This window comes from Styela clava, chromosome 12 (assembly GCF_964204865.1).
Source record: "Styela clava chromosome 12, kaStyClav1.hap1.2, whole genome shotgun sequence".
Taxonomy (NCBI): Eukaryota; Metazoa; Chordata; class Ascidiacea; order Stolidobranchia; family Styelidae; genus Styela; species Styela clava.
The window spans coordinates 9,189,600-9,471,441 of NC_135261.1; the positions used below are offsets into that span (position 1 = coordinate 9,189,600).

General features: G+C 34.8%; 11 protein-coding genes, 3 long non-coding RNA genes and 1 pseudogene across 17 annotated transcripts; 5 read left to right on the forward strand and 10 right to left on the reverse strand.

Annotated features, from left to right (window-relative positions):
• Positions 1-634: 634 nt before the first annotated feature.
• LOC120330031 (uncharacterized) lies at positions 635-3,097 on the reverse strand. The gene is made up of 7 exons (XM_039396844.2): positions 2,905-3,097; positions 2,403-2,559; positions 2,164-2,303; positions 1,755-1,837; positions 1,622-1,678; positions 1,434-1,517; positions 635-999 (listed from the first exon to the last, which is right to left on the reverse strand). Exons 2-7 carry the CDS (start codon positions 2,511-2,513, stop codon positions 848-850), a joined length of 627 nt encoding a protein of 208 aa, XP_039252778.2. The 5' UTR covers positions 2,514-2,559; positions 2,905-3,097; the 3' UTR covers positions 635-847.
• A 2,417-nt stretch (positions 3,098-5,514) lies between these two features.
• Positions 5,515-7,610, forward strand: LOC120329973 (uncharacterized). The gene is made up of 6 exons (XM_039396780.2): positions 5,515-5,649; positions 5,752-5,888; positions 6,170-6,252; positions 6,326-6,382; positions 6,644-6,727; positions 7,175-7,610. The coding sequence occupies exons 1-6, from the start codon at positions 5,539-5,541 to the stop codon at positions 7,324-7,326; spliced, it is 624 nt and encodes a 207-aa protein (XP_039252714.2). The 5' UTR covers positions 5,515-5,538; the 3' UTR covers positions 7,327-7,610.
• An 859-nt stretch (positions 7,611-8,469) lies between these two features.
• LOC144430748 (uncharacterized) lies at positions 8,470-9,117 on the reverse strand. The gene is made up of 2 exons (XR_013479700.1): positions 8,894-9,117; positions 8,470-8,700 (listed from the first exon to the last, which is right to left on the reverse strand). It is a non-coding gene; the product is annotated as an uncharacterized LOC144430748 (long non-coding RNA).
• Positions 9,118-17,206: 8,089 nt separating this feature from the next.
• On the reverse strand, positions 17,207-18,588 carry LOC120329974 (uncharacterized). Its single transcript, XR_013479503.1, has 2 exons — positions 17,687-18,588; positions 17,207-17,323 (listed from the first exon to the last, which is right to left on the reverse strand). It is a non-coding gene; the product is annotated as an uncharacterized LOC120329974 (long non-coding RNA).
• Positions 18,589-26,319: 7,731 nt separating this feature from the next.
• Positions 26,320-28,851, reverse strand: LOC144430764 (uncharacterized). Its single transcript, XM_078118844.1, has 3 exons — positions 28,664-28,851; positions 28,025-28,168; positions 26,320-26,607 (listed from the first exon to the last, which is right to left on the reverse strand). Exons 1-3 carry the CDS (start codon positions 28,836-28,838, stop codon positions 26,414-26,416), a joined length of 513 nt encoding a protein of 170 aa, XP_077974970.1. The 5' UTR covers positions 28,839-28,851; the 3' UTR covers positions 26,320-26,413.
• Positions 28,852-28,926: 75 nt separating this feature from the next.
• On the reverse strand, positions 28,927-45,429 carry LOC120330377 (uncharacterized). Of its 2 annotated transcripts, XM_039397341.2 has the most exons (28): positions 45,268-45,429; positions 44,574-44,699; positions 44,276-44,395; positions 43,472-43,597; positions 42,509-42,622; positions 41,971-42,093; positions 41,416-41,529; positions 41,119-41,244; positions 40,321-40,443; positions 39,724-39,837; positions 39,381-39,503; positions 38,497-38,610; positions 37,804-37,926; positions 37,320-37,433; positions 35,969-36,070; positions 35,469-35,581; positions 34,907-35,065; positions 33,625-33,840; positions 33,179-33,355; positions 32,903-33,025; positions 32,515-32,652; positions 32,311-32,420; positions 31,523-31,742; positions 31,016-31,163; positions 30,738-30,919; positions 30,262-30,432; positions 29,963-30,079; positions 28,927-29,778 (listed from the first exon to the last, which is right to left on the reverse strand). In XM_039397341.2, exons 1-28 carry the CDS (start codon positions 45,329-45,331, stop codon positions 29,575-29,577), a joined length of 3,804 nt encoding a protein of 1,267 aa, XP_039253275.2. In that variant the 5' UTR covers positions 45,332-45,429; the 3' UTR covers positions 28,927-29,574. The 2 variants fall into 2 exon arrangements, with proteins under 2 accessions (XP_039253275.2, XP_077974969.1); XM_078118843.1 differs by lacking the exon at positions 44,276-44,395.
• A 1,324-nt stretch (positions 45,430-46,753) lies between these two features.
• Positions 46,754-52,280, reverse strand: LOC120329558 (uncharacterized). The gene is made up of 5 exons (XM_039396210.2): positions 51,913-52,280; positions 50,058-50,205; positions 49,209-49,393; positions 48,958-49,043; positions 46,754-48,330 (listed from the first exon to the last, which is right to left on the reverse strand). The coding sequence occupies exons 1-5, from the start codon at positions 52,011-52,013 to the stop codon at positions 48,191-48,193; spliced, it is 660 nt and encodes a 219-aa protein (XP_039252144.2). The 5' UTR covers positions 52,014-52,280; the 3' UTR covers positions 46,754-48,190.
• Positions 52,281-52,670: 390 nt separating this feature from the next.
• On the reverse strand, positions 52,671-67,839 carry LOC120329557 (uncharacterized). The gene is made up of 20 exons (XM_078118495.1): positions 67,544-67,839; positions 66,538-66,640; positions 66,007-66,125; positions 65,362-65,614; positions 64,837-65,054; positions 64,469-64,573; positions 63,595-63,705; positions 63,110-63,287; positions 62,576-62,682; positions 62,329-62,447; positions 61,850-61,922; positions 58,787-58,898; positions 57,949-58,113; positions 57,572-57,701; positions 57,351-57,445; positions 56,900-56,986; positions 55,167-56,524; positions 54,511-54,592; positions 53,841-53,982; positions 52,671-53,522 (listed from the first exon to the last, which is right to left on the reverse strand). Exons 1-20 carry the CDS (start codon positions 67,643-67,645, stop codon positions 53,483-53,485), a joined length of 3,699 nt encoding a protein of 1,232 aa, XP_077974621.1. The 5' UTR covers positions 67,646-67,839; the 3' UTR covers positions 52,671-53,482.
• Positions 67,840-78,575: 10,736 nt separating this feature from the next.
• On the forward strand, positions 78,576-79,852 carry LOC120330171 (14-3-3 protein epsilon pseudogene; annotated as a pseudogene).
• Positions 79,853-87,164: 7,312 nt separating this feature from the next.
• On the forward strand, positions 87,165-95,303 carry LOC120330209 (uncharacterized). Its single transcript, XM_039397071.2, has 2 exons — positions 87,165-88,074; positions 88,692-95,303. Exons 1-2 carry the CDS (start codon positions 87,967-87,969, stop codon positions 90,774-90,776), a joined length of 2,193 nt encoding a protein of 730 aa, XP_039253005.2. The 5' UTR covers positions 87,165-87,966; the 3' UTR covers positions 90,777-95,303.
• On the forward strand, positions 94,889-97,699 carry LOC144411713 (uncharacterized). The gene is made up of 2 exons (XM_078118811.1): positions 94,889-95,342; positions 95,513-97,699. Exons 1-2 carry the CDS (start codon positions 95,311-95,313, stop codon positions 97,230-97,232), a joined length of 1,752 nt encoding a protein of 583 aa, XP_077974937.1. The 5' UTR covers positions 94,889-95,310; the 3' UTR covers positions 97,233-97,699.
• On the forward strand, positions 97,647-109,478 carry LOC120330210 (histone H4 transcription factor-like). Of its 2 annotated transcripts, XM_039397072.2 has the most exons (16): positions 97,647-97,899; positions 98,546-98,646; positions 99,257-99,382; positions 99,712-99,820; positions 100,004-100,183; positions 100,357-100,434; positions 100,681-100,801; positions 103,395-103,533; positions 103,853-103,977; positions 104,288-104,452; positions 104,575-104,660; positions 105,097-105,271; positions 105,956-106,083; positions 106,594-106,650; positions 108,006-108,107; positions 108,426-109,478. In XM_039397072.2, the coding sequence occupies exons 1-16, from the start codon at positions 97,761-97,763 to the stop codon at positions 109,064-109,066; spliced, it is 2,472 nt and encodes an 823-aa protein (XP_039253006.2). In that variant the 5' UTR covers positions 97,647-97,760; the 3' UTR covers positions 109,067-109,478. The 2 variants fall into 2 exon arrangements, with proteins under 2 accessions (XP_039253006.2, XP_039253007.2); XM_039397073.2 differs by lacking the exons at positions 108,006-108,107; positions 108,426-109,478 and adding an exon at positions 106,814-107,258.
• A 1,428-nt stretch (positions 109,479-110,906) lies between these two features.
• On the reverse strand, positions 110,907-122,908 carry LOC120329855 (uncharacterized). The gene is made up of 14 exons (XM_078118789.1): positions 122,770-122,908; positions 122,364-122,504; positions 121,837-121,992; positions 121,273-121,386; positions 120,623-120,769; positions 118,297-118,452; positions 117,073-117,186; positions 115,766-115,906; positions 115,124-115,300; positions 113,112-113,303; positions 112,342-112,500; positions 112,120-112,272; positions 111,704-111,853; positions 110,907-111,312 (listed from the first exon to the last, which is right to left on the reverse strand). The coding sequence occupies exons 1-14, from the start codon at positions 122,822-122,824 to the stop codon at positions 111,191-111,193; spliced, it is 1,977 nt and encodes a 658-aa protein (XP_077974915.1). The 5' UTR covers positions 122,825-122,908; the 3' UTR covers positions 110,907-111,190.
• A 1,921-nt stretch (positions 122,909-124,829) lies between these two features.
• LOC120329895 (sorbitol dehydrogenase-like) lies at positions 124,830-129,524 on the reverse strand. Its single transcript, XM_078118683.1, has 9 exons — positions 129,465-129,524; positions 129,101-129,187; positions 128,308-128,341; positions 127,911-128,075; positions 127,129-127,288; positions 126,562-126,746; positions 125,838-126,016; positions 125,563-125,684; positions 124,830-125,334 (listed from the first exon to the last, which is right to left on the reverse strand). Exons 1-9 carry the CDS (start codon positions 129,504-129,506, stop codon positions 125,181-125,183), a joined length of 1,128 nt encoding a protein of 375 aa, XP_077974809.1. The 5' UTR covers positions 129,507-129,524; the 3' UTR covers positions 124,830-125,180.
• Positions 129,525-135,959: 6,435 nt separating this feature from the next.
• Positions 135,960-142,051, reverse strand: LOC144430369 (uncharacterized). Of its 2 annotated transcripts, XR_013479495.1 has the most exons (6): positions 141,774-142,051; positions 141,495-141,566; positions 137,518-137,603; positions 137,013-137,177; positions 136,328-136,541; positions 135,960-136,007 (listed from the first exon to the last, which is right to left on the reverse strand). It is a non-coding gene; the product is annotated as an uncharacterized LOC144430369 (long non-coding RNA). The 2 variants fall into 2 exon arrangements; XR_013479496.1 differs by lacking the exon at positions 137,518-137,603.
• Between the last annotated feature and the right edge of the window lie 139,791 nt (positions 142,052-281,842).

The window sequence follows — 281,842 nt, forward strand, 5'->3', positions numbered from 1 at the left end:
ACGGGCCACATAAAAAGCTTTCGCGGGCCGCATGCGGGCAGTGGGCTACGTTATGCAGGCCGAAGTTAGACAGCAGTTTGGTGAGGACAACTGGAAGACAGCTTCTTAGCAAAATGTCACCTGCGGCAGCGTATTGGACCGAGGAAAACAAATGGGGTTGATTTGAAAGGTGCTGGTAATGTCTAATTGACTATCTCGGTAACGAGATGAAAGTATACCTTTAATGACGGGTTTATGACCAATGGCTTTCTCAATAAATTATCGATGTGTGTAAACATTTCCTAAATGCCCACATACAACTAACTGTTCTACCTCTCCTTTTGAAAACAACATGAAACTTACTAGTATAATTGTACAAAGAGAGGTGAGTACCACATGATTCAATTACGGTGGGATAGGTTTGTTATTCCAGGATAATTTTCTTGGGGTTTCATTTTTATTACCGTCAGTGTTCATTTGGAATTGGATTGCCACAAATACTATACGAATAATTGTAATGGCTTACACTAAATACAGCGTACTTTAAAGATATTAACAAAATATAATGTGTTAAATTGCTTGATATAGTTTGTTAAATATTGCTCTTTAACCACGTTTTTTTAAACCTATTGATGATAGACTTTTAATGTGACTTTAAATATGTTTATTGAAGAAAAACTGAAGACATATACATGCACGTGAATAAATTACATAAAACCAAAATATTTGAACATTAAGTTTGAATTAAACCATGTTTAAAATTGGCAAACCCCTTTCACTTAATTGGTTATAGTTTTGAACAATAAGTTATAACATTTAATTAAACAAATTTAATCACTAAAATTTTACTAGCATCAGTTTTCCGTTGTTAATATATTTTTTCGAAGTTTGTGCAGCCACCAAAATATAATTTCACTTGACTCCATCCACCTCCAATATCTGCTAGTTTGTTGTGGATACGAAGAATGTCCACTGGGGTTGGATGATTGTGTCTCATTGACGCCCAAACATATTTATCACCTGTACATTAATTCAAACAATCCAAATAAGAGATAAATTAGAAGTGTTTCTACAATTTGAATTGTTTGATAATTCCCACTTATGATTCGAGGCACACAACGTTTTTGCGGATTCAACATAATATTATCAAAAGTCAAATAACAAGGATGTTTTGGTCATTCTTCATGCGGTAATAACATTCTCATGTTTTTAAAAGAATGAAATTTTTAATTTTGAAAAAGAATTGCTATGAATATTGAAAATGTCTTTTTGAGTTACATCTCCATCTTGTATAACTGGAGCGATATATGGTTAAAATGAATCATTCATTGTTTACGTGATAATGATTCTAAATGTGACATGGTTTTTACGCTATATTTTAAATTGAGCCTATCAACAAAATTGTTTATAATTATCAAATCTTAATTAGTTAAGTATACGAAATCAATACTTACCTGCAGATGAGCATTGCATGTGCAGAATATAGTTTTCATAATCAGTCACTTCACTCATAGGCAAGGCATAAAACTCGTGAACTTCTGAACATGAAATGGCAAATTAACAAATAAACTCATGTTGCAAAAGTACACCTTATCTTTTCGGAAAAGAAATGGAAAAATAAATGTTTAACTTGATATGTTACCTTTTAAAGCCTCCTCATTTGCACCGTGGCTCTTTGCCTCGTTTATAAAGTAATGTTCTGTAAAAAAAAAAATCACCAATATATTACAGTAGAAAATATTACGCTTACTACTTTAAAGATTCATTTTAAATACCATATTTCTCGTCAGACATTGTGATGGACGTATCTCCGTAAAACCAAGCGTGCCCGGGTATAGGATCAGAAAACACTTTGCCACTGAAATTAAACATTATATATTTATAAAACATCGTAGAGGCATGTTACAAGATTAAATGTGTTATTATGCTTGTTTTTGGTATGTGTCAACACATAGCACATATACTGAACATTTTCTTAGTAGTCGTACAGTGTTTTTTGTCTGTTCCGTGGAACAACATTGTTTTTTCGTGGTTTTTTCAAATGGCGATTCTTCGAAATAAGCTGTAACATGGCTCTCCAGTGATACATAAGTTGTCAATATTTAACCAATGTAAATTGTGTCGTTGAAATTAACGATCTGTGAGCGCACTGAAAATAATTTTCTAGAAATAATTCAGCCTCACTTTTCAACAGCGAGTACAATTTCTCCTGAAAGATATTCACCATCATTTGATATTCTTTTCATGTCTTTCGTTACGTAACAGGGTACTTGTTGTTCAACTGGATCTTTGGAGTTGAGTACTTGATACCAAATACCGGGAACCTAAATTTAAACACGGATAGATGTCGCAGATTTTTATTCGTATTTAAATTCCAAACCTTCCTATGTAATAAGAATATGTAAAGAAAAATGTTATCTTACTTTGCTCACGTCTATTTTTTCAAAAACTGGTAAGGTGCATTCTTTATTGGATGTTGCTTTGCTAACTGCCAAGACACCAAGGTAAGTTAAAACAGCAAGTCTTGAAATCATTTTGTTTCCTGTCTTCGCCTCTTGAAACAGCTATGGTTTAATTGGACTGAACGTAGGATATGTATAAACACATTTTGTGTTATGGTATAAGATGTTGGCTTGGTTCACGTAACGTAATGGGTATTGATTAATATGTGAAGGAGAAGCCTTCTTGAGATGTTTTTAGATCGGCATTACATTTATATATACATAGATATCAAATTTATTTATTTTCTCTTAAATATTGTGATTCTCAGCTTTATTCTAAGAACTCGAATCAAGGAGGTAATAAGCTAATTATTATATCAAACTTCGCGTTGAAAATGCTTCTTACGCACTAGTTGGTATTGCAAGATCAACTGCATGCCTTCAATCAATCCAGATTACAGCGGAAATTTGAACTTTGTCCTACCTCATAATTCTTCGTCTTCTCGCAGTATGTTTACATGATGCAGCATACTATGTACAGTCGCGAACACGTTAGATTGAATATTTGGTTTAATCATATGCTCATTTAAATTCATTGCAATAGTTATACAATGCATGACATATATATATACATATGATTCAGAAATTTGCATAGGCATATACAAAATTCGCCTTAATTATGGACAAAAAGACCCAAGCTTGAACCTCGCGGAATACCACATGATATTACTAGTAATTGGGAAGTCGAGTACTAATTCTTTGACGCAAGTAGCTCATCAACACTACAAATGACAAACATCCATTTAAAGTACGTTACTACTTACAAAATGCTAGCTACAATGACACATTTAAATTAGTAGAATATGCGTCAGAATCTAAATAAATTCCAGGTAATCCTATACAATTATTGCATATTATTATCAAGATACACACACAAAAGTCATCTTTGCCAATTTTCTCAGCGGGTCATTATTTTAGTTTATTTTTTCTGTTAGATTAGTTTCCTCTAGAATATCACAAGCATTCGTAACAGCGACAAAATGAATGATTAATAGTTGTGTTTGTGTTATTTGTCTTTGTGTTGGTATACAATCATAACACGGGTAGTTGGCTAAATATATAACGTTGGGATCAATTAATGCCACGTTCAAAATAAAGTAATTAGGGTTACAGTGTATTACCATTATGCAATTACTCGCGATTGAACAGCATTTCGTCACCAAAAGCAAACGAAAAGCAAGCTCTATCACAGTGCATATCAACCATTTTAGAAATGATAAACTTTTTCAACAACTACTCAAAATCTGGTACACCCCAACCATTCTTCGTTTTTAATCGTTCAAAAAAATCAATGTTTAAAATATACACGTTGTTCTTGGGTGACCGACCATCCAGTTGTAAAAGGCGAGATAGTAACCTTGTCTCTTGTGCCCCTACCATTCGTGTAACCGCATCATTGGAGTGGAAAACCATTGAGGTTTTCGTGTAAGACTTGGGTACTCAGGAATTTTTAATAGTGCCTGATGTATTGACGTCTGCCTTGGAACCAAATCCGCTCTTAATTCAAGAAGTTTACCAAAATCACGCGTTTTGCTAGGAAAAATCCAGACTTAACTGCATTTCCTCGAATTAATCTGACCAAACAATCTTAAGTTTCATATATATACGATAGGAATTGTGACGCTTGAGTTTTTTCGGAAGACTGAAAAGTCGATGATATCGAGGCTTCTCGGCCTACAAACTGCTGCAAATTCTTCCTATCTCACAAAAAGGTTATCTGTCAACATATGAACATTTTGTTCCAACAGTAATGGATCATTTCTTTTTCTCTCGGAAAATTGAGCGTCCAGAAGGAAAAACACATTGTCACGCAAACATCGGCGAGAAGTTGTGGAATATAATTATAGGAAATCCGCAACCCAAATTTTCGACTGCCCATGAAGGAAAACTAAGATTGAAAAATGTTTCAAATTTCCCGTCTCTTGTGCCGACTGCGCGACTTGTCTTTCCTCGTAAATGTAAAGTGACAAAGAAACGAATGCGAGATTTGGGTTATCGTGACGAAGCCGGAAAATGTTTAGGAGCTTCGTGACAGATAAAATATGTTATATTGACACTGTTGACACTGCGTGTAGTTACCAAGGAAAATGATAGAATGCTCACTGAAAACGATCAACAATATTTCGTGTGCAATGTAGCAATGTACTTTTTAATTCAATGTCGGTTTCAAACGAGCCAGCTTCGCATGTATACTTCCCAAAATCATGAAATTACAAAATGCAAAAGCTTTTCTGCTTGAGTTGTTACTGGTAAGTTGTCTGTCAGCGCTAGAACCCATGATAAAGTCTTTAGTAAATGTATGCATATTTTCAACTTTTACATTTGAATTGAATAAATCAGGCAATACGCTATCACAGGATATAAACAAAGAGCCGCTTGAAAACGCTCGTAAGTATGACAGTTGACAGCTTCAAAAACATCAATATCTACTGACTTTGTCTAAACCAATCGACTAGAAAAAAAATAAGAGAGAATAAAACGGCAGCAGTATGTAAACTAAATATTCAATCGAACGTGTTCTCGACTATACATGGTATGCTGCATCATGTAAACATAATGCGGGAAGACGAAGAATTGAAGGACATGAGAAGTATCAAACGTACGATAGATGCCGAACTTATTAAAGGCAAGCCATTGGTCTTACAATACCAACTAATGTATATAAGAAGCATTTTCAACGCGACGTTTAATATAATAATTAGCCCATGTACTTTTGACAATCGCGTGAAAGACATGCACAACAAACGATTCAAAGTCCCAGTACTCTAAAATACACCTACTCAATATGATTCATCATCAAGGATTGTCATTTTTGTCGCATTTTTGAGATTTTGAGAGAGAATAATTTATGAAAAAATAAATAAAATTTGACACATATAAATTTCATGCGCTCTGAAAAAATCTCAATAAGGCTTCTCCTCCACACAAATAATCAATACCCCTCATTACATTACGTAAATCAAGCCAACATACCATACACATAAAATGTGTTTATATATAACCTACGTTGAGTCTAATTTTATCGTAGCTGTTTCAAGAGACGAAGACAAGAAACAAGATGAATTCGAGACTTGCTGTTTTAGCTTACCTTGGTGTTTTGGTAGTTAGCAAAGCAACATCCAATAAAGAATGCACCTTACCAGTTTTTGAAAAAATGGACGTTAGCAAAGTACGGTAACATCTTTCCTTAAATATTTTATTAACAGAGCTAAGGATTGGAATTTAAAAATACGAATTAAAATCTGTGACATCTAACCGTATCTTAATTTAGGTTCCAGGTATTTGGTATCAAGTACTCAACTCCAAAGATCCAGTTGAACAGCAAGTACCCTGTTTTGTAATGAAAGACACGAAAAGAATATCAAATGGTGAATATATTTCAGGAGAAATTGTACTCGCTGTTGAAAAGTAAGGCTGAATTATTTTTATGCGTTCAGAGATCGTTAATTTCAACGCATCAATAATTTACATTGGTTAAATATTGACAGCTTCTGTATCACTAGAGAGTTGATGAAAATTACAAGCCATGCTACAGCTTATTTCGAAAAATCACTATTTGAAAAAATCAAGGAAAAACAAATGTTGTTCCATTGAACACTGTACCACTACTAAGAAAATGACACATTTATTATGCGCTGTAAAATGCCTCTACGAGTCTACGATGTCTTATAAATAATGTTCAATTTCAGTGGCAAAGTGATTTCTGATCCTATACCTGGGCATGTTTGGTTTCAAGGAGATACTTCTATCGTAACATCCGACGAGAAATATGGTATTTAAAATGAATCTTTTAAGTATTGAGCGTTATATTTTCTATTGTGATATATTGAGGATTTTTTCTACAGAACATTACTTTATAGACGAGGCAAAAAGTCACGGTGCAAATGAGGAGGCTTTAAAGGGTAACATATCAAGTTATACATATACTTCTTCACATTCTTACAAGAGCTATCAAAATTTCGACCTCAAGAATATTGTTTTACCACTGTCCAACTAATTTCGGAAAAATAGTTTTGTTTTATCCAAGTACATTTGCGAGACTGTATTCAACTAATGAATCTTAAAATCGGTTTTCAATTTTGATGGTATCGTTTCTGTTCTGTATATATATGATGTATTTTTGCAACATGGCTTTTCTTGATAATTTTCCTTTCCATGTTCAGAAGTTCACGAGTTCCACACCTTGCCTATGAGTGAAGTGACTGATTATGAAAACTATATCCTTTTCATGCAATGCTCATCTGGAGGTAAATATTGTCTTTGTTGGTAAATAAATAAGATTTGACGCAGTTATAAACAATTTTGTTGATATGCTCAATTTAATATACAACGTTAAAACTATGTCATATTTAGAATCATTATCACGTAAACATAGAATGATTTCTTTTAACCCTATTCCGCTCAAATTATACAAGATGTAACTCAAAAAGACATTTTCAATATTGATGGCAATTTTTTTTTCAAATGTAAAAATTTCATTTGTTGTAAAATCTGAGAATTTTAATACTGCATAAAGAATGACCAAAACATACTAGTTATTTGACTTTTTATACTATCATGTTGAATCCGTAGAAATGTTAGCAAATGTGCCCCGACTTATGGGTGCGAAATAGCAAGCAATTTTCGAAATAGTTCTGATTTATCTCTCATTAAATGATTAAATTGTATAAATCCATATGTAAATAAATTTGCAGGTGATAAATATGTTTGGGTGTCAATGAGACACAATCATCCAAACCCAGAGGACATTCTTCGTATTCACAACAAACTAGCAGATATTGGAGGTGGATGGAGTCAAGTAAAATTATATTTTGGTGGCTGCACAAACTTCGAAAAAATATATTAACAATCGAAAACTGATGCCAATAAAATTTTAGTGAATAAATTTGTTCAATTAAATGTAATAATTCATTACTCAGAACTATAACCAACTAAGGGGAAAGTGCTTTGTCATTTTTAAACATGGTTTAATTCAAACTTATTGTTCAAATATTTCAATTTTATTCAATTTATTTACGTGCATGTATAGGTCTTCCGTTTTTCTTCAATAAACATATTCAGAGTCACATTGAAAAATCTATAATTAATAGGTGGAAAAACCTCTGTTAAAGAGCAAAATTTAATGCATTATATCAAGCAATTAAACACTTTGTATCTCATTCATTAACGTCAGCTCAGCTCATTCAGTGCATGCGATCACAAATGTTCGTATATTATTTGTGACAATTCATTTCCAAATGAACACTGACGGTAATAACTACCAAATCCCAAGAAAATTATACTGGAATAACAAATCCTGTTCTACCGTAACGTGATCACGTGGTGCTCGCCGCATTTTGTACTAATAACGGTTGGTGTCACGTAGTTTTCAAAAGAAGAGATAGATCAGTTAGATGTGTGTAAGCATAAATCTAAAAAAGCCCAAGGATTTTCTGCTCTAAAAGGCAAAGATGCGGTTACACGAATGTTGGGGGACAGTTTTAACAACAACCTCGATTTTTTACAACTGGCTGGTGAAAAACAAGAACAACGTGTATATCTTTGAAACATTGATTTTTCCGGTCGATTAAATATGAAGGATGAGTGGGGTGTACCAGATTTGAGAGGATGTTAAATTTCCATTACCATTTCAAAAATGGTTGATGAGCACTGTGCCAGAGCTTTTTCGTTGCTTTTGGTGATGAAATGCAATAAACTGCAACCCCATACCGTATTTACTTGATTCTAAATTTGGCATTAATTGATCTCAACATTAGATATTTGACCAGCTACTTATTATATGATCGATTTTATTTCAAGCAAGGTTGTGATGAAGTCAATTGCTTCCAAATATTAACCTCATTTTACCTTTTCTCTATCACTCTCATTCAGTCTCTCAAAATGAACTCAGGAACCTCGCAATTAGGCAAAATAAAACTAACGTTTGATGTCAATTTTTAAGATCATTTTCTAAATGCCTATGTCTGTGGCGCCCTTTAAAATATTAAAACTTGATATCAATAGCTTTTATTTATCATTATTGTAATATGTTTGATGAAATGTTATAACGAATAGCCATCTATAAATATCTATCAATAGCCTTTATTTATCATTATTGTAACATGTTTGATGAAATATTATAACGAATAGCCATCTATAAATTATTAATAAATTTGTCTGCTTCTTGGCTTGCTTAAAAAATTTTCTTCCAAATCTTCTTGCTCGATCTCATCATTACGTCCTAAAAAAATAAAATTTTCTGACTTGAAAAGTACAAAATAATTTAAGCATCGCAACATAGGGTAAATATTCTCCGAAATGCAATATCGAGACGTTTCGAAATCGGGTGACACTGAATTGTTTCAACACTTTATTTTATAATTTTATATTATAGAAAATACATTAAGACCAGTTCAGTCTTCGTTACTACTTACTCAGTCCAAATAAGTATGCATTTGCAAGCAGGCTCAAATTGATCACAATAAACATAGTCGAAAGCAGTAACTTTGAAAACATTTTTGCAGGTGTTTTGTCAGAATATCTGAATAACTTAATGTATTTGTGCGATGTTTATAAACACAGAAAGTAAAAGAATAGATGTTTCAATATCGTTACGAGAACAAATGACCTTTGTTTGACGTGATAGTCATTTTAATTTTATTGTTGTGTTTCCAACACAGTCACCTGAAAATGTTCACATGTTGGTAAACACAGAAAGTAAAAGAATAGCGTTACGAGAACAAAAGACCTTTGTTTGACGTGATAGTCATTTTAATCGATATAATATTGCAATATTATACAAAGTGTTACAGTGCATGGCGGGAAAGCCTGATTGTATCGTAGTCGGAGATGGACATTTTTTGCAAAGCAATATTGTTGGTCTCAATTTTATTAACCAAACGTATTTTTCATGGTGAGTTGTATGGGCCTAAAAATATCATTCATCCACAATAAGTTTCAAGTTGTGAATAAATTTATACATAATTTATTATAAAATCTACTACATGTCCTTCCTCACGTATCTGCAAATCGGTAGATTTTCTGCGTGTTAGTCTGTAAAGGCATTCGTGGTTGTTTTGTGTATTATTTTCTTTACTACTACCATATTATTATGAGTTTGCCTTAGGGGTAGCTCCTTAAATAATCTTTATTCTTTATTTAACTTAACTTTGAGTAGTTTTGCGTTTCGCTGGCAATAATGGTTATGGGAATATTCAGCCAAGTCTTCATCAACGAACACAACAAAGAGAATCGCGATAATTATCATTTGCATAAATTGTCTCACTGTCTTAAAAAAAACTGCAGCTTCACCTCTCTTGGAAGGGATGCGTAGAAACTAAAACAGGACTACTTCATTTGTATCTGTGTTTCTGTTTTTATTTGGCATTTTGCTTTTTCCTTTGCTCGCCCCTTGTCACAAACATGTCACGAATAATTAGTTTCATTTCGCTCTTAGTGGTTTCTCACGACACTTTGATAAAGTCGAATTTGGCGTGTCGTCTAACCGAAGTAACCATTACAGTAATCTGTGATTCATTGCCCCCAGATATGTATATATAATTCAGACCGCTCATTAGAAACTTAAGGTTTGCAAATCAATATTAGTTGAGTGCGTCATAAAACAACCAGAGAGCAACTTATTCAAGGGATCGATCGCAGGAAATCACAAATTACTGTAATGGTTACTTTGCATGTCCCATCACTAATTAATTAATAACTCACTAATTATACGACATAATTCATCCAAAATCAATAGGCTTCTGGTCCGAGATATGATGAATGCACATGCAAACTTTGGAGCAGATTCAACCTCGTTTTCGTGAGATATCGCGTGCATCTAACAGACAGAAAGACAAACAGACAAATACCTATCAACATACTTACCGATCAAGATCGATAAGAAATAACAAATTCGTCTCAATGTATTTTTTAGAATTACTTGGATGAGTGAAGTATTCAACGTGTCCAGATGGTTTATAATATAAAATTATAGAATAAAGTGTTCAAACAATTCCGTGTCACCCGATTTCAAAACTTCTCGATTTCGCATTTCGGAAAATATTCAGGATATGTTGCGCTGCTCAACCTATTTTAATTCACAATGTTTAATTTTACAGGACACAGTGGCGAAATCGATCATTTGGAAGAAAATGTTCAAGCAAGCCAAGATGCAGAAACATTTGTTAATTCATTGATGACTATTCGTTATGGAACTTCATCTGCATATTACAATAATGATAAATAAAAGATATTGTGATAACCTTTCATAGTTCAGAGGTCGCCACAGACAAGAGTTCTATTGTAGTGGCCAAAAACAATTTTGAGTATTGACATTAAAAATTAGTTTTATTTTTTTTAATTGCGAGGTTTCCGCGTTCATTTGGGAGACTGTGTGGGAGAGATAGAGAGAAAGTAATGGGGGTTTAATATTCGGAAGAAATTAGTTTCATCCCAACCTTGCTCGCTTAAAATACAATACAATTTTATTTCGATCTTTCGTCTACAACACAGAACACGAATAAACAAGAGAGCTACGCCCAAATATATGGACACGTCTGTTCGCAGTACAGTACAGTGTACTGTATCGTCGATCAGCGTAAGGAAAAAATCGTAGCAAAGTACCGTAAGGACTTCGTTACGAACCATCGACGTTCGATGGCACGTGATCAAAAAGAAGTGGAGTGTCGGCTATGCGTCCGCAGAACGTTCGGTGACGTCATAGCAAACAAAAACAAATCTCACAGAGCTAACAGAAATATTTGAAATAAATAAAAGTAATAGCCTTCTGGAGAAAAATTTCATCTTTAACCAGTAAATATTTCGAAGCAATCGATCCAGTAATGAAAGAGAAAAGCGGTTTTTTAGATTTTCCACTAGATGTCCAAAAGTGTCAAAGAACAACAACAACAAGACCAACATAATATTGAAACGATCGTTATGTCCACTACGTGTCTAAAAACACAGATAAGCACGACGGAAAGATCGGGAAAAAGGGCAAAACCTAGAGAAAGGTTTATATCGAACGCTGTAACCAGCGTTTGTGCCCATGCACTCACACGCACACAAGTGGGAAAACACATCACGAGTCACGACAGTCTTGCGGAAAATACATGAACATGAAAAAATAAAATTCACGGGCGAAGATTACTTGTAAAGTTGTAACTAATTTTGGTGAACGAATATGGTGAAGAATTCAAAATCAATTAGAAGTTATGTGAGGGTGCATGTGGGTTGCAGTGTATTACCGTTATACAATTACGCGCGACCAAAAATTTCATCACCAAAAGCAACGAAAAAGCTCTAGCACGGTGCTCGTCAACAATTTTTGAAATGGTACACCCTTTCAACTTCCACTCATAATCTGACACATTACACCCATCTATCATTTTTAATCGGTCGAAATATCAATGTTTAAAATACACACATTGTTCTTGGGTTTCACCAGTCAGTTGTAAAAGAGAAGTAATAAACTTGTCTCGAATGCACCTAACATTCGTGTATGCTTACGTGTTTGTGATAGCGGAAAACCATTGAGCTTTTTGTGTGAGACTTGGGCACTTGAGAATTCGCCGTGGTTTTTATATGTATGTATTGGCCTCTGCCTTTTTGCCAACTTCGCTTTTAAATATTTCACCAAAATTCCTACTTTAACAACATAATTGACCTCATATACGTGTTTAGCTAGGATAATTCCAGATTTAGCTGCATTTTTTAAAGTTAATCTGACCAAACCCTCTCAAGTTTCATACGAGTACAGTTAAAAGGAATTGATGTACTGCAAAGGAAATTATGACACTTGAGGTTCATCTCGGAAAACTTAATATCGAGGCTTTCGGGCTACAAACTCCTAAAAATTCTAGGTATCTCACAAATAGGCTATTTGTCAACATATGAACATTTTATGCCAACCACCATGGGTCATTTTTTTTTCTCCCGGGAAATTGACCGTCCAGAAAGAAAAGCATATTATTACGCAAACGTCGATATTTTTAACTCACAAATTTTTTTTAGGACGTTATGGTGAGATCGAGCAAGGAGATTTGGACGAAAAGTTCAAAGCAAGCAAAGAAGCAGCAAAATTTAATTCATAGATAAAACTATTCGTTATCGAACTTCATCGGACAAAAATGATAAATAAAATCTATTGAGATCAAGCTTTAAAGTTTTAGAGGTCGTCACAGACATGAGTACTATTGTAGTGGCCAGCAATAATTCTGAAAATTGACATAAAAAAAATCAGTTTTATTCTTTTTAATTGCGAAGTTAACGCGTTCATTTTGAGAAACTGGATGGGAGTGATAGAGAGAAGGTAATGAGATGTTAATATTTGGAGGAAATAAGCTTCTTCCCAGCATTGCTCCCTTGAAATACAATACAATTTTATTTCGATCCTTCGTCTACAACAGCGATTCCCAAAGTGGGTGACATCGCCCCCGGGGGCGAAACAGAGGGCAAAAATTATAAAGAGGCGACAGGGGGCGATTTTGCAGTCTCGAAAAGTCAAATATTGTGAAAATTGCCGAATGTTTTCCTCGGCATGATGTGGGTATTTAGGTCGTGAAAGTGCCAAAAACACGTTATTATGTGATCATCTGAGACGAAAAAACATAAATTTTGTTTTAGGAGTACCGAGACAAATTGAAAACTCTATTTTAGACTGGAATAAATCGCAACATTTTGGAACTTTCTTTCGAAAACTTTACCGTACTCACCTGGAGGTGATTCATTCCGTTATCCGTTATTAAATTACCGCCGGGTCGCACACGACTTTTTTTTTTTTATTGTGATTGTGATATAAATCCAATCAATGTAATAATGTAAAATTTCGTCGTCGACCTTGGGTATTGCTAACGGCGATATCTTGTAAATTCAATTCTAATTCTAATTATAATCGGGTAGTATACCATATATTTTTATGTACGGAGATTGGAGTATTTCAGAGCAATAATACTTTAATTTATTGTAAGTATAGGCGCAACGCCGAACTATTTTTGCACAGCTGACAAATCGGTACTCCCGAAGTATGTGAACCAAGATTGTGGACACCGAAACGCAGTATGTGTACCAGGTTAGGGTTAGGCCATAATTTCAGGTACGAATACTATGGGAGTCACTTGGCTAGTCCCCGAACTCGTGATAGAACTAAAATCAGAAAATTGGAATAAAATTACGACCTAACTCTAACCTGGTACACATACTACGTTCCGGTGTCCGCCATATTGGTTCACATACTTCGGGAGTACCGAAAAATCATCATAACCGAAAACATAGACAATTTTAACGAATGGCATAATCGCGAGCGAGGACCGTTCAATCGGAATTCCAGTTTCCTACTTCAGATACAGACGTGCACCCTCGTGCACGAACTTGCGCTATTCGATTAAAACATGTATCCTGAACAAGAGGTATTTTAGTAACAGTCTTATAGGACAGTGGTTTCCATTTTTTTTCGCCACCCCAATTTTCATAAAATCAAAGCCTACAGATACTCGCGACCCCATAACTAGAAACGTTCGGCAACTTCAAAAATCAGTATATCAGTTTAATTATCTCAATGGGAATAATGTACCTGTATACCGACCACCTGTATACCGCAAGTGGACGTTGACGGTGAGCACTGTCCCAAAAAATATATGAATGAGTCCGGCAATGCGCCGGAAAAACGGGGAAACCTCAGAAGATTTGATAACACATAGCATCGTATGAAAACCCACGGTGTAAAGATCTCTTAGATCAGAATTATACCGGGTCTTGGAGAAACATAGACGGACTTGATAAAATATGGTAGACTGTAAGGAAGCGTAAAATACTTCAGAAATTGTAACATTGCTTCTAAATATACATATATTTAAAATCCTATTTAGTATATTTCAACAATGTCTTTTTTTAGTTCAATGTTAACATATTACAGATTGCTTCATTATTAAATCGAAAGTAAAACAGAGCATGAAAGTAAAATAGGAAAAAACGTGTAACGGAATAACATCATTTAAGTGCCTTTTATTCTGCTGGAACTTGATGTGGTTTTGTGTTTGACTGCTCGAAACGCTTCGAAATTATGTATGGATGTCTACATATTGCAAATAGAGATGTACCGATACCACTTTTGATACCAGCTAAAAACGCCGATACCGATACCGATACGCCGATACTACAAAGAGGCCGATATTCCGATACCGATACTATGTAATTATTACTTAATTAGGTATGCTGTGTAGGGCAGACGGGTTAAAACAATGGTCTTTAAGCGTTTTTCATAGTACACATTATTTCAGATCGAAAAAAAGATATATATATCACATAATATGAAAATAATGTTTGGTATCCATATGCTGTAACTGATTAAGATACATTGTACAGTAACGCTAGTAATCTCGGTGTTCAATTAGAAAACTCATAAGCCGAGATGTCCAATTTGAATTTAATGTTAATATCGCGAGCTTCGAATATCGTTATTCGTGTTTAAAAGAATATCGAATATCACCCACACATTCTAGCGCCGCCGTCCTACGTTCAAATTAAAAGCATTTTACAAATATTTAATTTAGTGGCTAATCGTAATCGTCGACGCAATAAGTCAAAGCCAACATGAAAGAATATCAATCAGCACCGACAAAAAGAAGGCCCACCGATAACCGTTGAGGATGTTTTTTTACTCCACTATTTTATAATATTTTACAATCGCTATCATATATTTTGAGACAGTCTAGGGCTAGGCGGTCAAGTCAATATATCTATAAAGAAATCGTGTAGTTAAGCAGAATTAAAATTAATACCTGTGTAGTGGGATAATTGTGTCGGAATTTAGTTTGTCGATGTTGACGGACTAAATGACACTCGTACTTGACGACAAACAGTCAGAATTTATAACCGTGCCGAAAGTCCATGTGCCGTTAATAAGGAAGGACCCCAATTCCACTGTATGATTTAAAACTGGGCGCCTAGTTGCTTTTTGTTATGTGCTGTGTTGATATATTTCTTCATAAAAACTATGTAATATTAAAAATGTCAATATGAAAATTTGACAGCGAAAATAGCCAAATTAGTTGAGCTAGTTTAGCTGATAAATAGCTAAAAACACGTGAATCCTATTCTCTCGCAGGGGTGGGGACATGTATGGCTCATAGCTCACGATCTCTCCAGACAAAAATAAACTAAAAAGTAGTATTCCAACTTATATTTTAAAACATTCTGGACCATATCAAAAAGGTAAATATATCGGTAATATCGGCCCTAATCTAACCGATACCGATACATGGCCGATACCGAAAAAATGGCCGATATTGCCGATACCGATACCCGATACCGATACATCGGTACATCTCTAATTGCAATGAGGCAATGGGGACAAAAACACGTAGCCTATTCGTAGATTTTAGACACGTGCGCGATTTAAGAATGCGCTTTCGAGACTGATCGAAACCTAAATTGTGATTTCTCGACCAAGACACCGCCTGGCAATCAATACTTGTCAAACACCTAATTAAGGGCCCATCGCCAAATAAACCAAATTTGCTTCGTATATTCGATAACTAAGCGGCCACACTGATACAAAAAAAATTGATTTTTTCGATCAATCATAAATGAAGGATATGGAGGAAGGAAATGGGGGGTGTACCAGATTTTGAGTGGACGTTGAAAAGGTGTACCATTTCAAAAATTGTTCACGAGCACTGTTCTAGAGCTTTTTCGTTGCTTTTTGTGATGAAATGCTGTTCAGTCGCGCGTAATTGTATAACGTTAATACACCCGGTACCGTCATTACTTGATTCTAAATTTGGCATCAATTAATCCCAACATTATATATTTGACAAGCTACTTATGACAGGGGTGGGCACAAATATTTAGTATAAGAAACGCATGCTGCAAGTCAGAACTTTAAAAGAGCCGCACAATTTGTGAATTTATTAATATTATCAAAATACCATGAACAGAAAAGAAATTCACACAAGAGTCTAATAACAATAAATAGATAAACAAGGCAGCTATGCTTAATAAATATGTGCAAAATTTGAGCTCATTTAATTTGTGTTTCCTTATAGCAGATTTACGAGGGTAGTCTCGTAAGAAGTTTTCATGATTCGTTTCATGGTGCTGTTTAACATTGTTGACTTTATTTTCACTTAGTAGCTTATGGCAGATTAAGCACAAATGTTTATTCTCCTGACTGGAAAATGCGTATTCTTCTTCCCATTCTGACTTGACAACTCTGTTTTCATCTTCGCACTTTCGTTTTTTAATTGAGGACATATCGCACAGAAACTTGGATTAACTAACCGCAATCAAGCTGCAATACCGCCGACGCATCAATAGACATTGACCATTGTGACGAAAGATTTGCTGACTTGACTGACTTAAATTCAAAATTCAACGCTACAGCGATTTTCATACTGAAACATAATTTGTCTTAATCATTGACTAAAACTTCTTTACGACTTTTAATAAATTAAAAAAGTTTACATTAAAGTTTTTCTCTTAGTTAAAGTTTGGATAATAATGTTAGCGAGAAGATCCGCACGAAAAGTCTGGCGAGCCGCGGTGTGCCAACCCCTCACCCATGATATTATGATCGATTTCATTTCAAGCGAGCAATGTTTTTTAGATTTTTTTTTCCGTCAGTCGCATCTAATCTCTCAAAATGAAAGATGATACCTCATGATTAGACAGAATAAAACTGATTTTTGATGCCAGATTTCAGAATAGAACTCATGCCTGTGACGCCCTCCGAAATATTGACCAAAGACGTTGATCTCAATATCTTTTATTTCTATAACGAATAGTCATCTATGAATTACATTTTGCTGCATCTTGGCTTGCTTGGAGATTTTTTTCCAAATCTCCTTGCTCGATCTCACCATTGCGTCCTATAAAAATAAAATTTGTGACTAAAAAATATAAAAATAAATTAAACAGCGCAACATATGCTAAATATTTTTCAAAATTCGATATCGAGAAGTTTTGAAATCTGGTGAAACGGAATTGTTTGAACACTTTATTTTATAATTTTATGTTATAAACCACCTAAAAACGTTGAATTCTTTTGTCATTGAGGTAATTCTAAAAAATACATTAGGACAAGTTTGGAGTTTTTTATTCTATTATTGGATATATAGGAATTAAATCAGTTCGAGATAAACTAAAATAATTTACGAGATATTGTTTCCATGAACTTATATGAGCTATCGTGTAAGAAGACTCATTCATTGCATGTATTCATTATTACTTACTCAGTTCCAATAATAATGCACTCGCAAGCAGGCTCAAATTGATCACAATTAGCATAGTCGAAAGCAGTAACTTTAAAAACATTTTTGCAGGTGATTTGACAGAATATCTGAAGAATTTGATGTATTTGTGTTTAGAGCACAGACACCTGAAAAATTTTACATGTTTGTTGACAAAAAAAAAAGATCGATGTCGAAATATTGTTACACGAACTAACGACTTCATACATCAGAGTCATTTCAATCAATATATGATCGCAATGTTTACAAAGTGTTACAGTGCATGACGGTAAAGCCTAACTATATCGCAGTCGGAGATGGACATTACATTGCAAGGAAAAATTGTTGGTCTCCATTTTATTAATCAACGTATTTTTATTGGTGAATTTTGTGGGCAGAAAAGTCTCATGCATCCAGAAAAACTTTCAAGTAGTGAAAACTTTTATACATGCTTTAATATAAAATCTTCGCATAGCGGAATTTCAATAACCTTGCCTATTTTTATTTTTTTTTAAATTGATTGCCACTTGATCAGTTCAATCATATTTGGTAACCTCAGCAACTATGAAGTTTTCATAACGTGAAGAAACTGTTGATTTCCTGGTCATTGCCCGTCGTCTTTTGAAATTTGTCAAATATCAAGTCAATCGGCAGTTACCATGCACTGAAAATCTACTAAATGTCCTTCATCACGTATCTTGCAAATCGGTAGATTTTGTACATTAGACTGTGAAGGCATTCGTGGTTGTTTTGCATATTATTTTTATTACTACTACCATATATTATGATTTTGCTTTGAGTGTATCTCCTTATATACTCTCTGTTCTTTATTAAACATAACTTTGACGAGTAGTTTTGCGTTGTTCTGCCAATAATGAGTATGGAAATATTTTGACAAATCTCCGTCAACAAACGCAACAAAAAAAAATTGCGACTCTTATCATGAGCATAAATTGTCTTACTGCCTTATGAAAACTATAGCTTCAAATCTCTTACAAGGAAAGCGTATTAAATGAAACCAAAACTACTTCATTTGTATATGTGTTTCTGTTTTTATTTAAATTTCTGCTTTTTTCTTTGCTCGTCCCTTGTCACGAATAACTAGTCTTGGTTGCTCTTCACGTTCTCACATATGACGTTGACAAAGTCGAATTTGGCGTGTCGTCTAGCCGAAGTACTACAGAAGTCTTTCGTTTTTTTCTTCGATCAATCATTCATAAAGATTTGTTCTTTTGTTGTATTGGCAGTTGGCACGCGCAACTGATATTGATTTGCAAAACTTACCGTAAGTTTCTCATGCGCTGTCTGAATTCTATACCAATGTCTGAAGGCAGATGATTTTTCAACGTCTTTCTCTCTCTCTCTCTCACTCTCTCTCTCTCTCTCTCTCTCTCTCTCTCTTTCTTTCGCTCTCTCTCTCTCTCTCTCTCGCTCTCTCTCTCTCTCTCTCTCTCTCTCTCTCTCTCTCTCTCTCTCTCTCTCTCAATAGGTCAAGATGTATATATATATATATATATATTACCTATCAAATAGATGTTTCGATACATTTTATTATTCCCAGCAAAGAACACAAAAATTTAATTTTCTATAATTTATTTTATTCATACTTTATAGACATACTCGATATATTCCAGGGTTATCCAAGGTTGTCGTCCTCGGGGACCACATTATTACTTTTTGTATTGTTCGCGGGGCACAATAGTGCCAGGAGTACGTAATAAAAGTTATAAAAAGAAAATGCCGGTTGGTATTGTCACCGACACAACTTGCTGACATATCAACCATGCATTGTGGTATTTTACCTACCACATCCAGTCAAAAATATGTTTACATTGGGCTGCTTTCTTTTCAACTCATGTTTACACAAAAAATTACAAATAACTACAATCAGCGTTGCTTCAGATAGTCATAACACTAGTCAATTAAGTAACATTAGTGATGTAACAACATGTCAAAAAGTTTTCTCAAAAGGTTATTTTTATGACGAAACAACACGACCCTGTTTACCCTCCCCAAATGCGACGCGGGCCACAGATCATGAACCTTGAGCTTGGGTTTGGTCCACCCTGGTATAGGCAATGCCGAACGTAAAAGATTCCGACCTTTAACAAGAGTAGCTCTTAAAAGATGTAAAATTGAAAGATAGCCTACTGATGTCAGTGGTATTGTAGATATCAATATTGAACGACTTGGATTGATTACCCAACTGTCTGATAATAATTTATTGCAATGTGATACACATTGTCAAAGTAAGCGCAAGGGGAATACCGTAAATGAAAATGTTAAATAAAAATATTGAAGTCGGGTACATCATTTTGCGAATTGGGGATATAAATAAGTGGTTTTATAAATCAAACGACGTTTTAAGTTTGCGCAATCATCTCACGAAACTGCGAATGACTGATCTAACTTGGACGTTTTAAGGTGATATTTTGCCAGAGTATAATCTGTAACAATTCAGCAACAGTACATTTTTATTTATATATTTTTGCGTTGCGCTCTTCTTGCGTTCATCAAACGCTTATCCAATTGACTTTTACCCCTTTCCTAATGTTTTTGCTCGACTGTTGCGGACTTGTATTATAAATTTCTAGTGCAGAGTTTTATTTAAGTCATTTTGTAATGTGGATAAAAAATAATGAAATAAATTGTGCAGAGCATACATAAACTAGTAACAACAAGTCGACTCTCACACTTGGTAGAGGAAATTACATGAAATAACATATGATTTCGGTAGGATGATCCTATAGCGCAAGCGATTAATGTGAAAATTTGACATAAATTAGCGCATTGATATGTTATAGAGGCTGTAAAACATAAATAAACTTTGAGAAACTTTTAAATGTATGTTCATCATAAACTTCTGATCTACTATAACATCAGTCAGAAATTCTATTGGTTCATTGGCACTGAATACACTGATGAAAATTAACGATTGATTAATTTCGTCACGTGATGTTCCTTGAATGATTATTTTGTTGAATACTTGACCCATCATTTCAAGATAATTAATTTGAGCAATTATGTTCAGTCTGTCAAAAGAAAAATTAGGCTTATAGAAATCAAAGTATTTAAAGGCAGTTGGTGCAAGAAAGTACCTTCACTGTAAGCTTGACATTTGGAAAACATCGGACATATATAATTCACTTGAAATAAAAGATTGTTATGATAACTTTTCTAATTTATGCCAAATTCATGTGAAAACAGAAAATATTTTTAACAAAATACTTTGATAAAGAGTGTCGTCTGATTCAACAACCCAATTTCACACCATGCCAAACATGCCATATACTGCTGGTGCTACAAACCGAAAAATTGTGTCGATTCGATGGTTCTCAACCACGGCGCAAATTTCACTTATCAATCCACGAATTCATTCTTTTCATCATTTATATAATTGAGGGTTAAAATTAAATCTAATTTAATACTTATCCATAATCCGACCATGCAAATAAAGTTACAACAAAATGTGATTGAAATATTACCTGCTATTCTGTTAATGTATGAAAAAATACCATATCAAATTTATAAAATGCAAGAAAAAGGGTAAAAAACCTAAAATTATTGCCTAACCCTAACCTAGTACACATATTACATTCCGATGTCCGCCATCTTGGTTCGCATACTTCGGGAGCCCCGATAAAAGTCTTAATATTATGAAAACCTATCGTAGAATCCATTATAAAAAAAATTGTTTCTAATTTAAAATACCTCATACAATTGCTGAAACATTAAATTTAAAAAAAAAAAAGAGAAAAAATCTAATAAGATGGTTGATTCCAACGTTTTTAATAACTTTGAGGAATGTTTTCGCATTTAATAAAGTATAGTAATTATTTCTTGCGCTGTATTGAGGGAAATTCTAAAGAAAGTTTATGGGTTGTCATTTGATATTTTCTCGGGTCTATATTGCTTAACTAATTTTTCCAACAATGTTCATAAACATGAAAAAAGAGCAAAAAAAATAAAAATTACAATTACATTTCACTAATGTGAAGTGAATGAAATAATAATAAACACAAAATATCATAAGGGCATTAACGGCAGATCTGTCTAACCTCGAAAACAACGTCTTTATATATAACAAAAATGCTCCCGATACAGTTACATTTTAATGACAGAATAAATCAGGATGAATCATCTAAATTTGTTCGTTTGGCCTCAACATCTTCGAGGATCACTTCACTTGGAACGGGTAGAACGCGTCAATAAAATTTCGATCTTTTTGCCGTTTTAATATTTAATCCGCGAGTACGGACTTCACTTGTACAAATCAATGATACGCCGTTGCATGAAGTATTACTGTCATAATTGGACTGGTGATGCGGTGATCATACTAAATCTAATAGGACGAATATAAGAAAAATAACCGAATGGGGTGATTGGCTCCCAATTGGCGTTATAAGTTCGAACTTTTCCCATCGACAAAATGCTTGGTCTCTGAGTCTCTTATTTCACAATATTATAATAGATTGCGTTCTTCGTAACTAGTTCCATGTTTTCAGATGTGCTCTGTTAGCTGTTAGTGTTAATCGGTTTACCCACCGCGTACAACATTCTAGCAAACTTTCCTAAAAAATGGGAATATATATTAAATATATTCCTATTATAAGGCTTTTTCCAACAATGCGAAAAAGTTTGGGGTTCAGATATGCCCGAACACAGAGCCATGTGCCATGCTGCTAAGTGTGTGTTGTCATGTTATAACGCTTCTTAATTCTAGCTTGATTTTTAAATGTAGATTGCTAAAAGTCTTTTTAATTCAATTTCAATGCTATTGTTTGTGTTTTCAAAATTTGAACGAACGAAAAGAAATATCTCACGAACAAAAGATCATCGAAAAGAGATGAGAGCGATTTCTTGTACACAATAATTCAGTGCGATATGCCCTAATATCATGCAATAAGTTATTTGTTTTAAGGGGTAGAACGAAACCGAAGGGTGGATTTTGAACGTCAAGTTATAAGCTAACTAAATATATAATAAATGTAGACTATCTATCGCTGTAAAAATGGCTGCAAACACGACGTTGCACTATTTTGAACATTTTTTAAAAAACATAGCGATACACCAATTTGACGCGCAATATGCCGGCGCGACAAATATGCAAGGTCTTAAGGTCTTCTGGCACAGCTTGGAACTGAGCAAGTTTGTATTTTGATGCTTTACAGTCGAAAAATGTCATCTTGAAAATAAAAACGCTACTTGAAGCTCCCATTGTTAAAACTTATTTATAACGATTAGAATGGCCAGTTGTCACTTTGGATGCAATTTAGCAGTGGCGGCGCGTCAATAGGGCCAACCGGGGCAATGCCCCGGTTGTTTTTTCGGTATAATAAAAAATATTCGAAAAATACCTCAATATCGGTTGCACAGACTGTCTACACGCCATATTCTCCCGACATGGTTCATTTTTCGCTCGCAAAGCTTTCGCCGAACGTCGACGGGGCGACGCCGATTTTGCCCCGGTTGCTCATTGTATATCGTATTCTCTCTTTTATCTTCCACTCGCCGCGTTTGTCTCGTTTGTTTTCTGTTTCTTCTACTAAATCATCGGGGCCGATCGGGGCTAGCCCCGAAATTATGACGACACAATGCCGACGTTTCTTACAACAACGTGTTGACATATTCCGCATTCCTTCTCGTTCGTTGGTTGCTTGAAGAGTTGATAGTTTCCTCGCCTTCGTTTTTGTCGCTTGTTTCGCTATTTGAATCAGTTAGAGACCTTTAGTCCATTTGCTTTCGATTTTCCACATTCCTTTTGAGCTCCTCACTTCTTTCCGGCTTCGCATTTCTTAGCCTTAGACCTCATAATGAATAAGGTTGATGCACTACTTCGCACTCCGTTTTCGCAGCTGCCGCTGGAACAAAAATTAGAGGTACAACGTCTTGGGCCTTATCAACCAAAAAATTGTTCACTGGAACAATCCCATGACGGAGGAAAGCGTCGGCGTACATTCTGCGCAGAAACTTGGTATAAAAAACACGAATGGTTGTGTTACAGCGAGGACAAAAATGCACTTTTTTGTTTTTATTGCCTACTTTTTGCTACCGCCCGTGACTCACGTTGGTGTAAATTTGGTTTTAGAGATCTTAAACATCTTTCCGAGCGTGCCAGGGATCATCAATCTTCTATGGAGCATCTGGACAATGCAGTAAAATACCGAACATTCGGAAATGTTAATATTGCAGCACAGTTGGATGAAGGACGCGCGGTTTCTATTCGTCGGCACAATCAAAACGTCGAGAAAAACCGCCATGTTCTCGGTCGATTGATAGATGTTTTGAAGTTCATTGGTTGTCACGATCTGTCCCTCCGTGGGCGCGATGAACGGACTGGCTCTTCTAATAGAGGGGTATTTTTGGATATGGTGAAATACACCGCATCCCTAGATACAGTATTGAGAGATCATCTTGATGCCGCAACTGTTTCGAAAGGGACATCTAAGGATATCCAAAATGATTTGCTCGACTCAATGTATAAAATTTATTTACAACATTTGGCTCTGGAAATTGAGAATTGCCAGTTCCTTTCGATTCAGTCTGACGAGACAACTGACATCACGTGCGTTTCCCAACTGGCTGTGATTTTTCGGTTTGTGAAAGATTGTGAACCTACCGAGAGATTTCACAGCTTTGTACCAATCGTTGATCGCACGGCTTGCGGGATATCGGCTGTACTGAAAGAAGTGTTACAGCCTTACAACGCCAAGTCAAAATTGATAGCTCAAACTTATGACGGCGCGGCAGTCATGAGTGGGTCGAAACATGGTGTTCAAGTTTAAATATAAAAGAAGATTTTCCTCATGCGCATTTTTTACATTGTTATGCACACCAATTTAACCTCGTTATTAAAAATATGTGTCTTGATACCCCTCTCGTCCGTATATTTTTCGCAAATGTTTCGGGGTTTTCTTCATTTTTTTCCGTTTCGCCGAAGCGCTCTGACCTCCTTGCCAGATATGTAGCCGCCGTCTCCCAGCTTGTGCACCAACACGTTGGAACTTCCAATCACGCGTGGTGCAGGGCGTGTCCGAAATTAGGTCTGAGCTCATTGAGTGTTTAAATGGCATTCAGAGCTCTCCGGTTTGGGACGAACGCTCTGTAAGGGAGGCGGCAGGTCTAAAGCGTCTGCTAGAAGATGGTGAGTTTTCATTTTTTCTCCACAATATTCTATCACGTGGATGTATTATACGGCGCATTGCAGTCAAGGCTAATGGATGGAGCGTCTGTGCAGTCGTGTATTTCAGACTTCTGCGATGCTGTATCTCGTATCCGGGAAACAATAAAATACGACGACACATGGAGTGCTTCTTTACGCCGCGAGCAAACAACGCAGCGTTTGATTTTGTCTGCAAAGGAATGCTGTGACATTCTGGTGAATCAAATAGGCGATCGTCTGCGCACTGAACACCTTGCCGCGTTCTCTTCGATGAACCCCAAAATTTTTCAAAATTTGCACTTCAATTTCCCATCCATTTGTTGGCTACTGTCTCCAAATTTTACCCCATGATAAACGTGGGTAAATTGGAAAATGAATTGCGATGTATATACACCAATAAAACTTTTTTGAACATCACATCAACTTGCGCGCTCTATGGGTTCCTCATAGATAACACTCTAGTAACTACCTTTGCGGCGTCTGCAAAATTTCTGGACATCATTTTGACGACGCCTATTTCTTCCGCCGACGCAGAGCGAACATTCAGCACGCTGAAGCGTATTAAAACGTATCTCAGAAACACAATGAAGCAAGATAGATTAAATTCCTTGGCTGTTTTATCCATTCACAGAGACGTTATTTCTGGATGCATGACTTTAATCAGCGCGTCATTGAGAATTTTGCTTCCAAGAAACCGCGGCGTGTTGCATATATGTTCAAGCAGTAGAAGTCTAGCAGCATATATATCTATGAGTGAGCGACGCATGTCCTTATCTTTGCATTAACTTTCCTTTCTTTATAGTAACGTTTTAAACCTTATTTTAGGTTTTGTCTGCTTTCTCGAAGTTTCTGTTAATATGTCATTGTATTTATCTGGGTAAATATTGCCTTTCCTTTTGAAAGAGGTTTCAAAATAAACTATGTCTATATTTATTAATCCCTTGACTTGGACCGGTTTTAAAGACACTTTCTTATCGTTAAAAATTGTCGCTTTTGCTGATTGGTTGTTACCGATGGAATGGTTTTTATACTCATAAAATGATGGGAGAACTTACAGCGCTCATCCTGTCCCCGTAGATGGGGGTGACTTGGTCCCGCAGTAGCTTGCCCCGGTTGTCAAAATGACCACGCGCCGCCACTGCAATTTAGCATGGGTATACCTACTTTAGAGACAATTCAATGCTTCTTGAAGAAGCGACTATTATCTGGAATAAAAAGCGCTAGAGTAGTCGATCTCGTTCTAGCTATAGTAGGCCCTTACTCTTATTCGTTCTGTCTGTCTGCTTGTCTGTCCGTCTACCCGTGTGACTGGCTGTAGCGTCTGAATCAGGGTGTGCAATTCAAATGAGGATATATGCCAAAGTTTTTGAAATAATCTTGTCTCACGCCACGTTTGAATATTTGTTGGTATTGTAAATGAACTTCCGTAAAACACATAAAAAAAAACGTCAATAAAACACATGATAGCGTATAACTATTTATTGAAACAATTTAATATTTTGAAAAATTATAGCTTTGAAGAGATTTTTGATGGACCAAAATATTTGACTTCAAAAGAGAAATATCGTTCATGACATAGAAAAAGTATCATCGTGATTGTCAGCATCATCTTTGAGAACTGCTATTTTTGCCGCAACAAGAGCAGATACAAGACAGAGTCCACCAGAAATGCAACCAAGCCTGAAACTATATCCTAGTGAGCTGTGCTTCACAAATCCTCTCAATACACCGTATATTGTTAGTCCCGACAGGATAAAAATAGCTGTAAAGTATATTAAACATTTGTATTAAAGTTGTAGATATAAGCAATGCCAACTGGGTTTGTTTCATTCCAGGTAGGCTCTCTTTTATGGAACTTTGGTTTTAGTGTGTATTCATGCGTATATTTCTCAGTGTTCAAATTGAACGAATAATCAGAACAACAATATTACCAATGTTTGATAACTCGGGCCTGAGACTTCAGTCGCGAATTGCAGGGACATCAGAGTCTTTAGTCCGTTGCAAGTTTAGTAAATTTGAAATACGATTTAAATCACTATGAAATTGAAAAAATATTGTTTTAAGGTACAAATCGTCACGCTAATAACCGAATTGCGCAAGTCATTTTTAGCAGTTTTGAGAAAAACGCAAAAAACTTCCTAATGATATTGCTATGCATTTGAGAGTCAATAATTTGCCATAGTTCAATTTTTTGATTGTAGCCGGATTTAAGTTAATTTGTATGACGCAGTCATGTGACGTCATAATGGCGCACTGTGAATTAGGCCGAAATGTGTCTATGACTTGGGGACATACGCAATTTCGCAACTTGACCATATGCACCAGTCCTGAAAACCAAACAATCCGAAACGAATGTAATTCCCAGTATCTGCGATGTCTAATCCCTAAAATAGCTAATCTGTTTCAATTACATTATTTTTTATGTTTAAAAATATATATTTTATTAATATAACACGCTCTGCACACCCACCGAAATAAGACTAAGATTAAATATAAAGAATAAAACAGCAATGTACCCTTATAAAAAGACCAACCAAGGTGAATTGGACTCAGACAATTAATATCACAAGTGCACGCCTTCCTATACTGTAGTATAAATTCAAATTTACAAGCGCTAAGCTAGAATCTGAGATGCAAAAACTCGAAAATCCTCCGCCGAGGTTATTTTGCCTTTGTGACGTCATAATAGTCTTGCGATAACTAGAATAATTCATTATGACGAAACAATTGAAGAAATTGGCATGTCATATAAAATGTACATTTTTATAGGTTTCGGAATTCCCAAAATAAAATCGGAGTTAACAGACTTGTGCGCAGCATTACATAAATACCTATTTTATTAAAAACTCAAAACCGCCAGAAATGACTTACGCAATTCGGTTATTAGCCTGACGATATGCAAAAGTCCCATATATAGGCATCAGCAATGTGAGACAGGAGTAGATACTTAAAAATCAAACTTCATTTCACGAGCCCAGTCTACTGCTGATACTTCTAATTGAGTGACCGGTGAAAATATCTGTAGGGCTATATATAGTTGCTCTTCATTTTTGGTGTAATTTTCCATTCTTGTTATGTTGAATGTGATGAGTGAATATATTAGATTTAACGTATTTCTTATTTGACGAGAAAAATTAATCTATAAAAAGTCGTTTTAAACGGTATCAGTATCAACTTACCAGAAGCAATACATAACTGGATAGTCAATATAATATGGTCCTTTTTTCCAATCATTGTCCGAATAGTGAGTGTAATTGCGCAGCAAAGTGAAATCGCAGAAAAGGCAAGAAGAACAGAAGTAAATATTTCGACAACTGTGAGTGCTAGAAAGATATCATATGAAATTGAAAGATTTTTGGGAACAATGCGGAATAATATAGATTAAATCATTAGTGAGGTTCGCGGGTTCTTGGATAATCGCGGGTCGTGATAGTCAGCGGACCGCTTTATTTTATCACTTACAATATGTAGACGAAAACTGAGTGCTTAAATCAGAAAAAAGCTTCTTTAACGTATATATTCTGTATTGTTTCTTACTTATGATGCAAAATCAAGTAATCGTTTACATAATCTTTTATACGGCGTTGTATTCACTCTTTACTTCAAGTGAAGCCCAAGAATCCAACACTATAAAATGTATATAATTCGGAAAAAGCGCAGCAACGTCCTTTCAATACCGCCATCTCAATTTATTACGCCCCGAATGAGGGACATTAGAAATAAACCACTGTTATTTAATCAGCGATCCCAACATAACTATGTTTAATACGTTTAACAACTATACCAAAATTGACGAAAATGTCGTTAAAAACTCTTACCTTTTCCGTAATAAATCTCTCCAAGATAAGTCAAGAAGATTCCATCCATCCACGTCGTTATTCCATTTGCATCGATTGACGTAACCAACCAGCCTGGTGTTGCTAACGCTGCGACATTCAAAACCAAGGCCAATGATGAAACAAAAATTAGAAGATTACCGTAAAATTTATTCATATTTCCTTTTTTTGTCACAGATATAATATAGTTTCTAAAAATTGGAAAGTTTCATTTTTTTCAATATACACACACATATAATATAACTTCCTACAGTGGGAGTGCCCTAAGTACACTAGAGGTTCTTAAAGTGCTCTACACAGCACCCCAAGGCTCTTCGAGATAATCGTTTACTTATTAAAATACTGATTTTATAACTGATATCCAAAGAAGCAATAACGGCATTCATAAAATTCGACAACAGTAGCGTTCATTTAAATATGACATTATCCATAAGTTGTAATAGATAATGCCATATTTTAACTACCTCCTTGTTGCCACATTTTGTCACTACTTTAATAATATGTTTGTTAAATTTGTGGGGGTCCATAAATAATAGTTAAATAAGTAGGAATTTCAAGGTAACGCCAAGATACATATTGTATCAAATATGAGAAGGTTATAGGAAAAGAAATATTATAATTTGAACAAGCATTTAAAAAACATGTGCAGTGCAATAAAGAAAATGAAAACATTAATGCACTGGAAAAAATAGCTTATACGATGAATAGGGATACATCAATAAAATAATGATAATATAATAATTCTATACAAAGGGAACATTTTCAAATTCTACACGCGATTTGTCTTTGTCTACTGCAATTACAATACAATAAAGTAAATTAAATGTATACCACAATAAACTAAACTTAAAGCCATTGGTTAAAACAGAACCTAAATAGTTTGTGATCATAGTTTATTGCTCAAGTTTACTCTCCACTACAGACTCTCTTTTATCGAGTGTAGACTCATTATTTTCTTCAATCACACAAGTCTCCTGAGTGGCCACACTGTTTTTGCTCCATTTGTAAATATTAGCAGTGCTTTCGGTGGTGCTCGGAGTCTCATCATTCGAATTGCTACTGCTATTTACGACATACTTTTTGCCTTGTTTAATTACCTGAAGTAAAAGAGTATAATATTATGATAAATGAAAAGTTACCGAGCATATGAAAAATAGAGAAAGCTGAAAGTAGTGTAAAATAGCGAAAAAAAGAGAAAAAAGAATAAGAGAACGAGACAAAGGAATAAATGCGAGTAAAACGAAAGAAGTAGAAACAGTAATAATATAAAGTATCTCTCACTTTCATCTTGCTGGTCATGTCGAATGAAAGTGGGGTAAAATGTGATTTCAATGACTCGTAAATTTTCTCACGTAATTCAGCTCTTCGAATCATTGTGAATATGAAAAGAATGAATCCCTGTTTGACGAAACAGAAAGAAATTACTTTAATCTCAAAGTTAAACAAAATTGTTTGATTTAAACCTATGTTTCTCCGTTCTGTCCAATCACAGAATTTAAGGATTACAGTGATATATATTTCTATGACAGATTATTATATAGACAGTATTGAATTACTGCTCGCCAAAACACAAACTGTACCTGCATCACATTTGTGATAGTGAAAAGCCACGCCAGCACAGCTCGATATATTTCATCAGTACTGGCCAACATAAGATATCCAAATATCCATGTTAATCCGAGGGTAGTAGCCATAGAAGCGGCAGCAGTCATCTCACGAGCATTACTACGACGATTGGTATGGGCTCTCATCTTATAAATATAAAAGTTCTTATCATTCGTAAATCATATAACACAAAAGCAAAGAGCAAATACTCGGACACATATGAACAATGAATAACTAAAATAGCTTGTATGGCCTGCTCAAAAATCTGTTATCAGATCGTTCGCAAATCAAGTCTCGTCGCTGCTGCCTTTTACATCGGTACCGTTAATGCCTTATCTGGGCACCGCGTTTGTCAAAAAGATGGCGTGGCGCAACCGGCAATAACAACAATGTTGCAAAACGATCTACATGTACATTTTGTGTTTAAAAATTTAAAACGGTAATTTCTTACCCTTTGACGTCGAGTAGCGAGGGAATAAATGACGAAAGTAAAGAAAATGTAGTTCATTAACAACAAGATGCCAGCTGGAACCAGGAATCCAAATTTAAGAGAATTTCCGGTTATCCAACACATATTTTTAGACCTATAAGATGCGAGATTTTGCCCAATGCCTTGATCTTGTCGCTGCGGGCCTAAATCAACAAAAAACATTAATGTTGCATATTTAATTTTCACTAACATTTTATTGCGGAATCGTCAAAATGGAAACAAACAACCATTTTAACTACCTTCTCCGTCACAGTAATTGCTTCCAGTCGGTTCAGTCTGTTTCGTTGTAAGATTTGAGAACAAGGTTACTATCACAGCAACAAGAGGTAAACCATATGCAAACACTGATGATTTTTTCAAAAAATTTCGATCGAATTCCGTAGACACCTAAAACGTAAAATATTTCATTATGTATATCTTTTTATGTAACAATTTCACAAATATTAATTTAGATACATATTTGTTCTATATATTGATTTCCTGAATTCTTAGACTTTTGTATGGCCTTTCATATAAATAGGAAAAACAAAATACACATACACGGAGTTACTCTGACAGCAACACTATTTCATTCAGATTTTCCCTAGTTGTAGAATGATTTTTTTTAATATTTTGTTTTAATTTAAGTTGACAAGCGTATCATATATCTTTATTAAAATTATATTCGTCATAATGAGCAATTTATTTCGGTATTTGAGCTTAATGGTGCACATCACTTGTAAATATAACTATGATTTTACACTCACAACTGCCAATGATCTATACATGACGTAGCTATACACTGTTGTCCAACACCAGGTTGTAAGTAGTAGATAATGCAACAAAGCAGATACTGCAGTACAGGCATCACGATTTTCTGTTCTCGGTACGCCGACTAAAAATACCAGATAGACTGCCAATAACGTGATGCAAATATGTACGAATACTATTATGGTTCGTTGTCGACTGGTTCGCGCTCCGGTTTTCCTAAATAAAAATAATAAAATCCTAACTTTTTATGATTGATATGATATAGTAGCTTCAATTTTTGAAATATTCAGGCAATTATTCCCAGTGTGCAAGTAAATAAATACTCGTTTGCGATAAACTGTTTGTTTTGGTTAGAAACTATACCTATGGATCGTTTCGACAAATTGTTGTTGGTATTCATGTTGTTACTAAGACAAAAATGCCAACCTCAACAACTACGTCTTGTCTCATTGCTTTGGAATTCAAATTTAGAAAGTCAAAAGTTGAAAATAAATATTTCCATTGTAATTCCATTGTATTGTTTTTGACTAAATTTGTCGTGTCCTCCCTGAGTTCAAGACCAATATTTAACCTGAATTTTGCTGTGAGTTTTGTCGTTGTTTTTTCTTTTAATTTCAGTTATGTATTCCGCCGAGTAAATGTTTTTTTTACAAACTGGCCGATAACTCCTTGTTAATATATACATACATTGGTACGTTACTCTATCTTTCTGACTGTTAGATCTTTCGGAGAAACAACTAATCTAATCTGATTCTTTCTATTGTTTTTAAAACTGAAAACTCACTTGTCTGTCAAATTCAACCCAACCGTAATAATTAATCCAATAACGGATATAACGCATCCCGTTGTGGTTACGACAGATAATACAATATCATCGTCAACGACTTCGTGTTCCTGAATAAAAATTGTAAGAAAATTAAAAAAATTATCACATTTTTATATCTTTTTTCTACTTTGTGTTATTTTTTATCTTTGCAATAAGACTTACCATTAATATGGCAAAACTAGTCATGTGATCACATCGACATGTTGGATGAGTCAAGTTTCCTACTAAGCAACATCCTTTTGTGGAAAACGTAAGATTTTTCGGAACGTAGAAGGTACATTTCGGATACGATTTCAGCGACTAAAATAAATGAGGAGGGTTAAATGTCTAAATTTTACGATAATTTTAGCGAAATAGCCAATGTGGGAGCCGTCTTTAATATCGACTTTTATAGATTATTGGTGATTTAGAATTATATTCACTACTATGGAAAGCACCATTTTGTATCCTTGCCTTGGCCACCGACCATTTTAGTAAACACGGTGTTCATATAAGACATTGTAATTACATTCAAATATTGAATAATTTCACGATTATTTTGCCAACTTACCTGAGTTTTTCCCGGAATTGGAATCGTCGTTCCTACTTCTGAATTCGTTTTCGTAGAAGAAAATTTTAGAGGTGTTTTGAGATCTTTCACTTTGACATTCACACCGAGTTCGACAGTGATAACCTGTAAAACACGAAATAAAACAACAAGGTCTCAGTTTTAGATGAAGAATCTTGCTACCCAAAAAAAAATTTTTTTTATGAAAAATCGATTCGAAAAATATGAAACTTGTATAGGCTGAAGTTATTAAAAACATTTCTTTTCAATATTAATCACCCGATCGATTTTCTCTGAGGTTTGAAACAAAGTGTTTCCTGTATATTCCAATACAACAAGCCTGTCTTTAGAAGTTTGAGATTTAGCCTGATCTATTGCTTCCTTTGGAACAGATAGTTTGACATGTTCTGACGAATAGTGATATTCCAGTTTATCAGCTGGAAGATTGGTCGTTACCTTGGAAATAAAATATTTTTCTATATATAAAATAATTTTTTTCTATCGATTAGGTATATTGCCATGGACTGGTAACCGTAGGCGGGGCCGTGGTTTTCCTTATGATTTAGTCTTCTTATCGGCTTTCTTCTTCTCGGAAGAAATTTAAAAATCTTATTTTATTAAAATAAAAAGCGTATTCCTAGTTATTTAATACCAAGCTTACAATCTATTAGATGAGTTTTACTTTTTAAATAAGAATTAATTTGAAAACAATTTGGCAGACTTACCTCAGCCCGGATATTCGTTGTTTCAACAACCACCGAGCTATTGGACAAAGAAACCTTTGCAGCAAAGACGTGCAAAGCCTCAGTCATAACTTGTGCTTCTTGAACTAAAGTTTGGTTTATTTTTGTTTTCGGAGCTGCTTGTTCTTGGGCCACTTTGAAGGATTCAGCAATCGAGTTGGCTGCGACTACAATTTCTCTGAGCGTTTGAACCGTCACCTGTATAGATTGAGCATAATCAATTCATTTGTTTAGTATTAATATACCATAAGATTGTTCAACTTTAGGTTTAGGTCGAGAAATTTTTTCCAGTGAAGCATTTATTATACAGATATCGCCTTAGACATTATTTGTCGAACTTTTCTATCTTTGTTCTCAAAACAGATTTTACGTCGTTTCACTAGATTAAGATTTTTTCACGCACTCGGGGTACCAACCTTTCTCGGTGGAAGCTACAATGCAGAACTGTCAAGATTGGTTACAAAATACATGGCCCTCACGGACATAGCGCAATTTATTTGCAATGATAGCAAAAAAGAGCCTTCATCAGCGACTCTTTCAACAAGTACGTATGAGTGTAATTTAATTATTCGTGGACACATTAGTGGACATAACGATCGTTTTGGTATTTTGTTATTGTTCTTGTTCTTTAACATAGTTATTAAAGTCGCTTTTTTCTTTGATTACTGGACCAATTGCTTTGAAATTTTCAGTGGTTAAAGATGGAATTTTTTTCCAGAGGGCTAAAACTTTTATTTATTTTTAAATTTCCTATAAATCCTATGAGAACTGTTATTTCATTCAAAATTTCATTGTATCAATTTTTACGCATGGGAACACTGTTTTAGCACTTATTTCAAGCGGTTCCGCCAAGCGTGACGATTGATTCTGAAAATCCTTGCTACTGGAAACTTGGAAGTTTTTTGAGGGTATCGGTAACATTAAAGTACTGCTTCGCTCTGGTCTACGTGTCCATATATTTGAGCATTGCTCTCTTGTTTTCTAATGTACTAACAATTTGATTTTAAGTATTGTGTTATATTAGTAGTAGATACGCGAACAACATTAAAAATAATTCAATGGTTCTACTATTTACACATCAGAACAACGTTATTTTTCAGCAATTTCGAGGAGTGGGAAAAACGACTGATTTAAAAAAAAAAAAACTGCACTGGATTGGCCGTTTTTCTTCTGGACTTAAATTGTTGCCAATTGCTGACAGACTACAACTTAAATTATACTAGAAAACACAAATTTCTATACTTTTCAAAAGTTGTCAATTTACCACATCTGTTTTGTTGGCAAGAGATGAAGAGGATATGTTAATGATCTTTATAAATGCTGTACGATCTTCTGCTGCAAGACTTTCACCAGATGAAACCAACACATTTAGTTTAGAAACGCCTTCTTCAAGAACTCTTGCTTCTGCTGTTTCCCAATTCACCTTAAAACCAAAATGAAGGCCTTTTTTGCAAAAAATTGATAATACGATTTTCAGTACTTAAAAGACGAAAAAAGTCTTTTTTTTTTAATTACCAATTTTACCATTTATTTTATATTTTTCTCTACGGGGTCCTATACTTATCTTTAAAGGTTGCTGCTTTTACTCAATTCAATAACAAGCCTTCATATGACATTCGTTACAGTTCATTCAACGTTTGACTAAAATTTTGCTGGCATTGCGGTTGCCATATTAGTCATAAAGGATTCGTGTCCATAACCTCCAGCATGTCTTTTTTATTATTTTATTAGATATGCGATCACATCATATGTTAAAGTCATGGTAGTCTAACAATTACTAATTTTGTTCAGTTGCAATAGTAATTTTCTTAAAGCAAAATACGAACCTGCGCTGCAACAGAAGACAAGGTTTCATTGCAAGGTACCAGGTGGAAAGAGGTTTCATTGAAGCTAAATTTTTCGTTCTCTTTGCTACATGTAATCGATGCTTTTGCTCGTCCTGTGTGAAAACATGGACGTTTAAGATACGAATTTACGTAATTTGATCAATCAATTTTCAAAATTTACCTTTTCCACACAAAAACACAGTGTGAAATATGCAACTGGTAATACCAATGACACAACAATCTCTCTTATCTTGTTAAATATGCGAAATGTGAAAACATAAACTTATCATATAGTTCTTTCGAAACAACTCAGAAATAAGGCACAACTCTCAGCTGAATTTCAAACACGAAATATGCTAAAAATGATCGACTTTATACGTTTAATCTTGACACATTCTGGGATCTGTAGGATGTGATAAATGTAGGAAAATTGTTGCCCTTTAGTGTAAAACAATAACTCAATAACAATGGAACAAGTTTGTTAGTTCCTGTTTATTTACCTGAGGAACATTTTTCATTTGAAAATACAATATTTCCGAACGAACTTCCATTGAAAATGTAATCTTCGCCATCAACAGTCAATGAAGTAGTTTCACAAAATCCTGAAATATTTCGTCGAAAATAAAATAAAGCATCCGACGTAAATACATTGATATAATATATATATATATATATATATATATATATATATATATATATATATATATATATATATATATATATATTCAATAGAACGCTTCAGACTTCACTCCAAGCATGACCCAATACAGGTTTCCACTGATATCGAGAACTTACTATTTTTAGACCAGAATTGTTTCGGCCTGATATTGCCTGTAAAATTGATCAAACCTCAAGTGAGGTGGTGGACATGTTATTATAATATAAGATATTTAACCTTTCATGCCAAACTTCAAATACTAGGCAATTGTGCCAACAAATGACATAAAACTATGTAGACTCATATCTGAACGGCAAAATAATGGATTCAATATTATAAATCAGGGTGGTACAAGGTTGTCGCTATTGCGGACCGCAAAATTATTTTTTGCATTGTTCGCGGGCCACAAAAGCGTCAGAAATATGTGAACAACAAACACTTTTATTGTGCATACAATTGATCATTGTTTTTCATTTATCAGGCTAAATCAAACAAAATACGCCAGAAAAATCACTGAAACATGCAAAAGTTTAGCTATATCTACATTTAATGTAAGATTTCAAACTCTTCATAACGGAAAAAGTGCTCCCGCAAATGTAAGTGCTCTCGACCATCGATGGGGTTCTCAAAGCAAAATCCCTCAAAATTTGGAAATGCTCATTGCTCACATGATAACAAAATGTCGTTTTAGATTATATTTGTCATAACTGCTGAATGATTGATTATCATATTTTACCAAATGTAAGGTACAGGAGAGTAATTACTAATTTTTCTGAAATATTAGAAGCATATTTTGTAATACTGTTTGGGCTGGTTGCAAAAACATCACCGAAACGAATTATATTCTTAGGCCATAACATTAATATTCAGTTATTATAACTGTTGGAATATATTCCCAACCAATTAGATAGAAAGCTAGTGAACAATTTGGACTACCCAAGCCGACTCAATTCAACTTCGCTAGTTGCTTCAGCTAGCCGTGACACCAGTCAATTCAGTGACATTAGTGACGTAACAAGATGTCGAAAAAATTTTCTGTTATTTATATGACGAAACAACACCAAATGCGATTTTTCGATTACCCTTCAGCAAAGACGACGCGGGCCACAGATAATGACGCTGCGGGCCACATGTGGCCCGCGGGCCTGGGTTTGGACCACCCTGTTCTAAATATTTGTCTCGCTTTAACTCACCTATACAAGCAAGATTTCCAGAGAATCCAGGTTTGCAGCTGCAATGAAAAGTTCCGTCTTTCACAGAACAGTCCGAGTTTGCACCACACGGGTTCGAATTTTCACACGTTTTGACTGTTAGAGACATGCAGTAGAAAAAATTTAAAAAAATTAAATTAACGTGTAATAGAGTATAGACAATTTCCTCGCACATATTATTCCTATCTGTTTACAGGTTAGAATTTTGGTCAATTGATTTTTTTGAATAATCATCGTTTTAGGTTTTGATACAATAATGAATACATAAGTTGGGACTATTACATACTTAACACACTTTCACTAGAGCAATAAAAACATTTGTGCAATGTTTTAATTGTGTATTTACGAGAAATAAAACAAATTTATTGTAAAATGTGGGCACGAGTAAAAGTGTAGAATATGAGTGCTCAGAAAATCATGCCTGTTTCTGTAAATGATAATGATCTTAAAAGTCTCTTTAGCTCACCTTCACAAAAAATTCCGTTTCCTAGATACATCGAGTTACATTTGCATGAGTACGAGCCTTCCGAATTAACGCAAGTAGCATTGGCATGGCAGTTGTGAACATCAGAGGTACATTCGTTTATATCTGTAACAAACAGTCAGTGATTAGACCTGTATGCGGTTGTGGTTGTGTGGTCTCAGTGATTTTAGTTAGGCTTAGGAACTGAATTCTATGAGAATGTCTTTGTGAGATTAGTTAAACTTGTTACCTAACTTTCTTAGTGAGTTATTTTAATCTAGCGACTCTGTCCCATCTACGTAAGTTTACATCTGTAGATGCATAATAACATTAAGTTTTTTTAATCCAGCGTGAATTTTGACGCCAGGTGTCAATCCCAGCTTTTTTGAGGACTACAATAATGGTTTAAAAATTTTACATGTAAATTTCGTAATGAGCACGAAAAGGCCCGGTTGAATTTTTGTTATCATTATGAGCGTTTTTTATAGAAGTTCAGGTCAAAAAGATTCATTTTTCATGAAAGTTTACGAGCTAGCTTCGACGGATTATCGTAATGAATACTATATCCCAGCTTTACAAATTACTAATTGTCCGAAGTCGAAGTTAGCTTCTACATGTTACAATTGCAGATTTTGTTAATTTTAGAAACCAAACTAGAAAAGGTGCTACGAGTTTCATGTATATATTTTAGTTTACCTGTACAAGCAAGTCCTCCTGTAAATCCATCTTTGCACGAGCAGTGAAAACTTTCATCTTTTATAGAACATTCAGAATTTGGACCACATGGTTTTGAATTTTCGCATGTTTTTTCTGTAGTACATTTCATAGACAGATTGATAAATAATTAGAATATTTTACTGAACAAATACAAATGATTACGGAATAGTCTTGTGCACGTTTTTGGAATAGATTATTGTAATAATAGTATTCAAGCATAAAAACAAGGCACATATCAATTACTATATCGTTATTACTATATCAGTTATCCATGGCAATCATCTTCTTTGAAAGCGACAAGGGAAGTTATTTGAAAATTGCATTGTTCAGATAGCCAACTACTATTTCCGAGAATGGTCCAATAAAACTGGACAAGCTGGCTATCTTAAACATATCACATAGTTGGTTCTAATTATTGGACACGGAGTGGACATATGGACCGTTTCGTTATTATGTTGTTGTTGTTCTTTGTCACGAAAAAAATCGCTTTTCTCTTTGAATATTGGACCAATTGCTTTGAAATTTTCAGTCCGTGAGGATTAAATTTTTTGCTAGAAAGCTATTACTATTATTTATTTCAAATATTCCGGTGATCTGTATGGAATTCGTTTTTTGTGTGTGCTATGACGTCATCAAAATTTGCCACCACGTGGCGATTCCATAAACACATAATAGCGCATCACGTGATCAGCGACAATGCGGGTACTGGTAGCATCGCTCTCTTGTTTTAATCTTCGATATTATTGTGATGATGTCCAATTTAAATTTTAAGAATTTTTTTCCAATTATATGTGCTTCAAAATCCAAAAGATGTAATAATGTGACTCTATCTTTAATCTGGTTTATCATTATTTTTAGCTTACCTTCGCAATGAGTTCCGTTACCAAAATACATCGAATTACATGTGCATGAGTACGATCCCACTGTATTTGTGCACGTAGCATTAGCATGACACGTGTGAGTATTGGTAGTACACTCGTCAACATCTGAATAAAGATATAAATACAGAAGCTTCAATGTAAATATTTTTCAGTGTTTTCCAGTATCAAGAAGATGAGATAGAAGCAATCGTTTCGTTAATAATATGTTGGCTTCGATTTTTCATTTTGGTAGTTTCAAATTTTAATATGAACAGATCGAAACAAAGCATCGTCCGGATTGTTACGATTATGGAGACTTTGATTGTTATAATAGTTCACTCTTTACCTGTACAGGCTAACCCTCCTGTAAAACCAGCTTGGCAAGCGCAGTGAAAAGATTCCTTAATAATGGAGCAATCGGAATTCGTTCCACACGGCTTGGAGTTTTCACACGTTTTTTCTAAAGAAACGAATTGTGTACTTTTTAGTGTTAAATTGTGCATATATATAGAGAAAATATTTTTACAAAACTTATAACTCTGACATTGAAATCACATTGCATAGAATAGTATACTCAATTGATAGCGCTGTATACCATAGAATCATATATATATATATAATTTAATGGTGGTTTCAACTAAGGATGTTTCGTTGGCTTGACAACAATTTTTCTATCGCCAGTCCGTGGTTCTAGTTTTGTCATCTCAACAAAAGGTATTTTTACCGAACATCCAATAATACCCAAGCAAGTTAGCTTATAACATATATATAAAGTTATGCAATTCACATTTGTAAAAAGACTGGACTTAAAGAGTTAAACTTTTTCATTGGTGTCTTAAGGTTTCTTCGGGTTCAAAGGTTGCTTTGGGGGAAAATAAATGTGTCACGACGAAGACTCTCCAGTGATGACAAAAAATAAATTTGGAGACAATCTTCAGCTTACCTTTACAAAAAGTTCCATTTCCTAGATACATCGAGTTACATATACACGAGTACGAGCCTTCTGAATTAACGCAAGTAGCATTGGCATGACAGTTGTGAACATTAGTGGTACACTCGTTAATATCTGCAATAAAATATCAGTCGTTCGATTTGTCAATAATTTGGTTAAATCGAGTACATCGTAAAATAACGTTAGCGTAGTTACAATATCGGAAAAACTTTCCGGAAGAAATGCCGCGTCTGGTGTAGTTTAGTACCACATGTACTTCCACTTGCCATGGCTCAACAATTTTTACATACTATGTCATCCCTAACTCCTGACTACGGCATCCAAAAATCACTACGACATCAATGTGACGTGTAAGGCCCTCCAAATTATACGGATGGTCGTCCAAAACGATTATCCGAGCTGGAGCAAGCTATTATTCTCGTCGCTACGATCCCGATATGAAAGAGATCGCTGGCGCCAGTGAGTTCGTTATCGTCGGTGCAGATGCTATTTCGGGCGATCGAAGCTATACTTTGGTAAGCTCAATGGCGTAATTGTGACGTGGTAGGGACGTCATTTTTAGGTGGCATAGTCAGGTAAGGGTTAGGAATAACAGATGCATAAAAATAGGTATGCTACGCCCTCTAGAAGTACTTGTGGTACTAAATTACACTAGACCCAAAATGTCTTGCGCGAAGTGCAGCATGTACGTTTTTGTTATGGCTAAGATGTTCACAGATAAAATTCAATTACTCATATTTCATTCTACGTTGCCTAAGTAAAAAAATTAGCTACAAAATGCAAGCCAACCTTCACAAAGAGTTCCGTTTCCTTGATAGCCAGGTTTACATGAGCATGTATATGATCCTTCTGTGTTTGTGCACAAGCCTTTCTGATGACAGTTGTTCGAGGAAGCATCACTACATTCGTCCACATCTAAAATGAAGTGTTATTTATTTCATGAGAGAATACATAAAAAAAAAATTTATACAGATAAAACCACTCTTCTTGAAACTCGACCTATATGCCTAATTTTCAAACTGAGATATTATCGTCACTATAGTTTTTAGTTAGTTTACGTAGTTTTATATTGACTTTATTCTTTACCTGCACACGCTAACCCTCCTGTAAAACCAGCTTTGCACGCGCAATGGAATGAACCGTTAATGATGGAGCAAATGGAATTTGGTCCACATGGTTTGGAGTTTTCACATGTCTTTGCTGAAAAAACACGACGCATATAAAACATATGAAGATTAGATTTGGATAATGTAGTAAAGTAAAATATAAAGTATGCTTGGGCTTTAATATGTATGAATTTTCTCAATAGAGGTAATCGGAGGATGAATATGGGGTAATATACGGACTTGATTGCTGTCTACGCATCGCAATGAACGCATCGTCCGTTTTACCTATGATTCCCGACAACTGCATTCTGTCATCGCAACCAAAAAGTGCAAAAATTGTCCAGAAAATTTTGTTCTAAAACTTTTACAACAAATTGCTTTCAAGGAGTATTGTATGTGTACATCTACATTATAAAACACTACATAAAAGTAACCTACGTTTATAATTACCGAATAATGTTGTCCGGTAATGACTAGGCGTTGAGTCATCGCTAAATCTATATCGGTATAAAATGCAAATAAATGTACATCTTACCCTCGCAATATGTCCCATTTCCTAAGTACATTGAGTTGCATATACATGAATGGAATCCTTGTGTATTAGAGCAAGTTGCGTTTTCGTGACAGTTATCCAAGTTCAAGGCGCATTCATCCACATCTGGTAAATAGAATGCGTTTTGACGAATAGCAAAGTTTAGCGTACGGCAGAGTATAGTACCGATTTGACAATAAAAAAATATCGTTTTCATGACCGTTTTCGGTTTAAATATCAACGGCGTAATAAACAAAAGGAAATGATTTTACATCCTGTGTTTTATTACATACAAAACATCGGATATTAATTTACATTAACAATAATAAAAATGCTGAATATTATACTATAATTTTACGGCTTCCAAAATGAACAAGTTCGTTCATTTTCTCTGATTTTCTTTTATTTTTTCTGATTTATACAACAATTGTCCATCGACGATCGATCGAACGGGAAAAATTCCAATAAAACTCATAAAAAAGTCTAACGTAGGAGTGCTTGATACTGCTACTGAAATATTATTTTCGAAAAGTCTAATTACCAGTACAAGCAAGTCCTCCTGTATATCCAGATGTACAGCTACAATGAAAAGATCCATTTTGTAAAGAGCAAACAGAGTTTGGACCGCACGGTTTTGAATTTTCACACGTTTTGGCTGAAAAGATTGGAATGATTAAATAATTATTATGTATGTTGAAAACAACACATCCTTTTTCATACTCAAGCAGCGCTAAAATAAAGAATGCATTAGATGGAACATGTCCGATATCAACAAGTTTTCAGTATCGATATAGAGCCTTCTGAGCCAGTCCATACGATGATCAAATCTAGCCCACCCGATAGGACATTTTAGAACTACTATGCGTGATGGACGTGTTCAATTGCTCCATTTAATGTATATTCTGTGCCATATAAGCCTGTTTTACTTGGCTTGGCAACAATAATTTAATAATTAGGTTGACTATGATAACAATTCATCAAAAATATGAGTGGGAGAAACGACCTGTGTCGCGTAAACATTAAATTAGTACAGTAATAACGTAGGCGAGGTGATTTTGTTTTGTATGCGTTACTTCCATCGAGCAAGACATTGCAAAGGAAAGCACGAATGAGAACTCAAATCTATTTAATAGTTGACATAATTCACCATCAACAAATACTAAAATAAAGTACCAAAGTCGTGGGAATGGTGGTTTCCTACAATAAAAATAAAAGGAGTTTTTAGACTTCAAAACTACCGTGACCTAACTGTTAAGTTGATCAAATTAGAAGAGAACAAATTGATTGATCTATTTAATTAAAATTCATCTTTTCAAATTGAAAATATGAATTGATTTTTTCAGGTTAGACAACTGAACCTGACTTTAACAAAATTTGCAGGAGACAGAACAGATAATGGAATCGGGTACAAGTTCAATGGTGCTATTTGTAATATCTCTTCTAACAAATGGAAACAACATACTCATTTGATGAAAATAAAATATAAAGACATTTTGAGCAGTACCTTCACAATAAGTGCCGTTTCCCAAAAACATTGTGTTGCAAACACACATATATGAGCCTTCAGTATTGGAGCATGTCGCATTTTGGTGACACTGGTACGTAGATGGTGAAGCACATTCATTGACATCTGTATGCAAAGCAGATCGTTAGTTGTTGGGGAAAGTATCAGCAGTATTTTCTGATGTTGAAATTCATAATGAGACATTTCTGTACACGAAGTCGTAATATGGATCAGTTTTCTAAATCGTCGTTGTTGTTAGTCTCGTTTGATGCGGGGAAAATACGCTTTTATATATGTAACAAATGGAGCAATCTATTTCAAATTTAAAGTATTTAAAAAGTGGCGTAGTAGTCTTCAAAATGCTATTTCTTTTATTCCTCGTTTTCTGTGCTCAGCCACATTGCAGTATAAGTCACATAGGCTACTGAAGACAGTTCAAAGTAGTGTATTAGTGTCTATACACCACGATGGGTCAGTTATTGGACCTTCCTGTTTATATATTTGAGCATTGCTTTCTTGTCCTAATTTGGGTATTTGCTTCTCTACCAAATAAAATTTATCAAAACAAGAAAATTAAATTTGAAATTTGAAACCTAATAAGTTTAGCTCGCGCTGTATTTCAAGGCGGTATGTATGTATTATTTTCGTTGGCATATTAGATTTACGGTTATTGGATATGATATAACTGATGAGTAAACAATATCAAGCAAATAAGCAAGAAAACCGGATTAAGAATTATTGACAACGTCAAAAATTCTTTTCCAACCAAAGTACTTGTGATAAACCGAGAAAAAAGTCTTTCACCTATACAATGATATCCGTCTCCGTTATATCCAGATTTACATGTGCACTTCATATTGGTTGGAGCAATGGTGGTACAGATTGCGTTTTTATGACATGGATTTGCATTGTCACAAGTCATCGCTTGGAAGAATACAATCAAAACTAGTTTATTACAAACAATTTGACCCTAATTATCATTTTTATTTTGACGAAACAAGGAACATTCGCGGATAAAAGACGGTTCAGCTAATAGTTCAACTAATCAACGATTTTAATTTATTAGTAATCTATTATATTCTATCTTCGATATATTCTTTACCTTCACAAAACGTTCCATTTCCAATGTATCCAGAATTGCATTGACAATATTTGGGCTTCGGGTCTGTACTTCTCGAATCTTGACATTTTGCGTTTGCGTGGCATTCCGTGCATGTGGACACGTACACTAAAAAGTTTAAAATAATTGATTTTATTTTCTACAACACGTACTTCTAATTTATTAAACTGCGCCTAGAAGTTCTATTCCAAAAATACTCGAAATCTTGTTTTGTGTTTGGCTCGGCGTTGTGGCGGATCGTACTGGGCGTTAAGAATGCGCTCGTCCCACACCCCTTATTACCCTGTGTGGGTTCGCATGTTCCAATCCCGTGGGGATAATTAAGTGCGAGAGGATTGCTAGACTCTTTGTCGCGGAAGGGTGGTTCCTGTTACCGCTACCAAGTTCATTCATCTCAAACAAATAACTGACTAACAAATCCTAACGACATTCCTCTCCCCCGGGATAACTATGTAAATTCTATCCTATAAAACAATTGAAATCTATAATAGTAATCTGCTACAAGAAATATAATAAAAAGCTACTGGACGTTCAAAACAGAAATATGATAACGTTACCAAGATTTCAAGCGCACGATCTGGACTGCATAAAACATTGGTGTATGAATGTAGCTACAAAAAACTATAGTTTGGCCAATTACACTAATATATATATTTTAGTTTTCTACTAGTTTTACCTATGGCATCCACAGACTGGTGCAAGATGCAAGGCAACGCAGCTATCAGTAGTAGATAGCGCATGGCTAAACGTTTTTAGCACAGAAAGTCCCGGTGTGAGCTATATCATAAACCTAACGTCTTCAACAGGAAATAATTCACACAAAATTAAAACAAAAACTGACCAGGAGCATGCTTTATAGACAAATTTATAGCCTGTTAGCTGATGACGTAAATCTCCCACACAGGATAATATTGCTTAATTCCAACGTACATGAAAAAACAATGATTTTTGTTTCAGACTACGTCACAAAATTAAAATATTAAGAAATTATGATTGGTGTTTCTGCCTTCATTTTAGCGTCATTGTTAGAACACTGTAAGCATGTCGTAATATATTTTAGTACATCAAGCAACTGAATCAAATATCATTATAATATAAAAAGAAAAGATCGGGCGAATTGTTTCCTTGTGATTCGATTTTTGTTTTTATAAACCAAAGATATGATCAAGCATAAAACTGTAAATATCGATCAAGGAAGTAAATTGAGTTGTATTTTTCAACATCAAAAATTGAATCACTGGTATGATATAAGGCAAAGTAATACTACCACGCGTACGAGTTGTCTCTGAGTCAGACAAAACATGGAATGCACTCCTACCAAATCAATTATCCTACTCGAAACTACCTATTTACCTTTTATAGTTGCAAAAAACACTGGTTAATACTATACCAATCCCATTCAGTCAAGCTACCTGAATATGTAATTCCCAAAAAATATAAATACGATATCAGGCATTTTTGAATATATACCTGATGATATCAGAATCGAATCCAAAATACTTGGAATATATATAAATATATGTACCGTAATTGTAAGTGACTTGAGACACAAAAAAATATTATTCTATTAACAATTCTATTATTTTACATTCAACAAGATTCAGATGGCGTCTAAAAAATAAAGAAAACAAATCGGACCGATCCTCCGCCGCAGTGACACTAGGACAAGATGAAATTATATCGTTGGCCTATGAGGATATGATTTATATTCATCCCGGGGACAAGGAATTAGTTCACATTTTTACCCAGTTATTATTTCAGATGAATGGACTCAAATAACTATTAGCTTTATACAACTGTTTTTGGGAGGATTGACCTTTGACAGCAGGTAGCCACATGATAAAGATCGTCTTTATTACTCTCCTTTCCCATTCTAATCACATCGTATTTGATTAAATTAAAATTATAATAAATTGCCTCGAATATCAGAAAAAACCTTTGCCTAGAAACCAAAGATATTTCAGAGCAATCATCGCGATAACCACACACATCCGTTACAAAACAGCCATTGGTGCTGGACGTCATGGTATTTACGGAATCGAAGGGGTTCCAAATTTACACCGGAGAAGTTTGAAATTGAACTTTGTTTTATCCAGAGATGAATCCCACCCTGACTGTTCACATAAATCCTTCCCCAACCCACTGGTTAACAAATAAACAGATAGTGTTTAGTAAAAATATATTGATCAGCACCTTTGGTGAAAATTAATAATAAAGGAATTACTAAATGATAGATAGATAGTTAATTAAAAAACTCCACAATATGATAATACAAAAAAATTAAAAATGGAGATTTTTGAATAGCGAGCAAAATTTTTAAAAAAGTTCGAAACATGATGAGTATCATGTTCCCGCTCACCAACACGCATTCACAACAAAAAACACAAATCTTGTTGAACAAGGCTTGGGCCAAAACTAAACACACACAAAAATACGCGAATGTAATAATCTTTCGGGCTGTTGTATACTTTTAAAATACTCAAGCCAATAAGGACTAATTCGATCTGATACAAAGACACAACGTGTGTAGGTGCAATGTGATAAGGTGGCGAGAAGTGTCAAAAAACCATGAAAACTTGATTGATTTGGCATTGGTGAAAATGTGATACAGTGAATCAATTTACATACAAACAAATCAAAACAATGCTGGTAAATTCTACGCTCAGGCAATTATGAAAACAATTATCATGAATACACTAACTGACTAATCACTCGTAAATATGTAGTCTCATGGAATTAATGAAGCCAATGTTCTTAAAAACAGTAAACACACAAAACAAAAACAATAATACGCCATGAAATGAATATGAAAAAACATTATCAATTGGTATGGTTATATCAGATCGTTCAAATGCTCATTTAGTCTGTTATCAAAGTCATTGTGGAGAAAATTAGTACACATGTGATTATGAAGTATTCCGATTCTGTTATATCTGTCCCCAGGAACATCTAATACAATGCCCATGATGGTGAAGATCGCCACAAAAATTCGACAAGCAAGGAGTTGATAATCCTACACCGTCACCTTTGTAATCCCAGAAGCAAACTTGTGTTCCGTTAACCTCCAGTCTTTACCAAAAAATTAGCACTTTATCACCAAATATTTCTTTCAGCACCAATTTTTGTATCCAGGTATCATAGAATGCATGAGACATCATCAATTTACCAGTTTCAATCCATTTATTTGGGCTGAAGATCTTTAAACTAAAATTTCTACAATGCACGGCACACTATACAGGTCGAGCAGCGAAAAACAGGTCCGACCCAGACGGCAGTCGGACGCTTCATAGTGGGTATTCCGTAGATTGAAAAATAAGACTGTAAGTTTTAGGAGTACATAATTGCCACCGAGAATCTTCATAATTTAGCTGAATTGAATATGACTTTCGTGCAGCAAATTTAAAAACTGCTTTGCACCCTATGAGAAAAATAAATCGCAAAAACAAAAATTACATATTAATTACCATATCCACGAGTGTTCTCAGATCATTTCCAATACAAGTTACCCAGGATATGTAGACAATAAAAGAATCAATGTTAGAAATACATTGTAGTATTAACATATTTCAGCAATTTCTCACATGCATTTAGATATTGCATTAAGCTGAATGATCGTAACCTTTGTTTTCAAGTATATTAAAGTATTTAAAATCGACACAAACTCCTTTGGGTGCAATGCCAGCTCCTGCACCTTCAACTGATGATGGTCGACAACACATTATTCCAGCTGTAACTGGACCTAAAAAAGGAAAGTAAATAAAATACACAGAATAGATATGGCATTTTATTGTCCTAGATTCCTGGTAACATAAGCATGTTCCAATAGAGAAAATATGAGGGAGTGCTCTACTGGGATTTCACTATAGATTTGACCCAGTTTACAGCAAACCACTATGTGAAATCAAACTACCTAGTTTTGTGGGGCATGCAATCAGTTTCACGGGGGTGCGATGGCATAGTTGGGTAAACTGTTGAACATATCGATGACAACATCTCATTCTCGAGTTCAAATTTCATGGCGACCACTTTCCTAGGGTGTAATAAGTTGGGTAGCACAATACAGAAGCAGACAGACTCTGATTTTTTCAAAAATATATCCGCTTCTTCATCATAAATTGCTAGTGCGTGTACAAGGCTATGTTCAGAGCGTCTCATAGAGAATAGACTCAATTAAAGCTTTAAATAAATCAATTACACGTCAGTAGTCAGAACAGTAAGCACATCAAAGTTTGATGAGAGTACATGCTGAAAAATTTTATATAAGTCATGGGTCAGCCGAGTATGGGTAATTTAAATTAAATAACTTGAGTCTTTGATAAATCATGAATTATGTCGATTTCTACACGTTATCTAGCCAGATGCTCACCTGTGGTAGGCATATGGGCAATCCGAACAAAATCATAACTCTTTCCATCATTGTCACTTACTTCAATAACATAGCTGCATCCCTGCCTAGAAAATTTGGATCATAAGGCAAAGCAAACTAACATGATTAACTATAGAAAGCAATAAACAGGAACATATATCAAAACTTAAGCATGGTGTCTAAGGGTGAAATACAAAAATACAGTTTTTATAGATATTGCCACAAGTATATTTATCGCCAAAATTACCTACCTATATACTTTAAGGCAGATATCAGTATTATCGGGCCATGGTAACCTTGCTTTTGACCAATCAGAGTAATCATTTCTTGTTACAACCACACTTTGCCATGTCTTGCCGTCCACAAGTTCAACACCAGCTTTCAACCATGTGGTGTGATCCACTCCAATAAAAATACCAGCGTGGTCAAATTTGATCTAAATCAGAAATAGGAACGAAGATGAATGTTAATAACAGTACCCCCACTGTTCGCATACAGAGATTAGAGTTAGTAACAATGCATGTGTGTTTATTTCCTTCAAAATACATCAGCATCTGCATAATAAATATAGATCAGGGTGGTCCGAACTGCAGCCCGCATTATACATGTACAAGACTATAGTAGTTTAGGAATGCTACATTATAATTTGACAATATATATGAAATTACAAAATTATACAAGTAGAACCGTTGAAGAATGCACCAGACAAAGATACAATACAACAACGGTATTTTATTAATAGACATCAATAATGACACGGCCATGTCCTAATAGATAGCTAATTAACAATATTTCTTAACAATTTTACAGAGGCATTTAAGTTTAGCAAGTTTAGGAAGGAACTAAAGAAGCTCAACTATCTTACTGATAATCCATGTATCAGCTTTGTTAATGATGTTGACTTCAAATATGATACGCGAAGCTATTATAATATTTAAACCGGAAAAATTCAATAAATACCAGGTTTTCAATGTAATTATGTCTACAAATAAACTACAGGGATTTGTTTTGCAAAAATTCACTAATCTTTACATCTAAAAATTCAGTTTGCTTTTTTTTCTCTGGATAAAAATGTGAAATTAAACTACTCAGGTCTTTACCGAGGCATTAAAGGCAAATCTGGTTTCTGCAACAAAGTTTTGTTCAGACATTTCCAGACCAAGAACATGACCATTGTATGCTTGCAGTAAAGGTTCATAATAGGTGTTTCTCCAAAAGTCTGTTTTATAGTTTGGTTCAATCTGTAGACTAAAAAAATAATCTATTTGAATATATGATGTACATAAATAGGTCAATAATATGGCCCCCACCTTCATGGGTATATACAAATATAAAAGAGACCATTGTTGATAGGATTAATCCACATTAAATTTCTAGACAGCATGTCCATTGCCAACGTTTGAATATTAACATGCAAATTTGCCCTTTTGTTTTATTAAATCTTGTATTAGATTTTGATGGGGCAAAATTAAGAATTCTTTTGGGGGATAGAGCTTACTCCCACAACCAACAAAATTAATCAAAATGTAATAGAAACGTCTGATTTCATGTGGGAAAATGTATTTGTATTTGTGGTGGTATGCTCTTTCAGTAATGTAAGAATGTTGTAAACATTATTTTAGGGTTTGAATGCTGCATTAAGGGTGGGCCATGTTTGCTTGTTGACTAAAAGAGATTTTCTCATCAAACTAATCATATTTTGTCAAATTAATTGATTGATTGATATATTAGGAATGAGTCACAGAGCTATGACACTTTATCTGCCTATGACAGTATGATAAATTGTCATTTTCAAAATGATTCACATATTTATTCCGGGGAAAGAAACGCAGATGATACCGCGTGATCATATCGCGAACAATACCCTCTTGTCCAGTTACCGGTACCGTACCAGTTCATGGGTATGAGATTAGTTAGCCAGGTGTTCGATTCAGATGCATGGAAAGGATAGGATTTATATATTTATCCCGGGGGAGAGGAAAGACAATAAGACGGCTTATCCATATATGGCGAACCACGGCCTCTCGTCCGGTTACCATTTCATGCCGGGTATGGGATTAGTTATATTGTTTGTTTTCGGAAGCATGGACTTGGTGGTGGAGGAAGCCGTAACCGACCAGCGGTTAGGTGAACCACCCAACGACGGCGAAGAGTCCAGCAATCCTCTCGCACATAACCATCCCTGCATGAGATTCGAACCTGCGAACCCACGCAGAGTAATTAGAGGTGCGGTGGCGAGCATATTCCTAACGCTTAGCCCGTTGAGCCACACCGCTGCGCCTAAAAAGTGAAAAATAATGGTTTTATAGACTAGGCCAGGGCTACTCAACTATTTTCACCAAAGGTCCGTTTGGAAAACTTCAATGTTACTGGGGGTTCGGACATTTCAGAAAATTTATTTCAATAATTAAACGAAACCTCAAATGCAATATTAAATTAAATACAAGAGCAATGAATGGCTTGCAAATATAGACACAAATGTCGCACATCGGTAGACACAAATGTCGCACATCGGTACCAGTACAGCAGTACGACAAACTGTATAGCTGTGTATTTAAATTGTGTCAAAATAATCTAAAACTATTGAACATGCTAATGCTGCCAAAATAAATAAGCAGATGCGGTCCAAATTAAACGGTCGAAAGGTCCGGATTCGGACCGCCAGTTGAGTAGCCCTGGGCTAGGCTATAGATACACAGGTAAAAAAGCAAAAAGATATAGGGTGTGGAGCATTGTTATTTAGATGTTAGGTACAATTGGGCAATACGACTGCACGGGCTGACGAATCAAATACCTTCACGTTTTAAATAAAGAACCGAGCATAATACAGTAAAAGCACAAGCTGGTATACAGCTACATACCGGTAACACTGTAACTATCTTCTGTTACTGTGTTATGCCAGAACTTGAAAATCTGAACAGCGATAAATCAATTGCCGTATTACCGGTACATTACCTTCCAGTTTGGACTTTCACCCCATCTGGCTTTTCGCCAATTTTCCATGACAGAAAATCAGGTATTTTACCACCTTCGAAATTGCAGCTGAAGAATGACATGCTTTTGGGTAGTTTTCAGTGCAACATTATTGCCGAAGTCCTCTACTTGCAAATTGCTGTATAAATGGATGCAAAACGATGCAAAAGCAGTGCGTGATCCTTGACCTCGTAATATTTTTCTCGTACTTCATCATTGAATATTTTTTACAATGTCAGCGCGTGCAAACGGCTACGAATGTTCAAGGCACAATTTTTCCCAAACGCCACAATTTATCTCGGTCTATCTTGTGCTTGTCGCTTGGCTTTAACAGCCATTGAGAACCAAATACAACTTTCCATTGTACATCGTGCTGATCGTTAAGAAAATGACATCTTAAATATACAGTAGTCATAGTCAACTAACATGGGAACATGGCACCAGGCTGATTATCAAAATCTTGCTTTGTTCAATAATAAATGCTATTGTACTGTCTGCGCAAAATGCCCTGTAGTCTTTATAAATGGACACATATATATATGCTCATTGGTTCGAATAATATTTTTTCACAACTCTATAATATTCCGGCAGTGCACAAAGGTTGAACACTTTAGAATGAAAGTCACAATAATTTGTGTCTGGCTGAAAGTGATTCCACTGTATGCTTGGATTTCTGCCTCAAATCAATCGCTACAGATATGGAACACATAAAAACCTGTCTATAAATGTGGTCTACATACTAAAATTGAATACATTTGTATTATAAAATACTTTACTATATAAAACTATAAGTACAGAGGATTCTAAAGCATGCAAAAATATATTGTAATTCAAGCCTTCACCGATAACCGTACCTCGTTCCATGAAATAAACTAAGTAAAAAAAGATGATTATTATTAAAAATATCTGTGCGCTTGAAGACCAATGTAACTGGCTCTATCTGCCACTGATGCATACAATAGATTTAGAAGGTCCCCAACCTTATCATTTAATAATTGCCAACCCCATTTTATAATACTTTTGGAGAGAAAATTGAGTCTGCGTTCGAAAACTTCTTTTTTTCTATTAAGTCTTGGAGTCAAAGCTTTCAGGGTAAATTCCAGGCAGAAAAGCTTTTTTTTTTGTTGGGTAAAAGCTGAGGAGTTGTAATTTTTCGTCCACAGATCTGGCGCATTTGAGTAGGCTTTGAAATGAAAATGAGGTTACACTAAAAATGGTATACTAATAAAAGTCACAACAAACCACTGACATAGTGAAAGCTATATATACGTTAACACTTGTTATACAAATATAGCAGGTGACACAAATGTAGAAGAGCTGATATTCAATTGAACATTCCAGAACCCAGTTATGATATGATACAAGACAAAAACAAAGTTTTAAAGATCGCATAATGTTCCATGGTATCAGACGTCATCAACCTCCAAGTACCAAAATGGTATGAAAATAAGAATAAAGCTGAAGCTGGTAAGTACACCACACCGATCCGACACGATGTAGAATTGTTTTATCGTCCTCGCTAGAGGATACCAAAACAACATTCCATCCTTATCTACCAGAAATCATCACCACTGGACTGAGATTTCTTCTCTCTGTGTAAAAAAAAACAATTTCATATTTATTTTGAAGAAAAAAAATGATAAGGTGGCTTATTTACATGGAGAATTTCAAAATTTTATCCAGTTAACAGTCCTGGCGAGCTATGGTAGTCGCTGAGGCACATATGTGTATAAAGGAGCCATCGAGAGCCATGAAGTTCGTGAAAATTACCAGTCAAAATCATGGATCTGTCCTATTCAAGAAACGCATAAGTGATTAGTAATGCGTCATAGTATGAGTTGAACAGACTGTATAAAAAAACAAAGAAATCCTATTCAACCATAAAAAAGTCGTCTGAAATACAAACCCACCCTCTGCTACCAGCATCAATAGAATCAGAAGATTGCGATTCCTCGAAAACATCAACTACATTCTGGTTTTCCTTTTGGCGATTCTTTGATATTCTCGGTGACTGTACTTGTTGTTTTGCGTGATCGAAACCAGCAAATTCTCCTGATGATTATACAATTTTTAGACTTTGCCATTCGAAAGAAAAAATTCAACAGAATTCAATTTCTCATATTAAATACCGGTAGACTGGAACGAGGATAAGATGGCTTAATCATATGACAAACTACGTTTTCCAGTCTGAGTGGTAATAATATCAGAAATTTGCTCAGATTCTTCAATACGCAGCAACTTGTAATTATGATGAATACTTAATCATATGGGACTATTTCATTAATTTATCATTCCGTAAAAGACTGTGATTGTATTTATTTTTTGACTGATACCTCAACTCTGAATACGGCTCTAAACAATGAGCAATTATTTCTAAAAAAACATCTTTACCGTTGAATACTGTCCAACCTAGACCGTTCTATATTAATTCAGCAGGTAGATCAATAAAACACCACCATTGGATATGTGCATAAAAAGTTAAACATATGATCAACCCAACTAAGACTGATTATGAATCTTTGTATGGCTAATGTAGTGAGATCAAAATTTTAAGAATGATTTTATTAATAAAAGTCTAACCTGACTTATCCAGTTGTAAAGTTGACCAATTTGCGTCAGCACCAGACTTATCTTCATCATTGCTTTGTTGCATTCCTGTGACCTGGATTATGAAATAAAATTGGTTAGAGCATTTATGTATTGCACTATTGTGGACATTCTTATAAATACTGATGTGAGCGAGCCAGTAATCAATCTGTAGCGCTATTGAGTCAAGAAAAGTTCAGACCAAATTATGAACTATTTAAAAAACTCAACAAAACAAAATTTTGATTCCGACAAAGCTCGCTGACTCAAGGTTGAAGAAAATTTCAATTCAGAAACCAGCTCCTAACTGCGAGGAACTAAACTTTGACCCCAAAAACATTGAGAACTGCTTGGTCTACTTAATGCTTTTTCAGTTTTGGTCAGAAAGTTTTGATTCCAATTACAACCATTATACTATGGGATTCTGTAGTCATTTACAAATTTAGCCATTTAAAAGTAACTTGAAATCAGCGAAGTTCAAAAATACAACTCAAATATCAAGAAAAACAAGTCAGACTAGCTGTTCAATTCATATATCATTCACAGCAATGAAACAATGCTCAATAAAAAGGGTAGTCTCTATGTTAAGTAACTAACTGCACAACTGTAGCTGCTGGAGATTGTTTGAATTATAAAGCCATATCTCTCACCTTATCATCTATGTGTGGAATTGAAGTTGAGGAAGGTTCAAAATCAGACATTGTTTTGACTTCCGAAGCTGTTTTTGAATCTGTTGAAGACAAAAATTCATCTGAATAGTCATTTGATTTATCGCTCAACAAATTCTGATCTCTTTCTGATGAAGATTTAGATTCTTTATCAGCTTTCTTTATCTTATCTCCAACATTTCTTGATAAGCTGTCTTCTTCTGCCATATACGCCGTTTGTGATGTAACAACTGGTTGTTTCTGTTGGCTTTGTGACATCAGAGGAAAACCAAGATCTTTTTGTGATGTCACTGAGGCTTTTGGTTCCACTTGGTTGAGCAATTCGGCGAGTCCTCGGTCAGTCTCACATTCTAAGCTGCGAGCGCTGCTTTTATCGATACTTTGCAAAAGGTTTTCAATCTCATCATCGTTACGAAGATCTAAGCCAAGGTTTAAGTCGCGCTTCGGTGATTGAACACCATGCTCATCTGGTTCTTCATGATATAATGACTTAACGTCATGCTTCGGTAGTTCCAAAGAATCAGAAATTCCACCAACTTGTTGCAGTTCCTCTCTCTTTTTCTCAAGAAGTGACGGACGTTCGAATGGAGATTTTACTTCTAATGATGACCTTCGTAATGGGTCACTCATTTCCGATGAAGTTGATGACCGTAACTCTTCGCTTATTGAATCTGACTGGCTGCTCACTGTAGCTTCAGGTTGTGACATCATAAACGATCTTGGTTTGAGTTCCGGAAGCATTGTTTGTGAAGAAACAATAGGCTTAGGTTTTTCCTCCTCCGATTCACAAGTCAGAAGGTCAGATACAGCAAGAGGAGATGACTCCGCTTCTTGGGAAGATATTGGGGGTAATTTCTTGGGTGGAGTTGTAATTGGGTGTAAAGTGGATTGTCGCACAGTAGGTTTGGGTTTCAATACGTCGCTGAGGGGTTTGGAGTCATCAGACAAACTAGACGTGTTTGAATTTGAATGTTTTTTACCTTTTTGGGAAGAGAAGCTTTCTAATTTGTCTTTGAATGTTATTTGCTGTTGCTCGGGGTGAGACAATGCTAATTTCTCCTCTTCTGCATTGAAAGAACGTTCATTGTTGTTCGCAGATACACTTGAAGCTATGCTAGATTCTGACAAATCGTGCTTCTTTTCCAAGTTTTCGAGTGGTATAGGCCCTTGGCTTTGATTGATCTTGTCTGTATTTTCATTCAAGGTCATTGGTGATGTTTTTTCCATTTCCAATGGTTTTGTATGTATTGTTCCAGTTGGTTTTGATTGGTATTCTGGTACGGTAGTTGGATTTGATTTGGTTTGTGGTTTATTGGCCGGCTTGTTGCTGGTCCGAGAGACTGAAAGTTGTCATAACGAGTTAGTTTCACAAAGGTCAATTCGAAGTAGTAAAAGTGATTTGTGATTTCAATAAAATTCAACCATGCAACAAAAAATCAAATTCAGTACAGATTTTAGACAACAGCTGGATCAAAAAATAATAATCTTCCTAATGATTTTCCTATATTGAACTCGCCCAAAAGAAGGTGTGTAAGACGGCCTGAATTATAGGAAAAACAGAGCTCTTGTGCATTTTAATTTGTTCATGTAATACCAGTGAACCGTCGCAAAAGCATGGACATAAATAATGGAGGACGTCGTAATTGACCAGAGGTTTGAAAGATTCAGAAATTATATTTACACAATGCTCTTGTTAATATTTGAAACGCTCAAACCTGATTTAGCGGCTGGTGAGCTTCGAGGCTTCTCTCTGTGAGATGTTTTCAAGTCATGCCTTGGCAACAACTGCCTTTGACTGCATCCTAAAGATACAAAGAAGCAGTGTTTAAATGTGTGAAATTTATTTGACAAAAACAACAGTAATATGGTTGTCTGAAACATTTCTTTGTATACCCAGTTAACAATCAGTTTGAATTGATAAATAAATGGAAATTGAGGTAAGATTGATTTGGTTAGTTTTTATTCTTTCCCATTTTAGAAAATAGATTACCATCATACTATAAAACTTTGATTGCTTCAAACGATTATTTTTCGAATTCAGATTTAAAATATTGAACATATAAATTTCAAATCAATTCAAAAATCCCATTTTTTAGGACTATGTAAATCCAACAGTTTTTGACATTTGGCTATTAGGAATGGATAATTTGGCATACAAGAACTCACCAGGTACATCAGGAGATATATGCTTATAATTTGACTGGATATATCTCTTATACATTTGTTCCAAGTCTTCAGATTCTTTCTCAAGGGTTCGAAATCTAAAATAACGAGTTATAATATAAAAAAAAAAATTGCAAATGCAAAAGAAAAGTCTTTTTCTCATTTTATCTCAGGAAGGGGAAAAAGCTTTTCGGCGCAATATCAGACCTAACTGCCCAGCTTACTTGTTCTGTATATCCTGTCTCAGTCCTGATGTTGAGAGATCACCAGAGGAGGTGGTTGTGCTAGAGTCATCAAAATCTAGATTTGAGTTTCCTGTAGTATTATGGGATGAATAACGCGGACTCCGACCACCTGAAATATAATGATTGCATAACTTATAATAGAGAACCACCACCCTATGAAGATATCAAGAATATAGATAAAATTATGCAATTTCATTTTAAAATCAATTCATATATGGAAATGTACTGCTCTGTTATAAACTTTTTAAACCTCGAATTCGGATTACTGAGGAAAATGAAGTCATAATATTTTACTTAACTTGCATTGGAACTAAATTCTATGACCCTATCTAATCTGTTCATTAAGCACTACTTACCCTCGGTTAATCTAGGTTGCACAGAGTATGGCATCTCATCTGCCCATCTCACATGACCTGGATGTACGGGGTCATATTCACGGATGGATGGCTCCTTTGTGACATCATCCATAAGAATTCGAAGACTTTTTGAAGCAGGTTCATTGAAGCGAGGAGAGGCAGAATCTAAATTTTTAAAAATATATCAAGTCATAGCTAGCATGTAAGTGAGGTTGGTAACCAACAAGCATGAGGCTGAGTAAGTTCGGGCCATATAAGGGCAGTCTAAAAAACACAAAAATCAACAATAAGCTGACCATATAAAATGCTGGAAGGAAATCAAGAAAGAAGTTTTATCACACCATACATCCAGGGTGTCAAAAGTAAAGTTTGCAAACACGTAACAGACTATTTAAAAAAAGCGATAGCAAAAACTTGTTATGTATCATTCATGAAAATCCTACATGGTTTGGAAAGAGGCACCAATGATTCAGACCCAAAAAAGTCCTCAAAAATTTTTTCAACTTTTTTCCACAAAGTTTATGGAATTGCTCCATATTCAAGTATTGCAAAAAAGTTTATGCTTAACGAACATATTAAATGTAAACAGGGTGCAAAGGCTAATACTTTACCATTCTCCCAAAATCACACTCCGTACAACAAGTATCACATTTTATCTAATTTAATAGATACCAAAAAATCACCAGATTCCCTACCAACCACAATCGCCCAAGATATTTGATCATTGCAGTGTTTCCTTTCTAGTACTTCCTTACTGAATAAAAGTGCATAGCCTCGTTCTGAGCAATAAAAATCATATAAAAGTCATCTAGAATGTTTATTAATAGGTAAAAATTACCTTTTGGTTCCGAATTGATTCTAGTTTGAATTCTCGATGTCATTTGCTCAAGTTGTCTCTGTTTTTCATCTAATTTATCACGAGCATCAGAAAGTTTTGAAACTTCAGTTTTCTGAAAAATGGGATTTGTAAATCACTCGCTCAAGTTGGAGAAAAATTCTTCCTTAAATTCTACTATTCAGCAAATTTTGGTTTTCTACTTATGCATAGTTGTTTATAATCTAGCAATAAGTTTGGCAAGTTTTTGTTGAAAATAAAGTCTGAGCCACCAAGGTCGTGTCAGAGTCGTATTTTTGTACTCTACAGCAGAGGTGGGCAACTTCTTTAGTCGGCGGGCCAGATGTGGGAAAATGAAGGCCTCGGCGGGCCGGATTATTACATGAATAGTATTCAATATCTTAATCACATATTTATTCGCTAATGCAAGAAAGAAAATTATAAATCGCATTTAAAAAACAGTCTGCTCCCTAGCAAGTTTTCTGTCCAGTTCTGTTGCTCTAGTTTGCCGTTCCACTGCTGATAAATTATTGCCATAGTTTCCATGTTTCGTTACATAATGACGACTAATGTTGTACTCTTTTAATACCGCAACACTTTGATCACACAGTAAACATACTGCTTTGTTGCCAACCTTTGTAAAAATACTTCGGTATACAATCTTTGTTAAATCTCTACACTGTCAACTTTACGTTTCTTGGGGTATTCCATGGTTAATAAAACCTAATATAAAATCTATTTATATTTAGAATCTAAATATAACAGTAGTGGGGAATGTTTACAACGCTCTCTGCTTTGTTGTTTAACAAGTGTGCTAACGCAATGGACCTTTCCCCGAGCATCAACTTCCTTGTTTACTTCGTGACATTGGCCAATCAGCAAGGTGCAAAAGTGACGTAGCAATGTCACCTTTTCGCATCCGCTCAGACACTTTTCTCCCTCAGACAGATTTTCAGGCGTGGTCGTAAACATTACCTCGTTTTTGAACTCTATTCGTCAGATTTCAGTTGTGTTTCAAAAATTTAAATATATATCAGATAACTCAATGATCACTCTGTCTTCCTAAGCGTTTTAATTTAATTGCAGTAATAAAAAATTAGTGTAGAAATAGCTGTGATAGACTGGTCTAAAATTCTTTATCGGTACTTTTGAAAAACAGATTGTTGTATGCAATGAATCATAATGGTTTGAAACACATACCCCATTTTACAGGCGCCAATTGAAATCACTCTTAAAATAAGCCCCGAAAATTTTGCAATGGTAAAGTATAGAAAGAACTTTTCGGGGGTCAAAGTTCGGGTAAAGGTCCATTGTTTGTTCACTAAGGCAATTGTTTATTTCACCAGCTCGCTCTGGCCATTGATACCTTAACAAGTTGTTGTTAAGTCATCAATGCTCTGACAGTGCGGTCAGAGTAGAGCGATCGGCAACTTTCAGGAATGATGCATCGGACCACATTACAGAGTGTGGTTGGATACAGTCAGCGGGCCGGTCAAAATCTCGTCGCGGGCCGTATGTTGCCCACCCCTGCTCTACAGCAAGGGTGCCCAACCCGCCTGACTGTTTTTTGCAGCCCGTCCAATAAATTTTGTAAGCAGACGTTTCAATTTCTTACTATGTTTTAAATAGGCTTAAGTATGTTTTGTGGTTTTGATGTGATTATTCCCGCCAATTATGTACATCCGGATGCCAATTCTTATTATTACGTTTTATGTATAAGTCTTACCCCCTGCTGTACATCGACGTTCGTTTTTTAATTTATAGGAATGAATTTGGAACCTAAATTTTCAAATCAGTTTCATTCTGATTGCTTTTTCCGTGTAGGCTTTGATCGTCTCTATCGCCAACGTAAAATAAATAGTCACCAACAATCTTTGCTGCTGGCTCCGGGACTCGTTTTTCTTTTATGTTTGTATTTTTGTTTATGTTATATTTGCGTTAAATAAAATGCCGGAAATATATTCACTGCGTATCCGTCAATAATTCTGATAAAATTGACAATTCTACATATTCAAATTAAGGTACTCCTGAAGTATGCGCACCAAGATGTCGCATAACCTGAACCCTAACCTGGTACACAACCTGAGTTCAGGTTGTGCGTCATCTTGGTGCGCATACTTCAGGAGGTCCCAAATTACAGTAGTATATATGGTATATTCGTCCAAAAGTTATTGTAATGTTTTTTTCATTAAATACTTGTATTGATGTTTCAAATTTCACGAAACGGCCCACTAAAACTTGATGTTCCCGCGACCTTGGCGCACATTACGCTCATTGAGACAATATCATAGCCACTGAAAATAAATAAATAATTAAACTGCATCTCTCAAATATAAGACTCAATTTTTACGTCTTTGTTTGTTAGTAACTGTGTGCAGATTCTCGTGATGTCATCACAAATTCACAAGTTCGTTGTGTAATGATTGATTTTTTGATTCAGCGGCCCGCGAGTGTCATGTACACGCCTTGTGTTCCCAGATATTCGAATATTAAACTGCTATTTTAATATTCGACTTCATATTCGAATATTTCGCCAGCACTAATGAGTAACCATGCAGTGAATAACTATTAACGTGATTGATTTTAGGTAAATAATCTTGCCTTTTATGTATTATATAAATTCTAACGAAATCAGGACTTGGTTGGTATTAAAGTTTGGTACAAACGTTTGCGCCCGCAGCGAATTTCCTTATGTGAAAGTGGCCCGCGAGTGGAAAAAGGTTGGGCAGGCCTGCTCTACAGAGTCAAAAATTGGGACCGAAGTTGAATTTTGGAATGCTAATAAATTCAGATTTCGAACGGTAATAAATTAAAACTACAAAAGTAATGAGCTAAGTAAGCGTACTCAACAAAGAATCATGTCAAACAAGAGTCTGGAGTCAAGCCGAAGTCTTTTCACTGGTTTGGAGTTTTGAGAGTTGGAATTGGATGTCAATTTTCAATGACTCCAAGCACTACAATCTAGATCGGTTACTCTCAAACAAAGAAATAGTCAAATATATCATATAATTCCAAACATAAATAATTTCTAGTGATCAGATATTCAATCCATTTTGAACACCTTACCCATCTTCCAATCTCATTCTGTATATTGGCTTCTTTTTCAGCTCTATCCTGTTTCTTCCAGTCATTCAGTTGTCTGCAAAAGAAAGGAAATAATGAATAGTAGGAGAGAAAAACTGAAATTTTTTCCAAAGTTTTTGTCACAACGGTACTGAAGAAAAATCTAAGCAAGCTCCAACTTGTTACACTGTAAGGCAATAAAATTCAAACTTATGATTTTTCATCTAAGATGCCAACTTAGTTAGGGGAAGTATCATCAGTTATTTTCATGAAGAGCCAGAAAATTAACAGAGCTGCCAATTGCCAGAAAATAACCTTATGGGCTTGATGCAGTCTCGAAGCCATATATTAGTATGTAATGCACTAGGACACTGCAACCTAAAAGACGCGAAAATGTTACGCCCAGTTAGAAATTGGAAAACAATCACCATCCAGGTGTATTTCAATATTCAAATTCAGATTGCAGTAAGGCATATTCTAACCTGCTCAAATCATCCAATCTTTTTCTTAGAGATGAATCATTCTCATTGCTAGTTCTGGGTGAAATCTCATTCCGTTGTCTTGGAGACGGTTTTGGTTCAGTTATTTTCTGAACATGACTCTAAAAATATATGCATAAGAGTCTTGTCCAAACTTTTTTAAGGGGAGCACTTCATTTATTCCGGTGTATATATTAAGGGGGAACACTTCATTTAATCCGGTGTATTTATATACAGCCAATATAATTACCTTAGTTTCAGTTAATTCTCCTTTCAGTGTTTCAAGTTCTCTCCTCAACATTTCTGCTTCGCCAGAACGAGAGTCTAATTCTCTCAAAACTTCATCCAGTTGACGACCTGTTAATGGAAAAGAATATTTTTATTCAAGTTTACTCAAGTAAGGTCTAATCTAAGTGAGTATTGCTAAAAAAGTTCCCTGAACCAATAGTGCTGAATACTATATTTGGTGTATCCTTGTGAGAGAGAGATATCAGCAAATAGTGGACTTGAAATTATTAGAGGATGACCTGAGAGCTGAGACTAAAAAAAATTCAAGTCAAGAATGCTGGCAGGTAGGTAGACATAAATTCCACAATTCGAGTTTATGGTCTCTGATAATTTAATAATCTTCACACCTAAAAGTGAGGATAAGGTCACTAGCCATTACTGATCAAAAAGAGAGTGAATACTATCCTGCTTAGAGTTCTATGTATTTTTCGTAAATTTTGCAATCAAAAGCAGATGAGATGACACTACACATCCTAAAATATCAGAGAAAACGCACTTTCTCTGCCTGTCAAAGATTTCCGCAATGATTCAGCACATGATGACACAACAGAATCTCTCCGAGTTCTTTCCGGAGTTGGAACTTTGACCCCAGTTGTTTGATCTATGACATTTGACCTTTGTTGGTTCAAAACATCTGATTTCATCAAATCCAATTCCTTGAGTTTGACAGATTCCTACAATACATAAAAATGAAGATTTGCACAAAAAAATGAAGTTGCAATATAAATATAATTATGTTGGTGAGAGAAAAAGGACAGAAGGCTTACAATCCAAATCAGTTAATGTAGCTGTTACCTAACCATTTTACCTTTACATGGACTTGAATGGCAAAGGAAGATGCAATTAAATACTTGAGTGAACCCACATATTATAATCAATAGTGCGATCATAGCCATCGACAAATAGATGGGTCAATAATCAGACAAAAAAGTTATTTGAAATTGCTCTTACAAAAACAAACTACTTTTTTGAATCCCATACCATGTCACGCATCATTAGTTCTCTCTCTTGTAAATTTTTCTCTCTCATTCTGATTTGCTCCAGTTCACACAGAAGTAATTGACGTTGTTGATAAAGATCTTTCTCTAAAGACTGAATAATTGAAATAAATTATTTTTTGCTCGTCAATGGCGCATTGTGCTAACATGCTTTTTATTGCATTACTCATTATCCTGTTATTTCATAGGTTTCAATTTGCTGGGGGATAAATATTGACGAGAAATTGCTGAAGTATTCGTTGTAGCAGACTGCTCCAAACCTATGCATATGAAACAACAACTATATTCTACTATGTCTAAACTGGTCACCATATGGAAGGCTATGGATCACTATATGATTAAGCTGCCATATTGGCTTTCTTCTCTCTTATTATAAATATGGAAATCCTATCTTAATATCATTTCATTTTATTTGAATAAAGCCTAAAAAAATACTGGCGAATCCCTGATAACTACTATTTCAAAAACATTTTCAGATATAGAATAGAAAATATATTTTGCAATCGATCCGATTTAATAAAAGCATATACATGGATCAGTGTGTGTTTATAAAGATTGATTTGACAAAGTAGAAAATTTGGAATGAAAATTATTTCACTGACGTTTCTTTTATACAGTTTTTCTAAAGTTCAATGAGTAGTTATGTTGTAAATGAACTTGCTTTGCCTATGGTTTTGAATACAAGTACCCGAATCCAGAGTCCAGATTTCAAGCCAACTTAGAGTCACTGAGTTAAGACTGAGTCATTTCGACTCTTGAATAGTGTCCAAGAAAGTAGAGTCCCCAAAACTGCTTTGAACATGTCAAATGCTCAAAATCGCAAATTTTTATTTTAGTAAATTTTATCCTATTCAAACCTCTTTCTGTATGCTCAATCTTTCAATCGCATTCTTTTCTCTTGAAACCAAAGCTTCCTTTCGTTGTGAATAATCATTCTCAAGTTCTCTAGTTTTACTGAGGATCTGTTGAAAAAATGTGAAATAACACCAGACCCCTTGACTTGTAACTCAGGCCATTTAGAAAATAATCACAGCTTAAAACTATAGAAAAAAAAATTGGACGTCAAAAATCTCCTATGAAAATTTCAACACATGCTGAACTATAACCTCTCGTGTGGATACCAGTCCACGCCGGGTAGTTCTCCAGTTATATTTATATTTATTCCAGATGCATGCATGGATATTAAAAAAAAAATAATCAAATGATTAAATAAAAAATTACTAACCTGTTCTCTAGCTTTCTCTGATTCTGAAACTCTCATGGCAACAAGCTCTACTTTCTTCCACTGTTCAAATGATTCTCTCGCTCGTTTATCTGCAACTTCCTCAGCCCTTCTGGTGGCACTAGCAAGAGTAGCAACAGATTGACGATAATCAATGTCACCTTGACGTCGCTCTCGTAATGTATAATCCATTTCAGTATCAACAGCTTGCAGCTTGTCAGCTAAATAAAAACAAATGATATCAATTCCCGTCATTAGACCCCTTCCCACCAACTTACTCAGAAGTTAGAAATTGGGTGGGCAATGTCAAAACAAAAAGATTTGGGGGTTTCCTTACATAAACGTGAATGCTTCAAAAAAAACTTGTGTAGAGTGATTGCGTGAAAATATCAAATAAAAAGATAAATAAACTTATTAAAATATTTGAATCAAAATTGATTGCAAATTATAATTATAAAATACCAAACTAATAAATTTTCGTTTTAGATAATAAGACTTTGGAAGTAGAAGAAATCTTTACATTCTTACCAAGAGACATAGGTTTCGGATTTTGCTTCATTTCCTTTAACGAATCTTGATTTAATTTTGTAGAAAGATTTTGTGCTGACGACACTCTTGAGAGAAGTTTCCACATGAGTGATTTTGAACCATTGTCTGCGGCAACAGGAGTGGAACTTGAATTTGGTGATGGAAATGATTGGTTGTTTTCTTTGTCGTTATGGTTACGCAGAAGATCAGGAGACGCTCCCAGTCGTAAAAGAAGTTCTTCAGTCAATGCCTCCTATAAATTTAAAACGAGGTAAATATTTGGGGGATTAGAAAATGAAATTTTGTGATTTTTCTAATTAGTTAATTTTCAAATTTTCTCAAAATAGGAATCCAAGTCTGAACTGAAGAAGGATTGTGAACGAAAGTGTCCATAATAAAAATTTTGTTCTCTAAGAGTTGATCCTGAGCCAGAGTCAATTTTTTTTATAAAAGGAGTTGGAAGTGCAATTTGAATCATACATTTATGTGAAGTAAATTGATTTTGTTTGTTTGTTGGCATTTTATTATTAAAAGTGGTAAATAAAATAATTGATGAACATCCGTTGAAAGAAGAATAGCTTTTTCATTAAAAGAGCAAGAAGTAGACCATCGATCAAAATTCCTAACTTCACTCAAAAAACTTACGTCATATTCATCTATCCCTGATTCTTGTTGAAATAACGAGAGAGAATAAAGATAACGACTCTGTTTCAGATGATGAAGAATTAGATTGTCAACAACTTTCTGATTCCATGTGGATTCGGCTGAAATAGAATAATTAAGTGATAATGCTAAAGGCTTAGATATCAAAGGATAATTTTTTAGAGGTCGCACATCTACAATCTGCAAAAGCAGCTGATGATATGTTCGGAAATATTATTATCTTAGGATCAGGATTGGTTGGTTACAACATCCATACATTTATTAAAATTTCTCTTAATCCTTTCATCCAGTTACTAGTCCATGTTGGGTATGAGAACACATAACCACTTAATTTTCACAGATGAAGGAACAAAAAAAAGGAGCTGTCAGGTGCAAGGATTGTGTTTTTCCTATCTTATTCAGTTTGTTTTAGCAGCAAATCACTTCCCAATTTTCAAAAATTGAAAATAGAAAAATCTGGGAAAGGTCTACTATTTTATTAGCCCACAATTTTTTCTGATCTAATTGTTTTACCATTTTTCTTCATTGTTGCTGCTAACAGATCAGAATCATTCTCAGCTCGGCTTCCCTGATGTTTTCCTCTCAATTCATTTATTACACTTTGTCGAAGATATCCCTAAATAAAACAGTAATAGCAGTGGTAATAGTTATATTGATTGCTATATTGAATTCATCGCATAGAGAGAAAAGATGCAGGACCTAATCACATATAAAAACAACACATCTCACATCTATTTGTGTTCCATGTGGTTCCTGGGTTCGGTGTTGTGCAACACTTTTGGAAATATCCGCGCACCTGTTATTACCCTGTGTGGGTTCGAATCATGTGAGGATAACTATTTGCAAGAGGATTACTGGACTCCTAGCCACCGGAGGGTGGTTCATGTAACCACTACCGTACCGTACTCGGTTACGGCTTTCTTCACCGCCAAATCCATACAGCCGAAACAAATAACTGGCTCTTTCATCTCCACCAGTATAAAAGTAAATTTTTATTTATGTTGAAATAGATTTCAGAATTTTCAATAACTGAATACCCTAGCTAGGATAAGATAGGAATTACAAATTTATCCCGTTGGAAAGGAAAGTCGATAAGATGGCTTAACCATATGGCGAACCGCGGCCTCTTGTCCGGTGGCCATTCCATGTCGGGTATGGGATTAGTTACCGGTACTGGTAGTTATTTGTTTTCGGAAGCACAGAACAGCAGAAGCATGTCTTGATGGTGGAGGAAGCCGTAATTGACCAGCGGTTACAGGGTTACGTGAACCACCCTACCACGACGAGGAGTCCAGCAATCCTCGCGCACATACCGGTAACCATCCCTGCATGGGATTAGAACCCGTGAACCCACCCCTGTACCCAGAGGAATCAGAGGTACGGTACGATGGCGAGCGTATTCCTAACGCTTAGCACGATGAGCCACACCCGCCGTGCCACAATATCGGAAACTAATAGCCTACTAATACCATAATTCTGGCATATGGTCTATTCCAGTACGGTACCGTACCTTACTTACCTTCAAGTTGTTAAGAACACCCGCTGATTGAAGTGACTGGTACATTTGCCTTTTTAAATCTTCGGCACTCATTCCTGGTTCTTTCTTTTTCGATCGGGACATTTTCGTTATTTTGTCTCGTACAAATCTTTCCTACTTTATCAATAACGGTACTTGTGACAAACAAAAAATCCTAGTAAATAATCAGAAATCTTTATTCGCAAACTGCCCAAGGATTTGTTTATTTTGATTCTGACATTTAAATTGGTAACTGACACCTTGCGCAGCGACCCATAACGCCGGTTTGTTAATCCGAATTTACCTCATACTAATCGTATAGAAAGCTTAAAAATGAAACAAAAAAGAAATAAAAATAAAGAAAATTTTATTGAAGAGTTTGAAACGGGAAACAAAAACATTGTCGTTTCAATTGACAAACAGCGATGTCACTAATTCAGTCGTGTTTGCAAACATAGTTGGAGGCTACATTTAAAAAACTTCTTTGTCATTATATAATATTTTCGAGGACCAAACTAAGCAAAAATTAGCTATCAGTACCGGTACTTGTAAGCAGCACGTGGGTAATAATTTTCATATGAAAATGATGGTTTTAAAGATGTAAACCAGTTTGTAAGCGCTAACTCTTCGAAACAATTTCAAAATATTTTTCATAACTTTTGCAATAGTAAAGTATGAGGAGAATTTTTCCGTGGTCAAGGGTTGGGGGCAGTATGTTCCCCAGCTTTTCTCTTTAGGGGGGGTGTTTCAAAATTTAGGGGGTGGTAAATAATTTGCTATTAGAGATAAAACTAGGCTATTTGCATTCTTAAAAAAATGGTATATATGTATTTAAGAAACGATGTACATGGGGGGCCCCCAAGTTGATTGCCGGCGAGCCAAAATCCACAGCAGAATGAAATTGTAGGGCCAGAAAAGGGGAGCGAGGAAAAGTGCGGGACGACACGGCTGGGGTTCAGGGCGCGCTTAAGCGCCCTGAGAAAATTTTGAGAAATAGGCACCAAAATAGGCTCTAAGCTTGATTTTAGATACACCTAGCATCGCAGTTTGTTATGTAATAAAATCAATAATTATAATATTTACCTGATAGAATTCTCGGGGAATAGATAACAAGCACGGCTTTCAACCGAAAATATATACTAATACGTTTCAACAAGTAATTTGCAACTGATAGTGACTAATGAAGTTACTTGCTCATCTGGCATTGTATGAATGGCTACTTATGGCTTGTTTTGTTACACATTTCTAATTTTTTTGAACATGTTTGTTTGACTTTTGTATGAATTAAATTTTGAAATACGCTCGTCAACTGATCATGATGTCGCATAATGTTGTATTCCTTCAGAACTGAAATATTTTGTGAGGAGACAAATCGCTGAAGTTTGATTCTTTTCAATAAAGAAATAAAAACGCTGTCATTCATCTAAAAAACGTCTGTTTTCAGTTCCTAGTTTTCGTTTTGTGACATCTTTAAGCTTTCTTAATATATGGCTGATATCTAAAAGATACCGGAATAATTCAATTGTTACGAAATAAACGTGCTTAAACTGTGATAATGGTGTAACAATAGACGGTATCTAAAACTCAAAAGGTACCACATGAAGGGTTAAACTATTTCACTCAAGTTCGGCGGGCCATTTTAAATCGTCACCCGCCGTAATTGACCCGCAGACTGCGGTTTAGAACCCCTCAGTGTCGAATCGCACCTCAAAATTAGGGGGGGTGTTTGAAATTTTAGGGGGGGTGTTCACCCCCTATAGGGGGGTGTAGGGAAATCACTGGTTGGGGGAACCAAAGTGACTATAAATCAAGTGGAGCAATGCACGTCATTTTGTGTCCAGCGAATCGGGGGGACGCGGCAGCGTCGGTTTGTTTTAGCTTCGTCAGAAGGTCTCGTTCGTCAATTTGTTTGAAGATTTTTTACTGTTTTTCATTTTATTCGGGTAATTTCATTATTTTTCTTTTGCTATTTGCCTCGTGGAATCATACTGTTATCGTGCGGTTTCGTGAAAGTTGCGATAGTTATCTTATAATCCGTGTGAGTTATGCAACTTTAAAACCTCATATCTCACGAACCTTATATTATATGCAGATAAGTTTTATATTGTTTGAAAGACAATCTAGGAGAATAATTATAATTATGGGATGGAGATAAAATGTCGCAATTATCATACAAAAATCGGCAAAATTGAAAAGCGTGAAATTTTTTTGAAAAGCTTCCGAATTAAATAACAAAAACTTCGATTTGCTTGTTTTAACCTAGTATATATGACATCGACACATTTGCATAGGTTAAGAATAGCTTTCGACATTGGATATAATTTTTCGTGCACCAGTAAAATTGTATAAGTCATTTCATTCAATGTTCTCCAATTCTTGAAATGTCCACTGCGCCAACTTGAGTTAACCAACAATTACTTCGTTACGCAATTACTTAGCAACGTTCCGTATGAAAAACAAATATCACTTTCCTTCGCAAGTGTGAAACGTCATTAACCTAGTGCATACGTTGAAATCAGCTACTATTTGAACTGGTATTATGATACCTGTTCACACCATGCCGAAAGTTTGAAGCCTGCGTTTTACATTAATCATTCCAGAAGCTGATGGAATGAATTTTCTCAAAAAAATGTTTCTTAATTTGACGAGCTTTTGCAACAGTTGCTCCAAAAATTATAGAATGTAAACGATCTCATGGCTAGCACATTGTGCGGCCTAATGAATTTCATCGAAGCATGTACTTTATCAGGTACAAAATTTAAAAACCAGCCGCCGCGACTGGTGTTGCAGCTCTTATCAACTTATTATTGGCAGGATATTTCGATTCTTTTGCGTCGAAAAATGTAAAATATTTACTAGGTGATCTAGCGACGCCATCATGTCTTTTACGTACTCGTTGATAAAACTAAATTGTAATTTTATCGATATTCAACAGTGAAAAATTAGCCTTGATGTTTTCGGGGAACCCTATAAACCACTGGGTTTAAATTGTATGTTTGTTTCTATGGAAAGTGTCAATCCCAATGAAGGCCCACAATCGTTACTAACTCTTTTTAGGTCTTACACACCCGATAAATATTTGAAAATTGATAGTTTTACCCAATATTTATGCCACCCATCCAAAAAAGCAATTGTATTTTTGCGCGAAGTATAAACTATATTTCGCGCAAATATTAATGCCTTTCATAATATATGTTCGCCTGTTACTTTTCTGACAGATAAAGTTGCTTGAAATATAATTTCCCATCTTGCCACAATATCGCTTTTAAAATTTTGAAACGTTTTCTCAATTTAAGGTTAAATATTCACGCAAAAGAGAGAACAAAAAAAATTATTGAAAAACGGTATGATAGTGTAGGGCTTCCCAAACTAGGGGCCGCGAAACGAATTTTAGGGGCCGCAAAGAAAACACCAAATTTACACAATTCAGACTCATGATTTGAAATACAATTATTAAAACAAGGGTAAAACAAAAATTTCACAATTACGAGTGAATACATACATCATCATACCGTGTTTCCTCGAAAATAAGACGGTGTCTGTCTTCGATTTTCTTTCAAAAATATCACTAGGGCTTATTTGTGGAGGATAGAGATTTAAGAGAATAACGCGATTTTTTATTATGCCAAATATGAATACCGATTTCCATTAACTTATAAATAGCACGTTTTCATTTAAAAAAAAAAACTGCAACATAAGGATTATTAACCATTTAAAAAGTAGAAAAGATTTATTGCTATGGACTAAGACTCGGTGGTTCTCGAACTTCATTGCATTTTGACGCCCTCCAAAAATATGCTCAAGTTGCGGCACCCCGTGAAAATATGTAATTATGCCTTTCAACGAAGCCCTTTTTTGCAATGAGTTTAATATAAACGAACAAACAAAACTCACCGACAGTCAGTGAAATCATATTTAATGGGCCCTGGTAGAAAAGCCTGCTTTATTTAAATACGAAATCGCGAAGGGGATGGGAGTGCGCAACGCTTTTTGAACCAGGAAAAAATAATCTTTATCTACAGAAACCCGAATTTTTAGAATTAAGCTTTATAATCTTTATTAAACCTTTATTAGATTTAAACTTCATTATCTAATCTTACTTTTTCAGTAAAAATAGAAGATATGGGTTGTTTGAAAGGTTCACGAATCACAAAATTTTGCGACGCCCTAGCAAAATTGAAACGACGCGCTACGAGAAACACGGGACTAGGTCAAAAAAAATTTCGCTATCCCCAAGTCTTTTTTTAATTGTTGCACAACAGAAGAGCTGCAATTTCGTAGGCTGCAGTTTATTCATTTGCTCGAACATGAGTGATTTTTTAGCATTTTAAAGAAAACCAGGCAGGGATAAGAAATAAAAGTTAACCTTTTGCCTTTATTCATTAGGTCTACATGTTTATAAACCTCAAAAAGCATAAAGTACACATTAACGATTACAAAATTGTGTTTTATTTTGAGGCAGCGTTTTTTTCGTGTATAGGCGCGCCAAGAGTTTTGTCCCTGGTAATTTGGCGTCGCACAAACCGCTGCCTTATGCTAAATTTGATGAATAAGTGTGAGTACCAATTCCGGATCAGAACCATGCCGTCGGTGGCCTGACATCGTAATTCATCATTTAGGCCTGCATAAACAAACATTGAGCCACGGCTGGACTTGCTATTATCACGGTTCATGTTTTTTTTTTATTCTGGCGTGCTCGCCATTATCACGGTTCGTGATGTTGTTACCGTGTGTATTGAATCAGAAGACTCAGATTCCGGATTTGTGGTTTATTATGAGGCAACTTCACAGTTAAAACAGCACAAAACAGAGAACACAGCAAAACACGTCCGCCCGCCAGCTCGGCAGCCGGAAAAGAGGCGGGAAGCTCTTTTTTTCTCACGACTCGATGGTGATCGGAGTCCCACAGCAACCGGACCCGGATGAAGTATATCCAACCCAAGGGTCCTTAAAATGCATATAGGCAAATACAAAAAGACAAACTAAATTAAAAGACACGGATAATAAAATCCGTGACACTATGCAGCAAAAAGCATTCGCCCTATTACACTGAATAATTGAGTAGGCCTAATGTTAATTTGAGTAAATATGTGCTTGATTTTGTTATTGAGTAGGCCCACTAAAAGTTGAGAATGAGCTGTGTCAATGAATGATTTTAAAAAGGCATATTTTGAACTGTATAGCTTTATTAACGTGAACAAGGGCCGCGAAAAATTTTAATATATCAAAAGAGGCCGCGAGCTCAAAAGTTTGGGAAGCCCTGTGCTAGTGGACCTGCGGAGAGCTCAAGTCAAATAGATAATATATTATTTTATACACTCCAGATTATTATATGTTCTTGTAAACTTGGTATACGCCGTTATCCTTCATTCCATGCATGTAGTATATTTTTTGGATATTATTTTGGCAATGTACACCTTGTTGAAAATTTGCGATACGCATATTTCAATATCATGACATGTACCGCAAAAATAGTGCAAGTTTCTGTAGTATAATTTGTATTGTAGTTTTGTCAGTTTGCTAAAATAGGTTCTGTGCAAGTAGCGATACTTACACCATGAATTTTATAATAATTTAATAATAAAATGTGTATCTTTTTGTTTAATATTTTGGTCTTATCGGGTTGTTGATTTATCGAGTGAAGTTGGATGACTTTAACCTTAACTGCGTATATGCTGACCATACCGCTGAGCCGAGTTATCTGAGAAACATCTGCGGAAAAATAAATTTTTTCAGAAGAATGTTCATTCTTTTTGCCGCTGCGAAAGTTTGGTCCGAATTATTGAGCATCGATTTTTATAATCAGCTGTTTCACGATCGCAGGTTTAAAGCACTTAGTTAGGATCATACAGCGATAGAACTCTGGACACAAAATGGCTGGTGTGACGTCACACGAGCGCTTATAACGTTACCAATGCATGTCCTCACTTGGTTTACAGTCACTTTGGGGGAAACTGAACCTGTCTAAGGCAGCGCACACGATCGACCTAGATGAACGCCTTCCATTCATGGCATAAATAACCTACTTCCAATCAACGCAGTATATTTAATGTTTTTTGGGGGTAATTAGCCTCGCTGAAGGCTGCCAAGCGTGACGTAGCTAATCAAGTAAGATTCTTATTAACCCAACCCTCGTCAGTAGCGGTAGCTCATGGGAAGCGTGGAAACATGGTCAAACATCAGGCCAGGTGTGAAATGGGTTCAAGCCCTGGGAGGTAAACCAAATTGCAGGAAAAGCACATCAGAGAAGTTGTGTAAAAGGTAAGATCAAACGTTGTAGGGGAGGCCCAGCATAAGAGTTGTAGAGCAGACCAGATAAAAGGGGATGTAGGGAAGGGCCAGTGGAGGAGTTGGAGAGAAGACGAAGAAAGGGAACAAACGGGGCAAAACTGCTATAGTGAGCACAAGGATGGGGTGGAAATGCAGCGACAGGCAGACAATGTAATAAAATAGAAAGAAATAAACAAAGGCTTGAGTGGAGTGCAAATAGGACGCAGCGAGGACAGGCGGGGCAAAAAGGCCAGGGGCCAGGATGGGGTGGGAATGCAGCGGCAGGCAGACAATGTACTGAAAAAAACAAAGGCTTGAGGTTGCACATAGGAAACAGCGAAGATCCAAGCCAGGGCCAAGGATGGAGTGGAAATGCAGTGGCAGGCAGAAGATGAAATAAAATATAAAGAAAGCTAGCAGCTGCGACAAGGAAGGAGAGGAATCCAATCGGTGAAGAAATTCCAGCAGCGAGGCAAGGTGAAAAAATGAAAGGGAGTCGGACGTTCCAAAGAGTGAGCCCGGAGACAGCAGGCGGAAAGCTAAAGACGAGACGCCCAAGCAAGAGGAAAGAAGAAAGTAAAAATGTAGAGAGGAAGCCGGGATTAAGAATAAAGTGAAAAAACCAACAAAATGAAATAAAAATCCCCTAGCGAGTTGAAGAGAAGTAGAGAGATCCCCGGGAAGAAGAAAGTGAAATAGCAGATGGCGAGCAGATGCAGCGCACCAGATCAAATCAAGCTTCTCAGGAAATAAAAGTCTATAGCGGCCTGGGCAAGGAGGGAGGAGGAACAAGGATCAAGCAGGTTGTTGAAATCCAGCAAGCAGCGAGACGAGCATGAAAATGGAATAGCTAGCTGCAAGCGGTGTTCCTCCAGCAAAGTAGGATGAGGAGAAATGCCAGTCAGTACCCACCAATAAATAATCAATCAAGGAGAAGGGAGAGCTGAGGAGATGCAGAGCACCAGGTCAACAAACTTCTCAAGAAATAAAGTAAATAAATAAATAAAGCGGCCTGGGCCAAGGAAGGAAATGAAGAAAATGAGGAGAAATGCCAACGAAATCACGACTAAGATTGAGAAAAAAATATCAGCGGGTGGAAAAGGACAAGGTTCCCAGTAAGTAAAAATGAAAAAAAGCAAAGAAGAACGGCAGCCGAGACAAGACGAGCAGAAAAGAGAGCTCGAAACCTGCAAGCGAAAAATATATATAAAGATGAGGAGATGCAGCGCACCAAGTCAATCAAACTTTCCAGGAAACAAAAGTCTGTCTATAATACAAAATAAATAAAGATGAAAACAAAAGCGGCCTGGGCAAGGAAGCAGCAGGTTGTGAAATCCAGCAGCGAAGACAAGCAGGAAAATGGAATAGAGAGGTTCCTCCAGCAAAAATAAGTTACGGTAAGATTGCCCGATCGTATTAATTGCACGCGATTAATGATATGTGATATGAGTCAATTATGCATCGAATTACAGGATCAGGTACTACAGTCAAAGATTTTACATAAAAACGTTACTAAATAACATGTGTCAACTTAACACCAACTGAATCGGGGTACAACTTTTTCAGAATCCGCCGTCACGTCAACGTTCGATGGCACGTGATCAAAAAGGGCAGTGCCTGCATATGCGTCCGCAGAACGTTCAGTGACGTCATATCAAACAAAAACAGATCTCACAGAGCTATTTTAGATAAGAAAAAGGAATGGCCTTCTGGAGAAAAATTAATTTCATTTTTTACCACTAAAAATTTCAAAGCAATTGGTTCAGTAATTAAAGAGAAAAGCGTTTCTTTAATATTTCCACTAGGTGTCCTATTCTGTGTCAAAGAACAAGAACAACATAATAACAAAACGATCGTTATGTCCACCAACGTGTCAAACAAGAACAACAAAAATACCAAAACGATCGTTATGTCCACTAAAGTGTCCAAAATGTAATATAATAAACCAACTCTGCTGATAATGTATTCGTTTTGTCACTTGTATAATATAATTTGTATTGCATATTTTGGTATTCTTAACTTATCTGTTTACTGGCAACAGTAATTTAGCTGCTGAGTCATACATACTGTTTTTTTATATGATTCACGTTTTGTTGGTAATTTATCATTTCATTGATGTCTTACTACTTACTGAATACAGCGCAAAACACGGCAACAGCGCAGAACAGAGGGAAGCAGGGTGGAACTGAGAAAAGAAACGTAGAACAGAGGAAAACAGCGATGTATTCTTTTTCTGCGTCTGTTTTACATTTATGAATATTTTGCGTCTGTTATATATTGTCCACCACATGTAAATTGTTTTTCGCTTTGAGAATATATAATTACAGTTACAAATTGCACTGCTTTCTCTTTACATCTGTTTTGCGCTGTATTTTTATAAATTTCATATTTGTTCCGAGCAATCCATATGGCGAGAGAGATTCTATTCCACAAACAACATACCCACTAACGCACATATACAATGCTAAATCTAAATGCAATAATTTCGGATAATATTGTTTTATGTGGGTCTGTAAAATCGACGGAGATCATTGAGCCTCTAGAAAACTATGAATATCATTTTATTGAATTATTAGACAACAATCATAGTAACACAGATTCAGTGTCAAAAATAGTTAAAAACATCATTCAGGTTAAAGTATCCAATACATATCGATCATAGCGGGAAAACCATCTATTATGAACTGTATTATATGAAAGCTGATACGGTGTTTCTGTTTCGCGCTGTATTCTTGTATTCTTCTGTTTTGCGCTGTATTATTCTATTTCGTCAGGTTCCCCTCAGTTTTGCGCTGTTTTTCCTCCGCTCCCACTGTTTCCCTCTGTTCTGCGCTGCTTGCCTCTTTTTCGCGCTGTATTCTTCTGTTCTGCTCCTCCAACCTCATCTGTTTCGCGCTCTTTGCGGTGTTTCGCGCTGTATTTAGTAAGTAGTAACTAAGAAGACCCTTTCATTGTGTACTGCTTTACGGTGCTGCTAGCGTTTAAGTTGATTAAAGCCTACTGTCCGTGAATGAAATTGTTTTAGGGTTTTCCTACACGATTGAGCATACACCAAGATCTGAATAGTTTGTTCTGAGATAAAGCCCTGCTTTTTCAAGCTCGAAGAGAAACCCCTTTTAAAGCAATGCAGCCATGGGAGCGACTGAGTGTTGACTTTAAAGGGCCATTGAAGGGTCCCATACCTTATTCATTGGTTGTTATAGATGAAATGAGTTGGTTTTCATTTGTATTCCCCTGTGCGCACTACTTTAGAGTCTTTATTTAAATCGTTCTGCTTGTTTGGTTTTCCAAATTTTGTGCATTCTGGCAAGGAAGGATTTTTTTTCTTCCCATGAATTCAAGTCATTTTTGCATATTAGTGGAGTTGGTACGAGACGAACAACTGTAGTAATAATTTATATTGCATTTTTTTTTTATTCTCAGCTTATCTGTTTACTGGCAACAGTAATGTATATGATGAGTCATACTTTGCTGTTTTTATCTGAGTCATGTTTTGTTGGTGCTTGATAATTTTTAAGGTGCTGCTAATGTTTAAGTTAATTAAAGCCTAGTATTTATGGATGGACTTGTTTGTAAAGTAATAAACTGAACTTAATTTACCACATTGAATATAATAATAACTTCAAATTGCCGACTCATTTCTTTATCTTATTTATATTTTATATGTTCAATCTTATTTGCTTTCACCTATGGTACAATAATATGCCATGATGGACTTGTATAAAGCATATACACAAGGGTAATGAACTTTATCGGTCCTATCATGTTTATATAGGTGTTGCCAGATTATATCTTGTTTTTTTTCGTATTCGTAATTTTACAAATCGAAATTGTTGTTCCAACACTGACTCCGCTCTATCGCAATGCTGCCACTCATATTTTGTCAGGATATCACCATTATGGAAAGATTGATGAATATACTTTAAAAGATGATTGAATATACTTTCTACTAAATATTTCACATCATGTTCTGCAGAAAAGTCTCATCGGTTTCCGTCGTTATTTTTAGAATAAATGAAAAGGTACAAGGCGAGCACGACTGATTTCGTTTAAATTCATTTCACTGACGATATGATTTCAAAGTCAACCAATAAATAATATGTGCCGTAAGTTGAGATGAGATTTACAGTGTCTGAAATGCGTCTCGTAAAACAAAGCTGTTTTCCGTTTTATTTTAGTATTTTATATTAACGCTTTCCAATGTGGAAAAATTGACTTGCGAGTTGACTTGCACGTCCTTAGTGGATTCACAATTTACCTACATGAACAAAAAAGGAATTATCATACCACCACTTTAAAGGTGTTCACAGCCTAAATAACACGCCACACTTACGAAAACAATCAGCAAAATGCAAAAGCATGCGTTATTTGCGACTTCGACTCAGTACCCCAATTAGGCTGCGCCACTGACGATGGCTATGTCAGCTGGAGCCCAACTCCGGCATAAAAAAAATGAAGCTCCGGAGCTAGAGCCAATGTTTGAATACACTGACTCTCGAACTGAAGCCAACATGATTTCAAACCAGCCCCCATCCCTGGTATAAAATATCGAAATGTAGTTTTGGATGTGGGAGTCATTCAAAAAATTTACACACTTCGTTATGCATCTACCCTCTCTGCCCCAGTTCTGGTGCCACTTTTTTGCAGCAGACATAATGGCAACACGTCCCTATTCAGTAGGCCTATCTATTAATAAGCTTTCTTTGCCATGTTTGACAGTACTTACAGACTTAGCAAGAGCTTTTTGAATTTTTTTATTGTTAACATGTCTAGGAGAGAAGAGCTAGTTTGTTATGCAAAGTTGGCAGAGCAAGTCGAACGATATGATGAAATGGTGCAGTACATGGACAAGGTGTCCAAAATGGGAGAAAATCTCAATGCAGACGAGCGAAACTTGCTGTCAGTTGCATACAAAAATGTAATAGGTGCAAAGCGTTCTTCGTGGAGAGTACTAAGTGACATGGAATCCAGGGACGATAGTAAAAAGAAGAAAGTTTTTGTGAATGCATACAAGAGACGAGTCGAAGACGAGCTGAAACAACTTTGTACAAACATAATCACTCTACTTGTTGAACATCTTATCTGCAAAGTTGATGCAGAAAACGCAGAAGCAAAAGTATTTTACTACAAGATGAAAGGTGATTATAATCGTTACCTAGCAGAAGTCCAGGTTGGCAAGGACCAGACAGATGCTGCGGAAGCGTGTTTAATTGCTTATAAAGAAGCAAACGAAGCAGGTAGCGAGCTTCCGTCAACTCATCCAATCAAATTAGGACTTGCTCTCAACTTCTCAAATTTTTTTTCAGTCGGTTTCATCATACAAATGTCATATTTCATGCGGTTCTGTTACAAAAAGTCATGTAATGCTGACCGGTTCGCTTATCTCATAAAATTCCATGATACGGTTCTATAGAACCGGTGCGAACTGGCTGAATCCCACTACTGGAACTATGTAACATTTACAAAAACTCATCACACTACTCATCACTATTGTAAATTAATGGCTGTTTAGATATAAGGTTATGATATTGTATACCCATTATTGAAGATGTGAACTATTACTATAGAAAAAATTTATGTAATCTATTTCTGTATTTATAGCAGGATTTTCAACTTTTTGTGATGTGGAGTATTTATTTGAAAATGATAATAAGAGGTTAATTTCGAATTTCTCAATCTTTCCTAAGGTATTGTTTTGTCCAATCAATGCTACCATATTCACTGTACAAAAACTTCTCACCCTGCAGTGGTTCTCAACCTTTCACTGACCGCGTACCACTTTACTGTTTTTTACTCTGGCCGCCGCGTACCACCGACAAAGCTCCTTTCATGCTTATTCTGAGAGTGTTTTGATGTGTTGGTGCATATAAAATGGTTTACGTGTTTTAAACCATCATTTTTATTAAAATTAATCAACCATATGTGCCGTTTGCAGGTACAGATATAGCCAGGCCTGCCATAACGTCCTTATTTCTAAGATTTGTCCTTATTTCGCCATGTGTCCTTATATTCTTGGTAGGGGTTCTAATATCAGGCACTTAGATTTGTCAAATCGAAAGATTGATTGGCTAGAAATGATGTTTTACAATCTCATTGATCGCTGCGTGCATCATTACGTAATAACAGCAAATTAATTGACACAGTGACAAAACAATAGCACCAAAATCACTGCGTGTAACCTGAATCAAAATACAACTTAAAAGTGAGATGGAACAGATTGTTTCTAATAATAAAGAACTTCTGGAGCAAATCCTTCGCAAAGTATGATTAGACACGGATTGCACTAGCATGAATACATTTTGTTTATTACATTTCGTTCTTTGTTATTCTAATATTATGTCTCCCTGATGTCCTTATTTTTGGGTTCATGTCGAAGGCAGCCCTGGATATAACTAAGTTTATCTTTGTCCATCACAGCATTTGCAAGATTCAATTTCGATTACTGCAACTAAAGTAAAGCTCCGCGGAAGACACAATGACAATTAAGTTGATTAATTCACAATTATTTTCTTGAAATACAACTGAAAAATATCACTCAAAACTACAAAAACGAGGCAATGTTTGCAACCATGCTTGAATATCTGTTTGAGCGACAAAAGTGTCTGATCGGCTGGGTGCAAAAATTGTAATTGTTACGAGTTGCGTCATTACTTATCGATCTTAAGATCGGTAAGTATGTTGATAGATATTTGTCTGTTTGTTTGTCTGTTAGATACACGCGATATCTCACGAAAGCGAGGATGAATCCGCTACAAAATTTGCATATGCATTCATCATATCTCGAATCAGAAGCCTATTGATTTTGGATGAATTATGTCCTCTAATTAGCGTGTTATTAATTAATTAGTGATGGGACACAAGGTGTCACTATGGAGTAAGAGCGCTGTTTTGGGGATCCCCTAACTTTCGATCGATAAGACTTCGGTCTCTGACCTATATTCTCGTTATTGACTTATTGCTGATTGGTTATAGTTGCTGAAATAAACAAGGAAACTGATGCTTGGGGAAACTTTCATAATCGCTGTTCAGCGAATACATACAGTAAGGAAGATAAAGCGTCGTCGGCATATTTTAAGCCAACTGAAAGGTTAATTGTTGCAGTAATTAAAATCTGCTCGCGAACCACTTGAAAAGCTCCGGCGTACCACGAGTGGTACGCGTACCACAGGTTGAGAACCACTGGGTAACGTTATAAGCGCTCGTGTGACGCGTGTGACGTCACACCAGCCATTTTGTGTCCAGAGTTTTATCGCTGTATGATCCTAAAACCTGCGATCGTTAAACAGCTGAATAAAAAAAACGATGCCCAATAACTCAGACCAAACTTTTGCAACGGCAAAACGAATAAACATTCTTCGGGAAATTAATTATCCGCAGATGTTTCTCGGATAACTCGGCTTGGCGGTATGGTCAGCATATACAAAGTTAAGGTTATAGTCATCCAACTTCACTCGATAAATCAACACCCAATAAGATTAAAATATTAAACAAAAAGACACACATTTTATTATAAAATTCCTGATATAAGTATCGCTACTTGCACAGAACCTATTTTAACAAACTGACAGAACTACAATACAAATTATACTACAGAAACTTGCACTAACATTGCGGTACATGTCATGATATTAAAATATGCGTATCGCAAATTTTCAACAAGGTGTACATTGCCAAAATATTATTAAAAAAATATATTACATGCTGTCATAGGCTTGCACGTAATTGACAAAAATCAATTCCGTAATTACGGCCAAATCGATTACGTAATGACCCCGTAATTGCGATATTTTTTCACACATTTTATCCTATCATAACAACCAATTGAATCCACTTCATTTTCGATTGGGACATTGAGTTTGGGTTTTCATATTCCTGGCAGAACTACACCTCGGCGACAGATGTTAAGACAAGAGTGAATTCAAATTAATTTAATTCTGATTTTTATCTTTTGTGCTAGCTTTGATTTCCTTTATCACCTTCGCAAATTAACCGTCCCAATTTTATGCGATCAATTTTATCATTACCGACACTGGTATACGGATATTTATGAAACGATAGTTGACTTTTTTAAAATCGTATTAAAAAAAATGTCGGGTTTCCAATTTATCAATGCCACGGCGAGCGTATTCTCTCGTTTGATTATACCTGCGCTAGCCACGCGACGAAGACTTGTTATTGCACCGTTTTTAACATTATTCGACTTAACTACCTAGTCAGCATTGATGCCGACTTATTGACGTTATTCCGATTACCATGCTTCATTTTACATTAAATCATTTCGCGGCCTAAATGTTGTAACATTATTTGCAACAAATTTAGATCAAATATTAATTATTTGTTCATAATTTAAATACCGTACTTATATGGCATGGCAATTCCGAAAATACAAAGTTATATCGCAAAAATATGCATATTGTGACATTTATTTTGCACTCACGAAAAAATTAACTTATTTTTCTAACTCAAGTCGACGATCCTATTGGCCAAGATTGACACAAATTTGGTCGAGTGTCGGTGGTATTCAAGAATCAAAATAAGTTGCCGCATTTGGTAAAGACAGTTAATCTTATTTGGCCGAAATATTGCGAGGCATTGTGGAAAATATATTGAGCAAGGACAAGTCCGAAATGATATAAAACCGGTAACAGAACATCAAGGTTTTGTAATTGAAAATGGTTCTCGCACAGAATAAACACACTGGCTAATACTTGATATTTGATAGTAGTTAAATTGAGAATATTGAACTGTTAAAAACAAAAATACGATCGTCGAAATTCTTAAATCTCGTTGCCTTGGTTAAATATAATCCAATGATCAGGACATTTTCAATTAAATACTGCACAAAAATAGGTATACATTAAACATTTAGGCTACAATTTAGCTTTTTTTTTTAAATTTTAATCATGCATTGTGGTGGAGAAATCCCACTATTTAATTAGGGTAACTATAAAAATAGAATAGGATTCTGTATTCGATTTAAGTATTCTAAAACAGTGGTTCCCAACCGCCGGTCCGCGGACAGTCAACGGTCCGCAAAGGATTTTTTCCGGATCCCGGGAAAACCCGTCATATTGTTGTTTCTCTGCCGTCTGAATCGCTTTACAGATGCCGAAAAGACGAAGCTGCGTTGGTTCATTACGCAATTTCTCTTCCGTCGTCATGTTGCTGTTTGATAAGCGCGACATTAATTATCACGGTGACGTATTGGCAAGAGAGAGAAAAGTGAGAAAAACGGCTGCAAATACCGAAGCTCTAACTTCTTCTACTTTTTAAATTTTCACTTTTACATTTTGTACAATCGACGGAATTGACTGCTTTGAAGAGAGCTCGTTTCAATCGCGAAAGCGCTCGACCAATAATTACGACTTTACGTAATTCGTAACTTCCCTTCCGTAACTCGAAATAATTCCGTAATTCCGTAAATCTGTAAATTACGTGCAAGCCTTAATGCATGGAATGAAGGATAACGGCGTATATCAAGTTTACAAGAACATCTAATAATCTGGAGTGTATAAAATACTATATTATCTATTAGACTTGAGCTCTTGCCGCAGGTCTACCATCATACCGTTTTTTAATAATTTTATTTGTCTCCTCTTTTGCGTGAATATTAAACCTTAAATTGAGAAAACGTTTCAAAATTTTAAAAGCGATATTGTGGCAAGATGGGAAACTATATTTCAAGCCACATTATCAGTCAGTAAAGTAACAGGCGAACATATATTATGAACGGCATTAATATTGGCGCGAAATATTGTTTATACTTCGCGCAAAAATACGATTGCTTTTTTGGATGGGTGGCATAAATATTGGGTAAAACTATAAATTTTCAAATATCTATCATGTGTGTAAGACCTAAAAAGAGTTAGTAACGATTGTGGGCATTCATCGGGATTGACACTTTTCATAGAAACAGACAAACAATTCGAACCCCGTGTCTTTATAGGGTTCCCCCGGAAACATCAAGGCTAATTTTTCACTGTTGGGTATCGATAAAATTACAATTAAGTTTTATCAACGAGAACGTAGAAGATATGATGACGTCGCTAGATCACCTATTGAATATTTTACATTTTCCCACGCAAAAGAATTGAAATACCTTGCCAATGATAAGTTGATAAGAGCTGCAACACCAGTCGCGGCGGCTGGTTTTTAAATTTTGTATCTTATAATGTACATGCTTCGATGAAATTCATTAGGCCGCACAATGTGCTAGCCATGAGATCGTTTACATTCTATAATTTTTGGAGCAACCGTTGCAACAGCTTGTTAAATTAAGAAACATTTTTCCGAAAAAATTCATTTCATCAGCTTCTGGAATGATTAATGAAAAACGCAGGCTTTAAACTTTCGGCATGGTGTGGACAGGATCATAATAGCAGTTCAAATAGTATCTGGTATAAACGTATACATTAGTTTGATGACGTTTCACACTTGCGAAGGAAAGCGAATACGAATTTTTCATACGGAACGTTGCTACGTAATTGCGTTGTTGTTTAACGCTTTCACGCTTTTCAATTTTGCCGATTTTTGTATGATAATCGCGACATTATATCTCCATCTCATAATTATAATTATTCTCCTAGATTTGTTTCAAACAATATAAAACTTATCTGCATATAATTTAAGGTTCGTGAGATATGAGGTTTCAAAGTTGCATAATTCACACGGGATGATAAGATAGCTATCGCAACTTCCACGAAACCACACGATACCAGCATGATTCCACGAGGAAAATAGCAAAAGAAAAATAATGAAATTACCCGAATAAAATGCAAAACAGTAAAAAAACTTCAAACAAATTGACGAACGAGACCTTCTGACGAAGCTAAAACAAACAGACGCTGCCGCGTTCCCCCGATTCGCTGGACACAAAAGGACGTCCGATGTGCTCTCGGTGTCACCACTTGTTTTATAGTCACTTTGCATACAGCCAGGGTTGCCATATTGGCTTCTTTAACGCCAAATTTGCCATTTTTGGCTTTTTTTAAACGCGTTTGGCGTCAGAATTTCCGTTTGGCTCTTTGGCGTTTTTTTGGCTTTTTTCATGTCTATTCTAGTGTCTATTATTAAAATCATATGAAATACAATATTTAGTGTGTAACAACTGAACAATAGCCTATTACCTGTACTTAGCTACTTAACATTAGGATTTCCTGGAGCATCGATTTCCTTGTTAGTTACATTAAATTAACTCTTACCCATACCCAATAAGAAATAAGTGCAGTTTCTGCAGCTGCTCAGACAGATGTTCAGGCAGGGTTGTAAACATTGCCTCGTTTTTATAGTTTTGCGTGTTATTTGTCAGTTTACGTTCTGTTTCCAAAAAATAGTTGTATAACTCAATTTTCATTATGCCTGATATGGTTTATGTGAGCTTTCAGCTTTAGTTTAATTCTGCAATTGCAATAACGATGTGATTAACTACGCTAAAATTACTGAATTAGATATCAGTGGTCCACCTGTGAGCGGCAGGGGGTTAGATAATTTAATAATAAAATTGATGGTTTATAAATTTTAAAAGTGAAAAAATTTTCAATAGTAAAGTACGATATAGGGAGAATTTTTTAAGATGTATCACAAGTTTAAGTAGAAACATATTGTAGGTATATTACATACTGACAGACTGAAGCGGCACCCTGTATTGTATATATTGAATGGTAAAATAATGCTGCCCGCTTGATATTTATTTTACTTTCTATAGTTCAATTTGTGTGCCTCACTGAATGAACTGATGGCTCTACATCATCATCAGTACGTTGTCAAGGGCTTAAAATCTGGAAAATCATGGGGCTTTTGTACTTAGTAAAATTGTTGGCTTTTTCTGGCTTTTTTATGTCTTGATTTGGCTTTTTTTGATCGCTGGGGTCTGGCAACCCTGCATACAGCAGTACAGTACCTAGGGGATGCAAAGACAGTAGGATATGGAAGTAATTGATAAATGTATCTGGATTCTCTAATATCCTTACCTTGTGTATTATTACCTTCATTCTGTTGGGGGTGAGATCGAGTAGTTTATGTTTAATTCGCAATTTCATGTACCGTACCGGTAGCCTATGGCAGTATGAGTGTGAACATTCTTTTGTGAACATTTGCATGGTGATTTGGAAATACAGAATCGGTATTCATATTGGAATTATCCAGTACTGCAGTAATAGATGGCGCGGTGGTGTGGCTCAACGGGCTAAGCGTTAGGAATACGCTCGCCACCGCACCTCCTGACCTCTAATTACTCTGCATGGATTCGACCGCTGGTCGGTTACGGCTTCCTCCACCACCAAGTCCATGCTTCCGAAAACAAACAATATAACTAATCCCATACCCGACTTGTAATGGTAACCGGACGTGAGGCCGTGGTTCGCCATATGGATAAGCCGTCTTATCGGCTTTCCTTTCCCCCGGGATAAATACGGTATGTACCGTAAATCCTATCCTATCCCAGATCCTGTTCAATCTATATCAGGGGTCTAGTATAGTTTAGTATCACATGCACTTCTGGTGGACGTAGCATAACAGCATAACAGCATAACGAATTTTGCATATGTTATTCCCATCCTCCACCTGCAGACCTGACTATGTCATCCAAAAAAAAATTACGTCACTACGACGACGTCACAATCACGTCATAGAGCTTGCCCAAGTATATCCACGATTGCCCAAAACGGCATCTGCGCCGACGATACCGAACTCACTAAAGCCAGCGGTCTCTCTCATCGGGATCGTTGCAACGAGAAAAATTAGCTTGCTCAATTTCGGGTGATTGTCTGCGATGTCGTAGTGACGTAAATTTTTTGGTAACATCTGAACATAGTTAGGTGGGGGTTAGGGATGGCATAATATGCAAAAATTGTTGATGTGGTACTAAACTACACCGGACCTCTATACAGCTATAGGGTGTATCAGTATATTGAGAGGGCCAAAGATTGAATTCATTCACCAAATCCAAAGACTTGGTTTCAATTTGGTGGTGAAAATGGAGTTTCAAAATGAACTATCCATCTACAGATCTATGTAGCCTAGTTTTGGGATTCAAAATTCGTTATTCCATTGAAATTCCCTCTTACTGTCTTCAGATGCAAATAAATGGAACAAGATCATTGTCACTTCTGCACTTGGTAACACAAAGTTTATTTATTTAGAATTCACCTGTCTGCCTGTTGAAAAGTTGGATGTTTACAGTTTAATTTGAAATATTTATATTTTTTATATCTTTTATTGAAGGTTAAATCTGTTTTTGAATTTGTTTGGGATAGGTACTGTTTCAAATACCACCGCGGTTCAATATTCACCGCGGCGGTGTGGCTCAACGGGCTAAGCGTTAGGAATACGCTCGCCACCGCACCTCTAACTACTCTGCGTGGGTTCGCAGGTTCGAATCCCATGCAGGGATGGTTATGTGCGAGAGGATTGCTGGACTCCTCGCCGCCTTGGGTATTTCATGTAACCGCTGGTCGGTTACGGCTTCCTCCACCATCAAGTCCATGCCTCCGAAAAACAAGTACCGTAACCAACTAATCCCATACCCGACATGGAATGATAACCGGACGAGAGGCCGTGGTTCGCGATATGAATAAGCCATCTTATCGATTTTCCTCTCCTGAATAAATATGTAAATCCAATCCGGGATGTTTTTTGCGTTATTTTACTTCCTATTGTTATGAAAAATCGCTTTTCTCTTTGATTAGGTTTCGTACAGAAGCAATTGCTTCAAAATTTTCGTTTGAAGTTCTGCTAACTTGTTGTTATTTCTGTACGTTATCTCTGCTCGCCCGATCTATTGCAGTATTTAATATGGTACCGTACTCTGTCAGTCCTACTGCAGTACCGTACTGTCTGACTGTTGTCAAATTATATTCTCTTTTAGTACTTTCTACTTTTTCAGGTATTAGTTGAAAGTTATTTTAGTTCCATTTGGAAATATTTTGCGAAGAGTTACAAGTAACGTTACTAATATAGCTGTATTGCCTGCATAGAAACTGTCAAAGTACCGTACATATCATAACTCGTAACTAATATACCTATTTTTTACATCAGCTTTCTATTTTAAACCAGGCTATCTGCATCTTTTTCTTTTTCACTGTTTCAGCGTATAAATACAGAATACTGAGACAATAACATTTTTAAGTCTGTCAGACAATCGTAGTCCATTGATATATATGTATGTATGTTATTGTGAATTTAAATTTGTTGTGGTTGCTGCTGGATTACCAATTGCCGTTTTTATGACTTCAAAATGCCAATGGAGGATAACAATGATAATCAAAGTAAGTGGTATAAAGACCATTTAGAAAAATTGAGAAACAGTAAAAATGTAAAGACAGTTACAAAAGGGAACGCTTCCTCATCATCGAAAGAGGCAGAATCAACAAACGCCATTAAAAAGCCTTTAAAAAGAGCATTGGCTCTGAAAGATGAAAAAATTGACGAATTATACAAGAAACCTAAGAAAAATAAGTATGAATTTATTCCAGCAATGTCTAATAAACCAAAGCCCCAGTTTGGGCCCCAATTTCGTCTGAGAAATACTACACCTCAAAACCAGAACCCACGATCTAATCTTTCTTTTAGAGGAAGTCGCCCTTCACATTCACAAAATGTACCTATAAGGCCATTACTAACGCCCTCTAGACCTGGCGTACCAGCTCACAATACAAGACCTCGCGCTCGGTCACAGAGGGCGTCAATCAGACCATTGCTGTCTCCTAATTCTACAACAAATATTCGGAACAGACCGCCTCCACCACCTAGATTGCCAAATGGGCCCCCTAATGCCAGAATAAGACCACTCCTTTCTCAAACACCAAATAGTCCAGTGCCTCTAATGAAACTACGTCCACCTTTCCCAACGCCTAATGTCAGAATGAAACTTAAATCTTTGAAGGAGCCAAATTCTACAGGAATGGGACCTCAGATAAGATCATCACCTCCGAGACAACCAAATGCACCAGGACAGCGAATAGGGCCACAACTTGTTGCATCACATAGAGCACCAAATGCAAACCAACCCACCAGAAAGCCAGTGAGACCATTTCACAAACTAAGGAAACCGAATCCAAGATTTGAACAAAGGTATGTACCAAGATCCAGATTTAGAGTTCATGAAAAGCCCATCCGACCATTATTTGGAAAGAATAGAATATATATTAATCCAAAGTTAGCATCATCAAGTTCAAAAAATATTAAGGTGCAATCTGAAGATATCACAAAATCTAAAGAAATTGAAGAAAAGATTATTGCTGATAAAGCCGAGCCCAAGGTTATTGGAACTTCTACTAACACTTATGAACCAGATTTGGAAATAAGGAAGAATGAAAATAGTGTTAAATGTCAAAAAGAACTAAAGAACAGTAATGTACCTCAAAAAGACGATCTTGGTAAAAATATTTCTGTATCCAGTGGAAATGATATTGAACATTCAAATGCCTACTTGGAACACATTAAAAAATTGAAAGGCATTAAAATGTCATCAGCAGTCAGCATGATTAGCGAATCTAAAAATTTGAAACATGAATCAGTTTTCCATGAAGAAACTACAAAAGAATCAAGTGTTAAACATACTCAAATACTACAAATATCCCAAGCTTCCACAGTTTTCAAAGGTAAATGTATTGTTGTCAACAAAACATCTACATGTACTCTAACTAATCAAGATGAAATTCCAGATTCTAAATTTCATCCTGATATATCAACTGGCATTAAAATGTCATCCGCAGCCAACATGATTAGCGTTACTAAAAATTTAGAACATGCATCAGTTTCCCATCAAGAAACTACGAAAGAATCGAATATTGATCATACTGAAATAGCACTAGTATCCCAAGCTTCTACAGTTCTCGAAGGTGACTGTATTGTTCTTAACAAAAAATCTACATGCACCCAAACTAAGCAAGATGAGGTACCTGATTCTAAATCCCAACCTGGTGTATCGACTGAGAGTGTTGTTTATAAATCTACTGATTCAAATGAACTATGTACAGAGCCTATTAGTAAAGTACCAAAATCTGAGCAATGCTCTAATGAAGCCCTTTCCAATCCTTTGACTCCTTTAATTAAGGCTGAAGTATCTGATTTTAACTCCACTGTAAAAACATCTGTGAAAATTGAAAAAAATATTACAGATAGTATTGAACCCGTTCAAATTACTGCTGTTAAACAAGCTAGTCGTAAACCTGGTAAAGTGGCAAACTCTGCAGAAAAATCAGATTCTAAGCATCGTGATTCTGATATAATTGCGCAACCTTTTGGTACCATACTTAAACAGCGTGTGAAAGGTGATCAAGAACCAATAGTATCTCATACAAAAGCATTACCTTATGATGAAAAGGAGACATATGATAATGAAGATATGCCAACACCAGATGATGATGACGGTGAATTTGTTACATTGGATAGTTGGGATAATAATGACACTTCTAAATCTACGACGAGACGTAAGGCATCTGATTTTTTCGATGAGGATAAAGATAAACGAATCGGACCAGTATGGGAGAATGTACCTAAAGGAAAGAAAATTAATTTAAGAGGCATTTTAAAAAGAAAAACTGAGGATAATAAACAAAACTTAGTAGTCGCTGTAAAATCCCCTGCAATTTTGGATAAAACGAGACTTATTACTCCTACAAAAAGAGTAAAACCCACGATCCGCCAATTTGAGACTGAACCGAATTCTATGGTAGCTGTACCATCTATAGAACATGGTCAAGATTTACAAGCCGAAATGCGCTTGGACAATGCAATGGCGGCAGGATTGGAATTTATCAATCCAATTTCAGGTTATCATTGCTTACTGTGTCATTCGTTTTATCCAGATTATCCAACCGCATTGCACCATTGTACTCTGTTGACTCATAAAATGAAAGTATTGAACGAGCAAAAAAAAAGTAGTGAAAACTTTCAAAATCCTAATCAAATTCATACAATAAGTCCAATGAATCCTAATTTAATTCAAATTAATCAACATGATTGAGATGATATTGTCAATCTCTTTGATCAACATTTTCTACAGTTAATAACTTATCATAATTGATGATACATATGGTGGTGTTTAACATTGTCAGTGAAAAAGTTGGTTCAAATTTTCCCGTTTTGTCACTGGGAATAAATTTCTTTCAATCCCACTGTGTAATGGATGTTTTCCCAAGCATTGATTTTTTTTTCCATAACAAAAACCTATCAGCAATGAGTGAACGATGGTGTAGTATTCGCAATTTTTGTACCCACTTAGACACTTCTTTCGCTCAGACTGAAATGTAGGCATCGTTTTAAACATTGCCTCGTCTTTGTGGTTTTGCATGTTATTTGTCAGTTTTCAGTTGTGATTCCAAAAAATAGTTTTAAATCTTATAACATAGTTATCATTATAGATTCCGATAGGCTTTAGTTTGGTCGCAATATTCAGAAATTGGTTTCGCAAACACATCGATAGGCCAATATTACCTGTCAGTACCTGTGTGCGGCACAGCACATGGTCGAACATTTTCAATAAAAAGGAGGGTAAACCAGTTTATGAGCGCCGACTCTCGAAAACAGTCCCTAAAATAAGCATCAAAATTTTTGCAATTGTAAAGCATGGCGTCAACTTCTCTGGGATCAATATGTTCGTTATCATAATAAAATTTCTAATCTTTCCTGAGATATATGAATTCCTGAATTTGAAATGAAGGCACCTGTCCAGTGGGTGGGATGGCCTTCATTTTCAAGTATTTTAAGAGAGAAAATTCAATCATGTGCAGTTCTTATACTGTGTTACTGCACACATACTGCAAATAATACATTCTCATGATTATGACATGTCATTCAGAGGAAATAATTTTCCTACTTATTATAATAAGGTAATCTAAAATGAAGATTCAATAATCTCTACTGGTCACTAAATCTTGTTTTTCTAGGCCATCGGAGATATAATAAAAATTATGCTGTAATTTCCTAGTTAGCAATTAAATTTATGGTAAATTTGACTGAAAATAACCTAGCCTATTTATTATTCATAGCACAAACAGTTTTTATTGTTCGCTTACTCTGCATAGTATGTTATCTCTACCCCCTCAAAAAGCTACTCAAAAAAACTATTATTCTTGCATGATTACTTCCAGTATACCTTTTCTGGGTTATGTGGAATTAATGACCGTAACTACTTCTGATATCTCATATCAGTCAAGCGGTGGTAACAACCATAATTAATAACCATAACGTATAATTTACAACAATAATTCCATACAGCTTTGGTAACCATTGGCTATTCATTTTTCGCTCATTACTTTACTCAGATTATATCTATTTTGCTTCTGAGTAAGGGATAAGCAAATTTCCTTAAAGAAAAAAAAACGCTTAGTAAATTTATTTTAAACAAAATAATTGCCAATTTCGTTTAAACCCATTTGGTTTCAAATTTTAGTTCCTGTAAATTTTGAACTCGTCTATATTAGTTGAATTAAATAACCCAGAAAGGGCCGAAACCGAAACCCATGAAAAAACCTGCATTGGGCACTCTTTTTTTATTGCAGAAATTCCTGCCAAAATTTCACATATATACCGGTAGGCTATATATTTCAGAGCACGCATATTACAGTAATAAAATAAAATAGTAGACCCTGAAATATTCATGTAGGAAAACCATACGTATAATAGGACATGTGAGTGTTCTGATAATATACTACAATTGTCTACAAACATTCTAATTATTAATTATTACAAACAACAAGTATTTTTGGGGATTTGTGGCATTCTATAAATAATGTACGCCGGTACAGAGTTTAATTCTGTAACTATTACATAACTAGACATGTGCAACATGAATCAAACTTGGAAATTTTTTTCGAAATGAAGAAAAAGGTATTCCATTTGTACTAATGTATGAAATAAATGATTTTGGAGCCGTTTCAACGGCACATTCAAAATTACTATCAAGGTTATCAAGCTCCTCTTAAAACAGCAGTTTCTAAATATTACTCTTTTCAAAAGAATTTTGCTACAAAATAAGTAGTACTCCTTGCAATGCAATTTAAAAAGAAAAACGCCGATGTTAGATATTGAGTAGGCCTATACCTCACCCACTTTTAGAAACATTTTTAAGATTGTTGAAACATATTCTGTTTGATGATGATTTCCATACGAAAACTAATATGAATTGAATTGCCACAATAGTGGTTTTCAACCTTTTTTTGTTGAACGGAACTCATATAAAACATTCCAGGGGTTCGAGGAACCCCTATGAAAGAGTTCAGTTGTCTTATGCAAAAATATATATTAGGTAAATACAACCTAATACTGGCAAAACAAAATGATTTTCAAAGTGAAGAAAGTTTAATATTAGTTGCAAGCCTAATAGATATTCGATTATATTTAACTATTATATATGACAAATATAATCTTAGAGTTGAACAGATAATTGCGAAACTCCTGAAATGTACTAGTGGAACCATTGTTGAAAACCACGCCTTAAAAAAACACATAAAATAGTAAATTTACATATAAAGTTTTCATATTTTAATAAAGGAAATATTTAAGCTAAATCCACTGTAGAGTACAACATTGTTTGTTTGTTCATAATATACGGTAGTTTAAAATTAGACTGTTCGTCAATGTGTTTTTTTCTAAAATTATATTTTTATATGCCAACAAAAAAATAAGTATTCCATGAATTACCATATTTTAGATTGAATTTATTTTAAATGCAGGATAGTGCTGACTGCTGAGAAATTTATTCATGTCCGAGAAACAAAAAATGAAATCGATATTGGGAAAATTGCAAATATTTGAAAATTGAACAACACGATCACTACTATTTAAGATTGATCTCATTTTAATTCTGCAGTCCAAAATTTTTGCATCATCTACTCTGATGAAAAAGCTAGTTGGAAGTCATAAAACAAGGATAATATTTTTGAATTAAGCTAGTTGTGAAATTGCAAAGTTTCATAAGAAGGGTGTCTGAATAGTTTTAATACTAAAGTCAAATGCAATTAAAAATAAATGCAGTTTGCATTTCCGAACTAACAAAAGATTTGATCAAATCAAGAATACTATTCTCCATCTAAATATCAACAATTGTGCCAATCTTTTCGACGCTTGCAAGAAAAATCTAGGAAAGAAATACTAGATCATTTATGATGAAAAAGGCCTTTATGTTATTATATGCATTATTGTAGGTGATAAGCAAATATAACAATGACACATTGCAAAAGTTGATATCAAGACAGACAAACAAATATGAATCCTAAGTGATTCAAGAGTCTTGCTGCACACTAACACAAATATATTTCTGTAACGTTTTGTCTGACCAAGGTCAGACTTCTTCAGACATAGTAGTTCAACGTTATTTGCAATATCACTAAAAATGTTTTTGGAGTGTGACCCTATTATTCTTTTATGTGATAAAATTAGGTGAATTCACATTTTATATACCCAGAGCAATAACTGACCAATGTTGAGACTTACTGTGCATTAAATTAGGGTTTTTGTTTTTGCCTTATCGTAGCAAAACATACCAGGTTAATTGTGGAATATAGGTTGTGTTTTCCAATATTACCAGTAGATATTATTATTATTTAATAAACGTTAAAACTCTTTTCATGGGTGCTTATTAGAGGACATAATAAATTTGCCATTGTCAAACGTAAGCAAAACGTAAACTCATATGGATATTGTGATGGCTCTGTGTTCGGTGCATTCGAGCCAGCTATACCCCGTGCTCGTGACTATATCCAGGTTCAAACAAAGGGGTTAGGTTATTTCTAACACAAAACTTTTTCATTGTGAAGATGTAAAATTTCCCATTTTAAATTAATGCAGTATCCATATAGAAAAGCAGATATAATTGTATGTACCGAGAGTGCAAAAGAGAGAAGTTACTTTCATCTTTCAAAATTGCTCAATATTTATGCGACAGGAACATTAACGTGATCATATCATCAATACATTTACTTACAAGTTACAATACATTTTTTTTAAGAAGTTAATAATTATATGTTCTCTTTCACTATTTTATACAATGAAGCTAGCATAAGTACCGGTAATTACGCATTCTATCTTGTTCAATTTATCAATAATGCTAATTATTACATACAATTGATTTCAGATACTCGCACTGCATGTCATTTTCAACACTGGTACAATGTTGTCTATATTTGAAAAAAAATCTTATATTGTAATCTGTAATTTTTTTTATACCATGTGCTTTGAAATTTGTCTGATTTTGATTCCTTATAGCAACTATCATCTGATGTGTAATTTCATAGTTGTGTAAAATATATTCTTCGATGTCAGAGTGTCCAGTATTTATAGTACGATTCACTGGAGTTGTTGAGCTTGATTTCCACACAATAGGGACTTTATTTTTTTAATCTGCATGCTGTTTACAGAATTTCCAGAGCTTCCGCATCTAAGAGTATTTCAAAGTAATTACTGATGATTCGAATTACTTTTTCTTTTCAATAAGGCTACGTTTTTATTTCTAATTTTTTATCTCAGGTATATCTATTGGATATAGAAACAATACTTAAATGCACCTACAGGCTTATCTCATTATGCCCAGGTATTACGGTAATTCAGCTTCATTAATCATTTTCTTTTGTAGATGTGATGTTCATTGAAACAGTTTCAATATTGATATCATTAAGTACAATAATACATTTATAAGTTTATTGTTTAACGAACTTATAAAATGTGTAACTGCATTTTCTTTTTACATTTCTTTAATTTCAGAATGAATAATAAAATAGATATTACAAAACCATGGTTCCAGGAAATGTTAATGGAAAGATCTGCATTTTCTACCTATACAACCAATTTCTCTAACCGGTTTGCCGAGTGCAATGAAAATGACGTTTGTGTTGTAGATGATAAACATAGGCATTGTATGCTCTGTCCATCAGTTGTGGACACACACGGCCATCAAAAACGTCATTATACTTTTATACACAGACTTTCAGCTGTCACAACGCAAGATGGTATATTATGTTTGAAATGTAAACTAACTCATGACGATAGTGAGAAATACAAGAAACCTCATTATCACTGCCCTATATGTGGGAAAACAAGCAATGATCGAATAAGATTCAAGCATCATTTGGCAACTCATCCAAAGCGACAAAAAGCAAAGGAAAATGAAATGAATCCGAATTCTCTGAATAGCGATCCACAAGTTGTGTGTCTTATGTGTTGTAAAGTGATTGATAGATGTAGTAGTCTTGATCATTTCAGTTCAGCTCACCATTTCAATTCTGAAAAATCTCGTGATCTTATCAAGGACTCGACTTTGGATAAGGATGCTCATAGCTCTAGTATTCAAATAAATTCAATTCAATCTGAAACTGATAATTTATGCAACACTACCTCAGATTCAACAATATTAAATGAAGAATCAGGTCCAAAAAATGGAGATCGATCTGAAATTGGTAACGAACCGTGGTTTCAATTAGTCGAAGTTCATTCCAACATATCAGTAAGTGATATATCGACAAATGAATTTCTTATCCGTTTTCGAAATTGTACGGACAATTCTTGTGACCGATATAAAAAACACCTACATTGCTTACTTTGTAAAAATATTAAAGTATATTCTCCGAGTCATCAGCATCGACATTTCAATGAAATACATAGAGTGCGTGCCATTATCACAGATGACAATATAATCTGTCTAAGATGTAAACTTGATCACGGTACTAGAAAACAATCAAGACCCCATTACCACTGTCCTATTTGTAAAAAGAGAATTTTCCATGATCATGCATTGAAACGTCATATTGTCAATCATAAAGAGTTTCCATCTTCGTTTTGTGGAGGGGATCTTTCTGGAAGTCTTCCTTTGACCCCAGCTAAGGAAATTCTACCAGGAAATGTCACCACTGATTTAATGATTTGTGAGCAATCTTCCATCGATAAGACTAGCCCTAACCATGGAGAGGAACCTCCAATTAATGAAATCAGTAAAGAAGAATCATTGCTATCAGAAATTGATCCAAGCTTGCATGTTGAAAACACCGTAAGCGAGTTTGCGAGAAATAAATCTGGCGAGACAAATGAACATATTACCATTAAAGAAGAAGTTGTAGATAGTAATGAAGCGTTTTCAAATTCAGCTTCTGATCGCAAGAAACAAAATGAATTGGTCACAGATACTGAAACAAGTATAGTGGTCTATAATGAGCGTTCTGCCGAAAATGCGAATTCAATCGGTGAATCAGCTCAAATGGAAATCGATCATGGCATGTCGGTGGTAACATATGCAAACGATTCTGTCATACCTGGTTTAGATTTTATTAAACCAATATCTGGCTATACCTGTACACTGTGTAACTCATTTTATCCTGATTATCCGTCTTCTGTTCGTCACTGTTTACTTAAATCGCACAAAATTCGTACATCAAATGCACAACAATCATCTAGTGTTGCAACTGTTATAGATGTTACAAAGAATTTGTAAAATATTATCGAAATTGTCCGGTATTTTGCTTTTCGATGCTGTTGTATATTGTATGCTATTTTTTTTATTATTTGTGATCCATGCCAATGTTTTGCTGCCCAAAATAGCTAATCACAAAAGAGCAATACTTAATTTGTTGTAATTATTTATATTCGAATGTCAAAATGATCTTGACTGCTTGCAGTCCCTTGAACTGTACGGTTCATATTATATTGAAAAAATTATGTTATACTCTTTGTCTGGTTGAGATAGGATTGTTCAGAATATATTTAAACTTTATCTTACCGTCTGATAGTAATACTAAATAAATTATCAAAGTGCAGCTTTGAACTATATTTTGATGCCATATTGTTTTTAAATATTTATAAATTTAATCATGCTTGTCAATATTCGTTCTAATTTACTCGTCTCCTTTTTAATCAATGTTGCAAATTATGTTGTGTTGTATTTTTTATATTCTAGAAAAATATGGCCATACTGTAGCTTGTTTATGTGGTAAAAGCGGTGCGTGCGGAGAGTGGCCTGACCATGTCATATCAAAGGATTAAAGAACTGAAAGTACAATGTGAATGGTCAACATGCACAAGTACTTTTGATGACATGGAAGAATTTTATCAGCATTTAGAAGATCATTTCTGGAAAGATATTGCTGCAGTGCCATTACAACGTAAGTACTGTAATTGCTAGCCAAGTATATATCATGGGTGGCCTACATGTGTACTAATTCATTTTGTGTAATAGGTCACACAATATTAACAAGATTTTAGTCTATCTCAGTTGAAGACAGGTTGGCCACCTCCTGATATATATTATATATTGTCAACTTAAATCTCTTCTGAATGAAAATATGTGCTAAATATCACATCCATAATGTGATATGAAACAACAGTGCAACCTCTACACCTAGAACCTCATTTTGACGTTTTATGACATTATGATAGCAATTTATTTACTGGTAGGACGGTTTGCCCATGCTAATAAATTGAGAGTCGTTGGAGAATTGCGCGTTTGTATGTGCAGAATTCCTACCATAGTAGCGGATTTATTCTCAATGATGCATTGAAATGTATTTGTTATGTCATAATTATTGACTATAATTGGATTGTGAATTTACGAAAAAATCTTACGAAGTTTTCATTCGGTGTTTTGCTACAAATTTATGTTATAAAAAGTGTTCTGCGGTTCTAAAAAGGTTGAAAATCACTGGTCTAAAGTACCGGTACCTTTGTAGATCCAATATCCTCTATAAATTTGTTTAGTTTGAAGGTGCAAAGTGCCTCATATTAACATAACATGCTAAAATTCTTTTACAGCTGGAACAACAGTTATTTGTCACTGGAATGAATGTAATTTTACAACAACGGATGGACATGATCTTATTCGACATATTTATTTCCATGGCTTTCATACCAAGGTAATTATGATATGTTTGCTAGAACACTTTCAAATCTTCTCACATGCTAGGCTGGTAGGATTGGTAGCAGTTTAATTGTTGTACCGTAAGTTTATAGTCTCCATCACATCGCTAATTAACCTTCTAAGGCAGCCATTCCCAACGGGGGACCACTGTTCTAAGAGGGAAGTCCTGTTTGTATGCCATCGCCCATTAGGTATAATTGTGTTTGGCACATGTATTGGGTGGTTGTGTTGTGCCGGGGCTGGCGGTATGGATGAGAAGTTTTGCCTGCTGCATGGTTACCGGATAAGTAGGTCAGCTTTTTGTTTGGATAAACATCAAAATCCTATATTCGAAACATTATGCATACTTGCATAGCACACCTTTTGCTTTGTACATGCAACAACTGATATCTAACGAAGAAAGAAATACTATTTCTGTAAAAAGTTGAATCTTGCCGGTTCGCCATCAGTAACCCAATTTATTGTACCTTGGGTGAGATTGTGGGCATGGGATTTTAGCCAGAGATGCCAAACCTGTGAGGCAAAAACGGTTTTAACAGCTTAGAGATTTTGATGGTAACATAAGAATATTATAAATATGTAACATCCATATTTATTTTTTTCAGTTAAAATGGCGCGGATATTTAAAACATTTGGAAGCAAATACATGTGAGTGTCAAGTTGCTCAAAATCCCAATGTTATTCCGGAATTGCCTGACGGATTCAAATGCTGTTGGGAGGATTGCTATGCAGTAAGTGGATTGAAAATTAGTTTAGTTTTATTAACAAATTGTGCAATCATATTAAGTTAGTAAATTTTCATGCCTTCTGCTCTGAACAAGGCTCTGTTCAATCAGCCACTGCTGGTAAAGAACTATTGTTAATATAGTTTGGAAGGACCAGACTCAATCTATCACACCTTGGGGAAGGTAGAGGACATGGGATTTGAACTCAAGATTTCATCATGCAGCGCCATCATAGTCGATTCTAATGTTTTTAGCCACAATTGCGCGGCTCTAATTTATTGACAAAATATATAATTATGGCCCATGTTTCCGATTGGATATCACTATGTTTTCAGATCCTCGATATACCAGATAAATTTTATGATCATATCAGAGAACATGCTATTATTTCTGAAGTGGAAGATATTGGGAATGATGAAAAGGGTTTTAAATGCCATTGGAAAGGTATAAAAACTTTTTTAAATTTCTGAATCAGAGGGAACAGTTAACACTGGAGCAGTCTTGGGTAAAATCATGGGGCGTGGAACCAGGGGTGCAGTCGGGATTTTCAAAAAAGGGTTGTCAAAATTGAACCCATTTTATTTCTCTCTGTTAAGATGACGATTAAACTCTAATGTCTTTTTCTAGGTTGCAATTACACATATCGTTATCAAGATAAGAGACGTTTATCACATGGTCGACATAAGTTACGTTTACACATGAGCACACATACACAGGAGAGAAGTTATGCATGTCCATGGTGTGGAAATCTTTATGTGAATTTAACAAAACTTATTGATCATTTTACTCGTCAAACTAGTATAGAAAGTAAGTATCGCATATTATTCATTCGTGTCTGCCTAAAACAAGGCTCCAGTTGTATAGGGCTTTGGCAATTGGAGCTTCCATTTCGTTGCGGTGTGTAATAGGTTACGAATATATATTTTGACTTTATGCTCAATGTAAACACTGATAATTCATAAATTTCAATTCTCTTTCAGATCATACTTTCCAATGTACTCACTGCTCTAGAACATTTGCATCAGAAAGAATATTAAAAGATCATATGAGACACCATGGTAAGTATTTGACAGTGGTGAACATATCTGCTATCTATTTGTTCCAGTAGATGTGCTGTTGGCACTCCTGTTTAACAGCAATTTAACCTCACCAAAAAGATCTACAGGATAGTTACTATGAAAAATCCAACCATCTTTTCTCCTGCAGAGGTTTTAATCTCCATCACTGAGCAGTATACCTAGACCTGCCTTTGAACTTGTTTTATTTATTCACACGAAGATTTCAAGCTTTTTTATTTTTGACAGTGAATCACTACCAGTGTCCCAAATGTGCAATGACTTGCCCTAACCCATCTGCATTGAAACATCATATGAGATACAAACATTCTAACGATCGACCATATGCTTGTGAATTTTGTGAATATAGGTAAGATATTGTAACAAAATTGTATTGGATGCCTGTTCAGAACTGTGATAGGAAATTATGTTTCAGGTTCATGACTTGATGTTATGAATATAGGTTTAGTACAGAACAAACTCTGTTGAATTTTGTTTCATGTACCACCAGGGATGGCCATTTCCGAATACTAAACTATTCCGAATACATTCTAAAATAATGTTTTCGAATCTGGAATTCCGAATACATTCTAAAATCGAAAATAACACATTTTTGTTTTAATTAATTAAAACCCAGTAAATTAGGAAATAAGCTTCAATAGAAATAACAGAATGAAGCCACAAACCAACAGTATATGTACACAAAGTAATTGATAGTTTATAGCTATCAATAAAAAATGATAGCAACTTGTGACACAGTCAGTTTATTAACATTATTCACTTTGTACAAATGACCATATGAAAAGATAGCCAGGGAGTTGTCTGACGCTTTCTATCATTGGTACCATGATATTACGATAATAGTCAAGTCTATTGACAAAAATACTACTTGTATTCAGATAATTGTGTATATTTTCTGAGAGTAATAAAATTTATTGGCAATAGGGGCAACAACAATCAAAAATCCATTATGCCTTTAAAAATTATAATATTTAAGCCTGAGGTATTCTACTACCTACCAGTATATTGTTATTATGTGTAACATATTGTTGTGTTTGAAATTAGAAATAAATTAGTAGAGAATAGATAACCACCACTGCCAGCGCGCAGCCAGGATTTTCGAAATCGGAGACGGAAATTCCCATTGCCGCCTGTAACACCCACCGCGATTTCGCGATTTCAATACATGACAACTACGAGATTCTAAAATATCTTTATATATTAATTTAATGTGTTCAACGTAACTCGCGGTTGCTTCTTCTTACGTCAAAAAAAAACATTACTATTTGGTCCACGGCGATCTGTGACCTAAAATTACGAGATAAACTGCCTGATGTATTTAATTTTAATACGTATTTTTGCAATCTTGCCAACTCGTTATCGCCGTTAGAAAAATCTCAAATAATTATATAAAATCCTGTTAAGTGTGGAGTATAATTCATTTCATACAATGAATATACATATAAAGTTTAGCAGTAAATTAAAAATACATATTCATCGCCGCGATTATGCCACCTCGACATTTACAACAAATAATATAACAACGAATATATATTTTTCTGTTGTGCAAAGTGATGAATTCATGACCGACACGGGCATATTTAAAATGTCTTGCTTTATTAATTTAATTGTCTTCATTTTAACCTGCGATTGCGTCGACAAAATAAAATCCTCACCACTCTTATATACCATTGCAATCCGCGGTCATAAAAATAAAAACATGAGGTAAACTGTCCGATTAAATATTGTTTTGATCCGTATTTTGCGAATTCGGCAAATATTTAGATGTACTTGTTAACAGTGACTCCGCTCGATCGAAATGCTGCCACTCTGATTATTTTTAGATAAAACCGTTCGAAAAATCCATAAATATGCAGTAATATCTCAGAGTAAAATTTATTTCATCACAATAAAATTGATTGAATATACTTTAGTTTAGATTGATTATATTATATACATCCTCACAACCCGGGAAAAAGTCGCGTTTCAAACCTTGTATCGTGTTAACATGAAAATATTCGACGGCAATTCAAAGTAATGGATAATCAGGCAAATTCCGCCCTCAATTAGTGACGATATGTTTCTAAACGCCTACTAAACATAATGTGTGCCAGAGGCACACGAAATTTTGCGATTTTCACTGCCTAGAAAAGCGTTTTTTAAATTTTCGCGGGCCTCAATAAAACTTATATTGTTTACGGTTTTATTTTCAGTATTTTAAATTGCCGATTTTCAATCAAAAAGTTGCGTTGTCTTTAGAAACTCGCCGCCGATGAACGTATTTACCAGATCACAATTCCGTGCGCGTACAAAAATAAAATAAATCTTATCGTTATCGTGAAACAAATTTGTGAAAAATTTTCGTTTTAGAGTAAATAACACAATCGTAAAGGCGTTTACGGGCCTAAATAAGACGTTACGCTGATGAGTGATGAAAACAATCACGCGCAAGTTTCTATCGAGAATGTTTTCATTCAACGGAAACGTCTTGAAAGCGGCGTCGAAATGTGTGACGTCACACAAATATCCGATATTCTTATGAACGTGAATTCCGATATTCGAATGACGAGATATTCGAATACATTCGAATACTTTATTCGAATTGGCCATCCCTGTGTACCACGCAAGAGGGGCAAAACAGTATTCATTAAATGAATAAATAAAAACATTTTAACCTAAATAAAGAATTAAATTGGACATGCGAAAGTATAATAACACTTCAATATGAAGAAAAAGTACAGCTTATCTAACTGAGCCAGCCCCTCAAAGGAATATAAAAAATGAATAGATAAATCATGGAAATGTTCACAAACCCTGAAATTTTTTTACCGTTGAGACTTTTCACGCAAGTTTGGGTACCCAATTGTATATCAAAATTTCATCAATTAGAAAAAAAAATTCTTGATCCAACAGTTTTTTGTTTATCTATAACAATATCGAATGTTAAAAATTTCCTCGTTCAGATCAAAAGAACCGCACGATCTTCAAATTCATATGCAATTCCACCAAAGTGATTTGTCTTATCAATGTCAATATGAAGGTTGTGATTATATTGTCAGATCAGCACAAAGTTTAAGATATCATTACAGGGTCAAGCATGGAGTAAGTTTAATTTTATTTGTAAAATTATCGTAATAGTGTCTCACGTTTTGGTGATTTCAAAACGAGAATAGCTGTCACTGGACTATTTTTTCTTCTTTGCATAATGAGATGTCATTTCAGCGAGCTCGCACCATTTACAATTTACAGTGAACATAAAATTGTATGTGTATATTATAATATTTTAAATAGATAGACTTCAATACTTATTATGTTTCACATGTCCACCAAGCCAATCTCATTAATAGTAGTTTCAATGTGATGAAATCCTCTGTTGTGCATTGACTACCAAGGTTAAACAAGTTCGCTTTCACTTTTCCAGGCTGGTGATGGTAAACTATATGCTTGTCATCTATGTGATAAAAGATATGGGACCGGATATCAATTAACACCACATTTAAGAAAAGTTCATAATTTCCAATGGCCGCCTGGGCATTGTAGATTCAGGTTAGTAATTCTTGTCCATTTTGATTCATGTTATTGCTACATTGTATTTTATAGAAAAATGGTGAAATATTGTCTTGTTATTATCATTTATTGTAAAAATCGAACATTTCAATGTAATGTTATCATCCCTTTTTTTTTTAAATTGACATAGATAGTTTATTCAAGAAATTGATCTGAGCCCTCAATAGGCTTAGGTTTCGTGAGGAATTGGGTACACATCATCAGAGTTTCAGTACCGCACGTTTGAAGTCTTTTAGAACTCTGATATGTAGTAATCAAACCTAGCTAGCAGATTCCTTCTTATACGCAGGTACAAAGAGTGTGAAGATGGCTTATTCAGGCTTCAAGTTTTTCGCTATGAATCGATTGAACTCACTGAACAAAGAATGTCATCATCAAAATCAGGAATTGAGGATGAAATTGATTCAAGTGAACTAGCTCATATTACACCAAGTTCTAGTACTGCACCTGCTAGGTAGGTTCCGAATATAACTGTGTCTGAGGATGATGGGTTACTCAATCCAAATTTCATAATTTTGCAATATTTTTGCAAAGGTTTTTGACTTTTGAAATGATAGTGATTTTTCTATCATATAGAATCACAAAAGCAAAAAGGACAATCATAAATGAACCAATAGTAAAAAGTACTGAACCGAAGAAAAACAGAAAGACCAAGAAGCAAGGTACTCTTCATTTGAGTTTGATTTTAATGCCTCGAAACAGAAGATTTAAAAAAATACATGGAGATGTATTTACAAGACAAATCAACATTAAATTTTGTCCACAAGCTCCATATCAAGGCTTGCTTTCAGAAGTTGAAGTACCAGAGTTGGAGGGATTGTAAATTTTAGCTTGAATCCTAAGCTCTGATCATGATATTAGAGAGATTTGAGGTTATCATGATAGGATATTCAATTTATTTATTTCAATATATCTATGATCAGTTTTGTTGAGCTGTGATTTTGATTAGCATCTGGCCTTGATTAGCTTCTGACCTTGTTGAGCTGTAATTTTGATTAGCTTCTGGCCTTAACAAATTGATATCAAAATTATAAAACATAATGTTCAAAAACTGATTGTCCATTACTGAATGATGGTTGTTGTGTATACTTGTTCTAGCCACCAGAAAATCTCCCAGAAAAAGTGGATCTGCTAAGAAAACTTCTACTGTGAGTCAACCAAATAAACCTTCATTATCGTTGGAGGCTATGCCGGATCTTTATATCAATTCTGATGAATGTTTGGAAGCTGCTGATACACTGTGCCATATGAAAACTCTTTCTTCAAAGAAAAAGTAAGAGTTTTACTGCACAGGTTTGGAAGGATAAGGAAAATAGCTTGCTGAATCTGGTATTTAGTAAACTTATCCAGATGTGGACATTCATATTCAGTGTGTATTTTTGACAAACTGTTTTATTGGGAAAAGCTAGGGTTGTCCAAAACAATCGAATATCAGAGTATTCGAATACCTTTTTAGCCAGTTTCAGAATAATTCTGAATAATGGCCACTTTTTGCCGGATTGTGTTCGTTTTTACGGGGAATCAAACAAATTTCTGCGCTTCATCATGTGTTGTTATGATGATGACGGCACTTTTATTGTTTTATTATCTTCTCTGCGCAATGCTTATTGTTGGGACATTCTTGCGCGGTGGAAATTGTCACCTTAATTTACGCATTCATTTCCAGATACGTCAGGAAATTGAGAAATATGTAAATAAAACCATAATTAATACCCAAACGCAGTCTCATTTAGAAAGCCATTTCGCAAAGTGTTTACTCCAGCCATTTCGAGCCACACCATCGGTCCTGCACTTTTGCGAACGAAAGTGAAATCAAAATTTGACGAAACATTGTTTACTTTTAATTCAAGCGTGTTTGAAAACGATTTTTGGAAATTCATGTCTCGATGGCAAAATGCTTTCATTTTGCTTGCAGTACTACATCATACAAATATAAAACTGAAAAATACTTTCCTAGAAAAACAAAGAGAAAAGTTCGAGATTCAGATGAAGAGCATGACGATATTTATATTAATTCTTATCTCGAAGGAAGTGAAAGGGATTTGAAATTGGTAACTAATGATGAGGATAAAATTGTTGCATCAGGTTAGAATAATGTAAAGTGATGATTGTATCATATTTTGATATACATTTAGTTCATTTCACATTCATAGTTTGCTTCCAAATAAAAATTTTCAAATTGTTAATTTAAGTTGTTCTAGCCTTTTACTAATTTTTTCATATTCAATGGATTAAATTTAAAATTTGGGATTCCTAGCTGGGTCCAATGGTTTTTAGCCATGGCTGTGAGATCTGGAAAATGTTCAATCAGCTCTCAACCCCTTGACAGAAATTTTGGCTCACCTGCTCGGAACTCGGGAACAAAATTTTGATCATGAAAACTTGTCTTATTAATATTAAGTGTTCTTTAATTGACTGCTAAAACACCAATTTAACTTAATTTTGAATTTTCAAAATTTCGACTTTGGTTATAACCATTAGTAGACTGAATTCCCGATTCAACTTTGGTTCCAGACTTCTTACAGTTTGAAAATATGATTCCATCTCCACAGTTTTGTTTTTAACAAATAGTTTTGCTTTTAAACTTGTTTTCAGATATAGAGGAAATTGAATCCACGCCTAATAGAAGCTTTACTGTGAGGAATGTTGGAGGTGATGTGTTTTTTGATTATCTTTTGATATGTTTTAAATATAATATTTAGTTGGTTATGCTGGTTACCATTATCTGTATTTCAGAAGAAGCATGTATTATTTCTCGTAGATATAAGCTTATGCTCAGCAAATTGTAGTGATTAACATTAATTATAAATTTCAGACGTCTTCAAAGATTCAGCGAGAGTTAGCATCATAAAATCATCAAAAATATATCGATACTCCCACAAACCATTCGCTAGATATGGTCGCACAACATGTGTATCAAATCCCCCGCTTGGGTGTGGTATCTCCCCCTTCTTTAACAACGAACCTTCACAATCTACCACACCTGAAAGCAATCTGTCCCAAATAGTATCTGCGGAAGAGTTAGAAAGCAAAAGTCATTTAGTTAGTGACAGAGCTGATCAGTCAGATCCAAGAGAATTATTGTTAGACTGGTGTGACAGGGAATGTTCTGATAAATCATCGATTTTCTCGTTTACTTCATTGAATCAAAACTTGGATGGATTACTTGTTGGAGCACAGGTGTTGCTTAGGATACAGAAAAAGTTTTTTTTCATAAAAAAGTCAGTTTAGTAACCAAGGTGTTTGAGTTGTAAGGATTTTCAGAGTTTGAGAAGAGTGTAGACTTATTCTAAATACACAAAATTATGATTTACAATTAGTTTTATCAATGATTTCTCAGTCGAATAGCCTTAAAAACAACTTGAGAGGGTGGGGGGGGGGGGTAGTCCGCAGATGATATATCCAAAAACTGAGCAGATTTAAATGGTTATCACAAGTCGTGACCATTTTTCCATTGTTCTCCATCTATGGCAGGGCTACTCAACTGGCGGTCCGAATCCGGATCTTTCGGGTATCCGGACCGCGCATAATTCTTTATTTTGGATCATTAGCCCCACTTTTGAATTGTCCTTTCGCCTATATAGATTTCACCAAAATCACCTATATAGATTTAAAAATATATATGAAAAGAATTATAACGCCATAACAAACAATCTTGATTATCTTATAATAATTATTCGGCCGAGGAATTGCGTGTTTGAGGATGCCAAAATATAATTTCTGGAAAGTCCGGACCCAAATATTTTTGAAGTTTTGTATGCAGACCTTCGATTAAAAATGTTGAGTAGCCCTGATCTATGGATGGCAATGTGATCTAGTACGAGATATGCACCACCATCATTTTTAATAAACAGCATTAGCAATTCGGTTTCAATACGAAGTTTTTTGTCAAGATTTAAATTGTTCCTGTTTTGTTTTTGACTCTTCAATGTTAGCCCATGTATTTTTGTTCAGTTTAACTTGTAACCTATGTCTAATATGAGAATCAATCGGGGTTTTATTTTTAGTCACAACCAGAAGTAGTACCAAGAAATCACCCATGACACCAAGTCCAACTAAGAGAAGATTTGTTAAAGCTAAGAAAAGATTAAAAATGAATACCTCAGAAAGTTAGTATAACATTTAGTATTCGTTACTCCTACTTTTTATCTTAAATCAGGATGTATTTGAAATAGTAAGATCTCAATTTCAAGAATAATTCGAAATTTTTTCTGGAGAATTATCTTTTTACCATTGCAAGTTCTATCCCATGAGAGGATTTCTTGACTTCTTGCTGTCACAAGGTTGGTCATTGGTTGTGTTTTATTTCAAGTATTACACCCAAATGTTCATTGCTAAATGGTGTTGTGATTCTGGGCCTTTCAAAACCTTTTAAATACTTGTTATTATGTTGTCTTCATTTGAAAACTTATTTTCTCTATTACCAGATCGTAATGGACAAGATTTGAATAAAGAAAATATTGATTTTGCGAGCCTCAAGGAATGTTCTGTTGATCTTGTACCTATTATTAACAATCCAGTGTTTCCAAATCACCACAAAAATTGCCTGAACTCAACTCTAATTGACCCAACAGAAAATTCTTGTTTTGATACGTTAGGAAGAGAAACTGATTTTTCTGCCCTTCTGGAGAATCAGACATTTATATCAGCAAACATTTATCCAGGACAGAACACCATGGGCTTAGAAACAACTACCGTCTCAACCAAGTTACCTGCTTTTCTGAATGATGAAACTGCTCCACTGAAAACCCCAGAAAAGATGAACCAAAATGTGGAATTAGATCAAGCTATTGACATTGAACCTCCTTTACCTGTTGTTGGAGAAAGCCCGAATGAGAAACACCACATGAATGCAAATGGAGTTATGGATGTTGGTCAAGCAGGAAGCGAACAAACTACTAACGATCAATGTGTTGAAGTTAACTGCAGTGAAATGGTGTTGGATGAGGAAGGCAATAGAACAGTTGTGAGAGTTGGCGATGAAGATTACTACATTGTTGCTGGAACTGATACAACTTCAGGTGGTACAGCCTATTGTCTTGTGAAAGCGTCTGATTTTGATGAATAGAAATGAATTTTTGTCAAGTTTTAGGTGTAGCTTGTTTTTTTTTGTGGGATTGTTCATCATGCCCATGGGCAGAAAAGTGAAATTTATTTCTTCAACCGTGAATTGTCTTGTCCAGTGTGTTGTGATTGAAATGCGGAAATGCGGCCTATGGCTATACTTTGCGATCTGCTATATTTTCAGTGGGAAAATTTGGTTATGTACTTCCTTGATTGCATCACATAATATGTAACCATTTGTAACAGTGTTTTTTTGATGGACTTGATCATTTAAATTGACTCAATATTTTGAGGCAATGACTGACTACTTTGAGATTCTATCATTACATTGTATGCTGTTTTCAAGTAATCTTCATTCTATTATGAAATTCGTTAACGTTTATGTTATTAATAATAAAATTATACTTCTTTTACAAGTGGGGTGTGACTACTGTAGTTGGAAAGAATTCTTACCTCGTCGACTCTTTGATTTGTTCCCCTGTTTTTTTTTCAAGTTGTGCATTATTCATTCAACATAACATAATCTCATATTAATTATTACATGAAGTTGTTAGTAGGCTTCCTCCACCATATTAAGTTCATGCACCAGAAACGAATAACTTGCTAACTAATCTCATACCCGGGATTGAGTCGTCTCATCGGCTAACTATCATCTTTGACTAACCTGCTCAAAATGGAGTATTGCTGCGAAGTCCTGGTGTGTCACAACCAGTGGCTATAATAGTTAAAGTCATTTTGGTCGCAACTAAAGAGCTACTGCGGCTACTCGTATCTTATTCATCATGCGGCGCAGCTTTTTTAAATAGATCAATTTGGTGACGTTCTGACATGTGCATCAAGTTTGCAAATGATTAGTGAGGTTCACTATTCTGAAAACTGAAGATTATACAGTACAGTGGTACCAATGATATCATCTCGTGTTTTTTAGCAATAGTAGTATGAATTACAAACAGCGTTGTAGTGGGGATCTTATAAATTGAAGGTAAAAAGACTATTCCTTGGCACTTTCTAGTGACAATTTTGTACTTTTTTCTCGACGAATCAAGTATCGTGATTATTCATGCGCAGCTGATCAACCAAAAAATTCATGATGATATTCATACGGATTCAAATTTAATAATCGATTAGGGTGAGTAATAATAGGATAACTATATGAACGTGTACAGTAGTAAAAGTTGAAGTATTTGTTCTCCAACTGAAAGTAGCCTACAATACAAAATACCGAGTGTGACAAAACTGCAAGCATGAGTAAACTTGTAAGGGGTTGTACAAGAATGAGCGTTCATAATAATAGATATGTATACATCAAATTTAAAATAAAATTGACTATATATAATTTTCATTACGCGATTATACAAACTGCATCAGCATGGGTGGAGACTCTATTCATCAATCACTCACTAGCCTATGAGAACTATTTGCAAAGTAAAAGAAAGACTCAAGGTTTGCAGCAATATTGAACATGCTTTTAATTGTAGCTAGATACAAAATTTAAAAACTGTTTCCATCGAAAAAATATAGCCATATATTTACAAACTAAATAAAATTATTTGGTTTCTGCGAGACTAACTACTTATCCTTCTTCTATGCTTTTGTGCCGGTGGATCCGTATGCATATATTGCAAGGATGCTGTAGAAAGAGTAGAGATAACAATCCTAAGTGATTCAAGAGTCTTGCTGCACACTAACACAAATATATTTCTGTAACGTTTCGTCTGACCAAGGTCAGACTTCTTCAGACATACATAATTCAGTCTGACCTTGGTCAGACGAAACGTTACAGAAATATATTTGTGTTAGTGTGCAGCAAGACTCTTGAATCACTAAATAAAATTGTTGTAAAAATTTTTGCGTAATTTTTATGCAATAAAAGCAGCGTGTGATCCAAAAATGACCTTTTTATAAAATGCTTCAAATTTGGGATGTGAAATAAAAGAGTGGACAAACAAACTTTTTGTGTTGAACTGTAGAGTGTGCGTCAACGACAATGTAAAATTATCAAGCGAAATTCATCTAATAGCAATTCCTGTTTTATTTACACTGAGAATAAATTATTTCTCTGTAAGGAATAGTGATTTCTAGTAATGTAGTTCTTTTTCAACGATGCCGGTAGGTGTATCATAGCCCCTTACATAACTCCAATGACTCCAATGACGAGTATCGCAAGCATAATTACATCTAAACTGGAGTGGATTACTGCCACACCTGAAGTCTGCTGCGTAAGCTGCCGCGTAAACTGCCGCGTGAAGCCTGCAAAGAACAAGTGAGAACGCACGGTAAAAAATATCTCAGAAGCTAAATTTCGCTAACATTATTTGTTTGAACAAATTAGTCGATTATTTATTCGAAGCTGCAAATATTTATCAACGTCGAAAAATCGAATTAATTATACTAAGACTCATTGGTAGGCACGTGTGTGATTTTGCAATTAGCATTAGCATCGGAGATTTCAGGAAATTCAATTCAACATTTCTTGATTATATATTGTGCTCGCACATATACGTGTATTTTGAGTAAGATGAAAAAGTAAAGTACTAATTATTACATAAATTATTATAATAATAAACTAAAAAAATGAAATTATGTTTTACCGATCTTTGAAATTAATAAATAGAAACACCATTCGTGTAGCAATACTCACCGGCATTACATCCATCCGTATCATCGCAAGTCCAATTGCAGTAGTCAATTTGGTTTCCTCGAATAGTCTGATTTGTACACTTATTTGTTATGTTGATAGCCGAGCAACCACGTAAAATCCGAGTCGGATAACCGGGAATTCCTACCAAACCTTTTGTGTCACAAATGTGTCAAGAAAAACACCAAAAAACAAAATTAAACAAAAAATATATATGTATATACAAATTGCTCTTTCTAGGGCTAGACTAAACATAGATAGCTAGTATCACAAAAAATACATCCAGTTCGTTTATTCAACTTACTGAGCTATATTGAGCATTTATTTATTGCTATTTGGTCATAGTTTGGTATTATTTTATACTAGAATTGAATACAGAATTTACGAATCTCGAAAGGAAGAACACGCAATTGTTGTACCTTCGCTAGTGTTTGTCATTCCCATGTCTTGTATAGTACAATACTTTTGATAGGGATAAGAGCATGCTGTTGCTGTGGGTGGAGTTAAAAGACATTTGGAAAATCCTTCAAAATTACCGTCAGGAGGGCATTGAATACACTTTTTCCTTCCAGCTAAATAAAAATGGTTTGATAAAAGATATTTTTTTGACTTGTTTCGAGACTCACTCCAATACCACTTACGCCATTTGTCATTGCATCCATCAACGTCACAAGTTTCAACACAATTTACTTTTTTCAAACTTAATCCCTTAATCTCGCCTGGCGTACAATTAGACTGCGGAATCGTTTCTTCTGCTAGGGCACATTCTCTTATGACACTTCGTAATGTGTAGCTTGGTTCTGTTAATAATTCAGGTTTCATGTTATTCACAATAACAAAATCGTCTGCTGATCGTGTTTAGACTGTATGGTAATCGCTTATCATTTTACTCCAAATGCGCACCATCTTCCTGATAAGTTATAAATAGGAATAACATAATCTCATTCTACGAAAAAGTAGGTTTATTAATTAGTTTTCAAATAGACTATAGTCTAACTTCAGATATTTTGTAGAATTCCCTCGCCACCTATGCAAAAAAATGTGAGATTTGAGAAAATACTCACGCCATGTTTTAAAATAAAATTCTAGGAATCGGTAATGATTCGGAAATTTGAATTTTCAGCGCAATCTTTATTTTTTACCTTAACGGTCTTAACCCTAACTGGATAATTACAATTTTTTTTAATTTGAATATCTTTAACTTCTTCTGACAAAATAAGATATGACTTATTCAGACAGCTAAGCTTCGATACTGTCTCTTTCAAGTATTCTTGTTGCTACGGGCATATATTATACGACTCCGAGGTAAAAAGTAGACAAGAAGAAAGTAAGGGCAGTTCAATATACGATATCCTAGCACTTTCCTTTGAAGTTACGTTAAAAAAAGAATAAATTCAAACAAATTACGTACCGGTATAATATGATACATCGGTTTTGCTAGATACTAGGTAGGTTACAGTAGATTTGCAAAGTTTTGAATTGGGACAAACTGTTCTTTTTTTGTCGCTTAATTTTCCTGGGTTACATTGACCTGATCCAGTGAGATCGCTACATACGAAGCATTGAAGTGGGGCAGTCTTGTTGGTATATTTTTGTCCATCAGCTAAATTGAAGTAATGTACATAAACATTAAACGATAATTGTACAGTTGTACATTGATTTATGTGGCCGGAAGTAATCCAATATAGAATTATCTATCAAAGGGAACTTATAAATTTATGAACGTTTAACAAAGAAGCCCAAGTTTCATTTTTGTAATGAAAAAAACATAATAGCCTACTTGCAACAAAAAGTAGATGTACTTTTTGAACTTCACACAACGGGGGATCAGTGATATATATATGGTTATGAATATATGCGAATAGATCAATGGGCTATAAATATATATATATTAAAATAAATATATATATTTTCATCGTGATGTTTGGTAGGGGAAAGTGAGAAAGGTTGCGACACTTTTTATCTTTTGCATATTTTGAGCCCTTTATTCTGTATATTCATTTTACTTTGCGGGACAAATGCATAGAGGGGTAAATGTAGTTTTTATTCAGCGACGAAGAAATTCCGACGACACACTTGTGGGGCACATTGGGACAGACACTGGGGCACCATGTGGCATCCTGTTAAATTCAACGTAGTATGCTGTCAAAATAAGAAAGGAATCAGCCTTATCATCTAAAAAAAAACGGGAGATCTTCAAATTTGGAAATCAACCAAAATATTTCAGATATTTTTGCAAAAAATTACGTAAACAAATTAAGTTATTTGTTTTTCGAATCTGAATCTGAGAATATTTTTGATTCTCGAATATATTTCATATTGGGCCATGGGCAAACAGATACTCTAATATTACCTAAAACATAACGCATCTCTAGGCCTCTAAGCAGTTAATGGATCAATCACCGTCGAATTGAACCCATTGGAGCATGCCCCACTGAACCCCGGTCATTGTTCCCTATAGGCAAACGAATATTTTCAGACTATCCTAAGGCGAGATTAGGAAGGCACATCCACTCGCCAAAGTTATAAATATTTTACAATGGACTATAGCTCAACAATATCAGAAGGTTAAAGTAGAAAAAAAATGGAATGGTGAAATTTTAGTTTCAACCCCCAAAAAACAATTTCACGGGAGATCAGTGATATATGGTTATGAATATATGCGAATATATCAATGGGCTATAAATATATATATTTTCATCGTGATGTGCGTTAGGGGAAGCTTGAGTCGCTCAGCACGGCCGTTGTCCGTTTGCGGGGACGTTGTAACTCACCCAAGGGCGGATTCAAACATAGAACCGCGGACCGGATTCCGGATATATTATGAGTGTGAGAGCTAATTTTTCACTGTGCCCCATGTCCCACTTTCCCCTAACCCCCCAAAAAAATTCACTTTATAGCTTGAGTCGCTCTGCACGGCCGTTGTCCGTTTGCGGGGACGTTGTAACTCACACAAGGACGGATTCAAACATAGAACCGCGGAGCGGATTCTGGATATATTATGAGTGTGAGAGCTAATTTCCCACTGTGCCCCATGCCCCGCCGTGGCCCACCTTCTCCTAACCCCCAAAACCAATTTCATATCATAGCTTGAGTCGCTCTGCACGGCCGTTGTCCGTTTGCGGAGACGTTTTAACCCACCCGTGTGCGGATTCAAACATCGAACCGCGGACCGGATTCTGGATATATTATGAGTGTGAGAGCTGATTTTCCTCTGTTCCCCATGTCCCACCTTTCCTTACTGGTAACATATTCACAAGGGGAAGAAAGTTCTTATTTCATTCATTTATCTTTTGTTCCTGGAGATGGGTATATCATAAAATGGTTTATTATGATTTACTTTTGCCCGTTTGATTCCAATTAAAATTTAAATATTCTGACATTTGGTATACAATTAATTAAACTGAATTGGATAGCACATACCAGAAAAGTTGTTACAGCCATCAGTGTCACATATTGACACACATGTATATTCCTTATACAAGCCGCCATTGTTGATAGGAGAATCAGTGAAAATGTCCGTAAAGAAACATTGATCAGCAACGATGAAATCGTCAGTGCACCCTTTTGTTACCATCGAGTTTCCCACAGTCTTGTCAACTTTATAAATAAAAACAATTGCACTGTGATGGTGGTATGATTTAAACAAATTGGAGATTTGATTGCATATGGTTACCACCATAAATAACGAGAATTTCGGCTACCACACCCAGCAAGTTCGTTATTTTAATTCAAGTCCACCACCAAAAAATATTGAAAGACGGATAAGAGTTCTACTTTGCGTTATTCAAAGCAAATATGTCGTGAATTATACATATATATGGTGCCAGGAGCAATTTGCATTTTATTTATATTTTCGTCTTACAGATTCAGGTCCTAATGACTATCATCATGCTCTTATATTCACATTTACCTCCTCGTACGTCCATATGGACCTCATTGTTGATCAGAAGTTAGTGAGCAATATTCCAGCTACTGAAAGAGTAGCCAACATTATCAAACTAACTGTTTTTTGGATATGAAATATCTCATATTTATGAAACATATTTAACAAATGTTACTTACACGAATCTATCAAAGTAGTTCGAGTTGAAGCGCAAAAGGATTCACCATTTAGACAGTCCTCGGCCTGGTTAAAATCCTCACAGTTCATCCCCGAAGCTGATGTACATTGAACACATCTACGTTTTATAGTCAAAGTTTGGGCTGCAAATGATAGAACAAAATCGGTAACTGGGTGCTGTGACGTTCACACCAACGTCACCACTAACAATCTCGAAAATCATAGCCATGCCATAATTGTCGTTTATCCGGAAGAGGTACGTAGAATAACTTCTAAGTGCACTTAGGTAACAATGCATGTTTACTCAAGTGCTCCCATTTTTGAACACTTTTGTTGGTAATCACCAACCTCTAATCCAGTGGTTTTCAACCGGAGGTCGGGGGCCCCACAAGGGTGCCACGAAGCAGTTCAAGGGGGCCACGGCACGAGGCTAGTGGTTGACCATAAAGCGACTTCGTTTGCATACTTTCCTTTTAAAATAAAATTTTTGTTCAGGCGTTTACCGCAGTTTTATTACCTGAACAGGTTTAATTGCGATCACAGGGTGTATTCTGTTTGTGAATTGTTTGATCATAATGGAATTTAACGTCTACCAATCAAAATAGTTCACGGGTAGGCCGTCTAACCTGCAGACGGACGATTTCGCTGGACTGGTGTGCGAGACAACCTTCAGAATCGTATTATAGACGCAAAAACCTAAATGTAAAGTCATATTGCCCAAAATACGAAAATTAAACGACGGTTACGTTGATTGGAAATGATCATTACGTCCATCTAAACTCCAAAACCGCCGCGACAAATATCACCCCCAGCAGGTAGAAGGCGTTGACATCGGTTTCTTGGCTGTCAAACGAGTTAGACAGTGAAATTTGTCAGGCTATATCAAAGACGGTGCCTATTATAAGAAACCTCGTCAGAAGGTCCCAAGCGCAAGATTTCCCATGATTGTTTACTAAAAAGCTTCAATTTTTTTCGTCTGTAGTACAATTCAACACGTGTATTTTTTGGAATGGCGAACAGGGGGGCCACGAGTGCAAAAAGCCGTCGGAAGGGGGCCACGAGCCATAAAAGGTTGAGAACCACTGCTCTAATCAAAGGAATAAGCAACTTAGTTCAAGTGAGAAAATAGAATATCTTTAAATTTTCCGACTCGCAAGTCTGGGAACTTTGAACTGATATAATTCTGAACTGATCACTCAATTATAAATATATATAATGAAAAAATTTTTTTTTTCTGGGAGACACGATTTGGAATGCACGGGCCTGATGTCACCCGTTTCCCTATAAACGTCTCTCAATAAATACTTACTAATGTTGCAATGTTCTCCGGTGTATCCACTGTAACAAACGCACATTCCTGATATATAATCACAGGACCCTCCATTCGGATAGTTACACGAAGACGAACATGTTCTCAACGAATCTGCCAAAAAATAAAAATATTAAATTCAAAACAGTCTACGCTTTCTCAATGTTTACAAAATTCGTTTATTACTCCAGACCCTGAATCCTTTATCGAAATCACAAACTCAAATAAATAAATGAATACAAATACACTTGAACACGCTGTAATGGAAGAGTGTTTCTAATCTGCAAAATTGCAGATTAAATATTGGCCCTGTATAAATTATTGAAAACATTTGGCCGGTAGTTGTGAAAATTGCAACAATACGTCCGACATAAAAGATTTTCACTTTTGAGAAACAATTGAAAATTTATTTTAAAATTAGTATGGGCTACAAAAATCGTATTTACGTTTCAAAATCTAGGATAATTTGTAGACACAATACTGATTTGGTTTATTCAATAATACTAAATATTCGATTTAAGCAATTTTATCATATTTACCGAATACCGAGATTAGAATATTTTAGAATAAATTGTCTTGGTAGAGTACGAAATAGTTTGAACAAGCCGGTAGGCGCCCAGTTGGATCTCCGCCATTACTCGAGGCCCGCATCATTTCAGTTTTACGGATAATAGGAGACACTACTAAAAACACCAGTTCATTTGGACACTGCGCGTTTCGTAGTCTTACTCGCGTGACTGGTATATTGTGGTTGAAAATTGAAAAATAATCTTCACTAAAATCCCTAAGGCTCCTCCAGTTTATAGAGTATCGAGACCAAAGATAACTTATTTGAAAGAATATTTTGCTATGAGGAAAGTAGCGTTCTTGGAATTTTAATTTTCGACTTGGTTGGCGAGAAAACAGCGATAAATTGTGAAAAAAAAATGGAATTTCATAACGATCAGCGTGTTTTTCGTTGTTTCCATGGAAACGAAACCCAATCCGGCTTTCTACGAAATGCATAATTCTAGGGTGACAGGATAACCCACATGGAAAATTTCATCCAGATTGGTCCAGCCGTTAAGACGCTAAATCCAAACAGACAGACAGATACACAGACAGACAGACAGAACGACTGATAATAAGGGTCTCTAGAAGCGGAGATCCAATATTGAATATATATATCAATAGAAACATAATCGATGCGATCCACATAGCAAAAAGTGCTCAGATGATGTTTACCAGTTGTCACATTGTTGCATTTATCTTCCAAGCAAGAGAAGTGACATTCCGATTTAACGGTCGGGTTTCCCGTGGTGTCGATTGATACAGAGCACCGATTTGACGGCACAACCGTTGAAATGCTTTCACAGCTACGATGAATAGCATTCACAATACCTTTTAAAAACAACAATGTGTTAAATGTATCTGAAAAATTTACCTTTCCTGGGATAAATTAAAATCGAAGCTTTATTTTTTTGTACCAGGAACATCTTTTAGCATCAAACTGTACGTAAACAGATAAAGTTATTTTGTCTTAAAATTCAAATTTTGCAGCTCTGGGTAAAATTGACATCATGATGAGACTGAAATTTAAAATTATTTAAAACATAATTATTTTGCCAGTGGTTATTTTAGAACAGTGGTTCTTAAAACCTTTGCGAGCCTGCCTAACCCCTGCGCTATTCTGCAAGCCTCCGTCGAACCCCATCATGTTGAACAGTTTAAATAAGAGCACAATCAGAACTTTATAAAGAAGAAGCTAACTACGCACAAGGTTATAGAAAGGATCTAGTAGTTCCCAACCTTTTTAAGCGACCCGAATTTGAAAGAAAATAAATTTTGTAAAATCAAGCGACCTGAGTATACGCTCAAATGGTAAACGGCATGCAGTGTTTTATGGCCGCAATTTTAACATGGCGAATATGTTACCTGAACAGTGACCCTCAGCGAGTTTTCAAAAACATAGCGTAACTTTATAGTTTAAATGAGGCAGTGGCGATTAGGTAAGGTATAAGAAGGCATGGAAATATTAAAAATATTTTTTGACGATTAATAGGGCAGTGGCGATTAAGTAGGTTAAAGCACTTAGCGATAAAATATTCGGTACTCCTGAAGTATGCGCACGAAGATGTCGCACAACCTGAACCCTAACCTGGTACACGACCAGAGTTCAGGTTGTGCGCCATCTTGATGCGCATACTTCAAGAGGTTCAAATATTCTTTATTGCGATTAAAAAAGGCAGTGGGGATCAAGTAAGTTAAATCATTCAGCTATTAAATATATATGTTTTATTGCAATTGAGTAAGGCATTGGTGATTAGGTAAGTTAAGGCATTTCGCGAATAGTTATGCTTTTTGACGATTAGGTAAGGCAGTGGTGATTGAATACGGCAAGACATTCAGCGACTAAATATTCTTTTTGTCGATCAAGTAGGGCAGTGGCGATTAATTAAGTTGAGGCATTTACAATTAAATATGCCGTTTACTATTAAGTAAGACAATGACAATAAAGTAAGTTAACTTAGGGCATTTAGCGATTAATAATGAATTTTAGAGATTAAGTAAGTTGCGTCATTTAGCAAGTAAATATGCTTTTTGGCAATCAAGTAAGGCGTTTAACGAATAAGTAAGGGTGTGACAATTAGGTAAGTTAGGCATTTAGCAAATAAATATGCTTTTTTGTGATTGAGCAAAATAGATGCTGCCAAGATTTCAAAATGTAATTCTCACCACACATACAATTAATTGCTATTGAGCAGCAATTCACTAACAAATATAAAATAAATGAACAATAAAATTTATAGAAAAAAAAACTATTTTGGGTCGCCATAGGATAGGAAACTCTAACCTAGGATACCAATACCAGAGTGGAAATAGGCGTTGTTTTGTCACAATGGTGTTGGCGGAAGCTGAAGCTTTTTGTTGTTAGGTTGAGTGGGTGATTTCTTTGATTTTGTATATCTTAGGTTAGGTCAATATATGGCCAGAAACTTATTATGCAAAAATTGCAACTTTGGAAATCCGAAAGATAAAACGTTGGTAGCTCAATTAGTCAATTCATCAGTGTAACGAAAATCTAAGGTGAAACAGTCATTTACACTTACAGGTCCAGTAAAACTTACATCTGCGCAAAGCTACACACAGTATTATGAGTAGTTTAAACGTGTGAGTTTGTATATATATATAAACTACAGTATAGGTAATTTCACAAAATTAGTAGGCTGGGTAAAAGAAAGGTTTCGTGATATATAACACTTTCAGAGGACCTTTGTCGAATCCCTGCAACAGCTTCATCGAACCCCAGGGGTTCGATCAAACGCAGGTTAAGAAACACTGTTTTAGAATCAAACTATCCTGGAACAAAGATGGTGGTGTTTGGTTTAGGTTTAATAATTAGAAGATATATATATATATAAGATCATTTGCCTTCTTACAGAACACTTGCCTTCTGTTACAGAAGATGTGTCACTGTAACTTCTCTAGGTGAGTTAATTGGTGAGTTTATAGTCTATTGCTGCTAAGTATAATTTCAATTTAAATCACAGTCAATTGTCGACTAAATTACCGTCAGTTATTGTCAATTTTGTCCTGCAATAGGCAGATGGCGATGTCGATGAGCAAGTAGAAGTCGATGTTTCAGGTGTGAAGCAGTTCTCATTGACATCTGATTCTCCGTCAAAATTGGAGTCTCTGCAGGAATAGCAAGTTAACGCTGGAAATAACAAAAAGAAATCAATTAAATTTAGGGGAGATAATTCAAATTCGATCTCTTGATTTGGGTTTGACTCCAGCTTCAGCTCCAGTAGATGTGTGCTGTTTGTACCAAACTTAAAAAAAAACTTTTACGTCAACGTCACCACTAATAATCTCAAAAATCATAGTGACGCCAGAATTGTCGTTAGTCTGAAATTAGTATGTTGAATATCTTCTTCGTGCTTTTATGCTACAATGTATGTTTACTCAACTGCTTCCATTTTTTGAGAACTCTTATTGGTAATCACACACATTCTATCAAAGGCACAAAAACCGGAGTTCAAGTGGGGAAATAGAAAATCATCAAATGTCTTTGTCTCGCAAGTTTGGGAACCTAATTTGGATAAACCGGTATCATTTTGAACTGATTAGTCAATTATGAATATGATAAAAAAGCTTTTTTTTGGCAGACACGATTTGATGTCGCCCGTTTCCCATGAATGTCCCTCAATAAATACTCACTAATGTCGCAATGTTCTCCGGTATATCCACTGTTACAAGCACACATTCCTGATATGTAATCACAAGATCCTCCATTGGGATAGTTACACGAAGACGAACATTTCTTTAACGAATCTGTCAAAAACAAAAAGGAAAAATAAATTGAATACAACTAGACAACGCTTTCTCAATGTCTACAAAATTCATTTGTTACTCCAGGCCACTAAAGTTCATATCAAAATCACAAACTCAAGTAAATAAATGAATATAAATACATGTGAACACGCTGTCATGAATAGGTCTTTTCAATATTCCGATTATTAACAGCAAAATTTAGATTAAATATCGGACTGGTATGACACGATAAATCATAGTAGCGACCACTTCCATTTCTGGCACCCAAATTCAACAGATCCCGAAGTTGTAATTTTACCAATAACGTTATATCATATTGTGACCGATACTCTCAGATATAGTATTGCAATGAAATATATACGATAATCAAAATTTAAAATATATTTAAATTTTATTTTTTCATGAATTATTGAAAACATTTGGCTGGGGGTTGTGGATATTGATGTTTACCACTTGTCACATTGTTGCATTTATCTTCCAAGCAAGAGAAGTAACATTCCGATTTAACGGTCGGGTTTTGCATAGTGTCGATTGATACAGTGCACATATCTGGCGGTACAACAGTTGAAATGCTTCCACAGCTACGATTAACGGCAGTCACATTACCTTTTAAAAACGGCAATGTGTTATCATATATATATATATATATATCTGAAAAATTGACACGACTTGGGATAAATTAGAAGCTTTATTTTTTAGCTTTTTGTACAATGCACATCATTTAATATTGAATTGTACGTAAAAAGATATATCGTTATTTAGTCATAAAGTTCAAATTTTGCAGCTTTGGTTGAAATTGATTCAATAATTGGAAGCCATATATGATATCATTTGCCGTTGACTCATTATTTTTATTTTAACATTTGTTATAAAATATATATTCACGAAATTCTATACAGGTGAGGTAGTGAGTTTGTAGTCTATTGCTACTAAGTTTTATTTCAATTCAAATCACACCAAAATATCGACCAAATTACCGTCAGTTATGGTCAATTTTGTCCTACAATAGTCGGATGTTGATGAGCACTTAGATGTCGATGCTTCAGGTTTGAAGCAAGTCTCATTGACATCTGATTCTCCGTCAAAATTGGTGTCTTCGCAGAAATAGCAAGTTAATGCTGAAAATAACAAAGAATTTGAATTAAATTTAGTGAAGAGGATTCAAATCCGACTTTGATTAAATCTTGGTTTGAATAAATATGACAGCTCTAGCTCCATACTATAGATAAAAACTGCCAATCAACAATTCACCATTGACTAGGGTTATTCCGTTTTAGTAGAAAATTAAGATTTCAAATACGCAGTTCAGGACGTATGGAAATTCTAGTTAACGACTTCCAAATTCTGACCTACGGTATATATATTTACTATATCATCACTTACCGTAGCCTTGATAACCAAACCCAACAACCAAGAATATTTTGAGAATCCAATCCATTTAGACTTAGAGTAATATCCACATGCACTTTATACTTTAAGAGTCAGATTGTAAATACATATGCTGTCTGTAGCTTTTCTGTTGAAGCAGGTTAGATCATATAGTGAGTTTGACGTACTTACATTAAAGATACATAATATTTCAGATATATATACTTTTCCAAGCTCGATTTTGCAGAAATGATATATTTAATTCTATTTCAGGTCAAGTTGAACACTAATCGCGAAATTAATATACAAAATGCAAAGTTAGCTCAGAGCGGAACACAGGTTACTACATGTCTTTATAAACATGAATCATACTGTAAGAAGTGCTTCATGAAAACAAAAATGAACTTTTGTATGATCTTTAAAACCACCTCATTTTTTCTAGTATAGGCCTATCGCTATGACAACTAAAATTGCTTTGTTTTGAATGTCAGAAAAATGAGGGGTTTGTCGCGTGCATTTTCACGGACAAAGTGGAGTTATAAAATTTACCATCTGATTTACTGTTTAATTTTGTGTATTGTCTACAGATATAAAATAGATTATAACATTTTACATGTTTCTTTGTAGTTAATAGATTCATAAAATTCACGTAAAAATTCGTTAGAACCAGAATTTGAATACCATGTATTTGCTTTAAATACCGAAGATCTGAGGTTTTTATGGCGTGCGTTTTCTAAGGACAAAATGAGTTTATAAATTTTACCATTCGATTTATTGTTTAATTTTGTGTAATGTGTGTAAAGAGATTGAGGTTTGATATTTTACAACGGCGTCGTTCTCATAAATGTTTCGCTTGTGTGTCGCCCCTGTCGACACAATTGAAAGAGACGTTAACTCATGTTTGCTTCTGTACATATCTCCCCATTTTAAAAGCAAAGTGTTTGAAGTGAAAACCCACGAAACCCACGCAAAAGACGTATAGTAATGGTATAAGATTCCATGCCCTTCTGCTGACTGACTGCGGTTGTCTGGCGCGTGGTAATACAATACTCGGATGATTTTGACTTTCACTTTCTATCGCTCAATACACTCCATGACCTAGAAAGCAGTTTGATAATTTACGGCAACGCATACGGCCACATTTCCCAGTGTTTGATTTGGTTTCTCCACTTCTCCACTGTGTTAGAGACAATGATCTTATTAATGTAGTTAAACTTAATATAGAACCTCGTCAATCTATAACGAGAAATAGTCAGAAACAGTTACCGATACCGAATTAACTTTATATATTTTTATATGACACGTAACACGTAGTTGTTAAAATGTATCCCTATTTTTTCTATCAATTAACAGCACTTCTTGTTGACGGCGACAGTTTGTGAGAAAATAAATGTGGAATCTGAAAAGCACTCGCAAGTTGTAGATATATTATAGCATGGGTGTGCAATTGGCGGCTCGCGGGCCACAACCCGATACCCGCCAAGACATTTAGTGTGGCTCTTGTAAACACTTCGATTTTCCCCCAGCAATCATAAAATCCCAATCCGGCAGTTTGGGAATAGACGGGCTCTCACATGGGTAAAAATACATAATGATTTTTGCTCTTGTTTTTTGTCTTTTCCTGTTTCGCCCAGTTTATAATATTTATTACTACTGGAAGTCTACTCTCGCTTTTCCCGCGGCGCTCTGGTTGTCACTAATTTTTTAATTCTTACATAGAAAAACTAATTATTTGTGTGGCCCAGCAAGAGGTCCGAAGTTAGTCATAGGGCCCATCGACACAAATGTTTCACACTCCTGTATTAATGAAAGCCCAGTTAGTTAAACACAAAAATTCAAAAACCAAATTCGTCGAAACAAAAGTTTGTCTTTCGAGTTCTTTTTGGAAACCTGAATGACCACCTATTCTCTACTTGTATTTAACCCCGGATGTTTGCATTTGCAGTCTTATATATAAATATTAGATTCCTAACATATAACAGAGTGTAGATTTTATCGATAGCAGTTATTCAATAGATCACTAACATGCTTTCATTCACCGTTAAACTGTCTCAATGTTGTTTTTATCTAGTTTTTTTATTTGAGTGATACGCAAAGGATTATGGTTTATTAATTTGACAGACGAATACAGAATTAAAAATACCCATGCATTAATATGAACTATATTTCTGAACAAAAAGAAAAATATTTTATTCGCACAGACGTTAGAAATCCGAAATCCAACGCTTAGTAACTCTGATACGCACGAATATTGTTTTCAGGTTGTAAAATCATCGAAAAATTTAAAAAGCACAGCAGAAAATATACAACCATATCGAATGCTACAATCAAAATATATATATACAACAACAAGGTTTGCATACATAATTGCTGAAAACTATACGTTTATATGACGAAACTTGATTAAACAAATGTGTTATGTTTTACTAGTCCTTCTCACATTTAATCATGACTTTTATTCCTTTCCCCCCGCGAGTGAATTCAAAAGCTTCTTGAGCTTTTTCAATCGGAAACCTATGAGTTACCAATGACTTTACGTCGATTTGCCCAGATGCAAGCATGTTAATAGCCGCTGGCCATCTGAAATAAAAATATTCATGACTATTAAAGGCAACTTTACAAAATAACAACCTAAGAGCATATTGGCTTAACAACGAAATATCACTGTGTCATCGTAATGCTTGTCTAGTGAGTCATTGGTAAAATACAAATTTATTAAAAAGCTGCTAAGATAGAATCCTCGAAAGTATTTTTTGGTAATAAATTTTGAGTTGTAAAGTGATATCTTTATGCATTTTTAAAACTCACGTGTTGCAGTAACGAAAAATTCCAATGATATCGACTTCTCTCATTGCAGCATGTACTATTGGCAATGTCTTGTTGCTTTCTCCGACTCCAATAACAGCAAGACGTCCACCGGATTTGGTGGCCTTAATTGAGTTTTTATCATTACAGAATTAATAAATGATTTCGTGCTGTGCAATTGGTTCATTATAAGTTTTTTTTTGTTCACATATTATATTTATGTTGTTAACTTGCATTCTATTTTGTTTTCAAAATTAAATTTACAGCAGCTCACATACATATATTCCTGTTTGCAATCCAGCTTCTGAACCTGTGCATTCAAGAGTACGATCTGGCATTCCTCCTAGAAGTTCCTTTATTTTTCTGGCAGTCTCTTGAGGTTTTTCACCAGCTTTTACCTCCAATGTAAAATTTGCTCCAAGTTCCTTTGCTTTCTCAAGGCGACTTGCAAGTATGTCTACAAAGAAGTAAAGATGTAGTTCGTTACATTCGTGATTTCGTTATAAATTCGTGGATCGGGGGGAGGGGTGGGCGGCCTCTCGCCCGGTTACCAGTTCATGTCGGGTTTAGTATTAGGGCGGTTATTAGTCTGCCTGTTATTTGTTTGTGTGCACGAACTTGATGGTGGAGGAAGTCGTAACCGACCAGCGATTACGTGAACCATCCTATAGCGGCGAGAAGTCTAGCAATTCTGCTCGCACTTAATTATCTCTGCGGGACTCGAACTTCCGCACCCCACGCAGGGTATGGGTAATCAGAGGTGCGGTGGCGAGTGTGTTTCAACGCTTAGCACGATGCGCCACGCTGCCAAGCCAAAATAAATCAATTTAAACTTTTTGTGGATAAATCTTTTGCTCGACGATTGTGTTTGAAGCATGGTATTTTAATTTAAATGAAATTTACGATGAATCTTTCATATACAGACTTTACCGTGGTCCCAACTCGTTGTGGAGGGTTGGGAATTGGGATACGATCGCTTAACAATAGCATTTAACTACCAACCTACTACGATAACAGAAGCAGCTCCATATGCTTTAGCAACCAGTAAGCTAACTAGCCCAATTGGACCAGAACCTAGCACCAGAACTCGATGTCCAAGAGTCACTCCAACTCGGCGACATGAATGAATAGCTACTGACAATGGTTCTATAAGTGCACCTTCTTCGAAAGAAACATTGTCTGGAAGCCTGGTATGAAAAAAAAATTAGTTTTCAGAGTCCAGTACTGATATATATTATAAGTGGCGAGCCCACCAGCCCGAAAGCTGAAAAAGGTTGGTACATATTTGTCGTTTACATGATATTATTTACAATATTGGTATGTTGGAGGATTAGCATTGGAAGATATATGATAAAGGATAGCATTAAATTAGACTACCTATACACCATATGAGTACCGGAATCAGGGTGTCTCTAAAATGTCGTGTCCCACGTTCCCACTTGTAGGCTACCAGGTGCCCCACCATTTTTTTTTTTGATTTTTTAAAATCGATTTTTGGCCAAAGGACATGCTTTACGGGCGCTTTTAACAAGTCAACATTGCGTTTTCATAATCAATATCAGTGCTTACTTGTAGCAGAAATCCGCCCTGTGAGTATAATATCGTTGCAACAGTCCGTTATCGGGAGGTGCAGAACCGAAAAACAAGTCTTCACTTAAATTGTATCGACCAGATTTACTGAATTCATCTTCAGTCAGAGGATATCCAGGTTCAATAGCAACCCTGTCACCTGAAATATAGTATAGATGTGCATAAGACAAGAATTACATATTTATTTTGGGAAGAGGAAATCTGATAAGCGTCTTAATCATATGGCGAACCACGCCTCTCGTCCGGTTACCAGTTCAATTCGAACAGGGGATTAGTTAGCCAGTTATTTGTTCCAGATGCATGGACTTGATGAAGGAGTGGTGCATCTTGTAATATAAAACACGTTATGCATTTTAGAGGTACAAAAGTCTGGCGGACTCAATTTTGGTTTGACAGGTGAATAAACGAGGCACTGCTTCGACGTATTAGGCTAGATACCCAAATTACGTCTGCATGAGGCACCCTTGTTGTAGCGGGTTTTTATATGCATAATAACAATTTTGTAATACATGGATTCAGTGGCAGAAGGACTGTCAAATCCAAAGTCAAAATATCCTCTTCGTAAATATTTGCCATTGTTAAAACCTGTCTGTTGATCATTCTCGATACAATTTACGTTACATTTACATCAGGCCTCATGAGATGGTTTCAATATTTCAGATCTAGACTGATTTAACGAGATTGAAAGTCAATGTTTGGGAATTACTGACCGAATCTGCCTCATACATGAAAAATTTATTTCTATCATGCATAGTTTTCACCTGGCTTCAAGTGCTTCACTTTATTTCCACATTTTTCAATAGTCCCTGAAGCTTCGTGTCCTGCAACCATAGGACCATTCATCATGAAATGTCCGATCCCACTGGTCATCCAGATGTGCACGTCGGAGCCACAAATTCCTACTGAATTCATTCTGACGATGACCTCTGCAAAAGAGAAACCGTGATCGTTGAATTTGATATTCAACATACTAAAAATGGACGTTTTACTAAATTATGCATGTCAATACCTGTAGGCTACATGCTTATGTTGACCATTCCTAGCAATAATTCAGAAAAATTATTGTTAACACTTGATCAACCTGGTAAATTAATCTCTAATTGAAATGAAATGGGAATAATAAATTCGTCTGCTAAATCATAATTTTAATGTAGTTACCGTTATCAGCAGGTTCTCTTACTTTCAGGTTTTCCTGAAAAAAAAAATGATATAATAATCATAATATTCAAGAATCATTTACTGAAATCTAAAATATGTCTAAAATAAGTTTAGGCAGCATCATTTCAACGCAAATAACAAATATCGTCCATTACAGTTGGTATTTGCTTGTAAGAAGAAATAAATACAAATTTTGTGAACGAAAAAAATTTCTTCTGAACTGGCGTTTAATTTGACTATGGCAATGCAGACATAATGAACAAACCAGTACAAAGAATTATATTCAAAATGAACGGATTGATTTTGCACACGCAAAAGCTAATTGTGTTGTCTTATAATATGGAAGCATATTTAACATCAAATGTACATGATCTTTTTCATGAGCCAGTCGGAATAAAGTAGTCCAATAGGTATTCCACGCACTATGAAATAAGCATGTTTTGAAGCATACGCGGCTTTCGATGGCCGGAAATTGTACAGTCAAGTATGGCGTTTCGTTGTAATTTATACTATTGCATACAAGCACCTTTAGTATCGAAAACGCCGTAACAAATGGTAGATTTACAAATTCACTTGGAAGACGACGTTTTTGAAATATCAATGCACGTGGATATATTACTTTAGTTAATCATTTTAAACAATATATTGAATGGCGGCGCTGGCGCGTATTTTATTTACAAACAAATGCAATTAATTGTGTGGGGAAAAGTACCAGTATAAATTCAAAAAACGTTCCCCTCGCCAATGTATATAATAGCAATTTTACAATGCAGTATATGTAATCAATACGAACCACCACTATGTCACATAATGGTTTTTCTTCTCTGTCCCTCTTGTGTAAGACCACACTTGTATTTTCTTGCTGTAAACTTGTCATTTTCTAAAATCATAAACGAACGTTATGAAACGGTGCGACCCTAACGAATGCTACAATCGACCGCGACCACCAACGCAAATGTTTGTTTCCTTCTTATGTGTTTGCTCGTCAAATATCTAGTGTTGTTGGGTTATGTTGTAGCGAATAATAATTGCTTGTTGTTTGCTTGCTAGACTGTGGTGTATTTACTGGTGATACACTGTCTATTCCTAATCCGACGGAGACCGTTTCCGAAGACATGTAGGCCTATTGATATCCAAACATTGGTTCCATCACTTACATTTGAACCCGTAATTTGAACCCACGACAATTGCACCTGCATACTATTGCACCTATGGAAATTTGCACCTACGGATATTTGAGCCCATACTAACCCTAAACCATGGATTTTAGCACCCGCATATAGATTGAACCCGCGGATATATGGGTTCATATGTATGGGTTCAAAAGTGCGTGGGTGCAAATGTGCTGTCATCTGAAACATTATCAAAAACAAATTGAACTGTTCAAACCAGGGCTGATAAGCCAGACAAAATTCAAGTTACATGGCACGCATGTCGAGTCGTAGTAATTAGTCCCTCACGTTTTTCTTCGTCTTATCCGTGGTCATGTTATGAATTGTTTTGGTGTGCCGAGGGCTTGACACTGTAATTTCATCATGTGCAATGTCGTCATATTGTGATTATTCGCTGTTTGAATAAAATTTACAGGTTCTAAATCCAACCTTAAATACCTAAATAGTCTAGCATTTCAATAATTGGTTTTCAAACTCTAACACCCATATTTATCAGCGATATGTCGATTAACAACAAAGATAGGGCTTCCGTGAGTAACATCTCCAAGCTAAAGCCAAAACAACGACTAAGTAGAACCCACATACACGACTTTTATAGACATCCATCCGTGCGCCCATAAATCCTTCCCAATATCAATATATTCCTATTTTTAAAGGTATTAGTGTTACGACAAAATGCTACTTAAAATTTTACCGACTGTCGTTGTTTAACAGTATTACTGTTGAAAAGAATCAGTCGTTAATTAATTAAGTAGCATTTTACCGTAACGTCAATATCAATAAAAATGCCAAACGTTACATCAGTGTTACAAATTAATTTCCAACAGCCCGGATATCACCAGCCATCACCATTAACATTCCAAAAAAGTCTTGATATAGAGAAGGATTCATGCACGCATAAGTGTCATTAAGTGTTTAAGTAGCATTTTGCCCTAACTTGGGGGGGGGGATACTAATAACAAGAAGAACAACAAAATAATATCAAAACGATCCACAAGTCCATTTCGTGACCAATAGATAATACTGCATTAGATTAACAGGTGTTGGACAAAATATATTGATCATAAAAACGTATAAGTGAAGCAAAGTTGACAAATATTTCAAGTTTCGAACTTGAGCATGGAGAAAAAGTTATACAAAGTCTTCGTTTCTAATATTGGATTATTAATCACTTGTTTTGATTCAGACTTTCTGGGTCACAGACTTCTGATTTAATAGGAGTTTCACGGGCTTCTTGATCTCGGTCGTAATGAACTTTATTGACGTGGGTGTAATCTCCATCATACACTCAAATATATACTTCCGAAGGGTGGCCAAAAAAAATTACAAACAACAATTCCGCTAACGTTCCCAAACAAAATACGGTTATTCAAACAAAAAAAAAATAGGTAACCTCAATTTTCTTCTAACCTCAATGACAATTTTCTTCCTTGACTTTAATTTTAGATATCTCTACCAAACTCAAATCATGTATATTGAACTCGCCCTTCTAGCACATGTTTTGCTAGGGATGGCAACATTGCTGACATAGGCCTAGTGGATATAATGGACATTGCTGACAGATTAGACATTGCGATTCTGTACAAATCAGTCAAGACACCAATCAGTACATAGGGCTGGACATGAGGAAGCGAATATTCGAATCGAATAGTAAATTATCGGTTCATACAAAATTTTGGAATTTTGATGTATATAGTGAACACTAAACAAAATCAACTACATTCGTATGAACAGTTTTGTGAATATCTAGCTTTCAACCAATAATGTTAATGACAATTTTGCTAAGAAAGAATATATATGACCGAGATAAGTAAAAGTAAGTATAAGTAAAATCTCCATCTATTACTGTAACGTTTCCTAGTGCTGTTTGTAAAATTATGTTTAATGTATACTCGTTTCTGTGTATTAAAGACGTCATCTGATCCACCATTCTTACAATCACATAAGCAGATCTTTATTAAACTTATATGTATAGTTGAAAGGTTTTTCATTTTAATAAACACACCGAGCGATGGAAATGCGTTTCCTATTCGTCACCCGATATAATACTTTTAGAATAACACCGAGATAAATAGAGAACCCTTTATCAACTGCTGTAACGTTTCTTAGTCCTGTTTACAAAAATGTGTTTAGGGTATACTTGTTTTTGGTTATAGGTAGGGTTGCCATATCGTGCTTATTTCTAAGATTTGTGCTTATTTTCTAGACCACGTCTTATAATATACCAATGTGCTTATTTCTATAAAAAAGTGCTTATTTTTGAGTTGCGTGCTTTTTTTGTCTTAGAAACGTGGATGACTCGTTCTTGTTTTACGAATTTGCGTACAAAGCTTGCGTGGAAACGAGGGAAAAACTTTTTCTGTTAACGATGAGGTTTGCGGTATTTCCAGGCAAACCGTGACACACACAATAGTTGCTGCTAGTTTTCAGAGACTGTTGACAAACCGGAATTTAGACAAAGAGTAAGCGTAACCATGAGTTCACTTTTTAATATGAAAAGTAATTTGCAAATAACTTCTGCTATTGCGTCATTGAGTAAGGGGGAAAACAGTAATCAGTGCCTACAATACTACCACAAAACACAAGAAGCATTGCGGGAAACCAAAGTATTAATACTCTAATCAGTGATTCCCAAAGTGGGCGATATCGCCCCCCGGTGGGCGAAAACGATACAGAAGGGGACGAAAAAGCTGAAGGGGGCGATTGCGCGAAACCAGTTTTTGCTGGCGCATCATGCACTTGATTACTGGACTCTGTGTGCATTCTCAGGTTTGAATATTATGAGAGATAATGACACGCGAGAGGATTGCTGGACTCCTCCTCGCCGTAAGGTAGTTCGCGTAGTCGAGGGGTCGGCAACCTACGTCCCGCGGGCCAAATCAGGCCCACGGAGTAAAATAATCCGGCCCGCGACGCTTCACTGAATTGTAGAGACGAAACGGCGGTTTTGACGATGAATTAATTTTAAAATCTACTCTCGAGGAGTAGATTATATTTTTTACGTAACAGAATTTATAGTGAGACACGTTTGGACTAAATTATACCCTAACAATTTAGTGAACTCGTTCAACGATCCTACAATTATTTAATTATAGTTAGACAAATGGCAACACGTGGTAAAGTTGATGCCAGGTGCAGGGTTTCAATAGAGCAGAAAATATTCAAATGAAGCTCCTTGAGATGCAATGAAATGGGGAAATAAAATTCATGTGTATCTTCAAGAAAATCTCTATCAAAATTTGACAAAACATGCAAAAAAATTTACTTCGATGTTTTGAAGTTTAAATGTGTGCGAACAATTATTTCGAAAATGAACATTACAAAGAACAAGCAGAGAACTAGGATTAGTGATGCCCGATTAGAAAATGTTTCAATCTTCGCTTTATTCAGTGTGCGGTCTAAAAGCTATCAAGCTCGATGCAGCAACAACACAGTGTCACATTAAATGCCATTTGTAAAAAATTTTTTAATAAGACGACTGAGTTGAGACGGTTTGCGCACTGTACCGTTTTTAACTTTCAAAAAAATATGTGCGGCCCGCCAAGACTTGGTCGGATGGTCGGTTACGGCTTCCCCCACTATCAAGTTCTTCATGAATCTGAAACAAAGAAATGGCTGATTAATTCTATGAACTGGTAACCGGACTGGAGGCCATGGTACATGATGAGGAATCGAAGATGAATTTTACCGAAGATCGTTATGATGTATTTTTGTGCAGATCATCAAGCAAGTACCCGACGATTTTTGAGGAGGTAGAACCCTGGATCTTTTCATTTCCGACCTCTTATTAGGTGGAAAAAAGTTTTCAGCCGTGACACTATTGCTATCGAAACAACGAAATCGTCTCTCCATCAGTAAACGGGGTGATTTGAGACTGTGCCTGACGAAAATGTCACCAAATGTTAAAAAACTCGCTGAAGATCACCAAGCTCATCCATCTCATTAAAAACACTATGAACTATGATTTGTCTTGTTTATTTGGTCTGTAATATATTCGTTTCTGACTCTACATATTTTGTAGTGCCGGGGGGCGATGAAGTTGTATAAAGTACTGTATGGGGCGATGGTACAAAAAGTTTGGGAACCACTGCTCTAGATCAGGGGTCGGCCACCTGACGGCGATATCTGGCCCGCGGAGTAAAATAATCCGGCCCGCAATGCTCCACTGAAACTGAAATCGTTCGGATCGTTATCATGTAATCTTATATAAAATGAATATTCAAGCATTATTGTCAAAATATGACTACGTCCAAAACCATCGAATATTGGTATAAAATATTCAGTAGAATGATTTTATTTATTACAGGCACTTTAAATATAATTTTATTCTTGAGATATGGGTGTCGGCGGATAGCAGCAATTTTTAAAATATGAAATAAAATAATCATTTTACATAAACATCTACGTTACGGTCAGCTCTTTTATGGCTTGTGGCCACCTATACCATTTCAGGAAAACGTGCAATGTACGGATTGCGATATCTTAGGATTACTTTAGTAAAGTCAAGGACAACGTTGTTGTTGTCCCATTCCGTTTTTTTTGGGAATATTGGAAATTTAAATATATTTTTCTGAGTATATAATACGTTTACTATATCTATCTCTCAGTTTAGTGAAACTGTTTTTTTTTTTATATAAGTAAACTAGGTTCTGCTGGTACATGCCGTTCAGGTCGCCTGCCAAATAAGTTAGAATTCGCGGAACAAACGCTTTTACTATTAGTGAAAGGATAAAATACGTTCAAGTTGATACCGATTCGAATAAAGATCCCTCGTCAATTGCGGTAACGATTCTTAGTCCTGTTTATGAAAATGTGTTTAGGATATACATGTTTTTGTGTAGTGAAGACGTTAAACTACTTCACCATTCTCCCAATTGCATAAACAGATCTTTAATGAACTTACATTACATGCCACCACTTTATTATAACGTACATATAAATGAAATGAACCGACACAGATGATTTAAAAACTGATCTGAGAAATGAAAACTAAGATGAAATTTAGTTGAAACATTTTATTCTTCATCTCCAAATAAATTTTTATTTGCATTTGCAATTTATTTCCACTTTACCTGCAATCTCAATAAAGAAATTTTTGTTGTTGAAAAAATACGTTTACTTCAAAAAAAATTTGCTAATTACAAATTTACCTTCACAGTTCTCTCAGTTGTAAATAATTTATTTATTTACCTGACTGGATTCGTCGGAGAAGATAACGTGCCTACTTTCCCAAGTTATTTTTAAAGCACGTGTTATTGCCTGCGATCGCATTTTTTCCCACAGAGTCGACATGGTTAACTGATTAGACGGTGCTGCGAGAGACAACATTGAAACCTAATGACCGCTGGTGTTCCTGGGTCATTTTGACACCCCTCTATAATTTTTTTAATATTTCACCAACCAAAAATGCCAAAGACATCACTAATGTGTCCCTAAAAAGCTTATTTTCGTCGCTTTCCACTAAAACGCGCCCAAATTACGTAGCATAAATGCGTCCGACCACATGCCGGTAAGAAAAGAGGAATTTCAAAAAATTTCGAGAAAAAGTTTCTCACTTTTAACGCTGTGGTCAACACGTGATTGATATGCGAGAGAAAGAGACTTCCTTTGGACGAGTTTTACGTCACCTTCAAAATAAAACAAAAGTGGGATTTGTAAGTGAAGTGATATTCGTTTTATCCAGGTTTTATCGAAGAGCAATTGATCGCGTGCTGTCTGGTATCTTTGTTTGTTTATTATGAGCCGGAGAACGTTGCTCGCGCGTTCAAAATACTTCGTTTTCAACTAACAACAGATATTTTGTTTATTTTTAAGCTTTGAAATACTTATACAAATAAAATTGAACTTGTTGCAAAATAAAAATTATACATAAAAAAATATGATGACGTCACCGTAATTAAGAACACTCGGATCAAGCATGGACACTTTGAACTCAAACATTTTGAGTTTTGAAATTGGTTTCGTTCACATGCAGAACACTATGAAATACTATTGACCCCCCAAAATACATTTAATTCAGCCATAATTCCAAATTATGACACAGATTAGCCAATTATAACCGGGCCGATCCTATTGGGTTCAGATTCGGCATTTTTGAGAGAGTCGCCATTGCTGAGTTATTCGACATTACTGGAATTATCGGCATAATGAACACCGCTGACAGATTTGACATTGCATACAAGTAGGCTTGTACAAATTAGAAATGCCGCCCAATAGCCGACAGAAAACATTTTTCGAATGACGACTGGAACTATATATTCATAACTATTTCTACTAACGCCTGATACAAAACTCGATTGTGAATGGATTGTGAACAATCTGTCTTATCCAATAGGACTTCGTTAAAAAAAACTATAGGACTTTTTATTCATGTTGCTTCTTTAATTTTTGAGATGTTCATTTTTATACATTCATTTATTACACTTGTAAAAGATTGTACATAATTTTAACGATGAACAATTCAACATATTAGCCAATTCCAATTGGTCGAACTGGTCACTTTTTTCTGCAATCGCATTTGCATGGTTTCTGCAATTATAATGCACAGATGGAAGATATAAAATATTCTATATTGAGTGGGTAAAATGCATTTTTTAGTTTTTTATATCAATAATTTTTAAATAAATTTACAAATCACTATTGGCATTCAATCTATGAAATACTTGTTAAATCCAAAATTGTGAAGTTAATGCAGAAAAACTAATACAATAAAAATGATCAAAAATGTCTGCCGTAAATGTTAGAAATACACATTTTTGTAGAAAACTGAACTCAACATACTTTTACTGAATTATTTTTAAACAATGAAAAAAAAATTCAAATAATTTAAAGTTGGGATATTTCTTTACCTTAATCGATACATCTCCTTTGTACAGTTTTCCATTTTCTATGTAGATTGTAAACCCTACACCAACGCACCAAATAGTCTGACATTCGCATCCGGATCTTCTATTTGAGGTTCGACGCAGATAAAATTCAGAATTGCGCTCGTGGTAAAGTTTTGGCATATTATCATTTGAATCGTAATATTTGCCAAGCTGGCCACACGAATTTTGATAAGGCCTATAAAAATAAAAGATTTTTTGATGTATCAGTCAATTCATGCTAAATTTATGTATTTGTAGAAACAACTTAAAATATAAAAAAAAAATCCGAGAAAACTTTCTGATGCATGCTGAACAGTCCCGGATTTTTTACCTACTCGGCATAGCGATTTTATCAAATTAATTAGACAAAGTGTTTTCTGTCTCATTATTGCTATTCCTATGAAAAATGATTCAAATTGAAATCTCTTAATATTGCTTAGACATTGAAAAACGGCATTTGTGCGCTCGGATTTACTAGTCGCTTGGAACAGATCGGTATACTCAAAAATCAATAATACTATAATCTATTCGTGGTCGTGTGATATCGCATCAAAACTACGACCCGTGTCTATTTGACATACCATATATATTTATAACGAATTAAATTTGTTATCATACACAATATGAATAAAGAACAAGAAAGTCCATTTCACGTAGAAATACTTACCTACATTCTTTCGTGACAATTTTGATCGGCCTGTACAGTTCAACCATTTTGTTACATTTCGTCGATCCATAACGAGCAATGTAAGAGCATTTTCTGTCTTTGCAACTTGTTGTCTTACCAGCTCCCTTCTTTATTTGACATACGTCATCTGGTCCTGATGATTAACTGTCGAAATATAATATATGAGGTTGAAATAGTTTAATTCTTGACACAAAAAATTTTTTTTTTTTAATTGATGTTTCGATACTGGGAAATATTGATTACTGAATTTTTACTCTGATGTCAGAGTCATCAGCTGTATCAGCAACAAATGTATCGAATGAAATTATTATAAAACTTGTTGGACATGTCACATAAAACCATTTAAATTTGCATCCAATGTGAAAACAAATTTTTTGAATTTGAGAACCTCAATGGTTAGATTTATTATTTTATTGCAAGCTATCTGTTACAGCGCTTGTTAGTAAATAAACGTACTAATTATGTTTCAGTTTTAACTGATTACCTGAACGGCGCGCATTTAGTATATTTGCCGTGAACAAAGTTTTTATCTTCAGGGAAATCAAATTCCAATGACTCAGTTTGAGAAACCTGTAATGTATAACATTGCGTCACTTTTTATTTTATTATATTCTATTTACAATATATAGTATACTGATGAATACATGCCTCTTCATCGAACTTGGCAAAAAATTCTGAAGGAACGAATTCTCCCACAGTTTTCGTACAACAAGCTCGAACTTCCGTCATTAGAAAGACTATAACAAATATTTTCATCCTCATCTTGATGTAAATAGTTCTAATAGTGTTCAGATGGAAAATGGAAATAAAGATCTTATGAATACTATAAATGAGCAAAATCATATTTTTTGAAATATGTAACAGAGTGTAATAGCCTGCCTACCACCTATACGGATATATTATACTCAAAAAAATTCAATTAAGCAACCTTTAATGGAAATAGTTTATGGTACAAGATAAAAATAAACCTTGTTAGAACGTAGTCCAATAAATTTTATTTTTAAATTCTGCCCAAATTTGCTAAAAGTGCCTATGCTTGCAAGATAAGAGAGCAACCATAGGCAAAAACAAAATGCAATGTAAGCTACTACCAGTATACGATTTTTATATAGCTTACTGACCATATTACATTGAAAACGAGAGAAATTATTCAACTTTTTCTATCATAACGCATATCTCAGCGTCCTATATATACATTTAAAAATATACATTTAAAGATAGGCTTTGGAATCATTCATCAAATGGAAATCTTGTTCATATTATCCAATATTTCGTCTATTTCCCTCAGTAATTAGAAGATGAGAACTACAAGAAAAACAAATGAGGTCAGACGATATTATTCTTAATATACAACACGGAACATCAAACCCCAACAACACGATTCATGTGATATGAGTAATTTTTGCAAATGTACATCGCTTCTCCAACAGGTCATATAAGTTTCCCATGATGACAATCTTACGCACGATTATTAAGAAAAAGGCTGCAATGGTATTGAAGTCCTTTATTTTAGCTATAGTCAAAGGTTGTCTGTGATTAGCATGAGCGTTTTTGATTGTGAATTTTTTTTTCACTTTTGCAATCTTTTTTTTACACTCCCCCCAAACCTCCTAGAATTGCATTGATCTAGGTTTAATTGCAATTCATTATTTAATAAAACTTCATTCATTTACGGATCTTAAGTTAAGAGTGGTTTGTGCGCCCAGCAATAGAAATAGAATTTAAATATTCTATTTTTAAAATATAAACTCAAATGTTTCATCAGCGGTATACTCGACAAAATAGAAATAAAACAGTTGAAAGAGAAAAAATACTTCGAGAAAAAATTTGCTAATAACAAATTTACCTTCACAGTTCTCTCAGTTGTAAATCATCACAGTTTTGTTACAAATTTTCAAGATTTTGCATTGGATCAAAAGACTGAAAGATCATAATTATTTTAATTTTTAACTTGACTAACTGAGTCGACGGTACTGTCAGATAAGACAGTGCTAGCTAGTTCGACATTGTTAAGAGAAATGTCATTACTGAGAGTGTCAACATTACTGATAAAATCTACATAATGAACATCTACATCTCTCAATCTCAATTGAGATTCTCAAATTCAAAAGATTTGTTTTCACATTGGATGCAAATTTAAATGGTGTAATGTGACATTTCCAACAAGTTTTATAATAATTTCATTCGATACATTTGTTGCTGATACAGCTGATGACTCTGACTTCAGTAAAAATTCAGTAATCAATATTTTCCAGTATCGAAACATCAATTGAAAGAAGAAAATTTTCCCTGTGTCAGGAATTAAACTATTTCAACCTCATATATCATATTTCGACAGTTATTCATCAGGACCATATGACATATGTCAAATAAAGGTAAGACAACAAGTTGCAAAGACAGAAAATGCTCTTACATTGCTCGTTATGGATCGACGAAATGTAACAAAATGGTTGAACTGTACAGGCCGATCAATATTGTCACGAAAGAATGTAGGTAAGTATTTCTACGTAAAAAGGACTTTCTTGTTCTTCATTCAGATTATGCATGATAACAAATTTAATTTGTTATAAATATATATGATATGTCAAATAGACACGAGTCGTACTTTTAATGCAATATCACACGACCACGAATAGATTATAGTAAAATTGATTTTTTAGTATACGGATCTGTAAGTTCCAAACGACTAGTAAATCCGAGCGCACAAATGCCAATTTTTAATTCCTAAGCAATATTAAGAGATTTCAATTTGAATCATTTTTTATAGGAATAGCAATAATGAGACAGAAAACACTTTGTCTAATTATTTTGAAGGAATCGCTATGCCGAGTAGCTAAAAAATCAGGGACTGTCCAGCATGCATCAGAAAGTTTTTTTCGGATTTTTTTTTTATATTTCAAGTTGTTTCTATAAATTGACTGATACATTTAAAAAAATCTTTTATATTTCAAGGCCTTATCAAAATTCGTGTGGCCAGCTTGGCAAATATCACAATTCTAATGATAATATGCTAAAACTTCACCACGAGCGCAATTCTGAATTTTATCTGCGTCGAACCTCAAATAGAAGATCCGGATGCGAATGTCAGACTATTTGGTGCGTTGGTGTAGCGTTGACAATCTACATAGAAAATGGAAGACTGTACAAAGGAGATGTATCGATTAAGGTAAAGAAATATCCAAACTTCAAGTTATTTGAATAATTTTTCTTATTGTACGTTTAAAATAATACAGGAAAAGTATATTGAGTTCAGTTTTCTACAAAAATGTGTATTTCTAACATTTAATGCAGGTATTTTTGATCATTTTTATTGTATTAGTTTTTCTGCATTAACTCTGGACTCTAACAATTTTGGATTTAACAAGTTTTTCATAGATTGAATGCCAATAGTGATTTGTAAAATTATATTCATTTAAAAATTATTGAAATAAAAAACTGAAAAATGCATTGTACCCACTCAATATAGAATATTTTATATCTTTCATCTGTGCATTATAATTGCAGAAACCATGCAAATGCGATTGCAGAAAAAAAGTGACCAGTTCGACCAATTGGAAATAAACAAAGACGGCTGAATGTTGCTAATATATATGTTGAATTGTTCATCGTTATGTACAATTTCTTACAAGTGTAATAAATGAATGTAAAAAAATGAGTATCTCAAAAATTAAAGGAGCAACATGAATGAAAAGTTCTATAGTTTTTTTTAACGAAGTCCTATTGGAAAAGACAGATTGTTCACGATCTATTCACAATCGAGTTTTGTATCAGGCGTTAGTAGAAATAGTTATGAATATATAGTTCCAATCGTCATTTGAAAAATGTCTCCTGTGGGCTATTGGGCGGTATTTCTAATTTGTACAAATAGGCTATTCAATGTCAAATCTGTCAGCGGTGTTCATTATGCCGATAATTTCAGTAATGTCGATTAACTCTGCAATGACGACTCACTCAAAAATGGCGAAGCTGTTAGCAATATTGTCTCTCGCAGCACCGTCTAATCAGTTAACCATGTCGACTCTGTGGTCAAAACTGCGATCGCAGGCAATAACACGTGCTTTAAAAATAACGTGGGAAAGTAGGCAAGTTATCTTCTCCGACGCGTCTCTTTTCTATGGGTTAACATTGGTTCACCAATCACCACAATTATGTACTACATGTTGCGCTCGATTCTATGTAGCCTGGTTACTTCTCACGCACATCAAGGAGATTGGAGACTTCAAAAACGCGTCCCAATAACCCAATCTCGACCTCAAACTTATATCGGTTAATTGTTACAACTAATCCGTGCTTTCAAGCAATTAAAGTCTGTAAACAGGGTTAAAGTGCCCCCAGATTCTTCTGTGCCTTTCAAGTGCTGCCTCAATATAATTCAACCTGAAATTCTGTGAATATCTTTAATAACAATCAACAGACACTTCAAATCAAATCTCGAACAGAAATCAGGAAAATAGAACTTACCGGGTAGGAGAAACGGAATGTTGTTAATGAAACGTAACGTAAATCTTGATACCGGGTATAAGGAACGGTTTTCTGTCAAAATAATAGATAAAACTAAATAGCTTATATTGCACAATTAATCTAATATAACAGTATTACCATTTTTACAAGCAATACCAATTCACAGCAATTAGCAGATAATGTCACAAATATTTACAGATAAAATCACATAGGATAAAAAAGTATTCACAATACTAAAATACAGAATAAATCATACAAGTTAAAACAATATTTACACACCGAATGTTTAGGATCTCCAGGCAACTCAATTCAACAAATTATAATCCAAAGTAAATACAACTTAACTTATGTGACTAAATACAAAGGGCAGCAGTTATCATTCTATTTGGACTATAATACAACCCTAACCTGTATCCCTACATTATATTACTTCAGCCTATAAAGAACACGTTGAACGTTGTTGAAGTAATTTAATGTTGTAGATAGACACGGAGAACAAACGATGCAGACAACATTAGAACATCGAGTGACGGACGAGACGACACTTATCAAGACGATTCGACTCCCAATAGAAGACCTTTCAATACCTCCCTCTCTTTTAAATATCAAATTATAACCATATTTATACGTAGGTGCGTATGGTGAAATTGTTTCCATTGGGGGTTATCGATTCGGGTTTGGAATACTAATTACCATATGTCATCGATCCAATTATATTTCTGGTTGTCATCTGTTTGTCTAATTACAATGGGCCCTTTATCGATCCAATTTATGAATTTAGTGAGTTTCGAAATAAGCAACTTTCAGTCTTTTTAATTAATTTTACTTGAAATAACGAATTTATCCGTAAATTACAACTCCAGTATAAACACTTGATATTAAACCCAATTAATAATTTCAATCCGAATCGTGCAGAAGGTGCCAACTCATCGAAGCAGCGTGGCGACAATTCAGAATGCCCGGGATTAATCGAGAAACTTCTGAAACAGGACTATGTCGCAATAATGCTGCGTCGATACGTTTGCAACGTCTGCGTAACAACATAAAACGTCATGAAAATAGAAACAAGTTATGATTGTCGCTAACACTACAACAGCGGAGAGAAAATATGAATTGTTAGCAAGTCGGCGTTATCAAGACAATTTGAGTTGGTAATTTAAAAATATGACGTTAGGAACGTTTGATAGCTTGCAACGATAACTGATAAAAAATCAGTTCAGATAAAGTATTGATGTAAATAAGGTTATAAGTAATAAGTTCAGGGCTCTGCTTGCTTCCTGACAGATAGCCTGGCTTGATTAAAACACATTCCTCCAAAAAAAAAATTTTATGCGGAAAAATTTCAAAAATTTCTAAAAAAAAGTTTGACCTTGAGATATTCTGTGTACAGTGGAGGGTTAAATATAATTGATACTTATCTCAGTTATATCATATTCTTAACAAAGTGCCGAGTTGTATCTCACTTTCATTTCTCTAACAAAGATATGAAAAAAATGCAATTTCATAGCCTGCATTGCAAGGCAACTCTATATATTTCAAATATTCAATCGAAGAAACGCAAAACAATTTTCAACTAGTTATACTTGCCCCATGGCAAATCTCACCTGTGAGCTATTGCGTCGGGATGAACATTCGGAAGCCTGATGATTTCAGAATCGAATCAAATAATTTCCCGAACCAAATCTTGAATGCTTACTCGAAGCTATGTGATTGTATGCCACTTTTTATGTTATGGGTTTTCCAGATACATGAATTACATAGAATCCATTACCCAAACTATTTTCTGAGTGTTCACACACAGCAAAAAAATTAATAAAAATCCACTTGGATGGAAAAAGTCATATGTCAGACCATTATACATAACAGATTTAATAAAAAATTTGAGACTTTTGACAAACAAAAAAAAGATGGAGGCGATTCAGAATTTTCGTATGAACCGATAATACACTATTCGATAAAATTCGAATATTCGATTAAAAATGCACAGCCCTAGCTATTGGGTGATGTATATGATTTGTCCACGACCGCAATGTCTTATCTGTAGCAATGCCCATGATGTTGACCAGTGGCGGCGCGTGGTCATTTTGACAACCGGGGCAAGCTACTGCGGGACCAAAGCACCCCCATCTACGGGGACAGGATGAGCGCTGTGAGTTCTCCCATCATTTTATGAGTATAAAAACCATTCCATCGGTAACAACCAATCGGCAAAAGCGACAATTTTTAATGATAAGAAAGTGTCTTTAAAACCGGTCCAAGTCAAGGGATTAATAAATATAGACATAGTTTATTTTGAAACCTCTTTCAAAAGGAAAGGCAATATTTACCCAGATAAATACAATGACATATTACCAGAAACTTCGGGAAAGCAGACAAAACCTAAAATAAGGTTTAAAACGTTACTATGAAGAAAGGAAAGGTAATGCAAAGATAAGGACATGCGTCGCTCACTCATAGATATATATGCTGCTAGATTTACACTGTTGAACATATATGCAACACTCCGCGGTTTCTTGGAAGCAAATTGCTCAATAACGCGCTGATTAAAGTCATGCATCCCAGAAATAACGTCTCTGTGAATGGATAAAACAGTCAAGGAATTTAATCTATCTTGCTTCATTGTGTTTCTGAGATACGTTTTAATACGCTTCAGCGTGCTGAATGTTCGCTCTGCGTCGGCGGAAGAAATAGGCGTCGTCAAAATGATGTCCAAAAATTTTGCAGTCGCCGCAAAGGTAGTTACTACAGTGTTATCTATGAGGAACCCATAGAGCGCGCAAGTTGATGTGATGTTCAAAAAAGTTTGATTGGTGTATATACATCGCAATTGATTTTCCAATTTACCCACGTTTATCATGGGGTAAAATTTGGACACAGTGAACAACAAATGGATGGGAAATTGACGTGCAAATTTTGAAAAATTTTTGGGGTTCATCAAAGAGAACGCGGCAAGGTGTTCAGTGCGCAGACGATCGCCTATTTGATTCACCAGAATTCACAGCATTCCTTTGCAGACAAAATCAAACACTGCGTTGTTTGCCCGCGGCGTAAAGAAGCACTCCATGTTTCGTCGTATTTTATTGTTTCCCGGATACGAGATACAGCATCGCAGAAGTCTGAAATACACGACTGCACAGACGCTCCATCCATTAGCCTTGACTGAATGCCATTGAAACACTCAATGAGCTCAGACCTAATTTCGGACACGCCCTGCACCACGCGTGATTGGAAGTTCCAACGTGTTGGTGCACAAGCTGGGAGACGGCGACTACATATCTGGCGAAGGAGGTCAGAGCGCTTCGGCGAAACGGAAAAAACTGAAGAAAACCACGAAACATTTGCAAAAAATATACGGACGAGAGGGCTATCAAGACACATATTTTTAATAACGAGGTTAAATTGGTGTGCATAACAATGTAAAAAATGCGCATGAGGAAAATCTTCTTTCATATAAACTTGAACACCATGTTTCGACCCACTCATGACTGCCGCGCCGTCATAAGTTTGAGCTATCAATTTTGAATTCGCGTTGTGAGGCTGTAACACTTCTTTCAGTACAGCCGATATCCCGCAAGCCCTGCGATCAACGATTGATACAAAGCTGCGAAATCTCTCGGTAGGTTTACCATCTTTCACAAACCGAAAAATCACAGCCAGTTGGGAAACGCACGTGATGTCAGTTGTCTCGTCAGACTGAATCGAAAGGAACTGGCAATTCTCAATTTTCAGAGCCAAATGTTGTAAATAAATTTTATACATTGAGTCGAGCAAAGCATTTTGAATATTCTTAGATGTCCCTTTCGAAACAGTTGCGGCATCAAGATGATCTCTCAATACTGTATCTAGGGATGCGGTGTATTCCACCATATCCAAAAATACCCCTCTATTAGAAGAGCCAGCCCGTTCATCGTGCCCACGGAGGGACAGCTCGTGACAACCAATGAACTTCAAAACATCTATCAATCGACCGAGAACATGGCGGTTTTTCTCGACGTTTTGGTTGTGCCGACGAATAGAAACGGCGCGTCCTTCACCCAACTGTGCTGCAATATTAACATTTCCGAATGTTCGGTATTTTACTGCATTGTCCAGATGCTCCATAGAAGATTGATGATCCCTGGCACGCTCGGAAAGATGTTTAAGATCTCTAAAACCAAATTTACACCAACGTGAGTCACGGGCGGTAGCAAAAAGTAGGCAATAAAAACAAAAAAGTGCATTTTTGTCCTGGCTGTAACACAACCATTCGTGTTTTTTATACCAAGTTTCTGCGCAGAATGTACGCCGACGCTTTCCTCCGTCATGGGATTGTTCCAGTGAACAATTTTTTGGTTGATAAGGCCCAAGACGTTGTACCTCTAATTTTTGTTCCAGCGGCAGCTGTGAAAACGGAGTGCGAAGTAGTGCAACAACCTTATTCATTATGAGGTCTAAGGCTAAGAAATGCGAAGCCGGAAAGAAGTGAGGAGCTCAAAAGGAATGTGGAAAAAATCGAAAGCAAATGGACTAAAGGTCTCTAACTGATTCAAATAGTGAAACAAGCGACAAAAACGAAGGCGAGGAAACTATCAACTCTTCAAGCAACCAACGAACGAGAAGGAATGCGTGAATATGTCAACGCGTTGTTGTAAGAAACGTCGGCATTGTGTCGTCATAATTTCGGGGCTAGCCCCGATCGGCCCCGATGATTTAGTAAAAGAAACAGAAAACAAACGAGACAAACGCGGCGAGTGGAAAATAAAAGAGAGAATACGATATACAATGAGCAACCGGGGCAAAATCGGCGTCGACGTTCGGCTTTGCGAGCGAAAAATGAACCATGTCGGGAGAATATGGCTAGTGTAGACAGTCTGTGCAAACGATATTGAGGTATTTTTCGAATATTTTTTATTATACTGAAAAAACAACCGGGGCATTGCCCCGGTTGGCCCTATTGGCGCGCCGCCACTGATGTTGACTATATGTCAGTATTGTCGACTCTCTCAGCAATGGCAATTCTCTGAACGATTTAGAACTGGTCAGCAATGTATATCTTGCAGTACCGTCGACCCAGTTAACCATGTCGTCTTTTCAGCATTTTCTAATTTGATGATGAATGAAACAATATTTCAAACAATTTAAAAATACGAATCTCCGTATCAATTCTTGCATAAAATCATTTAAGCTGATTTTTTATTACCAAGTTATGGCGCCATTGATTTCAAATATTTTATACTTTCGTCAGACTTTTGAAATATATATTTTTCCCATATCTCGCGCATTCCATATCTAAACACATTCTGATAATTGTCATCAATTTCTAATTTTGCGCACTGATTTATAAAATGAACAATTAGTCAACGTTTTCAATACCAAATTAATTTTGATTGTACGCGTACATAATTCTCAAAACTCGTCAACTTGATATATATATATATATATATAGTAGTTTTAACATTTTTATTTATAAATACACATCACATTGCCAAAATTAAATTCATAGAGAAAGCATAAAATTTTCAAAGGAAAAAAAATCGTTAAGTCTGATTTACATGTAACAAATAAACAATGTATACGATGGAAGGCATAATTTATGAAACCAATGGATCATGATTTTTATAGTTGATTACCGAGGAAAAATTATTGTGGTTAGGAACAATTCATTCCTTATTCATTGCTTCTTAATCATGTTGGAAATGTTAAACTCCTTTTCGTGTAATTATGTGTTTTGAAATTCTTGTCACGATGACATGTATAAATATAATTGTTAATCATTTTGGTGATCATACAAACACAAGTGCAATAAATACGTTTTCCTCAAACCTCCATTACACACAAGGTCACATTCAGGTGTACGAAAGCATACAGTGTGGTAACAGAATTTTAATATGGACAACCCAATTATTCCGTGACAATAGCGTACATTCTTATTCAAGAGTCTTGCTGCACACTAACACAAATATATTTCTGTAACGTTTCGTCTGACCAAGGTCAGACTTCTTCAGACATACATAGTTCAACTAGTTGATAGTGTTAGAAATGTGTATTTAATGCGCTTGAGTCATCAAAATGGCGGCGCAGCACAACAAAACAAGCGCGAGCAGCCTATTGAATAACCCAGTATTACACAAAAACAAATTCAACATTTTCAACATGAACATGGGGGGAAATAAAGCATGGACTGAGCCTATATTATTATAATGTTGTCCTAGCAATGAAATAAAAATTAATTTTTATTTTTAGGACATTTTCATTCAGAAGTATAATTACCCGTACCTTTAGTTTGATAGTGGTATCGGAAAATATTGAATGGAATCAATTTTCATGCACGCTACAAATTTACGTTGGTAACATAGGCAACCAACATCAGGCCTGTCATGCTACAATCAATCAATTTTGAACTAATAATTAATGATTGATTACCTAGATGAAAATATGTATGGTAAAATTCATTACTTTTCCCTTTTTTCTCCCGCTGTCTGTGTTGAGAATGTCGGACATTTTTTTTTATATTGAGTACAATATTGGTTGTCAGGTTGACTCAACCTTGGACGCCTTTTTTACAATAGAAATTTCAAACACAACATACAAGTCAAAGAATCCCATTGTTATAGTCGTTCCTAGTACCAACACATTTCTAGATTCTCCAGTGTTAACGACAATCACTTTCGGGCAGCTAAAGGGCTTGAAAATCAAATAAGCAAAACTGCTCAATGTAATAACAGCTTTTGGGGTTTCGATTGATTTATCAGTCAGAAGACAGTGCTCTTCACTTTGAGAATAACTTGAACAGGCCAAAGCTTTTTACCAAAGATCGGTCTTATAGCGCTTCTGGTGTGCCCAAGGTTTGACTACTGATATAATAAATAACTTATACCGCATACGAGAAATTGCCGATTCACTATTAGCAAAACGTTTTACCCGCTGAAATGCGGTGTTTCTCTCATCTGCATAAAAATGGCTATCAAGCACAAAACACAACTAACCAAAATCTATGACGGGTAACAATTATGGATATTTACTAATCACATTACCATACCTTCTTATCGCAGACGTAATTACAAAATCGGATCACAAATTTTTTTTTCATATTATCTTCAATTTCGAAGGTGCCAAATTTTCACTAAATATGCAGAAATTATTATGAGGAAGTTTCATTGTCCATTATGTAGTTTACTAAAACTTTTATTGATATTTCACTGAAAGAAAGTGTAATAACTTTTTATCTATTCTGGGCTTTATTTACTTCATTTCGACTCTTCAACATTTTTCCGACAATCACTTCTACATGAAGTCTGCAAATAAAACATTTAAATTAAAATGGTAAATTTAATGATTGTTCCCAATAAAAACGAAATTTAATCTTTTTGCTTTATACCGATATGAATGTTTTTTTGAACAAATATATTTTATGTTCTATTAAAAGTAAATAATACTTTTACATCTCAGTTATATCATATTATTGACACTGTGCCGAGTTGTATTACATTCTTATTTCTTTAACAAAGATAAGAAAATGTAGATATTAGAATTTCATTGCATCTCCTTATAGCTGTTGGACCTGAAATTCATATTGGTGTAATATTGTGGTGTTATTCAGAATTATAACAGATATACGAACCTTTACTGTAACATTTCCTTTGTACAGCTATGCTCGCAGCTATGTACTATGCTCCAAACTGTCTGACATTCACAGTTGCTCATTTGACGAGGGTACATTTTCATTTTATCTGGTCAATAGGATATAAATGCGGCAATCCCATAGCCTGCATTGCAGAGAAACTCTGCTTGGACAGCCTTTAAAAAATATTTCAAATCATCAAAGGAAGGCTATACCATTTTCTACTAGTTCTACTTGCCATTTTGAAAATCTCTTCTGTAAGCTATTGCATAGGGATAGGCATTTTCGAAATCCCGATGATTCCAATCTGCATTAATTAACTCAAATCTTTGGATAAATATAATTTATTTGTTATTTGATTCAATGCAATCATATGGCTGAAATCCTTATCGAATCCAACTTTTTCTGTTTTTTTTTTAATGTTTATTGTCGTGGTGATATTTCTATAAAACAAATTTTTTCAAAACTAGTGTCTCTTTAGTTGCTAAATAATCTCGACAAAAAATCAATCAATGTCTACAAGTAAGTTAAGTCTTACCGTTACCAATAATGTGTTTTATATTCTGATTGTGTAGTCTGGTATGTTTCCCTTTTTAGATTTCTCAGTTCCAATCTAGAATGATGTATTTTCATCATATTCTAATCTTTTTCTCCAATTTTCCAATGACTCCAATCCTGGAAACCTTGCCACAGTGCCAGATATTGTCTTGAACTTGCTCCCATATTAACAAAATTGTAACAAGACAGACGTGCTCATAGTTCCAAATATATTTTTTAATACCTGCTTTATGACGTATGCCCGCGTACCTGGCTTCTAGCAGTCCGCGCGTCCTAAAAACAATTTCAGAAGTATTTTTGAATAGCTCTCCTACGCTGACTGTCATAGTCTGCTGTGTGTTGCTATTCTGTTGCCCATGGGTACCTCACCGTTACTTGCCACTGCCGTAGTCTCTTTTTTGTAACGACTTGGTTTTTTTACTTTAAGTTTTTTTAATATCATGGTTGGTTGGTAATAACGACTTGGTTTTTTTACTTTAAGTTTTTTTAATAACATAATATATTTGTTCGACTTCTTTCTATTCTTCCTGTATCAAAGTTAGATTTTCATCACGGGTGTCGCTGCTCGATGACTAACATTTTTTTTTCGCGTATCCTCACCATGGAATGCCATTTTCATGTTTTTTTTTCCTAGTTTTTGTTTGCATCAAGTGAACTCGAATACTTACTCGAAGACATGTAATTTTATGCAGCTTTTTATTTTTATTTTGATGGGTTATCCTGATACATTAATTAGGCTACTAAAAACATAGAATCCGTCACCCAGACTGTTCGCTGAGTGTTCACGCACAATGAAAAACATGTTCCATCAATAACCCACTCCGAAGAAAAAAAGCCGTATGTCAGAAATGCATTTTACATAAAATATTCAATTAAAAAAAGAGGCAAAAAAAGAGGGTGGAGATTCAAAATTTTTGTATGAACCGATAATTTACTATTCAATTAGATTCGAACATTCGCTTCCAAATGTCCATGCAGTACTTTCTATTGAGTGATGATGATCGCAGGCAAAACATGTGCTAGAGGGGCGATACATGATTTGAGTTTGGTAGCTATACTTAAAATAAAAACATGGAGGAAAATGGCGAAGTCATTGAGGTTGGAAGAAAATTGAGGTTTCCTTTTTTATTTGTTGAAAACACGAAACGAATTACAACTGATGGGAATTGCTTCAAAATAACCCGGAAAAGTATACAAGGTTTGTCTCGGACGCATCTATACTCTTTTGATTAAAACTGAATCATCCAAAAGCAGTCAAAATAAGAAATGTTAGTACGAGGGCATTATCAAGTCAAGAGATGAAATTGTCTATTTAGCAAAATGTCCTTAGTAACGTTAGCTAGCTTGCAATGTCAACTGGTAGGCTAAACAATTTAGTAGGCTACATGAAAAGTAATGGTGTAAACAAAGTTTGTTAGGAAAAAGGTTTTTGTTGTTTTGACATACAAAATATTTTGTTTGAAATTCCTAGTTCTTGACAATTTGTAACAAAACAGGTGAGTAAATGAATGATTTACAGCTGAGCGAACTGTTTATAAAATTTTATTGAGGTCAAAAAGGTAAATTGGTAATTATTTGTGGAGTAAGCAAATTTTATTTATTGAGATTGCAAGTAAAGTACAAATATACTACCAATGCAAATTTGAATTTGTGTGGAGATGAAGAATGAAATTTTTCAAACAAAGTTCATCTACGGTTTTCGTCAGATACAGTTTATACCAGTGGCGGCGCGTGGTCATTTTGACAACCGGGGCGAGCTACTGCGGGACCAAGTCACCCCCATCTACGGGGACAGGATGAGCGCTGTGAGTTCTCCCATCATTTTATGAGTATAAAAACCATTCCATCGGTAACAACCAATCGGCAAAAGCGACAATTTTTAACAATAAGAAAGTGTCTTTAAAACCGGTCCAAGTCAAGGGATTAATAAATATAGACATAGTTTATTTCGAAACCTCTTTCAAAAGGAAAGGCAATATTTACCCAGATAAATACAATGACATATTAACAGAAACTTCGGGAAAGCAGACAAAACCTAAAATAAGGTTTAAAACGTTACTATGAAGAAAGGAAAGTTAATGCAAAGATAAGGACATGCGTCGCTCACTCATAGATATATATGCTGCTAGACTTCTACTGCTTGAACATATATGCAACACGCCGCGGTTTCTTGGAAGCAAAATGCTTAATAACGCGCTGATTAAAGTCATGCATCCCAGAAATAACGTCTCTGTGAATGGATAAAACAGCCAAGGAATTTAATCTATCTTGCTTCATTGTGTTTCTGAGATACGTTTTAATACGCTTCAGCGTGCTGAATGTTCGCTCTGCGTCGGCGGAAAAAATAGGCGTCGTCAAAATGATGTCCAGAAATTTTGCAGACGCTGCAAAGGTAGTTACTAGAGTGTTATCTATGAGGAACCCATAGAGCGCGCAAGTTGATGTGATGTTCAAAAAAGTTTGATTGGTGTATATACATCGCAATTCATTTTCCAATTTACCCACGTTTATCATGGGGTAAAATTTGGAGACAGTAGCCAACAAATGGATGGGAAATTGACGTGCAAATTTTGAAAAATTTTTGGGGTTCATCAAATAGAACGCGGCAAGGTGTTCAGTGCGCAGACGATTGCTTATTTGATTCACCAGAATGTCACAGCATTCCTTCGCAGACAAAATCAAACGCTGCGTTGTTTGCCCGCGGCGTTATGAAGCACTCCATGTTTCGTCGTATTTTATTGTTTCCCGGATACGAGATACAGCATCGCAGAAGTCTGAAATACACGACTGCACAGACGCTCCATCCATTAGACTTGACTGCAATGCGCCGTATAATACATCCACGTGATAGGATATTGTAGAGAAAAAAGCGAGAAAAAATGAAAACTCACCATCTTCTAGCAGACGCTTTAGACCTGCCGCCTCCCTCACAGAGCGTTCGTCCCAAACCGGAGAGCTCTGAATGCCATTGAAACACTCAATGAGCTCAGACCTAATTTCGGACACGCCCTGCACCACGTGTGATTGGAAGTTCCAACGTGTTGGTGCACAAGCTGGGAGACGGCGGCTACATATCTGGCGAAGGAGGGGAGAGCGCTTCGGCGAAACGAAAAAAAAAAGAAAAAAAACCCGAAACATTTGCAAAAAATATACGGACGAGAGGGGTATCAAGACACATATTTTTAATAACAAGGTTAAATTGGTGTGCATAACAATGTAAAAAATGCGCAAGATGAAAATCTTCTTTTATATAAACTTGAACACCATGTTTCTACCCACTCATGACTGCCGCGCCGTCATAAGTTTGAGCTATCAATTTTGACTTCGCGTTGTAAGGCTGTAACACTTCTTTCAGTACAGCCGATATCCCGCAAGCCGTGCGATCAACGATTGGTACAAAGCTGTGAAATCTCTCGGTGGGTTTACCATCTTTCACAAACCGAAAAATCACAGCCAGTTGTGAAACGCACGTGATGTCAGTTGTCTCGTCAGACTGAATCGAAAGGAACTGGCAATTTTCAATTTCCAGAGCCAAATGTTGTAAATAAATTTTATACATTGAGTCGAGCAAATCATTTTGGATATCCTTAGATGTCCCTTTCGAAACAGTTGCGGCATCAAGATGATCTCTCAATACTGTATCTAGGGATGCGGTGTATTCCAGTCCACCATATCCAAAAATACCCCTCTATTAGAAGAGCCAGCCCGTTCATCGTGCCCACGGAGGGACAGCTCGTGACAACCAATGAACTTCAAAACATCTATCAATCGACCGAGAACATGGCGGTTTTTCTCGACGTTTTGGTTGTGCCGACGAATAGAAACCGCGCGTCCTTCATCCAACTGTGGTGCAATATTAACATTTCCGAATGTTCGGTATTTTACTGCATTGTCCAGATGCTCCATAGAAGATTGATGATCCCTGGCACGCTCGGAAAGATGTTTAAGATCTCTAAAACCAAATTTACACCAATTTGAGTCACGTGCGGTAGCAAAAAGTAGGCAATAAAAACAAAACAGTGCATTTTTGTCTTCGCTGTAACAACCATCCGTGATTTTTATACCAAGTTTCTGCGCAGAATGTACGCCGACGCTTTCCTCCGTCATGGGATTGTTCCAGTTAACAATTTTTTGGTTGATAGGGCCCAAGACGTTGTACCTCTAATTTTTGTTCCAGCGGCAGCTGCGAAAACGGAGTGCGAAGTAGTGCATCAACCTTATTTATTATGAGGTCTAAGGCTAAGAAATGCAAAGCCGGAAAGAAGTGAGGAGCTCAAAAGGAATGTGGAAAATCGAAAGCAAATGGACTAAAGGTCTCTAACTGATTCAAATAGCGAAACAAGCGACAAAAACGAAGGCGAGGAAACTATCAACTCTTCAAGCAACCAACGAACGAGAAGGAATGCGTGAATATGTCAACACGTTGTTGTAAGAAACGTCGGCATTGTGTCGTCATAATTTCGGGGCTAGCCCCGATCGGCCCCGATGATTTAGTAAAAGAAACAGAAAACAAACGAGACAAACGCGGCGAGTGGAAGATAAAAGAGAGAATACGATATACAATGAGCAACCGGGGCAAAATCGGCGTCGCCCCGTCGACGTTCGGCGAAGGCTTTGCGAGCGAAAAATGAACCATGTCGGGAGAATATGGCTAGTGTAGACAGTCTGTGCAACCGATATTGAGATATTTTTCGAATATTTTTTATTATACCGAAAAAACAACCGGGGCTTTGCCCCGGTTGGCCCTATTGACGCGCCGCCACTGGTTTATACAGAATGTATCGGTTCATTACATTTATTGAATATGATAACATCTTGTATAACAACTTGTGTATCTATGTATATGCGATGATATGCTGTTGTGTTGTGTAATGAAGATACAGTTATTACAGTTTATGCGAATACATTCTTTGTTGTTACAAAAAATCAGCATAACTATTTTATCATAAACGTTGAATTGAGCGATGATTTAGGATTTTAATATACAATAACCAAATATACATATCTCAATAACCAAATATAAATGTTTTATATTCAATGATACATATCAAAAGCACAGTTTTACGGTTATTTTGTAAAAAGCAAGGCTTTATTTACCGACTTTGCAGATTACCTGATCTTCGTTGTTCGTTAGAATTGTGTGCTGTCAAGTCAAGTTAAAGGTCATGTGCGGTATCATAAAGTTTGGTGATATGTAAGTTTATTAAAGATCTGTTTACGCGATTGTGGAATCGTGAATCAGGTTAACGTCTTCGATACAAAAAACCTGTATATCCTACCCACATTTTTTTAAACAGAACTACGAAAAGTTACCACGATTGACCAGGGATATCCATTTATCTCGATATTAATTTAAAACTATTTTATCAAATCACTAATAGAGAAAACATTCATCTCGCTGTGAGTTATTTGTGAAATGTCAAAATTCTGAACTACATCAGTTTATTGAATGTCTATTTATGCAAATGTGAGAATGGTGGATCAAATAACGTCTTCAATACACAAAAACAAGTGCATCCTGAATACACTAAATACATTTTTATGAACAGAACTAGTAAACGTTACCGGAGTAGATGCTGCTTTTTATTTGTCTTGGTAACATATATATTTTCTTGGCAAAAATTGTAATTAATATTATTGGTAGAAAGTTTGATTTTCATTTACAAAATTGTTGAAATGGATGTAGTTATATGTACTACTAGTATTATAGCATACTAGATGGCAATTTTAAACATTGTCGGCGATAAAAGTTTCTTTCCATTTGAATATATTTCGAACGCTGTTCTTCCTTGTGTTCCGACTGGCTAATTTTTATCAATAATCGCTTTTCTGGTTTGATGCGAATTTTGCTGGCTTTACTGCACCTGACGTGTGAAGCGTGACTCTTGCATCTCAACTTTTCGCGTCGTAGGTCGTGGGGGTGGCATTTGGTCTCGTTAGGTAGAACTGTGGTGAGGGTATCGTAGCCCGGGCCCCATATGACCATCGTCGTCATTTATTGCTTCAATTTTTTATATTTCATTCTTATCAACTGCTTTTTGAATTTAGTTACTATTTTATTCCGATAAAGTAAGCGTAGACGTTTCCTGTCAGTTTCTTGTCGATTTAAGCCTTTGGAGCGTTATCATATATGTAAGTTTATTTTTTAATAACTTTCTGGTAATGCATTTTCATTCCGTCCTCATTTTGTGATTGTTTACTGATTATTTCATTTTATTTACAGTCAACCGTTTTACAATTAACGCGTATGACATGGAACATCTGTGTGCTTAAATCTGACAAAGTTGAATATGACGCATTTGTTGAAGAAGCCAAATACTGTAGAATCTGAAGCAATAGTGGCTTCATCGTCGACGTTTGCGAAAGAAGGAAACTCTGCAGCTGACGAAGTATTTGAGGGCATGCCATCTTTAACCACGCTTAGGCATGAGCGTGTCAACATAGAGGCTGAGTTTAAATAATTGTTGACCAATACTCGGAATTTGATAATCAAAAAGGCTCGGAGATCCCAACTGGCATGCTTAAAAACATAGTGACATTTTAAACTGGCTGCTTATAATCAAATTATATCGAACACATTATCTCAAATTCGCAATGCAGAGTCAAATGCTTCGTTGAAAAAATGCGTTCGGAATGTTATATCTGAAGTTGAAGGTATGAACGATGGAATTGATAGTTACATCGACCGTGAACCTGAAATGCCGTGTGTGGCGTCTGACGAAAAAAAACTCTCAGATTTCAAGAAAAAGGATGGAAGAGAACAGCAATAATAATCGCCAGCCAGCGGGCGCCAGACAACCAACAACTATTAGTGATTGGATAAAATAGTTTTAAATTAATACCAAGATAAATGGATGTCCCTCGTCAATCGTGGTAACTTTTCGTAGTTCTGTTTAAAAAATTGTGGGTAGGATATACAGTTTTTTTTTGTATTGAAGACGTTAAACTGATTCACGATTCCCACAATCGCGTAAACAGATCTTTAATAAACTTACATATCACCATACTTTATGATACCGCATATTACCTTTAACTGGACTTGACAGCACACATTCAAACGAACAACAAAAATCAGGTAATCTGCAAATTCGGTAAATAAAGCCTTGCTTTTTACAAAATAACCGTAAAACTGTGCTTTTGATATGTATCATTGGATATAGAACATTTATATTTGATTATTGAGAATTGTATATTTGGTTATTTTATATTAAAATCCTAAATCATCGCTCAATTCAATGTTTATGATAAAATTGTTATGCTGATTTTTTGTAACAACAAAGAATGTATTCGCATAAACTGTAATAACTGCATGTCCTGACACAAAAGGTATCGACTACAGCGGTGATTTGGTTTCGGATTGCAAGGAGAGAAAATGTATTCAGAAATCTTTCTACGGTTCAACAAAATGCAAAAAAGTAGTTCGATTATTTAAGCCTTTCCCTCACGCTGCAGTTGAATGCAAGTAAGTTGCTTGGTTATTTAACAAATGAGAATTTGTGATGTATCATTCAACACTATTTCGATCATAACGAAAACAACGACTTAACAAAATGGCAACCAATTAGTATAAACGCGGACATGCATATTTGAAAAGTAATGTTTTTGAGGCATTAAAATATGGAGAAATACATAGTTTGTGGTGATTTTATTTTCCTTCTTAAAGTGAATTATAATGCCACGTATGATTTTTCATAATTTTAGGAGTTAGGTGTATTATATTGAAGTTTTAAAAAAATCCATTTTTGGTACTCCTGGAGTATGCGCACCAAGATGTCGCACAACCTGAACCCTGACCTGGTACACAACCTGAGTTCGGAGGTCGTCCCAATTTTTTAGAAAAATGCATGCAAGCTGTAGGATGATGAAACCCCATGATCACGAGGAATCACCAAAAGATGGGAAATCACAGCACAGTCACAGCATCTGGTAAACCTTGGGCAGTCCTGGTAACGGCACTGGTAAGTTACGGTGGTCCGCTGTTTCAGTTTTGTCCAGAATGTGGTTTTAGAAGAAATTGTGGTTGAAATATTTTGTTTTTGCTTTCGTGTCCAACTATTTGACGCATCGATCACTTGTTTTAAATGAAAAATCTTGAATACATTTCCCACATTATTGAATAAACATTTCTTGTAATGTAATTTTTAATTAAGTCATACTCTCAATAAATGTTGGGAATCTTATTACAGATATAGCCTATAACAGTTCTAACATTTCTATAATTAACAAATATGCTGATAAAAAAGCATAAAAGCGAATTGTATTGTGTGTGTTCATATTGCGTTCCACCTAATCTACCTTCAAGTTATCTCTGCGAGCTGTCAAGCTTGGCTGCAAGCGTGTGCGTATCGTTACCAATTTTATTCATGAATGAAATTATTACTCGTCGGCTGGAGCAACCGACATTTCTAACTCCATATGAGCACATGCATCTAAATTTTGCGCCCACGTCTAGTGGCACTGTATATAATCTTTTACGCTGCTTCAAAATGTTTAATAATAAATTTGTGTTTTCTTAACCTAAATCATGCGTTCTTCAACCGTGAAATCTTTTTCTATGACAACGCCACATTCAAGGTGACGTTATTAATTTTCTGATTAATCATCTGACATAAACAATACGGGACCCATTAGTACATTAATTGTAATCAGCATATATTTCATTAAATGATTATCTGTAAATGAATGAATATACGTCTAAATCTTCTATTTCGTTGAAAAATTCATCTTCCTCCTCCGCCATAACCCTCACCGCATGCCTTTCTGCAGTCGCATCCACATGGTGTCTGAAAAGAAGTTATTATTTGGTCATTTCGATATTATTATTAGAATAGAATACTCAAAAAAAGCTGGCATTGGACAGCTCGGAATAAAATACAATGAAAGCAAACGATTCGAACCTCAATTAGCTCTCTGAATAAAATGTCCGCCATGCTTTAATTCTTCAACTTATTGGTAATTGAAATAATCTTTGATATATATTTAATTTGAAATCAACGTCTTGATATGATGGCATAACATAATGTAAATAATCGTGAGGTTTTGACTTGGAAACGCAGAATATTTAACGTGTATATTGATATGAGATCATATATTCCTCTAGAAGTAACGAAAGTTCATTTGCATACTAATAACATACCACCTTTGAAAACTGTATTTCTAAGCCAAACCATAGAAAACTGGAAACACTCGATCATGCAACATTAAACTAATCAGTTACGATAATAACGCACCTTTATAACAACATTTCCTTTGTATAACTTTCTGTTTTCCTCGTAGATTGTTTGTATGTCACGAAAGCACCAAATAGTGTAGCATCCACAAGAGATCTCTTCATCATCTTCATCTTTTGTAGGTTCTGGCTTGGGATACAAATCCAATTTTTTATTTTCCGGAGGTTCCGGATACAAATGCGGTTTTCCATCTTTTGGTGATTCCTCGTGATCTTGGGGTTTCATCATCCCACAGCTTGCATGCATTTTTCTAAAAAATTGGGACGACCTCCTGAAGTATGCGCACAACCCTAATTCAGGTTGTGTACCAGGTTAGGGTTCAGGTTGTGCGACATCTTGGTGCGCATACTTCAGGAGTACCAAAAATGGATTTTTTTTGTAACTTCAAGTTAATACAACTAAATTTTAAAATTATAAAAAATTATGCGTGGCATTATAATTCACTTTGTGAAGGAAAATAAAATCACCACAAACTATGTATTTCTCCATATTTTAATGCCTCAAAAACATTACTTTGTAAATATAAATATCCGCGTTTATACTAATTGGTTGCCATTTTGTTAAGTCGTTGTTTTCGTTATGATCGGAATAGTGTTGAATGATACACTACAAATTCTCATTTGTTAAATAACCAAGCAACTTACTTGCATTCAACTGCAGAGTGAGGGAAAGGCTTAAATAATCGAACTACTTTTTTGCATTTTGTTGAACCGTAGAAAGATTTCTGAATACATTTTCTTTCCTTGCAATCAGAAACCAAATCACCGCTGTAGTCGATACCTTTTGTGTCAGGACATGAATCTTTCAAGTTGGGGAATTTTCTGTGCATGAAATCATTACATTATCGGTTGCAAAAATACGTCATATTGAATAATCATTATATCAGATTCACCAAACGAAATCATCGTTTTCATTGACAGAATGAAATTTAAAAAAAATATGATATGTATAATATACAAAATACGCTTTTGTTTAAATCTGAAGATTTTGATGATATTATATATACTGAACTTGCCTCCCGGTACGACAAAATTTTCATTTAAATCGGCGATGCATTTGTGAATAAAATCAATACGCAGGAAAAATTTGTTTCCAGTTAAGTATAAAGTTAAAATAAATTTAAATCTAAAGTACAATTTACTTGAAATCTCTGCATTCTGGAGTGTTTCTGAAATCAAGTTCTTTTTCTTTCGGGAAATCAAACTTTTTTGCCGAGTAGACAGAGAGCTGGAAATTGCATTTTAATGTGAAATAGATCAATGGAATTTTTTGGAGCTACTATTTTGAGAGTGGAATTTGAATAATCATTGAACTTAGTATTTTTGGCCGACGCAATGTAGAACAAGAACACATATGTGCAAAACTCATTTATACATCATACTAACGTACTTCAGGATCGAATGTTGCATAGAATTTTTCAAGATCGACCTCTTTCTTCTTTCTGTTTCCGCAGACTCCAACAATAAGGAGAACAATAATTACTATCTTCATTGTTTAATATTTTTTACCCAAGTTTTCTAAAACATAAGTATAACATTACACAAAAAAGTCCATTGAATTTTAAACGTTCACATCATTAGCCAAATGCGCCTAAACCTTAATGTTAAAACAAAATCCACAATATATTTCCTATTTTCTTCAAATCTCGATAGCAAAATATTATTAACTTTTTCTAGTAAACTTGAACTAACTAAACGACTAGCGTTTATTATTCTGGAAAAATTCAATAGGGTGATTCAATATGAATGATCCAGACAGACAAGGGAAAATTTAATATAGGCAAAAAATACCGCATATATTCGTGGGCCAATCGGAGGCTGTGTCAATTTCTCATAGTTAGTTGAAGATTGGGAAAAAATTAATTTTTTGTTGGAAATTTCATTACGTGGGTCGTGAAGATCACCTTATTGTTGTGTTTCTGAGGTTTCCTAATCCGATAAACCCACCGTGTATTGGAAATAATTGAAGTAATGATTGTGGTATGATAAACGGGGTTTTCACGAAAATATTAAATTTGTTTATTGAGAATCTGCGTTCTTAGCCACAAAGAATAAACAGTACATTGAACTAATTAGTTTTTTTCTCACGCATGTTGGTCTCCCTGCTATATACCACAGTGAGATTAGATAAAAATCATTTAATATTATTTGATGTGAATTTCATAATATTTTAATATATTTAATAAAATGAAGATTAATATTTTCTTCTTTATAATTTTCCTTTTTCCCATTCTGGGACTTTGTTAAAATGTACAGTTTTTTTTCAATTTTTATGAAATTATCGTAATAGTGTTGAATCATACATTACAGTATATGTTCTTCAAAATATCGATGTCAATTTTTTCGAGTGGTTTTTTAAATTTGGATAGATATATCTATCAAGAATATACTTTTCAAAAAAAAATCGTGAATTCGTGAATTTCATCATGATGATCTCAACGAATTTTTTTTACACGCACGATCATTTAATTTATAGCGTTAAAATAAGTTTTTTTCGAAAAATTTAAATGGGATTTAAAATCTGAGAAGGCATGATAACCTAAACAGCAGTCAGATAAAAACTGACGTGCAATTTTAGAACGAGGTTACGTGGACAGTGGTACTCGGAGTCTACCAAATATAGTAAATCAATAAATACATAATCCGAAGCCAGAGCTATGACGACATCAAATACTGTTTTACAAGACTAACATGAACCAATAAAGAGAACAAAATCCAATTTTTTTCTTGAACGCGCCTCAACAATCTTTTCCTACCTCGTGACAACCATTCTCTTCTTAGATAATTGCAATTGCCCATGGATGGCACGGATTACGTATTTTTGGAAAGACATATTTTCTGCCATAGTTGAAATGAAGGTAACCCTGGCGAATTCAAGCACTGACAATATTCTGTTCGTTTATATAACAAGAGAGCAAAGCTCGAATATATGTACACGAAGGTCAAAAAGAAGTAGCTTAGTATCAAATCTTTTACAGCAGCGGGAGTCTGATCACCAGATCACTGAGATGTAATCACGGAACCAGGGTACGGTGCGCAATTTTCAATTTAAATGATGTCAGCACACAATGTAGCCTTCCAGCGACAATAACAAGCTTTAACCAATGAAAATAGGTTTCGTGATGACATCTCAGTGATTTTGTGGTCAGACTACCGGTAGTTTGAAAGATTTGATACTACTTCGCTATATCAAATATTACAGTATATTTCAACATTGCTCTCTTGTTTTATTATAGCGACACCTAAGTTTGGGTCATGTGACCCTGTGACGCGCTTGCCACGATTTGGCTTTTATTAGAAAATTGAGATTGACACTAGTTTCCCAGCGCTCGACTCTTCACGCCACTCAACCATTTCTAGCATCATAACTCAATTAAGTTAAGTTCCTTTAGTGTTTTATTACTTATCAATTTTAATCGGTAGGTATGTTGATAGGTATTTGTCTGTTTGTCTGTCTGTCTGTCTGTCTGTCTGTTAGATGCACGCGTTATCTTACGAAAGCGAGATTGCATCTGCTCCAGATTTTGCATGTGCATTCATCATATGTCGGACCAGAAGCCTGTTGATTTTGGATGAATTATGTCGTATAATTAGCGAGTTTTAATTAATTAGTGATGGGACACAAGGTGTCACTATGGAGTAAGAGCGCTGATTTGGGAGTCCCTTAACCTTCGATCGATAAGTCTTCGGTCTCTGACCGATATTCTCGTTATCTATTTTATACTGTTTTATTGGTGCTGAATTTTTATACAATATACAACGAGGATTTTATACGTTATTGCAGACTTTAGAGCACGAAAGGAAGCGAAGTCTCAGCACGCGGATTCTACGGGACAACAACATAAAGCCTACAGAATTTTGGCAGTAGACACCGCTTAACATTATGGACTTGTATAAGTGAAGTCAACGACGTGGGTAAGATAGATTGTCGGATTTATCAAAAGAATAATATCTTGTCTTGGCCCACCAAGGCTTAGGAGCATCGCACATTGCTCCTGATACCAATTATTTTGCATGGCTAGAGCACTCTTCATAACTAAAATATATTATATATGGGGTATGTTCAACATTATCATGCTACGTTATGAAACTTTTCAAAGTAAAGTTTTTGCGCACTTCAGTTAGATAACCTACACGCAAGCTATCCTTGTAAGCTGTTTTAGCCTGGCTGCAAGCGGGCGCGCATTACTACGACTTTCAATATCAACGAAATTTTCGCTAGTCATCTTAGGCAGTGGACGTTTCGATCTGTAAATTAGCACATCTGCCTAACTTATTCTTGAAGCTTTTTTTGTTAATTTAGCCATACTCTTAGTGATGCTGAAGGGGATGGGAAAATATTATTTTTGCGGCTAGTGGCACTGCCCGTAATGTTTTGTGTTGTTACAAAAAACTTTTGCTAGAGAATCATATGTTCTTGCAATCTTCCACAAAAAGACATTTCCTCCTTTTATTTAATCGTGTAAATTGATTCTGATTAATCCTTTATATGGCGTGAATATGATAAGACTCATTGCTGCATTTAATTATAATTCTGAGATAATTCAAATTCAAGTCATTTACGGAAATGATCAACTGTACATAATACAATATCTGTACAGTACTTCCATATCTCTAAAAAAATTCATTTTCTTCTTTTATAGTAGTCGTAACCAGGGTAAGCCATCCCGCAGTCACATCCACATGGGGTCTGAAAAAAGGTTAAAAATTTTACTTTGGTATTACTGTTATAAACAGATGGGGTGATCAGCAGTTACAACCGCATTTTTACAACAGCTTTGATAAAGACAAGGCACGAGAAAATACGCAGTGACAGTCATCTTATAAAAGTACATTAAAATTCAAACGATACAAAACCTTTTATGCAATTCAAGAGTCCTGCTGCACACTAACACAAATGTATTTTCTTATCATTGTTGTAAATTGCTTTTCTGAGGAAGTCTGATTTTGGTCAGACGAAACGTTACAGAAATACGATAAATTTGTGTAAGTGTGCAGCAGGACTCTTAAATTGCATAGAATGGTATTTTTATTCCTACTACAGCATCCTTGCATTATACGCACACGGATCCACTAACGCAAAGTGTTACATCGAGAATCGCATTCACTTGATTTTCGTATTGACTTAAACCAAATCCGTGTAACTGATATTTGGTCACGATGTTGGATTCGCCGTCACGCCCAACTAGGCGCAGACAGATTATTGCTTCCAAAATCATCCTGCGTTTTGCTCTGTTCTGACCAAAGTGACTATAAACCAAGTGGAGACACCGTGTGCAATGATGCATATCGGACGTCATTTTGGGTCCGACGAATCTCGAGAACGGCGCAGCCTCAGTCTGTTTTAGAGGGAGAGAGTGAGAGTTTGTTTGTTTTGTCCATCAGAAAACATATATACCGGCAATGCTCGTTTTGACGCCCGGGTTGATAAAGGGACCGTTTGAATAGCCGCCCATGTGAACAGGACATAAAAATAAATGAGGGCCGGTGCTTGAATAACCGCCCGGTGTAAAAGTTTTTTTTTTTTTTGCGGATTTGTTCCTGCGGTGCGTAGAAAAAGTCAAAATTTTCATTATTCTCGTTTAAATCATACTTGAGAACTGGAAATGACAATATACGGTATTATTTATTGTAACGATCGATCTTATCTACCGGTATTTGTGTGTGTAATTTTACTTAACAAGCGCCCTTGCTTGAATAAGGGCCGGTTTGAATAAGGACCCGGTTAGTGAGTATGTTTAAAAAAACAAGAGAGCTATGCTCAAATATATGGACACGTAGAGTCACATAATTTTGATGACGTCATAGCGAAAAAAGAAGTAATAGCCTTCTGGAGAAAATTTTTATCTTTAACCACTAAAAATTTCAAAGCAATTGGTCCAGTATTCGAAGAGAAAAGCGACTTTTTAAAAACGTGTCAAGCGGTACTGAGTTAGCAGTCAGGCAGCATCTTACCTGTACACTGTAGGCCATATACGGTAATTGATCACAGAACAGTTGTTCCCTTGCAAAGTTTATGTTGTTTACACTTTAGGACAGATAATTGATCACAGAACAATTCTTCCCTTTCAAATTTTATGTTGTTTCCAGTAGACTCTCATCAAAATAAACAAATATAGTAGGCTACAAGTGCTACAACGCTTGCATTACTGCACTGGTAGGACCGTGAAAGAATAAGTTACGGTAATTTCATTGTGGTAAGACACCGGTACCGGCACCAGTACCAGTATCGTACTTACGTACTGAGCTACCAGTACCGGTTAGCAGTCAGCCAGCATCTTACCTGTACACTGTAGGCCATATACGGTAATTGATCACAGAACAGTTGTTCCCTTGCAAATTTTATGTTATTTACACTTTAGGACAGATAATTGATCACAGAACAATTCTTCCCTTTCAAATTTTATGTTGTTTCCAGTAGACTCTCATCAAAATAAACAAATATAGTAGGCTACAAGTGCTACAACGCTTGCATTACTGCACTGGTAGGACCGTGAAAGAATAAGTTACGGTAATTTCATTGTGGTAAGACACCGGTACCGGCACCAGTACCAGTATCGTATCTACGTACTGAGCTACCAGTACCGGTACCGAACCTGTAGGTCTGATATTCCGTTCCGCATACGATAGGCTATAAAACTTGCATTGCAGCATTAGTAATACCGCGGAAGGAATAAGTCAATTTCACTGCGTTACGGCACCGGTATGGCAACTTACCAGTACCGACCTACAGTAGCTGTAGTACCGAGCAAGACAATCGATCGCGAAACCGCTTGAAATAAGTGTAAAACAGTGTTCCCATGAGTAAAAATAAATACCGCGAAATTTTGTATGAAATATCATATCTCATAGGATTCATATAGAATTTAAGAATAAACAAAAGTAATAGCCTTCTAGCGAAAAAATTAATCTTCAACCACTGAAAATTTCAAAGCAATTGGCCCAGTATTCGAAGAGAAAAGCGACTTTTTAAAAACGTGTCAAAGAACAAGAACAAGAACACCAATAACAACAACAACATAATATTGAAACGATCGTTATGTCCACTACGTGTCCAATAAGCGCCCGTGTTTTTAAACGAGCAAATAGGCTACCCGGTATATACAAAGTCAGTCTGCTGATCAGGTTTTGTTTGTTAATATGTTTGGAGATTTGTTACTGTTTTATATATTATTCGGGCAATTTTAGCATTTTTCTTTTGCTATTTGCCTAGTGGAACAATACTGGTATCGTGCGGTTTCGTGAAAGTTGCGATAGTTATCTTATTATCCCGTGTGAGCTATGCAACTTTGAAACCTCATATATCACGAACCTTACATTATACTTAGACAAGTTTTATATTGTTTGAGAGACAATCTAGCTGTGGTGGCGCGTGGTCATTTTGACAACCGGGGCAAGCTACTGCGGGACCAAGTCACCCCCATCTACGGGGACAGGATGAGCGCTGTAAGTTCTCCCATCATTTTATGAGTATAAAAACCATTCCATCGGAAACAACCAATCGGCAAAAGCGACAATTTTTAACGATAAGAAAGTGTCTTTAAAACCGGTCCAAGTCAAGGGATTAATAAATATAGACATAGTTTATTTTGAAACCTCTTTCAAAAGGAAAGGCAATATTTACCCAGATAAATACAATGACATATTAACAGAAACTTCAGGAAAGCAGACAAAACCTAAAATATGGTTTAAAACGTTACTATGAAGAAAGGAAAGTAATGCAAAGATAAGGACAGGCGTCGCTCACTCATAGATACATATGCAGCTAGACTTCTACTGCTTGAACATATATGCAACACGCCGCGGTTTCTTGGAAGCATAATGCTCAATAACGCGCTGATTAAAGTCATGCATCCCAGAAATAACGTCTCTGTGAATGGATAAAACAGCCAAGAAATTTAATCTATCTTGCTTCATTGTGTTTCTGAGATACGTTTTAATACGCTTCAGCGTGCTGAATGTTCGCTCTGCGTCGGCGGAAGAAATAGGCGTCGTCAAAATGATGTCCAGAAATTTTGCAGACGCCGCAAAGGTAGTTACTAGAGTGTTATCTATGAGGAATCCATAGAGCACGCAAGTTGATGTGATGTTCAAAAAAGTTTGATTGTTGTATATACATCGCAATTCATTTTCCAATTTACCCACGTTTATCATGGGGTAAAATTTGGATACAGTAGCCAACAAATGGATGGGAAATTGACGTGCAAATTTTGAAAAATTTTTGGGGTTCATCAAAGAGAACGCGGCAAGGTGTTTAGTGCGCAGACGATCGCCTATTTGATTCAACAGAATGTCACAGCATTCCTTTGCAGACAAAATCAAACGCTGCGTTGTTTGCCCGCGCGTAAAGAAGCACTCCATGTGTCGTCGTATTTTATTGTTTCCCGGATACGAGATACAGCATCGCATAAGTCTGAAATACACGACTGCACAGACGCTCCATCCATTAGCCTTGACTGCAATGCGCCGTATAATACATCCACGTGATAGAATATTGTGGAGAAAAAAGCGAGAAAAAATGAAAACTCACCATCTTCTAGCAGACGCTTTAGACCTGCCGCCTCCCTCACAGAGCGTTCGTCCCAAACCGGAGAGCTCTGAATGCCATTGCAACACTCCATGAGTTCAGACCTAATTTCGGACACGCCCTGCACCACGCGTGATTGGAAGTTCCAACGTGTTGGTGCACATGCTGGGAGACGGCGGCTACATATCTGGCGAAGGAGGTCAGAGCGCTTCGGCAAAACGGAAAAAAATGAAGAAAACCCCTAAACATTTGCAAAAAATATACGGATGAGAGGGGTATCAAGACACATATTTTTAATAACGAGGTTAAATTGGTGTGCATAACAATGTAAAAAATGCGTATGAGGAAAATCTTCTTTTATATAAACTTGAACACCATGTTTCTACCCACTCACGACTGGCGCGCCGTCATAAGTTTGAGCTATCAATTTTGACTTCGCGTTGTAAGGCTGTAACACTTCTTTCAGTACAGCCGATATCCCGCAAGCCGCGCGATCAACGATTGGTACAAAGCTGTGAAATCTCTCGGTAGGTTTACCATCTTTCACAAACCGAAAAATCACAGCCAGTGGGAAACGCACGTGATGTCAGTTGTCTCGTCAGACTGAATCGAAAGGAACTGGCAATTCTCAATTTCCAGAGCCAAATGTTGTAAATAGATTTTATACATTGAGTCGAGCAAATCATTTTGGATATCCTTAGATGTCCCTTTCGAAACAGTTGCGGCATCAAGATGATCTCTCAATACTGTATCTAGGGATGCAGTGTATTCCACCATATCCAAAAATACCCCTCTATTAGAAGAGCCAGCCCGTTCATCGTGCCCACGGAGGGACAGCTCGTGACAAACAATGAACTTCAAAACATCTATCAATCGACCGAGAACATGGCGGTTTTTCTCGACGTTTTGGTTGCGCCGACGAATAGAAACCGCGCGTCCTTCATCCAACTGTGCTGCAATATTAACATTTCCGAATGTTCGGTATTTTACTGCATAGTCCAGATGCTCCATAGAAGATTGATGATCCCTGGCACGCCCGGAAAGATGTTTAAGATCTCTAAAACCAAATTTACACCAACGTGAGTCATGGGCGGTAGCAAAAAGTAGGCAATAAAAACAAAAAAGTGCATTTTTGTCCTCGCTGTAACACAACCATTCGTGTTTTTCATACCAAGTTTCTGCGCAGAATGTACGCCGACGCTTTCCTCCGTCATGGGATTGTTCCAGTGAACAATTTTTTGGTTGATAAGGCCCAAGACGTTGTACCTCGTAGCTGCGAAAACGGAGTGCGAAGTAGTGCATCAACCTTATTCATTATGAGGTCTAAGGCTAAGAAATGCGAAGCCGGAAAGAAGTGAGGAGCTCAAAAGGAATGTGGAAAATCGGAAGCAAATGGACTATAGGTCTCTAACTGATTCAAATAGCGAAACAAGCGACAAAAACGAAGGCGAGGAAACTATCAACTCTTGAAGCAACCAACGAACGAGAAGGAATGCGTGAATATGTCTACACGTTGTTGTAAGAAACGTCGGCATTGCGTCGTCATAAATTCGGGACTAGTCCCGATCGGCCCCGATGATTTAGTAGAAGAAACAGAAAACAAACGAGACAAACGCGGCGAGTGGAAGATAAAAGAGAGAATACGATATACAATGAGCAACCGGGGCAAAAGCGGCGTCGCCCCGTCGACGTTCGGCGAAGGCTTTGCGAGCGAAAAATGAACCATGTCGGGAGAATATGGCTAGTGTAGACAGTCTGTGCAACCGATATTGAGGTATTTTCCGAATATTTTCTATTATACCGAAAAAACAACCGGGGCATTGCCCCGGTTGACCCTATTGACGCGCCGCCACTGCCTAGGAGAATAAATATGAGATGGAGATAAAATGTCGCGATAATCGTAAAAAAATTGGCAAAATTGAAAAGCGTGAAATTTTTTTGAAAAGCTTTTCAATTAAATAACAAAAACTTCGAGTTGTTATTGTTTAACCTAATATGATATCGACACATTTGTAGAGGTTAAAGATAGCTTTCGAGTTGTATCATTAGATTGAATTCATCGTGCACCAGTAAAATTGTATAAGCTGTTTTATTTAATGTTCTCCAATTCTTCATATGTCCGCTGCGCAAACTTGAGTTAGACAGCGACGTTCCTTAATTACTTCGTTACGCAGCGACTTTTTGCAATTACGTGTTGCAACGTAGTAGCTCTGCGTTCGTTATGAAAAACACTTATCGCTTTCTCGCATGTGCGAAACGTAATTAACCTAAAGCATACGTTCAAAGCAGGTATTATTTGAACCGCGATCGATGTTACAATATTGATACAATTGGAACTCCAGAATAGAATATTTTTTACAACTTTTTTGATATTTTTATTGTGATAAACACGGTCAAGATTTTTGATAATCGTTCATTGAAATTTTAATGAGTGCGGTGTTTCCGATGACGTCATTCTCACTAAACCATGAGATTCTGCCAACGCGCCGTGCTCTGTGGGATATGCGCTCCAACTGCTTGTGATAACAGAATACTGGTATACCGGTACCGGGATCACAGCTGGCGTTCAACGAAAGACATTTCTGGTACACCTTTCAAAATCCAATGGCCTAACTCAGTTCATATGTTGACACCATGTACCTATCCCAAAATTGGTGATGTACAGGGCTGGCTTAGACCATGAGAGGCCCATTCATATTTTTGAGCTCAGAATTTCTCTCTAAACAACACCACATTTAATTGCTTGAAATTTAAAAATATGGAAGCATTAAACTTTTTATTCTCCCCATTCCTGGTTGTAAATTTTTTATTAAAAGAATATAAATTTACTTGAGGCAGTTTTGCTTTCAATTTCTTTGATCAAACAACCGCTACAGCCATACTTTAACATAGAAACTTCCAGCAGAATGCGCATAATAATAATTTCCCTTATGATGCAAACGACGCAATAATGACTGTTTACAATGTGGTTGAAACCAGTTAGGTACAGAATTTTCTACTCTGAAAAGCTTGATATATATATATACTTTTTGTAGGGTTTAAACTTGTCAAGTTTTTAAAAGAATTACAAACTTCGAAACCGAATTTCGAGGCTCTAGGTTTTAGCCTGCCTAGCCTATTGGTAAATCCAGCCCTGGTGATGGTCGCTACAGCAAAATTCTGGCCCTAATCACTCAGCAGATTGAAATAAATAGTTTTCAGCATTTATTAGCAAAGATATATATTTTATTCAAACATATAGTTCAACTTAAAGCCTGTATACTGATATTATAAATATATGTCCCATTATTACTGCATTGTGAGAAGGCTTTCCACACTATCAAGTCTAGAATATAAGGTTTTAGCGTCTTCCAATGTCCCAGATGGAAACTTCAGTATTTATTTCGCATATTTTTTTCCTAAATGCCATTAGCATTTCAAGCTTGACTGATTCCAATGTACCTTTCCCATTGTTGTTTAATGTAATATCCTAAATGTAACTTCAAAATTTTTTCTCACTTCAATCATCACATGTTTGAATACCCGAGCTGACTTCTACTGATTTGTTATTAGTTTACAATTTTTTTTATATAAATTACCTGTCGTACTTGCTAAGTATCCACTAAGTGAAAATCTACAAAAATAAGCAATGGTTTAATAATGGACTACATTTTTAACCGAATCCAAAAATATTCCGTAACTTAGTCAACCCTTCCTCCAAGGATTTTTTGTTAAATTGTTCAAACAACCTAATTAACTGTTAATCTTGATAGCAAACATGTGGGGCAGGGGGGAGCTGACTGTGATGGTCGTATCGCTCCCCCAGTCTATACCGAATGCCTGTGTGTTTTGTATATAATTTTTATTGATTCAATGCTTGTATTCTGGTTGACAAAACGAATCTCATCTTTCTCATCTCGAGATATTCATCTTTTTTGTATACCGGTACCGTACAACTTATCCTGCCTATTGGCAGGATGGCCAACATTTTTGTTCGTAGGCCTACCGTATTTCAGTAGCCTATTTAGACTAAATAATTTAGTTTTCACCTCTTGCAGCCTTGGTACGGTACCGGTAGTTTAAATAACACGTTAGCATGCCTTCAGTAAATGATTGCTAGCTGTACAGGTATAAATGCGTAAAACCAGTAAACAAACGTGATAGAAATGATATGGGTTATAGATTGTCAACGTTAATCGCTTCCAGTACCGGACCCAAAGCGACATTAGCGCCGCATTTGCAGCACATATCCCACAGAGCACGGCGCGTTGGCAGAATCTCATGGTCTAGTGAGAATGACGCCATCGGAAACACCGCGCTCATTGAAATTTTAATGAACGATGATCAAAAATCTTGACCATGTTTATCATGATAGAAATATCAAAAAAGATGTAAAAAATATTCTATCCTCAAAACTGCTCACGTATACAATGACAGATATCTAGAAAATTACAAAAAATGCAAATTTCTTCTCTGGTGATCACATTCCCCATAAGAGCTAATGTTAAAGAAAAATTTTTTACATCACTTTTCTTTTTGCGCGTAGGATGGGTTTTTAATGAATAAGGTTTATTGTACTTTGCGTCGTCACGAAAGCTTGGCTCTAATCGTTCACCGATTTTGTTTATTCACTGACGTCAAAATAGGATCTCCAGTTGATCCCGCAAAACGATAGTGATTCGCAATCTAGTGATATATGAATATATATAGCGGGTACTCCAGAGCCATGCACGCAATGATATTGTGATCGTCGCGCTAAAGATAGAGATAGGTAACAACATGTGACTAAATACATGCAAGTGGAGAGATTATTGTAATACTATTTTCTTGTAATACTGTGTAATCAATCATTCAATTCACGGTGATAAAGGAATTGCCATCTTTGTATTTGTTGTGAGCACACATGCTGTAACTCCATAATTCATTCACATATATTTTTAATTCACTGTGATATTTGAATTGCTATCTACGTACTTGTTCTGAGCACACATGCAGGAACTCCATAATTTATTCACATATATATATATATTTTCATGTGGTACTGTAAAATGTGGGATAAATATAACTTTCACTGTGCAATTATAAAATAAATAAACTAATTTGACAATTTTTATTTGACAAATTTATGTTCATTTCTATCCAATCAAATTAAAAATAAGAAAAATATTTTTTAATACTGTTATGTGAATAATATTTATACACTTGCAAAATGTATCAACCTAAAATCCTCTTTTTTTGTTTTTATTATTTGATTTAATTTATCTTATATACCACCCACACAAATATATTCAATGAATTTGAAAATTTATTTGGTTAGTTCCCCTATCCTGTTTCTGATTTGTTGATCGGTCATAATTTCCAGGCGCATGAACTTGATGGTGAAGGAAGTCGTAAACGACCAGTGGTTGTGAAAACCATCCTGAACCGTTGTAAAGTTCAGTAATTTTACTGCACATAATCACGAGATGTGACACGCGCAGGGGAATTATCAGAAATGCTAGGCAAGTTTAGTTCTACGCTTAGGGTTGCCAGCTATGAAAAGTTTCAATAAAGGACATAGATTACCGTCATCATTTCTTTTGTAACTTGCAGGAAAGAACAATATAAAACAATAAAATAAAAATTAAATATATACAAGCTAAAAAGGTATAATAAAACAATCTTCACGTGTTTTTCATTTAATGTTTATTTAACATTGACCCAAACAATGTTTATAAAAATGTTATTTTTTTGGCTATTTCAGCCGGACCAAAGCGAAATTAAAAAAATGAAAAAAAAACTTGCAAATACATAAATGGAGGCAATTTTTTAAGAACGGAACAATATCAAACACAGTACTATAACCGTAGTAGTATATATTTACGCTATAACTATCGGGCCAAACGACGTTGAAAAGAATAAAGGACAATTATCTAAAAAGGATAAGAACCGAAAAGCTTAATTAAAGGATTGTCCTTCGAAAAAAGGACGGTTGGCAACCCTACCTACGCTCTGCACATAACTTAGCGATCACATCCAGCGATATAACTTTGGAACCAAAATTGCGGGTGTGACGTCACACAAGCGCTTATAACGTTACCAATGGTTGTCCTCACTTGTGTTATAGTCACTTTGGATGCGTCGGAGAAGATAACTTGCCTACTTTCCCACGTTATTTTTAATGCACGTGTTATTGCATGCGATCGCAATTTTGCCCACAGAGTCGACATGGTTAACTGATTAGACGGTGCTGCGAGAGACAACATTGTTAACAGATTCGGCATTTTTGAGAGAGTCGTCATTGCTCAGTTAATCGACATTACTGGAAATAATCGGCATAATGAACACCGCTGACAGATTTGACATTGCAGACAAGTAGGCTTGTACAAATTAGAAATGCCGCCCAATAGCCCACAGAAGACGATTGGAACTATATATTCATAACTATTTCTACTAACGCCTGATACAAAACTAGATTGTGAATGGATTGTGAACAATCTGTCTTATCCAATAGGACTTCATCAAAAAAACTATAGGACTTTTTATTCATGTTGCTCCTTCAATTTTTGAGATACTCATTTTTTATACATTCATTTATTACACTTGTAAGAAATTGTACATAATTTTAACGATGAACAATTCAACATATTAGCAACATTCAGCCGTCTTTGTTTATTACCAATTGGTCGAACTGGTCACTTTTTTCTGCAATCGCATTTGCATGGTTTCTGCAATTATAATGCACAGATGGAAGATATAAAATATTCTATATTGAGTGGGTACAATGTATTTTTTAGTTTTTTATTTTAATAATTTTTAAATGAATATAATTTTACAAATCACTATTGGCATTCAATCTATGAAATACTTCTTAAATCCAAAATTGTGAAGTTAATGCAGAAAAACTAATACAATAAAAATGATCAAAAATATCTGCCGTGAATGTTAAAAATACATATTTTTGTAGAAAACTGAACTCAACATACTTTTACTGAATTATTTTTAAACAATAAAAAAAAATATTCAAATAATTTAAAGTTGGGATATTTCTTTACCTTAATCGATACATCCCCTTTGTATAGTCTTCCATTTTCTATGTAGATTGTAAACGCTACACCAACGCACCAAATAGTCTGACATTCGCATCCGGATTTTCTATTTGAGATTCGACGCAGATAAAATTCAGAATTGCGCTCGTGGTGAAGTTTTGGCATATTATCATTTGAATTGTAATATTTGCCAAGCTGGCCACACGAATTTTGATAAGGCCTAGAAAAATAAAAGATTTTTTTAAATGTATCAGTCAATTTATACTAAATTTATGTATTTGTAGAAACAACTTGAAATATAAAAAAAAAATTCGAGAAAACTTTCTGATGCATGCTGAACAGTCCCAGATTTTTTAACTACTCGGCATACCGATTCCTCCGAAATAATTAGACAAAGTGTTTTCTGTCTCATTATTGCTATTCCTATAAAAAATGTTTCAAATTGAAATCTCTTAATATTGCTTAGGAATTGAAAAACGGCATTTGTGCGCTCGGATTTACTAGTCGCTTGGAACAGACCGGTATACTCAAAAATCAATAATACTATAATCTATTCGTGGTCGTGTGATATCGCATTAAAACTACGACTCGTGTCTATTTGACATATCATATATATTTATAACGAATTAAATTTGTTATCATGCATAATCTGAATAAAGAACAAGAAAGTTTATTTTACGTAGAAATACTTACCTACATTCTTTCGTGACAATATTGATCGGCCTGTACAGTTCAACCATTTTGTTACATTTCGTCGATCCATAACGAGCAATGTAAGAGCATTTTCTATCTTTGCAACTTGTTGTCTTACCTGCTCCTTTCTTTATTTGACATACGTCATCTGGTCCTGATGAATAACTGTCGAAATATAATATATGAGGTTGAAATAGTTTAATTCCTGACACAGGAAAAATTTTCTTTTTAATTGATGTTTCGATACTGGGAAATATTGATTACTGAATTTTTACTTAAGTCAGAGTCATCAGCTGTATCAGCAACAAATGTATCGAATGAAATTATTATAAAACTTGTTGGACATGTCACATTAAACCATTTAAATTTGCATCCAATGTGAAAACAAATCTTTTGAATTTGAGAACCTCAATGGTTAGATTTATTATTTTATTGCAAGCTATCTGTTACAGCGCTTGTTATAAAATAAACGTACTAATTATGTTTCAGTTTTAACTGATTACCTGAACGGCGCGCATTTAGTATATTTGCCGTGAACAAAGTTTTTATCTTCAGGGAAATCAAATTCCAATGCCTCAGTTTGAGAAACCTGTAATGTATAACATTGCGTCACTTTTTTTTCATTATATTCTATTTACAATATATAGTATACCAATGAATACATGCCTCTTCATCGAACATAGCAAAGAATTCTGAAGGAACGAATTCTCGCACAGTTTCCGCACAACAAGCTCGAACTTCCGTCATTAGAAAGACTATAACAAATATTTTCATCAACATCATGATGTGAATAGTTCTAATAGTGTTCAGATGGAAATAAAGATCTAACGAATACTATAAATGAGCATAATCATATTTTTTGAAATATGTAACAAAGTGTAATAGCCTACCTACCATCTATACAGGTATATTTTACTTAAAAAAATCAATTAGGCGACCTTTAATGGAAATAGTTTATGGTACAAGAGAAAAATAAACCTTGTTAGAACGTAGTCCAATAAATTATATTTTCAAATTCTGCCCAAAATTGCTAAAAGTGCCTATGCTTGCAAGATAAGAGAGCAACCATAGGCAAAAACAAAATGCAATGTAGGCTACTACCAGTATACGATTTTTATATAGCTTACTGATCATATTACATTGAAAACGAGAGAAATTATTCACCTTTTTCTATCATAACGCATATTTCAGCGTCCTATATATACATTTAAAAATATACATTTAAAGATAGGCTTTGGAATCATTCATTAAATGGAAATCTTGTTCATATTATCCAATATTCGTCTATTTCCACCAGTAATTAGACAATGAGAACTACAAGAAAAACAAAATCTAAAAGACATATGATATGGTCAGACAATATTATTTTTAATATACAACACGGAACACCAAACCCCAACAACACGATTCATGTGATATGAGTAATTTTTCTAAATATACATCGCTTCTCCAATAGCTCATATAAGTTTCCCATGATTACAATCTTACGCACGATTATCAAGAAAAAGGCTGCAATGGTATTGAAGTCCTTTATTTTAGCTATAGTCAAAGGTTGTCTGTGATTAGCATGAGCGTTTTTGATTGTGAATTTTTTTTTCACTTTTGCAATCTTTTTTTTACACTCCCCACGGATCTTAAATTAAGAGTGGTTTGTGCGCCCAGCAATAGAAACCGAATTCAAATATTCTATTTTTAAAATATAAACTCAAATGTTTCATCAGCGGTATACTCGACAAAATAGAAATAAAACAGTTGAAAGAGAAAAAATACTTCGAGAAAAAATTTGCTAATTACAAATTTACCTTTACAGTTCTCTCAGTTGTAAATCATCACAGTTTTGTTACAAATTGTCAAGATTTTGCATTGGATCAAAAGACTGAAAGATCATAATTATTTTAATTTTTAACTTGGCTAACTGAGTCGACGGTACTGTCAGATAAGACAGTGCTAGCCAGTTCGACATTGTTAAGAGAAATGTCATTACTGAGAGTGTCAACATTACTGATAAAGTCTACATAATGAACATTGCTGAAAGATAAGACATAGTACGAACCATCTACATCTATCAATAGCTTGGGCTAGACACTTTGAATCAAATATTCGAATCAAATCGAATAGTAAATTACTGGTTCATACGAATATATTGAATCTTTTGTCTTTTGTTCGTCAAAGTGAACACCTCATTTTTTATTTGATCGTTTTTTGTAAAATGAAATTATGACATATATCATTTTTCTTCCTAGTGGATTATTGATGAAACATAATTTTATTGTGTGTGAACACTCATCGAACAGTCTTGGTGATGGGTTCTATGTAATTCAAGTAAATGGAAAACTCGCCACAATAAAAAGTCGCATACAATTACATGTCTTCGAGTAAGTATTCGATTTTCCATTCGGAAAAATATTTGATGCGAATTTAAAATCATCATGTATTTGGAAATACCCAGCCATAAGCAATAGCTTACAGAAGAGATTTGCCAAATAGCAAGTAGAACTCGTCAAAAAATTGCATTGCGTTACTTTGATGAATTAAAATATATTTTAACGGCTGTCCAAGCAGAATTTCTCTGCAATGAAGGCCATTGGCCAAGGAATTGTCGCATTTATATCCAGCTATAACTTATCCATGGGATGAAATAAAAATGTACCTTGATATATACATTTTCTTATCATTGTTAGAGAAATGAAAATATAGTACCACTCGGTACTGTGTTGAAACTATGATATAACTGAGATATAAGGGTATTAAATATTTTCAATAAAACACAAAATATATATATTCGTTCAAGAAAACATCCACCAATAACAATCATTGAATTTATATTTAATGTTTTATTTGCAGACTCCATGTTGATGTGTTTGTCGGAGGACGGTTGATGAGCTGAAATTAGAAAATCAAGCGCAGAATATATCGGCTTAAGGTTAGGACTTTAGAACCGGAAAGAATAGAATCTAAAAAAATGATTGAATAGGAGAAAAAAACGCACCAATAGGATTCTTTGGCTTGTATAACGCTTTTGCAATATGAAACCACTGAATTATGAGTTTTAAAAATTCATTAGCGAAGTTACAATATTGTGGTTAGGAACAATTCATCCCTTGTTCATTTCTTGGTCTTGATCATGTTGAAAATGTCAAATATGTTTTTTTGCAATAATGTGTTTTTCCATTCTTTTCACTTTTGCTTGTATAATGACACTAGAACAACGTCCTTGTATTCATAAAAACACAAAAGCAATAAATGTATTTTCCTCAAACCGCCATTACTTCGCACAATCTCGCACAATTTTATATATACAAAGGTATTATTTTGTGATAAAAACGTAAGATATTATCTGATTCAAAGGTTTGACGTAATATAATTTAAACGTGAATTTTTACCTTGTATTTTCTTTCGAAACTTATCATATTTTCATTCCTTTGAATGTCTCGTGTGCAAACCCGTAACATCCTCAACAGGCTTGTATGAACGACCTCATTCCCTATATTCAAGATGAAACTTGTAAAATACCTTTTTAACCTAAGAAATAACTTATATATTCTATTAATATAAATATAGTTATCACATAAAATGCAAATGCAGAGGTTGCAGTCATCGAAAACAGTTGAAGTTTGGCCGACCAGACTAGGCTAAACGGAGACCGCGAAGAGTGGGAGGATGCCGTCAAAAGTTGACCGCAGAGAGAGAACATAATGTACGAAAATGAGCACACACACATGAAATTCGAATTCTTTTTATTTATTTTTTTCATCGTAATATCGTATTCTCACTGAATTTCGCTAGCAACACACGTGGAAAACAAACGGGCCAATGTGATGGCAGATAACTTATTCCACATTCAAATTAATTTTTTTAATTGAATCTGAGACTGAATATTCTCAAATTTCTGTGATTACAAATTGTCGTCAACAATTTAAACGGGCGTGCTTTAGTCGGTTTATTATCTACTTCGCTATTTTATACAGCTTCGTCTGTAGATTGGGCTTATATAAACAGTCATATCACAATGAATTTAGATAAGCTAGATTGAAAAGGTTTTTCAAAATGCATGCATGATGCATATACATTTTAAACCCGTGTGTTCGGACCATTATCATAATGGCGACCAGTATCATCTTATCAGCCCTGTGGCAAGCATTGTATAATACTTTACAACATAAAACAGGTTCAACATTTGGCCTTTTTTGAGTCGTAATTTATGAAAACGTTTATCTTTCCTATGTCATATAATAATGTTACATTTAAAAAGTATATGATATACTTCGTTTTTTTTTTTGTCTTGGTGTATTGTTGAATGGGTCAAAATCATTTCTATTTAATATTGTGTTTTGAAGATGCTTGTCGCGTAGTCTTGTATAATGATGTTAGACCACGTCGTGATAATGATAAAAACACAGGTTCATTAAATGTATCCAATCCCTACTCACACTAAACAACATCATAATCAGATGTATCAAACCAAACAATGTGGTTACAAAATAAAAATGTGAGCGAAGGAATTTTCTCGTAGCGTACAATTTTTCTGAAAATTATTTACTTCAAGGTTTGATTCAATTTAATTGCAATGCCGGTTTTTTATCTTTTTCATCATTTCTTGTAAAGTAAAATTTTGATACCCATATCCCATCCAATATATTGTGTATAATTTTTACAAACTTCAACATGCTTGTACTAATGCATTCTTCCATATATTTAAGGAACAACATAAAATAACTGTTGTTTATAAAGAAAACGTTTGATTTTTGCAAAAATCTGAAATCCCACCCTTTGCAATTTCAATATTGTCCCAACCTGGCTTTCGTAAAATTAGGCTAATTAAAATCCTGTGGATATAATGTCTGGAAAAATAATCAGCATCGACGAAAATCTCAATCAACAGATTTTCAAGTGATATTTGGGCGAATGTTGAGTTATTTTATTGATACACTGAAGGCTTTGTAAGAAATTCCACGATGTCATATTGTTACTTTAGAGCAGCGTTTCCCAAACTTTTTCGGCTGCGGAACACTTACACTTTTTATCTCGCCTCGCGGAACATCAAAAAATGATAGGGTAAAATTGATAAAGAAAAACAGTGCAATGTAGCGGTTCCCAATGGGTTCGTCGCGGCGTGTTGCCAAATGCGCCGCAAAAACTAATAGAATTGTGTTAAACATATCTAAAATATGATTCGGTAATTTACATATTTCATTTATTATAAATGTTTCATTGTTTTCTAATTTGAATGCTGTGTATATGAATCAACAAATTTATTTTACTTTTCTATGTCGTTTACTTTCTATTACGCAGTGTTTTCCTCTAATGTTACGTCTAATGGAGATAGAAGTACTTGCTGCAACTTTGCGAGCTGCAGTTTATTTATCTGCTGAATCGATGACTAATAAGAAGATATCTATACATAAGTTTTGAACAAATTACCTAAATAACCTATTATACCTATTTTTTTTAACATCCGAAACCATATTTATACAAATATCTGCAATCGTATGCTACGAAATATTTCTTTTGGCAATATTTATATTTTGTAACCGCATCCGTTGGTTTCAAACAGCTGAATGTGATGTTGTTGAGTGTAAGTAGGGATTGGAGACATTTAATGAACTTTCTATTATTATCACGATATCATTGGTATAATATCATTATTATATTCAAAACACAGTATCAAAGAGAAACGGTTACCCTGATAACATTTTCAACATATATAAAATCAGGACCAAGAAACGATCATAGAATTTTGTCTGACCTAACATATAAAACCTATGAGTTTTCATTAATTATGACGTAGAAAAGCTTGTGTTATTTACATTCAAATTCAAAGCTTGAGGCCGGGCGATAGTGCAGAACACGTGCAAGCTTCATATAAGTATATGTCAACTGATCGTGGAATTTATTTTGTAGACAATTGACATTTACACAGAAAGTTGGATATTGTACAAGTCATTTAATCCACTCTCGAGTAGTTAGCCCCATTGCCTTTCCCTCAAATTTTCCAAGATTGGATAAAGTTTCTTGAGTTTATAAATTTACCTATTTCTACAGATATAATGTTAGTGACGTGTCGGTTGTGAATTTATTAAATATTCAAATTCAGCAGTGTCTTTATATGGGCAGACGGTTAAATAAAATCAGGAGGAAAATGTTTTTTTGGCATTGATTAATTCAGAGGAAAAATATGATATGAGAAATAATAGCAATTCAATTTTATCTGACTGAATAGTGGCGTCAACAAGTATTCCATTAACATCACACAGTGGCCTATAAACAAAATCTATCTGTAGCTTTCTCAGAGGAGTGGCATTTGTCAGATGAAAAAAAAAACTAAAGATCAAACTGATCAAAAAGAGACAATTAAAGTGGGCAAAAAAGTTTAAACGATATGATAATCAATGTATTTGATATTTATGTCTCGTTCAGGAGAAGATTCCATCAATGAGTCCATCAATGATTTATCATTTTTAGAATATCACGTAGCAATGGAATCCGACAGTACAACTTTAGTTGCAAATCTAATGAAAATTTCCTTTAAAAGCGTCATATCTTTTGCATTAAAATACACCTATTAAATCTGAGAGAGATATATCAAATTAAGCTCTGTATATCGGTAATGAGTAAAAATGAATGGAAATAGTAAGTGGTAAAATTGTTTGATACGCCGGTGACGAGACTTATAATCTAGTAACAACTATCAAGTAAATAAATGGTTAGGCTTAATTAAATCATTTCTAGACCTTCTTATGCTGAAAATGTTGAACTTGTTGTTATGTAGTAACGAGGTATATAATACTTGTCATAGTGATCATAGCATGGTACTGGTCGCTATTTTGACAATGGTTCGAACACACGTGTCTGTTCGGACCCTTTTCAATCAAGTATATTTAAATACTATTATATGTAGCCCAATCTCTGGACGAAGCTCTATAAAATAGCGCATTTCTTTGAGTACCATTTATTGTGGATGTTTCCGTGCCATTTCTATGATAACCACATTCTCGTTTTGAACTAGAATAACCTTAGCTCGTATAAGGCAATAATTTTCATTTACATTTTTGAATTTAGTGTGATCTAAATGGCTGAAATATCTGTAATTCACTTGCATCACAAATTTTAATGATTCGAAATCTCATATGTACAATAAGCTATCTGGAATCGAACTTTTTAAAATATTTAAATTTCATATTTGTTGATCAATGTTTGGAAATTGCCATCTAGTATGCTATACAACTAGTAGTACATATGTCTACATCCATGCAAACAGTTTGTAAGTGAAAATCAAACTTTCCACCAACAATATTCATGATAATTTTTGTAAAGAAATAATATATATTACCGAGAAATAAAAAGCCTCATCTATTACGGTAAGTTTTTTTAGTACTGGATGTACTTGTTTTTGAGAAATCTCAAGCACAGCCATCAAATGCTCAATATTTTAAAGAATAGCATTTAAAAAATACGAGCTCATTATTTCGTCAGACATAACATCCGCAGAGTTATCATCAGTCACGTCGGGAACAAAATTGAAACTGTACAGTTATGACATTAATGCATCGATCGAAGAATATTTAAAAAAAGTGCCGAATACATTTAGATAGTAAGGTGATAAAAAGTTTTGTAAATAAAAATCGAGCTTTGTACCACTAATATATATGACAATGTTTGCCAAGAAAGAATATAAACTATCGGAAAAAATAAAGAGCCCTCATCAATTACAGTAACGTTCCTTAGTACAGTTTATGAAAATGTATTCAGGATGCACTTGTTTTTGTGTATTTAAGGCGTTATTTGATCCACCATTCTCACATTTGCATAAACAGACATTTTAAACTGATGTAGGTAAAAGGTTTTGCGCTTTACAAAATACTCAGGACGATATGAATGTTTTTGCTATCAGGATTGAATAAAATACTTTAAAATTAATACCGAGATAAATGAAGATTTCTCGTCGATTGTGGTAATGTTTCCTAGTCCTGTTTTTGAAATCGCGGTTAGGATCTATTTGTTTTTGTGTATAGAAGACGTTAAACTGATTAACCATTTCCACAATCGCATAAACAGAAATTTAATAAACTTACATACTACCAAACTTATGATAAAGCATATGAACTTAACTTGACTTGACAGCACACAATTCTCACGAACACCAAAAATCAGGTAATCTGCGAATTCGTCAAAAAAAAGCTTTGCATTTTACAAAATACCCGTAAAAATGTGCTTTTCATATGTTTCATTGGATATGAAATATTTAAATTTGATTATTGAGAAATGTATGTTTGGTATACACCCAAATCATTGCTCAATTCAATGTTTATGATAAAATTGTCATGCTGATTTTTGTTACAAAAAATGTATTCGCATAAACTGAAATCAATGTATCATATCACAGCATATAGAAAGATACTCAAGCTGTTATACAAGGTGTTATCAGATTTAATAAATGTAAAAGACCGATACATTCTGTATAAAAGGTCTCGTGTAGTTTCTTACCTGGATAACTTGTGGGCGTGGCGTAACAATTTTTGGATATATGATTCCCCGCCTGATTATGCAACGTTACAATCACGAAATAGGGCTAGTCCAATAATAGCGACAATAATAAACCCGTAATAATGACGCCTGCGAGTTCGCTATGGGTGTAGTTTCGTACCTCCATAACTTCTAGTATGCTTAGCGTAACAATTTTTGCATATATCATGACTTCGTCATCCAAAAATTACCTAACTACAACGTCACAATCACGAAATAGGGGTTGTTCAATAATAGCGACGATAATAAATCCGTAATAATGACTCTTGCGAGTACGCTATGAGTGTATTTTTGTACCACACAACTAAAGCCTTATTATTTGATGTCCGGCAATAAGTCACGTATTGTTCTAAACTAAACTCTATTAATGGGGCGTTAAACATTTTCACTCCAAGCAAGGCTTTATAAAAACAGAAACGGACATATATATTATTTTGCTTCAACGCTATTTGTGTAGTTTCGTACCTAATTAACGTCTAGCCGGCTTAGCGTAACAATTTTTGCATATATCATTCCCGAACCTCCCCTGACTTCGTCGTCAAAAAATTACGTCAATGCGAATTCACAATAACGAAATAGAGCTTCCCCAAAAATAGCGACCATTACTCGTAATGTCACCTATCATAACAATTTTATCATAAACATTGAATTGAGCGATGATTTAGGATTTTAATATACAATAACCAATTACACAATTCTCAATGATCAAATATAAATGTTTTATATACAATGATACATGTCAAAAGCACAGTTTTACGGTTATTTTGTAAAAAGCAAGGCTTTAATTACCGAATTTGAGGATTACCTGATTTTCGTTGTTCGTTAGAATTGTGTGTTGTCAAGTCAAGTTAAAGGTCATATGCGGTATCATAAAGTTTGGTGATATGTAAGTTTATTAAAGATCTGTTTACGCGATTGTGGGAATCGTGAATCAGTTTAACGTCTTCGATACAAAAAACCTGTATATCCCAACCTCAATTTTTTAAACAGAACTACGAAAAGTTACCACGATTGACGAGGGATCTCCATTTATCTCGGTATTAATTTGAAACTATTTTGTGAAGTGCAAAAATTCTGAACTACATCAGTTTATTGAATGTCTATTTATGCGAATTTGAGAATGGTGGATCAAATAACGTCTTCAATACACAAAAACCAACGCTTTCTGAATACACTACATGCATTTGGCTGTGCTATTTGCAGGCGCTCTCATAGTATGTGGACCAAGATGGCGGACACCGGAACGTAGTATGTGTACCAGATTGGGGTTAGGGAATAATTTTATTCCATATTTTCTAGCCAAGTGACTTCCGTAGTATTTGTACCTAAAATTATGGCCTAACCCCAACTTGGTACACATACTACGTTCTGGTGTCCGCTATCTTGGTTCACATACTCCGGGAATTCCGATTTTTTTGTATTGAATGTGTTGAAGAAAAATGAATGTAAAAACATGCCAAGCGCTTCTTATTTGCAATGAATCCTTCGAAACGCCACAAATATCGACGAAGGCCCATACTTTAGTTCAATGCGTCCGCAAACGTGGTTGGCGCAGGAAGACGCAAGCGATAAGACGATATTACGTGAACGACCCTGCGACGAGAACGACTTTGCATAAATTGAAATACGACCGAATAAATGAGTCTGTATAACTTTGAAAAACTCTATCACTTTAACCTTAAGAACTGCTAGGCATGAATCAACCGAATAGTTTTAACCGTAATAATGCCTTTATTTTATGAGAAAAATGTCAACATAGAAACTCAAAATCCTTATTATAGGGTCATAACAGATTAGTTTTGACATCATTGCACCAAACGTGTCTTACAATAAGCATAGCCTCATCGTTTAAATCAGGTTGCCGCCGATGTAAGTATATTCTTTCTTATCGTACCGCACTTGTTTTGCCGAAGGCTGCCATTAATTAAATAAGTTTCATGATTTTTCTTACGTCTCTCTGGTATCTCGGATAAATATTCCTGTTAAAATCGTATGACTTTGGTATAGATACAAACTTGGCGGTAGGTGTACGCAATAGAAGTGAAAGTCAAAGCAAGAATTTTCACTCACATTTTTGAAAATAATATAATTCCGGCAGCCTATGCGGCTACCAGAACGCAACGTTCTGGCGTAGTTTTACGGCGATGCAGGGGGTATTTCCATAAAAACAAAAAACAAGCCCTTCTTTTAAAACAGGGTGTTTTTTTAGACTAGACCACTGCACTAGAGTTCAATTTCAGTTGCTGCCCGTACTGGTTAGAGCCGGTTGACGCTCCGAATATATAGTTGCATTGCTTGATTCGGCAAGTCAGGTCTCTCTCATTCATCCCAAACTTAAAACTAAATTGGATTTGCGTGGACGTCGTAAAAAGCTCACGTTAACCATCCTCGGGGGAACTGGGGAATCGCATGACTCAGAAGAGGTCAAACTTGCTGTAGATGGCAAAGAACTAGCTCTAAAACCAGTTTTTGTATGTGGCACCAAAATTCCCCACCCTGAAAGACGGCATAAAGATTTCGAAACCTTTCATCATTTGCGCGGAATATCACTTTTTGACATTCGAGAAAACGAAGTTATGTTGCTCATAGGTGCGGATCTTCGATTTGCCCACTTTCAACTTGAAAACCGTGTATAGGGCGTGTAGACGATAAGCCGATTGCTCTTAGAACGACATTTGGATGGACTTTGTTAGGTGCAAACAAACGCTCTTGTGAAGTCGATTTAATTCCAGGTAATTGTCATTTATTACACGACGATTACATTAAGATTGTTTTCATACTGAAACTCCTTTTTATGACAGAAAATATGAAAAATAGCTCAGAACATTGTCTAAGTATTCAGTTACGATAACAATGGACCTTTAAAACAAAATTTCCCCAATATAGCTTTCTGTGTTGCTCGTACATTGTGTGTATGTCGCAGAAGCACCATATAATAGAACATTTACAAGGCATGTCATAGTTCTCTTCCCCGGTATTGAGATTCGAATCTGATTTTTTTTCTTTTGGAGATTCCTGGTTGGACTCTTTGTCGTTATCAAGTGATTTCACCAACTTACATCTCACATTCAGCGATCTTAGAAACAGTCAAATTTTTCCTAAATACGCGAGGTAAATTAATAGAACTATACTGAACAATGAGTCTATCGTCATGAAATTCATGTGTGGGCTAAATATTAATTATGAATTATGGAGAGATGTGAAAAACAATTACAATAATATGAGTATTTTAGTCAGTTTTAATAATTTGTTTTGTGTAATTTCATAAATGTATATGTAGTCATTTTTTCAGTATTACCTGACCAGGAATAAAACAGGCTTATGATGATTGGTGGGGTATGGTTGTTGCGCTAAATTCTTCTTTCTAATTTTATAGAATATTTTTTGTTTTGCACAATTATTCATATCGAGCACATTGTGTATTCACATCGGCTCGCATTATTTTTAGGAATGATCATAATGGTTTTGAGTTACATACCACGAACATTAAATTATTTAAAATCTTCATTTTTGGATACCCAAGCGACCGACTTACTAGCATCCCACTGCAGCGTGAAGGAAAGAATTAAATAATCGAACTACTTTTCTGCATTTTGTTGGACCGTAGGAGGATTTCTAAATACATTTTATTTTCTTGCGAGCAATCAAAAGTGACCTCCGTTGCTGATATCTCTTGGGACAGGACATAATCCCCTTCTGGTCAGGGATTGTTTTGTGTTTAAAGAACTGAATATTTAGACATGGAATCGTTTCAATATCTGGCTTTAAAATGGTCATATAGCTACGTGTAAATGCGTCGTTACGCGTCCAACACGTGAGCTCATTTACTCCCACGATCCCAGTTTCTAGTTAAATACCTGCACGAAAATATTAAAAAATAAATTTGAGGCTTTCATAGCTAAAATAATTTAGATTGAGATATATTGATGTAAGATCGGATATGCTCATATAAAAGCAAGTTCATTTGCATACTAATAAAATACCGCTTTTGAAAATTCTATTTCTACTTCAAACTATAGAAAACTGGAAGCACTGGATTATACAATATTGAACTAATCCGTTACGATAAAAACGCATCTTTCAAAAACTATTTCATGTATAGCTTTCCATGCTCCTCGTAGATTGTTTGTTGGCCACGGAAACACTAAATAGTGTAACGAATTTCAGCTGAATTGACACGAGCAAGGGAAATCGAATAATTTCCAACAACACTAAGGTAATCAAAAACGTCCATAGCTTTCCGCTAGAAATAAACAAACAAAAAAAACAATACCATTACATTCGTGTTTACTATTTTACGAATTGAGTGAAAGTGTAAAAAATGAGATTTTCCACTGTTTTGTCACCGTTATTTATCACAGACACACATTCTTGATGATATTGCAATTCTAACAACTGTACAATTAACAAATTTGCGAGTAGAAAAACATAAAAGCGACTTCAGAACGCATCAAAGAACTCTCTTCAGGTTCAAGATTTTTCGATGAGATAACCATTAGTGTGTATACCTTTATTTGTGGTATTGAAGTGGATACCGGTTGACACTAGACTTACATAACTTCTAATTAATGACGTTGCAAACACAGATTCTCAGAATGTTTTATCAAAATAATGACGCGTTGAATCACCAGGGCTTAGGAACGCTATGTACATTGCTCTAAATATTACCTGTTTTGTATGTCTAACGCTTTTCGTTTTTAACTCAAATATTGGGAGGCTATGCTCGACGTTAGCAGGTTATTGGAAGTTTTAAGTTGAACAACATGCATTCAATTTATCTTTGTGAGCTGTCTAAGCTTGGCTGCAAGAGTGTGCACATAACTTCATTTTTATTCATTAATGAAATAACTACTCGTCAGCTTGAGCAGCCGACATTTCTAACTCCCTGTAGCACATCCACCACATCCACCTAACCTAACTTGCGCATATGATAAACAGTACATTGAAGTAATTAGGTGTTTTTTTCCGCATTTTGGTCTACCTACTATATACTGTACTACTATGAGACAAGAGAAATATAATTTCCTAATATTTTATCAGAATCTCAAACCTATTTTAGTATATTTGATAAAATGAAGATCTTTATTTTCTTTCGAATAATTTTCTTCATATTTCTCGGGGCGGGCTTATAATTTCTGAATATTTTCATCAGTTTCACCAAGAATATAACACGCAATGAGGTGGATTGACAACATCATTCCATCAATTACTTCATCCACAAAACCACATTGTATGTTTGTAAAATTCCAAATGCCCTATACCCACTAACGCAATCATTTGCATTGAATTTGTGTGTAGTCGCAACCGTAGTAAGTTGAATATGTTTAAAACATTATGCAACTTATTCTCAGTCAATATTCTATATTTGAATGTTTTAATTCTATACACTCATTTCCTATTTTATAAAAATTGTACGTCCCTGTTCTAGAATGCACGTGAAAACTACTTAACTTATATTTTGCCTTCAATTGAAACAAAATTGCTAAGCAAATCTATTTTTCATCTAATCTTGTGAGTTGTGCGAGCCAGGCTGCATGCTGGTGCGCAAAACTTCCATTTTCTGTCAAATTGAAATTGAAGTGTTTCGCTAGTAAACTTGGCCAAACGTTTTTTCTAACTCAATATAATCTCATCACCTAACGTTTGTATGTATATTCAATTGGGCAAGTTTTCCGATTTCTGCTCAAATATGTTGACATTCCCACATTGCTAAGTGTTCGTTTTGCAGTATTGAGTCATTGACACAGTTATTTTATTTGTCACTTCAATTTGAAAAGTAAACATTCAACAACAGAGTGTATGTAATTAGTACGGTATCGAAATGACATGTGTTATGAAGGACGGATTGCTCCGTCATCGAGTCTACAACACTTTCTGATAAATAAAGAAAATAAAAGAAGCAAGAAAAAGAGCAGTAGCAATATATCACAGTATGAATCAAATAAAATTTTTGGTTGCTTAATAGCATACTACATTGGTGACAGTATCAAATTGGGTACTCCCGTAGTATGTGAACCAAGATGGCGGACACCGCAACGTAGTCTGTGTATCAAGTAAGGCTTAGGCCATAATTTCAGGTACAAATACTACGGGAGTCACTTGGCTGGTCACCGAACTCGTAATATAACTACAATAAGTAAAACTGAATAAGTAAAATGGAAAATTATGGCCTAACACTAACCTGGTACACATACTATGTTCAGGTGTCCCTGTCCGCCATCTCGGTGCACATACTACGGGAGCTCCTCAAATTGTGTCCTTTAATACAGCATTATGGGAAATCGAAAAAGTTAAATTAAGTGATCGTCTGGGAAAAACCCGGTTTTTGTGAAAAAGACAAATATCCTCATAAGGAATTGACAACTAAATAAGACAGAGTAAGTTTTAGTACTACGATGGAAATATTTAAAGTTTGTTCAAAATAAGGTTATGTATAACAATATTAACAAATTTGAACCGGTAATGTGCGGTAAAATCAATATCATTGGTTTACAAATTAGTTACAAGTAACGGTAAAGTGATACCGTGAAATGCTATTGGTGAATTGCTTTGCGTGTCCATAAATTTGAGCATAGCTCAATCGTTGGACACGCAATGGACCTATGAGTCGTTTTGTTATTATGTTGTTGTTGTTCTTCATCATGTTATTCTTCTTCATATCGTTGTGAAAAAATCGTTTGAGCAGGATATTTAGTTCTAGTTTTTCTACAATTCCTATGAGATCTGATATTTCATCCAAAATTTCGCTGTTCTAATTTTTCCTCATCGGAAATACTGTATTTAAACTTATTTCAAGCGGTTCCATGATCAGGCCTACATGTACGGTTCTGGCGGGGAATTGATGATAAAATACGGTATTGTGTTTTGACTTTTGCCCTGGTAATACAGAAGTGACTCGGATCACTTGGTATTTTAATTCGCGTTGAAATTGAATGAAGAGAATTGTAGATCATCGCCACAGGACAAGCTATGGCAGTCCCTGTACCGTTACATGTACCCAGATTCAGGTAGCCCACTGATAAGTTATCGCGTATGATTTTGGGAAGTTGTGATGGGGAATGGTAGACTGCGGTACCTGATCTGGTAATACAGAAGTGACTAGGATCACGTGATATTTTGAATTATGAAAAATGGCTCATCGTCATAGGACCTGGAAAAGCTATGAAATGACAATACATGTACCGTCACAGTAGCCCGATACAGGTAACGGTACTGGTGAATTACTCAGCGGGACCTTATATTTGAGCATAGCTCTATTGTTGTTTTTATAGTTTTATATATATTTTTGGTTGAGCGTTGCGAACGAATATCCATTGCTGTAAGAAAAGGCAATTAAAATTTTATTGCCTTCTGCAAGGACCTACATGCGCGAGGCAGGATTTTCACCTCCTATCAATATGACAAAATACAGGTCGAGACTTGCCGTAGAGCTCCATCTATGAGTTTGCTTGTCACAAAGTGCTCCAAGAATCGATAAATTGTGCAGTGAAAAGCAACCTCATCCACCACATTAATTAAATGTCGTTCGTGTTGTAAATGAAACATTATCTTTATTAGTTGGTTAGGCACAGAAATTGATACGGCATAGAATGGGGGTCCGTCAAAACTAAGATTCTCAAGTAGGGGTCCGCAGCCCAAAAAATTTGGGAAACTCTGTCTTAGAAGATCTGATATTTCATCTAAAATTTAGAAAAAAAAATTTTTGTCATGGGAACACGGCTTTCAATCCGCAAAGCCTGACGGCTGTCTCGCGTTTCAATTTTAAAAAATTATGCGACGCAAAATTATGCGAAGGTGAAAAGTTTTTCGATATGGGTGTCGGCCTAGGCTTGCACGTAATTGACAAAAATCAATTCCGTAATTACGGCAAAATCAATTACGTAATGACCCCGTAATTGCGATATTTTTCCACGCATTTAAACCTATCGTAACAACCAATTGAATCCACTTTTTTCCCGAATGGGACATTGAAGTTGGGTTTTCCTATTCTTGGCAGTACTACACGCCGGCGGCATATGTTAAAGACAACTATCAAGGAGTGAATTCAAATTAATTTTATTCTGATTTTTATCTTTTGTGTTAGCTTTGGTTTTTCTTTATCACCTTCGCAAATTAACCGTCCCATTTTTATGCGATCAATTTTATTTTATCATTACCGACACTGGTATACGGATATTTATGGAAACGATAGTTTTTTAAAACCACCTGAGTACTGAATAAAAATTACGGGTTTTTAATTTATTAACCAACGACGTACGTATTTTTTCATTTAATTATACTTGCGATTTCCTCGCGACGAAGACTTGTTTTTGCAGCGTTTTCCGCATTATCCGACATTACTGCCTTGTTAGCATTTTTATAATAATAATTATTGATGTCGACTTATTGACGATATTCCTATTACCATGCTTCATTTTACATTCAATCATTTCGCGGACTGAATGTTTGTAACATTATTTGCGATAAATTTAGATCAAATATTATTTATTTGCGTATAATTTAAATACCGAACTTATATGACATGCCTTCTCCGAAAATACAAAGTTATATCGCAAAACAATGCATTTTGTGACATTTATTTTACACTCACAACATTTATTTGCTAACTCAAGTCGGCGATCCTATCGGCCAAGATTGACAAAAGTTTGGTCGAGTGCCGGTGGTATTCAAGTCGACGATAAATCAAAATAAGTTGCCGCATTTGGTAAGACAGTTAATCATATATGGCCGAAATATTGAGAGGAATTGTGAAAAACATCATGAGCAAGGCCAAGTCCGGACTGATATATAACGATAAAACCGTTAACAGAACATCAAGATTTTGTAATAGAAAATGGATCTCGCACAGAATAAACACACAGGCTCATATTTGATTATATATGATAGCAGTTAAATTTTCAACGGTCCGCGAGGAATCCGTCGTTTTGGTTCATTACGCAATCTCTCTTTTGTCGTCATATTGCTATTTGATAAGCGCGACATTAATTATCACGGCGAGGTATTGGCGCGAGTGATCAATCGCTCTTTTCGCTTATTTGGTTCCAATTCGTCGCGAAAGCTCTTCGTTAAATTTCACAAGATAGTCGTGTTGAAAGGTTATGGATATTTTCCTGTTTATACCCCAAGTCTGAAATGAAACAGCCAAAAACAATATGATATTCCATGTTCATATATCAAGTGTTGATATTAACAATAAAGAATGGTTAAGCATTGCTAATCCACACTTGGTGGGGAATTCCCACTATTCAAACGCGTGACTATAAAATAGAATAAAATAGAAACGGAACATATATACCATAAGTAACGGAAAACTGGAACAAGTAAATAATAAATAAAAGTAAAATGGATACAAATGTTTGATAGTCAATGTTTGATAGATTGATCTCCTGCGTTCATTAGTCATTTCACCCGAAGAAGTTGAAACCGGGCGTGTTAGCGTCCATCTGTCTTAACACAATTCTTCCCCCTATCTACGGTTATTATGTACATTGGCCATGCCCATGCTAGATAAGATGCGAGAGAAGTTGAAATCAGGTGTGTTGGCGTCAATCGGTCTCAACGCAATTCTATCCCTTATCTACGGTTAAGTTGCGGAGAAGTTAAAACCAGGTGTGTTGGCGTCAAACGGCCCTACTCAGTTCTTCCCCCATTAACTACGTTAATAATTTACATTGGCCACGCCAGATAAGTTGATAATAGTTTAGTAAATGGCAACGCGTCATGCCTTCCTTCACCTACGTAACAAGAGAGAGAAAAACGGCTGCGAATACCGGAACTCTAACTTCTTCTACTTGTTGAGCTTTCATTTTCGCAATCGACTGATTTGAAGAAAGCTCGTTTCAATGCAATAATTACTACTTTACGTAATTCGTAACTTCCCTTCCGTAACTCCAAATAATTACGTAATTCCGTAAATCCGTAAATTACGTGCAAGCCTAGGTGTCGCACTGTAGATGCGTTGTCACAGCATCTGGTAAAGCTTGGGCAGTCCGGGTAACGGCGCTGGTAAGTTACGGTACGGAGATTGTGGTTGAAATAATTTGTTTTTGCTTTCGTGTCCAACTATTTGACGCATTGATCACTTGTTTTAAATGAAAAATCTTGAATACAATTCCCACATTATTGAAAGGACATTTCTTGTAATGTTATTTTTAATTAAGTCATACTCTCAATAAATGTTGGGAATATTATTACATATATAGCCTATTACAGTTCTAACATTTCTATAATTAACAAATATGCTGATAAAAAAGCATAAAAGCGACCTGTATTGTGTTTTGTGCATTACAATACCCTTTCTAGCTGCAGAACATTTCGATCTGATACAATCATCGGTGTATTTCATTTATTTGTGTTGTTGCAGTATATGCCGGTTGACACTAGTCTTACAGAACTCCGATTTATTGACGTTGGCAGCACGCCAGAATGATTTATTAAAAGAATGATGTGTTGACCCACCATGGCTTGGAAGTTTTAAGGTATATAATTTTTTACGCGTTTCACTTAATCTGCCTTCAAATTATCTCTGCGAGCTGTCTAAGCTTGGCTGCAAGCGTGTGCGTATAACTTCGTTACCAATTTTATTCATGAATGAAATTATTACTCGTCGGCTGGAGCAACCGACATTTATAACTTCATATGAGCACATGCATCTAAATTTTGCGCCCACGTCTAGTGGCACTGTATATAATCTTTTACGCTGCTTCAAATGTTTTATAATAAATTTGTGTTTTCTTAACCTAAATCATGCGTTCTTCAACCGTGAAATCTTTTTCTATGACAACGCCACATTCAAGGTTACGTTATTAATTTTCTGATTAATCATCTGACATAAACAATACGGGACCCATTAGTACATTAATTGTAATCCGCATATATTTCATTGAATGATTATCTGTAAATGAATGAATATACGTCTAAATCTTCTATTTCGTTGAAAAATTCATCTTCTTCCTCCGCCATGACCACCACCGCATGCCTTTCTGCAGTCGCATCCACATGGTGTCTGAAAAGAAGTTATTATTTGGTCATTTCGGTATTATTATTAGGATAGAATACTCAAAAAAAAAAGGCATTGGACAAGCGTAGTTTCAGCTCGAAATAAAATACAATGAAAGCAAACGGTTCGAACCTCAATTAGCTCTCTGAATAAAATGTCCGCCATGCTTTAATTCTTCAACTTATTGGTAATTGAGATAATCTTCGATATATATTTAATTTGACATCAACGTGTTGATATGATGGCATAACATAATGTGAACAATCGTGAGGTTTTGACTTGGAAACGCAGAATATTCAACGTGTATATTGATATGAGATCATATATTCCTCTAAAAGTAACGAAAGTTCATTTGCATACTAATAACATACCACCTTTGAAAACTCTATTTCTAAGCCAAACCATAGAAAACTGGAAACACTCGATTATGCAACATTAAACTAATCAGTTACGATAATAACGCACCTTTATAACAACATTTCCTTTGTATAACTTTCTGTTTTCCTCGTAGATTGTTTGTATGTCACGAAAGCACCAAATAGTGTAGCATCCACAAGAGATCTCTTCATCATCTTCATCTTTTGTAGGTTCTGGCTTAGGATACAAATCCAATTTTTTATTTTCCGGAGGTTCCGGATACAAATGCGGTTTTCCATCTTTTGGTGATTCCTCGTGATCTTGGGGTTTCATCATCCCACAGCTTGCATGCATTTTTCTAAAAAATTGGGACGACCTCCTGAAGTATGCGCACAACCCGAATTCAGGTTGTGTACCAGGTTAGGGCTCAGATTGTGCGACATCTTAGTGCACATACTTCAGGAGTACCAAAAATGGATTTTTTTTAAAACTTGAAGGTTATACAACTAAATCTTAAAATTATGAAAATTCATACGTGGCATTACAATTCACTTTGGGATGGAAAATAAAATCACCACAAACTATGTATTTCTTCATATTTTGATGCCTCAAAAACATTACTTTGTAAATATACATATCCGCGTTTATACTAATTGATTGCCATTTTGTTAAGTCGTTGTTTTCGTTATGACCAATTCACCGCTGTAATCGATACCTTTTGTGTCAGGACATGAATCTTTCAAGTTGGGAAATTTTCTGTGCACGAAATCATTACATTATCGGCTGCAAAAATACGTCATAATGAATAATCATTGTATCAGATTCACCAAACGAAATCATCGTTTTCGTTGACAGAATGAAATTTAAAAAAAATATGATATGTATAATATACAAAATATGCTTTTGTTTAAATCTGAAGATTTTGATGATATCATATATACTGTACTTGCCTTCCAGTACGATAAAATTTTCATTTGAATCGGCGATGCATTTGTGAATAAAATCAATACGTAGGAAAAAAAAAATTATTTCCAGTTCAGTGGAATTAAAATAAATTTAAATCTAAAGTACAAATTACTTGAAATCTCTGCATTCTGGAGTGTTTCTGAAATCAAGTCCTTTTTCTTTCGGGAAATCAAACTTTTTTGCAGAGTAGACAGAGAGCTGGAAATTGCATTTTAATGTGAAATAGATCAATGAAAGTTTTTAGAGCTACCATTTTGAGAGTGGAATTTGAATAATTATTGAACTCAGTATTTTTGTCTGACGCATTGTAGAACAAGAACACATATGTGCAAAACTTAATCATCATACTAACATACTTCAGGATCGAATGTTGCATAGAATTTTCCAAGATCGACCTCTTTCTTATTTCTGTTTCCGCAGACTCCAACAATAAGGAGAACAATAATTACTATCTTCATTGTTTTATATTTTTTACCCAAGTTTTCTAAAACATAAGTATAACATTACACCAAAATGTTCATTGAATTTTAAACGTTCACATCATGAGCCAAATGCGCGTAAACCTTAATGTTAAATCAAAATACACAATATATTTCCAATTTTCTTTAAATCTCGATAGCAAAATATTATTAACTTTTTCTAGTAAGCTTGAACTAACTAAACGACTAGCGTTTATTATTCTGGAAAAATTCAATAGGCTGATTCAATATGAATGATCCAGACAGACAAGGGAAAATTTAATATAGGCAAAAAATACCGCATATATTCGTGGGTCAATCGGAGGCTGTGTCAATTTCTCATAGTTAGTTGAAGATTGGGAAAAAATTAATTTTTTGTTGGAAGTTTCATTACGGGGGTCGTGAAGATCACCTTATTGTTGTGTTTCTGAGGTTTCCTAATCCGATAAACCCATCGTGTATTGGAAATAATTGAAGTAATGATTGTGGTATGATAAACGGGGTTTTCACGAAAATATTAAATTTGTTTATTGAGAATCTGCGTTCTTAGCCACAAAGAATAAACAGTACATTGAACTAATTAGGTTTTTTCTCACGCATGTTGGTCTCCCTGATATATACCACAGTGAGATTAGATAAAAATCATTTAATATTATTTGATCTGAATTTCATAATATTTTAATATATTTAATAAAATGAAGATTAATATTTTCTTCTTTATAATTTTCCTTTTTCCCATTCTGGGACTTTGTTAAAATTTACAGTTTTTTTTTTTTCAATATTTATGAAATTATCGTAATAGTGTTGAATCATACATTACAGTATATTTTCTTCAAAATATCGATGTCAATTTTTTCGAGTGGTTTTTTAAATTTGGATAGATATATCCATCAAGAATATACTTTTCAAAAAAAATCGTGAATTCGTGAATTTCACCATGATGATCTCAACGAATTTTTTTTACACGCACGATCATTTAATTTATAGCGTTAAAATAAGTTTTTTTCGAAAAATTTAAATGGGATTTAAAATCTGAGAAGGCATGATAACCTAAACAGCAGTCAGATAAAAACTGACGTGCAATTTTAGAACGAGGTTACGTGGACAGTGGTACTCGGAGTCTACCAAATATAGTAAATCAATAAATACATAATCCGAAGCCAGAGCTATGGCGACATCAAATACTGTTTTACAAGACTAACATGAACCAATAAAGAGAACAAAATCCAATTTTTTCCTTGAACGAGCCTCAACAATCTTTTCCTACCTCGTGACAACCATTCTCTTCTAGATAATTGCAAGTGCCCATGGATGGCACGGATTACGTATTTTTGGAAAACATATTTTCTGCCATAGTTGAAATGAAGGTAACCCTGGCGAATTCAAGCACTGACAATATTCTGTTCGTTTATATAACAAGAGAGCAAAGCTCGAATATATGTACACGAAGGTCAAAAAGAAGTAGCTTAGTATCAAATCTTTTACAGCAGCGGGAGTCTGATCACCAGATCACTGAGATGTAATCACGGAACCAGGGCACAGTGCGCAATTTTCAATTTAAATGATGTCAGTTCAGTCTGAATCTGAATCTGAATCTGAATCTGAATCTGTCAGCACACAATGTAGCCTTCCAGCGACAATAACAAACTTTAACCAATGAAAATAGGTTTCGTGATGACATCTCAGTAATTTTGTGGTCAGACTACCGGTAGTTTGAAAGATTTGATACTACTTCGCTATATCAAATATTACAGTATATTTCAACATTGCTCTCTTGTTTTATTATAGCGACACCTAAGTTTGGGTCATGTGACCCTGTGATTCGCGCTTGCCACGACTTGGCTTTTATTAGAAAATTAAGATTGACACTAGTTTCCCAGCGCTCGACTCTTCACGCCACTCAATCATATCTAGCATCATAACTCAACTAAGTTAAGTTCTTTTAGTGTTTTATTACTTATCGATTTTAATCGGTAGGTATGTTGATAGGTATTTGTCTGTTTGTCTGTCTGTCTGTTAGATGCACGCGTTATCTTACGAAAGCGAGATTGCATCTGCTCCAGATTTTGCATGTGCATTCATCATATGTCGGACCAGAAGCCTGTTGATTTTTGATGAATTATGTCGTATAATTAGCGAGTTATTGATTAATTAGTGATGGGACACAAGGTGTCACTATGGAGTAAGAGCGCTGTTTTGGGAGATCCCTTAACTTTCGATCGATAAGTCTTCGGTCTCTGACCGATATTCTCGTTATCTATTTTATACTGTTTTATTGGTGCTGAATTTTTATACAATATACAACGAGGATTTTATACGTTATTGCAGACTTTAGAGCACGAAAGGAAGCGCAGTCTCAGCACGCGGATTCTACGGAACAACAACATAAAGCCTACAGAATCTTGGCATTAGACACCGCTTAACATTATGGACTTGTATAAGTGAAGTTAACGACGTGGGTAAGACAGATTATCGGATTTATCAAAAGAATAATATCTTGTCTTGGCCCAACAAGGCTTAGGAGCATCGCACATTGCTCCTGATACCAATTATTTTGCATGGCTAGAGCACTCTTCATAACTAAAAGATATTATATATGGGGTATGTTCAACATTATCATGCTACGTTATGAAACTTTTCAAAGTAAAGTTTTTGCGCACTTCAGTTAGATAACCTACACGCAAGCTATCCTTGTGCGGTTTTACCCTGGCTGCAAGCGGGCGCGCATTACTACGACTTTCAATATCAACGAAATTTTCGCTAGTCATCTTAGGCAGTGGACGTTTCTAACTGTAAATTAGCACATCTGCCTAACTTATTCTTAAAGCTTTTTTTGTTAATTTAGCCATACTCTTGAGGATGCTGATGGGGATGGGAAAATATTATTTTTGCGGCTAGTGGCACTGCCCGTAATGTTTTGTGTTGTTACAAAAAACTTTTGCTAGAGAATCATATGTTCTTGCAATCTTCCACAAAAAGACATTTCCCCCTTTTATTTAATCGTGCAAATTGATTCTGATTAATCCTTTATATGGCGTGAATATGATAAGACTCATTGCTGCATTTAATTATAATTCTGAGATAATTTAAATTTAAGTCATTTACGGAAATGATCAACTGTACATAATACAATATCTGTACAGTACTTCCATATCTCTAAAAAAATTCATTTTCTTCTTTTATAGTAGTCGTAGCCAGGGTAAGCCATCCCGCAGTCACATCCACATGGGGTCTGAAAAAGGGTTAAAAATTTTACTTTGGTATTACTGTTATAAACAGATGGGGTGATCAGCAGTTACAACCGCATTTTTACAACAGCTTTGATAAACGAGAAAATACGCAGTGACAGTCATCTAATAAAATTCAAACGATACAAAACCTTTTATGCGATTCAAGAGTCCTGCTGCACACTAACACAAATGTATTTTCGTATCATTGTTGTGAATTGCTTTTCTGAGGAAGTCTGATTTTGGTCAGACGAAACGTTACAGAAATACGATAAATTTGTGTAAGTGTGCAGCAGGACTCTTAAATTGCATAGAATGGTATTTTTATTCCTACTACAGCATCCTTGCATTATACGCACACGGATCCATAACGCAAAGTGTTACATCGAGAATCGCATTCACTTGATTTTCGTATTGACTTAAACCAAATCCGTGTAACTGATATTTGGTCACGAGGTTGGATTCGCCGTCACGCCCAACTAGGCGCAGACAGATTATCGCTTCCAAAATCATCCTGCGTTTTGCTCTGTTCTGACCAAAGTGACTATAAACCAAGTGGAGACACCGTGTGCAATGATGCATATCGGACGTCATTATGGGTCCGCCGAATCTCGAGAACGGCGCAGCCTCAGTCTGTTTTAGAGTGAGAGAGTGAGAGTTTGTTTGTTTTGTCCATCAGAAAACATATATACCGGCAATGCTCGTTTTGACGCTCGGGTTGCTTAAGGGACCGTTTGAATAGCCGCCCATGTGAACAGGACATAAAAATAAATAAGGGCCGGTGCTTGAATAACCGCCCGGTGTAAAAGTTTTTTTTTTGCGGATTTGTTCCTGCGGTTTCGTAGAAAAAGTCAAAATTTTCATTATTCTCGTTTAAATCATACTTGAGAACTGGAAATGACAATATACGGTATTAATTATTGTAACGATCGATCTTATCTTCCGGTATTTGTGTGTGTAATTTTACTTTTAAAATAACAAGCGCCCTTACTTGAATAAGGGCCGGTTTGAATAAGGACCCGGTTAGTGAGTATGTTTAAAAAAATAAGCGCCCGTGCTATTAAACGAGCAAATAGGCTACCCGGTATATACAAAGTCAGTCTGCTGATCAGATTTTGTTTGTTAATATGTTTGGAGATTTGTTACTGTTTTATATATTATTCGGGCAATTTTAGCATTTTTCTTTTGCTATTTGCCTAGTGGAACAATACTGGTATCGTGCGGTTTCGTGAAAGTTGCGATAGTTATCTTATTATCCCGTGTGAGCTATGCAACTTTGAAACCTCATATATCACGAACCTTACATTATACTTAGACAAGTTTTATATTGTTAGAGAGACAATCTAGCAGTGGCGGCGCGTGGTCATTTTGACAACCGGGGCAAGCTACTGCGGGACCAAGTCACCCCCATCTACGGGGACAGGATGAGCGCTGTAAGTTCTCCCATCATTTTATGAGTATAAAAACCATTCCATCGGAAACAACCAATCGGCAAAAGCGAAAATTTTTAACGATATGAAAGTGTCTTTAAAACCGGTCCAAGTCAAGGGATTAATAAATATAGACATAGTTTATTTTGAAACCTCTTTCAAAAGGAAAGGCAATATTTACCCAGATAAATACAATGACATATTAACAGAAACTTCGGGAAAGCAGACAAAACCTAAAATAAGGTTTAAAACGTTACTATGAAGAAAGGAAAACTAATGCAAAGATAAGGACATGCGTCGCTCACTCATAGATATATATGCTGCTAGACTTCTACTGCTTGAGCATATATGCAACACGCCGCGGTTTCTTGGAAGCAAAATGCTCAATAACGCGCTGATTAATTTAAATGCATCCCAGAAATAACGTCTCTGTGAATGGATAAAACAGCCAAGGAATTTAATCTATCTTGCTTCATTGTGTTTCTGAGATACGTTTTAATACGCTTCAGCGTGCTGAATGTTCGCTCTGCGTCGGCGGAAGAAATAGGAGTCGTCAAAATGATGTCCAGAAATTTTGCAGACGCCGCAAAGGTAGTTACTAGAGTGTTATCTATGAGGAACCCATAGAGCACGCAAGTTGATGTGATGTTCAAAAAAGTTTGATTGTTGTATATACATCGCAATTCATTTTCCAATTTACCCACGTTTATCATGGGGTAAAATTTGGAGACAGTAGCCAACAAATGGATGGGAAATTGACGTGCAAACTTTGAAAAATTTTTGGGGTTCATCAAAGAGAACGCGGCAAGGTGTTTAGTGCGATCGCCTATTTGATTCACCAGAATGTCACAGCATTCCTTTGCAGACAAAATCAAACGCTGCGTTGTTTGCCCGCGGCGTAAAGAAGCACTCCATGTGTCGTCGTATTTTATTGTTTCCCGGATACGAGATACAGCATCGCAGAAGTCTGAAATACACGACTGCACAGACGCTCCATTCATTAGCCTTGACCGCAATGCGCCGTATAATACATCCACGTGATAGAATATTGTGGAGAAAAAAAGCGAGAAAAAATGAAAACTCACCATCTTCTAGCAGACGCTTTAGACCTGCCGCCTCCCTCACAGAGCGTTCATCCCAAACCAGAGAGCTCTGAATGCCATTGAAATACTCAATGAGCTCAGACCTAATTTCGGACACGCCCTGCACCACGCGTGATTGGAAGTTCCAACGTGTTGGTGCACATGCTGGGAGACGGCGGCTACATATCTGGCGAAGGAGGTCAGAGCGCTTCGGCGAAACGGAAAAAAATGAAGAAAACCCCGAAACATTTGCAAAAAATATACGGACGAGAGGGGTATCAAGACACATATTTTTAATAACGAGGTTAAATTGGTGTGCATGACAATGTAAAAAATGCGTATGAGGAAAATCTTCTTTTATATAAACTTGAACACCATGTTTCGACCCACTCATGACTGCCGCGCCGTCATAAGTTTGAGCTATCAATTTTGACTTCGCGTTGTAAGGCTGTAACACTTCTTTCAGTACAGCCGATATCCCGCAAGCCGGGGGATCAACGATTGGTACAAAGCTGTGAAATCTCTCGGTAGGTTTACCATCTTTCACAAACCGAAAAATCACAGCCAGTGGGAAACGCACGTGATGTAAGTTGTCTCGTCAGACTGAATCGAAAGGAACTGGCAATTCTCAATTTCCAGAGCCAAATGTTGTAAATAGATTTTATACATTGAGTCGAGCAAATCATTTTGGATATCCTTAGATGTCTCTTTCGAAACAGTTGCGGCATCAAGATGATCTCTCAATACTGTATCTAGGGATGCAGTGTATTCCACCATATCCAAAAATACCCCTCTATTAGAAGAGCCAGCCCGTTCATCGTGCCCACGGAGTGACAGCTCGTGACAACCAATAAACTTCAAAACATCTATCAATCGACCGAGACACATGGCGGTTTCTCTCGACGTTTTGGTTGTTCCGACGAATAGAAACCGCGCGTCCTTCATCCAACTGTGCTGCAATATTAACATTTCCGAATGTTCGGTATTTTACTGCATAGTCCAGATGTTCCATAGAAGATTGATGATCCCTGGCACGCCCGGAAAGATGTTTAAGATCTCTAAAACCAAATTTACACCAACGTGAGTCACGGGCGGTAGCCAAAAGTAGGCAATAAAACAAAAAAGTGCATTTTTGTCCTCGCTGTAACACAACCATTCGTGTTTTTTACACCAAGTTTCTGCGCAGAATGTACGCCGACGCTTTCCTCCGTCATGGGATTGTTCCAGTGAACAATTTTTTGGTTGATAAGGCCCAAGACGTTGTACCTCTGATTTTTGTTCCAGCGGCAGCTGCGAAAACGGAGTGCGAAGTAGTGCATCAACCTTATTCATTATGAGGTCTAAGGCTAAGAAATGCAAAGCCGGAAAGAAGTGAGGAGCTCACAATGAGCAACCGGGGCAAAATCGGCGTCGCCCCGTCGACGTTCGGCGAAGGCTTTGTGAGCGAAAAATGAACCATGTCGGGAGAATATGGCTAGTGTAGACAGTCTGTGCAACCGATATTGAGGTATTTTTCGAATATTCTTTATTATACCGAAAAAACAACCGGGGCATTGCCCCGGTTGGCCCTATTGACGCGCCCCCAATGCAATCTAGGAGAATAAATATGAGATGGAGATAAAATGTCGCGATAATCGTAAAAAAATTGGCAAAATTGAAAAGCGTGAAATTTTTTTGAAAAGCTTTTCAATTTAATAACAAAAACTTCGAGTTGTTATTGTTTAACCTAATAGGATATCGACACATTTGTAGAGGTTAAAGATAGCTTTCGAGTTGTATCATTAGATTGAATTTATCGTGCACCAGTAAAATTGTATAAGCTGTTTTATTTAATGTTCTCCAATTCTTCATATGTCCGCTGCGCAAACTTGGGTTAGACAGCGACGTTCTTTAATTACTTCGTTACGCAGCGACTTTTTGCAATTACGTGTTTCAACGTAGTAGCTCTGCGTTCGTTATGAAAAACACTTATCGCTTTTCTCGCATGTGCGAAACGTCATTAACCTAAAGCATACGTTCAAAGCAGGTATTATTTGAACCGCGGCCGATGTTACGATACTGATACAATTGGAACTCCAGCTGTGAACGACAAAATGCGCGATTGCGTAATTTAAAACGTTCCGCAGAGCAACGTCGCCTGAATAGACCTTGTTCATTAAAAACCCATCCTACGCGCAAAAAGAAAAGTGATGTAAAAAATTTTTTTTCAACATTAGCTCTTATGGGGAATGTGATCACCAGAGCAGAAATTTGCATTTTATGTAATTTTCTAGATATCTTTCATTATATACGTGAGCAGTTTTGAGGATAGAATATTTTTTACATATTTTTTGATATTTTTATTATGATAAACACGGTCAAGATTTTTGATAATCGTTCATTGAAATTTTAATGAGCGCGGTGTTTCCGATGACGTCATTCTCACTAGACCATGAGATTCTGCCAACGCGCCGTGCTCTGTGGGATATGCGCTCCAACTGCTTGTGATAACAGAATACTGGTATACCGGTACCGGGATCACAGCTGGCGTTCAACGAAAGACCTATTTTGGTTTTAATTGGATGTTATATATTTCATGAATTCCATGTAACTATGTACATTTTTGGTACACCTTTCAAAATCCAATGGCCTAACTCAGTTCATATGTTGACACCATGTACCTATCCCAAAATTGGTGATGTACAGGGCTGGATTTAGACCATGAGAGGCCCATTCATATTTTTGAGCTCAGAATTTCTCTCTAAACAACACCACATTTAATTGCTTAAAATTTAAAAATATGGAAGCATTAAACTTTTCATTCTCCCCATTCCTGGGTGTAAATTTTTAATTAAAAGAATATAAATTTACTTGAGGCAGTTTTGCTTTCAATTTCTTTGATCAAACAACCGCTACAGCCATACTTTAACATAGAAACTTCCAGCAGAATGCGCATAATAATAATTTCCCTTATGATGCAAACGACGCAATAATGACTGTTTATAATGTGGTTGAAACCAGTTAGGTACAGAATTTTCTACTCTGAAAAGCTTGATATATATATATATATATACTTTTTGTAGGGTTTAAACTTGTCAAGTTTTCAAAAGAATTACAAACTTCGAAACCGAATTTCGAGGCTCTAGGTTTCAGCCTGCCTAGTCTATTGGTAAATCCAGCCCTGGTGATGGTCGCTACAGCAAAATTCTGGCCCTAATCACTCAGCAGATTGAAATAAATGGTTTTCAGCATTTATTAGCAAAGATATATATTTTATTCAAACATATAGTTCAACTTAAATCCTGTATACTGATATTATAAATATATGTCCCATTATTACTGCATTGTGAGAAGGCTTTCCACACTATCAAGTCTAGACTATAAGGTTTTAGCGTCTTCCAATGTCCCAGATGGAAACTTCAGTCTTTATTTCGCATATTTTCTTCCTAAATGCCATTAGAATTTCAAGCTTGACTGATTCCAATGTACCTTTCCCATTGTTGTTTAATGTAATATCCTAAATGTAACTTCAAATTTTTTTCTCACTTCAATCATCACATGTTTGAATACCCGAGCTGACTTCTACTGATTTGTTATTAGTTTACAATTTTTTTTATATAAATTACCTGTCGTACGTGCTAAGTATCCACTAAGTGAAAATCTACAAAAATAAGCAGTGGTTTAATAACGGACTACATTTTTAACCGAATCCAAAAATATTCCGTAACTTAGTCAACCCTTCCTCCAAGGATTTTTTGTTAAATTGTTCAAACATCTTAATTAACTGTTAATCTTGATAGCAAACATGTGGGGCAGGGGGGAGCTGACTGTGATGGTCGTATCGCTCCCCCAGTCTATACCGAATGCCTGTGTGTTTTGTATATAATTTTTATTGATTCAATGCTTGTATTCTGGTTGACAAAATAAATCTCATCTTTCTCATCTCGAGATATTCATCTTTTTTGTATACCGGTACCGTACAACTTATCCTGCCTATTGGCAGGATGGCCAACATTTTTGTTCGTAGGCCTACCGTATTTCAGTAGCCTATTTAGACTAAATAATTTAGTTTTCACCTCTTGCAGCCTTGATACGGTACCGGTAGTTTAAATAACACGTCAGCATGCCTTCAGTAAATGATTGCTAGCTGTACAGGTATAAATGTGTAAAATCAGTAAACAAACGTGATAGAAATGATATGGGTTATAGATTGTCAACGTTAATCGCTTCCAGTACCGGACCCAAAGCGACATTAGCGCCGCATTTGCAGCACATATCCCACAGAGCACGGCGCGTTGGCAGAATCTCATGGTCTAGTGAGAATGACGCCATCGGAAACACCGCGCTCATTGAAATTTTAATGAACGATTATCAAAAATCTTGACCATTTTTATCATGATAGAAATATCAAAAAAGATGTAAAAAATATTCTATCCTCAAAACTGCTCACGTATACAATGAAAGATATCTAGAAAATTACAAAAAATGCAAATTTCTGCTCTGGTGATCACATTCCCCATAATAGCTAATGTTAAAGAAAAATTTTTTACACCACTTTTTTTTTTGCGCGTAGGATGGGTTTTTAATGAATAAGGTCTATTGTACTTTGCGTCGTCACGAAAGCTTGGCTCTAATCGTTCACCGATTTTGTTTATTCACTGACGTCAAAATAGGATCTCCAGTTGATCCCGCAAAACGATAGTGATTCGCAATCTAGTGATATATGAATATATATAGCGGGTACTCCAGAGCCATGCCACGCAATGATATTGTGATCGTCGCGCTAAAGATAGAGATAGGTAACAACATATGACTAAATACATGCAAGTGGAGAGATTATTGTAATACTATTTTCTTGTAATACCGTGTAATCAATCATTCAATTCACGGTGATAAAGGAATTGCCATCTTTGTATTTGTTGTGAGCACACATGCTGCAACTCCATAATTCATTCACATATATTTTTAATTCACTGTGATATTTGAATTGCCATCTACGTACTTGTTCTGAGCACACATGCAGGAAGTCCATAATTTATTCACATATATATATATATATATATTTTCATGTGGTACTGTAAAATGTGGGATAAATATAACTTTCACTGTGCAAATTATAAAATAAATAAACTAATTTGACAATTTTTATTTGACAAATTTATGTTCATTTCTATCCAATCAAATTAAAAATAAGAAAAATATTTTTTAATACTGTTATGTGTATAATATTTACACACTTGCAAAATGTATCAACCTGAAATCCTCTTTTTTTGTTTTTATTATTTGATTTAATTCATCTTATATACCACCCACACAAATATATTCAATGAATTTGAAAATTTATTTGGTTAGTTCCCCTATCCTGTTTCTGATTTGTTGATCGGTCATAATTTCCAGGCGCATGAACTTGATGGTGAAGGAAGTCGTAAACGACCAGTGGTTGTGAAAACCATCCTGAACCGTTGTAAGGTTCAGTAATTTTCCTGCACATAATCACGAGATGTGACACGCGCAGGGGAATTATCAGAAATGCTAGGCAAGTTTAGTCCTACGCTTAGGGTTGCCAGCTATGAAAAGTTTCAATAAAGGACATAGATTACCGTCATCATTTCTTAAAATGATGTAATAAAATATAAAACAATGAAATAAAAATTATATATATACAAGCTAAAAAGGTATAATAAAACAATCTTCACGTGTTTTTCATTTAATGTTTATTTAACATTGACCCAAACAATGTTTATAAAAATGTTATTTTTTTGGCTATTTCAGCCGGACCAAAGCGAAATTAAAAAAATTAAAAAAAAACTTGCAAACACATAAATGGAGGCAATTTTTTTAGAACGGAACAATATCAAACACAGTACTATAACCGTAGTAGTATATATTTACGCTATAACTATCGGGCCAAACGACGTTGAAAAGAATAAAGGACAATTAGCTAAAAAGGATAAGGACCGAAAAGCTTAATTAAAGGATTGTCCTTCGAAAAAAGGACGGTTGGCAACCCTACCTACGCTCTGCACATAACTTAGCGATCACATCCAGCGATATAACTTTGGAACCAAAATTGCGGGTGTGACGTCACACAAGCGCTTATAACGTTCCCAATGGTTGTCCTCACTTGTGTTATAGTCACTTTGGATGCGTCGGAGAAGATAACTTGCCTACTTTCCCACGTTATTTTTAATGCACGTGTTATTGCCTGCGATCGCAATTTTGCCCACAGAGTCGACATGGTTAACTGATTAGACGGTGCTGCGAGAGACAACATTGTTAACAGATTCGGCATTTTTGAGAGAGTCGTCATTGCTGAGTTAATCGACATTACTGGAAATAATCGGCATAATGAACACCGCTGACAGATTTGACATTGCATACAAGTAGGCTTGTACAAATTAGAAATGCCGCCCAATAGCCCACAGAAGACGATTGGAACTATATATTCATAACTATTTCTACTAACACCTGATACAAAACTCGATTGTGAATGGATTGTGAACAATCTGTCTTATCCAATAGGACTTCATTAAAAAAACTATAGGACTTTTTATTCATGTTGCTCCTTCAATTTTTGAGATACTCATTTTTTATACATTCATTTATTACACTTGTAAGAAATTGTACATAATTTTAACGATGAACAATTCAACATATTAGCAACATTCAGCCGTCTTTTTTATTTCCAATTGGTCGAACTGGTCACTTTTTTCTGCAATCGCATTTGCATGGTTTCTGCAATTATAATGCACGGATGAAAGATATAAAATATTCTATATTGAGTGGGTACAATGCATTTTTTAGTTTTTTATTTTATTAATTTTTAAATGAATATAATTTTACAAATCAGTATTGGCATTCAATCTATGAAATACTTGTTAAATCCAAAATTCTGAAGTTAATGCAGAAAAACTAATACAATAAAAATGATCAAAAATGTCTGCCGTGAATGTTAAAAATACATATTTTTGTAGAAAACTGAACTCAACATACTTTTACTGAATTATTTTCAAACAATAAAAAAAATATTCAAATAATTTAAAGTTGGGATATTTCTTTACCTTAATCGATACATCCCCTTTGTATAGTCTTCCATTTTCTATGTAGATTGTAAACCCTACACCAACGCACCAAATAGTCTGACATTCGCATCCGGATCTTCTATTTGAGGTTCGACGCAGATAAAATTCAGAATTGCGCTCGTGGTAAAGTTTTGGCATATTATCATTTGAATTGTAATATTTGCCAAGCTGGCCACACGAATTTTGATGAGGCCTAGAAAAATGAAAGATTTTTTTAAATGTATCAGTCAATTTATATTAAATTTATGTATTTGTAGAAACAACTTGAAATATAAAAAAAAATCCGTGAAAACTTTCTGATGCATGCTGAACAGTCCCAGATTTTTTAACTACTCGGCATACCGATTTTTTCGAAATAATTAGACAAAGTGTTTTCTGTCTCATTATTGCTATTCCTATAAAAAATGTTTCAAATTGAAATCTCTTAATATTGCTTAGGAATTGAAAAACGGCATTTGTGCGCTCGGATTTACTAGTCGCTTGGAACAGATCGGTATACTCAAAAATCAATAATACTATAATCTATTCGTGGTCGTGTGATATCGCATTAAAACTACGACTCGTGTCTATTTGACATATCATATATATTTATATTGAATTAAATTTGTTATCATGCATAATCTGAATGAAGAACAAGAAAGTCCATTTTACGTAGAAATACTTACCTACATTCTTTCGTGACAATATTGATCGGCCTGTACAGTTCAACCATTTTGATACATTTCGTCGATCCATAACGAGCAATGTAAGAGCATTTTCTGTCTTTGCAACTTATTGTCTTACCTGCTCCCTTCTTTATTTGACATACGTCATCTGGTCCTGATGAATAACTGTCGAAATATAATATATGAGGTTGAAATAGTTTAATTCCTGTTACAGGGAAAATTTCTTTTTTTTAATTGATGTTTCGATACTGGGAAATATTGATTACTGAATTTTTACTCTGAAGTCAGAGTCATCAGCTGTATCAGCAACAAATGTATCGGATGAAATTATCATAAAACTTGTTGGACATGTCACATATAACCATTTAAATTTGCATCCAATGTGAAAACAAATCTTTTGAATTTGAGAACCTCAATGGTTAGATTTAATATTTTATTGCAAGCTATCTGTTACAGCGCTTGTTACAAAATACACGTACTAATTATGTTTCAGTTTTAACTGATAACCTGAACGGCGCGCATTTAGTATATTTGCCGTGAACAAAGTTTTTATCTTCAGGGAAATCAAATTCCAATGCCTCAGTTTGAGAAACCTGTATTGTATAACATTGCGTCACTTTTTTTTTATTATATTCTATTTACAATATATAGTATACTAATGAATACATGCCTCTTCATCGAACATAGCAAAGAATTCTGAAGGAACGAATTCTCGCACAGTTTCCGCACAACAAGCTCGAACTTCCGTCATTAGAAAGACTATAACAAATATTTTCATCAACATCTTGATGTAAATAGTTCTAATAGTGTTCAGATGGAAATAAAGATCTAAAGAATACTATAAATGAGCATAATCATATTTTTTGAAATATGTAACAAAGTGTAATAGCCTACCTACCACCTATACAGGTATATTTTACTTAAAAAACCAATTAGGCGACCTTTAATGGAAATAGTTTATGGTACAAGAGAAAAATAAACCTTGTTAGAACGTAGTCCAATAAATTATATTTTCAAATTCTGCCCAAAATTGCTAAAAGTGCCTATGCTTTCAAAATAGGAGAGCAACCTAAGGCAAAAACAAAATTCAATGTAGGCTACTACCAGTATACGATTTTTATATAGCTTACTGACCATATTACATTGAAAACGAGAGAAATTATTCACCTTTTTCTATCATAACGCATATTTCAGCGTCCTATATATACATTTAAAAATATACATTTAAAGATAGGCTTTGGAATCATTCATTGAATGGAAATCTTGTTCATATTATCCAATATTCTTCTATTTCCCTCAGTAATTAGAAGATGAGAACTACAAGAAAAACAAAATCTAAAAGATATATGATATGGTCAGACGATATCATTTTTAATATACAACACGGAACACCAAACCCCAACAACACGATTCATGTGATATGAGGAATTTTTCCAAATATACATCGCTTCTCCAATAGCTCATATAAGTTTCCCATGATGACAATCTTACGCACGATTATCAAGAAAAAGGCTGCAATGGTATTGAAGTCCTTTATTTTAGCTATAGTCAAAGGTTGTCTGTGATTAGCATGAGCGTTTTTGATTGTGAATTTTTTTTTCACTTTTGCAATCTTTTTTTTACACTCCCCCCAAACCTCCTAGAATTGCATTGATCTAGGTTTAATTGCAATTCATTATTTAATGAAACTTCATTCATTTACGGATCTTAAGTTAAGAGTGGTTTGTGCGCCCAGCAATAGAAATACAATTTAAATATTCTATTTTTAAAATATAAATTCAAATGTTTCATCAGCGGTATACTCGACAAAATAGAAATAAAACAGTTGAAAGAGAAAGAATACTTCGAGAAAAAATTTGCTAATTACAAATTTACCTTTACAGTTCTCTCAGTTGTAAATCATCACAGTTTTGTTACAAATTTTCAAGATTTTGCATTGGATCAAAAGACTGAAAGATCATAATTATTTTAATTTTTAACTTGACTAACTGAGTCGACGGTACTGTCAGATAAGACAGTGCTAGCCAGTTCGACATTGTTAAGAGAAATGTCATTACTGAGAGTGTCAACATTACTGATAAAATCTACATAATGAACATCTACATCTCTCAATCTCAATTGAGATTCTCAAATTCAAAAGATTTGTTTTCACATTGGATGCAAATTTAAATGGTGTAATGTGACATTTCCAACAAGTTTTATAATAATTTCATTCGATACATTTGTTGCTGATACAGCTGATGACTCTGACTTCGGTAAAAATTCAGTAATCAATATTTTCCAGTATCGAAACATCAATTGAAAGAAGAAAATTTTCCCTGTGTCAGGAATTAAACTATTTCAACATCATATATCATATTTCGACAGGTATTCATCAGGACCATATGACATATGTCAAATAAAGGTAAGACAAGTTGCAAAGACAGAAAATGCTCTTACATTGCTCGTTATGGATCGACGAAATGTAACAAAATGGTTGAACTGTACAGGCCGATCAATATTGTCACGAAAGAATGTAGGTAAGTATTTCTACGTAAAATGGACTTTCTTGTTCTTCATTCAGATTATGCATGATAACAAATTTAATTTGTTATAAATATATATGATATGTCAAATAGACACGAGTCGTACTTTTAATGCAATATCACACGACCACGAATAGATTATAGTAAAATTGATTTTTGAGTATACGGATCTGTAAGTTCCAAACGACTAGTAAATCCGAGCGCACAAATGCCAATTTTTAATTCCTAAGCAATATTAAGAGATTTCAATTTGAATCATTTTTTATAGGAATAGCAATAATGAGACAGAAAACACTTTGTCTAATTATTTTGAAGGAATCGCTATGCCGAGTAGCTAAAAAATCAGGGACTGTCCAGCATGCATCAGAAAGTTTTTTTCGGATTTTTTTTTTTATATTTCAAGTTGTTTCTATAAATTGACTGATACATTTAAAAAAATCTTTTATATTTCAAGGCCTTATCAAAATTCGTGTGGCCAGCTTGGCAAATATCACAATTCTAATGATAATATGCTAAAACTTCACCACGAGCGCAATTCTGAATTTTATCTGCGTCGAACCTCAAATAGAAGATCCGGATGCGAATGTCAGACTATTTGGTGCGTTGGTGTAGCGTTGACAATCTACATAGAAAATGGAAGACTGTACAAAGGAGATGTATCGATTAAGGTAAAGAAATATCCAAACTTCAAATTATTTGAATAATTTTTTTTATTGTAAGTTTAAAATAATACAGGAAAAGTATATTGAGTTCAGTTTTCTACAAAAATGTGTATTTCTAACATTTAATGCAGGCATTTTTGATCATTTTTATTGTATTAGTTTTTCTGCATTAACTCTGGACTCTAACAATTTTGGATTTAACAAGTTTTTCATAGATTGAATGCCAATAGTGATTTGTAAAATTATATTCATTTAAAAATTATTGAAATAAAAAACTGAAAAATACATTGTACCCACTCAATATAGAATATTTTATATCTTTCATCTGTGCATTATAATTGCAGAAACCATGCAAATGCGATTGCAGAAAAAAAGTGACCAGTTCGACCAATTGGAAATAAACAAAGACGGCTGAATGTTGCTAATATATATGTTGAATTGTTCATCGTTATGTACAATTTCTTACAAGTGTAATAAATGAATGTAAAAAAATGAGTATCTCAAAAATTAAAGGAGCAACATGAATGAAAAGTTCTATAGTTTTTTTTAACGAAGTCCTATTGGAAAAGACAGATTGTTCACGATCTATTCACAATCGAGTTTTGTATCAGGCGTTAGTAGAAATAGTTATGAATATATAGTTCCAATCGTCATTCGAAAAATGTCTCCTGTGGGCTATTGGGCGGTATTTCTAATTTGTACAAATAGGCTATTCAATGTCAAATCTGTCAGCGGTGTTCATTATGCCGAAGATTTCAGTAATGTCGATTAACTCTGCAATGACGACTCACTCAAAAATGGCGAAGCTGTTAGCAATATTGTCTCTCGCAGCACCGTCTAATCAGTTAACCATGTCGACTCTGTGGTCAAAATTGCGATCGCAGGCAATAACACGTGCTTTAAAAATAACGTGGGAAAGTAGGCAAGTTATCTTCTCCGACGCGTCTCTTTTCTATGGGTTAACGTTGGTTCACCAATCACCACAATTATGTACTACATGTTGCGCTCGATTCTATGTAGCCTGGTTACTTCTCACGCACATCAAGGAGATTGAAGACTTCAAAAACGCGTCCCAATAACCCAATCTCGACCTCAAACTTATATCGGTTAATTGTTACAACTAGTCCGTGCTTTCAAGCAATTAAAGTCTGTAAACAGGGTTAAAGTGCCCCCAGATTCTTCTGTGCCTTTCAAGTGCTGCCTCAATATAATTCAACCTGAAATTCTGTGAATATCTTTAATAACAATCAACAGACACTTCAAATCAAATCTCGAACAGAAATCAGGAAAATAGAACTTACCGGGTAGGAGAAACGGAATGTTGTTAATGAAACGTAACGTAAATCTTGATACCGGGTATAAGGAACGGTTTTCTGTCAAAATAATAGATAAAACTAAATAGCTTATATTGCACAATTAATCTAATATAACAGTATTACCATTTTTACAAGCAATACCAATTCACAGCAATTAGCAGATAACCAAATGTCACAATTATTTACAGATAAAATCACATAGGATAAAAAAGTATTCACAATACTAAAATACAGAATAAATCATACAAGTTAAAACAATATTTACACACCGAATGTTTAGGATCTCCAGGCAACTCAATTCAACAAATTATAATCCAAAGTAAATACAACTTAACTTATGTGACTAAATACAAAGTGCAGCAGTTATCATTCTATTTGGACTATAATACAACCCTAACCTGTATCCCTACATTATATTACTTCAGCCTATAAAGAACACGTTGAACGTTGTTGAAGTAATTTAATGTTGTAGATAGACACGGAGAACAAACGATGCAGACAACATTAGAACATCGAGTGACGGACGAGACGACACTTATCAAGACGATTCGACTCCCAATACAAGACCTTTCAATACCTCCCTCTCTTTTAAATATCAAATTATAACCATATTTATACGTAGGTGCGTATGGTGAAATTGTTTCCATTGGGGGTTATCGATTCGGGTTTGAAATACTAATTACCATATGTCATCGATCCAATTATATTTTTGGTTGTCATCTGTTTGTCTAATTACAATGGGCCCTTTATCGATCCAATTTATGAATTTAGTGAGTTTCGAAATAAGCAACTTTCAGTCTTTTTAATTAATTTTACTTGAAATAACGAATTTATCCGTAAATTACAACTCCAGTATAAACACTTGATATTAAACCCAATTAATAATTTCAATCCGAATCGTGCAGAAGGTGCCAACTCATCGAAGCAGCGTGGCGACAATTCAGAATGCCCGGGATTAATCGAGAAACTTCTGAAACAGGACTATGTCGCAATAATGCTGCGTCGATACGTTTGCAACGTCTGCGTAACAACATAAAACGTCATGAAAATAGAAACAAGTTATGATTGTCGCTAACACTACAACAGCGGAGAGAAAATATGAATTGTTAGCAAGTCGGCGTTATCAAGACAATTTGAGTTGGTAATTTAAAAATATGACGTTAGGAACGTTTGATAGCTTGCAACGATAACTGATAAAAAATCAGTTCAGATAAAGTATTGATGTAAATGGTTATAAGTAATAAGTTCAGGGCTCTGCTTGCTTCCTGACAGATAGCCTGGCTTGATTAAAACACATTCCTCCAAAAAAATATTTTATGCGGAAAAATTTCAAAAATTTTTAAAAAAGAGTTTGACCTTGAGATATTCTGTGTACAGTGGAGGGTTAAATATAATTGATACTTATCTCAGTTATATCATATTCTTAACAAAGTGCCGAGTTGTATCTCACTTTCATTTCTCTAACAAAGATATGAAAAAAATGCAATTTCATAGCCTGCATTGCAAGGCAACTCTATATATTTCAAATATTCAATCGAAGAAACGCAAAACAATTTTCAACTAGTTATACTTGCCCCATGGCAAATCTCACCTGTGAGCTATTGCGTCGGGATGAACATTCGGGAGCCTGATGATTTCAGAATCGAATCAAATAATTTCCCGAACCAAATCTTGAATGCTTACTCGAAGCTATGTGATTGTATGCCACTTTTTATGTTATGGGTTTTCCAGATACATGAATTACATAGAATCCATTACACAAACTATTTTCTGAGTGTTCACACACAGCAAAAAAATTAATAAAAATCCACTTGGATGGAAAAAGTCATATGTCAGACCATTATACATAACAGATTTAATAAAAAATTTGAGACTTTTGACAAACAAAAAAAAGATGGAGGCGATTCAGAATTTTCGTATGAACCGATAATACACTATTCGATAAAATTCGAATATTCGATTAAAAATGCACAGCGCTAGCTATTGGGTGATGTATATGATTTGTCCACGACCGCAATGTCTTATCTGTAGCAATGCCCATGATGTTGACCAGTGGCAGCGCGTGGTCATTTTGACAACCGGGGGGAGGTTCTGCGGGACCAAGGCACCCCCATCTACGGGGACAGGATGAGCGCTGTGAGTTCTCCCATCATTTTATGAGTATAAAAACCATTCCATCGGTAACAACCAATCGGCAAAAGCGACAATTTTTAATGATAAGAAAGTGTCTTTAAAACCGGTCCAAGTCAAGGGATTAATAAATATAGACATAGTTTATTTTGAAACCTCTTTCAAAAGGAAAGGCAATATTTACCCAGATAAATACAATGACATATTAACAGAAACTTCGGGAAAGCAGACAAAACCTAAAATAAGGTTTAAAACGTTACTATGAAGAAAGGAAAGGTAATGCAAAGATAAGGACATGCGTCGCTCACTCATAGATATATATGCTGCTAGATTTACACTGTTGAACATATATGCAACACTCCGCGGTTTCTTGGAAGCAAATTGCTCAATAACGCGCTGATTAAAGTCATGCATCCCAGAAATAACGTCTCTGCGAATGGATAAAACAGTCAAGGAATTTAATCTATCTTGCTTCATTGTGTTTCTGAGATACGTTTTAATACGCTTCAGCGTGCTGAATGTTCGCTCTGCGTCGGCGGAAGAAATAGGCGTCGTCAAAATGATGTCCAAAAATTTTGCAGACGCCGCAAAGGTAGTTACTAGAGTGTTATCTATGAGGAACCCATAGAGCGCGCAAGTTGATGTGATGTTCAAAAAAGTTTGATTGGTGTATATACATCGCAATTGATTTTCCAATTTACCCACGTTTATCATGGGGTAAAATTTGGACACAGTGAACAACAAATGGATGGGAAATTGACGTGCAAATTTTGAAAAATTTTTGGGGTTCATCAAAGAGAACGCGGCAAGGTGTTCAGTGCGCAGACGATCGCCTATTTGATTCACCAGAATTCACAGCATTCCTTTGCAGACAAAATCAAACACTGCGTTGTTTGCCCGCGGCGTAAAGACGCACTCCATGTTTCGTCGTATTTTATTGTTTCCCGGATACGAGATACAGCATCGCAGAAGTCTGAAATACACGACTGCACAGACGCTCCATCCATTAGCCTTGACTGAATGTCATTGAAACACTCAATGAGCTCAGACCTAATTTCGGACACGCCCTGCACCACGCGTGATTGGAAGTTCCAACGTGTTGGTGCACAAGCTGGGAGACGGCGACTACATATCTGGCGAAGGAGGTCAGAGCGCTTCGGCGAAACGGAAAAAACTGAAGAAAACCACGAAACATTTGCAAAAAATATACGGACGAGAGGGCTATCAAGACACATATTTTTAATAACGAGGTTAAATTGGTGTGCATAACAATGTAAAAAATGCGCATGAGGAAAATCTTCTTTCATATAAACTTGAACACCATGTTTCGACCCACTCATGACTGCCGCGCCGTCATAAGTTTGAGCTATCAATTTTGAATTCGCGTTGTAAGGCTGTAACACTTTTTTCAGTACAGCCGATATCCCGCAAGCCCTGCGATCAACGATTGATACAAAGCTGTGAAATCTCTCGGTAGGTTTACCATCTTTCACAAACCGAAAAATCACAGCCAGTTGGGAAACGCACGTGATGTCAGTTGTCTCGTCAGACTGAATCGAAAGGAACTGGCAATTCTCAATTTTCAGAGCCAAATGTTGTAAATAAATTTTATACATTGAGTCGAGCAAAGCATTTTGGATATTCTTAGATGTCCCTTTCGAAACAGTTGCGGCATCAAGATGATCTCTCAATACTGTATCTAGGGATGCGGTGTATTCCACCATATCCAAAAATACCCCTCTATTAGAAGAGCCAGCCCGTTCATCGTGCCCACGGAGGGACAGCTCGTGACAACCAATGAACTTCAAAACATCTATCAATCGACCGAGAACATGGCGGTTTTTCTCGACGTTTTGGTTGTGCCGACGAATAGAAACGGCGCGTCCTTCACCCAACTGTGCTGCAATATTAACATTTCCGAATGTTCGGTATTTTACTGCATTGTCCAGATGCTCCATAGAAGATTGATGATCCCTGGCACGCTCGGAAAGATGTTTAAGATCTCTAAAACCAAATTTACACCAACGTGAGTCACGGGCGGTAGCAAAAAGTAGGCAATAAAAACAAAAAAGTGCATTTTTGTCCTGGCTGTAACACAACCATTCGTGTTTTTTATACCAAGTTTCTGCGCAGAATGTACACCGACGCTTTCCTACGTCATGGGATTGTTCCAGTGAACAATTTTTTGGTTGATAAGGCCCAAGACGTTGTACCTCTAATTTTTGTGCCAGCGGCAGCTGTGAAAACGGAGTGCGAAGTAGTGCAACAACCTTATTCATTATGAGGTCTAAGGCTAAGAAATGCGAAGCCGGAAAGAAGTGAGGAGCTCAAAAGGAATGTGGAAAATCGAAAGCAAATGGACTAAAGGTCTCTAACTGATTCAAATAGTGAAACAAGCGACAAAAACGAAGGCGAGGAAACTATCAACTCTTCAAGCAACCAACGAACGAGAAGGAATGCGTGAATATGTCAACGCGTTGTTGTAAGAAACGTCGGCATTGTGTCGTCATAATTTCGGGGCTAGCCCCGATCGGTCCCGATGATTTAGTAAAAGAAACAGAAAACAAACGAGACAAACGCGGCGAGTGGAAGATAAAAGAGAGAATACGATATACAATGAGCAACCGGGGCAAAATCGGCGTCGACGTTCGGCTTTGCGAGCGAAAAATGAACCCTGTCGGGAGAATATGGCTAGTGTAGACAGTCTGTGCAAACGATATTGAAGTATTTTTCGAATATTTTTTATTATACTGAAAAAACAACCGGGGCATTGCCCCGGTTGGCCCTATTGACGCGCCGCCACTGATGTTGACTATATGTCAGTATTGTCGACTCTCTCAGCAATGGCAATTCTCTGAACGATTTAGAACTGGTCAGCAATGTATATCTTGCAGTACCGTCGACCCAGTTAACCATGTCGTCTTTTCAGCATTTTCTAATCTGATGATGAATGAAACAATATTTCAAACAATTTAAAAATACGAATCTCCGTATCAATTCTTGCATAAAATCATTTAAGCTGATTTTTTATTACCAAGTTATGGCGCCATTGATTTCAAATATTTTATACATTCGTCAGACTTTTGAAATATATATTTTTCCCATATCTCGCGCATTCCATATCTAAACACATTCTGATAATTGTCATCAATTTCTAATTTTGCGCACTGATTTATAAAATGAACAATTAGTCAACGTTTTCAATACCAAATTAATTTTGATTGTCCGCGTACATAATTCTCAAAACTCGTCAACTTGATATATATATATATATATATATATATATATAGTAGTTTTAACATTTTTATTTATAAATACACATCACATTGCCAAAATTAAATTCATAGAGAAAGCATAAAATTTTCAAAGGAAAAAAAATCGTTAAGTCTGATTTACATGTAACAAATAAACAATGTATACGATGGAAGGCATAACTTATGAAACCAATGGATCATGATTTTTTATAGTTGATTACCGAGGAAAAATTATTGTGGTTAGGAACAATTCATTCCTTATTCATTGCTTCTTAATCATGTTGGAAATGTTAAACTCCTTTTCGTGTAATTATGTGTTTTGAAATTCTTGTCACGATGACATGTATAAATATAATTGTTAATCATTTTGGTGATCATACAAACACAAGTGCAATAAATACGTTTTCCTCAAACCTCCATTACACACAAGGTCACATTCAGGTGTACGAAAGCATACAGTGTGGTAACAGAATTTTAATATGGACAACCCAATTATTCCGTGACAATAGCGTACATTCTTATTCAAGAGTCTTGCTGCACACTAACACAAATATATTTCTGTAACGTTTCGTCTGACCAAGGTCAGACTTCTTCAGACATACATAGTTCAACTAGTTGATAGTGTTAGAAATGTGTATTTAATGCGCTTGAGTCATCAAAATGGCGGCGCAGCACAACAAAACAAGCGCGAGCAGCCTATTGAATAACCCAGTATTACACAAAAACAAATTCAACATTTTCAACATGAACATGGGGGGAAATAAAGTATGGACTGAGCCTATATTATTATAATGTTGTCCTAGCAATGAAATAAAAATTAATTTTTATTTTTAGGACATTTTCATTCAGAAGTATAATTACCCGTACCTTTAGTTTGATAGTGGTATCGGAAAATATTGAATGGAATCAATTTTCATGCACGCTACAAATTTACGTTGGTAACATAGGCAACCAACATCAGGCCTGTCATGCTACAATCAATCAATTTTGAACTAATAATTAATGATTGATTACCTAGATGAAAATATGTATGGTAAAATTCATTACTTTTCCCTTTTTTCTCCCGCTGTCTGTGTTGAGAATGTCGGACATTTTTTTTTATATTGAGTACAATATTGGTTGTCAGGTTGACTCAACCTTGGACGCCTTTTTTACAATAGAAATTTCAAACACAACATACAAGTCAAAGAATCCCATTGTTATAGTCGTTCCTAGTACCAACACATTTCTAGATTCTCCAGTGTTAACGACAATCACTTTCGGGCAGCTAAAGGGCTTGAAAATCAAATAAGCAAAACTGCTCAATGTAATAACAGCTTTTGGGGTTTCGATTGATTTATCAGTCAGAAGACAGTGCTCTTCACTTTGAGAATAACTTGAACAGGCCACAGCTTTTTACCAAAGATCGGTCTTATAGCGCTTCTGGTGTGCCCAAGGTTTGACTACTGATATAATAAATAACTTATACCGCATACGAGAAATTGCCGATTCACTATTAGCAAAAAGTTTTACCCGCTGAAATGCGGTGTTTCTCTCATCTGCATAAAAATGGCTATCAAGCACAAAACACAACTAACCAAAATCTATGACGGGTAACAATTATGGATATTTACTAATAACATTACCATACCTTCTTATCGCAGACGTAATTACAAAATCGGATCACAAATTTTTTTTTCATATTATCTTCAATTTCGAAGGTGCCAAATTTTCACTAAATATGCAGAAATTATTATGAGGAAGTTTTATTGTCCATTATGTAGTTTACTAAAACTTTTATTGATATTTCACTGAAAGAATGTGTAATAACTTTTTATCTATTCTGGGCTTTATTTACTTCATTTCGACTCTTCAACATTTTTCCGACAATCACTTCTACATGAAGTCTGCAAATAAAACATTTAAATTAAAATGGTAAATTTAATGATTGTTCCCAATAAAAACGAAATTTAATCTTTTTGCTTTATACCGATATGAATGTTTTTTTGAACAAATATATTTTATGTTCTATTAAAAGTAAATAATACTTTTACATCTCAGTTATATCATATTATTGACACTGTGCCGAGTTGTATTACATTCTTATTTCTTTAACAAAGATAAGAAAATGTAGATATTAGAATTTCATTGCATCTCCTTATAGCTGTTGGACCTGAAATTCATATTGGTGTAATATTGTGGTGTTATTCAGAATTATAACAGATATACGAACCTTTACTGTAACATTTCCTTTGTACAGCTATGCTCGCAGCTATGTACTATGCTCCAAACTGTCTGACATTCACAGTTGCTCATTTGACGAGGGTACATTTTCATTTTATCTGGTCAATAGGATATAAATGCGGCAATCCCATAGCCTGCATTGCAGAGAAACTCTGCTTGGACAGCCTTTAAAAAATATTTCAAATCATCAAAGGAAGGCTATACCATTTTCTACTAGTTCTACTTGCCATTTCGAAAATCTCTTCTGTAAGCTATTGCATAGGGATAGGCATTTTCGAAATCCCGATGATTCCAATCTGCATTAATTAACTCAAATCTTTGGATAAATATAATTTATTTGTTATTTGATTCAATGCAATCATATGGCTGAAATCCTTATCGAATCCAACTTTTTCTGTTTTTTTTTTAATGTTTATTGTCGTGGTGATATTTCTATAAAACAAATTTTTTCAAAACTAGTGTCTCTTTAGTTGCTAAATAATCTCGACAAAAAATCAATCAATGTCTACAAGTAAGTTAAGTCTTACCGTTACCAATAATATGTTTTATATTCTGATTGTGTAGTCTGGTATGTTTAACTTTTTAGATTTCTCAGTTCCAATCTAGAATGATGTATTTTCATCATATTCTAATCTTTTTCTCCAATTTTCCAATGACTCCAATCCTGGAAACCTTGCCACAGTGCCAGATATTGTCTTGAACTTGCTCCCATATTAACAAAATTGTAACAAGACAGACGTGCTCATAGTTCCAAATATATTTTTTAATACCTGCTTTATGACGTATGCCCGCGTACCTGGCTTTTAGCAGTCCGCGCGTCCTAAAAACAATTTAAGAATTATTTTTGAATAGCTCTCCTACGCTGACTGTCATAGTCTGCTGTGTGTTGCTATTCTGTTGCCCATGGTTACCTCACCGTTACTTGCCGGTGCCGTAGTCTCTTTTTTGTAACGACTTGGTTTTTTTACTTTAAGTTTTTTTAATATCATGGTTGGTTGGTAATAACGACTTGGTTTTTTTACTTTAAGTTTTTTTAATAACATAATATATTTGTTCGACTTCTTTCTATTCTTCCTGTATCAAAGTTAGATTTTCATCACGGGTGTCGCTGCTCGATGACTAACATTTTTTTTTCGCGTATCCTCACCATGGAATGCCATATTCATGTTTTTTTTTTCCTAGTTTTTGTTTGCATCAAGTGAACTCGAATACTTACTCGAAGACATGTAATTTTATGCAGCTTTTTATTTTTATTTTGATGGGTTATCCTGATACATTAATTAGGCTACTAAAAACATAGAATCCGTCACCCAGACTGTTCGCTGAGTGTTCACGCACAATGAAAAACATGTTCCATCAATAACCCACTCCGAATAAAAAAGCAGTATGTCAGAAATGCATTTTACATAAAATATTCAATTAAAAAAAGAGGCAAAAAAAGAGGGTGGAGATTCAAAATTTTTGTATGAACCGATAATTTACTATTCAATTCGATTCGAACATTCGCTTCCAAATGTCCAGGAGGTACTTTCTATTGAGTGATGATGTGCTGATGACTATGATTTGTACATGGTCGCAATGTCTAATCTGTCAGCAATGTCCATTATGTCAGCAATGTCTGCTCGATGGACAATATCGCTATCGCGGGCAAAACATGTGCTAGAGGGGCGATACATGATTTGAGTTTGGTAGCTATACTTAAAATAAAAACATGGAGGAAAATGGCGAAGTCATTGAGGTTGGAAGAAAATTGAGGTTTCCTTTTTTATTTGTTGAAAACACGAAACGAATTACCACTGATGGGAATTGCTTCAAAATAACCCGGAAAAGTATACAAGGTTTGTTTCGGGCGCATCTATACTCTTTTGATTAAAACTGAATCATCCAAAAGCAGTCAAAATAAGAAATGTTAGTACGTGGGCATTATCAAGACAAGAGATGAAAGTTGTCTATTTAGCAAAAACAATTTAGTACATGAAAAGTAATGGTGTAAACAAAGTTTGTTAGGAAAAAGGTTTTTGTTGTTTTGACATACAAAATATTTTGTTTGAAATTCCTAGTTCTTGACAATTTGTAACAAAACAGGTTAGTAAATGAATGATTTACAGCTGAGCGAACTGTTTATAAAATTTTATTGAGGTCGAAAAGGTAAATTGGTAATTATTTGTGCAGTAAGCAAATCTTCTTTATTGAGATTGCAAGTAAAGTACAAATAGATTGCCAATGCGAATTTGAATTTGTTTGGAGATGAAGAATGAAATTTTTCAAACAAAGTTCATCTACGGTTTTCGTCAGATACAGTTTATACAGAATGTATCGGTTCATTACATTTATTGAATATGATAACATCTTGTATAACAACTTTTGTATCTATGTATATGCGATGATATGCTGTTGTGTTGTGTAATGAAGATACAGTTATCACAGTTTATGCGAATACATTTTTGTTGTTACAAAAAATCAGCATAACAATTTTATCATAAACATTGAATTGAGCGATGATTTAGGATTTTAATATACAATAACCAAATATACAATTCTCAATAATCAAATATAAATGTTTTATATTCAATGATACATATCAAAAGCACAGTTTTACGGTTATTTTGTAAAAAGCAAGGCTTTATTTACCGAATTTGCAGATTACCTGATTTTCGTTGTTCGTTAGAATTGTGTGCTGTAAAGTCAAGTTAAAGGTCATATGCGGTATCATAAAGTTTGGTGGTATGTAAGTTTATTAAAGATCTGTTTACGCGATTGTGGGAATCGTGAATCAGTTTAACGTCTTCAATACAAAAAAACTGTATATCCTATACCCACATTTTTTTAAACAGAACTACGAAAAGTTACCACGATCGACCAGGGATATCCATTTATCTCGGTATTAATTTAAAACTATTTCATCCAATCACTGATAGAGAAAACATTTAACTCGCTGTGAGTATTTTGTGAAGTGCAAAAATTCTGAACTACATCAGTTTATTGAATGTCTATTTATGCAAATGTGAGAATGGTGGATCAATTAACGTCTTCAATACACAAAAACAAGTGCATCCTGAATACACTAAATACATTTTCATGGACAGAACTAGGAAACGTTACCGGAGTAGATGCTGCTTTTTATTTGTCTCGGTAACATATATATTTTCTTGGCAAAAATTGTAATTAATATTATTGGTAGAAAGTTTGATTTTCATATACAAAATTGTTGAAATGGATGTAGTTATATGTACTACTAGTATTGTAGCATATTAGATGGCAATTTTAAACATTGTCGGCGATAAAAGTTTCTTTTCATTTGATTATATTTCGAACGCTGTTCTTCCTCGTGTTCCGACTGGCTAATTTTTATCAATAATCGCTTTTCTGTTTTGATGCGAATTTTGCTGGCTTTACTGCACCTGACGTGTGAAGCGTGGCTCTTGCATCTCGACTTTACGCGTCGTAGGTCGTGGGGGTGGCATTTGGTCTCGTTAGGTAGAACTGTGGTGAGGGTATCGTAGCCGGGGCCCCATATGACCATCGTCGTCATTTATTGCTTCAATTTTTTATGTATTTTTTATATTTCATTCTTATTAACTGCTTTTTGAATTTAGTTACTATTTTATTCCGATAAAGTAAGCGTAGACGTTTCCTGTCAGTTTCTTATCGATTTAAGCCTTTGGAGCGTTATCATATATGTAAGTTTATTTTTTATTAACTTTCTGGTAATGCATTTTCATTCCGTCCTCATTTTGTGATTGTTTACTGATTATTTCCTTTTATTTACAGTCAACCGTTTTACAATAAACGCGTATGACATGGAACATTAACCTAAATCTGACAAAGTTGAATATGACGCATTTGTTGAAGAAGCAAAATACTGTAGAATCTGAAGCAATAGTGGCTTCATCGTCGACGTTCGCGAAAGAAGGAAACTCTGAAGCTGACGAAGTATCTGAGGGCATGCCATCCTTAACCACGCTTAGGCATGAGCGTGTCAACATAGAGGGTGAGTTTAAATCATTGTTGACCAATAGTCGGAATTTGATAATCAAAAAGGCTCGAAGATCTCAACTGGCATGCTTAAAAACATAGTGACATTTTAAACTGGCTGCTTATAATCAAATTATATCGAACACATTATCTCAAATTCGCAATGCAGAGTCAAAATCTTCGTTGAAAAATTGCGTTCGGAATGTTATATCTGAAGTTGAAGCTATAAACGATGAAATTGATAGTTACATCGACCGTGAACCTGAAATACCGTGTGTGGCGTCTGACGAAAAAAAAACTCTCAGATTTCAAGTAAAAGAATGGAAGAGAACAGCAATAATAATCGCCAGCCAGCGGGAGCCAGACAACCAACAACTATTAGTGATTGGATAAAATAGTTTTAAATTAATACCAAGATACATGGATATTCCTCGTCAATCGTGGTAACTTTTCGTAGTTCTGTTTAAAAAATGTGGTTAGGATATACAGGTTTTTTGTATTGAAGACGTTAAACTGATTCACGATTCCCACAATCACGTAAACAGATCTTTAATAAACTTACATATCACCAAACTTTATGATACCGCATATGACCTTTAACTTGACTTGACAGCACACAATTCAAACGAACAACGAAAATCAGGTAATCTGCAAATTCGGTAAATAAAGCCTTGCTTTTTACAAAATATCCGTAAAACTGTGCTTTTGATATGTATCATTGGATATAAAACATTTATATTTGATTATTGAGAATTGTACATTTGGTCATTTTATATTAAAATCCTAAATCATCGCTCAATTCAATGTTTATGATAAAATTGTTATGCTGATTTTTTGTAACAACAAAGAATGTATTCGCATAAACTGTAATAACTGCATGTCCTGACACAAAAGGTATCGACTACAGCGGTGATTTGGTTTCTGATTGCAAGGAGAGAAAATGTATTCAGAAATCTTTCTACGGTTCAACAAAATTCAAAAAAGTAGTTCGATTATTTAAGCCTTTCCCTCACGCTGCAGTTTAATGCAAGTAAGTTGCTTGGTTATTTAACAAATGAGAATTTGTGATGTATCATTCAACACTATTCCGATCATAACGAAAACAACGACTTAACAAAATGGCAACCAATTAGTATAAACGCGGATATGCATATTTGAAAAGTAATGTTTTTGAGGCATTAAAATATGAAGAAATACATAGTTTGTGGTGATTTTATTTTCCTTCTCAAAGTGAATTATAATGCCACGTATGGATGTCGCACAACCTGAACCCTGACCTGGTACACAACCTGAGTTCGGGTTGTGCGCATACTTCATGAGGTCGTCCCAATTTTTTAGAAAAATGCATGCAAGCTGTAGGATGAAGAAGCCCCATGATCACGAGGAATCACCAAAAGATGGGAAATCACAGCACAGTCACAGCATCTGGTAAACCTTGGGCAGTCCGGGTAACGGCACTGGTAAGTTACGGTGGTCCGCTGTTTCAGTTTTGTCCAGAATGTGGTTTTAGAGGAGATTGTGGTTGAAATATTTTGTTTTTGCTTTCGTGTCCAACTATTTGACGCTTTGATCACTTGTTTTAAATAAAAAATCTTAAATTGAATACAATTCCCACATTATTGAAAGGACATTTCTTGTAATGTTATTTTTAATTAATTCATACTGTCAATAAATGTTGGGAATCTTATTACAGATATAGCCTATTACAGTTCTAACATTTCTATAATTAACAAATATGCTGATAAAAAAGCATAAAAGCGACTTGTATTGTGTTTTGTGCATTACAATACCCTTTTTAGCTGGTGAACATTTCGATCTGATACAATCATCAGTGTATTTCATTTATCTGTGTTGCTGCAGTATATGCCGGTTGACACTAGTCTTAAAGAACTCCGATGTAATGACGTTGGCAGAACGTCAGAACGATTTATTAAAAGAATGATGTGCTGACCCACCATGGCTTGAAAGTTTTAAGTTATATAATTTTTTACGCGTTTCACTTGATCTGCCTTCAAATTATCTCTGCGAGCTGTCTAAGCTTGGCTGCAAGCGTGTGCGCATAACTTTGTTACCAATTTTATTCATGAATGAAAATATTACTCGTCGGCTGGAGCAACCGACATTTCTAACTTCATATGAGCACATGCATCTAAATTTTGCGCCCACGTCTAGTGGCACTGTATATAATCTTTTACGCTGCTTCAAAATGTTTTATAATAAATTTGTGCTTTCTTAACCTAAATCATGCGTTCTTCAACCGTGAAATCTTTTTCTATGACAGCGCCACATTCAAGGTTACGTTATTAATTTTCTGATTATTCATCTGACATAAACAATACGGGACCCATAAGTACAATAATTGTAATCCGCATATATTTCATTACATGATTATCTGTAAATGAATGAATATACGTTTAAATCTTCTATTTCGTTGAAAAATTCATCTTCCTCCTCCGCCATGACCACCACCCCATGCCTTTCTGCAGTCGCATCCACATGGTGTCTGAAAAGAAGTTAAGATTTGGTCATTTCGGTATTATTAATAGAATAGAATACTCAAAAAAAGCTGGCATTGGACAAGCGTAGTTTGACCTCGGAATAAAATACAATGAAAGCAAACGATTCGAACCTCAATTAGCTCTCTGAATAAAATGTCCGCCATGCTTTAATTCTTCAACTTATTGGTAATTGAAATAATCTTTGATATATATTTAATTTGAAATCAACGTGTTGATATGATGGCATAACATAATGTAAACAATCGTGAGGTTTTGACTTGGAAACGCAGAATATTCAACGTGTATATCGATATGAGATCATATATTCCTCTAAAAGTAACGAAAGTTCATTTGCATACTAATAACATACCACCTTTGAAAACTCTATTTCTAAGCCAAACCATAGAAAACTGGAAACACTCGATTATGTAACATTAAACTAATCAGTTACGATAATAACGCACCTTTATAACAACATTTCCTTTGTATAACTTTCTGTTTTCCTCGTAGATTGTTTGTATGTCACGAAAGCACCAAATAGTGTAGCATCCACAAGAGATCTCTTCATCATCTTCATCTTTTGTAGGTTCTGGCTTGGGATACATATACAATTTTTTGTTTTCCGGAGGTTCCGGATACAAATGCGGTTTCCCATCTTTTGGTGATTCCTCGTGATCATGGGGTTTCATCATCCCACAGCTTGCATGCATTTTTCTAAAAAATTGGGACGACCTCCTGAAGTATGCGCACAACCCGAACTCAGGTTGTGTACCAGGTTAGGGTTCAGATTGTGCGACATCTTGGTGCGCATACTTCAGGAGTACCAAAAATGGATTTTTTTTGTAACTTTAAGGTAATACCACTAAATCTTTAAATTATAAAAAATCATACGTGGCATTATAATTCACTTTGAGAAGGAAAATAAAATCACCACAAACTATGTATTTCTTCATATTTTAATGCCTCAAAAACATTACTTTCCAAATATGCATATCCGCGTTTATACTAATTGGTTGCCATTTTGTTAAGTCGTTGTTTTCGTTATGATCGGAATAGTGTTGAATGATACATTACAAATTCTCATTTGTTAAATAACCAAGCAACTTACTTGCATTCAACTGCAGCGTGAAGAAAAGGCTTAAATAATCGAACTACTTTTTTGCATTTTGTTGAACCGTAGAAAGATTTCTGAATACATTTTCTTTCTTTGCAATCCGAAACCAAATCACCGCTGTAGTCGATACCTTTTGTGTCAGAACATGAATCTTTCAAGTTGGGGAATTTTCTGTGCATGAAATCATTACATTATCGGTTGCAAAAATACGTCATAATGAATAATCATTATATCAGATTCACCAAACGAAATCATCGTTTTCATTGACAGAATGTCATTTAAAAAATATATGGTATGTATAATATACAAAATATGCTTTTGTTTAAATCTGAAGATTTTGATGATATTATATATACTGAACTTGCCTCCCAGTACGATAAAATTTTCATTTGAATCGGCGATGCATTTTTGAATAAAATCAATACGCAGGAAAAAATTGTTTCCAGTTAAGTATGAAGTTAAAATAAATTTAAATCTAAAGTACAATTTACTTGAAATCTCTGCATACTGGAGTGTTTCTGAAATCAAGTTCTTTTTCTTTCGGGAAATCAAACTTTTTTGCAGAGTAGACAGAGAGCTGGAAATGGCATTTTTATGTGAAATAGATCAATGGAATTTTTTGGAGCTACTATTTTGAGAGTGGAATTTGAATAATTATTGAACTCAGTATTTTTGGCCGACGCAATGTAGAACAAGAACACATATGTGCAAAACTTATACATCATACTAACATACTTCAGGATCGAATGTTGCATAGAATTTTTCAAGATCGACCTCTTTCTTCTTTCTGTTTCCGCAGACTCCAACAATAAGGAGAACAATAATTACTATCTTCATTGTTTTATATTTTTTACCCAAGTTTTCTAAAACATAAGTATAACATTACACCAAACAGTTAATTGAATTTTAAACGTTCACATCATGAGCCAAATGCGCGTAAACCTTAATGTTAAAACAAAATCCACAATATATTTCCCATTTTTTTCAAATCTCGATAGCAAAATATTATTAACTTTTTCTAGTAAACTTGAACTAACTAAACGACTAGCGTTTATTATTCTGGGAAAATTCAATAGGGTGATTCAATATGAATGATCCAGACAGACAAGGGAAAATTTAATATAGGCAAAAAATACCGCATATATTCGTGGGCCAATCGGAAGCTGTGTCAATTTCTCATAGTTAGTTGAAGATTGGGAAAAAATAATTTTTTGTTGGAAGTTTCATTACGTGGGTCGTGAAGATCACCTTTTATTATTGTGTTTCTGAGGTTTCCTAATACGATAAAACCCATCGTGTATTGGAAATATTTAAAGTAATGATTGTGGTATGATAAACGGAGTTCTCACGAAAATATTAAATTTGTTTATTGAGAATCTGCGTTCTTAGCCACAAAGAATAAACAGTACATTGAACTAATTAGGTTTTTTCTCACGCATGTTGGTCTCCCTGCTATATACCACAGTGAGATTGGATAAAAATCATTTAATAATATTTGATCTGAATTTCATAATATTTCAATATGTTTAATAAAATGAAGAGCAATATTTTATTCTTTATAATTTTCCTATTTTTCCATTCTGGGGCTTTGTTAAAATTCACAGTTTTTTTTTTCAATTTTTATGAAATTATCATAATAGTGTTGAATCATACATTACAGCAGCGGTTCCCAAACTTTTCGGAGTTGCGACCAACCATTTATTACCACAGCTTATGGCGACCCATTTACCGTTAATTTATTTATTTATTTTTACTATGACATAACTCAGAACACAGCTATGGCTAATCATCGCTAAACTTTCGTATTTCCTCGAGAATAAGACCTGGCCTAAAAATAAGACCTAATTTGAATTTTGAGAATGATTTCAAATCAAACCCTAACCATAAAACAAATTTAAAATGTGTGCAAGAGGAAAGGTTCAATGATCTGAGGTAAAGTGAATATCACACCCCTATTCAAGATTGTGTGATGTCACAATCACAATTATGACATTTGTCACTTGATTTTTGTATAGGAAATACAAATAAAAACAATGGATGTCGGTTTTTATATAATGTTTATTAAAAAATCTCGTGATTTTCTACAATGTAATTTTATTTTTGAATAAAACCTGATCTAGGCTGACCGGAACATTTGTGCCCCTTTTGAATATAAAATCACGTGACCTAGGTTTAGAATGTCGGTTAGGGTTTTGTTTTGAAGCTTTTTTCATTACCTACTTGACAATACTCATTACGGCGATTGAAAGTCAAAAAATAACGTTTGTATGTGCATGAAGATGACGCACAACCTGATGGGTTGTATGAGAGGCGTAGGATAAATGGTCTTATTTTGAAGCTCCATTCATATGCTACATAATATAATAAGAGTGGGCCTTTTACAACATCAGGAAGTTATAAAAATATCGAGTCGTTTGATCACAGAAAATATGTGAGATCACATAAATAAGCGTTTTATCACGCAAATTCTCCTTATCTCAGGGTTTTAAGCTTTTATGATTCATAATAAATGTTTTATTATGACTCACAAAAGCTTTCAACGCGATAAAGCACAAACAAACAACCGAACGACCGATCAAGCTTAGCTTGGCCTGATTCGATGCGGTGACTTCTCAAACGGAAAATTACCACAACGCTTGAATGACGCGCGCTAAAGAAAAGCTTTTAATATCAAATCAAAGAGAAAACCAATACGCAGTTAACTGTATAGTCAAATTTGAGCTTTTCAAGAGAATAACAGTCCAACAGCTGATAGAATGAGAGAGTGTAAATATAATTTTGTTATTTTTTGAGGTTACGAGAGACCTCTTGAAACAGGGGTTTTAGTTTACGGTCCTCCAGTGACATCCAGCGTATAGTACTCTAGAACATAGGTTCTCAAAGTGCTCCGTACGGAGCCCCGGGGCTCCGCGAGAGAAAACCAGGGGCTCCGCGAGCTATTCTATTACTTTTCAAAATACTGACTTGGCTAATTCAAAACTTTTCCTAGAAGCAATAACAGCTTTGATAAAATTTGACAACAATATAGCCTCGAAATATGGCAAAGTGACGGAATTAAAATGACATTATTTATAAGCAGGAGCGCAGCCAGGATTCTTAAGAGGGAGGAGGTTCACAATTGGAATCGGAAATTTCAGCGCAACATTCTTTGCGATTAAAAAAAAAAACGAATAAGGAGATTTCTGTTGCGTAAAATGTTCAATTCATTACCGTTGCGAGCATTTAAAGTGTCTTGTCGCAATAATTTAATTGTGCTCATCGTTACTCACGTTCGAGACTACCATTAGGATTACTGAAATGAAAAAATACTAATGTAAAATAACATAAACTGCGTGATAAACTGCCAACTATAAATAAATTGGAGTCGTATTTTTGCGAACTTGGGATTTGTTAAATTTGATTTGTTCTTTCGCACTCGAGATTATTTTTAAGCAAGATATCGCCGTTTGAAAAATCACAAGGTCTTGGCAAAATTTATTTTCGTGCATGCGGCTCCGTAGGTAGTTTCAGAATGGAAAAATGGTACATCGTGCGCATAATTAATTGACTGTGTTTCAATTTCGCGGTTACTACGATGAATAACCGAAGAAAACCTAACATAACACCAAATTTTGTGATTTACAATGTCTATAAAAGCGTTTTTATTCTGATGTGAGTCTGCTGAAACAAAACTTATAGTGTTATCTTCCATTTTAAGTTTTAGTTCTAATATTTTAGAACGCCGCTTTTCAATCAAGAAATTTGAATTGCGGATTTACCTCTTTATTAACTATTATTTTGTTGTATTTCGTCGCCGATGATTATATTATGGTAACATGTTTTTCACATTGAACTCATAATTCCCCACGAGAACGAAAAAGCATTTATCGTCGTCATTGTGGAACAAAACATGTATATGCCGAGGGAAATTTTTGATTTAGGGAGAATAAACACCGGCGTAAAGATGTTTGAGGTTTAAAAACACGCCATGCTGACGAAAACAATCGGCGATTGTAACAAAATGCAATCGCGCACGTTATTAGCGGCCTTTTAAGTCTTCCAAAAATGTCAAGAGGAGAAAAGAATCGACCCCTAATTTACAGCCCTAATATATACAATTTATCTTTGAAATTTAGATTTATTTATGACTTGTATTAACCCTATTGAAAGGGTTTAGTATTTCAATTGAGTAAAGTACGTTTAACTTACTCAGGAAGATTAATCGGAAAGTAACAATTTTTACGTTTATTTTGGGGCTCCGTGAATAATAGTCAACCTTTCCAAGGGCTCCGCAACACCAAAAGTTTGAGAACCCCTGCTCTAGAAGACCTTTCCAGTGACATATAATTATTGTATATTGGGTAAATTTTGGGGGTCGTATGACATGAATAAAAATGGGTATACAAAATTGGGCTCGATTGGTAGTCTAGACTCTAGATCAGGAAAAGAACTCTTCCAAAAAAAAACCATATTGTTATTCTTCAAAAGAAAACGAGAATATCGGTCGGAGACCGAAGACTTATCGATCTTAGATCGTGTCACGAATTTTCAGGTATATGATTCATTTAAATTCGCGCATAATAGAAACTTCCGTGGAAAACTGAACTCGCAGTTTGGTGGAAATTACGCCACACATCATCTCGAGTGATGCGTAAAAGAGTGTGTTGTGCCGAACTTGAAACAAGTGACGGCAGATAAGTAAAAAAGTCAATCACGAAAAATGCATTTTCATTCATTTCCGTCCCGTAATTTGGTGTTATTTGGATTGCCGCATAAACGCATTTGGCAGTTTTAAAGCCGCCGAAAACAAGTAATAACAAACGTTCAATGTCAAAAAATAAATCTAATAAATCTACGAGAATAAATCTAAATTATATCAAATATTAGCTCTGTAAATCGGTATTGAGTAAAAATGAGTTGGAATTAGTAAAATTGTTCGATACGCCGATGACGAGACTTATAATCCGGTAACAAATATCAAATAAATAAATGGCTAGGCTTAAATCATTACTAGGCCTTCTTATGCTGAAAATGTTGAATTTGTTTTTATGTTGTAACGAAATATATAATACATGCCATAGTGATCATAGCATGATACTGGTCGCAAGTGAGTACTGAGTGAGTACTGAGTACTTTTTGTCGTCGATATTCTCGTGAAATTTCTATTATAACCACATCCCCGTTTTGCAGTGGAATACCTTCAGATTGTGCGTAAGGCAATGATTTCGAGATAACTGAAATATCTTTAATATTCATTTGCATCACAAATTTTTATGATTTGGAATCTCAGCTGTATTTAAACTATGTCGAATCGAACCTTTTGAAATAAATAAATTTTATATTCATTGATCAATGTATAAAAATTGCCATCTAGTATGCTATACAACTAGAAGTACATATACCTACCTCCATTTCAACAGTTTTGTAAGTAAAAATCGAGTTTTCTACCAACAATATTCATAATAATTTTTACCAAAAAAAAATATTTATTACCGAGAAATGAAAAACCCTCATCTATTACGGTAATGTTTCCTAGTACTGTTTATACAAATGTGTTTAGGATTTACTTGTTTTCGATAAATCATCTCAAGCACAGCAATCAAATGCTCAATATTTTCCAGGACACCATTTAAAAATACGAGCTCATTATTTCGTCCGACCTCACGTCCACAGAGTTATCATCAGCCACAGATTACTTGCGTCACGTCTGGAACAAAATTGAAACTGCACAGTTATGGCATTAGTGCATGGATCGAAGGATATTTAAAAAAAAACGTAAATTTTTGGCAAATAGATTTAGATGGTGGGGTGATAAATAAAATTATAATAATATTAATCGAAACCTTCCAGAAATAATTTTCTGGTAATATCGTACGACATTGCCATAAAACAATCGTTTTCTCGATATTTGAAATTTTATTACCACATTGTTTAGTTTCATACAGCTGAATCTGACGTTGTTTAGTGCGATAAAGTTTAGGGGAATGTGCATTTACGCGTTTGTTTGTATATATGACTTCCAAAATGTCGATTTAGTATCATTATACAAGCCAATGTGACAAGAACTTTAAAACGGATAAATACATCAAAATAAGTTTGACATTTCTAACATAATAAAGATTAAGAAATCTATATTAGTTTATTCGATTGAGATAATTTTCGTAAAAAATATATAAAGGGCGAATGCATTCTTTTTATATTTTTCGAATTTCTATAGCTAATTGAAATGTCAGATATTACAACTATAGTTTTAACATTTTTGTATATCAATACACATCACATTGCCAAAATTAAATTCACAGAGAAAGCATAAAATTTTGAAATTAAAAAAAAATCGCAAGGATGTTTTACGTAATGAAACAACAATTTATACAATAGAAGGCTTCAGTTATAAAAACAATGAATATTGAGTTTTGATAGTTGATTACCGAGGAAAAAGTATTGTGGTTAGGAACAATTCATTCCTTGTATATTTCTTAGTTGATATTGTTGAAAATGTCAAACTTGTTTTTGTGTAATAATGTGTTTTAAAATTCTTGTCACGGTGACATGTATGAATATAATTGATAATCATTTTGGTGATCATACAAACACAAGTGCAATAATTGTATATTCTTCAAACCTCCATTACACGAAAGGTCACATTCAGCTGTATGAAAGCAAACAGTGTGGTAACAGAATTTTACCATATATATATACAGACCAATTATTTTGTGACAATAGCGTACGGTATTACCTGAGTTGCAGGTTTGGCGTTATGTAATTTGAATGCCAGTTTTCACCTTGTATTTTTTCCGAAAGTCAATATTTGATGACTGCTCCATCCCGTTTAAAATGTCTCGTGTAAAGACCGTAAGATACTCAGCAGGCTTGAATAAGAGACCTCATACTCCGTTTTCGAGAAGAAACATAAAACATATCTGATATTTGCTCAATAAAAAGGAAGATATCACACAAAATGCAAATGCAGAGTTTGCATTAATCGAAAAACACTTAAACTTAATTTTAGTTCCAGATTGACGTATGTCAGTACGTACCAATGGATCATGTGTTTTGACAGTTGATTACCGAGGAAAAAGTATTGTGGTTAGGAACAATTCAATTTATTAATTAGTCTTGATTATGTTAAAAATATCAAACTTGTTTTTGCGTAATAATGTGTTTTAAATATTCTTGTCACGATGACATGTATAAATCTAATTGTTAATCATTTTGGTGATCATACAAACACAAGCATTACATATATATTCCTCAAACCTCCATTACAGGCAAGGCACAATCAGCTGCCCGTTTAATGTCTCGTCTAAAAATCTTGCTTGAATAAAAGACCTCTCAATAAAATAAAAAATATCACGCAAAATGCAAATTTAGAGTTTGCAGTAATCTAAAAACAGTTGAGTTTAATTTTAGTTTCTGACTGACGTATGTGAGTAATCCTACGATATATATGTAATCTCAGTTCTATGACATTTCTGCTGTCGTGACGTCATACAAAATAATCAGCATCGAAAACAAACCCCACGCCATAATGAATAATATCTTACGAGTTTCCAGTATTTATTTGTTGTGCAAATAATATAAGTTACTAATAAAGTGGACAGATATGTTCATTTATTTTTTGTTGAATTTATTTGAATGTTGGAAATGTATTGCTTACTGCAACAGAAATCTGCATAAATAACGGCGGAGGAAAAAAATACAGTTCAAAATTATAGAAGTTATTGCATGAGTTTTTTAACTTCAGATATAAAACAGATATATCATAATATATTTATAAAATTTTGTGCAGCAAAGATAAATAATTCTATACAAAGTTGTGTATTTTCTACAAAATTCGGAAGTATAACGTTGTTGCAGAATTGTAAGCTCTCAGTAACTAAATAATATGAAAGAATGCATTATAACAAATTATGCATTGTGTAAAAATACACAAAATAAGCCAGGATTTTATTTACAATAGCGTAGGTCAGGCATAGGTTATTTTCATTATTTTGTCAGACGTCAATTTATGGAATGGTCACCACACATCACGTCATTGCAATGATGCTGTGAATTAATTTTCAGACAACATTGCAAAATAATAGATATCTCTATTTTAATAAATATAACCCACTGTTTGATTTCCTACACCAGAAACATATGTTGTGGTATGGTAGCTTTGGAAATATGTATTCAATGCCCTTGTGTTTGCACAATTATTAAAATGGCGGTGCAATATAACAAACCAAGCACGAGCAACTTATTATATATGTCAGTATTACACTTAGTATTATATTATTATAATGTTGTCTCAGTAATAAATTGTTTATTTTTATTGTAAGGGCATTTTAATTTATTAGTATAAGTACCCGGGCTTCTGGTTTGATTTTCATATCGAAAACGATTGAGTGGAATCGATGAAAATATGTACGATAAATTTCATTACTTTTTCCTTTTTTCTCCTGCTGTTTATTTTGAGAATGCCGGACATTTTTTTATATTGGGTAGAATAATGGTTGTCACGATGAATCAACCTGGGACGCCTTTTTGACAATAGTATAAACACAATTGCAAAAACTTCCTACAAGCCAAAGAATTCTATTGTAATAGTCGTTCCTAATACCAACATATTTTACTAGATTCTCCAGTAATAACGACAAGCACTTTCGGGCAGCTAAATGGCATAATAAGGGTGGCTAAATGACATATGTCAACTTTGTCAGCAATGTCTACAGTCTACAGTACACTGTGGGCAACATCGCTATCGTAGGCAAAAACATGGGCTACGCTAGAATGTCGAGTTTGATCTACGTGATTTGGGTTTAGTAGCAATATCTTAAATCCAAAACATGGAAGAAAAGGGCAAAGTCATTGAGGTTGGAACAAAATTGGGGTTACCTATTTATTTTTTTGTTCGAAACACGAAACGAATAAAAATTGATGGACTATTTAATCTAATTCTAAATGCTTGCAAATAACACGGAAAAATATTAAAGGTTTTTCCCCGACGCATCCCTACTCTCTGTATTAAAACTGAATCATCCAAAAGCAGTCAAAATATGATTTGTTAGTACGTGATGGTCATTATTAAAACCAGAGATGAAAGTTGTATATTAAGATATATGACCTCAGTAACGTTACCTAGCTAGCATCGTGAACTGGTGGACTAAACAATTCAGTGAAGAGTAAGTATTGGTGTTAAAAAATTCTTCAGGAAAAAAGTTTTTGTCGTTTTAGTTACAAAACATTTTGTTTGAAATTTCTAGTTCTTGAAATTTAAAGAATAAAATAATTATGCATTTTCAGTTTTTTGACGAAATACAAAATCCCGACAATTTGTAACAAAACAAGTTCGAAAATTGAATGATTTACATCTGTGAGACTTGTTTATAAAATTTTATTGAGGTCGAGAAAAGTGAATTTATAATTAGGTAATTAGATGTGGAGTGAACAAATCTAAAAAAATTTTCTATCGAGATTGCAATTAAAGTGCAATTAGGTTGCCAAAGCGAATATAAATTTGTTTGGAGATGACGAACAAAATTTTTAAATGAATTTTTTTTTCGATTTTCGTCAGATAGATTTTATACAAAATGTATCGGTCCATTACATTTATCAAATCTGATACCACCTTGTGTATCTATATATATGCTGCAATATGATGCTATGTTGTGTAATGAAGATACGTTTATTACAATTCATGCGAATACATTTTTTGCTATCATAAAGATGTCAGCAGGACAATTTTATCATAATCATCGAATTGAGAAATGGTTCGTGGGTATACCAAACATACATGTCTCAATAATCAAATATAAATATTTCATATCCAATGATACATATGGAAAGCACAGTGTTACGGGTATTTTGTAAAATGCGAAGCGTTTTTTTCACTAATGAGCAGATTACATGATTTTACTGTGTTCATGAAAATTGTGTGCTGTCATGTAAAGGTAAGGTCATATGCGGTATCGTACAGTTTGGTGGTATGTGGGAATATTAAATTTAAAAATCTGTTTATGCGATTGTAGGAATGGCGGATGAGATTAACGTCTTCAATACACAAAAACAAATATACCCTAAACACATTTTCATACACAGGACTAAGAAACGTTACCACAATTGATGAGGGATCTTCATTTATCTCGGTATTAATTAAAAAGTATTTTATTCAATCACTGATAGCGAAAACAATCATATCGTCCAGAGTATTTTGTAAAATGCAAAACTTTTTAACTACATTAGTTTATTAAATGTCTGTTTATGCGAATGTGAGAATGGTGGATCAAATAACGCCTTAAATACACAAAAACAAACGCATCCAAAATACATTGTCATGAACTGTAACTCTTTGAACTCTGAATCCCCAGAACGACGCTACTCTCTCACCCTGACCTCCCACGCCGTCGCATCGATTTGACGCGTTAAAAAATTGTAATATCTCTAATTTTAAATCAACATAACTTCTAAACCATTAGATATCAGATGATCTGTAATATGTCATATAAAAGCTTATCTAGTCTTTTATTATTAACTGGCAATATTTTTTACGAGATGTTTTGATGAGATGTGTAAGTCTATTTTTAGTATCATCTACTAATTTTTTGTATTTTGGTAAGATTTAATACCTTTTATAGAAATGTATCATCAATATTAGTCAAATTTTGAAAAGTATACAAAATTACTATTTCGGGAATATACGGATGACTTTCTTAACATACGCATAACTCATTTTATTGCAGAATTTGTACTATCGATTACAATGGTTTGCGAACAAAAATGATCAACTATTTTGACGCCAAGTTTGCGTAACGACGCAAAGGGCGACGACGACATTGTCGTGATAACGTTTATGCGACGTTTCGTGCGTAACGATTTGCGTCAGGTAGATTGCGCAACTGCACATCTGGTCGTTCGCAGCTTGAGTTCAGATTGTGTCATCATTGCATCAGTATCATATCCTCGGCCGCAGATAAAACCCCTATATTCAGACGAATCTTGATTGAACATAGTAAAATTGCTAGAATATAAAGGCCATTTTATATACGTTTATTATTTGAATAGGGGACGAAAATGAATGGCCAAAGTGGAATATTTGATCCTCATGCATTTATGAGGTTCCGCCGGAAACATCAAGGCTAATTATTCACCGTTGGATATCATGAAAATTGAATAAAAAAACTGATAACGGGTACACGGAAGACATGGTGGCACCAGTAGCTCACCTGGTCAGTGTTTTACATTTTGCGGCCTCATTAGATTTTCGAAATTACTGCATATACGCTACATTCCTGATATCGCTATATTTACAATGGATTTTAAACGAAAGCTTTGTCCAGATGAAATATTGGATAGTATTCATCTATCGGGAGAAGGAAATATGGCACAATAAAATTCAGCAATGGCGCTAAACAATGCACCCATCGATATGTTCCATCATTCCGTTTTTAGAAATCCTTATTTTTGCTATTCGTATTTTTCATATCTTTATGCAATTAAAACGGCAATAACACTGCATATTGTGTGTTCTAGTCAAACATATTTTGAGGCTGGATGTGATGCGAAAATTTCCCCGTGTATCGTTTACAAGTCGTTAGTCGCTTCACGAATACGAACTTAAGTAAATGACGTTACGAGCATGCGGGGAAAAGTGTTTTTCGTATGGAACGTAAACGTGCTACGTGTCAACGTAATTGCTCAACGTCGCTGCGTAACGGCGTAAATGTGTTAGTTCGTTATTTACGTCACCTTGACGTCGCCTCGATCTTGCGACAAACAAAATCACGAATAAAAATGCTTCTAAAATTTGAATGGTGCAACATAATTTCAATCTAATGGTATCACTGGAAAGCTATCTTCAAATTCTACAAATGTTGTCGATAATGTACTAGGTTTAATCGAAAACAAATTGAAGTTTTGTCAATTAGATTTGAGCAATTTTCAGAAGTTTTTTATGCTTTTTAATTTTGCTAATTTTCATAAGATGATCACAATATTTCATCTCAATTTTAAAATTATTCCTAGTCCTGTAGATTATCTTTCACACGATGTAAAACTTGTATAAATATAATATATGGTTCGCGAGATATGAGGTTTCAAAGTTGCATACCTCTTACGGGATGCGAAAGCCGCTAAAGCGGCTTTCAGCGTCAGAAGACTTTCTCGGGAAAGCCGCTATAGCGGCTTTCAGGGTTCAAAGAGGTAAGAAACGTTACTATATCAGATGAGGGCTTTTTATTTGTTCCGAAAATATATATTCTTTCTTGGTAAAAATTGTCATGAATATTATTGGTAGGAAGCTCGATTTTTATTTACAAAACTGATGACATGGAAGTAGTTATATGTACTACTAGTAGTATAGCATATCAGATGGAAATTTTTATACATTGATCAATAAATATGAAATTTATTTATTTTAAAAGGTTTGATTCGACATAGTTTAATATACAGATTAGATTCCAAATTCTAAAAATTTGTGATGCAAATGAATAATAAAGATATTTCAGCCATTTCGATCTCAAGAAACTCATAAATTCATATGCAAATCATTGCATTACGCACAATCTGAGTTTATTCTAGTACAAATCGGGGATGTGGTTGTAATAGAAATTTTACGGGATCATCAACGATAGAAAGTACTCAAGGCTTTTTTATACAGCCTCGTCTAGAGGTTGAGCTGATATAAACAGTCATACCACAATGAGTTTGAATATGTTTGATTGAAAGGTTTTTTGTTAGCCTTACCATACATGTACATTTCTGTCCATGTGTTTAAATCATCATTAAAATGGCGACAGTATCATGCTATGAGCACTTTAGCAAGCATTATGTAACTCCTTACAACATAAATCCAGTTACATTATTAGCATGAAAAGGTCTAGTGATGATTTGGGCCTATACATTTATTTATTTTACTAGTTTCCGGATATTTCCTGGATTATAAATCTCGTCACTTGCGAATTCAACAATTTTACCAATTCCCAGTCATTTTTACTCATAAATACCAATTAAAAGAGCTCTTATTCGATATAAATCTCTCAGATTTAATAGGCGAATTTTAATGCAAAATATATGACGCTTCTAGTGGGAATTATCATTAGATTTGCAATTATAGTTGTATTGCCGGATTCCACGGCTACGTGATATGCTAAAAATGATGAATCATCGATGGAGGTAACTTGTCCTAAACGCGACATAAATACCAAATGCATTAATTTCATATCGTTCTTTTTGCCCACTTTATTTGTCTCCTTTTAACCGTCTGCCATGTTTTCCCCCCATACATAATATTCTAAGTAGACATATAGACACTTCTGAATTTGAATATTTTATAAATTCACAACCAACACGTCACTAACATTATATCTGTAGAAAAGAGGAAATTTATAAGCTCAAGAAACTTTATCCAATCTTGGAAAATTTGAGGGGAAAGGCAATGGGACTAACAACTTGAGGGTGAATTGAATGGCTTGCACAATATTCAACTTTCTGTGTAGATGTCAATATAAAATACAGTCCACGATCAGTTGAAATATACTCATATAGAAGTGCTATGGAACGACACATAAAATATACTTCTTCACTTTCTCTCGGCCTCAAGCTTTGTATTTAATTGTAAATAAGACAGGCTTTCTACGTCATAATCAATGTAAACTTGTATGTTTCAAATGTTAGGTCAAACAAAATTCTATGATCGTTTCTTGGTCCTGATTTTATTTTGAAAATATCAGAATTGTTTCTATTTAATATTGTGTTTTGAATAAAATAAGGATACGATACCACATCGCGATAATGATAGAAAGTTCATTAAATGTCTCCAAACCCTATACTTACACTAAACAGCGACACATTCAAGCTGTATAAAACCAACTAATGCGGTTACAAAATATGAATATTGCCAGAAGAATTATTTCGTTGCGTACGATTTCAGATATTCATATAAATAAGTGATTTAGGTAACTTGTTGACTTGATATAATAGGCGAAATGGTGTGCTTTGCTACGACATTTGAAAATTCGCAGTTATAATTGAATTTTATTCTCTAAACTAAAGTATTAGATATCGTGGAATTTCTTACAAAGTCTTCAGTATATCAATAAAATACCCAACATTCGCCCAAATATCATGCAAAAATGTGTTGATTGCGATTTTCGTCGATGCTGATTATTTTTCCAGGCATTATAGCGACAGGATTTTAATTAGACTAACTCTTTGAACTCTGACGGCTCTGAGCGAAGTTACTCGCTCACCCTGAAGGTTCGCGGCGCCGTATTGGTAGAACAATAAAATAGGTCTAAATACTGGCTATTTGGCACGCTTATAACTTTTTACCAATTATAGGTAGCACGTTGTGTGACATTTCAATCGAAAGGAAATTTTATCGTGCATTCAGAATGTATTTTCCATTTCGAAATACATTTTGTCAAAATTAATAAATTTGACCCTAATCTAACAGTGATTTGTCTGCATGTAAGTGAGTTTTGACCTGAAATTTTGTTATTTTGGTACAAAATATACTGCCAATAATTGATGTTCATAAAGAGTTTTTTATAAGCTTTTCGTTGATATTCGAATTACTATTGTGGCTGCCATATAACCAATTTTATATTTGAATATTTAATTGTGTATCATTGTGTCGGGTGAACAACTTCGATAAGCGGCCATGACGCACTGATTACGCAGCTACGCAAAAGCCGATCACGTTACTATCGTCATGAAGATGTTAATAAGTATGTTCGAAACGTATTGCGTGGCAAAATGCGCAAGATAACTTTCACGACGACGTTCTCAGCGGGACATCGGTCGCCGAGTTTCGATATGATATTAACCCTGTATGGATTGAAGTACCGACGTCGAGTAATGCATGCAGTAATAGCGAAGTGAAGGGAAGTTAATATCGTTATATAAAATTTCACGTGGAAAATGTTTTATTCGCCCATCAGTATTTGTTCAAATATCAACCAAAATAAGTACTTGCCTGCTCTGCAGATCAAAATGTCTGATTGTACGAATGTTAGGCGGAGCAAGTGGATGGATCAATATCTGAGAGAACTAATAATGCAGAAAGAGCAACTCTTATTCCAACAAGATCATATGCGTCGCCAGAACTAGATACCCCACCGCAAAACGCCAGTTCTAGTATTAGATGCGTCGTATGCAGCAAAATTTAGATTATTGCCAAAAAACCAATCCAGCTGCTAAAGACAAAGCGTTGCTGAAACGATGCGCGACAGTATATAAATGCAAATACTGTAATGAGTACCTATGTATAGGTAACGAAACCAACAACCATTGGTATAACTGGCACAACAAAGTGCAATATTGGATTTAAAAATTTTAGCAAGCAGTCTTTTATGTACATACATTTTTCATGGTCTTTATTGTTCCGGTATTTGCTAATAAAATCACAATCTTGTTCATATTGCGTATACGTAACAACAACTTAATGGGGCTCGAGCGGGCAGTCAAAGTCAAAGCGTAGTACGAATTTTGAATGCGTAGCATCGGGTTAATTAATTACTTCCTGCGGACATTTAAATAATAACATCTCGACTTAACGGTATTGCGGATATCGTCACGTTTTGTTGCATTTGCGTAATATACGTAAAGTTGTGCGTGACGAGACTTAGCTCTCTTCAATGAGAATATCATTTTGACGCAGCGTCGCTGTTAAATCTACAGATAATCTAATATATTTGGCCATAAAATTTGAATGACTCATCGTAAACTCGTTTTGGATACGTATATAAAAAGTTATTCACATATATATATTGTCGATTGAATATGTGGCTATTTAGGCAAGAAGTCGAAATTCTTTATAATAAATATTTGTTATCATACAATAATTTCATACGCACTTTCAAATTGCCAATTTTACTGAAACATCGTATATTAGAGCACCGATATTTACAATATAATTAGTCCCAATAGCAAGCTTTCATGCAATATAAAATTTATTTAAATATCCATTGTGGTTCTTGAGATACGAGATCATAAAGTTGCTTCCTTCCGACACGAAAAAACAAGCCGGTAAACCGGCTTGCCGGGGCACAGAGCGTACTCAAACAAGCCGGTAAACCGGCTTACCGGGTTCAAGAAGCTAAGCTTACGAAATCCCCGTTGTGACATAAAATCAAATCGCAGAGGGTGGGATTTGCAAAGGGTGGGATTTCATATAAATGCGAAAATTACAGACTTTCTTTATAAACAACAGTTATTTTTATGTTGTTTCCCGTGGCGTTTCTAATATAACCATATCCCCGTTTGGAACTGGTATAACCTTAGCTCGTACGTAAGACAATAATTTGCATATAAATTTACGCGTTTAGTGCGATCGAATTGGCTGAAATATCTTTAATATTCATTTGCATCACAAATTTTTATGATTCGGAATCCCATCTGTATATTAAACTATGTCGAATTGACTTTTTTGAAATAAATAAATTTCATATTGTTACCTACTTTCCATGTCAACAGTTTTGTGAATGAAAATCGAGTTTTCTACCAATAATATTAATTACATTTAATAAAAATTATGTAGATAAAAAGTTTTGAATTTTATAAAAATACTCCGAGCGATAGCAATGCTTGCACTATTAGTGATTGGGTAACTTACTTTTAAATTAAATACCGAAATAAATGAAAAGCTCTTGACAATTGTGGTAGCGTTTCTTAGTCCTGTTCATGAAAATGTGGTCAGGATATACAGGTTTTCGTGTATTGAAGACGTTAAACTGATCGCATAAACCCACAATCGTATAAACAGATCTTAAATAAACTTACATGTCACCGAACTTTATTATACAGCATATGACCTTCTGACTTGACAGCAACACAGTTCTCATTAGCTCTGAAAATCAGATAATCTGCAAGATTTACAAACTAACCGAGAAAAAGAGCTTTTGATATGAATAATTTAATTCCGGTTTTGTTTTTGTGTATTAAAGAAGTTAAACTGATTCACCATTCCCACAATGGCATAAACATATCTTTAAAATGAATAATAAAAAACGCCACCGATGCAACACAACAATAGGACAAAAATTGATGAAATCTACATCTCTATTTACCATGACTACTCTATCTTGGAGTTAAAAAAAAAACTCGTCGAAATTTTTTTCTTGAAACCTCAACTGAATATTCTTTCAATATGTAAAACTAATTTTTACCGCCATGGACATATCCCCACCATTTGCAAAAAATTCTTATATTCAGTACATACCTTGTGGTTTATAGTAAAACGGCCAAAATCAAATGTAAACGTATATTCTTATCTGATTTTACAGTAAATCACCAGCCTCCATTGACTGCGGTCGTATTGGCATAAAAAATCATATGAACCAGTTTTCCAAATTTTTGTATTTGAAAATTATTTTCATGGGAATATTTCAAGTCCATCATGAAATATATATTACATATAAGTTTTAGATGAGTTTTAAAATAAATAAAAAGGAATGCTAGGCGTTGTGCAACTTTGTCTTCAAAACAACAAACACTAAATTATGTTTTGTCTATTTTTGATATTAAGTCAACTGAGGAGTTCGACAAAGTCACATTTTAAAGTTCTATTTTTAGGCCAACAGCTCTAATCACTAGAATGGGGTCTCTCAAACTTGGCCCCTAGGACCCACGTCACGGTTTTCTGGGGGAAACTGTGCAACCCCCACATTTTATCTAGTGGCGACGACTTTCTACGATATTTGAAATGAATCGCTTGTAAATTTGGCGCAAATATGTCAGTTTTTATCTTGTAGTTTTTTACAATTTTAATAGTATTTCTATCGATACTGATAATTTTGTCAGATGTCACGTCCACTATCATTAGATTGATATTAAATATACACCTAAGATTACATGCGTCACTTCTGGAACAAAAATAGAATTTCAGCTGTTTTGGATAACCGCGAACTCTGCATTTTCATTTTATATGATATATATTTTTATATTTTCAGAATGTCACTTATTTTTTATGTTTCTTCTTGATCATAGGGAATGAGATCGTTCATACAAGCCTGTTGAGGATGGTACGGGTTTTTACGCGAAACATAAACAGGATGAAGTTATCATGAATTAACTTCGAAAGAAAATCCAAGGTAAAAACTGGCATTGAAATTATATTACATCAATCCTTTGACTCAGATAATATCGTACGTTATTAGTACAAAATTATTCGTTTGTATATATTAAAAATCGGTTAATTAACGCATTGTTTAGTTTCATACAGATGATTACGACGCGGTGCGGAGTAATGTGAGTCTAGTGTCATTATACAAGCAAGTGTGACAAGAATTTCGAAACACATTATTGCATAAAAAACAAGTTTAAAAAAACAAATTATCAACAGATAATAATAACTATATTACCATAATAGTTCAATTTAATAGTTTAATTGATAGATAGTTTTACAATTCAGGATTTACAAGTTCAAAATATTGTGAATGCCAACAGTATAAAATAATTAATTAAAATGAATAATACAAGAATTTAAATTCAACCATTTTAAAATATATTGTCCCATATAACGTATCTGTGCATTATAATAGCAGAATCCATGCAAATGCGAATGTAAAGAGAAATGGAGAAGACCGGATGGAAGTAAACAAACAATCGAAGGAAAATATTGCTGATATGTTAAATTGTCCATCTTTGAAATTATGTACAATTTATTGAATGTGTAATTAATGAATGCATAAAAATATGAGTGGTTCTAGAATCACAACTTGCGCAATATGGATAAGATTGTTTCCCAACCTTAACTGAGTTTCGAACAAAAATATGTTGAAATTGAGATGCATATGTAGTTTCACTAAACATTCGGCAAATCTCTTTTGTAAGCTATTGGTATGGTTGGGTTTCAGGTAATAGAAAATTGAGCCTACCTATTTTTAAATTCCATAATTGTTCGAAACTCAAAACAAAAATGAAACTTGATCTGAATGCTTAAAAAGAACCCGGAAAAGTATACAAGTTTCTTACCCGACGCATTTCTACTCTTTGGGTTAAAATTGATTCATCTAGAACTGTACTCAAAATATGAATTAATGGTACGTGGGCGTTATCTTGATAGGCTACCCAATCTAAATGCAGCCAGGATTTTTAGGAGAGGGGGGAGGGGGGGTCAGGAGGGGGGTATTTGTATAAATATGGATTTAGATGTTATAAAAATTTACGCTGAGTGACTTAGGAAATTTGTTTGAAACTTATATATAGATATCTTTTTATTACTCATATGATCTTTAGTGCAATAAAATATTCGGCAAAACCTCACAGTACAGTAGTTGCGTAACTTAAATTTCGACATTATCTTTATTCTTTATAAACAACAGATATTAGTACGTTCTTTTTTAAAATATATTAGAGCATGCATTATTACAAGCATGTTGAAGAACTTACCTTAATATATTGAATGGGATGTGGCTATCAAAATTTTACTTTAAAAGAAATGATGAAAAGATAAACACTCGTCAGTCACGGTAACGTTTCTTAGTGCTGTTCATCGAAATGTATTTTGGATTCATTTGTTTTTGTGTATTGGAGACGTTATCTGATAATCCACCATTCTTACATTCGCATAAACAGACATTCATTAAACTTATGGGGTTGAAGGTCTGCATTTTACAAAATACTCAGAGCGATATGAATGTTTTCGCTATCAGTGATTGGATAAAATACTTTTAAACTAATTCGGAGTTAATGGAAATCCCTCGTCAATTGCGGTAGCGTTTCTTGGTCTTGTTATTGAAAATGTGGTTAGGATATACTTCTGTCTATGGGAGTGGGATTCTCATGGGAATCCCATGGGAAACGTCCCATGGAATGGGATGGGACAGCACACAATTGTATTTCCCATGGGACGCGTGGGACACGAAAACCGTATGATTTTCGGGGAAATGATGGTAAAATCTTTTGTTATGGATTTCGTGTCCATATACTTGAGCATAGACCTCTTGTTAGTTATAAAGAGAAAAATTTTGTTGTTTTTCGTGTCCCTTTGTACATGTAGTCCTATTTAGTAGACGCTAATCCTAAATTTAACAATTTTTATTGGATTTTATTCCAATGGGAATCCCATGGGATGGGATGAGACAGATATAATTGCTATGGGATTGGATGGGAATGGGGCAGAAAAATATGTCCCATGGAAAAGCCTGGATGTACTTGTTTTGGTGTATTGAAGACGTTAACCTGATTCATTATTTCCACTATCGCATAAATAAACTTACATACCACCAAACTTCATGACACCACATATGACCTTAACTTGACTTGACAGCACACTAATTTCACGAAAACCGAAAATCAGATAATCTGCGAATTCGTCAAAAAAAGCTTTGCAGGTATCGAACAATAATGGTGAATGTTAGTAGGACTGTTATGCCTGGTGCTTCTTTACTGCTGCGATTTGTGGACGGATGTGAGGGAGACATACTCATAAAACTCTGAGAGATACACACTAGTAACGCGGCCGAGGTGGTCGCTTCCCAATAATTTCGTCTATATTTAATCACATGTTGTGGCCGCTTCGTAATTTCTTACAATAACGTACACGAGATCGTCTTCGGAGCATCTCACAATATTGTAAAAGGTGCGCGCATTAATATGTCGAAACGCTTATTCGACTTTTTCGACCGCATAAACTATTCGAAAAAGGTAACCGTTTATGTGTTCGAGATATGAATGAAATAATCGTCAATTCTACCACGCTTTCGTGAAGTAGTGCAATTTACTAATTTTATTGTTGTGTTTATCAAATTTCATTGCATCAGTGTTAGGACTAACACGTGTTTTGCCAGATTCCTGGGTTGATTACAGATCGCAAGGGTGGGCAAAATAGAATATTTTTATGGATTGGAATAATTCGAATATTTAACAAATTGTCGAATATCAGATATTTTTAGTATATATGCAACAGGCATCCAGAAAGTTATACATTCTATTTTTTGGGAGCTATTTCCGCCCGTCATCTTTCTTTACAATGGCCAATTCTTACACAACGACGAACGTCGAAGTTTGGTTTTATATATCTGGGAGAACTATGCGTACATATCGACGACAGCTATAAAGAGTGAATTCGGGATTTTATTCCGATTTTTATCTTTTGAGCCGGCTTTTATCTTTCACGCCATCGTTTGTAAGTTAAAACCAAGGATGTGCAACCTTTAATACCAGAGGACCAGATAAATATAACTGAGTAACCGCATAACCGCAGGACGCACTTTCATTCAACATAGGCTTTCTGGTAACAGCATGCACAAAAATTTTGGTTATTGATGACTGTGGGTAACAAATTATGACTTGGTTTATCAGTACCGGAATATAGCCGGGTTGATATCGGATAGGTACCGACATGGGCGCAGCCAAAATTTTCGGTGAAATTAGCACCCAAAGCGCAATTCACGACGACGTAAGGCGTTTAATCAAATGAAAGGAATGCGTCGTTCACAGCAGCGAAATTCCACAGTTACGTGTAGCCCGCCTCTTATGTGCCTGGTGGTTTATGGTGAATATTTTGCAAGTCCCTTTTTCAAATATCGACCATTAATCCGTAGTCAGCAGTTTCCCGTATTTGAAAATGGAGCATTAGAAATCGTCAAAATTAATTTTGAGAGAAGTGTCACTCGCGGATGTCAGTAGATTTGAAATTGTTTATAAGTACAAAAACACGCTCGCCTGTAGCGCAGACCAAATGCATTAAATGTGAAGCTATTACTTGGATTTTAATGGTAAAGAAATTGATTTTTAATTGCCATTCAATCGTTCTTAGTGGTGGGCAAATAGTTTTTTATTCGAATTATTCGAATATTTTCAACGAACACAATACCGAATAACGAGTATGGTCATTTCAAATAACCGTATTTGAGATGTCGGCCGCCGAAACGATCGCCGTGGCAATTTTATTTTTCGGAAGTTACTTAAGACTGAAAACTTCGCAACAATGCAGCGATTTTCATTTCCTAATTTTGTCATAATCCAAGGTCGCAGTAAATATTTTTGTCACCGCGATCCTTTCGGCGGCTTGACATCCCAATTGATGATGATAAACCATATCAAAGCACTTTTTATTCAACAGTAAATATTAATTTCAATGCAACGGCGGATATCGCAGTTTGTTTTTTATTTTTTGGACAGAAATTTGATTTCACATCGACGACGATGTCAAAGACAACTATTAATCAGAGAGTGCATTCACAACAAAAATTAATTTTATGCTGCTTCTTACCTTTTTTGTAGGATTTGTATCACAGTTTGTAAAGTAAGGTCCCAATTTTAAGTGAACAGTATTACTGACCCCGGAATGCGATATTTGTGAAGCTGATAGTTGACTTTTTTATGCTTTTAATTTTATATCGTGTCGGTGTTACTTTCGTTTTAAATAATAATAATTAAAAACTCCGCAAATTGGTAATCTCTCTAATACTCAGTGTTAAGAATTCACGTAACTCAGCGTTGGAATAAAACACTGATAGTAAATACTTCAATAAGGCAATGATGTAATAATTATTCAATAAAGCAATAATGTATTTTCTACTGGTCAAAATATTATTTCTCCCTGTCCCCAATATCTCGTAAAAATTCCATAGAATACAAAATTTACCCGCCCTACTTATCTGGTTCGACAATTCTAAATTTACAAAACCGGTGTTGGCGCGCTTTATTCAAAATTAGAAATTAAAAAATATAATAATCCTTACCCGTAAGTGAGACACGGGGAACAAGTGGGACACGTGGGACAAGTGGTACACGTGGTACATGTGGGACAAGTGGGACAAGTGGGAAATGTGGTACACGTGGTACATGTGGGACACGTGAGACACGTGAGACACGTGGTACCACGTGGTTGGGACAAGTGGTACACGTGGGACAAGTGGTACACGTGGTACAGGTAGGACAATTGGGACAAGTGGGACACGACATTTTGGAGACACCCGTGGTACGCGTACCACAGGTTGAGAACCATTGCTTTAGAGCAGGGGTCGGCAACCTGTTCAATGAGCCTATAATTTAGACAAATGGCAACAAAACGCCAAAAAGTTGATGCTAAGTGCAAATGGTTTAATGGCGCATAAAATATTCAAATGGTCAGTCTTCGCGCGCAGCTTAAAATTCAACCTCTGATCTGTGTAAAAAAATGTGATTCATCGGTCCTCCGTTCGGTTTTTAACATTCTGAAAATATGTGCGGCCCGCCAATGATCTGTATCCTTTAATTTTGGCCCGCGAGCTACAAAAGTTTGCCGACCCCTGCTTTAGAGCATAGGTTCTCAAAGTGCTCCGTACGAAGCCCCAGGGCTCCGCGAGAGAAACCCAGGGGCTCCGCGAGCTATTCGATTACTTTTTAAAATACTGACTTGACTAATTTAAAACTGTTCCAAGAAGCAATAACAGCTTTGATAAAATTTGACAACAATATAGCCTCCAAATATGCCAAAGTGGCGGAGTTAAAAATGACATTATTTATAAGCAGGAGCGCGGCCAGGATTCTTAAAGAGGGAGGAGGTTCAAAATTGGAATCGGAAATTTACGCGCAACATTCTTGACGATTAACGAGATTTCTGTTGCGTAAAATATTCAATTCATGACCGATGCAAGCATTTAAAGTGTCTTGTCGTAATAAATTGATTGTGCTAATCGTTACTCACGTTCGATTCGAGATTACAATTAGGATTACTAAAATGTAAGAATACTATGCTAAAATAACATAAACTGCCAACTATAAATAAATTAGAGTCGTATTGTTGCGATCTTGGAATTAACTTGATTTGTTCTTTTGCACTGGAGATTATATTTAAGCAAGATATCGCCGTTCGAAAAATCACAAGGTCTTGGCAAAATACGAACGATTGAAATTTATTTTAGTGCATGCGGCTCCGTCGGTAGTTTCAAAATGGGAAAAAAGGTACATCGCGCGCACAACTGGCTGTGTTTCGATTTCGCAGTTACTACGATGAAAACCTAACATAACACTAAATTTTGTGATTTACAATGTCTATAAAAGCGTTTTCAATCCTAGGTGAGTCTGCTGAAACCAAACGTGTGACCTCCCATTTTAAGTTTTAGTTTTAATATTTCAGAAAGCCGCTTTTCAATCAAGAAATTTGAGTTGCGGATTTACCTCTTTTTTAATTATTATTTTTAGCATTTCGTCGCCGATGACTATAATATGGTGACATGTTTTTCACATTGAACTCATAATTCCTCACGAGAACAAAAAAGCATCTAACGTCGTCATTGTGTAACAATAAATGTATATGCAGAGGGAATTTTTGGTTTGGGGAGAATAAACAACGGCGTAAAGATGATAAGATTCAAAAACACGCCATGCTGAGGACAAAAATTGGCGATTGTAACAAAATGCAATTGCGCACATTATTAGCGCCTTTTAGGTCTTCCAAAAATGTCAAAAGGGAAATGATTCGACCATGTTTGTCAAGTGTCAAATTTACAGCTTTAGTATATATAACTTATGTTTTAAATTTAGATTCATTTATGACTTGTATTAACCCTTTAAAAAAAGGTTCAGCATTTAAATTGAGTAAGGTACTTTTAACTTGCTCAGGAATATTAATCCGAAAGTAAGAATTTTAACATTTATTTTGGGGCTCCGTGAATAATAGTCAACCTTTTCAAGGGCTCCGCAACACCAAAAGTTTGAGGACCCCTGCTTTAGAGAATAAAATTCAATTATAACTGCGAATTTTCAAATGTCGTAGGAAAGCACACAATTTTGCTTAATATATCCAGTCAACAAATTACCTAAATCACTTTGCGTATATTTTTACAGGATCTAAAACCATATTTATATAAATATCTGAAATCGTACGCTACGAAATATTTCTTTTAGAAATATCTATATTTTGTAACCGCATTGTTTGGTTTCATACAGCTGAATGTGATGTTGTTTAGTTAAGTAGGGTTTGGAAACATTCAATGAACTTTCCATCATTATAACGATGTGGTATGATATCCCTATTATATTCAAAACACAATACTAAATAGAAACGATTCGGATATTTTCAAAATAAACATCAAGACCAAGAAACGATCATAGAATTTTGTTTGACCTAACATTTGAAACATACAAGTTTACATTGATTATGACGTAGAAAAGCCTGTATTATGTACAATTAAATACAAAGCTTGAGGCCGAGAGAAAGTGAAGAAGTATATTTTATGTGCCGTACCATAGCACCGGAGGCTCCTATATGAGTGTATTTCAACTGATCGTGGACTGTATTTTATATTGACATCTACACAGAAAGTTGAATATTGTGCAAGCCATCATTCAATTCCACGTCAAGTTGTTAGTCCCATTGCCTTTATCTCAAATTTTCCAAGATTGGATAAAGTTTCTTGAGCTTATAAATTTCCTCTTTTCTACAAATATAATGTTAGTGACGTGTTGGTTGTGAATTAATAAAATATTCAAATTCAGAAGTGTCTATATGTCTACTTAGAATATTATGTATGGGGGCAAAACATGGCAGACGGTTAAATACAAACAGAACAAAAATGTTCTTCGGCATTGATTAGGAATAGAAATATAACATGAGAAATATTAGCAATTCAACTTTCATCTTGCTGACTAGTGGCATTCAACAAGCATTCCATTAACATCACACAGTGGCCTATAAACAAAACATTTCTGTAGCTATCTCAGAGGAGTGCCATTTGTCAGGTGAAAAATACAAACTAAAGATTAAACTGATTGAAAGGAGACAAATAAAGTGGGCAAAAACGAACGATATGAAATTAATGCATTTGGTATTTATGTCGCGTTCAGGACAAGTTACCTCCATCGATGATTCATCATTTTTAGCATATCACGTAGCAGTGGAATCCGGCAATACAAATATAATTGCAAATCTAATGATAATTCCCACTAGAAGCGTCATATATTTTGCATTAAAATACACCTATTAAATCTGAGAGATTTATATTAAATTAGAGCTCTTTAAATCGGTATTTATGAGTAAAAATGACTGGGAATTGGTAAAATTTTTGGATTCGCAATTGACGAAATTTATAATCCAGGAAATATCCGGAAACTAAGAAAATCTATCAAATAAATAATTGTATAGGCCCAAATCATCACTAGACCTACTTATGCTAATAATGTAACTGGATTTATGTTGTGAAGAGTTATATAATGCTTGCTAAAGTGCTCATAGCATGATACTGTCGCAATTTTGATAATGGTTTAAACACTCGGTAGGAAATGTACATGTATGGCAAGGCTTACAAAATACCTTTTCAATCAAACATATTCAAACTCATTGTGGTATGACTGTTTATATCAGCTCAACCTTTAGACGAGGCTGTATAAAATAGCCTTGAATACTTTTTATCGTTGATGTTCGCGTGAAATTTCTAATACAACCACATCCCCGATTTGTACTAGAATAAACTCAGATTGTGCGTAATGCAATGATTTGCATATGAATTGATGAGTTTCTTGAGATCGAAATGGCTGAAATATTTTTAGGATTTGGAATCTAATCTGTATATTAAACTATGTCGAATCAAACCTTTTAAAATAAATAAATTTCATATTTATTGATCAATGTATAAAAATTTCCATCTAGTATGCTATACTACTAGTAGTACATATAACTACTTCCATGTCATCAGTTTTGTAAATAAAAATCGAGCTTCCTACCAATGATATTCATGACAATTTTTACCAAGAAAGAATATATATTTTCGGAACAAATAAAAAGCCCTCATCTGATACAGTAACGTTTCTTAATACAGTTCATGACAATGTATTTTGGATGCATGTGTTTTTGTGTATTTAAGGCGTTATTTGATCCACCATTCTCACATTCGCATAAACAGACATTTAATAAACTGGTGCTCCCGGAGTATGCGAACCAAGATGGCGGACATCGGAACGTAACATGGGTAACAGGTTAGGGTTAGGCGATAATTTTTTTCCAATTTTCCTTATTTTAGTCCTATTATCAGTTCGAAGACTAGCCAAGAGCTTCCCGTAGTATTTATACCTAAAATTATGGCCTAACCCTAACCTAGTACACATATTACATTCCGATGTCCGCCATCTTGGTTCGCATACTTCGGGATCCCCAATAAACTAATGTAGTTAAAAAGTTTTGCACTTTACAAAGTACTCAGGACGATATGAATGTTTTCGCTATCAGTGATTGAATAAAATACTTTTGAATTAATACCGAGATAAATGAAGATCCCTCATCAATTGTGGTAACGTTTCTTGGTCCTGTGTATGAAAATGTGTTTAGGGTATACTTGTTTTTGTGTATTGAAGACGTTAATCTCATCCGCCATTCCTACAATCGCATAAACAGATCTTTAAATTCAATATTCCCACATACCACCAAACTGTACGATACCGCATATGACCTTACCTTTACATGACAGCACACAATTCTAAAGAACACAGGAAATCAGGCATTAATGAAAAAAATAATTTGCCTTTTACAAAATAACCGCAACACTGTGCTTTCCATATGTATCATTGGATATGAAATATTCATATTTGAATATTGAAAAATGTATGTTTGGTATACACCCAAACCATTGTTCAATTCAATGATTATAGTAAAATCGTTCTGCTGATTTCCTTGTAATAACAAAAAATGTATTCGCATAAACGGTAATAAACGTATCTTCATTACACAACATAGCATCATATTGCAGCATATAGATAGATACACAAGGTGGTATCAGATTTGATAAATGTAATGGACCGATACATTTTGTATAAAATCTATCTGACGAAAATCGTAGATAAACTTCGTTTAAAATTTTTTGTTCGTCATTTCCAAACAAATTTATATTCGCATTGGCAACCTAATTGCGCTTTACTTGCAAAATCGATAGAGAATTTTTTTTAGATTTGTTTACTCCACATCTAATTACCTAATTATAAAATTACATTTCTTGACCTCAATAAAATTTTATAAACAGTTCTCTCAGATGTAATCAATTCCCGAACCTGTTTTGTTAAAGATTGTCGGGATTTTGTATTTCGTCAAAAAACTGAAAATGCATAATTATTTTATTCTTTAAATTTCAAGAACTAGAAATTTCAAACAAAATATTTTGTATCTAAAACGACAAAAACTTTTTTTCTGGAGAATTTTGTTTACACCAATACTTACTCTGCACTGAATTGTTTAGTCCACCAGTTTACGATGCTAGCTAGGTGACGTTGCTAACGTCATATATATCTTAATATACAACTTTCATCTCCGGTTTTAATAATGACCATCACGTACTAACAAATCATATTTTGACTGCTTTTGGATGATTCAGTTTTAATACAGAGAGTAGGGATGCGTCGGGGACAAACCTTGTATACTTTTCCATGTTATTTGGAAGCATTTAGAATTAGATTAAATAGCCCATCAATTTTTATTCGTTTCGTGCTTCGAACAAAAAAATAAATAGGTAACCCCAATTTTCTTCCAACCTCAATGACTTTGCCATTTTCTTCCATGTTTTGGATTCTAGATATTGCTACCAAACTCAAATCACGTAGATCAAACTCGACCCTCTAGCGTAGCCCATGCTTTTGCCTACGATAACGATGTTGCCCACAGTGTACTGTAGACTGTAGACATTGCTGACAAAGTGAACATATGTCATTTAGCCACCCTTATCATGCCATTTAGCTGCCCGAAAGTGCTTGTCGTTATTACTGGAGAATCTAGTAAAACATGTTGGTATTAGGAACGACTATTACAATAGGATTCTTTGGATTGTAGCATGTTTTTGCAATTGTGTTTATACTATTGTCAAAAAGGCGTCCCAGGTTGATTCATCGTGACAACCATTATTCTACTCAATATAAAAAAAATTTCCGGCATTCTCAACATAAACAGCAGGAGAAAAAAGGTAAAAGTAATGAAATTTATCATACATATTTTCATCTAGAAAATCAATTGTTAACATTTAATAATGGAATGATTGTAGCAGTCATGATTGACAGTCCTGCCGTTGATCGATCATGTTACCAACGTTAAAATTTGTAGCGTTATTGAAAATCGATTCCATTCAATCGTTTTCGATATGAAAATCAAACCAGAAGTCCGGGTACTTATACTAATGAATTAAAATGCCCTTACAATAAAAATAAACAAATTATTACTGAGACAACATTATAATAATATGATACTAAGTGTAATACTGACATATATAATAAGTTGCTCGTGCTTAGTTTGTTATACTGCGCCGCCATTTTAATAATCGTGCAAACACAAGGGCATTGAATATATATTTCCAAAGCTACCATACCACAACATATGTTTCTGGTGTAGGAAATCAAACAGTGGGTTATATTTAACAACCCATGGATACCTATTATTTTGCAATGTGGTCTGAAAATTCATTTACAGCATCATTGCAATGACGTGATGTGTGGTGACCAATCCCATAAATTGACGTCTGTCAAAATAATGAAAATAACCTATGCCTGACCTACGCTATTGTAAATGAAATCCTGGCTTATTTTGTGTATTTTTACACAATGCATAATTTGTTATTATGCATTCTTTCATATTATTTAGTTACTGAGAGCTTACAATTCTGCAACATTTGTTATCTTTTCAAATTTTGTAGAAAATACACAACTTTGTATAAAATTATTTATCTCTGCTTCACAAAACTTTATGAATATATTATGATATATCTGTTTTATATCTAAAGTTAAGAAACTCATGAAATAACCTCTATAATTTTGAACTGTATTTTTTTTCCTCCGCCGTTATTTATGCAGATTTCTGTTGCAGTAAGCAATACATTTTCAACATTCAAATGAATTCAACAAAAAATAAATGAATATATCTGTACTATTTATCAGTAACTTATATTATTTGCACAGCAAATAAATACTGAAAACTCGTAAGATATTATTCATTATAGCGTGGACTTTTTTTTTTCGTGCTGAATATTTTGTATGACGTCACGCCAGCAGAAATGTCATATAACTAAGATTACATATATATCGTAGGATTACTCACATACGTCAGTCAGGAACTAAAATTAAACTCAACTGTTTTTAGATTACTGCAAACTCTACATTTGCATTTTGCGTGATATCTTTTATTTCATTTAGAGAATATCAGATACATCAGAGAATATTAGTTTCTTTTCGACTACGATGTATGAGGTATTTTATTCAAGCACAAGCAAGATTTTTACACGATACATTGAACGGGCAGCTGAATGTGAGCTTGTGTGTAATGGATGTTTGAGGAATATATATTTATTGCACTAATGTTATATGATCACCAAAATGATTACCAAATATAATTATACATGTCATCGTGACAAGAATTTTAAAACACATTATTACGCAAAAACAAGTTTGATATTTCTAACATGGTCAGGACTATTAAAGAACAAAGAATGAATTGTTCCTAACCACAATACTTTTTCCTCGGTTTTCAACAGTCAAAACACATGATCCATTGGTACGTACCGACATACGTCAGTCTGTCAAAATTAAGTTTAGGTGTTTTTCGATTAATGCAAACTCTGCATTTGCATTTTGTGTGATATCTTACTTTTTATTGAGCGAATATCAGATATGTTTTATGTTTCTTCTCAAAAACGGAGTATGAGGTCTCTTATTCAAGCCTGCTGAGTATCTTACGGTCTTTACACGTGGCATTTTTAATGGAATTGAGTCATCAAAAATTGACCTATTGACTTTCGGAAAAAATACAAAGTGAAAACTGGCATTCAAATTATATCAGGCCAAACCTGCAACTCAGGTAATACTGTACGCTATGTTCACGAAATACTTGGGTTGTTAATATAAAAATTCTGTTACCACGTTGTTTGCTTTCATACAGCTGAATGTGACCTTGCGTGTAATGAAGGTTTGAAGAATATATATGTAATGCTTGTGTTTGTATGATCACAAAAAAGATTATCAATTATAATCATACATGTCATCGTGACAAGAATTTCAAAACACATTATTACACAAAAACACTCTTTATTATTACACTCTTAAAATTTTATGCTTTCTCTGTGAATTTAATTTTGGCAATGTGATGTGTATTGATATACAAAAATGTTAAAACTATAGTTGTAATATCTGAGATTTCAATTAGCTATTGAAATTCGAAAAATATAAAAAGAATGCATTCGCCCTATAAATTTTTTACGAAAATTATCTCAATCGAATAAACTAATATAGATTTGTTAACAAGACCTCTTCATAGACCATTATTTGTTTGTCGCACATTGCACGATTTTTACGATAAAATACGAAATAATAATAAGACTTAGCTAACAGGCCCAATATATACAATTTCGCGATTTCTTTGCGCATCAAATTTGCGAACGTCAAATTTTTTTCATAATATGTATTTAGCACCAAAATATGTCAAAAATTATCCACTTCCTAAGTCATCTCTTGTGAGTGGTTAAGTTTCGTGAAAACTGCAGGTTTAAAAATTTATTTGGGAAATATGAGAAAAGCTATACTAAATAAATCAAAAGCTATATAAATTAGTATGGGAAAATGCATTCAATACATTGAAAAGTACTTGCGTTGTAGTACAATATCAAAGCGGGTTATAAGGGTTTAAATATTTTGTTCAGAAATTCTGATATTTTGAAACAAGAGCTTGTAGTCCAAAGCTGTTAAAATCAATTTATAAACTAAATATTTTAGAAGTCTGAGCGGGAACCATTGAATAATGCTAGGACTTGCAAGCAAAATTAATCTTCACAAAGAAAGAAATTGTGTAGTAAAAAGTGAAAGTACTGACAAATAAATATTTTGATAGGATATCACTGATAGGAAGCATGAAGTTCATACTTTGTTTCTATATTTTTGTTGGAGTGCTGGGCACATCTTTTCACACTGAACTCAATGTGAGGGATTTCTTTGCAAAATTTGATGCTGAGGTTTGTAGTTATAATATATAAAATAATGTTGGATTTATTATTTTTTTTTCATAATTCATAATCTTAATATAATCTTTTGTGTCTTGTACTATATTATAACAGGTAACATTGCAAGAGGCAAGAAAGTTCAATTTCCCGAAAGAGAAAGGTTTTATTTTCGGCGTATATCCGACGTGTGATCGATTCAGGTACTTGGAAGTATTTACTTTGCTTAAATGTTTGAGGGAATATTGCATTTGTTGTTATTCGCAGGCGTATTGTATCATTGCATCTATAATTACTTAAATAAGAAGCTAAAAAAAAGCGGTAGAAATTTGCATATTACCATAATTTATCCTCTAAAAAGGCGTTAACTGATAATCCAGTCATAGCTTGCATTCTGTTATCAAATATTTTAAAGATATTTCTCTAAGCCGAAGGACTCGTGTGACGTGAGCGGAAGTAACCTTAATGAGGAATATCCGCGCTATTTCGATTGCCAAGAACAAAATTGTACTCAGCCATCTCACTACGGTTCTACAAAATGCAAAAGAATGGTCAAACTATTCAAACCCTTTTATCATTCCGGCGTCGAATGCAAGTAAGTTGAGAAGAAAATGGTATTTTCATAATAAATTCTTGTAATTTGTTCTGTTACTAGAACAACAAATTTCACTATGTACTCTCAAAGTGTAATGCGGTTTGCAAACTAGGGTTTCCCGGCGGATATCTCTCCAAACAAAAGTAGGGATTCTGAAGTCAATACAACCATAATAATAGTAATAAAACCTTATGTGTGATCGGCTTATGACAATAGTCTAAGATTTCCTTCATTCTTGGAGTAACAATAATTACATAGCCTTATTATGAAAACAAAATATATCAATCTAGTAAATATGCTACGTTTATTCGATAAATTAAAAAAATCTTTTTTAAAGGCTATTGAAGCAGAGTTGCCCCGCAATGCAGGCTATGGAATTGCAGCGTACAGATTTTAATCATTTTTTATGAGCAATTGTGAATGTCAGACAGTTTGGAGAATACATGACTTATTTATAATTTATGAAGAAAATGGGAAACTGTACAAAGGAAATGTTACAGTAAAGGTTTGTTTCTCTGATATAAAACTAAGTGGTATCAAGTTTTAAAATTTAATAGGATGCAAACAAATTCATCTAGATTGGTATAGTTTGTTAGGTCAAAAATCTAATACATTCCGACATTAAATAAATTAATAAATGGCTATACCACAGAAGATAAATATAACGAGCATTATAATAATACATAAAATAAACTTGTTCCTGAAATAAATGAGAATACATCGTTGGTAGCATCTTACATTGGTAACGCTAAAATACCTCGAATGCAATTTCTTGAAGACAATCAATGAATTTACACTTCTATGTTTTATCCACAGACTCCGTGTAAATGTGATTGTCGGAAGAAGTTTGAAGGGTGGAGTGGAAAAAAATAAGCACAGAATAAATGAATGAAGTTATTACATTTTCTCTCAGTAAAATTATTGATGAAAATTTGTGTAAACTACATATTGAACAAAAAAAATTCATCATAACTATTTCTGCATGTTTAGTATAAATTTGACTCTTGGAATTAAAGCTTATATTATTTTGGTATTATCAAAATTATTAATAAAAATCTCAGCGAGAAATAAAATGTGTTCTTATTTTGTAATAGCATCTTTCATAAGAAGATGGATAATCTGATTAGTGGTTCAACAATGGCCTTCACCAGTCACACAAGTAGACAGTTGTTTTTTTGTGCTCACCTGACTTAGGCAGATGTTAATTTAGTTAGTCTACGAATTTAGCTAATGGTGTACAGAGTGGTCCAATCCCAGACCCGCGGGTCACATGCGCACACAAAAAATAGCATTTTGGCATTGTTTTGTCATAAAAATAACCGGTAAAATCTTCTGACACATTGTCGCAACCTTACCATCGTTGAATTTACTTGTGACAGGGCTAGATGAGACAGTCAGTGTACAAAAGTGATTTGGTAGAGTAATTGAATAGTGTGCCTTGTCAGCCTAGATTGGTTTAAAAGTCAGTTATTCCATTTCAGCATTCTGGAATGACTTGAAACTTCCACAAATTGCCCTCTTCCTTTGGGAATACTCGTTAACAATATGTCAATAGTCGGATAGAAGACTAAATATCAGCCTAGCATTATACTCTCTGTCGCATTTTTTTTTGGTATCAGCGTGAACGCTAACGTTAAAATTGGTGCCTATATGTCAGAAAATTTAGTAAATAACAATTAATGTCGCAATGTGACCCTTCTGTAGCCGTCTAAACAATAGCCGAAATTTAGTAACCGATCAACCCCCACATCCGTCCACATATTGCAGCAGTAGTAAAGAAGCACCAGGCATAACATTCCTACTGACATTCATCATTATTATTCTATACCTGCAAAGCTTTTGTTGACGGATTCGCAGATTACCTGATTTTCGGTTTTCGCGAAAATTGTGTGCTGTCAAGTCAAGGCCATATGTGGTATCATGAAGTTTGGTGGTATGTAAACTTATAAAAGATCTGTTTATGCGATTGTGGAAATGATGAATCAGGTTAACGTCTTCAATACACCAAAACAAGTATATATATCCTAACCACATTTTCAAAAACAAGACCAAGAAACGCTACCGCAATTGACGAGGGATCTTCATTTAACTCGGTTTTGATTTAAAAGTATTTTATCCAAACACTGATAGCAAAAACATTCATATCGTTCTGAGTATTTTGTAAAATGCAGACCTTCGACCCCATAAGTTTAATGAATGTCTGTTTATGCGAATGTAAGAATGGTGGATTATTAGATATCGTCTCCAATACACAAAAACAAATCAATTCAAAATACATTTTCATGAACAGTACTCAGAAACGTTACCGTGATTGACGAATGTTTATCTTTTCATCATTTCTTGTAAAGTAAAATTTTGATAGCCACATCCCATTCAATATATTAAGGTAAGTTCTTCAACTTGCTTGTAATAATGCATGCTCTAATGTATTTGAAAAAAAAACGTACTAATAACTGTTGTTTATAAAGAAAATCTGTGATTCTTGAAGAAATCTGAAGACCCACCTTTTGCAATTTTAATTTTGCCCCAACCTGGTTTTTGTAAGATTAGTCTAATTAAAATCCTGTAGATAAAATGTCGAAATTTTAGTTACGCAACTACTGTACTGTCGGTGAGTAATGTGAGGTTTTGCCGAAACTAACATCTCTTACTGGAGAAAGATATATTTTAGAGATTGTAATTGAATGCTGATATTTAGTGTTAAATTTGCCTGATTTGATATTTTATTGATATTGTACTGAAGATCCTATGACAAATAGGAAGATATCTATATATAAGTTTCAAACAAATTACCTAAATCACTCAGCGTATATTTTTATAACATCCAGAACTAGGCTTGCACGTAATTTACGGATTTACGGAATTACGGAATTATTTCGAGTTACGGAAGCGAAGTTACGAATTACGTAAATTCGTAAGTATTGGTGGAGCGCTTTCGCGATTGCAACGAGCTCTCTTTAGAGCAGTCAATTCCGTCGATTGTAAAAAATTAAAGTTTAATAAGTAGAAGAAGTTAGAGTTCCGGTATTCGCAGCCGTTTTTTTCTCTCTTGTTATGCAGATGGAGAAGGCATAACGCGTTGCCATTTACTAACCTATTACCAACTTATCTAGCATGGCAAATGTACATATCAAGCGTAGATATGGGATAGAATTGTGTTGAGACTGATGGACGCCAACACACCTGGTTTCAACTTCTTCGGGTGAAATGACTAAAGAATGTAAGAGATCAACTTATAAAACATGGTCTATTTGTAAATGCTGTGATAATTAATGTCGCGCTTATCAAACAGCAATATGACGACGGAAGAGAACTTGCGTAATGAACCAACGCAACTTAGTCTTTCCGGCATCGGTAAAGCGATTCAAACGGCAGAGAAACAACAAAAAGACGGGATTTCCCATGTTTATTCTGCGCGAGATCCATTTTCTATTACAAAATCTTGATGTTCTGTTACCGGTTTTATCCTTATATATCTATCCGTACTTGGCCTTGTTTTCACAATGCCTCGCACTATCTCGGCCAAATATGTCTTTACAATATCTTTAAGTCTTTACCAAATGCGGCAACTTATTTTGATTTATCGTCGACTCAAATACCACCGGCACTCGACCAAACTTGTGTCAACCTTAGCCGATAGGATTGTCAACTTGAGTTAGAAAAGTAAATTAATATTTTCGTGAGTGCAAAATAAATGCCACCAAATGCATTGTTTTGCGATATAACTTTGTATTTTCGGAGAAGGCATGTCACATAAGTACGGTATTTAAATAATGCGCAAATAATTAATATTTAATCTAAATTTATCGCAAATAATGTTATAACATTTAGGCCGCGAAATGATTTAATGTAAAATGAAGCATGGTAATCGGAATATCGTCAAAAAGGCGGCATCAATAATTATTATAAAATGCTAACTAGGTAGTGAAGTCGGATAATGTAAAAAAAAACGGTACAATAACAAGTCTTCGTCGTGAGGCAAGTATAATCAAACGAGAGAATACGCTCGTCGTTGATTTATAAATTAGAAACCCGGAATTTTTATTTAATACGAAACTCGTAATACGAAACTCGTATTAATACGTTAATACGATTTAAAAAAAGTCAACTATCGTTTCATAAATATATTACCACATACCAGTGTTGGTAATGATAAAATTGATCGCATAAAATTGGGTGATAAAGTTGATAAAGGAAAATCAAAGCTAACACAAAAGATAAAAATCAGAATAAAATTAATTTGAATTCACTCCTTGATATTTGTCTTTAGCATATGTCGCCGGCGTGTAGTACTGGCGGAAATATGAAAACCAAACTGTCCCAACTGTCGATGTCCCATTCGGAATAGAAGTGGATTAAATTGGTTGTTATGATAGGTTTAAAAGTGTGAAAAAAATATCGCAATTACGGGGTCATTACGTAATCGATTTGGCCGTAATTACGGAATTGATTTTTGTCAATTACGTGCAAGCCTATCCAGAACCATATTTATACAAATATTCGCAATCGTACGCTACGAAATAATTCTTCTGGCAATATTTACATTCTGTAACCACATTAGTTGGTTTCATAAAGCTGAATGTGACGCTGTTTAGTGTAAGTATAGGGTTTGGAGACATTTAATGAACTTTCTATCATTATCACGATATGCTGAATGCTGAATGATATCCTTATTATATTCAAAACACAATATTAAATAGAAACGATTCTGATATTTTCAACATAAATATCAAGACCAAGAAACGAGAATATCGGTCAGAGACCGAATACTTATCGATTGAAAGTTAGGAGATCCCTCCAAAACTGTGCGCTCACTTCATAGTGACACCTTGTGTCCCATCCCTAATTAATAAATAACTCGCTAATTATACGACATAATTCATCCAAAATCAATAGGCTTCTATTCCGACATATGATGAATGCACACGCAAAAGCTGGAGCAGATTCGATCTCGCTTTCGTGAGATATCGCCTGCATCTAACAGACAGACAGACGAACAGACAGACAGACAAAAAAAAACAAAAAAATACCTATCAACATACTTACCGATTAAAATCGATAAGTAACAACCATAGAATGTTGTCTGACCTAACATATAAAACATAAAAGTTCACATTAATTATGACGTAGAAAAAGCATTTATTATTTACACTTAAGTACAAAGTGAAGAATTATATTTTCTTGTGCCCATTGCCTGTGCAGGCTTCATATGTGTATATGTCAACTGATCACGGAAAGTTTTTTTTTTTTTTTTTGTAGAAAATTGACATCTGGACAGAAAGTTGAATATTGTGCAGCAAGCGATTCAAAACACCTTCGAGTAGTTATCCCCATTGCCCTAGGCTGAATTTCTTAGTGAAACCGCATTCACTCTCCCAACAGGAGACAATTAAAGTTTAAACAATATGATATTATTTACCGTCGCCGATGATTCATCATTTTTAGAATATCACGTAGCAATGGAATCCGACAGTACAACTATAATTGCAAATCTAATGACAATTGCCACTATTAGCGTCATATTTTTGCATAAAATACATCTAATAAATCTGATATATATATATATCAAATAATAGCTCTGTAAATCGGTATTGAGTAAAAATGAATTGGAATTGGTAAAATTGTTCAGTACACCGATAACGAGGCTTATAATCCGGTAACAACTATCAAATAAATAAATGGATAAGCTTAATTAAATCATTACTAGACCTTCTTATGCTCAAAATGTTGAATTTGTTTTTATGTTGTAACGAAATATATAATACATGCCATAGTGATCATAGCATGATACTGGTCGCCATTTTGATAATGATTCGAACACACGGGTATGAAATGTACATGCATGGCCAGGCCTACAAAACCCTTTTCGATCAAGGTTATGCAGGGGTGTCAAACTCGTGGGTTTTCGAGGGCCGCATTGCATTTTGGGAATTGTGCAAAGGGCCGCAAATAGTTTTTGATATATTTTGACAATGTATACTTGAAGCCTATTTTTAGATAAGTATAGTTTGTGACATATATTGTAATGCAATTAAACAGCCGAATGAAGTTTTGGTATCTTCTCGAATTTCAAATGTCATTTACATATTAATTTTTGCATAATAATATTGCAATTTACTGTATTTATTACAAAAAATCATAAATTTTTATGTACAACTATCCAAAACATTTTTGAACAAAGTTTTGATAAGAAAAGAATAATACATACACTAAAAAATACTTGATCTAAATATATAAGCCTAGAATTTACAAAAATACTACAGAAAAAACTGTTTGTACGTTTGGCATCTCTTTTGTGCCACAAGCTTACTAAAATCAGGCTGAAATGATTTTACAAAACCAATTCTAATTAAAGAGGCGGCATGATCATCGGTTATTCTGGATCGTTGGGAATGTTTGATTCATTTCAGTAATACAAAAATATTACGTTTATCATTGCATGCATAGATCAGTAAACAAACAAATACTTTTCGGACTAGACATTTCCTACCATTATGTGGCATACGTGGACCGCTTGAGTTATGATTGATATTAATTTTCAGTAACTAGGTATCCTTATAATTATGATAATATACAAACATTTTGTATATTTTGTACAAGTTTATCTTTAAAATTGTCATATTGACTGCTGTATTGTACTGATGGAAATGTGACAAATTAAACAATGTGCTTTAGAATTTTGAGAAATGTAGAAATATTCATGTACTGTGCGTTTTATTTAATCCTTGAAGTGTTTTTTAAGTTATCTTTTGCTAGCTTGAGGTGTATCCAATTGGGTTCAATTGCAAACAAAAAATTTTAATTTTTCAAAACTACTTTCAGCAAATTTTGGTTTATATTACAAATATTGTTAAGCGTTCGAGGGCCGCGTGGGAAGTGCTCTGGGGCCGCATGCGGCCCGCGGGCGCATGTTTGACACCCCTAATTTAGAGTTATTGTGGTATGACTTGACCGTGACATTTCTATTATAACCACATCCCCGTTTTGTAGTGCAATACCTTCAGACTCATTGCATAAGGCAATGATTTTCATACAAATTTAGGAGTTTGGTGAGATCGAGATGGCTGAAATATTTATGATTTGGAATCTCATCTGCATATTAAACTATGTCGAATCGAACCTTTTGAAATAAATAAATTTTATATTCATTGATCAATGTATAAAAATTGCCATCTAGTATGCTATACAACTAGAAGTACATATACCTACTTTCATTTCAACAGTTTTGTAAGTGAAAATCGAGTTTTCTACCAACAATATCCATAATAATTTTTACCAAGAAATAATATTTATTACCGAGAAATGAAAAACCCTCATCTATTACGGTAATGTTTCTTAGTACTGTTTATACAAATGTGTTTAGGATGAACTTGAGTAGTATATGATGTCGGATTCGATACCCAAATGATGGTTAAAATGTCGGTGCAAAAAAGGTTGGTTAAAATGTTGGTGCAGTGTGGTGTAAAATGTTGGCGCAGATGTTGGTGTAAATCGTGATGTGTCGTAAAATGTTGGCTCAGTGCGTGGGATGTCATATAATATTGTTTCCGATATCGGTACATTGTTAGATGTTGGTGTAAATCCTGATGTTGTGCAAAATGTTGGTACAGATGTTGGTGTAAATCGTGATGTGGCGTAAAATGTTGGCTCAGTGCGGTTATATAATATTGTTTCCGGTATCGGTGCATTGTTCGTGTGTCATGTTTTGTGGTTTTAAGCTCGTTTACAGTTTTTTCCTTACTTATTTTTAATTTTGGAAAAAAAATTTTAAATTTTACAAGAAATACAAACATGTTGGCCTAAATGCGGTGCGACATTCTGTTGGTTCAGATGTTGGTGCAAATCGTGATGTGGTGTAAAATTATGTTGCAAATGTTGGTGCGTGGGCTGTTATGTGATATTGAAAAATAACGTCATAACCCGAGGAAAAGATGGAATTACATGACTAGGAAATTACTAGAACGTATTCAAAACGTATGCTGTTCGACGTATTAACGTCATAACCGGATGGATTATGGTTTAGCGAGAAATAGGCAGTTGTCCATCGGATTAAAAAAATTATAATATAAAACAGCTGGCAAAAAAGTCGTGTTTTTCGGTCTAGTCTTTTGATTTGTATTTTTACAGTTGTTTTTATTTTTCATTACTCTTTTATTTTCGGTTTATTTTTGATTTTGAAAATTTTATTTTATTTTATTTTATTTAATTTTTTTTTTTTTTTTTTTTTCGATAGTTTGACATATTATTTACCACAGAGATTTTATTTCACAGACTTTACTGTTGTTTTTGATAATTTGGGAATGCAATCAGAATTTCTAGTACATGTACCCACACTACTTGCATTTTGAAATTTGGATTTCATCAATATCACGTAAGTCAGTACGTATATGTGAGTATTATACGTCAGCGAAACATGACTGTATTCCTCATATCAATGCTCGCAAGTAGATTGTTCTTCCTCGTATTAGAAGTGAATAAGACATGATTTATTTGATTAGCTTTTATCATTGACAGCTTTCGTTTATGTTCTTTAGCTTCCCAAATAGGCAACCCTAGTGGTTTCCCTACATTCCCCAGATGTGATGCCAGACTTCAATACCTAACTTCGGTAAAATTGTCTTTGAATATTCAGAAAATGGCATATTTATCAGTGTAGAGTAGATGGTCTGTCATATACATAACACATTTTATAAGTTGCAAATAGTTTCATCGCTATTGGCAAATATTTACCACCCTCTAAATTTCGAAACACAACCCCCAATAATGAAAATATAGATATATATCGGCTGCGATCTATATCAGCTTCTCCTATCAAATCCTTCACCCAAATATATCTAAATCAATTTTGGAATACTTATATTTTGACTAACACTGGATATGAAACAAGCTTGCCTGGTGGAATGCCTTAAAATTCATCTCACTAATTTCTAGTATACGCCTGACAAAAAGTACGAGTTTAAAAACAATATTTTTACAAATCTTTATAAGGTATTGAAATAATAACTATATATCTGTTGTTATGACTCACGCAGCGTAGGTAGCCATTACTTTCAATTATTTCATTTCCTACTAAGCTGAAATGTGGGTGGAGTTTTTTCGTTCCACGCTCCACGTACTGCTTTAGCTATGAACAAGAACAATTCTTTCGAAACTTCAATGGTCATCTTAGAATTTAGATGGTGTTTCAAATTTTTATTGTTTGTTGTTGACATCAGCAAAACGTCAGTAAACATTTATATAGCGAATCTGAACAATTACTACATCTCTATTGACAGTGGGGGAAAATGTACATTTTGAGTTGAACCTATGTGGCCTATTTTCGAGTAAATAAATCTATGCATTGGTATCAAAAATCTGCGCATTGGAATATTATTTTTCGCATAACATATTCTGTATATCAAAGTCTCAAGCATTCGGAATGTTCAAGAGGAGGCCGAGATTGGAGAATCAACCTATAAGATCCAATATTTTCATTCCGAGTTCAGATTTATAGTAAGATGTAAGGAGTTTTCTAGAAGCCATTCTTTTATTTTTAGGAATTCCTTCGATGCTCTCAACCCAATTTGCGCTTTGCAACACGCTTTCATATAACATTTGTACAATTCTTTTAGAATTCGGTTGTAATTTTTGCTGAGATTGCGATAGTATTTTGAAGGTTATATCCATAGGTATATGTAAATATTGCTATATAAGTTTAATATGAAAGCAAGCTTACATAGATATATGTAAATATTGCTATATAAGTTTAATATGAAACACTTCCAACAAGCAGTGACTCAATAGCACGAAAGGATACGAATTACGAAAAGGAGCTCTATGTATTAGCATATTTCTGTATAGAAAGGCCGAGTTGTCTGCATGATGATTTGGATGTATACCAAAATACTGCGTATTTTATGCAAACGATTCGACTTTCAAGCAAGCTCTGATATTCAGGCTTGTCCATGGGACACATTTTTCTGTCCCATTCCCATCCTATAGAAATTATGCCTGTCCCATCCCATCAGCGAAGTACATATAACAAATTTACAACAAATTTATAGATTTTATCAATGATTACACTGACAATAAAAAATTGGTAAATTTTGACTTTTCCTTATAACTATCAGCAAATATATACCTTAGTTTTCACACCTACTTCATTTTCTAGTCAAGCGAAAAATTACAGTTCATTACTATAAAAGAAATAAATTACTTTTTAAAGCTTTTGAAGAAAAAAAGAAAAATACATTTTCAAAATTCATGAAACATTATTGATCAAAAATTAAATAAAGAACCTAATAACACTACAAAACTTCCACGCCCGAAGGACTAAGTTGTATATACTTATCGCTTTGTGTAAAAACTTTCACTTGAATCGTTTTTTATTTTAATTTTTGAATTTTCACTTCATTGGACGCGAAATGGACGTGTTCTTTGCCCTGTCTGATATCCATTTTGTTATTATGCTATTGTTGTAGTTCGAATTCTTCTTTTTGTTGTGAAAAAAAATCGCGTTTCTCATTACCTACAAGACCAATTGCTTTTGCTTTGATTAGTTTCAAAGACTTGTGTGGTCTTTATGGACTTATTCATTCCAAAATTTTTAACTCTTAACTATATGCAAATATATATTTGACTTCATCTTGCAGTCAAGCGAAAAATTACAGCTTATAATTAGAGAAAAATAAAATAGTTTCCAAAGTTTTTAATAAACAAAACACATTTCTCTCATTTTTAACATCCATAAAACAGTATTCATCAAAAAATAAATGAAGAATCTAATTATATTGCAAAACTTCCACGCCAGAAGGACCAAATAGTATATACCTATGAGAAATGCTTTGCGTCAGCATCTTTGTTTTAAATAGTTTTTTATTTCAATTTTGGAACTTCATTTTATTGGACACGAAATGTACCTATAATTGCTTTCTTTTTCATGTTATTGTTACGTTATTGTTGGTGTAATTTCACTTGTTGTCGCTTCTCTCTATCTATGGAACCAATTGCTTTGAATTTTGCAGTGGTTAAAGATTGTTGTACTCTAATTAATTTAAAAATTATGACATATGAACAACATTTGCCGGAGATTTTATTTTTAACTCGTACAATGTATCGAGGTCAGTCTCCTTTACTCCTGAGTTGGTCGCATGGCCTTGCTTGCTCTTATAAAAACAAAAAATCAATGCTCCAATATATGGACACGAAAGCTAAAATGAAATAGCATCATAATCGTACAGTATCGGCAGACTGACGCATTTTTTTAATTTTGAAATGAAAAATAAATTCCATAGAGCCCACAAAAGTTTTTTAAATTAATTAGAGTACAACAATCTTTAACCACTGCAAAATTCAAAGCAATTGGTTCCATAGATAGAGAAAAGCGACAAAAAGTGAAATTACACCAACAATAACGTCACAATAACATGAAAAAGAAAGCAATTATAGGTACATTTCGTGTCCAATAAAATGAAGTTCCAAAATTGAAATAAAAAACTATTTAAAACAAAGATGCTGACGCAAAGCATTTCTCATAGGTATATACTATTTGGTCCTTCTGGCGTGGAAGTTTTGCAATATAATTAGATTCTTCATTTATTTTTTGATGAATACTGTTTTATGGATGTTAAAAATGAGAGAAATGTGTTTTGTTTATTAAAAACTTTAAAAACTAATTTATTTTTCTCTAATTATAAGCTGTAATTTTTCGCTTGACTGCAAGATGAAGTTGGTGTAAAAACTCAAATATATATTTGCATATAGTTGAGAGTTAAAAATTTTGGAATAAATAAGTCCATAAAGACCACACAAGTCTTTGAAACTAATCAAAGCAAAAGCAATTGGTCTTGTAGGTAATGAGAAACGCGATTTTTTTTTTCACAACAAAAAGAAGAATTCGAACTACAACAATAGCATAATAACAAAATGGATATCGGACAGGACAAAGGACACGTCCATTTCGCGGCCAATGAAGTGAAAATTTAAAAATTAAAATAAAAAACGATTCAAGTGAAAGTTTTTACACAAAGCGATAAGTATATACAACTTAGTCCTTCGGGCGTGGAAGTTTTGTAGTGTTATTAGGTTCTTTATTTAATTTTTGATCAATAATGTTTTATGAATTTTGAAAATGTATTTTTTTTTTCTTCAAAAGGTTTAAAAAGTAATTTATTTCTTTTATAGTAATGAACTGTAATTTTTCGCTTGACTAGAAAATGAAGTAGGTGTAAAAACTAAGGTATATATTTGCTGATAGTTATAAGGAAAAGTCAAAATTTACCAATTTTTTATTGTCAGTGTAATCATTGATAAAATCTATAAATTTGTTGTACTTCGCTGATGGGATGGGACAGGCATAATTTCTATGGGATGGGAATGGGACAGAAAAATGTGTCCCATGGACAAGCCTGAATATCAGAGCTTGCTTGAAAGTCGAATCGTTTGCATAAAATACGCAGTAAGATCAAGACCGTGTTCTCCCTATGTTCTCGCATGATAGCTAAAATTGATTGTTTGCATCTTTCCAAAGTATGTTTTATTTCTTTCTATTTTTTTTTTTTTTTTTCGGTATACATCCAAATCATCATGCAGACAACTCGGTCTTTCTATACAGAAATATGCTAATACATAGAGCTCTTTTTCGTAGAAAACAACTCGTGCTATTGAGTCACTGCTTGTTGGAAGTTTGCTTTCATATTAAACTTATATAGCAATATTTACATATATCTATGGATATAACCTTCAAAATACTGTCGCAATCTCAGCAAAAATTACAACCGAATTCTAAAAGAATTGTACGAATGTTATATGAAAGCGTGCTGTGAATAATAAAAAACCCAAATTGGGTTGAGAGCATCGAAGGAATTCCTAAAAATAAAAGAATGGCTTCTAGAAAACTCCTTACATCTTACTATAAATCTGAACTCGAAATGAAAATATTGGATCTTATAGGTTGATTCTCCAATCTCAGCCTCCTTTTGAACATTCCGAATGCTTGAGACTTTGATATACAGAATGTATTATGCGAAAAATAATATTCCAATGCGCAGATTTTTGATACCAATGCATAGATTTATTTACTCGAAAATAGGCCACATAGGTTCAACTCAAAATGTACATTTTCCCCCACTGTCAATAGAAATGTAGTGATTGTTCAGATTCGCTATATAAATGTTTACTGACGTTTTGCTGATGTCAACAACAAACAATAAAAATTTGAAACATCATCTAAATTCTAAGATGACCATTGAAGTTTCGAAAGGATTGTTCTTGTTCATGGTTAAAGCAGTACGTGGAGCGTGGAACGAAATAACTCCACCCACATTTCAGCTTAGTAGGAAATGAAATAATTGAAAGTAATGGCTACCTACGCTGCGTGAGTCATAACAACAGATATATAGTTATTATTTCAATACCTTATAAAGATTTGTGAAAATATTTATTTTTAAACTCGTACTTTTTGTCAGGCGTATACTAGAAATTAGTGAGATGAATTTCAAAGCATTCCACCAGGCAAGCTTGTTTCATATCTAGTGTTAGTCAAAATATAAGTATTCCAAAATTGATTTAGATATATTTGGGTGAAGGATTTGATAGGAGAAGCTGATATAGATCGCAGCCGATATATATCTATATTTTCATTATTGGGGGTTGTGTTTCGAAATTTAGAGGGTGGTAAATATTTGCCAATAGCGATGAAACTATTTGCAACTTATAAAATGTGTTATGTATATGACAGACCATCTACTCTACACTGATAAATATGCCATTTTCTGAGTATTCAAAGACAATTTTACCGAAGTTAGGTATTGAAGTCGGGCATCACATCTGGGGAATGTAGGGAAATCACTAGGATTGCCTATTTGGGAAGCTAAAGAACATAAACGAAAGCTGTCAATGATAAAAGCTAATCAAATAAATCATGTCTTATTCACTTCTAATACGAGGAAGAACAATCTACTTGCGAGCATTGATATGAGGAATACAGTCATGTTTCGCTGACGTATAATACTCACATATACGTACTGACTTACGTGATATTGATGAAATCCAAATTTCAAAATGCAAGTAGTGTGGGTACATGTACTCGAAATGCTGATTGCATTCCCAAATTATCAAAAACAACAGTAAAGTCTGTGAAATAAAATCTCTGTGGTAAATAATATGTCGAACTATCGAAAACGAAAAAAAAAAAATTTGAAAAAAATAAAATAAAATTTTCAAAATCAAAAATAAACCGAAAATAAAATAAAAGAGTAATGAAAAATAAAAACAACTGTAAAAAATACAAATCAAAAGACTAGACCGAAAAACACGACCTTTTTTTATCAGCTGTTTTATATTGTAATTTTTTTTTTTTTAAACCGATGCGCAGCCTGTTGCATTTTATTTCTCGCTAAACCATATCGTTTTTCAATTATTTTGACATACGTCGGTCAGTAAACATACGTTTTTTTGAATTTAATTATGTCAACTCAGTTGTCAATTTTCTACTGAAGTCAGTACATCATATTATTCATGTAATTCTATCTTTTAATCCATCCGGTTATGGCGTTTTTCAATTATTTTGACATATGTCGATCAGTAAACATACGCAAAGCCTAAACACGATCTGCGAACGGAAACAATATCACATAACAGCCCACGCACCAACATTTGCAACATAATTTTACACCACATCACGATTTGCACCAACATCTGAACCAACATAATGTCGCACCGCATTTAGGCCAACATGTTTGTATTTCTTGTAAAATTTAAAAAAAATTTTCCAAAATCAAAAATAAGTAAGGAAAAAACTGTAAACGAGCTTAAAACCACAAAACATGACACACGAACAATGCACCGATACCGGAAACAATATTATATAACATCCCACGCACTGAGCCAACATTTTACGCCACATCACGATTTACACCAACATCTGTACCAACATTTTGCACAACATCACGATTTACACCAACATCTAACAATGTACCGATATCGGAAACAATATTATATGACATCCCACGCACTGAGCCAACATTTTACGCCACATCACGATTTACACCAACATCTGCGCCAACATTTTACACCACACTGCACCAACATTTTAACCAACATTTTTTGCACCGACATTTTAACCATCATTTGGGTATCGAATCCGACATCATATACTACTTACTTTTTTCGATAAATCTCAAGCACCGAAATCAAATGCTCAATATTTTCCAAGACACCATTTAAAAATACGAGCTCATTATTTCTTCCGACCTCACGTCCACAGAGTTATCATCAGCCACAGATTACTTGCGTCACGTCTGGAACAAAATTGAAACTGCACAGTTATGGCATTAGTGCATGGATCGAAGGGTATTTAAAGAAAAAAACGTAAATCTTTGGCAAATAGATTCAGATAGTGAGGTGATAAATAAAATTATAATAATGTTAATCGAAACCTTCCAGAAATAATTTTCTGGTAATATCGTACGACATTGCCACAAAATAAACGTTTTCTCGATATTTGAAATTTTATTACCACATTGTTTAGTTTCATACAGCTGAATCTGACGTTGTTTAGTGCGATAAAGGTTAGGGGAATGTGCATTTACGCGTTTGTTTGTATATATGATTTCCAAAATGTCGATTTAGTATCATTATACAAGCCAATGTGACAAGAACTTTAAAACGGATAAATACATCAAAATAAGTTTGACATTTCTAACATAATAAAGATTAAGAAATCTAAATTAGTTTATTCGATTGAGATAATTTTCGTAAAAAATATATAAAGGGCGAATGCATTCTTTTTATATTTTTGAATTTCTATAGCTAATTGAAATGTCAGATATTACAACTATAGTTTTAACATTTTTGTATACCAATACACATCACATTGCCAAAATTAAATTCACAGAGAAAGCATAAAATTTTAAAATAAAAAAAAAAAATCGCAAGGATGTTTTACGTAATGAAACAACAATTTATACAATAGAAGGCTTCAGTTATAAAAACAATGAATATTGAGTTTTGATAGTTGATTACCGAGGAAAAAGTATTGTGGTTAGGAACAATTCATTCCTTGTATATTTCTTAGTCTTGATCATGTTGAAAATGTGAACCTTGTTTTTGTGTAATAATGTGTTTTAAAATTCTTTTCACGGTGACATGTATGAATATAATTGATAATCATTCTTGTGAGCATACAAACACAAGTGCGATAATTGTATATTCCTCAAACCTCCATTACACGAAAGGTCACATTCAGCTGTATGAAAGCAAACAATATGGTAACAGAATTTTACCATATATATACAAACCAATTATTTTGTGACAATAGCGTACGGTATTACCTGAGTTGCAGGTTTGGCGTTATGTAATTTGAATGCCAGTTTTCACCTTGTATTTTTTCCGAAAGTTAATATTTGATGACTACTCCATCCCGTTTAAAATGTCTCGTGTAAAGACTGTAAGATACTCAGCAGGCTTGAATAAGAGACCTCATACTCCGTTTTCGAGAAGAAACATAAAACATATCTGATATTTGCTCAATAAAAAGGAAGATATCACACAAAATGCAAATGCAGAGTTTGCATTAATCGAAAAACACTTAAACTTAATTTTAGTTCCAGATTGACGTATGTCAGTACGTACCAATGGATCATGAGTTTTGACTGTTGATTACCGAGGAAAAAGTATTGTGGTTAGGAACAATTCATTCTATTAATTAGTCTTGATTATGTTAAAAATATCAAACTTGTTTTTGCGTAATAATGTGTTTTAAATATTCTTGTCACGATGACATGTATAATTATAATTGATAATCATTCTGGTGATCATACAAACGCAAGCATTACATATATATTCCTCAAACCTTCATTACACGCAAGGTCACATTCAGCTGCCCGTTTATAGTCTCGTGTAAAAATCCTGCTTGAATAAAAGACCTCATACATCGTAGTCGAAAAACAACTGATATTCTCTGATGTGTCTGATATTCTCTCAATAAAATAAAAAATATCACGCAAAATGAAAATTTAGAGTTTGCAGTAATCTAAAAACAGTTGAGTTTAATTTTAGTTTCTGACTGACGTATGTGAGTAATCCTACGATATATATGTAATCTTAGTTCTATGACATTTCTGCTGGCGTGACGTCATACAAAATAATCAACATCGAAAAACAAACTCCACGCCATAATGAATAATATCTTACGAGTTTCCAGTATTTATTTGTTGTACAAATAATATAAGTTACTGATAGTGTGGACACATGTGTTCATTTATTTTTTGTTGAATTTATTTGAATGTTGGAAATGTATTGCTTACTGCAACAGAAATCTGCATAAATAACGGCGGAAGAAAAAAATACAGTTCGAAATTATAGAAGTTATTGCATGAGTTTTTTACCTTCATATATAGAACAGATATATCATAATATATTTATAAAGGTTTGTGCAGCAAAGATAAATAATTTTATACAAAGTTGTGTATTTTCTACAAAATTCGAAAATATAACAGATGTTGCAGAATTGTAAGCTCCCAGTAACTGAATAATATGAAAGAATGCATTATAACAAATTATGCATTGTGTAAAAATACACAAAATAAGCCAGGATTTCATTTACAATAGCGTAGGTCAGGCATAGGTTATTTACATTATTTTGTCAGACGTCAATTTATGGAATTGGTCACCACACATCACGTCATTGCAATGATGCTGTAAATTAATTTTCAGACAACATTGCAAAATAATAGGTATCTCTGTTTTGATAAATATAACCCACTGTTTGATTTCCTACACCAGAAACATATGTTGTGGTGTGGTAGCTTTGGAAATATATATTCAATGCCCTTGTGTTTGCACAATTATTAAAATGGCGGTGCAATATAACAAACCAAGCACGAGCAACTTATTATATATGTCAGTATTACACTTAGTAATATATTAGTATAATGTTGTCTCGGTAATAAATTGTTTATTTTTATTGTAAGGGCATTTTAATTTATTAGTATAAGTACCCGGACTTCTGGTTTGATTTTCATATCGAAAACGATTGAGTGGAATCGATGAAAATATGTATGATAAATTTCATTACTTTTTCCTTTTTTCTCCTGCTGTTTATGTTGAGAATGCCGGACATTTTTTATATTGAGTAGAATAATGGTTGTCACGATGAATCAACCTGGGACGCCTTTTTGACAATAGTATAAACACAATTGCAAAAACTTCCTACAAGCCAAAGAATTCTATTGTAATAGTCGTTCCTAATACAAACATATTTTACTAGATTCCCCAGTAATAACGACATGCACTTTCGGGCAGCTAAATGGCATAATAAGGGTGGCTAAATGACATATGTCAACTTTGTCAGCAATGTCTACAGTCTACACTGTGGGCAACATCGCTATCGTAGGCAAAAGCATGGGCTACGCTAGAAGGTCGAGTTTGATATACGTGATTTGAGTTTGGTAGCAATATCGAAAATCCAAAACATGGAAGAAAATGACAAAGTCATTGAGGTTAGAAGAAAATTGGGGTTACCTATTTATTTTTTTGTTCGAAACACGAAACGAATAAAAATTGATGGGCTATTTAATCTAATTCTAAATGCTTCCAAATAACACGGAAAAGTATTAAAGGTTTTTCCCCGACGCATCCCTACTCTCTGTATTAAAACTGAATCATCCAAAAGCAGTCAAAATATGCTTTGTTAGTACGTGATGGTCATTGTTAAAACCGGAGATGAAAGTTGTCTATTAAGATATATGACCTCAGTAACGTTACCTAGCTAGCATCGTAAACTGGTGGACTAAACAATTCAGTGAAGAGTAAGTATTGGTGTTAAACAAAATTCTTCAGAAAAAAAGTTTTTGTCATTTTAGATACAAATCATTTTGTTTGAAATTTCTAGTTCTTGAAATTTAAAGAATAAAATAATTATGCATTTTCAGTTTTTTGACGAAATACAAAATCCCGACAATTTGTAACAAAACAAGTTCGAAAATTGGATGATTTACATCTGTGAGACCTGTTTATAAAATTTTATTGAGGTCAATAAAGGTAAATTTATAATTAGGTAGTTAGATGTGGAGTGAACAAATCTAAAAAAATTCTCTATCGAGATTGCAAGTAAAGTGCAATTAGGTTGCCAATGCGAATATAAATTTGTTTGGAAATGACGAACAAAAAATTTTAAACGAAGTTTATCTACGATTTTCGTCAGATAGATTTTATACAAAATGTATCGGTCCATTACATTTATCAAATCTGATACCACCTTGTGTATCTATATATATGCTGCAATATGATGCTATGTTGTGTAATGAAGATACGTTTATTACAATTCATGCGAATACATTTTTTGTTATTACAAAGATGTCAGCAGGACAATTTTATCATAATCATTGAATTGAGAAATGATTCGTGGGTATACCTAACATACATGTCTCAATAATCAAATATAAATATTTCATATCCAATGATACATATGGAAATCACACCGTTACGGTTATTTTGTAAAATGCAAAGCGTTTTTTTCACTAATGCGCAGATTACCTGATTTCCCTGTGTTCGTGAGAATTGTGTGCTGTCAAAGTAAAGGTAAGGTCATATGCGGTATCGTACAGTTTGGTGGTATGTGGGAATATTAAATTTAAAGATCTGTTTATGCGATTGTAGGAATGGCGGATGAGGTTAACGTCTTCGGTACACAAAAACAAGTATACCCTAAACACATTTTCATACACAGGACCAAGAAACGTTACCACAATTGATGAGGGATCTCCATTTATCTCGGTATTAATTCAAAAGTATTTTATTCAATCACTGATAGCGAAAACAATCATATCGTCCAGAGTATTTTGTAAAATG

Excerpts from the sequence above, each read along its gene's own strand:
- LOC120330031 (XM_039396844.2), bottom strand. The coding sequence starts at position 2,513 with ATGATTTCAAGACTTGCTGTTTTAACTTACCTTGGTGTCTTGGCAGTT. Across the intron at positions 1,838-2,163 it reads ATTGTACTCGCTGTTGAAAA|TGGCAAAGTGTTTTCTGATC; the intron begins GTGAGGCTGAAT and ends GTTTAATTTCAG. Across the intron at positions 1,679-1,754 it reads AATGTCTGACGAGAAATATG|AACATTACTTTATAAACGAG; the intron begins GTATTTAAAATG and ends TTTTTTTTACAG.
- LOC120329973 (XM_039396780.2), top strand. The coding sequence starts at position 5,539 with ATGAATTCGAGACTTGCTGTTTTAGCTTACCTTGGTGTTTTGGTAGTT. Across the intron at positions 5,650-5,751 it reads AAAAAATGGACGTTAGCAAA|GTTCCAGGTATTTGGTATCA; the intron begins GTACGGTAACAT and ends ATCTTAATTTAG. Across the intron at positions 6,253-6,325 it reads AACATCCGACGAGAAATATG|AACATTACTTTATAGACGAG; the intron begins GTATTTAAAATG and ends TTTTTTCTACAG.
- LOC144430764 (XM_078118844.1), bottom strand. The coding sequence starts at position 28,838 with ATGAATAAATTTTACGGTAATCTTCTAATTTTTGTTTCATCATTGGCC. Across the intron at positions 28,169-28,663 it reads AGAGATTTATTACGGAAAAG|CACTCACAGTTGTCGAAATA; the intron begins GTAAGAGTTTTT and ends ATATCTTTCTAG. Across the intron at positions 26,608-28,024 it reads CCAGTTATGTATTGCTTCTG|CTATTTTTATCCTGTCGGGA; the intron begins GTAAGTTGATAC and ends TATACTTTACAG.
- LOC120330377 (XM_039397341.2), bottom strand. The coding sequence starts at position 45,331 with ATGCGCTATCTACTACTGATAGCTGCGTTGCCTTGCATCTTGCACCAG. Across the intron at positions 39,838-40,320 it reads AAATGGAACTTTTTGTAAAG|AAAAAACGTGTGAAAACTCC; the intron begins GTAAGCTGAAGA and ends TCGTTTCTTTAG. Across the intron at positions 30,920-31,015 it reads CAATTACTGTGACGGAGAAG|GCCCGCAGCGACAAGATCAA; the intron begins GTAGTTAAAATG and ends TTGTTGATTTAG.
- LOC120329558 (XM_039396210.2), bottom strand. The coding sequence starts at position 52,013 with ATGTCATTCTTCAGCTGCAATTTCGAAGGTGGTAAAATACCTGATTTT. Across the intron at positions 49,394-50,057 it reads GATTTGCCTTTAATGCCTCG|ATCAAATTTGACCACGCTGG; the intron begins GTAAAGACCTGA and ends TTTCTGATTTAG. Across the intron at positions 48,331-48,957 it reads TGCCCATATGCCTACCACAG|GTCCAGTTACAGCTGGAATA; the intron begins GTGAGCATCTGG and ends TTCCTTTTTTAG.
- LOC120329557 (XM_078118495.1), bottom strand. The coding sequence starts at position 67,645 with ATGTCCCGATCGAAAAAGAAAGAACCAGGAATGAGTGCCGAAGATTTA. Across the intron at positions 62,448-62,575 it reads GAGAATTAACTGAAACTAAG|AGTCATGTTCAGAAAATAAC; the intron begins GTAATTATATTG and ends ATATATTTTTAG. Across the intron at positions 57,702-57,948 it reads GCAACCTAGATTAACCGAGG|GTGGTCGGAGTCCGCGTTAT; the intron begins GTAAGTAGTGCT and ends ATTATATTTCAG.
- LOC120330209 (XM_039397071.2), top strand. The coding sequence starts at position 87,967 with ATGTATGTATGTTATTGTGAATTTAAATTTGTTGTGGTTGCTGCTGGA. Across the intron at positions 88,075-88,691 it reads GGATAACAATGATAATCAAA|GAGCCAAATTCTACAGGAAT; the intron begins GTAAGTGGTATA and ends AAATCTTTGAAG.
- LOC144411713 (XM_078118811.1), top strand. The coding sequence starts at position 95,311 with ATGCACCTACAGGCTTATCTCATTATGCCCAG. Across the intron at positions 95,343-95,512 it reads GCTTATCTCATTATGCCCAG|AATGAATAATAAAATAGATA; the intron begins GTATTACGGTAA and ends CTTTAATTTCAG.
- LOC120330210 (XM_039397072.2), top strand. The coding sequence starts at position 97,761 with ATGTCATATCAAAGGATTAAAGAACTGAAAGTACAATGTGAATGGTCA. Across the intron at positions 103,534-103,852 it reads ATTACAGGGTCAAGCATGGA|GCTGGTGATGGTAAACTATA; the intron begins GTAAGTTTAATT and ends TCACTTTTCCAG. Across the intron at positions 106,651-108,005 it reads TACTGTGAGGAATGTTGGAG|TCACAACCAGAAGTAGTACC; the intron begins GTGATGTGTTTT and ends TTTTATTTTTAG.
- LOC120329855 (XM_078118789.1), bottom strand. The coding sequence starts at position 122,824 with ATGGATTGGATTCTCAAAATATTCTTGGTTGTTGGGTTTGGTTATCAA. Across the intron at positions 122,505-122,769 it reads GTTTGGTTATCAAGGCTACG|CATTAACTTGCTATTTCTGC; the intron begins GTAAGTGATGAT and ends TGTTATTTTCAG. Across the intron at positions 111,854-112,119 it reads AATGACAAACACTAGCGAAG|GTTTGGTAGGAATTCCCGGT; the intron begins GTACAACAATTG and ends GTGACACAAAAG.
- LOC120329895 (XM_078118683.1), bottom strand. The coding sequence starts at position 129,506 with ATGCAGGTGCAATTGTCGTGGGTTCAAATTACGGGTTCAAAT. Across the intron at positions 128,076-128,307 it reads AAGAGAACCTGCTGATAACG|AGGTCATCGTCAGAATGAAT; the intron begins GTAACTACATTA and ends TCTCTTTTGCAG. Across the intron at positions 126,747-127,128 it reads AGGGCGGATTTCTGCTACAA|GCTTCCAGACAATGTTTCTT; the intron begins GTAAGCACTGAT and ends TTTTCATACCAG.